Source organism: Lampetra fluviatilis, chromosome 49 (assembly GCF_964198595.1).
Source record: "Lampetra fluviatilis chromosome 49, kcLamFluv1.1, whole genome shotgun sequence".
NCBI lineage: Eukaryota > Metazoa > Chordata > Hyperoartia > Petromyzontiformes > Petromyzontidae > Lampetra > Lampetra fluviatilis.
The window spans coordinates 7,024,598-7,269,024 of record NC_136323.1 but is presented as its reverse complement, the minus strand read 5'-3'; the positions used below and the strand labels follow the sequence as shown (position 1 = coordinate 7,269,024).

The window sequence follows — 244,427 nt, the reverse complement described above, 5'->3', positions numbered from 1 at the left end:
TTGTTAAGATAATTAGTGGGCTTTTGCAGGACACAATTTCTAGAAGGAACAATAGTTAAATTATGTGACAGCTGCAATAGCGATGCTGACGACATGGATGGGTCATCATCCAGCAGTGGATGGAGAAATGGCTCGTGATGATGATTACAACTGGAAGTGGCAAATCTAAATAAATGCATTGAATGATGCTCATTTAGAAATAGCTATGCTGTACAAAAGCATCTAAAGATGGCGTACAGAGCAATTCACATAATTATACTGGTAGGAACCACCTGGTTCCACCAGCCCACAAGGGATTATTGTGTCCGTCCGTCGTGCATCCAAAAATGGGAGGAAGGGGGGAGGGTGGGGAGGGGAGGGGCTGGGTGGGGAGGGGAGGGGCTGGGTGGGGCTGGGTGGGGAGGGTGGAGAGGGGCTGGGTGGGGAGGGTGGGGAGGAACTGGGTGGGAAGGGTGGGGAGGGGCTGGGTGGGGAGGGTGGGGCTGGGTGGGGGGTGGGAGGGGTGGGGCTGGGTGGGGAGGAGCTGGTCAACGTTTAACCTACTCACGCCGGCTTGTGCCCGCCCTCACAGTCGGGCATATTTGCGGAATACACCACGCCGCCGTTGACCCTGGCCATTGACCGAGCAACCCAACGTGTTCCTAGCAGCTCCCTCCGCAGGAATGTGTTAAACGAAAAATAAAAGTGACACATCAATAAAAGTATGACGTCATGTGATCTTTGTGGCAATATGGCAATGCACGCAGCTCATTATCATTAAGACTTTCTTTACTTCATTGCTATACTTTATGTTCCTTTTCTTGGTTCTTTCGGTAAAGTCACGTCCGAAATCCTACGGCCTTTCACTGGAAAAACCACCTCTGCAGTACTAAACTCTACTGACCTGGTATCGACAATCAAGGGGATTGCCCTGTCCCCAGACGACCTGCTTGTCAGTTTTGATGTGGTTTCCTTGTTCACCAAGGTGCCTGTGCCTGACACCATCGCAATCATTGAAGACTTGGTTCATCAAGGACTAAATGCTGGGGTACCCCCCCTGGTGAGACACTGCTTAACCAATACATACTTCACCTGGAATGGAACCTTCTACAAGCAAATTGAGGGCACCCCAATGGGCTCCCCCCTATATCCGGTTGTAGCCAACATCTTCATGGAGAAATTTGAGACGGACGCCATCCAGACTGCCACTCTACGCCCGACCTTATGGAAGAGGTACGTAGACGACACTTTTGTCATCTGGCCACATGGCCGGCCTGCTCTAGACCAATTTCTCGACCACATCAATTCCATACACCCAGCCATCAGATTCACCATGGAAGTCGAAAATGATGGCAAGCTACCCTTTTTGGATGTCCTAATCAAAAGGAGACCTGATGGTTCAATGAGCCACTCTGTCTACAGGAAAGCCACCCACACGGATGCTTATCTAAAACCGGATTCCCACCACCATCCATCCCAGAAGAATTCCCTCATCAAGACTCTATATCATAGAGCCCAATGCATCTCCGACCATGAAAACATTTCCAGTGAACTCAAACACGTACGCCAAGCTCTTAAGGCTAATGGTTACTCCGACTACACAATCCGCAAAGCCATCACTCCAACCATCAAGAAAGATCCTGTTGAGGAGCCTTTCAAGACCATCACCTTACCCTACATTGCTGGGGTCACAAAAAAGATCTCCAAAATCCTGATTAAACACAACATCCAGGTCCGATTCAACACAGTACATAAAATCCGTGATCTGGTACCGTCTGTAAAAGATGTGATTCCAGACATACAGTACCCTGGCGTCTACAAACTAAGTTGCCTCTGTGGTAGCAGTTACATTGGGGAAACCAAACGACACGTCTCAGACCGCATTCGTGAACATAAAGCTGATCTAAAACACGGTAGGACAAACACCTCAGCCGTGGCAGACCACTGTTACAACTCAGTGGGCTCACATGACATTGACTTCTCCAAGACGGAGGTTCTCTGCAAGCCATCTGGCTATCATGAGATATTCGTTCATGAGGCGATCCACATACACAAACACAGAGACAATTTTAACCGAGAAGATGGATTCAGGCTTAGCAATCATTGGAAGGATGCAATAAACCATTTCGATACACATTAGGGTGAGTTGAATAATACATAGTGTTATATTAAAATGTATAAGTATAGGGTGGTTTACAGCAATACAGTATATAATTTAATGTTGGGTTTATCTATGGCAGTATATAGTACTGTATATGCTAAGAGAATAAAGTTTAGATGGAAGTATATTATATACTTCTTACGACGTAGAATTGTAATTTATTATTTGTTGTTAGAAACTCAGCTTATTGTAGAGTATAGTAAGTATCAGTTTATATTTTAGTTTTTTATGTAGTTTTTACTTTGGTTTTCTACGTGGTTGTTTGGTAAATGCAGCTACATATCATTAACATTCCTTCCCTTTATTAACGCTGTTCCTTGCGCCCCCCCGTGGTGCTGTTGATCCTGCATAATGCATGGGCATAATGGGACTTTGAAACTCCTCCGCCCACCTCCTACGCATTGCCCATTGGTATGCTAAATTCCTCTTCATATGCACATTCTTTTGTTAAGGCGCTCCTCCTCGCTACACCTATATAAGCTCCTAGCTTGATAATGTTCTCATTCTTCGCCTGAGGACGGCTGCTTGCGTTGTGGCCGAAACGTCGTGAGAATTGTTTTATTATGTTTTATTTTTATTATTTTATTACTTCCCTTCTACGTGACTTTACCGAAAGAACCAAGAAGATGAATCCCTGCAGTCACGAAAGCTTTAAATCGAAATTTATGTTCCTTGTTATGATTTTGTCATCTTGGTTACCCAGGTCACTCTTTCAAATGTGACTCCATCCTGGCCTCTTGAGTTCTCACCTGGTTAGCGACCGTCCATAAATGACGTCACGCACCTTGGGGGAGGTTAGGCATTTGTGACGATGTGTGACGAGGAGGGGGGGGGGTGAAAAATTTGACGTCACATCAAAATGCGCAACTTAAAATAAATTTAGAATTGTTATAACAACACTGATTTTATAATAACACTCCTACAACATCAGAGTGCAGCGCCACATTAAATACAATGACAATAGTTTAAAGCGATTTGAAGAAATGATGCTGCTAATCCTACATAATGCACGGGCATAATATGACTTTGAGACCCCCCCCCACCTACTACGCATTCCACAAGTAGTGACTAATCCCATATCTGCATTTTCCATAAATATGCTAAAGTCCTCTTGATATGCAAATGCCTTTGTCAAGGCGCCCTTCCCGCTCTAACCCAGCTTAAATATACGCTGCCAAGCTTGGTGGTGCTCATTCAGACGCTGTCTTTCCGACAGACCTGTTCTTCACCTGAGGACGGCTGCTTGCGTTGTGGCCGAAACTTCGTGAGAATTGTATTTTATTATGTTTATTTTTATTGTTTTATTATTTTCCTTCTACGTGACTTTACCGAATGAACCAAGAAGATTTGAAGCATGTTTTATTTTCAAAATGGAAATATGTTTTTGGGGGGCGGGGGGGGCAGAACTTTGTGACGTCATATTTGAGGGGGGTCTGACTTTTTGTGACGCCGTGTGACGAGGGGGGGGTCAAAAATCGTCAAAAATCGCGTGACGTCATTTGTACACAAAAAAAATAACTTGAAAAATGTAACGTGAGTTCAAATGCCAAATGGGGCCAATTCAACCCGTAATCCCTCTATGGACAATACAATGCATACTTCATTCTGAAAAATAAATAACGGTAGTCCTATGAAGACAATGGTGTATGTCATTGAAATATTGATTTCCACCATCATTGGTTCTGAACTGCCACCCAGCGTTTGTTTGGGAATATGCATGCGTTACTTTGTCAATGATAAAGCATATAGCCTATAACTATACAATACTTAGATTGCCTCTCGGCCTAGCCCAGTGGTATCATGTGACCTAAATGACAAATAGCTTTCAAGTTAACACGTGAAAGTTGTTGAGAATAGCCTGACCTTCATGCCTAAGTTATCTGCCAAAGCAGGCAATACCGGCTCAACAGGTATATTTGTGTTTGTCCTGATCGAGCACGTTTCCTTTTTATCACACACATCGGCCAAGTGTGTATTCATGACAGTAATGCCATGTGTCAGTTTTCTATACACGTTGGGAACTTTTACAGGAGATAATTTAGGAACTGTTTCGGTTATAGTAGTTTACTGAGTTCAGTTTTCAGCACGTGGAGAAAAACGTTGGACTCCATGGCAAACAAATACGCGATACAACCTCAACAGACATTGGATAGTAATACAGCAGGTCCGCGAAATCCTACGCCCTGGTTTAACAATTAACTACAGGAGCACGTTTTTTTAAATCTATATGGCTTGTTGTGGTTGCGAAACCCGAATAGTTCATGTTATACCTTAACCAATGTGTCGTGGTCCATGAGTCAGTTGTGGCTTAGCAGAACCCATGTAATGTATCTAATTAAAATACACTGGGACTTTAATAGCGATTGGCACATATCCATTATCTGAACATTCAAATACAAAAATAGCCTTGGGTGATGGTGCTCACCTCATGTGTAGTGTGGGTCCCTATAGGTACTTAGCATCATAATTATAATCTACAGCCCTTTGTCAATCCACTGCTGGATGAGAACTCCCCATGTTGTGTCACTCATGCTTCACCATGCTGGTCACCGTGGGCTTGTGCAGGGCCTGGGGTCTGATGTTGGTCTGAGCTGGGAGTCAAACTCAGACGATTGGAACTGCACTGCCACGAACAACACGTTCCCAATCGACCATTCAATGTGTATTCACTTTCCATTCCAATGTGTTATTTGAATAAAAGTTGTTGGGTGTTAGGATGATAAATGTTTACGTCCTTCCAAACGTATTCACTTACTCGTGTTACTTAAAATAATACATCTTTTACATTCCGTCAAATAAATGCATTTTGACTTCTATTCGGCATACGACTGGAAAAAATATTGTACAGTTGATTCATTACAAGACAAAAACAAGTATCTCTTGTGTAAGATAAGCAATTATATATTGGGGGACCTTTTGCCAGTATCAACACGGTGAAAAAAAGAAGAATAGGCATTATCCTTTCTGGAAATAAAACAGGTGTTAAGATGTTCAAACACCAAATACATTCCTTAAAATAGATATCTATTTGGTGTTTGAATATCTTAACACCTGTTTATTGCAAAAAATGGTAAGGCCTATTCTCATAAGCAATTATGATTCAGGGAATGTTAAATTACTCAACCCTTTTGAATACAAACAGGTTGTTTTATTCCCACAAGTTGATGGAGTGGGTGAGCAGTGGCTTCCAGGATAAGTTCTGAGCACAGCTAACATCAATGATAACTTAACTAGTCCAAAGTCCAGCTTCACCAATCTATACTGACCGGTGTGGTGAAGTATGGTCAAACAACTGCTCATTACATGAAGCAGTGGGGAGGCCTTCATGCCTTTATCTAACAGCAGATTGACGTAACTCTAGAAATTCTATTTTTGTTATGTCCTCTGTCTCTTAATGGAATAATTTCAGATCTGAAAATGTACGAGAAACCCCATCACAACAGAAAATGATTGCAGGCCAGACCAGCACACCTTATGTTTAACAACTCAATGACAACGCACTTGTCATGAACTTGAGGTTACACTAATGCGTATAACTGAACTGCTGTAAATGCAATGCACATCTTAGTGTGTTGTTGTAAAATATATTCCCGTACAGCCAGCATATGTGGCTAAACATGATAATGTTTGTATCTACAGAGCATCACGAGATATAAGGTTAACAACAGTGAGTCAAACAGAGAGCCAAATGAGTCAAAGAGCCAACGATAGCTACACGAGTGGGAAACACAGTCCAGCCCTGGACAACAACAGCCGCCATTCGCCAATAAGTGTCGGTGATGTGACCACACCACTTGTGCCAGGCTAGGTGCACTTTGAGGCCGTGTGAAGTGTCGAAGGCTCGCTGGCAGGGCACTGGACAGGTGCAAGTGCCATGGGTTGAGTAACCACAATGACTTGCGGATGCACCACCTGTGCATGCCTGAGATCAGAATCAGAATATTTTTACTGGAGGAATCCGACGAGCTGTAAAGCTCTTTTTCACAGATGTAAGTAGGGTGGGTCAAAACGTTACGATACAAAAATATGATAGGAGTGCAAAGTAAGGTGAACAAATCACTTAAAAGCATACAAATACAGCTGGACTATTTTTTTATATCTTACCCAGTAAAACCCACTAAGGTGTTCACTTCTTTTTCAGAAGCGACCTGGCCGCAAATGACCGGACGTGCAGGCTTACGTCTAACGGACAGCACACGTCAATATAATAGCATTAAACTCCACAGCCACGCAGAGTGGCTTGCTGTGCGCTGCTGCAGCAGCAGCAATAATAATAGCTGCTGCCGCTAAACGCGTGGATTTAATTCTCAAGGTTAGGCTGTTTCCATCAGCTCGCCGCGACACCGGCAGAAGAAGAAGCAACTTGGCTACGAACGGCCATACCGCCAATGTCCTTTGGACACGCCGGGGTTGGAGTGGCCAATGCCTGTTGTAAGTTGGGCACAGCGGTGCGGTTCTGGTGAGAGAGTGCCAAATCGTGTGAAACAATAAGAATAGGTTTTACCCTCTCTGGCAATAAAACAGGTGTTAAGATGATCAAACACCAAAGAGAAACCTTTTGCAAGGGATCATGTCTGCATTAACCACACGTAATTGTGTGGTGAACATGCAAACAAAACACGCATTTATAACAGTGTAACAATTTTTTATTTGTTTTTGTTCCTGGGTAGTAAGTGTTATTTCCTAATTGCTAATGCCTCAATAGTACAGAAAATGACTGTTATTCCCGAGAAACTTTGCTTTTGTGACCAGGACATTGATATTTTGAAATGTACCTATTTTCCAGAACATTCCAGATAGATTCAGTGCTGAGTAAACTTGGAGTAACTTCTGGAACAGTATAGAACTTTCCAGTAATATAAACAGTAGTATAAATACAGGGGCCTTAAGCCCACCAGTTCAGTTTAGTTCCAGCTGCTAAGTGGACACATATTTGAATTTTTATGAGATGACATCAAGAGGCTGCAAGCATCCGGCAGACGCATTTTGCTGTGTCTGCGACCAATTTATGAAGACGAGCGAAAAAGTACTCTGAGGAAGCATCTGCTAAGATGTGTGAGGCCGACAAGGCATATTTTAGCATGCCTGTCGGGGATCAAAACAAACCCTGGGCACCTCATTTCACCTGCGAGCAATGCAAAAAAAGTATTTAAGGTAAGATGGACAATTGTTGCTTGGAATTTTATGTTATAAAATTTGTTACAATTTTTAAACTGTAAAAGTTTTTTTTATTTAAAAATGTTTTACAATTTTCAATGTTATTGAAAAAATATATATCATATAGGAAAAATGTTGCGAGAATCTCTTACACATTAGTCAAGGGTGAAACAAATGTATTTTTGTAGGATGTTACAGAGGGGAAAAGAGAGCCATGAAGTTCAACTATCCCAAGAATTTGGCGGAAACCCACTGACCACTCAAGCAACTGCTACTTCTGCATGGCGAACCCTTCCAAATGTCGGACTGACAAGAATGCACCTGCTATCACGTATCCGGACCTTTGTTCATCCATCGCCCCGGTGCCACACTGCCATGAGCTCCCCATACCCACTTCTCCGGAGAGAGAACAGCCATCTTTAGAAGAGAGTAGCAAGTCAGAGAGCGAGGAAGACGTTGTAGATCCAGATGACAATTTCAGAGGTGGAGCTGAGGAGAGAAACTCATACTACCCCAACCAAAAATACCTCAACGACTTGATCAGAGATCTTGGTCTCACCAAGTCCAATGCCAAGCTTTTGACGTCTAGGCTCAAGCAGTGGAACTTGTTGGATGAAAGTGTGCCAAGTCGCAGATCATAGGAAGCGTCACCAACCTTTTTGCAGCTTCTTCACCCGTCAAGATGGGTTCTGCTTCTGCCACAATGTGACCAGTCTGTTCGATGCTATCGGAATCGCCTGTAACCAGAATGAGTGGCGTCTCTTCATTGACAGCTTATCCAGGAGCCTCAAAGCCGTGCTGCTCCATCATGGTAACAAGTACCCGTCTCTTCCCCTGGCTCACTCGGTGCACCTCAAAGAGGATTACAACAGCATCAAGACCTTGCTGGACGCCTTGAAGTATGATGAGTACGGCTGGGAGGTCATCGGAGACTTCAAAATGGTGGCATTCCTGATGGGTCTCCAAGGCGGTTTGACCAAGTTTCCTTGCTATCTTTGCCTTTGGGACAGTAGGGACACCAAGGCGCACTACCACAGGCGGGACTGGCAACAGCGGACCGAGTTCTCTGTGGGGAGGAACAACGTCAAGTGGGAGCCACTGGTGGACCCCCGGAAGGTGCTGATGCCACCACTGCACATCAAATTGGGCCTTATGGAACAATTTGTCAGAGCTGTAGATAAGGAGTCGGCAACCTTCAAGTACGTTAAAGACTTCTTCCCTAAGCTGTCTGAGGCAAATGTCAAAGCCGGTGTCTTTGTCAGACCACAGATAAAGAAAATTCTGGAGTGCAATGAATTCCCCAAGAAGCTCACTAGTAAGGCGAACGTGGCTTGGGACAGCTTTGTCGCAGTGGTTCGTGGCTTCCTGGGCAATCACAAGATCGAAAACTATGTGGAGCTGGTTGAGACTGGTGTAGAACTACAGCACAATGGGCTGTAGGATGTCCCTCAAAGTCAATATGCTTGATGCTCATCTTGACAAATTCAAGAACAGAAGCGTACTCGGAGAAGCAAGGCGAGCGCTTCCACCAGGATATCACGGACTTTGAACGCCGTTACCAAGGACAGTATAACGAGAACATGATGGGAGACTACATTTGGGGGCTGAATCGTAAAAGTGGTTTACAGTAGAATCGTAAATCTCGAAAAATTACTCACTTCTAAATATTTTGTAGTAATTTTTTTATTACTTCAGTAAAAATACATGTTCATTTTGATTCATATATTTTTTTCTGACTTTATATGAACGAAAAGACACAAATTCTCCCAAATTGAAAATAGGTAAATTCAAAATATCACTGTCCTGGTCACAAAATCAAAGTTTGTGGAGAATAATCGCCATTTTCTGTACGTTTGAGGCATAATCAATTAGAAATAACGCTTACTATCCAGGAACAAAAATTGTGTTATTTAATTGTAATTATATAAGGCATTGTTTATTTTACACTGATTGGCTTACACCAGAGACAGCCTTCTTTAGGGCCTTGTCTCACCAGTGTCAACCCAGAGAACGCCGAACGTCTGGTACAGCAGACCAAACAGTTTCAAAGACAATATTAATTATCAGAGCATGTTTTTCGATTTAAAGCTTTCGTGACTGCAGGGATTCATCTTCTTTGTTCTTTCGGTAAAGTCACGTAGAAGGGAAATAATAAAATAATAAAAATAAACCATAATAAAATAAAATTCTTATTTTTAGTATTTCCCTTCTACGTGACTTTACCGAAATAACCAAGAAGAGCATCTTCTTGGTTCTTTCGGTAAAGTCATGTAGAACGGAAATAATAAAATAATACAAATTAAACATAAAATAATTCTCACGTTTCGGCCACAACGCAAACAGCCGTCCTCAGGTAAAGAACAGGTCTGTCGGAAAGACAGCGTCTGAATGGGCACCACCAGGCTACGTGACTTTACCGAAACAACCAAGAAGATGAATCCCTCCAGTCACGAAAGCTTTAAATCGAAATTCAAGAAGAGCATGTTTTGCTTGCACGTTCACCATCATACAATTACGTGTGGTTAATGCAGACATGATTCCTCGCAGAGGGTTTCTATCCGGCGTTTTATTGCCACGAAGGGTAAAAAAAACCCTCTTATTTCTTTATACTTTGATACTGGCAATCACGAAATAAAGGTCCCATTAAGTTTCGAATCGCCTTTTCTTTGCCATGGCCCACCGTCGTTGAAGGGCATTGGTGGGAGGAGCGAGCGGTGTGGGCGGGGCCTGCAATGCACGGGGGGTGGAGCCAACTAGCCTTGCCCCTCCCCCTTTGCCTTGACACACGGTGACACCCACACACGCGTGTCCCGTGTGTCCCCTTCTGCCCAGCGGTAGTGTGGTGGTGGTTGTTGTTGGTAGTGGTGTTGTTGACGGTGCTGTCATGTCGTGTCCCGTCGCGAATCGGCGTTCACCAGCGCAGGCCAGCGAACTGCAATGCGAGCGTTGAAGAATAAAACAAACCACAACGAAGGGACCAGGCAAGCAAGCAAAGCTTCGTCTTCTTCTTCCCATCGTCATCATCAGTCACCATCCCTTCCTTCGTCTCGCCCTCTTGACGAACCGACGTGACGAGAAGATGCTGTCTCTTCTGAGAATTACAGTGGTAAGTCGTGGTGCACGCTTCGCCTTACGCCGTCGTTTCGTAACGATTCAAAGCGTGGCCCGGGCGTGGGGGATGCGTGCATTGGGCGGATGATGTTGTGTGCCCGGGCCAATTGTGGGTTTCAGAACTGTTGTCAATTCTCGTGGTCGCGAGGGTGGGGGAGGACATTACTGCCTGTCACTGTGATCACCGTTAGATTGTCTCACTGTACCACCCACCGTGCAACCCACTACCCCCAGCGCAATCAATGTTGCAAGACACTCAAACGGGGTGTACATCTTTCGCCTTTTGCATGCCCCGATAACAGCTGTGTTGTGTTTTTTTCTTCTTCCTCCCCCCTTTTGGTATTTCCTGCTCACAAAGTCCTCGCTGCCCTTGACACAATAATAAATTGTCGTCGTCATCGCTACCCCGTTTTGACAGCAACCCCAGTTAGCACCGTGCATTTTGATCTACGCGCATACATTTGCCTCGGGTGTCTCGCATGCACATTCTGCACTGGTGCAGCCCTGCCAGATTGGTATCCCCTTGCTGCTGCTGCAAATTCTGTTTCTGGAAGGACCCACTCACTATCACGCCCAAGCACGTCCTATCCTTGAGAAACGACCTTTACGTGGGGAAATAATGGAAGGATATGCATTTCATCTCCATACTACCCCCCCTCCCCATCTACAATACGGACATTGGTACAGTCCGCTGCAAAAGTCTTGAGGGCCATAGCAACAACGGCCTGCACCTGCGACCTTTTGGAATGTTTCATTTTACGTGGGGGTGGCGGGAAGGGAGGTTCTTGAGACATTCACAAGCCTCTTGGTTACACGATGCAAAACAACCATTGCGTCATCTTGTTTTCTCTCTTATGGGTTCGGCTCCAGTAGCAATTCGGCAAACTCTACGGTGTATATGTAGTAATAGGAATATTTTCAGCGGATATCAAAATGTGGTCCTCTTGAGCCATTGGCATTTTAGAAAAAATATGGCACAGAATTTCAAACTCGTCCTGTTGTTTATGGCTGTGTTAGATTTCTTAACAATGCACATAGCTCGTCTCCGGCTCAGATTTGTGTTACCTTTGGATATTTTTGTTGTTGCCAGGAAGATTTACCGCGAGTGTGTGGTTAATTATTATTCTTTTTATAAGCCACTGCATTATATACCGTGCAACGTAAATGTGATTCCTGGCCATGGCTAACATCACTGGCAAGTGATATTGGAGCCAGACCTGACCTTCCCCACTTCTGCCTGTTACCAACTATAGCTGACCAGCACGGCGAAGTATGATCGATGCGGCGTGGGGAAGCCTCCGTTCTGCAGCGGATCATGAATAATGATAATCTTGATTTCATGATGAGCCTTTTCATAATGAAATATCTCTAAACGCTGTACATTAGAAAAAAACACACTCCCAAGTTCTGTATAGGTAAAATCCAATCGAAATACAGTGAAAGCTGATAATCATAACTACACTCGCAATATAGCTAAAACGAAAAAAAACTCAAATAAAAGACAATAATCTAAATATACCCTTTATCCAGAAAAGCCTTTGTGTCACAGAACTTCTTTAGAATGGCACTGCATTAGAATGTTGGGCAAATTCTCGACAGCAGATACTGATACATGTAAAGTTTTTCCAAGGGTGGTTGAAATAGAAACCCTATTGATCTGGTGGCAACAAAACAAGCCATGTATTCAGTCCACGCGCCAGTAGTATTGAATGTCACCAAGGTACATTCATGCAACTCGGCTTCATTTTTAATGGGGGGACTATGCTCGCAGTCATGGATAATGGAGAAAAAGATACCTTCCTTAGCTAATCAGATAAATGTAATACATTTATTATGTAACAAACTCAATAGACAGCGAGAAAAGTACAGGAACACGTTGATAGTAAATTAATCTGTCTAAATATCGTAGTGTTTATATGTTCATATATTTGTTATACTGTGGTTACAAAATCTGGTTCATAGTTGTTTTATTGGAATGGAAACTCACTTTTATCACAGAGTGGAAACCAAAATTGGCAGTAACATTCCTGTTAGCTGTAAGTCAGCTACAAACCTCCTCAATGAGTGTCTCCAAATATGGTCGTTACTTTTACAATGTCAAAAACTCGCTCGTAAATAAACTTTGACCAGTTTCAGAAAAAAAAACAAAGTCAAATGCCAGGCCTCTATATATGTATGTAGTTTTCATTGTAACTGCCAGGTACAAACAGTGCCCAGAGTGACACAGCCCTCCCTCCATCTGTCTTATTTTGTCATTGTTTACAGGTTTCCTGACCTAACTCATGGTTATATTTAACTAGGAGGGAACACTTGATCGGGATGGGTGATTAGTTGTTACTGGACACCAAGAGCTGTCAGCCAACCAAATCTGCTCGCCAAAAAAAAATGGTAAAAATAGTTGCCCGTTCGCAAAGCCAACGTGTGGGATGTGTGTACCGCATACGCACAGTCATCTATCTCCACAGCTAAACTCTAGACCCCAAGCATCGTAACTTTTAGATTGTTGCAACAAAAATACTTTCACGTTTTTTGAGTTGTATCAAATAATTTCCCAGTGATATTTTTCAACAAACATCTCCTATGAAAAGATCCACCCACGATCGTAATACTAAATGCGCAAATGGCCCTGGGTAAATGGTATTTTATTGCGTAGATTTAATGTCAGAAATATAGTATAACTTCTAATTTTTGTAGTGATGTAGTGGCCAAAGATTGCAGATCCTATTTTCTGTGATGTCTGCTAATTTATTTTAAAACTTTATAGCAAACAAACATTTCAGATAATAGGAAGTTGTTCTGCAATATGGGATGGGAATTAACGTGGATAAATATGAAAAATATTAAGAATAGTGCACGGATAATAGGAGTATCTGCAGACCCTACAGCTCCCACAGATAAAGTTGCGGGTAATAGTTCTGCTGTTTTGTGGAAATGTATAAGATGTTGCTTGTAAGAAACGGTTGAATTTGTTTTCTTGTGCCACATGTCCCTCATGTCCCCACGTCATGTTTAATTATGATACGGTCCACAGTATATATATAGACACATATTAAAAGCTAAATATGTCTCCAAATACCCAGAAAAGTATCAGGAGCTGCTCATCTTGAACCGGCGTTGGAAATTCCACATTTAATTTGACAGGGACTAGCCTCGCTGAGAGAGTAACTGCTGTTGATTTCCCACATAGGGGTGCTCAAGATCGTACGAAATTTCCCCACCACTGAGAAATATTTACTAAGTCGTGTTTTTACGTATGTTGGACTTCTTTCGCACCGTACGTTGCCAACCGTGGAAATCGTAGATGTGGGGGAAGGACAACAAAGTAAACATAATTCTAAATAAATTAGTTTTCAATCTACCATCGTGTGAACTTGTGCGTCACAGAAAGACACCGCAGTGTAATTCAAACAAACAATCGACGACTTAATAAACAAGAGCTTGCTACCCTACCAACTGAGCAACTTCAGTCCTTGCAGTGTATACACACATCGAAATCGTCATCATGAGCCGTGGCCAATAACCATCATGAGATGAAACCACCTCTCAAAGCGGCCGCCACCTCCAGTAATTACACGATGCAATAAAATTCCGCTATGTGCTGGCATACCAGCTTTGATTTTTTCGTTCCATCTCATTGGTGGGTATCCTCTTCGATGCTTTCCATCCATTGGCTGCTATTCAAGTATTATTCTTGACCACCTGCCATCCCTTCTAGCAACGTGTCATGCCCACTTACTTTTCTTAAGAGTTTTAATGATGTTTTTAGCCTTCGTATGTTTTGAAATACACTTGCTCCTCTTTTTTTTCTTCTATCAGTGTAATTACAAAACTAAATATTTATTGAGTATTATAAATGGTAATGATGTATATAGAAAGGCTCGAAAAATGCTATTTGGTAAAGATAGTCTATTCTGAACTATAACTATAATATTATGAATTTGGACCTCCAAAAATTACAACTCCATAACATTTGGGGATGCAAAAAGTTTTGTTATAAACTGAGCTCGAGGAAAATATTCATCTGAATGTTTATAATTTTGCAGAATGCACTGGTTAATCATGTTTTGTAATCCAAACGCAAACAATTCACATTTAGGGCCTTACAGAATTTCAGTATTTATTTATTTTCGAATTAAGTTTGCATAAAACATTGCATTGTCAATAATTTAAACTATTCAGTACTTTCCAGTTGTTTGGGAAAACCAATAGAAAGCATGCGCAACCAACTCCAGTTTATTAATAGTTATATTTATAACTTGGTGAAATCACAACACCTTGCATTGCAGAGTATGTCTGAATTTGTAAATATATGGCTGGAATATTACAAAATATGCAAGCGGCTGTGTGTGAGTTCAAATGCCGGGTGGGGTAGGTACCTTACTCTTGGTTATTTCGGTAAAATCACGTAAAGTCAGCGGTTGTTTCTTGCTGTGGTTGTCCCACCTGATGACGGACGCTTGTGTTGCGCCCGAAACGTGATTAAATTTATTTTATTTTTCTACCTACGTGATTTTACCGAAAGAACCAAAGAGTATGGATCCCTGCAGTCACGAAAACTTCAAATCTAGATTGGCGTAGGTACCTGTTTGTGCGGATGAGTTGGGAAAGAGTGTCTTAGCTGGATTCCCCTTGAAGTGCAACTGTAACGAGAGATGATCGAGATCACATGATGCAGGTTCACTGTCCCTGTACACAGCTTATCTGTATACATTACAGTACGATTGATCAGACCAAATCTATCCGCGACAATTGATGCCTCGATTCTGTGGTGTAGGACACAGTGACTTGTATTCAGAACTCTCTTCAGCGATCAATGTGTCAGGGAACATCTCTGCAAAATGACAGCCATTCCAAAGGCACCCCAATGGCACTCCAGTAAGCCAGTCTTCTCTTCCACAGATAGTGCACCTTTTACCCTCTGCAAACATTGCCCATCACGTAACATTTTTTTCTTTTGTTTCAGAGCTGCAAAATGCCAACAAAATGTAACGCAATTTTTTGTTGACTGTATTGAGAACATCCACTTGCTGCAATTGATAAGCTTTGTTTAATCATGAGTGTTCAGAACCTGTATTGAAGACCTGCTTCTCATCCGTGTTGTATCATTGGGGATCCCCTGAGGCACATAGCAACCGCACTTGAATTGTACAGATATAAACCGTGAAAGTGTTTTTTTTAATTGTATTTGAAGTGTTGTTTTACTCACAAATGTATTCCTTTTGTGCTACCAGCATCATGTTATAAGATGGAAAAATCTATTCGGAAATCTTGCAGAGCAGTGCATCATCCAGTGTCGAAGAATGGCTGCACTTTCGTTTTATTACAGGGCTTCTCCAAAAATCATCCATCAAACGGCCTTTTTATACTTTACAAAGTAGGGTGCACACCTTTGAAAACACTCTGCTATGAGATTGTTTCATGGCAGTTTAACGGGTATACATTTTTTGTCAATAAAAAAAACTGGAATTTCGTCAAATGAATCAACACAGCCAAATAGAACACGACGGTTTGTTTGTTTGCAGTCATCGGTGACCAGGTGATGATCAGGGTGAGAAACCGGTTTTAAACGCAGTCTCACAGGTGCCAACTCAGTGTTCTGACCTCTGAGTCAACTTATAATATAAAATGTGTGTGTGTGTACTGCTGCATAGGTTTTTGTGATTGTGCTGTGTACCTGCCCAGTGTGTTTTCGGGTTTGACCACGTGCTGTTCGTCGTGATAGTGGACAATTAGGAACCAAATTTGCTGGGAGCTTCTTCCAAACACTGAATCGAAAGAGTCACCAGCACGAAACGTTGGACATCGTGCCGATCAAACAGGCAGCACGACTCGGAAGCGCGCGGGAGAGTTAAATGTGTGTGTTTAAAACTGTTTATGTAACCGTGCAGGCAAGGCCACTCAACGGGCTCAGGATCTATGGACAGCCGACTGTCGCGTGCCTTCCCAGCAGCAGTAGCAGCCACAGGGACCATGAAGCCCCAAGCCGTTGCTTTTCTGGTGGTCCCCTGCTGGGTAAGAAAATCACGCATTAGCCACCTGTGGGGGGGGGGGGGGGTGATAATTGTTGTGTTTATGTACGGCAGGCTGAGGAAGCCAATACTGAAAGACAGCCACAATTATCGTTGGGATTCTGCCGCGGTGTAACGGGCAGCACACTGGACTGGTAATCCAGAGGTCACCGTGTTGATTCTCCTATCGTGGCAGATGAAACAGTGGTCTAAGTTTTTAAAAACCCCATGCCTCTGTCCACCCAGCAGTATAAATAGGTACGAAACAATGGGTTGGCATTTTGATTTAAAGCTTTCGTGACTGCAGGGATTCATATTCTTGGTTCTTTCTGTAAAGTCACGTAGAAGGGAAATAATAAAATATTTTTTTATTTCCCTTCTACGTGACTTTACCTTCTACATGACTTTTACCAAAAGAACCAAGAATATAGTGGGTTGGCAGTTAGACTGCGGTGGGGTGAAGTGTGGGTACCTCTTACAAGATGTCTGACCAGTGTGGAAGAGTAGGCCAAATACCTCCTAGGCTCTTGTGTCAGCAGCGGCACGAGCAAGAACATTGCAGGGTTACACCTTTACCTTATACCACTTTTCTATTTTTTCCCAATTATATATTTGTATTGATTTATTTGGAGGAAATGGAATTTTCAGAGAAAACTCATACATTCAAGTGAAAAGTCTGAAACTCCACACAGATAGTCTGATATAAGCTACTTGCTCTGCTACCCTACCCTACAAGAGGGGGATACAGACTGGACTGTCAAGGACATGGCTCAGAGGGCAAGGGTAAGAGGCAATTGCTCCAACTCTGATAACTGCAGCTTAGTGCCTGTGAGTCCCACGAGAGAGAATATTTTTGGTGTTGGTAAACAGGTCATAATTCAGCTGGTTGCAAGACTCAACTCACAGCTGAAATGTCACAATTCTAAATCTTCTTTAGGGGCTGACTCAACTTGTCATCTCTCTGGGGGTGGGGTCCATAAATAAAAACCACCCTGTGAAAGGATAATAGTGGTTGTCTTTGCGATTGACTGGTCCTGACCATAGAATGTGGAACTTCAATCACTGTCTTAGAGATGCCAACAACGTATGAGCATCACTGAATTCTCAATTGTGCATTGGCACACTTTGAAATCTGTATATTGGTTATCCTAATATATAATTATTAATATATATAAAAAGCTAGAACCCCGATGTCACGCTAACTCCGTAACGCTACCATTAATAATAATCATGAGCGGAACATTATTTTCGATTGCATTTTTTCAGATTTACTGCAATACGTCCATCCTTGGATGGGCTATAGGCTAGTATATACACAATATTTGAGGTTTCTTATTGTCACGATTACACATTACCTGTCTATTAAAAGGATTTTGTGCTTGCACACTGTTTTAAAACGAACTGCGTGCCTGCTGTCCTCTGCCACCAGGGCCAGACCCAAGCCCAAGCCCCAGCACCTCCGCGGACGGTTCCTCTCTGCCTCGTCTGCCGGTGCCGCCTCTCAAGCAGACCCTGGAGCGCTACCTGCGTGTGCTGGAGCCGCTGGTGACGCCCGAGGAGCTGGAGTACACGCGGAAGTTGGTGGCCGATCTGGCGCGGCCCGGGGGCCTTGGGGAGGTGCTGCAGTCCCGCCTGGAACGCAAGGGTCGCAAGACCGAGAACTGGGTACGAGCGTTGCGCCCCTCGTCATAAATGTTGTACAGCCACAGCAAATTGTGCAGTTGTACGATTGCATCATGTTGTTTACCTGATAGCAGTAAAATAAATCCGAAAAAATGTGTCCCCCCAAATGTATCCCGATTCAGCTATCGCTGTCAGGTTGTGAGACGAACAATCTGTTTGGAGCTCTCTCAGAGCAGTGTGACCAACCTGTGTTAGAGGACAGTCTGCAGAAGCAGCTAGCACAGAGCTACTTTCTGAGATTCCTTCAAGTAACCTCTAGCTATGTACGGTGCGAAAGAAGTTCAACATACATACATATATGGTTAGCAAAATGAGGGATAGCACTTTCCAAAATACCCTCTAAAGTCCCTTTTAAGAGCTCCCTCTGGTGAGCACGCAATTGCAGGGATGTACCTTTACCTTTATAATGAGAAACAGATGCTACAGAACTTTTGTCGGATTGTGTTCTTGTCAATGTCCCAACGTCCATCTGTCCAAGCAGAACAGCCCCCAGCTGCCCCAGAAATCGAATTTTCTTCACGTGAAATCACTCTGTGTTGAGTTCACTAAACTTCAATGTCCTCAGACTTGTCTATGCTGTTATTGTTATGGGTAAACACCCCGGTGGCCAGGATGATATTTCTAAGCACAAATAGTGATGTTTATTTTCTTCTCCTGTGGCAAGAGATTGTTTATCATTTCATTTATGTTAAATACCTTCCAGTAAATCTTTCTGAAGTTGAATGTCAACCTCAAGAGGTCCTGAATTATAATCTTGCACACAGTTTATATGAGGAGTGAGTGTAACGATTCTACATATTTTTCGATTTAAAGCTTTCGTAACTGCAGGAATTCATATTCTTGGTTCTTTCGGTAAAATCACGAAAACTAGAAAAAACATATTGCTGTAGTTTTCACACCTGATGATGATTGCTTGTGTTGCAATCGAAACGTCGTGAGAATTTTTATTATGTTTTATTTGTATTATTTTATTATTTCCCTTCTACGTGACTTTACCGAAAGAACCAAGAATATGATTCTACATATGCTTTCACGTTTGGAGGTACCAGCAGTGTCAAGATCGGCTTCTCTGAAGGAGGTTCGTGAAGGACGTGATTAGGGAGTAGAGGTAGTAGCCCTCCAGAAACAATGTTGGCCAGAGGAGTGACGCTCACAACAACGAGCAGAGCACCGGGCGGTTAAAATACAGAAGGTTGGCACGGTGGGGAACACAGTTGGTGAATCGGCCAGTCTTCTCAGTCAGTCAACCCATGGCACCTGGGTCTGTTCCGTGACCTCCTACCAGCAGGCTTTCAACACTTCACGTGGCCTCAAAGTGCACGGAGCATGGCACAAGGGCCTTGGTGAGGTCACCGCTAAGTAGTGTTGAACGGCGGTTGTTGCTGCAAAGCTCTCCAATGCGTTTGTGGGTTCTACCGCATGTTGTTTGGCACGATGTTCGACAAATCACATATGAGGAAAACGTCAGACATAATGTAAGACATGATGCCGAACAACACGTGGCACAACCCTAAAACACTTTGGAGAGGGTGTAACAATGCGCCGATTTAAAAAAAATTTATATTGATTCTTAAGATCACGCTATATGTTGGTAATGGTTTCACATTACTATTGCAGCCACTAGTAGCACAACAATTCCCCACAATATAAAAAGAGAATTGACTGAATCACAACAATGAATCATATTCCAACAGATGGCTTCACGATAAACTTAGGAATTCACTTTTTTATCCATGGTAATGGAATCCATTGTAATGGACTCCATGGTAATGGAATTCAAGGAATTACACCATAGAACATGGAACCTGACAATCACAAAGTTTTAATATCGTTTTGGTTCATATGGATTATAAATGCTGTCACACACCAAGTTAATGTCGTACATAACAGCCCATTGCATTGCTGCATCTAATTTGCCTGCATTATTCTTTTAACTACATTGACAAGGAACTGCCTGTATGCAACACTGTACTAGATACTCGACTGAAATTAACATGGAGAGACAGAAAAAAATAACACGTAGCTTCAAGGACATAACGTGGGTTAATAACGTCATTGAAACTGGGATGACAGCGAATGGTCAATAATTTATGGAGTTGCAGGCAAGGTATGGAGCTCATCCGAGAGTACTGACCCGACTCGCGTGCTGGTGCTATGTGGATTATCGCACCGTGAGAGGTGGGGGCGGGGCATGGCGAGACCTTCATTGAGCAGTGGATTGACCATGGCCATATGCTGAGTGAACCATGCATGCGCCTGAAGTCACATCAAGACAAATAAAGAACCTGTATGGCCAAAGTCAAGTGAGAGTGTCTCCCTGCTCACAATTGGCTTGATTCAATCGTGGAAATTCCACATTCCCATGATGGGAGCCATACAGTAAATAGGATGATCACCCGTTGACTTCTCACAAAGTGGCACTCCTTTTAAAGGAAGAGTAGACGGAGTTTACGCTCACCGGAATTTGAACTGGAAACCTCTCGATTGCGGTTGGAGCGCTGTAACCGCAGTGCTCAAACTACAGTATACCATAAGTGGGGCATGCCACCGCATTATGATTGTTGCCAAAGCGACATTCAGAAACAGATTTAATTTTGTATTAAATCGCTTTACATTGTAATGCAATATGCACCATTATTAATGCGCGACAGCTAGACCATAGTTATAGCCAACTTAAATCCAACAAATCCTTTAATTTAAAAGCCACTTTTTGATTGATGTCCTGCAAATAACAGCTGAAACATATGCTTATCATAGCTTCTGGGTATTTCACAAAGCTGCTCATCATCATCAGCTATGGTCGATCTACTGCTTGATTAAAGGCCTTCCCAAGTTGCCGCCATCCCTCCAAAACCTGCGCTGTAGTAATCCAGCTAGCACCTGCACACATGCCGATTCCATCACTCCATCTCCTTGGTTATCATCCTCTTGCATGCGTTCCATTTCTTGGCTGCCACTCCGATATTATTATAATTGATCACCGGTCATCATTTCACCTAGCAACGTGATGGGTCCTAAGCCAAAGTTTTTTCTTAAGAGTTTTAATTATGTCACTAACCTGCATAGTTTCTCTAATCTATGTGTTCCTGTTTCCTTCTTGCAGTGTAATTGCAAGCAGGCATCTCTCGGCATGCTTCTTTGTGTACTTGTCAGTTTTTGTTTCCTTTTGTTATTGTTAATGGTCATGTCATAGTGAGTTTAGTAGTTCTTTTTGTTACACATTGATCTATAATTTGTCATTTTAAAGTTCAACTCCAAAGGCATGAATCCCAATATGCTGTTACATTCACTAACTGATATATTAATATGGCAAAGTATATGCCTTTTAATTATATTCATCTCACGAATATATACTTTGAACTTTGGATTAAAGTCAGATGCAAATACCACATTAGCATGGGAAGTACATCACACTGATACAACTGTGAAATGCCCACCCACAGCCATATACCCATTGACTATTGGAAACAAACCCGACCTGGTTCAACCTAATCACATTCCGTGAATCTCCCTGTCCATAACTCCCTACAACTGCAAGTGCAGGCAGCTAATAGCAAGGTGTCAAGTTCAGCAGGTCAGGCAACGACTGTGAGCTTTGCTCTCATGCCCATGGTTTACATTGGTTGTTTTCAAGCAGTGGAATTTGCTTCTGTTGCAACACACCCTGTTATTGCTCACACACTATTTTCATTGTCAAAGCCACCCCAATCCCCCATCCCGCCCCCCCACCGATCTCACCCATTGAAGCTGTAAGTAAACAACTTGAGCACTTCACCTCTGATTATTGGAACGCTGTCTGTGTTCCAGTGCATGATAATTATGTTCAGGCACGCACAGAATTCATAAACAACAACTGAAGTGCTGAGTAGGTTTGACCAGTGGTATGGAGCCCAGAGATGTAGCCTGTACCCTTGATCTACTTTTATGCAGCACGGATGTTTACGGAGCCTGATGCAAATAGCTGACAAGGACCTCACCCCAGATGAACTCAAGTTCGAATGGGCACCCTCACCATACTTCAACTGGGCCCCGGGAGCAGAGATTGTCGTATTTTGTTGTTGTTGCTGTTGCGATGTAGCCCCGGCCGCGTGTGAAGAAATTGTGCACGGAAGTATTTTTTTGTCGCTGCACGTTATAGAGTTTAAAAAGTGGGTTATATCATGATTGTTATGTATTTCAGAGCCAAACTTTGCCAGTTGATTTGCAGGATCTTTACAGAGGCGATGCTTGTCAAATGCATATTGGCATCTTTCAGTGGCTGCTATATTTTCAGATGCGGCAGGGTAGTACAGCATTGTTTGTGTTTCAGAGCAAGAAGCGCCTGGGTTTGATTCCTGACACGGTTGCCTTTCCGTGTGCAGTTTATACGTTCTCCCCCTGTTGTGCATGAGTGTCCTGCAGGTTCTTGGGTTTTCTCCCATACATAAAACAAAAAATAAAATATAACCAGCATTGGCAAAACCTTCCAATACTGAAAATATACCCGCGAATGAATTTTGGATTTTACGTAATAACATGGCCCCCTACTTAAATAGTTGAGCTTCAGTGAGGCTTTCCTGTGTAAACAAGTGTAAGAACAATAAAAACGTGTTGACATGAATAAGCAATGAAGTCAATGATTTTAAACTCCACTGCGGTGCTCTTTTTTTGAAAGCAGTCATTGTTCTCGTGCAAGATAGCCTATCGCTTAGGCAGTGGCTTGCTTCAACGTCAAAGCACGCTGATTGTGTGCTACTGATTGCCATCGTTGTGTTGCCAGTTGTGCCCAGGTTATGAGTGTTCATGGTTGTGTGTGTGCGTGCGCCTGTGCTGGTTGCTATTGCAGCTGTTGGACTGGTGGGTTAACACGGCGTATCTGGAGTGCCGCACGCCTCTCGCCGTTTACTCCAGCCCTGGGGTTGTCATGCCCCGGCAGAATTTCCGCGACACCCAAGGACAGCTCAAGTGAGTCCTCACTGATCATTTTGTATGGCCGATGTACGGTAACCATTGGAGATTCCGTTCCAATTTCTTCATTGGAAGTTGGTGAATTGCAGATACACCATCCTGAAAATTATATTTAGGGCATCTCGAGGTTCTATGGTCCATTGTTTGGTGTTGGTAGCTGCAGATACACACAGGAGAGTTTTTTTTTTTAAAGTTCCACTTGTACACAATCGCCTCATAAACATATTCCTTTGTTTGTGCAGATCCGGTTAAGCGGTGCCCATTGTTTAAGTGAAAGATGGAAGCCGGGCAGTATGGTGGTGGTGCGGTTGCTGAGCAGGTGTTTTTTGGGCACGTTGCTAGAAACCCTTCAAGCAACATAGGACACCAGTGACAAGCCGGTGGTGGAGCTGAAGGCAGGCAGGTGAAGGCATGGCCACATTAAGTTTATTGTGGGCCCTGAGTTGTTAACTTTTGAGGGTGCTTGGTTATTTCAGTTCTAGTTTTTTAAGTGATATACGAATCGTAATTTTTTATGTAATTAAAAATGAACAAAATTATTTATATTTTGGCACATAACTGATAAGTAACAAATAGCGACGCTATGGCTTAAATTACCAGGTGACCTATGGGATTTATCTTTGTGCAACAGTACTGTGATTCATCCATTAGAAAAGTCGAATGCCCCCACATTAAGCCGGCCCTGGCTGCAGGTCACTATTAGCAACAAATGCATTCATCAGTCGACTGCTGGATGAAGCCTTCCCCACATAATAAAACAGAAAAGGTCGAATTGGTGTACAATTTTGAAACCGACTAAACACATAAAGCCAATGTGTGAGCCTAATTGAGCATTATTACATAAATAATAATGTCCTGCCTCTTTGTGAACCTACTGCTGGATGAAGGTCTGGCTACCCCGTATCGATCATGGGAGTTGTTTGACCATACTTCTCCATGCTGGTCAGTGCGGGTTGGTGAAGGGGGCACCCAGGTCTGGTTTAGATATCATTCACCACTCATTTTGGCCATGGCTGAGAATTGAAATCAGGTCACCGGTTGCGCTATGAACCACTGCACCACCACTCCTCAATGAAATTGTATGCGGAGGAATACATTTAATTGGAAACATGGGCAGGAGGCATGTTTGCTTGAAGATGGGAAATGGAATCTAAATATACATTGCGATAACTGAGGTCCAATGGATAGGGTTCTTGGCTGCCAATGTAGGAGACCTCATTAACAGCACATGCCAGTGGGGAAATTTTACTCCATGTATATACTTAAATTTCAACAAATATTGCATAGCAATATAGATGGGGTTTTCTTTTAAATGAGTTAACAAAACCAGTATTGTTCTTAATTAGGTGCACGTTACAGCAGACGTATTATTGTGATCTTTTCAACAATGTGATTGTGTTACCACCATGGGCAGCCAACCTGATACCCGCTGCTGCGTGGTATCCATGAGATTAAAACAAAGACACAATGGCTCAGAAGAATCTTCACAGTTTGCCATGAAAATACAGGTACAATCCACTGCTGCATGAGGATCCCCCAACGTGTTGTGCAGGTTGTCATAGGGGGATACTTTACCACACGAATCAGTGCGGAATGGTGAAGTTTCAGTTTCATTTATTTGGTAAAGCCCTGTGAGCCATTCGGCTCTTGAATCGGGTGCAACCGCAACAAACAAAAAACTAAAACATGAACAAGAAATCATCTTAAAGTGACTATGCGCAAACAGAAAAATACAGGAAAAAACTGCAAAGTCTTCCAGAAAAAAAAGCACTGTACACCAACGCTGTGCACAAATCCCAGTGGGATGCAAGTCAAACAACAACAACAACAACCACAAGACAACTTAGATTAAAGCCATCATTCTAACTCCGTACTACAACAAACAAACATGGCCAAACCAAAAAAACTTTTCGAAATCACCAAAATAAAGCCATAAGCAATGTAACAGTGATCATAGGAACTGTGACCGAAATTTCACAATAAACGACATAAACCACCATAGCTGGCTGCATGAGTCATTCCACAACAGCAGGAGCATCAGTCGGAGTATCAACATTTTTAAATGCACCTTTAAAGATCAGCACACAAGCAGAGAGCATTGATGCAGGAACAAAGTAGAGTGCAACAATCGATTTTGCTGCACTCCTCTCTGCTGTTCACATTGTAATGATACTAATTTTTATCTATAAGGCGAAAAATTCATACAGGGATCTCAGTGCGCCATGTACAAAGTTAGGACATATATATACTACAAAGTCAAGAAGCCACTGGTCATCCATGGCAAGTGTAGGCCAGGTGAAACAGGTGAGTCTTTAGCCCTGCAAGAGCTGATAACACCATTTTTATGCGTGGTAGTTGCCCATCAAATCACTTAGCTTTCGAGATTGCATGAGATTGCATGCATTCTGGATGAGTTTGTCAAAGGGGACATGACCTGAAAGTCGCCAGTTGAATATAACTTTGCAAGCAGCAGGAAAACATCATCAACGCTCCAGTAAAAAACGTGTTAGAAGTAATTTACGATTCAACACTTGCTGCTGACGTTTGAAATGCTGATGTGTGATGATACTCGCAATATATACCGATTCATTTTCACTCCGAAACCTAAGCCCCATGTTGTCAGTTACAAGCAATCACAGGAATCTGTGTGCCCCTCAGGGTGCCATCACGTCGTGTCAAAACGCCTTCTCCGATTATCTTCATGGTGTCCACAATGTGCCGTTACCCCCGTGTTAAGATATACCATCACATGTTGCCCGTCATATAATAAGCGGTGATGAAATATAGAATGACAGGCGACATATTGCGAGTGAATATAATTGGAATATGTAAAAAGGTAAATATAGGTCAAAGGTGCAGCCCTGCAAAAGCTTCACTCATGCTACTGCTGGCAGAGGGGCCTCTGCTAGAGGGAGCTGTAGAGGGTTATTTGGCCTACTCTTCCACACTGGCCATTCATTTTGGAAGAGGTAGGAGTATCCACACTTCACCCGACCACAGGCCCACTTGCCGATCGTATCACTGTGGTGTACCTATTTTCACTGCTGGGCGGGCAGAGGTGGGAGGCGTGGACGATTTAATTGGCGACCTCTGATTTTCAAGTCCAGTGTGATGACCATTTATCGACAGCAGCATCACCATGATAATATTTAAACACAAATCATGACGATGGGTCACGAAACATTCACAGCATCAGACCATCGCAGTATTCACTTGAAGCGGCGACTCGTCCAGGACGTTCGTTGAGTTATTATTAATCTCATTAGAATTGGAAAATCCTAAATCGCCCTCTGTGTGACTACCATTATGTTGCCTGTAACATTTACAACAAACACGCTTTAACCAAACAGAGCCTTAGGTAGCCGTCAGGGCAACAGGAGATTGAAGGGGCACCCTTTAAATCGGTGACCTTCAGCGATTTGGTGGGAACTCCACATTTTTATTGCAGGAACAAATTAACATCACGAAAACCACTGCTATTGACCTCAGACAGATGGTGAGCTATCGTCCGTTGTCCAGATTTTGAACTTGCAACGTTCAGATTGTGAGTTGAGCAGTCGTGCCATGTGCTAATGATGATGATCATCAGCACTGCTAGATGAAGGCCTCCCCACATAATTGCCACTCATCATATTCTCGCGATGCCACAATCCATTCCACTCCTGCATACAAGCTAAACTCATCGCTCAATCTCCTCGGTGGTCATCTTGGGCAAGCTCCCTCATGCGACTGACATATCATCACCAATCTCCACTATTAGCCATCCACCCTTCAAGCAATGTCTCCTGCCCAATTAACTTATTTTGCATTTGTTCTGTTATCCACGTGTTCCAACCTCTTGTCAGCAGATATGACACCAGAGTAACAGCTAACATCTCGGTGAAAACCTAACACTGAAGTCTCTGTTTTCCATTGCAGGTTTGCAGCCAAGCTTATTTCTGGGGTACTGGACTTTAAGCATATGCTGGACACGTAAGTCACATCCTATTACAAATCTCAGAGAGAGAGAGAGGAACTTTCTGCTATGCAGAAGCGCCGTTTCCCCAAAATGTCACCTATTTTATATATTTCTTCCCTTTCAGGGCTCACGGTGTTATTGACAATTGTGTGACCTTGTGTTGGTAAATATTTGTGCCTGTGCACCACTGCAAACGCAGCACCAAAAAATAGATGTGTATTATGATTACCACTTGTTTGTGTGAAATGCATATTAAAGACCCGTTCTTGAGCTACAGTCTATGTAGTCTTCCGATTGCGGCCATGCAAAGCTGTTATTGTAGATTGCCGGATGCTCTTGTGGCTGGGTTCGGATTAATTGAGACATCGCTTCTTTGTCATCACCTTCGGAAATGAAATGGCCAAAACGTTATCCAGTATGATGTGGCTTTAGAGAGACGGCATTTGTCCTTTTGGTAATGGAATATGACAGCACGGTGCCACAAAGCTTGTACTTATTTATTAGCTTGCAGGACCTGTTCTGCAAGTGGTTGCTTTCTAAGTGTTACATTTCTATACAGTATATATCTAGCGTGCCCTTTATTTACCCATAAACGACATTGGCTGTGACAGTGTAAGGTGCAAGTGTGATGTGCAAGTCGTGGCACGATTTGCTTATTGTGTAGGTATTGTTTGTAAACAGCGTCAAGAAAACCAGTTTGACACAAGCTGTCAGGTGCATTACTCTGACAATACGAATGCACAGTATGTGGTGTTCATTTGTGTTTGCTCAATGTATACAGCTGGGATTTCATATTTCAAAGAGACTGATCCATGTACGTAAACAAAGATCCTTTTGATTTATATCCTGCCATATGCATTTAGTGTAATTATTTGTTTTAAGTTTAGTTTTTGTCTCTCTACTGTTCTTTTGATTAGCATTCCATGTATTTGCTGTGGTTTACAGTAGCTGTTATTTATAATTGCAAGCTATAACTATGAAATTATAATTGTTTTACTGTAACTGAAACTATTAAGCTTATCCTTATTTGACTCATGTCTCCGTTGAAAATGATATTTGAATACTTTGTTGGTTCTTATGTTATTTAGGTTTCTTTTGGTACAGCTAAAATGATTATAATATCATTGCACATTATTATAATGTTACATGAATTTGCATTGCGGTACATTCTTTGTATAATTTACAACAAATACTTCTGTGTTGGGCTCTCTGTATGAGTTTATTGACGAATGCGTTGACTTTATTGATATTGTATTGAGCTCTTGTCAGTTGAAGCCAATGCCCAGATACAATCCAGAGCGACCCCTGCTGACGTGGAGGGAGTATTTCAGCTGCTCAGCCCTGGCCATATATTTGAAACGAACGGGCATCTGCAAACATTTAATCATTTGCGTTATTTTCATTTGTACCCTTTATAACGAAAGATGTTCAAAATGTAATCAAGTTTTAGTGTAAGGTTATCTTACTCTCAGGGATGTTTTATTTTGCAAGCCAACCATATTAATCAAACAACAGAAAAAGGACAGGGTGTAGATCTACAAAACACATTTGGTCTTGATAGCTACCCTTTGGCTTCCATATCGGTATTAAATACTTCTAAGGCCAATGACAGGTTGGAAAGTAAGTGTTACAGAATCCTTGCAAATGCATGATTTTCCTTGTTCCATATTTGTTTTTGGGTAAGGCCACGGAGTGATTTTTCCGGCAATTTTTTTTTCATTAACCCTCCACTCCCCGACAAGATTGCCACGTTAGCAAACACATTGTTCACACGTGCCAGTGTATCGATGAAAGTCTCTGTCCAATGAAGTTGAAGACATTTGTCACGACCGAATTCAACGCCTACACATGATGTTTCGCTCAAACTGCTTTGAGCACCACGAGTTGGTTCACCCGGCAATAATTGAACGATTTTTATCCCCTTGTTTTTGTATACATTTCCCGCCCCCCCCCCACCCCCGACATCTGACGGCAGGAATAGTCTGCCGCACGGCTACTTCCACGGCAAGCCCCTGTGCATGAACCAGTACTACCAGATCTTCTCCTCGTGCCGTATCCCTGGCCCCCGGCGCGACACGATCGTCAACTACTCTCGGCAGAACAATCCGCCTACCCACATCACGGTCGCCCACAACTACACCGTAAGGAATGCCGCGCGACTCCGCGCCTATGCTCAGGCTCGACAGCTGCGTTGCACAATCGCTTCGGTCCCCTAGAACGCCTTTCGCCTGCGGTAACGTGGGGAGCGCTGTGGTGGCGAGATGTTAACTATCGCGCCAGGTATGCAGGAGGTCGTGAGTTCGATCCCGACCCTGACGCCTGTTGCGTATGTCGAGTTTGCATTGTCTCTCGCCCTGTGGTCGCGTGGATTTTTCTCCGCGTCCTCCAGTTTTTCCCTCTACATTTAGACTCAACACGCGTTAAGAGTATTTGGCTGCTAGAAATTTCCACATGATCAGCCGCTTCGTTGAGCTATCATTTGTGGCCAGGTCGCTTCTGAAAAAGAGCTATGTAGCTCAGTGGGCCTTACCTGGTAACATAAACAATAGTTAGATAGTTAATGTTTAATAATAATAAAAATCCTTGGTCACATCATGACCCTGTGGGATGCACGAAGCAAACAAATAGCTGCGTTGAGTTATCGGAACAGATTTGTTTGTTTTAGGACATTGAAATAATTGTGATTAAAAATAAATAAACGTCGTGGCTGTGGAGGCCTGAGAACTCTATAAATAATCAATTGTGATTATCTGCAGAAGTGTGAACACTACTTCAGGAATGACAGCACAATATAAACAAATCAAGTCGGACAGCTAAACCCACAGATACAAATTCACGTATCATCACTGCACTGCTTTTCTGGACATCTGTGAAACTACTGGACATGTGTTAGAGAGTGCTTGATAGATAGCTCATGAGATTTCTCCAGGATAAGTGAAGACTCTGACTCTGAAATGTTCTGATTCGTGTTGTATATATTCGGTCTTGGAAAATTAATTATAATAAAACTACACCTTCCTGATTAACATAATTACATAAATTAGCATAATTTCGGGAAATTACACATTGTTCTATTTTAATTAAATGTTTATTATTTTTATTAATTTTCCAAAACCGAATATATACAACATTCGTTCCTAATATCCACACATTTTCATAAGTGATATACGAATCTGAGCAAAGAATATTTGTTACGCACTCCTATTTGTGCCTTGTTTTGTGTTTGAGATAGACTTTTTATAATGTAACACAACCTACTCGACTTCCGTGCTTTGTTTTACAAATTTGATAATTCCAAGACATCAATTTTCGGCAACACCTCAGCCGACAAAGTGAGAAATGCACGTTAAATACATCACAGCAAAGTCGATTCTCAAGCATCCGGGGTAATGGGGAGGAAGGGGTGACCAGACAAAAAAAAACACCGGTGAAACAAAACGGACATAAAACTAAGCGAACAAGTACAGGTTTCCCTAGCTTCGTGCGCTAGTTGATGCATTGCAAAAAAGAGGGCGCACAAAGCGAAACAGCACGAGATCGCTGCCTGCTGAGTAGCGCATACACCACAAACAGTACACAATGTTGTCGTCCGACCGCATAGCGGCACGTAAGTGAATTTAAACGTATAAAAAAGCTAATTTTGGTTAGAAATCGGTGAGCCGCATATACGCTAAATCGCACAAAGCAAACCCGGATAAAGCTAGGGAAGCCTGTAACATGTATTCCTTCCCTGCGTGAAATGGCAGTAAAGATGGAGAATGTGTGCCTGCTCCGCTTTTATTGGGGTCCTTTTAAAATAACCACCTTGCTTAGCGACGCGTTTGTGATCGTGTGGGCACCGTCATTGACCCTCGCACATTGAAGGTTAGCCCATTACCCGGACAGTCTGCTCACGGATAGTCACGGCTTAACTCTACTCATCTTATATTCTTGGTTCTTTTGGTAAAGTCACGTAGAAGGGAAATAATAAAATAATATTAATATAAAAACAATAAAAAATTCTCACGACGTTTCAATTGCAACACAAGCAATCATCATCAAGTGTGAAATACACAGAGATAAATGTTTTTTTAATTGTTTTTATATTAATATTATTTTATTATTTCCCTTCTACGTGACTTTACCGAAAGAACCAATAATATGAATCCCTGCAGTCACGAAAGCTTTAAATCTAAATCTACTCATCTTATCCCAAAGTTTTTTTATTTTAAGATTCAAGACTGTTCAATAATTATCTTTTGTCCACGCTGTTTTTTTTCTTCTGTTGTTGTTGATGTCATAGTTCTTTAAGCTGGAGGTTTACCACCCGAACGGAGATATTCTCACAACTGGCGAGATCTACCAGCAGCTGGAGAAGATCTGGAACTCCTCCATCAAGACCACCAAGGAGCCGATTGGCATCTTGACAGCCGAACAACGGCACCGCTGGGGACTGGGCCTCAACATCTTGCTCAAGGGTGGGGAACCCACAGGCGGCAGCCTATAAGCACCCGTTTTGTGGAGAGTCGTCGGCGATCCAAGCCGGAGTCAGGCTGAACCCGACCTTAGCATTCTGAGATCCGAAGAAACTACATGAGCAGAAAATCACCCCTCCTTGCCATGGCGTATATGTCCATCCACATAAAATATAAACGTATTTTTTTTTACGAATCCCATGAGCCAAATCGACTGTCTTCTGGGACTGTGTTGTTTCAGTGTTGTTGATGGGATGTGTAAACATAAAAAAATTGCGCTTACATTTTTTTACATCGAGGGACAAATATAGGAAGAGAGGTGTATTGTCTTCTCATTTATCTTGTTACTTGTATTCTCCACAACGATGGCTCATTATTATTTTGGCATGTGAAGCGATCGCCCATGTTCCAGGAGAATTGGTCATGGGCATGTCCACTGTACAAGTAGAGGTGCAGCCCTGCAATTGCTTGTTCATGTCACTGCTGACAGAAGGGGCTTTGGAGAGCCTCCCTAGAGGGTAATTTGGTCTACTCCTCCGCGCTGTCCAGACATCTTGCAAGAGGTGGGAGCACCCACACTTTACCCCACCACCACATGGGACCTACACCGATCGACTATATCCGGTGTGTACCCATTTATGCTGCCGGGTAGACAAAGGTGGTTGTTTCTAATGCCGTACGGGGAAATAGGCATTTAACAGGTGACCAGTGTGCTAACCATTGTTCTACGGCAGTATACATCTCCTATCCGTGTGTCTGTGCAATACGTGAACGGCCGTGTAACAGCTGTGACGTTTTACCCACAGACAAGCTGAACAAGGAGTCCTCGCGGGTCATCCAGAAGGGCATCTTCGCCGTCTGCCTGGACGGGCCCATGCGGTGCGAGTCCAACGACTTGAGCATGAGCCAGATGGCCGCTCAGATCCTGCACGGCGGCGGCAGCAAGGCCAACACGGGCAACCGCTGGTTTGACAAGACACTGCAGGTGAGGCGAGGGGGCCAGGTGGCTTGAAGGTTGCCAGTTGACTGCCTTCGCAAAAACACAAATCCATCACCTTCACTTTGGTTAAAATAATAATCTCATCTTATGTAGATGTATATATCGCTTTATTAAGATTATGACAGTGGTTGATATAAAGATTGGGGGTTATTAAAAGTGTACATATCGTTGAAGTTAGGAGCACAGGTGGGAATGGTTGAGGAGGGGTTGGAGGTAGGCGTATTAGGGGTTTCCGTAGTGATAGGGGTTGAGGTAGTGATTGGGGTTGGGGTAGTGATTGGGGTTGGGGTAGTGATTGGGGCTGGGGTAGTGATAGGGTTTGGGGTAGTGATAGGAGTTGGGGTAGTGATTGGGGCTGGGGTAGTGATAGGAGTTGGGGTAGTGATAGGAGTTGGAGTAGGTGTTGGTATAGTGATTGGGGTAGTGATAGGGGTAGGGGCAGTGATAGGGGTTGGGGTAGTTATAGGGGTTGGGGTAGTGATAGTGGTAGAGGTTGTGATTGGGTTTGCTGTAGTGACAGGCGTAGGCCTGGTTGTAGCTGGGGGACAGGGGCAGGGAGTAGCAGCAGTAGGATGGGCTAGAGGACAAGAGATGGCGGGTTTTAATGGAGGATGATTGTTTTATGTTCAGTGGGAGTTTGTTCCAGTGAACTAACACTAATAATAGGCAGTGTTCCGGGCAATGGGACCCTCTTCATAGCACATAAATTACATGCTGGGAGCTTATTCAGCCGAGTGAGGGAGTTTTGTTACTCATGCTTGGGCACCACTGTCAATGCACCGTCAGCAAAATAATGTGTCGACCCCTTGATTGGAAACCTGGTGTTTGATTGTCATTGTTTAACGACGCACGACAGTTCATCATCGGCGAGGACGGCACGTGTGGCCTGGTGTACGAGAGAGCGCTCGCTGAAGGAGTGCCGATCATGCGGATAGCCGACCACGCGATGGCTTACTGGTAACAGTTCGGTCTTTAACACAACATCTGCAAGCACGGTGAACATTCCTTATCACAGCTGTCATCACTTCGATCGGTTTATATCCCTATAAGATCATCGTCGTCGTCATCATTATCAACGTCGTCGTTTTTTGCGCTTGTCATTAAGATTGAATATTTATCTGCATAGTCATCGCTGTAATCAACCCCTGTTATCAACATCATCATCTTTGTGCTAATCATTGAAATTGTATACTTATTGGCACTGCCATTGCAAAAATCACCACCTGTCATTGTCATTATCATCCTGGAAATTGAACACTTCACACTGGTGTCACGGCATGGGGGAGGCCTTCATCCTTCGGTAGGTTAACAAAAGGATGAAAATGGTAAAATAGCAAGTAAGCTTTTTTAAATATATATAACACCTTTTCATAAGAATTCGTGATACTAATCTAAATTTTCCTTTGGACTGCCAAAGTTACTGATACATATCAGATGACAGGTCCTGGCTTGAGCTTCATGGTGCACGTGTTTGACTTGTTTCTCGTTCCAGCAACAAGAAGGAGTTTATCAAGTGCATGTCTAAAGAGCATCTCCCCATACCCACCAAACTTTACTTCAACATCAACGAAGAGGTGAAGCGCATGATCGAGTCTGCCAAGTTCCACCATGACATGTGAGTGCACGGAGATATTCTTTCTGGCGTGTTATAAGTGCACCGGAGCTCACGGTAGAACACTACCCAACGTCACTGAAAATCTGCTTCTGATACCGAGGTCTTGAACTGTTACAGCCTCACGTCTGTATACACTACTATGAACTACACTATACACTACTACACACTACTATACACTGCACCACCATACACTACACTATACACTACTTGTCTGAAAAATCTGCCGCGTATATAAATGTCATTATATTGTATTATTTAAGGAGGGGTCGACCATACTTCACCACTCCGGCTTGCGTGGGTTTGGCGAAGGGAACGCCGAGTGCCTTGCCTGCCTGCTGTTGGGTTCCCCTGTCCCAGTATCGCTACTCGGGTCTACAAGGACATTAAAAGTCTCTTTAACTTGGGCAAGAAAGTGAATCTTTAAAGAGGTGGCTCATCCTAGGTTCTAAAAATAAGTACTTTAATGATAATTTTGTAGCGTTGTGCCTTGCTTTGGTTTTCATGACATTCGTTCGTTTAGGCATCACGATAAAACATTAATTTTTTTACAAAGAGTAAATTTCGATTTAAAGCTTTCGTGACTGCAGGGATACATATTCTTGGTTCTTTCGGTAAAGTCACGTAGAAGGGAAATAATAAAATAATGAAAATATAACAATAAAATTCTCACGACATTTTCTTGCTGTGGTTTTCACACCTGATGATGATTGCTTGTGTTGCAATCAAACGTCGTTATAATTTTATTGTTTTATTTTTATTATTTTATTATTTCGCTTCTACGTGACTTTACCAAAAGAACCAATAATAAAGAGTAAATTGTGAAACTACTTTGTATGTATTCACCATTGGGCTGTACAGCTCTCCGATGTGTTTGCGGGTTGTACCGTGTGTTGTTTGGCACGATGTCTGACGATTCGCATCACGTGCTGGGAGCTTCTTAAGGAACTGAAGAAGCCGAAGAAGCTCCGAGCACATGGAGTGAATCGTCAAACATCGTGGCAAACAAAACGTGGTGCATCCCGAGAATACATCGGAAAGTGAAATCTTTAGGCTTGCATGAGATGGTGACACAAAGTCTGAATCTCCAAGACTGCTGTCTAATTTTTTCGATCGCAGCCGTAGTTAATCATCTCACGACCTACAATTATGAAGTTAATTAATAAATTACTACGTTAAGTTTAAATGCTGTTGCTCGGCCTTTTAACCAGAAATGCAATAACTCCTCTCCCTTTCCTTTCCTTCACAGCCAAGTCGGAGACCTCGACATCCAGTGCTTTGTCTACACAAAGTTTGGCAACGCATTTCCCAAGTTCCACCGCCTCAGCCCTGATGGCTATATCCAGATGGCCCTACAGCTTGCTTACTTCAGGTGATGACCTCAAGAGAATACATGTGCGTAGATGCATATAGACTGGCACAAGCGCGGTGGTGACGTCACCGCCACTTAGTGGCTATTGGCGGCTGTTACGTGTGGTTAGTGCACTTTGCTATGAACCTGATGACCTCGGTTATATTTTCAGCGAACTAACACCGTAGAAGCGCGATATCTGAACCAGTGCTGGCTCTCCCCCTGGACGTCTCGGCCTCAAACAAATCCCCCACTTCATCCACAGGCTGCACAAGGAGCTGAGCGTGGCTACAGAGAGCGCCACCACGCGCATGTTCCACCTGGGGCGCACCGAAGAGATCCGCTGCACCTCCATGGAGTCGCTGCGCTTTGTGGAGACTTTCGATGACGCCAACGTGTCGGTACGGGCACCAGCTGCCAATCTGCCATTCAACAGTTGTCTCCGTCTAGCTCGCAACGACATGTAAATAAGCAGACGGTGTGGGGTCTTTCCATATCTGTCCTCTATGTAGAAATGTCAGTATTTTGTTTTCTTCTTCACAGCCCATCAGAGATACACGGCCTGCTGAGAGAGATTTATTTCTCAGCAGCGTCGGTTTAATACAAGCAAATTCTGTCCCTGATTCAACATTTAGTGTCTCATCAGCAGAGTCAGGCTTGCTGAACCCAATGCAAATATGGGTAGTATAGCCCACTTGCTATTTTGTTAGTTATATTCTCCAAAACCGATGCAAATTATTAATTTGTATTCTCTATCTAGTGTCATCCTTCTAACTCAGGGTCAATGTGTGATTATATACAGTAAAACCTTGGATTGCGAGCACAATTCGTTCCGGAAACGTGTTTGTAATCCAAAGCACTCGTATATCAGTTGTGATCACGTGACGCTTGGCAGACAAAGCGTATACACATACTACTCGTATTGCAAGACCTCGCTCGTTTATCAAATTAATATTTATTAAAACATTTTGCTCGTCTTGCAAAAAACTCGCAGACCAAGTTACTCGCAATCCAAGGTTTTATTGGTAGCTTCATTTATAAGGTGTCTTGCCTTAGTTTTTTTTTAAAACGCATGTTAATGCGATTGATCATAATTGTTGATATATATTGTTGTTACTCTTGTAAATACGAAGCGAACATTTTCCTTTTCTGAATAGAATGAAGAAAAGATGCAGACGATGAAAGTGGCTGTGGAGGCACACAAGGAGTACACGCAGTGGGTGAGTGCCATTAGGTGAGGGGTAACGGTGAAGCCCTTGCGATTCCTTTGCTCGCGCCACTTGGTGGAAGCGCCTCCACGAGAGGGAGCTTCATTTGTCACAGTTTCAATCTGACCAGACTTCATGGAAGAGGTGGAAGTTTCCCGCACGCTTCACCCTACCACATGCGACCTGCCGATTGACTTAACTGTGGCGGCACACACCCATTCATGCCGCTGGGTGGACAGAGGCGGCGGTGACGGCGGCGGCGATGATGAGTTAAGAAACCAGCTCCGTCATTTCAACTGCTGCTGCAGCCGCCGGCCAGGAGTACAAACCAGACCGGAGACTTGCGGGTTTCGCAAGTTCCCAGTGCGCTGACCGTTAACACCACGGCGGCATGAAGTGGCTACGGCTGTGGAAAATGTTTAAATAGATTGGGCTTGGCAGCGTTATAAACGGACTTTTTGATGAGCTATGAGTTTAAACTTGGCCACACTGCCACACACCAATGATTGTCACACTTGTGCACTTGCCACAGTTGTTTTTAGGCACTTTTGAATGCAAAGTATGGGCGTTAAACAAAGAATTGCATGACTAATTATGGTGTCATGTTTGGCAAGCATCCCCTTTCGAGAGGCCGAAATACCCTTTAGAGTGCTCCCCCTAGTGGAGGCCCTTCTATCAGCAGTGGTGTGATTAAACTAAAAACTATAAAAGAAAGTTATTTTTCCAGGTAAGGCCCACTGAGCTATATAACTATTTTTTCAGAAGCGACCTGGACACAAATGATAGCGCAACGAAGTGGCTTATTGCATGGAAATTTATAGCAGACAAATACTCTAAACGCATGTTTATCAATGGGGAGAGAAAAACCAGAGGACCCGGAGAAAAATCCCCGTGACTACGTGGAAAACATGCAAACTCCAAATATACAGGCATCAGGGTCGGAATCGAATCTACGACCTCCCTAGCAGAGCTGCACCTTTACCTTTTATGCTGCCGTTGTATCTAGGAACAACTCATCTTCAATGTGCCTGATCTCATCAGATCTTAGACTTTGGAAGGTGTGCAAGGTTGAGCCTGGATAGTGCTTGGGTGGGCAATTCCCTTGCATAAACAGGTGTTATAGGCGGCTGCTTCATTGTGGGCAGCAGAGGGAGTTCAGTAAAGTCTGTGGTTATACTGTACCACATCCCTCTCTATGAATATGCAGTGACGAGCGTGAAGTATGAGTAAATAACAGAGGTGGGACAAAGTCATTGTTATGCAAGTCCAAGTCGAGTCGCAAGTCATCAAATTCATGACTCGAGTCTGACTCGAGTCCAAGTCACATGACTCGAGTCCACACCTCTGGTAAATAATGGCCACATTCTGCACAGAATGGGAAGGCCCCTTATCCGGCAGTGGATTGACAAAGGGCCGTACATGTAAAAATGTAAATAATAAAATTAATGTGATATTAAAACGCAATAGACTACATATTTAAAAAAGTTAATTATGGAACGCACGTAAAAAAATTCTGTATAATATAAGACACAGATCTAGATTTGAAGTTTTCGTGACTGCAGGGATCCATACTCTTTGGTTCTTTCGGTAAAGTCACGTAGGTATAAAATAAAATAAATTAAATCACGACGTTTCGGGCGCAACACAAGCGTGGGACAACCACAGCAATAAACAATTGCTGTGGTTGTCCCACCTGATGCTGAAGCCGTTCATTCTACCTGATGCTGATGCTGAAGCATCAGGTAGAATGAGCGGCAAGGGGATTCCAGAAACGGGGTGATGTTGATATGTGGTTTTTACCTAACTAGGTATTTTTAAAGTAATTTTCAAACTTTGTTACATTTGACCGTGTTTGCCAGCACACATGGCTCACTTTGTTGAGTAACATCACGGGGTCTTCAGCTCACCTCTGTGAAGTTGAAGGCGCGTGCTATCCACACCACAGCAAGACTTCTGCAAACAAATTGCGCCATCGATGCGTGTCCATGTCACTGCGTTGGGTTTTGTGGTTTTCAGAGTGAGAAACGCAGGGATTTGTTTTGTTCTCTACCAGGCCGTCAATGGGCAGGCCATCGACAGGCACCTGCTTGGCCTGAAGTTGCAGGCGATTGAGGATCAGTACAACATCCCGGAGCTGTTTATGGACACATCCTATGCCATTGCCAGCCACCTCAAGCTATCCACCAGCCAGGCAAGCCACACATCACGATGCGTCAGTGTTCCTGACTTCATAAAAGTGTACGAGTTGCAATTGATTGAACGATGAAGGGTATTGTTTTTTTTACGAAGGTCATATGGAGGGGTCATGGATTTTGATGTGGGTATTGCACAAGCATCGTACAAAGCAAACAGGTTTTCAACTGGAACAAATTAACATGCATATTTAAACATCATAAGAGAAAACGGGTAAAAAATTATGAAAGAAAAGAGACCGGAGGCATTCATAAAAACCACAGGTTATGAACAGCGATTCTAAATACGCCTAAAAGTAAATTCGGAATACAATAAATAAATATATATTTTTAAATGTACAGTGGTACCTCGGTATACGTCGTTAATTCGTTCCAGAAGGTAGGACTTATACCGAAAATGACGTGTACCAAACGAATTTTTCCCCTAAGAAATGAAGGTAAAGGAAATAATTCGTTCCAGAGTATAATAAATTATATTTTATATGGCATATTATACATTAATGGGGTTGTATTAAATAATTTAGACACTACTTATTACTAAAATGCATACATAAATTAAAATAAATAGAAATAAAAATTAAATTTTACATCACTTTACCTTGCTGAAAGGAGTTTATAGCCTACGAGGATGTTGGTGAGGAAGGGGAGGAGTCGTGAGCGGGGTCTACGCGGGTACGCGGTGACTCATCCCGACCCATACAAGTTCTATCAAGCGCCTCGTATCCCAAGCAAGACGTCGTATCCCAAGACATGTTTTTCTCGTCAAAACACGACGTATACCAAATTCGACGTATTCCAAAGCGGTCGTATACCGAGGTATGACTGTACTGTGCTATGAATCCGGCGAACAGTTTAATTCCTGTCTATGGCGAACGTCAGTGATGAGTGATATCTGAACCTGTCCAAGCCACCCCCTCCCCCCCGCCAACTCTTCAACCCACATAGACCAATTTGGAGAAGTATGCTCAAACAACCTCGCGCTGTGTGCGCCGAGTTCTACATCCAGGGAGCTGATTGACAAAGGGCAGTCGAGTGGAGTAATTGTCACGCGGCACAACGTAACCTCCCGTTTCTTTACCCGCCCGTGCACCGTTTGCACCGTCGCCACCCGTTGGCTCGGCAGGTCCCTGGCAGCATGGACGCGGTGATGTGCTATGGTCCCGTGGTGCCCGACGGCTACGGCGTGTGCTACAACCCGCAAAACGACCGCCTCAACTTCTCCGTCACGGCGCTCAACAGCTGCTCGCAGACGCACGCCAACCTGATGGCCGCCGAGATCGAGAAGGCTCTCACGGACATGCACGAGCTGCTGAGCTCGCGCTCCGGGGACTCGCCCTGGGAGCAGGCCCAGTGGTGAAGGCACGCGGAGGGCACAGCGGGGCACAGCGGAGCACAGCGGGGCACGGCGGAGCAGCAGGCCTTCGAAAGTAAACTAACTAACTAAACTATTTTTTAGTTTAACACGTAGGCTTACTGGGTAAGGCCCACTGAGCTATATAGCTTTGTTCAGAAGGGGCCTGTGGCTACAGATAATAGCCAAACAAAGTGGGTTATCACGTGGAAATGTATAGCAGCCAAATACCCTTAACGCATGTTGATGCTAAACTGGGGAGGGAAAAACCAGAGGGCCCGGAGAAAAATCCACATGACCACGGGGAGAACATGTAAATTCCAAATATACAGGCGTCCAGGTTGGGATAAAACCCACAACCTCCTGTATACCAGGTGAGATAGTTAACATCTCGTCACTGTGACGCCCATAAACCAAAGGTAAAAATGGCACGCGAGGTGGCTGGGTGGCTCAGAGTGGCGACGTGTCAGCGCGCCTAACTGCTGCTGCTGGGAATCCAGTTTCCACTGTGGGTTTCACCCACGTGATTGAAACGAGTATCTCAAGTAGGGTTGCCACCTGTCCAATCTCAGGACGTAGCCGTCCTGGGAAATTTGTTAAGTGTCTCTGAGGCATTCAACTTTAAAAGTCTCGGTTTTGTCAATTGTGCGATAAAACACCACTCAAACAACGTATATATACGTGGTTATCCATGTATTCTGGTATCGTGAAATATTCTATTTTTCATGATATCGCCTGGTTTTAAATTTTGTGGCAAACCCTACTTGCAAACCAGGGCTCTCCAATTTTATATAATATCCGTACAATTGAGGCAATTGCATTTAAATCCGATCATGGCATTTGGCAATCCTCACTAATGTATTAAATTATAATATATTATTATTAGATATGTCTGAGCCTACCGGGTAGTTGGTTTTAAAATATCAATCGTAATTAATCTAAGGCAGGATGTCGATGCTTCTCAACCTGTGTGCCAACCTTTGTCCTTCAGTGTTATCTTCGCTGGGGAGCGGGAGTGTAGCGGTTAGCGCAATGCGCCACAGACCTGTGAAACCCGGATTCGATTCCTGCTCACGGCCAACACCAGTGACGTTTATTTGAATCGGTCCTGGGCCTCCCCTAGGTCGACTTAGCCTCAAATAATTACCTGGTGCGATGTGTAAACATCGCCACTGGGGAGACAAAAGCGGCCGGGCATGGTGCTGGCCACCCACCCCCTTGTGTGCTGTGCCGGCCCTCATAGGTGCTCGCTAACAGAACTTGCCCCGATAGTCTGTTAAGGCTACATGGGGGACCTTTGTCTGCGCTGAAACTGTGAGAGTAAAATTAATAAACATAAGGAATCGTTCCCCGAAGACATAGTGCTACAAAGTTTGGGCCTTGCTAAATTTTAAATTGGCAAACCAAACGCCCTGCGGATTGAGTTATAACTAAAAAAGTTTGGAAAACATGACACCCAAGTGCAGTGAATGGTTATGTTTTTATGAATTTAAATTGACAAATTGAGAGAAATGCAGGTGTTTTCAGGGGCCTTAATGTGACATTAAATGCAAATGAGGCTTAGTTTGGCTATAAGGTGGACATTTCAAACCATCTCACTGATCCCTCGCACGTAATATTCCCAATGATGACTGTGACGCATTCTTTGGGAATGAATGTCAGATTAGGCTCCTCTGTGTGCACTGCTGTTTAGTGATCCTTCAGAGCTGAATCGCATAGCACAAGATGTCCACATAGCAGATACTGTGGTATAGCTAGCACCATGAATGGAAATATGCTACCAACACCCAGGAGATGTCTAGTTTGACTTAAATATCATGTCACGCCAGACCAAGTGTAAGTGACTCCCTGCGCAGATGCTCGCTGGCATGGCAGAAGTCAGTGGTGGCACTAGGCATTAGCAAACCAAGCAAATGCTTATGAGCCCAAGTAGCTCAAGGGGCCCCAGGTTCTTGAACAGTATAGGGCTGCATCAATTATCAGCTCAAATTCAGATGCGAATTAACAAGCTATTTAACGTACAAAAAGCCAATTAATATTTCATCTTTATCTTGTCCAAATCTTATCACTGCATCTACATGTCTACATATGTCTTATCTCGCAACATATCCACGAACTCCCTCCCTGAAGCTCTTTCGTGGCGAGAAGATGTTAACCTTGGTATTTAGGTCCTCAACATGTTGCCATATGCAAGAGTAGGATTTATCAAGTATAAATATCTGTTCTGTCATCTCGCTGGGACATGACATGTTGAAACTGAGCCCCCCCTCCACGAAAATGTACTATTTAGGCCCCCCAATGGGCTAGCACCACCACCACTGGCATTAGTTGTCCATTGGCAGCACTGAGCGAATAGTTGGAAAGCTATTGAATTCCAACAAAGTGGTACTAATTTTATTGACCTTGTTAGAGATGATGGGTTGAGCCAAACACCCAACCTGGAATTTAACTCGACTACCTTCTGATTGTGAGTCAAGGGCTCTTACAGCAGTGCCACCATTATCGTGAAACAATCAATGTGCGCAAACATCCTGTCATCTCTTACTGTGGTCATTTTATTTTAACTCAGGAATGTTTTGTTGTTAAGTAGATGTTTATTTTAAATAGTTTTAATGCTGCATTAGTGTGTTCACTGCAAAAGTTCCGTTTTAACTTTTCACGTGGCATTTTGTTAAATGTGTATTTCATTAAATATTTGCTCAGTTTGCATCTACCATAATACCTTTATTTAACTTTAAAATGTGTTGTTTGTCGTTATGGAGTATTTAAAAGTTATGTTGTACCGCATATATAATGTATTTATGCAAATGCTTGTTTTTGCATTTCCTTCAATGTGTTGGGCATTTTAAAACTTGTAGTTGCACTGTTAGCACCAGACTTGTGTGTGTTTTGCTTCATCTATGACAGCCACTTATTAAGATATATTTTACGACTGCATAGGTTTTCGCGATTGTGCACTCCGATGTAGGTTCGGGTCGCACCGCATATTATTCAGGATGATGTCCGACGTTTCACGAGACGTGCTGAGGACCTTCAGCACATGGAGCAAAATGTCAGACATCATACCGAATAGAACGCAATACAAGCTGAAACACATCGGAGAATCGGACACATTTTACATTGCAATGTGGCATGTCTTTTGTGTGCAAGAAAGGAAACTGTTGTTTAACTTTCAACTAATCCAACAGGGTGCCAGTGTAATGTATGTAAAAGCTTCATTGTCATCACCATCATCTTAATCGCAAAGGTTTATATCCTCTGTTTGGCACGTTTCGCTTGAATGGCTTTGACGTGAATGTGAAGCAATCTGCACCAACAACCTCTGTAATACGTGAAGTGAAGTGTGAGTGATTTGTTCCAAATCTATCTGCTGCTCCTCCACCAGGTAGTTTATTTGCTCCCACGCAAAACCAGCAGCCTCCGTGTACTGTGTGCACCTCTGCATGCTTGTAGTTCTCAACTGCAGCCACATTTAACAAATGAAACGTCAACAACAAAGGGGGCATCAGCGCTCGTAACAACAGCTGGCATATTAGTCCATGAGCCCAGAGCAAATACATTACTCGTTGGTACCCACCGATTATGGGGTGGCTTTCGTGGTTCTAATTTCTTGGTGCGGCCAATAACAGCGAATTGTGATATCCATTTGAAATGAGTGGGTTGCCGGGTAGTTGGCTCGTATTATTCACGTGAATAAATTGGCACGGTAAAATTTTAGTTCCCTTTGTGGCGGTACCAATGTCAGCTCATGCCCATGGACTATATTTCAGAATTCAACTCTAGTGGTAGTGTGTGTGATTAGATTGTGTTCGTGGTAGGTGATATTGTTGAGAGATAAAAACATTTAGACAAGGTGGCACCTAAATGTTGACAATTTAGATTGTCTTGCTTTATGGCGGGAACTAAATATTATATTGGCAGTTGAGCACTTATGGATTATGTAAGGCCTTTTGATTAAAATGTAGAGTATTTTGATGAATGTTCACTTTACATTTAATATATTTAATATAATGCACATGGCCAGAGTGGCATAAATAAGACATTTCAGGGCTGCATCTCCATCTATATACTCACACATATTACATGGATAGTTGACATAGTTTCCATAGATCAGAGAAGTAATATGCAATGGATGTGTACAGGAGTGTGTTTTTGATATGTCGAAAGCCATTTGAGTTGGACAAAATTATTGAAGACATCTTAAGAACCCTATTTCATTTCTTGGTATGAAAAAAATATAGATGCTTAAATGAAATGAAAAGCTAAAGCATATAAATGTATTTTAAGAGTTAAGTATTACTATGTATGTGTTGCAAACGTAAACCAAATATGTCTAATATATTGTAACATGGCTGAATTATATGTGTACGTGTGTATTTATGGTGTTTGCACTGTTCATGACTGGAATTTAATCAATGCAGCAGAAATATAGAATGAGGAAAATGGCCCTGCAGTTTGATTTCAATATTAAATCATCATCCTGAAGCCCGGATGGCATTTCCTGGCAACGTAACAAGGCCTATTCTTTGTTACCCTTTTAAAATGTCCCATTACAAACCTATTATCATCAGTCACTATTGGCCACTGCGAATTACCATTTGCCGAGTGCCTCCTTAATTTAACATTGCCGCAAGTGAAGCTTTACTCTTGCCGAGCCATTTCAGAGCTCATTCTGTCAAGAGAAGTGACAGATTTAGTCTGACATGCCTCAGTGTGCACACGCGAGAAGCAAGGCTTCTCAAATTAATTGCCTAAAATTAAAATCATGCCAAAAATGATTTTGTTTGAAGACCGGACAATGTTTAAATTTAACGTTTGCGTGAACAGGTTGATAACTGTGATCCCAATGATTTAATGACGTTATGCTCTTACGGTGAAATAAATGTTTTAATGTGTTTCATCTACATTCTTCTGCAGCAAGATATTCTTTGGATCTTTTTACATTTGCAATGCTTGAATTTTCTTATATATATGCTGCAATGGGGTCCAAGTGACCGCTAGCAGTCACTGGAGGCCGCTGCATTGACCACAGTGTTCAGCAAAAAAACTGATTATTTAATTAATTTCAGATCCCCCAAATCGTGAAACGTCATCATATTTAGTAGGATATGGGGGGCGGGGCAATAACCATTACACCTCTGTACATCAACAATCCTCACCATCACCCCCATGCAGTATAGCCAAGCTCTAGCTGTGTAACAACAAAGCTAATGCAGCAATGGCATGAAAACAGGCATGTTTGCCAGTAGGGATGGGGGGCGCGATATTGCTATATGGTTTTTCCACAATTAAGTAATTTAATCTAAACTAGATTTTTTCATTCAGGTATATAGCTCTTTTTCATAAGTGACTTGGCCACAAGTGATAGCTCAGGGAAGTGGCATATCGTGTGGAAATTTACAGCAGCCAGATACTCTAAACGCACGTTTCTCAATGTGGAGGGGAAAACCAGGGGACACCGAAAAAACATTCATGTCACCACAGGGGTGAACACGCAAACTCCAAATATACAACAGGCGTCAAGGGTCGGGATCGAACTCATGACCTGCATACCAGGTGAGAAAGTTAATATCAAAATTGGACACGCAATGCGAGCACACGTGGCAAACTCTTTATCGGATGTCACGGGATCTTCAATGACGACCGTGAAAGCAGTTGGTTTGCATTTTATTAATTCAAGCGCAGTATTAACCAGGGAAACCACTGGGCTCAAACCAGGGAAACCACTGGGCTCAAACCGCGTACCTTTTTGTAACAAGCAATATATCCGCTATCGCTGGGCCATATAGCGATGGCTTTAATAATGAGTTGTAAAGTATTGTTGTCGTCCTGTTAATATATCATTGCCATTGAGGTCCCTAAAATATCGCATGTAAAACCATCGAGATTTGTAATGCCAAGGCTGGCATATCCGCTTCTATCTTGGGTTCCCAAGTAATGGAATGTAAATAGTCATTTAACAAGTGGAAAATCGTGCTCGAAGCATCTGTAATGCTTTAAGCACGATAAAGTAACGTGTTTACCCGCCCCCACTGGACATCTGTGAAAAATTTAACCCGTAAAAACAAAGTTTTTCACTAACAGGACCCTGCGGGGTGGGCTGGTAGGAACGAATAACCAAAGAATATAAACATAATGTATTATTACACTTGTTTAGCCAGGAAAGCCCCACTGATTCTAAAGGTTTTTGTAGGGTCCTGCCAAGTGTTTGCAGTAGGGGGCGATGTTGCTACACCGAATCGGACGATACGAAGGGAGAGTGTGAGGCCTAGGTCTAGGCTTTAGGCCTAGCTGTAGGCTTTAGGGCGCCGTGAGTTAATTTTTAATTTACCTGTTTTTATAATTCATGTAAAAACTTTAAATTTAAATGTCTCTATTTAAAAGCATCAGGGAATGTAACATTGATAAACATAACTCCCTTACACACACGCAGGGGAACGATACGAAGGGAGAGTTTGAGGCGTTGTTCGAGGCTTGAGGCCTAGCTGTAGGCTTTAGGCCGTCGAGAGTTATTTTTTTATTTAAATGTTTTTATTATTTATGTAAAAGCTTTAAATTTAAATGTTTATATTTAAAAGCATCAGGGAATGTAACATTGTTAAACATTAACTCCCTTGCACACACGCGGGGGTACGATACGAAGGGAGACTTTGAGGCCCAGTTCTAGGCTTTAGGCCTAGCTGTAGGCTTTAGGGTGCTGTGAGTTTTTTTTAATTTAATTTCAAAGTTTTAATGAAAATATATCTCAGGGAATTATCAGGGAATGTTACACGTGTTTAGCCAGGAGCCTCATTAATTTAAATGTTTTAATTAAAAGCTATCTGAGGGAATTATAAGGGAATGTTACACTTGTTTAGGCAGGAAAGCCTCATATAGTCTAAAGGTTTTTGTAGGGTCATGCCAAGTGTTTGCAGTAGGGGGCGATGTTGCTACACGGACGGACGGACGAAATAATCTATTGGTGGCTGGTCCACTTCGTTCCTACCAGTATAAATCCTTTATATGCGTGGCATCGGTTTTATTTTATTATTCATTTCTGTTTTTCTTGAGTAAGAGTTTCATTTTTATCACATTGGTATTTTAAATTAAATATGAAAAAAAAATTTCCTAAAAAGTGGAACATTTTGGAAAAAAATTTCACGAAAATAACTTGTCACGCACAACGAGTCTGTGTGCAAAATGTCAGCTCGATTGGATCACGGGAAGTGAGTTAAAAAACGACCGAAAGATTTGCACGGTCGTAAGCGCGCAAGCAAGCAAGCAAGTGAACTTAATATAAAGGATTTAAAAAGAGCTTTATAGCTCATCGGATTCCTCCAGTGATTGTCATTCTAATGCGCACAGCGGTCTGGCCACAGTGTTCACTGCATTCATGTTGAGGTCTCTGGAAGTGGTTGAACTCAAGGTTTGTTATTCTTGAGTTCGTCGGGAGAGTGAATTCCACGCGACAGGGCCTTCTGGAAAGCGCGGGTCGCCACGCGTCTCGAGGCGGGGTTCGTCTCACGACGACGACGATGACGAGGTTCCACCACGAGCAGCAGCAGCAGCAGTCGACCTAACGAGTTGTCGATCATTGGCGACATGCGCGTGAATAATACCCGACGAGTAGTCCTTGTTTGTCCTGAAGCTAGAAATGTAAACAAAAGGAGAATGGCTGCTTAGAATGAAGTGAACTCGTCTATGGCAGAAATTGCCATTTTCCTAATGGACCGCTGATAAAAATGTACTGGGTTATGCATCACTGTCAATATTTGAAAGCATCGACGGAAATAGAAGCACAACCAACTGCTTTACTGGCTGGTAAGATGACAGATTGAGGCTTCAGTGTTGCTCCCAGCACACATTGTGTGGTCTGCTATTGGTAAGTGCTTCAATTCTTAAATGCCATGTGGTGGCATTTGCAAGATAAAATGTAAAAATGACAGGACAAAATATCAACACTATACCGTTTCAACTCCACCATGGACTTTGAAGACCAGAGTCGATATCCAATACAATGAATTATAATTTACAGCCCGCTAATAATCCACTGCTGGAGGAAGTCCTCCCTACGCCATGTTCGGCATGGGGTAAGTTTGACCAGACTCGACCATGCTGATCAGTGTTGGTCGGTGAAGGCAGGGAGCATATACGTCAGAGCATAGAAGTACAGTACAACAATTTTGCTGCATTGCTGTGCGATGTGCATCGCAGGACTCAATATCAACTGGTTTAGTTCACCGTGGTCACAAATCCAAGCACGATCCACGCTCAGCCCTGCTTTGCTTTTGGGACCTGATGAAAATCGGGCACATTCCGGGTCTTTTAATAGTCGACGGCTCGATCATGTAAAGTGTTTGTATGGCATTAAAACGTCTCAAAACAATGAGCACATGTGAACGAAGTGTCGGCAAGTCAAACGGTAAGAGCGTCACACGGGAGTCTGAACAGTTGCATTCTTTCATTTTTTTATTTTAAAGGTATATTAAGTACTCTGAATAATACAAAACTGTTTGGATAAGAAACAGCATCAGGCTTTTTTATTTTATTTTTTCCGTGTGTGATATTGTGTCTAACAGCTGTGGGCTTCACAAAGACTGCTCCCTAGGGATGCAGAACTCACTGGGCACGCCCGTGCACTGTGACCCTTACGCTCTGCCATCTCAAAAGCGGAGAGCTTTTATTACTATCACTCCATATACGTTTGTAAAGTTGTATGTTGTATTATTTATTTAAATTGCAAATAGAAACGTTGACACCCACACACCCCCCCCAAACCCCACACCGCCCCCTTTTGCTCAATATGAAACCCCCAATAAAATCCACAAAGATGGATGCGAGAAACGAGGTTAACGTAAAATCAAATCTTGAATTTGTTAATTGTTTTCTTCCAAGTTGCCCACTCTGCCTGTTGCGGGTTATAGCACACTTTTTTTTATCGCATGCACCACATCACATGCATATATTTGTTGCAGAAAAGCACAGGGTTCAATGAGCGACGCAGCAGCAGCGTCGTCGATCTGGACCGGTAACGAGGAGCGAGGCTTGACGCTGGCCGCACGAATCGAATGAAGGCGCGCTTTGAAAATTAAACTTGACAGCACGCCCACACCCATCCGCACCCCCACCCTCCTCCCCAATGAGTTTGGTCGTCAGACCACCGTGCAACCTGCGTGTGAAACACTCATTTTGTTACAAACAAAAAAAACACCGACATCACGTTTGTAAACGCTGGGGTATTCTGTTTTTGAATGTACTGCGTGTACATTGTCATTTCTTGAAAAGCGAATATTTGTGTGCGTGCTGCCGTGCGGGAATTAACGCCGCCTCTGGCTGTTCAGTGATTGCTTCCAACGGTGATCTCTCAGAATGGGTCACATGACCAAGCTTGGCCGTTTTCTTGGTGGACATTTAAACCATAGTTGAGAAAAAATTTCTACATTTTTTTTTATATCAACACTGCAATTAATTTATTCAGAACTAATGTTGAATGAAAAACACCCTCGGCTAAACATCATCTCAACTTTACCACATTACCATCATCCAGTAATTTTTTTTACTGAGCCGAGCATATTGCTAAAACACTGAGAAATATTACAGTATTTTAAAGCTATATAATACTCTTTGCAATTTGCCTCAATTGCAAAAGAACATTATTGATTTGTTGATTAAAACTGAGTGTTTGCTTTGGGGAACTAATTAAGATCAATACAACACCATTACATTCTTTAAAACAATCGTCACTATTAAGTCATTCTGCTTTCCATAGCATACCACTTGTTATGACACTTTATACAGCGCTGATAAGTATCACAGTATTTGCAGGTTTACCAATACAGTGCTTTAACCTAAACAGACATTTTACTTGAAATTATCCTGTTTTTACACAGAGCCTTTCCCAATAATATACCGTGCCAAAAAGAAAATATTAAGTGACAGAAAAAAGCCCTGTATTATATAAAATAGGATCTGTGAGAAAAAATGTATAGAAAACAATATAAATCATCATCATCATCAGCAACCATGGACTACCTACTGCTGGATGAAGGCCTCCCTCCACACTATTTCCATCCGTCACAGTCCCATCTCACTCCTGCGCATCAACTGATCTCATGGATTCATCTCTGCGGTGGTCGTACTAGGGGGTACGTTCTATGCTTTGGTTGACAATCTGCGGCCAATTTCGTCCATTGGTCTTTTCAGCGATGTGTCCCACCGAAGCCCACTTTACCTCCTGTAACAGTCAACGTGATGCGATATCATGATGGGAATTGTTCGAATTTACAGAATGTAAATAAAAATCACGCAAGCTACGTACAATGCGAAAAAAATACAATCGGCATTCGAAAGAACATACTGGACATCGTATGTACTAATACATATTGATGGAATAAAATAAATGCAAAAAGAAAAACCCATATTGCAAGCTGTTGACAAACCTCACCTAAATTCAAAAGTAATTTCCCCCAATAAACATAGAAAACCATCTGCGCTTTACACGCATACCATGTTCAAGTCAAACAATTTGACCGGCAGCGCCCATTGGTGTGCTCGTTTAATCATCCACATTTAAAGTGTAGCTTTCCTGTCCTTTACACAATGTAAAACATTTATCAAATGTATTGCCCGTTGATAAATTATCCTGGCACTGGCAACTCGAGTTGGCAAAGGAAGGGTAAAAAAATTAAATATCCATTAAAAATGTAATAACGACGACAATCGCCATAACAAAATGAATCAATATGCTCAATATACACGATCCTAAATCCCAGAAAGCCCAGGCTTTCAACCATGTAGCAACGTGAGTTAGGTTTTGGCCAACATCGCAGGATTAGCGCTGCACAAGGTACAAACGTAAACATGCCCACGCAAAACGGTAAGGGCCAACCTCTGATCGTAGCGCGACTGACTCCCGCAAAAACCCGCGGGCGAAAACGCACACCCAATTTTTTGTTGTAAATCCAGCCGAGCGCCAGTAAAGTCGCCTTCTCCTCCACGCGTTACTTTTGCGAATACTGCAGTAACAAACGGGGGACGGGGAGGAAACCTGTTTAAAATCTGCGGAGCAGATTTTTTTTCCCGTTATAAAACAACCGTATATATATAAATCAATCGATTAAGAAATACAAATCCTGCGGGTACTCCGCAAAAGGCTGGGTGGCAACACCAATACATACGCACGCACACACCCACGCACGCACGCACACGTCTCAAAAGCATGCAAAACGGCGCGCAGTTGCATAGCCTTCGTCAAAGGCCACAAAGCGCCTTGGAGCATTTCTGCAGCATGCGTAGATTTAACGGAGGGGGTCTTGGCACCCACCACAAAACAAGCGGACTCGATCGGCAGAACAAGGCAGTCAGATTCTTGCAAAACAGCAATGCAAATAAAGCATGCTTGTCGACGATCGGAGAGGAGCGATGGCACGACTGAATTCGGAACGAGCTGAAAAACCCAAGGCATGACCAACGTTACCGTGAAAATCAAGCTCGAGATCTGGAGGAGGAAGTAGAAGATGAATAATAAAAAACAAAAAAGACTTTGCCGTCCTTCTCAAAGCCGCCATGCAACTGTTTCCACTAAAGTCGCTCTATTTTATTACTGTCGTGTGTCCCTACTGGTTGACGCTTCATTCGGTCGCTCCGGAGGGCTGCTGCGCGCGATTGCGCACGCACCCCCCCCCCTCCCCATTCCTCGCTAGCACCAGTCGTCTTCGTCCGTCTCGCTGAATGTGTTTCGTTTCCTCGCGGAACTGCCCAAAACCGCCCCGGCTCTCACGCGAAATCCGTCCCCGCCGCCCTCAGTCCCGTGCCGGCCGCCGGCCGCCCCGGCCCCGCTGTCTTCCACCGTCACCGCCACCGTCGTCGCCGCCGTCGCCGCCACCGCCACCGCCGCATCTCCTCCTCCTGCCCCGGCGCCAAAATGGTTCCCGTTGAGAACCCTGCGGCCTCCCGCCGCGCCAGGCCCGGCACGGCATGGCTGCTGCTGCTGCCCGCCCGCTGCCCCTCTGGACGGTGCCTTGGATGAGGCCGCGCCACCTCCGCCTCCCCCGCCCCTATCTCTGTCTCGATCTCGCTCCCTCCGTCCCACCCTCGTCTGCTCATCCACGCAGAGGTCCAGGTAAGGATCGGAGGCGTGGTGTTGCCACCTGCGGTGCTGCTGCTGCTGCCGCAGTTGCGGTTTACCTTCCAGCAGCCGCTCGGTCGCGCTGGCGTCATCGCCGCACGCCGTCTCGCCCACCGTCGCCGCCGCCGTCGCCCCCGTCGCCGCCCTTCTCAGACGGGGAGACACGTTCCCCGGCGCCTGTTCCCCGCCGCAGATCTCCCCGCGACCACGCTGGGAGGCATGCGGAGAGGACAGGGGCGAGTAGCCCTCGAGGACGAGCGAGGAGACGCGAGGCGTCGTCGTCGGCGGCGGCGTGCCAGACTTGGCCGCGCGACGGGCCGGGGAGTACATGACGTTGGGCCGCGGCGTCGCCGGGGTCTGCGGCAGCTGGCGGCGGCCCCTGCGGGGCGTCACGGAGCCTCCCGGCGACAGCAGGATGGGGCTGCCGCTCAGTGAGCGACTCGTCTGTGTGTGGGGGGGGGGGATGAGGGGGGGGCAACGGTGAGTCAGAATCGGATTTAGACTGGAGGAATCTGAAGAGCTGTGAAGAGATTTTTTTCCCACAGATGTCCAGTAGGGGCCCGTCAAAATAAAAATGTGGGGGCGCATGGAGCACTGGACACACGAGCAGAAATTCGCCGTGACACGGAGCTACTGTGCTCACTAAATCGTGCCGATCTGTAATATCTGCCCCTTCCAGTATTGTGAAATATTCACGTTCCCATGATACGGCCCGCTTTTCTTTTTGCACCTCGTGAGGCGGAGCATGCACGTGCACGCGTGCCGAGGAGCATAGTAGCGGCACAAAACCGCTTACCTGCCTGCCACGCTCTGGCGAGCGGTGGTCCGGACAGGTGGGAGGGATGCCAGGGCCCAGGGGCTGCTTGGAGGGGTCACAAGGGCCCGGCCGAGGTCTGGGCCTTGCCACTCGCTCCATGTCCATGTCCACCAGGGAGCCGGTGTGCTGCTCTTTGCCTCCTCCTCCTCCTCTCGTCGTCCGCTCTCGGTCACCCCCGACAACGAAGCCACTGCTCCCTACTGCTGAGAATCAGAACCACACAAGGTCCGTGTATGAGTCTTGCGTTTTTTGTTTGTTTGTGTTTCGTTACAAAGTTGGCGAGCACAAACGTGAATGCACGAAGCGACCAGCAACAAATGGTGCTGCGTGAGTTGCTGTACTACAAGCGTGAATGCGTTTCTTAAAAAGCTATGCGTGGTTGACAAAATAGACGATGGGAGGGAAATCCAACATGCGCAGTGTAAGAGAAGAAGCATAAAAAGAAGTGTGTGATGACCTGCAGTGTGGCGAGTGAGCGGGTGAGTGAGTTGGTGAGTAACTGAGCGACTGAGTGGGTGAGCGAGTGTGTTGTTGTGACCTGCAGTGTGGTGAGTGAGTAAGCGGGTGGTTGAGTGAGTGAGCTGGTGAGCAAGTGTGTTGTTGTGACCTGCAGTGTGGTGAGTGAGTGGGTGAGTGAGTAAGCGGGTGGTTGAGTGAGTGAGCTGGTGAGCAAGTGAGTTGTTGTGACCTGCGGTTGAACACCGTAGGGATGAGACAAAACGGCCGATCTGTTAGACTCGAGCACTTAACATGGGTGGAGGAATGACCGGGTGAAGTTTAGGGGAACAGTGACCAAGGCAGTAGCAGTAGCAGAGTGACAAGGTGGTTAACTTCGCACCCGACTCCCCGCTGTAGCGGTGTCGCACGCTGCGTCTCTGGGCCCTCGGGGCCCCGACCGGGCTGACCCTCTCCAGCGAGTAGTCATCCAGCTGCGGCCCAGGGGACTGCGCCTGCCCCAGCAGCGACACGGACCGCTTCATGGGACTCGTGTCTCTGATTGGCTAACGGGGACACAGAGAGGGGCCCACACGCGCATGTGCACGCACACGCACGCACGAGCCAACGCGACAAACGTGGGCGCGGCGAGCAGCACGGCCAACGACACAGAGGACAGAGGATGGGGAGGGGGGGGAGGAAATTGTTAAAACGATTGCTCCTCCCTGAAAATTGAACAAGCAAAGAAAATCATGCATATGCGTAGATACGGTTATGCTTTCTAGCGTGCGTTTGTCCTCGGAATGATTTATTTTGATGTTTTTAATGAATGCCGCAGAGCGTTGGGCTACTGCCTTGATTAATTTGGCCGGTTTCCAATGGAGTAAGTCCTCAATAGCAACACAACTTTACACCACAGACAAAAAATAATTCCTTTTATTAATCCAGGAAAGCCTCAGCGAGCCTTAAATCATCTTTCTCAGCCAGGTGACAGGAACCAGAATACCGTAGAACACCCATGCACAGATATATTCAAGAATCCACTTTCATGCTGGCATCTCCTGGATAACTCACAGCCCAAGCCTATATCACCTAGTATGCTTGGCAGTTTCCCATCCAAGTACTAAGGAGGCTCAACCCTGCATAGTTGTTTAATGAACTGACAAGATGTGGCACAATCGGTATCTACAGTTAATACGACTCATGTATACATCTCTGTGAAATGCTTAGAGAATATATCAAATGCGTTCCAAAGTAACGATTTTCCAAACCTGTGCAGGCAAATCCAGAGACCGCAGATGGGATGCATGCCATGCAGTGGTCACAGCACGTTCATGGTGAGTGAAATTAAGCGTGTAAATAATGTACAGGTGTGTATCGACCATCAGCTGTGTTCGTGTTGATGTTTCTGTGAAAATTGGGGCCCAGAACCGAAGTTCAATTAAAATGTAAAAAATAATGTTTTAACCATAATAAAACAAACAAACTCGTTCAAATTTGCAACATGGATGTTACTACGTGCCCAGAAGTCAAACCCAAGCCGTGTCAAATCTTCTAACGAAAAACGTGCAAAGATGTGGAATGCAACCTTTGCCCCCATCACTCACAGTTGCTTGGGCACAGCCAATTTAAACTTGCATTCGTAACGGATCAATAAACTGTGGTTTATGCCCCTACGAAGGGGGGATCCAAACGACCATCATCATTACCCATATTTAGCAAACGTTCGTCAATAAAAATGTGGTCTTAAAAAGAAAGAAAAAAAACTAAATATATAACAAGCAACGTTGTTGGAAATGGCCCTTATTCAGAGCAAATACACCTTCACACCATTTTTTTGCTATGAAGAAGGATCATGACCGATAATGCTGTCCATTCTATATTTTTCCTTTTAAGGCCAAGGTGTTATTGACGAATGCGTTGAGTTTTGTGTTAATTATGCCTGTGCACCACTGCCAATAGAGCAGCAGCATCACCAAATAATCCCACTGTAGATCAATCCACAATTAGCCTCTCATCACGTGTCTATAAATGATTCACCAAGATTATTTGTAATGGAATACTAGAATATGTAGAGGCTAACCAACCACGTGAGCGAGCAAGATTTAGGGATGGCTTCTCTACCGCCAACCACGTTCATACTATCATGCAAGTGCCGAAAGACATCGATGGATTTCAAACACCAATGTGGGTAGTTAAGTCTCTGTGCTCTATGAAAAGGCATACAATTCAAAACAACACGGAACAAATTTGGCATGACACCCCATTCGCGAGTACCGACACCCGTGGGCAAAATGAGGCGATTGGTCGAAGCAGGGAGGGGGAGGAAGGGCGACGCAGGATGGTATTGTGAAAAGTGTGACGGGCAAGACTTTCTGGCGCACCAGACGCAATGTAGGTGAACAGTGGGAAGGGTATGAAAAGCAGGCGTTACATACAGGGAGGCTGGGACGCAGAGGCTGAGAACGTCTCTTCTGCACACGACACAGCACCACGTGACGGACGGACGGGTGGGCGACGGCCAGAGATGGGTTACAAGCCGTGGACAGGAGACGACACACGTGACCAAAGACGACATTTCCAAGGAGCGGACAAGGGGAGGGACAATAGAGAGACAAAGGCAGGGATTGGGTCTCAGAGTCAGTGAGCAATTAAGGCCTGGTAGAGCACACTGCACAGCTGATGGGAGAGTTAGTCACCAATTAAATCGTTATTATAATCAAAGGTCAATAGGTTCATGTTTCCTTGATCAAATGAGCAGTGAGGTCAGGGCCACCCGGAGGTGGGAAAAAAAATTCTGCCATGGACCTCACACAAAGTTTTATTGTCGCTAATGCATAAGAGGGCTGGGCCCCACATTGAATCTTCCCTGGGCATCGACATCCAGGCCTCCAGGAACCCATGGGCAGCCCTGAGCAGAACTGACTTCAAGTGGTGGAAATTCCATGTTCTTGTGGCAATACCAGTAATATCAGAGGATGGCGACGTTTGACTCTCTGCAAGTGGTACTTATTTTTGTCATGAACTTTGGAGGAATTCTAGATCCCTGACTGGAGTATAAACATGCCATCTTCAACTGGTACACCTGTGGCATTGACCACAGCTGCTTTACAAGTATATTAGAACAGTCTTGCATTGTAGAGCAAAACAAATGTCTAGATATTTTGAATGTGCTGTTGGTCTGCTGCAATAAAACCTGATACGCAGGGTCAGGTTTTATTGTCTAGAGATATTGTAAAGAAAATACAACTACAGTAAGGTCTTAGAGTACGCGGGATCAGAGTACGCGGACCCGCTCACACGCAACTACTTTTGCTACTCTCACGGGGCGGGAAATGAGTAAAATTAGCCCCCACCATCACGTGAACGTGTACTTGCGGGCGTGTAAGAAATTAGTCCAAATAAATCTCTAGTGTTCTATCTGACCTGGATGCTCCCAATGATTAATTAGTCATTTACGGCACAGTACTGTACTTTGTTAAAGATTCATGTACATTTATATACATGATATATACTCACGCTAACATTTTATATCTACACTCGTATATAGGCAGATGCCAACTTACGCGAATTCGCGCTTACGTACGCGGGGTTACAAGGAACCTAAACCCCGGCCGCGTACTCTGAGACCTTCCTGTAATTCTAAGCCTCTACACATCTCCCGCGAATCTCAATACACTCATTACTGCCTGTGACGTCCTCCTCTGAAAGATAACGTTGAGAGAGAATGAGCCATCGTTTCACAGTATTCAATCGCGAGTTCGGGGAGGGAATTAAGGGGGTCATTAGAAATCAGTGGGGGAGCTAAAAATGAATCACCCTGTATTAAAATACAGATCTAGCGTCTCTTCTCAACAGGTGATTGAATAATATAAAGGTGATTGTTCCGTATCTCACAGAGGACCAGAGCAAAGATGTAACACGTGTATCGATATCGGTGGGAGCATATGCTGAGCATTAAAATGTTGATTTCTTCTTTTTTTTTGCCAAAAAATAAATAACACCTCGGGGAAGTAGTTTATTATTGAACTAAATGTTTTGGTACAAGTCTAAATTGAATAAGTGGGTTTCTTGCCAATGTTTTCAGGTGATAGCGGGTAAGTGCGTGTGTGTAAAAATACACACGTGTATAAAAATGTTCATTTATATGTAATTCCCTCGATTATTTTGGTGGTGCATCCGTCAATATTTGGCAGCAGTGGTATGTCAAGAAATTGCAGCCTTTAACGTTACCTCGATAAATGGATCACCCTCTATGTTTCTGGATGGATGTGTGGCTGGACCATATCCAATGTGCATGAGTAACAATCAAATGTATACCAATCACTGTCTATCACACGAGGACTAAACTTAAATCAGTTGCTACATGGGCATATATTCAGAAGTGATTTTATTGGATTTCAACAAGATACTTCGATGCGCATCCACTTTGTATATGTAAATCTACAAATGCCCCATCACTTACAAATGATGAATGTTTTTTTAATAGGAAATTATTATTTTGCATCATCCACTGGATGGCAAAAGAGGGCCTTGGAAGAGGAATTCAAGCTCCACCTCTTCTCTATTTCCCATTCTCTTCTTCTCCTCTCACCCCTCCATGCTTTCCTGTCCCTCCCCTGCCCTTTCTTGCCCCATGAGTACCCCTCTGTCGTTGTCACTCATTCCTCAACCCTTGCAGCACGCCCTCTGCCATCTAAATCATTCTATTTTGTCACCGTTTTAAATATTACTACGTTAAGTGCCTTGAGTGATGGCGTTCTACGAATATAAAATACGATTAAATTAATTGCCATCCCATGTTTTTTTTTATCCTCTTTGGCCTAAAGTTAGAAAATGAACGTGGTCCACCTTAACCTGCTCCTGTTTAAGGAGGGAAGCCCACACAGAGAACACCACAACTCCACTGTCATGCTGATACTCGTGTTTATATGTGCCCTCTGCTGTGATCGTTGATGTTGGTTCAATAAAATAATAATAAATGTATTAGTTGCTTCATGAGACGCTCGATATGGGATCAAATAGACCCCCAAGAGCCCCATGCTGTGTGACTGGGCTTAGGTCAGCCGCTACTCAGTCATCCAGCTGACTCCCCAAAAAGCCTCAGCAAATGCCCACGGTTATTTCAATCACATGCATCATTACGAGTCAGATTAACTGAAAATTTGACTGAAATAAAAGAGGAAAAAGGAACTAAACCTACATGAAGGGAGAGGTTGGGGGGGGGGGGATTACATATTAATTTATTACAAGTGGCCAGCCAGCTGTGATCTGAGCCCTTGTCAGAAGAGACAATCCAGCTTTTGATAAAGTCCACTCTATAGGCGTACAAGGCCCATGGTGCGATAGCAAGCGGTGTGTGTGTGGGGGGGGTTGTACCTGGATGTCAGGCGTGAGCTTGGGTAATGACGTTGTGCGCCCGTAACTCTCCAATGCCATCTGTGCCTCTGGGTCGTAATACCCAGGGTGCACCATGTCCCACATTTCCAACTGCTCCCGCATCACAAAAAATAATAGCAAAAACAAACTGTGATGGATTTGTTATTATTTGCGATGGATTTGTTGTGAACACTGCTCACATTTCGGGCAAATCACCCAATGATGCTGGATGTAATTACCAGCGAAACGTCGTACTCAAATTGTCAATGTTGTGGATTTACTCTCCAAAACTCCGGTGGGCTGAAGTAGTAATTAACTGGCGCGTTGTTTACGTGACAAACCTTACTATGTCGGGTGATTGAGGGTTATGACACATTTATACTTACGGGATCTAACCCTAAAACTTTTATTATTAATACATTTTACTTTCTATTCTAAAGGCTTGGTTTTTATTTATTTAACGCGCCATTGTGTACCTGTACAACCCGCTAGTCGACCTACACCCATTCTGACCTATCAATCTGGACAGCATGTGTGTTTTTGGTTAATGCGGGCAGCATCCATGTGGGAGCACAGAAAGTAAGGATTGTGAATGGATTTTTCTTTGCCTTCATCAATATAATCATGCAGCAGTAATAAATAATTCGCGACAATTGTTTGATGATATACACAATGACATTTATACCAGCATATATGCATTTGTAATGACCGTAATTCTAGACCACTCATCCGAAACAAACGTGCAGCCAAACAGACTACCAGGAGGTAGGCCGGGGCCTTCCTATTGGTGCAGAGAGGCCTTCATAGTGATTGGTTGGGAGGGATGGTTTGAAGTGATTGGAGGATAAGTTCAAACTAAAAAAGGCAGGAAGCGACGGTGGAGAAGCGTTGAGGGAGAAGGACGGTGATTGGCTGAAAGGAGGGTGGCGAGAGAAATTTCGAAAGAAGGGGCTTGAAAGGGATACGAGGGGTAGGCCTCGGAAAGGTAAGGTAAAAGGTAAAAACAACGAGCCTACCTTTACCCTACCTTTTATCTTACCACAATACAATCACTCTAACCTTGCCTTTTACCCTTTAGCAAGGTAAGGTAAAAGGTAAAAGGTCAAAAGCAACGAGCCTACCTTTACCCTACATTTTTCCCTTACCCCATACAAATTACCCGATTGCAGGGTAATTACTGGGGTACTACACATGAAAAAGGTGTATAACAGGTAAAGGCTAGGTAGAGCGCTTTATTCATATAGAATACTCTCGATGATTCCAATTTTAAATGGAGGCCACGGACTGCGCCACGGAGCTTTTAACGAGCGGTAAACAAGGTATTTACCGGGTAATTCTTCCGCGCTACCTTTACCCGACCCTTTACCCGACCCTTTACTTACCCCTTGGCATGTCGACACCTTTACCCTTTACCTTTACCCTTTTACCCGGTAAAAAGGGTAAATTACTCTCCCCGAAAAGGGATTTTCGGGGAGAGTAGGAACTTCAAGAGTGAAGCCAGAAGCGGGGCCCAGTGTTGGTGCTGTGTCAAATAAATAAAGGCTCCAAGTACATTGCGTGTCGGCGTCTTTACACATGCGCACCGGTAGAATTTTTACATCTCAGAATCACAAGCGATTGCAACGGATTGGGGAGATCCTTATCCAGCCGTGGATTGATCATGGCTGATGCTGATGATAAACACGCCATGCTACCTGCATGATTCCACGTAAACAACAAAAGATTGGCCACCTTTGCTCCTCGAATTAATAACACCCACGTGGATGGTTAAGCGAATAAAAAAATCATTACCGCGAATAAAATCTCGTTGCGCCACTGAAAATAATTTTTATCGAGTCAACGTTGTGTCAAATTGTCGACTGAACTGTGGGGCAGAGCCCTGCTGTGGACACGCCAGCCGGGAGGTTTTGTCTCGCTTGGCCATCGTCGTGGGCTGGGGGGCGAGAGCCAACATCAATGTTCATTATCTATGGCACCTTTTTGCCAGTATCAAAATTGGCGTTCTCTGTTCTAAGACCGGTGAGACAAGGCGAAACAAAAAGGCTGTCTCTCTGGTGTAGGTCCCATCAGTTTCAAAGACAATGCATTATTTTATCAGAGCATGTTTTTGTTTGCATGTTTTGTCACGCGTATTTGTGGGTTAATGCAGACTTGGTGCCTTGCAAAAGATATCTGTTTGGTGCATGGACATCTTAACACCGGTTTTATTGCCAGAAAGAGTCAAACGTATCGTTAATATATATTTCCAAGCCTGCTTATTCCGGGAAGACGTCACATTTATGCTGTTGGATCAATCAGTTTCAAGAAAATGCATATATTATCAGAGCATGTTTTTGTTTGCATGTTCACCATAAGTACGTGTGGTTAATGCAGACAGGATTCCTTGAATAAGGATTCTGTTTGGTGGTTTAACATCTTGACACAGCTGTTTTATTGCGAGAAAGGGTAAAAATCTATTGTTATATAGTTGTGTAATAAGAGGCTCACGTGGTGATCGGCTCTGCCGGTCCTGCTTTACAGCCAATGGGGGGAGAGCCTGGGAGCATGGCCCTGGCGTGATCGAGGGGTGCCAGCTAGGGTGATTGGTTATGCTGGTTTTGGCCTCAGCCAATGGGAAGACAAGTCAGGGGCGTGGTCCCGGGAGTTGATGGGGAATCTAGAAGATTCGGCGCAGGCTACCAAGGATTGGCTGGAGCGTACCACGTGACCCAGGCATTAAATAAGGGGAGAGATGAACGACACGTGGTCAGACGAACGAAGGAAGAGAGGGGCCACGCGCGAGCGGGGCTCAGAGTGCCACGTGGCCGTGCGTCCCTTGTGGTCTGTCTGCCTACTTCCCGTTGCCTGCCAGCAGCGGGGAGTACTTGTGAACTGGAATAAATAAAAGGACCGATTCCACAAGTCGTCTCCAAGAGTATTATTACAGTCGGATTTTCATCACGTTACACTACGTAAAACTTCTACAGTGCACGCAGACACACGGGCAACACCGAGCCTCTTAGCTGAATTGGCTGAACACAGCACTAACAATGCGTGCATTTTACATTCTTACAAACGTATCGTACTCCCGTTTCCCCCAATATATATAAGTGGTTTAAAAAAAAAATCAATACAGATCGACTTGTTCTTGTGAGTTAAAATTGGCAGTGATAAAGAAACTGTCCCTGTCAAGAACGAACAGCCCACATGGCAGCCGTCGTTTAGTTTTGACGCGTTGACAATCTGTGTGTGCGAGTGAGGGCACCTCGACTAGATCCCGTGGCCTTGCTACAAGGTGTTCCTGACAGTGATAAGACTCCAACTACTGGTCAGGTCCTGTCTCATATGCATACAAGGAGGTTGCCTCTGGTGTAGGCAAAATCCGTTTCAAGGACAACGCATATACTATCAAAGCATATTTGTAGGTGTATATTTGGGGTATGAACATCTTAACACCGCCTGTATTGTTGCCGAAAAGGCTGAAGCCTATTCGTTTTTCATCATCTGGATACTGGCAAAAAATGGTCCCACAGATATAAACTGACTTGAGCTTTCGCCTACTTCAGCAGTTTTTTCTTGCTGTAGTTGTCCCATCTGATGACGATTGCTTGTGTTGCGATCGAAACGTGATTTATTTCATTTTATTTCTACCTACGTGACTTTACAGAAAGAACCAAAGAGTATAGATATAAATCTATATTCCCTATGCTTCTTTGGTAAACCCTATGTTTAAAAACATATTCTATTGTGGCTTTAAATACATGGTTATGAATGGCTATGCATGTTTATGTAAATCCACTGCTGGATGAGAGCCTCACAATGCCATACTTCACCACGCCGGTCAGTTGGGGTTGGTGAAGGGGGTGAGACCCAGGACTGCTTCAGATATTACTCGTCGCTGATTGTTGGCCATGACCCGGAGTCAATATCGGCAAGGAGGGGTCGTAGCGCAGTGCGCGAAGCACTGCGCTACCAAGCAACCTCAATATGTGAGCACTGCAACCTTAATACCGTGATACAATTTGAAGATAAAGCTAAAAAATGTTTTCAGGCTGCCGTCTTCAATGATTTCAGGTTACCACAAGTTAAGCTAAGCCAATCAAAACTAAAAAAAAATATTTAAAAAAACTACAGAAAATTCTGATGATTGTAATAATGGTTAAAAAATAAATGCTCAAGTCAGTTTCCATGGCTGCCATTTGTCTTCACACAACAAAGCACAAAGCCTGCCTTCCTTTAACATGCAAATTATGAAGCTAATAAAAATGTGTTTACCGGCGCAAGCGCCAAGAGAACGTAACGGTGATAAATATTGTGCTTCCGTTCATTTGATCACGCACTGCCTTTATAAGCCCAAAGTGCCTTTTGGCAGCTGAGCGGAAATAATATATGAGAAATATAATTGCACATAAATCGCAGGAACTGCATGGGCAGTGCTGATAATGCATAAGCCCAGGTTGTCTGTCATCTTTGTGACCAAGGCTCGGCACGAGGGAGAATTAAACACCGCATATACGCAGAACGAACGCTCCGTGCCCTTCATCACAGCTGAATGAATGGAGATGTATTTTATTTGGTCTCGGTAGCTCGTACAAAGCCAGAGAGATCCTATGACTCACGTGCAGAGAGATTTTTCACAGTGAGTGCTTAATAAGAAAAGCACTGTCAAGAGTGACGTACATATATATGCACTACCCACTACAAGTGTTCTTTTGACTTGATGCGTAAAGTCAGGGCATGGCCATATAACACTGGGAAATACATCTAATAGTGGAATCTGAATAAAATGCAGGTCCTAGACTGTTAGCCATGTGTTAGTGGAACCAAGGGGCATAGTAACAATGCACAGGTTACATAATCGACATTTATTGTAAAGCTCTCGATACACGCATCGAATCGTTGCATTTGAGAATCTATAAATATGTAGTGACAGGGTGGCATCTGTTGACCAGGAGGGATAATTACGGGTATGGGTGCGTTATATAATAGCCAACCATAAGAGAGGCGCAACTGGTCAGGGGCGGGGATCAGTCGGGAAGCTCCGGAAACCTGCTCGATGGTTCTAGAAGGGGGCGTGGCCGGAGGCGGAGCTTGGCCACGCCGAGGAATATATAAGGGGGACGTAACCGGGGGTTTGGGGCTGTCGTGGGGGTCTGGGTCCTGGCTGCCATCACTGTCTTCGCCGTGATCCCTTCTTCCTCGTCCGCTGTACGGCTCCCATCGTCGTCGTCGCTGTATTAGTCAGCCAGCTATATAGTTAGATGCCGGCGATGGGGCTGTTTGAGTTGATCAGCTATGCGTAGCCCAGTATTTATATGTCTCTCAGTGATTGTGCCTGTAAAGCGTGAGGAATAAACAAGGAGCCCTCAACACGTCGTGTCTCGGAAGTCGCTCACTACACATAGACAGGGACTCCACTACTTACGGACGAGTTAGGTTCCGGAGGTCTATTCGTAAGTCGATTTTTCCACTTACAACTTTACTCCTGTCGATTCCAAACATGTACGGCATGTACCCTAAACACGGGGAATGGCTTTAAAAGTTGTATAATCTCCTGTAGATGCCACTGGTTCTTCATATTCTGCAGATGTAAATGCCACTGGTTCTTCATGTTCTGCAGATGTAGATGCCACTGGTTCCTCATGTTCTGCAGATGTAGATGCCACTGGTGCTTCATGTTCTATAGATGTAGATGCCACTGGTTCTTCATGTTCTGCAGATTGTAGATGCCACTGGTTTCCTCATGGGCCGACCATCACACTCACCTTTTTCCGTCGAGGAGCGTAAACCATCATCAAGCGAACTTCAGTCATGCTTGCAGCAGCGGCTCTCAGCTAGCCATCGAACAAAGATGGTCGTCGCCGCATCGCGCGACACTTTCAGATGCGTTTCTGGGGCCGTCTGGAATGCTCTTCCTTGTGATATTAGGTAGCCACTGGAGCTATGCACTTTTAAATCATCTAGATTGAAAACTAATTTCTTTAGAATTGCTTTTTGTGTTTAGTTTGTTGTCCTTTCCCCGCACCTCCGATTAACACGATTGGTTATGTACAGTGTGAAATAAATTCAACATACATACATACATCACGCGGACATTTATAGCACCCAAATACTCTAAGTGCATGTTTCCAAATGCGGAGAAAATAACCAGAGTACCCGGAGAAAAATCCACATGACCACTGGTAGAACATGCAAACTCCAAATATACAACAGGCGTCAGGGTTGGCATTGAACCCACAACTTCCTGTATACCAGGCAAGGGAGTTAACATCTCGCCACCACGCTTACCTGGGAGGGTGGCCGTGCGTCCGGCTGCTCGTCGGACCAGCCCCGCTCGCCAGCCCGACGCTGCCGCGTGCGCTGCACCATCTCCTGCGCCCGCTGAGTCACCCACGACGGAGACGCCCGTAGGTCCCCGCTGCCCAGATCGGCAAGAGCCCGGGTTGGGGGGGGGGTATAGCGGCAGGAGAGAGGCGCAGAGTTTCGAGATTCAGATTCAAGACTTTCACTAATAGAGGTTTTTTTTGGGTTAGATCGCGCCACCACCTGGCACAACCAATTAGTGAGGTTTGTCACGTAAACAAAACATGCCAATTAGTTACTAGTTCAGCACACCGGTGTGTTGGAGAGTAAACCCACAACAGTTACAATTAGAGGACGACGTTTGGCCAAACTCAAGACTTTCTACTTCCTCCCCTCTCTTCTGGCAATGACCGACGCGTGTCATGTTAAACGTGTCCACCCAGCGCTCGCTGAGCTGCGTTGGCTTCCGGTTTGAAAGTCCATAGCTCCAGTGGCTTCCTGATATCGCAAGGAGGAGCATTCCAGACGGCCACAGAAGAGCATCTGAAAGCGCGCGATGCGTTGGCCATCTTTGTTCGATGGCCGGCGAAAATCCGCTGCCGTGAGGATGACCGGAGTTAATTGAGCGCAAAGACGCATGGCGCATTATATCTCCTTCCCAAGTTAAGTCATTGTTCGAGCACAAATCATCAGACGAGTAGAAGACTGAATGCTTTTGAACCAAAGTCACTCACAGGGTGCCGGCTCATTTGCATGAGCCATGCAACAGTCTACTTTCTACATCCTAAATCGCCTTTGTCTCTTTATTTCCTATCTTCTCTGTGGCCGCCCGAGCTGCATGTGTCAGCGATTCCATGCATTACGCACAGCGAACCGAACGAGACAGCCCACTGTCCCGAGCAATGAATTACGAGCCGATCGTGGAATCATTCGTACGAATAATGAGAAGAACAAGTAAATGTTGCCAACAGTGTAGCAGAGACCGGAATAACACGGCGCTACATTCTCAGAATGTATGAGCATCAGCTGATGTTGCAAATGTGCTGAGAAAGCACTTGTGAGGATATGTTCCACCTGCTAACAGCAACAACAACAGTGCCGCACATGCACAACCAACGCAAGGGCGGTGCCACGCGCAAATTTCTCGGTCCTTGGTTCGTTGTTCTCAAACGTGCCTTATCGGTACTCGCTCGGATGGCAATTGCAGACACAGATTTTCGTGAGCAATTTTACGTCTCGATCAGAAATGCTGATGACATCAAGGTTTTTGTCACATAGTCTCACGTAGGAAATGTGTCATCAAGGAACGCTCCGACCGTGATTTTGGGAGAGAATATCGTTCTGAAAAAGATGGAGAAAGCAGCAACTAATGTTAGATTTGAAGCTTTCGTGACTGTAAGGATTCAAACTCTTAGGTTTTGTCGGTAAAGTCACGTCGGGGAAAATAAATAAATAATAATTTAAAAGAAAATCTATTAGTAATAAAATTCCTAACAGAAATAATAATAATATTAGTAGAAATTAATATTTATTTATTTATTTCCCCTTACGTGACTTTACCCAAAAAAACCTAAGAGTAGCAACTAATGTGACATGAAACAACGACGGAACGTGAATGTAATTAGAAAGCGTGTCTACATGAATCACAACGGCATACGCACGCAGATTTATTCCCATAGTGGATATCAGCAGCATTTGCCACCCAAAGTGGTACCTACACAACCCCCCTTTGGTCCCATGGGTTACCTCCAGCCAATCAAAACGACCGGCGCAATGCACTTGGGCAGCATGATGTGTGCAGGCCGGTGTGAGGTCTTTCGGGCCTCCGGCAGACATCCACAAATGGGGTCCCCCAGGCACCCCCTTGGATATGCCTTCATTGCTGCAATTAAAATAAAAACGTGCTGCTGCTTCTGCTGTTTCCGTGCCTATGCACCCATGGTTAAAAGGTTTTTAGTAAAATGCACGCTAAGTCTAAGCTTAAACGCGTGTTCCCACGATGTGTCTCCACGGGGTTTCAGAAACTACTTTAGACTTAAAACGTTCGTGACTGCAGGAATTCATATTCTTGATGAAGACCGCTTGTGTTGCGATCGAAACGTCGTAGGTTTTTTCTTTAATTTTTTTAATTTCTTATTTTTATTTTATTTTTATAATTTAATTGTTATTTTATTATTTTTTTTCTTTAAAACTTTTTTTATATTTTTTGGTTTTCTATTTACGTGACTTTACCGAAAGAACCAAAATATAGACAAACTACTTTCTTCAGCTGCGCGGCTCGGCAGTGTGGGAATTGTGTGCGTATACGCGCGGAGCGAGACTGCACGTGGCGACGTTTCCTCATCTCACTTCTTTGTCCCACCATGGGATGGCTGCGGGCTGATTTCATAGTGCACGCATGATTCAAAGTTGCATCGTTGCACGTATTTATTCATTGCCTGCAATGTATATGATATATATTTCCTCGCTTAAAGCGTTTTTTTTTGCTGAACGCGGCACTATTCAGGAATGCATCTACTGCGTTAAGCGGAATTACCGTACAGTGATACCCTGGTTTACTTAGGGGTGGGGGGACGGGATTCCTTCCTGAAAGGTGCGACAATGAATATCTAAACGACGTCAATCAAAGCGACTTACGGGGTGAGGTGGAGGCGAAGGTTGAGAGGCGACGGGTAACAGACGATGCCGTTGGCGACGTGAGTGTGGGTTGAGGCGACGCAAATCAGGAAGTGGTGTTAATGACGGGAGAGACGAAAATCAGGGTAATATCATCCATAATAAAGGTTTTTTGGGTTAGATTGCATAAATATCTAGCTGCCGCCTGATGATGCCGGTTGTAATTACTGGCGGAACGTCGCAGTCATATTGTAAATGTTGTGGATTTGCTCTCCAATACACGGGTGTGCTGTACTAGTAACAAATTGGCATGTTCTGTTTACGTGCCAAACCTTACTAATTGGCTGTGTTGGGTGGTGGCGGTTTAACGACACATTTATATTTACACGATCTAACCCAAAAAAAAACCTGTATTATGCATAAATCAGGGTATTACTGCATCTGTGGTTCGTTCTGAAGAGGTAACCGGCGACCTCTTGATTCCAAGCCACAGCGCTCTCACCGCCACGCTATCCACGTCACAGCGCTGCCTCACCAGCGATTGGGTTCGCCCAGGAGCGGCTGTCCGAGCTGCAGGTCCTCCGGCCGGCCGGGGGGCGGCATGTCCATGAGCTGTCCTCCCGGGCCGCCGGTTCCCATCGGGCCCCTTGGGTCGCCCCCCGCCCCCCAGGGACCTCCGGCACCACCGACGCTCCCAGCAGCCACCACAGCCACGACCGCCCCCACCGCTCCCACGGCACTCCCGGCACCGCCGGGCCCTCCCGGTCCTCCCAGCCTCTGGAAGAGCGTGCGGTTCTGTGGTGGGCGACCGCGGTGACGGTCAAAGAAAGTGAGCGTCATTTTGCTGCAGTTGTTCAAATGGGGCGGTGCTCATCCTATTGGGGTGTTTGTACAAGATGGCTATCGCACGGGGGGAGGTTACATCGATGAAGGCTGACCAGGGATCAATGGCGAGGTTTCTGTTGACCAATGATAATAATATTATCATCACTCATTAACCTATGGCATACACACCATTCGTATGATATGGTGGTTAAATGACATCATTATCATTTTCTGACAGCGCGTGCTTTATTAGCGTCACAGATTGCAAAGCTGCAAGTGATTCGAGCACCGCCGACGTCACCAATTCCCCGCCGACCACCTCCCGTCCAGTGGCACTATTACGTCGGGCGATCGAACCAACAATCGGTCGGGTAAAACTGATCGCTCAAAAAAGTTTCGAGATGCCGGCGCCGGCTGCGTCTCAGCCGCCATCGGCGCCCGGCAGCGCCAGTTCGCTCTCAGGGCGACGAGCGGACGTGCGAACCTGCTGCATGGCGGCGGCCTGCTGGAGCTGCATCTTCTTGTTCTTGTTGCTCTTGTAGTAGTTGTAGATCATCATGGCCGCGTACACCTTGCCCACCGTGAGGTCGACGGCTGGAGGTGCAAAGCAAATCGCCGTTCGCATCGAGAGACACTCTCCCCCCCCCCGCCCCGCCCCCGACCAGACGCTCTGCTCAGTACCACGTGCACGGTCACACGGCGTTGTTGGGACGTCCCTTGACCACATCTAAAACTGTTTTGGGATACCTTCGCCGTACCTAAACATGTTGTGGGTGTTTCTCAGCTGTTTTTGTTGTGTTGCGGCATGTTTCATTATAATAATGCAATTTATAACGCGTGCAAATTTGCGGACGCAACGGCCGCAACTCAGAGGCGCGGAGCCATAGCCGCATGTAAAAATGTTGAGGGTGTCTGGGTCAAACACAACACCTTATAGTGGCTCTGCCAGAACCCACACATGTAAATGTTATATATATATTTATACAAATATATATTTTGCGAGATAATCCAATGTATTTCTCAGCAGGCATTTTTCGTTATCATGTTATTGTCCTTCCCCCCGCACGTCCGATAAGCACAATTGGCTACGTACGGTGCGAAAGCAGTTCAACGTACATACACGTGCATACATCTCGACTTATCAGCAGGTTCAAGGTCAGAGTGTCTCCAAGATCGAACAAGCGCTGGCAAAATGCTCATTCCCATGATGAGTCCTCATCATGAGACGCTTGTTGTTTTGTTCATTGGAAGTGGTGTCAAAGTGTCTCCGTACATGAAATGAGCACGGCTGCCGCGATTTGTTCGGCACGATGTCTGACGTTTCGCACCACGTGCTGGGAGCTCCTAAAGCAGCTCTCAGCACGTGGAGCGGACCGTCGGACATCGCGCCGAACGATCGCACGGCACAACCCTAACACCACATCGGAGAATCGCACAGCACGACCGCGACAACCCCTCGCAGTTGCACAACCGTCTACACCAGGGGCTGGCAAACCTGCAGCTCCAGAGCCGCACGCGGATCTTTCAGGACCGCTTCGTTGACGTTGCTTATTAAGGACCCACCGTCTCGTATTCACCACAAAGTGCATTGTGGCTCCTGAAATATTGAGGATTCTTTTGATTGAATTCGTAAAGAAAATGGCTCTTCCTATCACTTTGGCTGCCGACCCCCTGGTCTATACGATTGCAATACTCTCACGTTCACGTGAATTCTCTCACGTTCACGCGTCTTCCCTCGAATCTTTAGTGAAAAGGAACGTCACCTCTGTGCGGTGGCACCAGGATGTCCAGCGTCTTCTGAGAGAGGGTTGGCCAGATTGCCATCATCTCCTTTCGCAGCTCGCTGTCGCACTCAAACTTGTCGGCCCCAGCTGCCAGAACAAACCGACAAGGCATTATTAGTTAACGGGCGCCATGGTGGAGAGATATTCACTACCTGGCGAGGTATACAGGAGGTTGTGGGTTCGATCCCGACCCTGATGCTGGTATATTTGGAGTGTGCGCGTTCTCCCCGTGGTCACGTGGATTTTTTCTCCGGGTCCTCCGGTTTTCCCCTTCCATATTTAGAAACGTGCATTTAGAGTATTTGGCTCCGATACATTTCCACATGATAAGCCACTTCGTTGACCTATCATTCGTGGCTGGGTTGCTTCTGAAAAAGAGCTATATAGCTCAGTGGACCTTACCTGGTTAAATTAAAAGTTTATAGTTTTAACGTCAACGTGCCTCTAAGGAGCCAATGACAGCAACGGGGAAGAGATAAAGATCCCCCAGTTAGCCCAATGGACTGAAGGGGGCAAGCCAAAGTCACGCTAGCGGAGGCCCCGGGACAGGTTTAGATGCCACGATGCAAACGCTTTGACTTGGCCACATTCTCAGCAGTGACAGCTTGACGATGGAAATTCTGGAAGGAGGGATGTTGCGAAGGAGGTCATGCTTGCAGGCAAAGTAAAATGCTGAATAAGAAAGCTCAAGATCAGAGAGGATGCCTTGCAATATAAATTATTGGCCCAAACCACTACCTATATTATTGTACTCTATAAGCCCATGAAGGAGATTATACAAATTTTATCTAGTATCATGAGAATGAAGTGATGTGATTGGAGTGCCAAAATTATTCTTGGAAACAGCGTTCCGGACTGTTCCGCCTTAAGTTAACCACTGAATAGAACCCATGCTGTCAAGTTCACAGGGCAGTATGCTAACCCACTGTGCCACGGCTCTAAACGTAGCAGCAAGCAGTAGCAGCAGTAGCATGAGCACTCAACTGGAGCTGTAATGAGCAACAGCCTTGAGGGCACGTGACATCAGTTCACGGTGAAAGAGAGAGAGGGAGAGAGCACTTGTGCCGAGATAAATGTGTGAGCACAGCCGGCTTAGCCACTCATGGGCTGGCAGTGCTCACCAGCGCAGATGAACGTTCAGTGGTGAGCAAAACTGCTCTGTCGAGGCTCTTGAAAAATCTCTAAACATCAACACTGTGGAGGGTGAAGTTATTTGCATCAGGGACGTGCGGTCAGGGGAGGCAGGGGAGGCAGAGCCTCATCTGTCATACTCCAATGAAAATGGCTGTTACGAAAAAAATAATCAAATCAAATCAATATTTTGATTTTTTCCACTGATCTGTGTTATAAATGTCATTTCTGTACGATTCCAATCATTTTTATAGCCAAAATCGCCAAATTTTCTGGTCTCCGCTGCAAATACAGGAAGAGACGAGAGGTGAGGCTGCGAAAAGCTCAGCCTCCCCTCTGATTGCGCAACCCCTCAGTAACTGGATGGAGCGCGGGCAATAAGCGCGTGCCTGTTACTATCTCAGTATGTCACCAATGTAATGTTTGTAGACCCCTTAATTTCATGCCCTCGCCTTCCATACTTCAGGTAACCTATTTCACGTATGTGTATAAAGATATTTAGGCTCGCTGGTCTCGTCATGAAACTGCAATGAAAAAGCACCAGGGGAGGCAGCTATCACATCTGCCTCACTGAGGGGGACGTGTCTAACACGCCCCCCTCAGTGAAGACACGCCCCCTCAGTGAGGCCACGCCCCCTCAGTGAGGACACGCCCCCTCAGTGAGAACACGCCCCCTCAGGGAGGACACGCCCCTCTCAGTGAGGACACGCCCCCTCAGTGAGGACACGCCCCCCTCAGTGTGTGAATCTGGCTCTGACACGAGCCAGTGCCTCCCCAGCCATTGACCTCACTGCACGTCACTGATTTGCATGCAGCTGTCATTGAAGGAAGCACACTGGCCATACTGCGTGTTTGGGAATTGTCTTTTTGAATAAATTAGCTTTTGGCTCACTCGACTTCAACACTGGCACCGGGCCTGTGCAGAGCACGGGTGATGTTTGTGTAATTTCGAGGCAAGGGTGTTGGTGGATCATGCAGAGATGCGGAAACTACGAAACCCTGGTGGGCTGCGAGGTGTCCAGAAGACGTCAGCACAACTGAGCCCATAATATGCACGCTGTTGAGTGGTTAGCCCATTGAATGTGTGGGGTTTCTCCGGGTTTCTCAGGTTTCATCCCACATACAAAGCAACGAACTGGTCAAACATCCCAACGCAGAGCCCTCCTGGAAAGGGTCTCAAGACTCACCGCTGCTTTCCCGAAGTAATACATAAATGACGTAATTCTTATGGGTCGTATGTATTTTGTACTTCTTTCGCAGCAGGATGCGTAAGGCGGGGGGGGGGGGGGTAAAGTGTGGGTACCGCCACCGCTTCCATGAAGTCTGGCCAGCATGAACGAGTTGGCCAAAACACCCTCTCTAGAACTCTTCCTCAAGTGGAGGCCCTTCTGCCAGCAGTGGCGTGAGCAGGTAATTGCAGGGCAGAACCCTTACCTTCATGATTATGGTTGGTCATCAATGACATGTGATCATTGCTAATGTGGACAGAATGTACAGGGTGATCTATTTACAGATATCCCCACTGATTTCCAATGACCTTCTTTCTTCCCAACAGGTGATTGAATTAATGTGAAAACGATGTGGCTCTATCACCTCATAGAAGAGGAAAATAAAATGTTCCATAATGTGTGAGATTGATAAAAAACATGTAAAGGCTTTGGAATAAACCGTTCCTCTCTCGAATTTTCCCTGTGCCATTAGTGGGGTATCTACAAGTAGATCATCCTTCACTCGTGATTATTATCATTGGCCACTGTCAATCCACTGCTGGATGAAGGCCTCCACAAGCCACCACCACCTCTCACGATCACCCTGTACTACATACAGGTGCCGATACCTTGGCATAATTTTCAGGAACAAAAAAAAGTAGATTCTCCACTCCCCTCGAAGTGATGAGGAATAAACAGAAACAAAACCACACTGAACCACAAACACTCCTGGTTCAGTTCGGGCCACTGCGGGCAAAGCAAATGTCAGTTTAACACGCTTTCGGGACTAATATTATCCATTATAAAGGTTTTTTTAGGGTCAGATCACGTAAATATATAAATCACAATGGATAACTGTGAGCAATAACAAGTATTGTGATATTTTGACCCAAAAACAGCAAAATATACAATACATAATGTACATGCATAATGTACATGCATGATTGACATGCATTATATATGTTGATTAAGTGTGAATAACCCAACCAATAAAATATATCCATTGTAATTTATATGACTACATTAACTACCCCCTGGCCTTCGCACCCGATTGGCTCACAGGTGATGACATCACATGTATCCCTCTATTTAAGACCAAAAGAGGAGGATTTTTCCACAAATCTGGCTGTCGCCTGATGAGGCTGGTTGTAATTACCGGCAAAATGTAGTATTAAAATTGTAAATGTTGTGCGTTTACTCTACAACACACCGGTGTGCTGAACTAGTAACGAATTGCTACGTTTTGTTTACGTGACAAACCTTCCTAATTGGCTGTTGGGTGGTTATCAGGGTTTAACGGCACATTTATATTTACGCGATCTAACCCAAAAAGAAAAAAACACTCTTTTGTGGAAAGCAAATGTTATCCGCCGTTTGGCCATCATGGCAGCAGCATGCTCAATGGCAACGCGCAGATGAGAGCCCCATGAAAATTTTGACGTCTGCAAAAGAGCTGACACAGGTGGCGATATTTACATGCTGAAGTGGAGAGCCCTTTTAGTCAAGCGTTTTGCGTTGATGCAGCCGTGGACCGAAATAGCCATTCCACGGTTTGATCTACGACGCCTCTAGGTACACAGGGGATCTGATTTGCACGAAAAAATATATAATAATATTGTGATGGCACACTGAATCAATTAGCGTTTTTTGGGCACCCGTTGTACTTGTTATTTTCCAGGCGCCCGCAGATCTAATCCATCAGAGATGTTGTCTGAGACGTGAAAACACATTGGTATTACATCACTAACCCAAGCGAGGGGGGTACGATTTATAGACTGAAGTTAAAAAAACTTGCACCCACCAGTCGTTATAGGACAAATATTAATTTGGGCCTTGTTTATTTCAATTGTAACATTTCCATGGGCACGGTGATATTACCAGAGTCAAGTGAAATGGTTTCACCGGTCGCGCGCGCGAGAGAGGAGTTCCGTGCTGCAGCTCATCGTCGTCAGCGATGCTGAGCCAACGCATTGATTACAACTCGTGAGAGTGGCGAGGGGCTTCGATGGGCAATGTGAAATAAATACACGTTGCTTTAAAATACCCTGCAAAAGGAGATTTGACTTCAAGTAATGAAATATGATTACGTTGCATTTTGCCAGTTTTGGTTGACAGATTGCCGACATGGTTGCATAGTCAAGAAACAAATTTGCCAAAATTCCAACTCAGGTCAATGGGTTCAAAGTGCGGTACGCAAACCACTGCACCGTCGCTCCACCGAAACAACTACGGTACGAATCTTTAACAGCGTAAGGGATGCCGAGAGGCAAACCCTATTCAGTAACATATAAATAAATGGATATGCACTCACCGGGTCTAATGGCTCGTGAATTTGAATCGCGGCGCTTGACTCTCATTGGCTAGGAGCTATCATGGGCGGAGCCAACGTAGGGGGCACAAATTTTAATTTGAAGGTGGAGAACGTTCAAATCATCGGATCAGTTGTCAGGGACAACCAAGTGGAAATTAGGGGAGTGTGGTTTAAGAGACCGTTAGGAGAAATTAAGAAGATTGGTGGAGAGTCATGGGAAGTTCCAGTAAGGATGGAGAAGAGAATAAAAAGAGGGATTGAATGGTATTTGGGGGGCCTGAAAGTTCGTATGTTGAACTTATTTCGCACCTTATGTAGCCAACCATGCTAATTGGAGGTTTAATTACCTGATGTGTGTAACACGCTGTGCGGAAGATGTAACGAAGACAACGTTCAAGACTCACCCGGGCTGGAACTCCTTTCCAATAGCACAATCACATTATGAAATCACAATTAAACATGAATATTTCAAGGGAACTTCAGATTTCGGCAAATACAAGCTACCTACCCTTGGCAATCTTGATGTCCAACGCTGTGCGAATGAGTGCCATGAGGGTGGTGGTGAAGTGAACTGTGTTGTCCTCAGCTATCGGCATGTCCATCCGCACGAGGCGCTGGCACAAGAAACACAACAAGAATCCGAGATAAATTATTAACAATAATGATCGAGAGAAAGAAAAAAATCAACCATATGTCTAATATATTTTTTCTCTCGAATATGTATTCCAGAATAATTATTATTATTTCAACCATGATTTACTTGATTTACTTTTCAAATAGAAGACTACAAGTCATATCAGAAATTGATTCCAAGGCCAGTACATTTTTCCCGCAGCGATGAAGTAAACGTATATTTTACGTATCGATGCCATATCTGCATTTCACACTCTGACCAAGCAAGACCCAGGCCACTTGTTGCGATGCGTCATTTGCAAAGACAAAGCTTCATGGGTTAAAAACGCGAAAAACTCCCCGCAAATTATTCAATAAGGTAACACATCGCGACTTCGGTCCCTGCTGCGGTACTTGATGCAGGACCCCTCCTAAAGATTGCGACTCAGTGAGGCTTTCCTGGGTAAGTAAAGGGCACGAAACTAACAAACAAATAAGTAGCAATCTGGGTCTGGGCCTCGCCGCCGGTCACTGAATGAACAGCACAGTGAGTGTGCGCGAGTGAGTCGACGGTACGGAATGCACCTTGTACGCGATGCGAACCGGGCACTTCTTTCCGAGGCCGAGCGGAGGGGACATGTGACGCAGGAGCTCATACATCTTGGTGTACGTGATGCGGCCTCTAAACACACACACACAACAAAGACAATAACCTTGACAGATTGTTGATGCAAGTGCTGTTAGCGAGCACCTATGAAGGCCGGGTGACGTCAAAAGCACCACGCCCGACCGCCTTTGTCTCCCTAGTGGCAATGTTTGCACACTGCACCAGATGCTCATTTGCGGCTGGGTCGACCTAGGGGAGGCCCAGGACCAGTTCAGATAATCGTCACTGGTGTTGGCCGTGAGCGGGAATCGAACTTGGGTCGCCGGGTTTGTAGTGCAGCGCGCTAACCCGCTACACCACCGCTCCCCACTACACACACACACAAAGCACCACGCTCAATGTACAGGAGGGAGCAGTGTGTGGGTACAGCAGCGTTACTGCTCTCCGATGCGTTCTCGGGTCATTACCGCGTGCCGTTCGGCACGATGTCCGACGTTTTGCTCCACGCGCCCGGGGAGAGCTTCTTTCGGGAATAGAATTCGGCACGACATTACAATGTCTGAAGACTATTACGAAGCATATGATCAAGTTAAAGGTGCAAGTGCCTTCATTCTAAAACGAAAATAGTAGACTCTCAATAATTATCCGCATATTTTTCCGATTTGTGCACCTGAGATTTTAACATAAATTAATAACTCATGGATTTTTTCTTAAGCCCAAATTAATAATATAAAAAACAATTATACATTGTTATTCTTGGAAATATCTATTGCAAGTCACGTGCTTAAATCAGACAAATATGTCCTCTGGTTAATCCGAAATTCACGTGATCGGCTCTACAGTACAGTTGCATATCTTTACAACAGTGGGTGGAGTTTTATTGATTTTCATAGGCGTGGTTCTACTATACACTTAGTTGTATTCTATTAACAAACTCAATTGCAACAACTTAAACATAATCTATACCTATATTAATGGTTATTGGCATAGAGATCCACAAAAAATTGTGATATATTTTTGGATTCATAATATAGGTTTTTGGGTCAGATCGCGTTATTTATAAATGTGTCGTAACCCTCCACCGCCCGATACAGCCAAACAGTAAAAAATGTGTCACGTTTTTCAAAGGACAAAATAATTCACTTCTTTAGCCCACCGGTGTGTTGAAGAGAGAATCAACAGCATGTTAAAATTTGAGTACGAAGTTTCGCTGATAATTACAATCAGCTTCATCGGGCAAGAATGATGAAGCTCTCCTGTTGCTTCCGGTCTTAAATAGAGCAGCATCAGGGAGACGTCATCATTTAATTCAATCTGGTGCAGTGATTCGAGGCAAAGAGGCGGATTGTATTGTAATTATATAGATTGGTAATCATTCAATTGTTATTCATTGGTATTTGTTTCCCTTATAAGGAATTGTAATTGTATTTGTTTGATAATACGCTTCCAGGCCGCACTAAGCCTGTAGCTGTCAGAGCGATTCAAGTTATTTCTGTTTCTCTCAATTTCAATGGATTCTCTAATTAGTCTTGGCCATTCGCAATTTTTTATTATCCGCGGATGTCCTCCATATCATTATCGCGGATAATCAAGAGTCTACTGTCATGAACCAATGCTCATCCCATTTTGTGATCCTGAGCCAATTGTGAAATTCTTCATTCCCATGATGAGGGCCAGTCTCTCCATAAGACAGTCAGTGTTTTGTATATTAAGAGGAGTGTCCGAGTCCAAGTGTTTCCACGCTCAAATGAGCATAACTCTGTAACTCTCCGATGTGTGTTTCGATTTGTGCTCTATGTTGTCCGGCATGATGTCCGTCGTTTTGCTTCATGTGCTGTTTTTTTTTAACGAACTGGATAATAATTGCTCAGCACACTGAGTGAAACGTCAGACATCACGCCGGACATCACGCCGGACATCACGTGGGACAACCCTAAAAGAGAGCTGTACAAGCAGCACAATCGCGAACATCCGACGCGGATATAGCGCCGCAGTTTCTTTTCACTCACGTTGCAGCCGGATCGTAATCCCCCCAAATTCGCACAAACTCGTCGAGGTGATGAGGCCCCAGGATGGACGAGTCCCGGGTCAGGTACTCGAAGTTGTCCATGATGACTGCCACGAAGAGGTTGAGCATCTATCCCGGCAGGAACAGCACAACGTGGTTTAGATACAAGAAGGGTGCATGTCCCTGCAATGGCTCACTCACATCACTGCTGGCGGCCACGGCTAGAGAGGCAGCTGTAGAGAGCCCCTTTATACTGGTAGAAACCTCCTGGTTACACCAGCCCACAGGGGATTATTTTGTCCGTCCCTCCGTCGTGCAGGGAGGGACTGGGTGGGGAGGGAGGGGCTGGGTGGGGAGGGGAGGGTGGGGAGGAGCTGGGTGGGGAGGGTGGGGCTGGGTGGGGAGGGGATGGTGGAGAGGGGCTGGGTGGGGAGGGTGGGGAGGGGCTGGGTGGGGAGGGTGGGGCTGGGTGGGGGGTGGGAGGGGTGGGGCTGGGTGGGGAGGGGCTGGTCACCCCGTGGTGCCCTTATAAAACTCAACGTTTAACCTACTCACGCCGGCTTGTGCCCGCCCTCACAGTTGGGCATATTTGCGGAATACACCACGCCGCCGTTGACCCTGGCCATTGACCGAGCAACCCAACGTTCCTACCAGCTCCCTCCGAAGGAATGTGTTAGAAGGTACCGTGCCTACTCTTTCACGCTCGTAAGAGGTGGAAGTAGCCACACTTTAGCACACCACACGTGGACCGGCCGCTCGACTGAATGTGCTGAACCCGTTCAAGCGTACGCTGCTGCTGGGTGGACGGAGGCACTGAGGGATTTAATAAACTTGCCCCATTGTGTCCACTGCCATGCCAGGAGATCGAATTGAATCGAATTCAACCATTGCACCACAGCAGCATCCCAACACAACAGCCTTGTGGAGCGTGAAAAAAATGTCGCTTTTAGAGCTGGCCTCGGTTAAGTTAAGTCAGCAAAACTATTGTCCGTTCAAGAACATAGTTTCACTATTTTAAGTGGCTTCTCGATTTGAATCGGGGATCTCAGTATTGTTGGCTCAAAGCCTGTGACACAGTCCATTATCTGAACCGGTCCTGGGCCTGCCCTAGGTTGACTCAGCATAAAATGAGTACCTGGTGCGGTGTGTAAACAACACCACTGGGGAGACAAAGGCAGCCGGGCGTGATACTGTGCCACCCACCCCCTCGTGTGCCCTGCTGGCCTTGAAAGCTGCTCGCTAACATCACTTGCCCCAACAGTCCGTAAAGGCTACACGGGGGATCTTTGTCTTTGGTTTTTGCGCGTGGACGTGCGTGCGTCGGGCACCAGGAACGAGCAGAGGAAGATGAACGAGACGAAGTAGAAGTAGGCGAAGTCACTGCCGCAAACGTTCTCGCCGTTAAGCGAGTGCTGCTCACACGGCTTCTTGCTCAGGCAGGAGAGCATGATTTCTTGCCACGCCTCCCCGGTGGCACTCCTACATGCCCGGCACCACCGTCGCATGTCATCACAATACCATGGACTCACAGTCGGAGATCATCGCAATACCACGGACTCACAGTCGGATATCATCGCAATACCATGGACTCACAGTCGGAGATGATCGCAATACCGCGGACTCACTGTCACATTTCATCGCAATACCCTGTTGCAGATCATCGCAATACCACGAACCCATCATCGCAAGGATTGAATATGCAAATACCATGATGCCAATATTATAGATTATCACATGACCATGAACTCACCATGAAAGATCATCGCAACACCATGAACACATTGTCAAAGGGACAGACACAATACCCTGGCCTCAATGTCATAAATGACCACAACACCATTCAACTCACGACTACAAATTATTTATGGGTTGCAGTGCAGCTGCATAGTTAAACGCCAATAAAAGCAGAATTCCGTTTGGTATCTCCATATAACATAAAAAAAAACTTTCAACCTATCAGGCTATCGGCCCACCAGACAAATATTATCAGGCAGCATTTGTTTCGTCCTTCCGAATCAAGCTCACTAAATAAATGATTTTGGATCAGCAGATGTTATAGGCTAGATTACTCCCATATATATGCATAATTTGACTCCATTCAACATAAAACACCGTCAAGCATAATGGCTGAAAGGTTACTGCAATACTACCAACTCAAGATGACAAATCCTCACAACACCGTGAGCCCATCATCTCAAGGACAGACACAATACCCTGACCTGTGACGCAGATGCCCCACAATACCATGACCATGACCTCAATGGCGGAGAAGTGGCTAAAATTCGTGGCACGCACTATCACAGATCACAACAATGCCCCCGAGACTCCACCCGTCACAGAGATTGACAGAAGACACTGACCTCATCTTCAAAAGTACAGATACAATCCCACAATTACTATAAGATCTTGACCCCACCATGGCAGGTCATCACTACCCTCCAAGCTGATCGTGGGCAGGCACAGATACGAGGATCTAAAGCCTGTTGTGACATATCATCGAAATGCAATGACCTAAATGTAAAAAACAAATCAGCACAATACCTGAACCCTACCGCCACAATAACAGACACAACCAAGTGACCACCGCCATCCCCCTCCCCACAGACACGGATCATTAGAACGTTCGGAAGTCACTGGAATCTTCACCGACCAGAATGGTGAAGTATGGTCGTACGAACCCCCATGACCGACGCGGCACGAGAAGGCCATCATCCAGCAGCGGATTGACACGGGTTTGTAAGTTATCATCGACAACAATGTGCACGTGTAACGCGGCAGCGATCAACGATGCTGGTCGTGACAAAAAGTAATATTTAAAAAAACTTCTTTAAAAACACGCTTTTATGAGATGTACCGTACTAGTAATGGAAGAACTCCACGACTCCAGGAAGTGGCCCCGAAGCTTGCCATAACGTAAGGGGCCGTGGACAATTACAGCCAACGTCAGTTTAACGTGGACAATTAGAGCCAAGCCGATACATAACATATAAAAAATAATGTTTAAAAATATGTTTTACATTTTTTTATGATAGAATATAGTATTGTCATCAGTATGACATAAGTATGGCAAGTTTGCAGTCGATACCGCATTGGGAAGTGGGTTAAAATTGAGTTACAAGATTTGAGCATACAACAACGACAACAACAGACAGAGTTAAATAAATGCGTGTAATAATAAAAGCATGTAATAATGAAAGTGTGTAACAATGAAAGCGCGTAACAATAAAAGTGCGTAATAATGAAAGCGTGTAACAATGAAAGTGTGTAACAATAAAAGTGCGTAATAATGAAAGTGTGTAACAATGAAAGCGTGTAACAATAAAAGTGCGTAATAATGAAAGCGTGTAACAATAAAAGTGCGTAATAATGAAAGCGTGTAACAATGAAAGCGTGTAACAATGAAAGCGTGTAACAATAAAAGTGCGTAATAATGAAAGCGTGTAACAATGAAAGTGTGTAACAATAAAAGTGCGTAATAATGAAAGCGTGTAACAATGAAAGCGTGTAACAATGAAAGTGTGTAACAATGAAAGTGTGTAACAATGAAAGCGTGTAACAATAAAAGTGCGTAATAATGAAAGTGTGTAACAATGAAAGCGTGTAACAATAAAAGTGCGTAATAATGAAAGTGTGTAACAATGAAAGCGTGTAACAATAAAAGTGCGTAATAATGAAAGTGTGTAACAATGAAAGCGTGTAACAATAAAAGTGCGTAATAATGAAAGTGTGTAACAATGAAAGCGTGTAACAATAAAAGTGCGTAATAATGAAAGCGTGTAACAATGAAAGTGTGTAACAATAAAAGTGCGTAATAATGAAAGTGTGTAACAATGAAAGTGTGTAACAATAAAAGTGCGTAATAATGAAAGCGTGTAACAATGAAAGCGTGTAACAATGAAAGTGCGTAACAATGAAAGTGTGTAACAATGGGCCACAGCATACCTGAATAGGAGCATCAACGCTTGAAAGAATGTCTGGAAGTTGTTGTGCTCGGTGATGCCCCCCTCGTCATCGAGTTTCACGTTGCCAAACACCTTCAGATGCGCACAGGTACACACACACACACAGAAGACAAAAGACAAAGATCCCCTGTATAGCTTCAACAGACTGTTGGGACAAGTGCTGTTAGTGATTAGCGAGCGCCTATGAAGGCCGGTGCAGCACACGAGGTGGTGCTGTGGTCAGCACCACGCCTGGCCACCTTTGTCCCCCCAATGTCGATATTTACACACCGCAACAGGTACTCATTTGAGGCCGAGTAGACCTAGGAAAGGCCCATGACCGGTTCAGATAATCGTCACCGGTGTTGACCACGAGGGGGGAAATCGAGCCCGGGTTGCCGGGTTCGTAGCGTATTGCGCTAACCACTACACTACCGCTCACCACACACACACACCGCCCCCCCCCCCCCCCATGGATTAGTGTTGCTACGGGAAGCAGCATCGTGTTTGACCTGCCAACACAGAGGATGTCACGAGCTTTGTGGGATGAAGGCACCGAGAGCTGCAGCACTAAGTGGCTCATAGTCTCCGATTATCCTCTCTTGCCGTGAGAATTAACGAGGCACCCCCCCCCCCCCAACTCACACCCCCCGCATAAATTACCGCGCTGATCCCCGGCCACGTACGGCAACTGAGCGCCTGTAATTAAATACAAAATACAAGATTCAACTCGGCACTGGTGACCGGGTGGCTCATGGGTCAGGGAGCCGAGCTGACACTGCTGACAACCTGAGTTGGAATCCGGGCAGTGGCGTGCGAATAAAAAAAAAATCTAACATCGTGTTCAATTCCATTCTGCAACTCAACTTGGCTGAATACCAGCTGCGAAAATGTTTTTTTTGTTTGACTGTCATGCAAAGGATATCGCTCTCGTATTCCGGGTGGGTTGGAGAAGTGATGTGCCAGCCCCTCCATTGTGTGGGAACCAGAGATGCACAGAAAAAACTCGAAGTCGACACATCAATGGGGCTCCGTGACATCCACTTCTGTGGGCCATTCTCGAGCACAAAGGCTTGCACTGCTCTGTGAGAGATGGCAATGGATCCTTCTTCTCAGGGCGTGATGCCAAGAGCACAATCGGGTTAACATTGTGGGAAATTGATTACCATGTACACGTATTCAAAACCATATTCAACTTGCTAAAACTTTCGTCATTATGTCGGCCGGCATTATTGACATATTGCTATATTGGCATATTGCTGTCCATCTTGTTATACATGTATATACATATATATACACTGCATCTGAGTGGGTTGTCAATTTAGGAATGAATTTGTTAATTAATTAATTTGTAAGTAGGTAGGGGGAGGGGTGAAGCGTGTAAGAGAGGGGGACAGGAGCGTACGTCGTGGGTAACGAAGGGGTCGTGGACGGGGAAGGTGGCAGAAGGTGAGGAGTCTGGGGGGTTGAGAGGGGCTCTGAGAGACAGAGCTAAACGAAGCCCTTCCTCTATTCTCCCGTCGTATGGGTTGCTTCAAAAAAGCAGACTTATTGTAGGAGAAGCAGAAAGTTGCCAAAGGTTTACACCAACGTTCTGCAGCAAATCCAGGGCCTCTGGGGTGAAGGTTTTGGATGGCCTGAGCTCAGGGCATGCGGAGAGAGTATCAGAGAAGGCCAAGCGTCGATCCCCACCACATTACCTGCATGCCCACGATGGCGTAGATGAAGAACAGCATCGCGATCAACAAGCAGACGTATGGCAGAGCCTGCAGCGACACGGACATGAGTGATCACATCACAGACGCTCTGAACAGGTTCTTCCTAGACACAGACACCCTGAACAGGTTCTTCCTAGACACAGACACCCTGAACAGGTTCTTCCTAGACAGACACCCTGAACACGTTCTTCCTAGGCAAGCTTTGCATGCATTTTTACCCTGGTTCTCATAACTTGCTATTGCAAATTAAATATTTGTTCTGTTTGAAAACCAGTCAGGTCTTTCCTTTAGACGTCCTCACTAATCACAAACGTGCACGAAAGTAGTTGTTCATACGAATAGTTTAGATGCGTAACAATGCATCGATTATACAATGAAATTGATTCCTATTCTAATAAAACACAAGTGTGAAGATATAATATGTACGATTCATATTTATATTACTCGTTTATCATTACCATCATGGTTGCTGTTCTCTTGAACTTCACTCATTGAATCCTTAACCCATATTGAGGCCTCGGCCTATCAGATTCTGACTGTGTCATCTCATCTACGCTGTCGTCAACCACCACCACTGCCGCACTGCAGGTCACCTCGCACTGCTCCACTCGCACTGCTCCACTCGCACTGCTCCACTCGCACTGCTCCACTCGCACTGCTCCACTCGCACTGCTCCACTCGCACTGCTCCACTCGCACTGCTCCACTCGCACTGCTCCACTCGCACTGCTCCACTCGCACTGCTCCACTCGCACTGCTCCACTCGCACTGCTCCACTCGCACTGCTCCACTCGCACTGCTCCACTCGCACTGCTCCACTCGCACTGCTCCACTCGCACTGCTCCACTCGCACTGCTCCACTCGCACTGCTCCACTCGCACTGCTCCACTCGCACTGCTCCACTCGCACTGCTCCACTCGCACTGCTCCACTCGCACTGCTCCACTCGCACTGCTCCACTCGCACTGCTCCACTCGCACTGCTCCACTCGCACTGCTCCACTCGCACTGCTCCACTCGCACTGCTCCACTCGCACTGCTCCACTTCGGAATTCCCTCTCCCATCGTCTCGCCTCCCCACACTCTTTAAACATTACCTCGTCTGTTGCAAACTTCAACGGTGCTGTTTGTTGCAGGTTGCTTGGTATCTCGGGCCTTTGGGTTTGTGCTTAGCAATGGTGATTAGAATAATGATAATAAAAAAAGTGTATATACTGTAAGTATCTGAGCTGTACCTTGAACGACTGCAGGAACGTCCAGAGGAGGATGCGGATGGTGTAGCCCTGGCGTAGGAGTTTTATCAAACGTGCCGCCCGGAAAAGCCTTAAGAAGCTTAGGTTGATGAAGTTTTTCTGTAAGGAGCAAGGAAAAGTGCCTGGAACATAAGAGACTTGCCAGCGGCGAAGGCCATGGCACAACGACGCACGCCATTCATGGAAATTCAAGGATGCTCTTTGGTTCTTTCGGTAAAGTCACGTGGGTATAAAATAAAATAAATCACGACGTTTCGATTGCAACACAAGCAATCATCATCAGGTGGGAAAACCACACGTGATGATGATTGCTTGTGTTGCAATCGAAACGTCGTGATTTATTTTATTTTCTACCCACGTGACTTCACCGAAAGAACCAAAGAGTATGGATTCCTGCAAGTCACGAAAGCTTAAAATCTAAATCCAAAGATCTCAATTTAAAAGCATACTTTTTTACGATGACTTTTCAACAAGAAAAGTTCAACAGTCTGATGTGAATCTCTCGTCCGCGCGACAATTTATGGCTCTCCGGCGTGCTCTCAAGGTTGCACCGCGCGTTGTTCGGCAGGATGTCCGGCGTTTCGTTGTGCGCTCCCACGCCGGGAGCTTTCGTCAGGAATTGAATTTATTAATTCAGGAAGTGAAATTCATTTTTCGATTTAAAGCTTTCGTGACTGCAGGGATTCATCTTCTTGGTTCTTTCGGTAAAGTCACGTAGAAGGGAAATAATAAAATAATAAAAATAAAATATAATAAAATAATTCTCAGCCGTCCTCAGGTGAAGAACAGGTCTGTCGGGAAGACACCTGCTACGTATTGTTCAGCGTCTTCCCGACAGACCTGTTCTTCACCAGAGGACGAAACGTCGTGAGAATTATTTTATTATGTTTCATTTTTATTATTTTATTATTTCCCTTCTACGTGACTTTACCGAAAGAACCAAGAAGAAGTGGAATTCAGTTACGGAAAGAAGCTCCCGTACACGTGGAGAGAAACGTTGGCCACACCATATCGAACGCTACACGATTACGAGCTGAAAACTAGACGTGGAGGGATTTAAACCGTACGTCACGTTTCTGATATTAAGGTGTTTGTATGATGACGATCGCTTGTGTTGTGCGTGGCAAGCAACCCAGTCACTGCCTTGCAGCATGAGAACTGCTCAAGGCTACTGTCCAACACTGACACTCGTCCGCTAAATGAATGCAACAATTATAATAATCAGCAATGCAGCGAAGTCACTGCAATTAACATCTTGTAATCTAGCATCTAGAAAGGCAGAAAAGGGTCTATGGACCGGTCAAGCGATTTAAAGACCGTCATGTAGGAATATGCTGTGCATTCACAATTAAAATTTTACATCAATGCCACTCTTCGACCAAATACCAAGCAGCATTGTTGCCACAAGTGCTTTTTGTCCCAATTGCTGTTTGATCTCTTGGCCCAGTATTCATAAACCGCTGCCACCACATCTCTCCACATTTCTCAGTGGATTTTTGTTTGTTTGTTTTAGCACTTGTCATGACACCTGCTAACGTATTGTTCAGCGTTGGAAATGTCACGTGTTCTGTATAATACACGATGTATGTGTGTTGATCTTATTTTCGCACTGTACGTAGCCATTCATGCTAATTCGAGGTGCGGGGGAAGGACAATAACATGATAACTGAACGTGCCTGCTGAGAAATACATTTGACTTTCTCGCAAAATTTAATTAAATGTCTATAGAATATTTACATATATGGGTTATGGCAGAACCCCTGTAAATTGTTTTAGATGCGGCTATGAGATATGCCGCAGCATAACATAAAAAATGGCTGAGAAACACCCACAACATTTTTAGATACGGCGAAGATACCCCACACAATTTTTAGATGTGGTTAAGGGACACCAAAAAAACGTGTGTGACCGTGCATATGGTATACATACACGGAGAGCTGTTCACAATTCAAGTCAAAGTACATCTCTACATATTTACAAAAATAACGATAAAAAAACTATATTTTTGTAACCGCAATCCAACCACCGCAGTCTGCGCCACAATGGAGGGGACACAAAAAGCCACGACGTACAGATGAGAAGAAAGTGTGGCGTAAATATGCATGTGCGTATGTAGACTTTATTTTGCACCGTGCGTAGTGAACCGTGCTAATCGAGACACGAACATGAACGTGTGTGGCACCGACTCAACGGGGCGGGGGGGTAGGGCGGGTGGGAAATAAAACCACAGCCACCGTGTGTGCAAAGCCATGCGACTCGCGTGCTCGCGTCTAAAAGGACCGTGCCGTGTGCATGCAAAACTAACCGGGCCGGGGCTCTTTATGGGAGATGGCGTGGCAATGGCATGGAAGATGGAGGAGAGGGAAGGCAGGGGGACAGGGCAGGACGTGGTCAGGATTGACGATGCGTCGGGTGGGTGTGTGGAGTGGTGGGGGGGCGGAAGGTGATGGAAACAAACGCACACACGCGCAGAGACGCACGCATGCACGTGCGCGCGCGCGCACACACACACATCAAGAGCACGCATCGAGTCAATCGGATGGTGCGTACGAACATCAAAATGAGTTGAAGTCAGCGATTAATAAAATTTGAAGGCAGGGTCGGGGGGGGGAAGAGTATGGTTGGGGGAAGAGCGAGCCGATCCTCCGCACGGTCACCGCTGTAGATGCTTTGTAGAGAATCGATCGTTCGATTCGCACCGCCACTCAGGCGGGAGAATTCGCAGAGCACTCCATCTGCGCTAAAAGTGGCTGTTTTGAGGCCCAATTGCAATGACAGGAATAGCCCATCGTGTGCCGAAATCAAACCCATTATTTCAAAAATGCAAGTCAAAAGATTCCCGGTTCATGAGAGCAATGGTGTGGCACTAATTTCTGTTCGTGGCCCAAAAGCAACGGTGGATGCTGTTTCCGCATTCCCATGGCAGTGGTCAGTTTGTATCCAGGACAATGATGGAAAAATGAATCGTGATAAAAACGTAAAAAATGTCTTCATGGGTCTCCATTATTAAAGACAAGTATAGAATGAATATCACCGTGATGACAGTTAAATGAAGCTCAATGATTTAAATATGAAGAGATGAGACATGTAAGCTGCAAAGGATGCCAAGGGTGGCATTGTGAATTTTAAAACAACAATTTAGCCAATGTGTTCAATTCTCTGGAAATTAATTTCCACCTTTCGAATAAAATAATGAAGCCATTTAATTTTTACCCCTAAACTTCTTTATATGCTAATTCAATGCAGGCTAACTCTAATCAAGTGTCCTTCTAATTGAGCAATATAACAATAAAATATTAATCGACATATTCTTTGGGTCATGTAGACAGAAAAAAATAAAAGTAAATAAAATAAAACTACGACATTTCGATCACAACACTCGCTTGTGTTTTGATCGAAATGTCACTGGTTGTGATGTTTCCTTCTTGTCACCTTCCAAGTTCCCTTTCTTTGTCACCTTCCGTGCTTCACCATGGTGCTCTCTGACCCCAGGGCACATATGCCCCGCCCACTGCATTCCGATGCCAGGACGCTTGTGCCACGCCCATTTTAAACCTTTAAAAACAGCTTGCCTTCAGTGGCCTTCAACCATTTTTCCTCCTGATGACGATCGCTTGTGTTGTGATCGAAACTTCATAGTTTTATTTTATTTACTTTTATTTTTCTATCTACGTGACTTTAACGAAAGAACCAAAGAATATGAATTTCTGTAGTCACGAAAGTTTTAAGTCAAAATTTAGTAATCGACAAACATAAATGTGTGATCGACTGATATTCGAATACGGACAAACTTACCCCAAGCTCCGTGACGAGAATGTCTGTGATGCTTCCCAGCACAGTAACGAAATCGAACACGTTCCAAGCATCCCGAAAATAGTTCTGTTGAGACAAACAAACACGAACTTACAAAAGTACTATTACAAAAAAGAAAATCAACATGTTCTGCTTATTGAAGCGACGAAAAAACACTTGGCGTTAAGGTCAAAGTGCCTCCCTGCTGAAATGTACAATTGCACAGCGCTGATCTCCATTGGCAGCTTGGGACCAGTGGTGGGTATTCCACATACCGATGGTGGGAAGCTGACTGTGCATGGCATGACGACTATTCAGGGCTTGAGTTCTCATGGAATATTTTCTATAGCCCCCCACCCCCACTAACCCCCAAAATGACTCAGAGCTGGACCACTCTGGCTGAAATTAAGCCCTGCTTATTAATGGACTCCCTGCAGCATTGGAGTGATAGGCTAAAGTTTCCCAGACACCACGATTTTGAGCTCACAACCTGTCAATTGTGAGCACAGCACTTTTAACCGATGATAACACGCCGCGCATAATCCATCATCCCTTTAGCACACCGTGTGGGGGAGCGTACCAGAATTCCAAACGCTACAATCTTCAGTTTGCACTCCAGAAAGAACAGCACGGTGAAGATGATGTTGAGGTTGCGCAGAATTTTCTCGTACTCAGGTGAAGCTTCGTGGTACTGCAAGAGGGAACAAAACGCTGCACATACAACTATACCATTGAGCACAATATATATTTTTGTTACAACTCAAAGAGAGCCCGATACAAAGCGCCGATCACAGAACGGAGGGAGGAGGGGACGCAATATCCGCGAACAGCAGCCCCCGAGTTCGGTACAACAGGGCTTAATGAAGTGGGGGAGAATTGGCCTCACTGCTCAACCCAGGTGGGGAACCACTAACGGGGACGTGAATGCTCATATATGGGGAGGAGAAAATGGTTAAGGGAGAAAGATAACTAACATATTGGGAGAAAGAGAGGGACAGGGGAAGAAGGGGAACCAAGGGGGGGGGGGAGCACAATTTTTCTTCTTGGTTCTTTCGGTAAAGTCACGTAGAAGGGAAATAATAAAATAATAAAAATGAAACATAATAAAATGCAATTTACATGACGTTTCGGCCACAACGCAAGCAGCCATCCTCAGGTGAAGAACAGGGCTATCGGAAAGACAGCGTCCGACAGCCTGCAATCACGAAAGCTTTCAATCAAAATTTGAGCACAATTTTCTTTTTAATATCACAATTACCGAGCACAGGTCCAAAGGCCCAAGACGCGCAGTGGGCAGAAGGCGTAATTCATTATATTTAAAACGTTTCTTGAATTTCTGACGGTTGTAAGAAAATGGTAGAGAAAAGAGAGACGATGAGAGAGATTTAAAAGTCGGGCAGTATGCGAGGGAAGAGCAGTGTTGTGACCTGCACTATGGGGGTTAAACACAGGACTGTATGGGTTGAGACGGAGCGGTCGGTCCGATCGTCTGAATTCTCAACATGGGATTGAGGAGTGAACGAGCAAAGTTCTTGCGAATGGTGACCACGATAGCAGCGAGAGAATGACAGGGAAAACCAAAATTCTGCAAACGCAAAGCTATGCGCAATGACAGCTTGTGGCGGAGGTGTGATGCAGGGAAGGTGGTTTAAGAGGGTATTCAGAATGCGACAGGAAGGATGTCACGAAATCGGTGGTTGCACTCTTTTTTTTGAGGAGCACTGGTCTGGAAATAGCCAGCATCAGTACATGATTTGATGTCACTGCAAATTAATTATCCATTTCGTTTCGTGAATGTGTCACCTAAAAACTGCAAAACCCATGATGAAATGTGTCACCCTCTCCACCAAAATAGAGCCACAATCTGCCACTTAAAAATACATGTTTTAAATATTTCAAGAAAACCCCACACTGAAACTTTTAATTGACTCAATGGCAAATCTGACACAAGCCCATAGGTCCCAAACACAGACTCTTCGGGGCCAGGCGCTAGGTGTCCTCGCTACAAACGATGATAAGTAATAATTTCACAAAAAGAGAGAATGACTCAGTGATGCGAGGAATCACACAGATAAGCGGGAAGGCAGCCAGGTGGAAAGGTGGCATCAACAATTGCCCAAGCTCTGCGGGTCCTCGATATATGGAGATGTTTTCAGCCAATTAATTTGTCCTTTGAAAACGTGACACATTTTTTACTGTTTGGCCGTGTCGGTTGGTGGAGGGTTACGACACATTTATAAATAACTCGATCTGACCCAAAAACCTATATTATGAACAATTAATAAGTGTTTACACGTGGGAGGAAGCCGCAGCAGCCTGGAGAACACGTACACATGTGAGGGGGGGCAACACTCTATCCCACACAGATGGAACGATAGAGGTCAGTCCACATGTTGCTGGTCTGCGTTCTCATGGCAAGCCAGGGTATGGTTCCTCCTAGAATGCCACAACGTTTAGGTGATCCACCAACCCTCGCAGCCTCTGCAGTGCTGGATTACAGGCGCATGCCACCAGTGCTTGGCTATGAGTGTGCGTGCATGTCAATTAACCCCAAAATCGCAACTGATTTCATGAATTGTCAAGATTCAAGGTTGCAATTCAATTCAAGGACAGATTCATTTTTGTCTAATTTTAACATCTCATTTGCATTGTATATAATTTTCTTTAGTCTAATACAATTTGTTCCGTCCATTAGCCTAAATGTAACAAGAGCATAACATTTGCATGTAATTTCCATAGATCATAAATAACCGAGCCTCGCACGCACATTTCTAATGCACGTTCTGCTAGCACAACAATAAACCAATTAAATAAGGCATCATTATATACATATCCACAGCTCCAATCTTCAGTTAGCGTTTCCGTGTGTTCACCGTCTCATATACCTCATTAACATTGGCAAATCCGAACATTGTATGGTCCTCACAATACTGCTGGTTTTCTATTGGCTATTTTTCATGCCAAGCCAGAACCAAAAACGGTGGCATGCTGGCCTCACGAGACATCTAAATCTGGTTCGGGGCCAAGCAATGCGTCCACTGAGTGTGGCATCAGTCAAGTTCGCAGGTGACACAGCATCGCCACCTCCATGCGACTCAACTCGTCAATGAGTGTGACATCAGTGGCACGGCTCGTGTCCTGCAATGGAAGAACAACCTGGGCACCTTCTGACCCGTGCCGTGCTCGTTTGGAAACAACTCCGGCGTGGCTCGGTTTGTACAGCAAGAAAATTGGCATTTAGTGCCACCACTACTGCAGCTACGGATCGCAGGCCCTCTCTAGAGTGGCTCCCAGCCTCCATGATGCAACCCACCCGGTCACCCCACCCAGACCCACTGCTGGCGCGAAGGGAACGGGCGGGAGGGTTGGGGGTTGGGGTCGTGATAGGGGTAGAGATACCTTCATCATGAGGACGATGGTGTTGAGCGCGATCATGGCCATGATGAAGTACTCGAATGGCGGGGACACCACGAACTTCCACATGCGGTACTGGAAGGTGTTCCTGTTCTGGGGCATGTAGCGCGTCAGGGGCTTGGCGCTCACCACAAAGTCGATGCATGCCCTCTGCGAGAATAGGACGCATGTGGGACAGGAGTGCGAAGGCATCGGTAAATGGGAGGAAAGTGAGAGCGGGGTTGGCGTTTCAACGCAATGCATTAGTGTGTTCAGAGATGACCCGCGGTGCCAGGGTTTGAGCAATGAGTCAGCACCACCAAGATCCCCGCGTTCAAATCTGGACAGCAATTGGGTGAATAAATAAATGTCAAGCTTTAAGTAGAGTCATATAGTGAGGGCAAAAAAAGATAAAGGTTCAGCCCTGCAATTGCATGCTCACCCCACTCGCTTGTGGCAGGGCCTCCACTCGAGGCATATCCACAGAGCTCTTCTCTTTTCTTGGTGAGTGTATAAGCACTCATTATTTGGCTGAGATACATTTCCACATGATAAGCCACTTCGTTGAGCTATCATTTGTGGCCAGGTCGCTTCTGAAAAATATAGGCTCAGTGGAGCCCTACAAGGTAAAATAGAAAATATATGTTTTTTATAGTTTAAAGTTGTACTTATAAATTGGCTGAAATTATCTCAGAATTAAAAACCATCGCAGGATCCTGAAAAAAGTCCCTGGGCTCATTGTGGCATTCGTGGATACATGTTTGGAGGGTATTTGGCTTACTCTCCCACGCTGGCCAGAAAACTTAGAAATAAGCACACACTTTACCCCACCACACCCTACCAACCTGCTGATCGACTAACTGTGGTGCACTCATTTATACTAAACTATAAAACGCTATTTGATTTTACCAGGTAAGGCCCGCTGAGCTATACAGCTCCTTTTCAGAAGTGACCTGGCCACAAATGACAGCTCAACGAAGGCGGCTTATCATCGTGTGGACATTAATATCAGCCAAATACTCCGAACCCGGAGAACAATCCACGTGATCTCGGGGAGAACATTCAAACTCCAAATATACAGCAGGGGTCAAGGTCGGGATCAGAGCCATGACCTGCATACTTGGTGAGGGAGATACCATCTCGCCCTATCCTGCTTGGTGTACAGGGATAGTGGAGAGAGGGGTGAATTGAAGAAACTACACCCAATGATTCAAGTGCCACGCCAGGAGATAGAATAGCAGTGGCGACCTCTGGATTGTAATTAACAGTGCATGCAGACCAGTCCACCGTGGCAACAGCTCCACCACGAACACCGGTGCACCACCAACCTCATTTTTCTCCAAGCTGTACTCGGACATGACCTTGTCTCCTTGCTCTTGGAAGGTGATGATAATCAAGGCCACGAAGATGTTCACGAAGAAAAATGGGAAAACGACAAAGTAGACCACGTAGAAAATAGACATCTCCATGCGATAGCCGGGGCTGGGGCCTTGCTCCTCATAGGTCGCCTCCACCGAGTGCCTGAGAACTCTGCACAGACAAATTAAAAACATATTATACAGTTACTACATTGTAGTCGGTGACGGTGCAGTCCTTCACGTCACTGCCAGGGCGAGGTTCTCCGTGCCAGAGGGAGCTCCGGAGAGCCCCCCCCCCCGTGCCCGCTGTGGGGTGTGCGTTTTAAAACGGGCACCCACTCTGGCCAGCCTTCACCAGTGGACACCGTGAAGAGGGTGAGAAGGGCCCACAGCACGTTGTCGTAGTGGAAAGGGAACTTCTTCCACTCGCGCCTCTCCGCCTTGACCGCGTTGTCCTTTCCATAGAGCAGGTAGTAGCCACTGGAGAGGAGTTAGAATAAACTTTAATTCTCGATTTTAAGCTTTCGTGACTGCAGGGATTCATCTTCTTGGTTCTTTCGGTAAAGTCACGTAGAAGGGAAGTAACATACTATTAACATTCCTTCCCTTTATTAATGCTACCCCTATCCCCTCCCTTTGATGCTGCTAATCCTGCATAATGCACGGGCATAATGACTTTGAAACCCCCCCGCCCACCTCCTACGCATTTCACAAGTAGTACTAATCACATACCTGCATTTCCCATAAATATGCTAAATTCCTCTTGATATGCAAATTCTTTTGTCAAGGTGCCCTTCCCCCCTTCCAACCCAGCTTAAATATATGCTCCAAGCGTGGTGGTGTTTCATTCAGACGCTGTCTTCCTGACAGACCTGGTCTTCACCTGAGGACGGCTGCTTGCGTTGTGGCCGAAATGTCGTGAGAATTATTTCATTATGTTTTATTTTTATTATTTTATTACTTCCCTTCTACGTGACTTTACCGAAAGAACCAAGAAGATGAAAATTTAATTCGTTCACGTTCAGAATTCCATCGTTATTCGCTAGGGATACACGCTCCGGAGATTCTCGTGAATAGTGAAACGTCGTGGATAATGATATTGGCCTATGGATATTGCACAGCACAACGTCTGCAGATGCTTCTAAAGCTTCAAGAAGTTAGCTCTCTCTCATCTCTTTATCTCTCATCACTGTATCTCATCACTTTCTCGCATCACACTCTCGCATTACATTCTCTCTCGTCCCTATATCTGTCATCACTTCATCTCATCAGTTTATTTCTCTCTCTCTCAATGCAGTCGCGTAGAGTTCCAGATGTGATTAGCGGATACCTAAAATCGCGAATAGCAAGTTCATGAATAACGAATGAATGCTGTATATAGGTTAACATCTAGTGTACATCTGATTGATTGTTTCTATGATGTCTTGACATAAGAAGATGGGTCAGGTGACACTGTTTTAATGACTTCCTGGATTATATTCAGACTTCCATAATCTCAAGCAGAAATCCACCCATACAGAGACCCACAGACTCGCATAGATAACCATAGACTCACACAGAGGCCCAATGAGAAATTGAAATCTGCTGGCAGTGGCATAAAGAGCAGACATGCAGTCATCATCATTAGTGCCTCTCTGCGTGGTGGTGGTAGTGTTGGTGGTGTCAATGCTAGATTGGCCTCTGTGGAGGAGGTTCGTGAAGGATGCTGCTGGGGAGTTGGAGACAATCGACCTCCAGCAACAACGGAGGGCAGAGAAGCGACGCTCTCAACAACGAGCGGAGCGCGGGGCGGCTAAAATGTAGCAAGTTGGCACAGTGGAGAGCACAGTTGGCGCATCTGCCAGCCATCTTAAGTCAGTCAATCCATGGCACCTGGGTCTATTCCATGACTTCCTGCCAGCGGGCCTCTGACAATTCACGTGGCCTCATCGTGCACCTAGCATGGCACAAGCGCCGTGGTGACGTCACTGCCACTTGCTTCACCTGCACTCCTTCTCCAGGGCCTTCGAGTTGTCGGTGCAGTAGAAGAACTTCCCCTTGAAGAGCTGCACGGCGATGACGGCGAAGATGAACATGAAGAGCATGTAGACGATGAGGATGTTGAGGACGTTCTTCAGGGAGTTCACCACGCAGTCGAACACGGCCTGCGCGGGGAGGAGAGAGCAGCAGCAGCAACAGGGCAGGAGGAGGGTGAAGGAAAGAGACGTGCTACTGCGTAGAATTTTTTCTTCGGTCGTTAATGCGACCGATATTATACATTCATAAGGTTTGTGGGTTAGATCGTGTAAGTATACATTTACTGTAACCCTCCATCCACCTGACACAGACTGTAAGGTTTGTCGCGTAAACAAAACGCGCCAATTAGTTACTACTTCAGCCCACCGGTGTGTTGCAGAATAAATCCACAACATTTACAACTTGAGTACACCGTTTTGCTGGTAATTACATCCAGCATCATCGGGCGATTTGCCAGAATAGTATCCATAATAGAGGTTTTTTTCGGTTAGATCGCGGGAATATAAATGTGTCGATAAACCCGCCAGCACCTGACACAGCCAATTAGTAAGGTTTGTCACATAAACACAATATGCTAATTCTTTACTACTTCAGCACACCGGTGTGTTGGAGAGTAAACCCACAAGATTTACAATTCGAGTACCGCGTTTCGCCAGTAATTGCAACAACCAGCATCATCAGGCGGCAGCCAGAGTTGTGGAGAAATCCTCCTGCTGTTTTGGTCTTAAATAGAGGGATTTATGTGATGTCGTTACTTGCGAGCCAATCAGGTGCCAGGAGGGGGGGGGGTTAATGTTTCTCATACAAATTATGCAAATTAAACACTTTCCTGGTTGAACTGGGCAGCTCTGCGACGCGTACCCCCCCCGTCCCCCAGCAGGATGTGCAGCGAAACGTCGAACACCGTACCGAACATCACGCGGTACCGACCTTACCACATCGGAGAGCCAGGTAAAGAGAGACGTATTACACGTATCTTATCTAAATTTACATAGTGCCTTATTCCAAGGCGTTTTACAGCAATTATACAATTGTACACGATCTGATAGTGGTTGAGAGTGAGTGGGGTTGTTATTCAGAGTGGTGGTGTAGTTATGGTGACATCAGACCAGGTGGGAGTGGTTAAGCAGGGGTTTGGGTAGTGATAGGGGTTGGAGTAGTGATAGGGGTTGGGGTTGTGATAGGGTTGGGGTAGTGATAGAGGTTGGGGTCGTGATAGGGGTAATAATAGGGATTTCCGTAGTAATATGGATTGTCGTTGTGATAGGGGTAGTGATCGGGGTAGGGGTAGTGATAGGTGTAGTGATAGGGGTAGTGATAGGGGTAAGGGTCGTGATAGGGGAAAGGGTATTGATAGGGGTAGGGGTAGTGATAGGGGTAGGGATAGTGATAGGGGTAGGGGTAGTGATAGGGGTAGTGATAGGTGTAGTGATAGGGGTAGTGATAGGGGTAAGGGTCGTGATAGGGGTAAGGGTATTGATAGGGGTAGGGGTAGTGATAGGGGTAGGGATAGTGATAGGGGTAGTGATAGGGGTAAGGGTATTGATAGGGGTAGGAGTAGTGATAGGGGTTGGGATATGCCTGGTTGTAGCTCAGGGGCAGGGAGTAGCAGTAGCAGGATGCGCTTAGGGGACGAGAGGTTTGGGGTTGTTGTAATGCAGGAACGGAAGCAGGTTAGTGAAGGTGATTGTTTGATGTGTTGCAGTGGGAGTTTGTTCCAGTGAAGGGGAACAAGAAGGGCAAATGAACAAAGCATTGACACGTGGCTATGTGATCCACACCACACACACACATATGAAAACTGCACACATAGATACCTCATATGGCTTCCATGTTGGGGGAACCACTGTTAGCGAGCACCTATTAAGGCTGACAGTGCGTATCCAGAGGTGGTCTGGTCAGCACCACACCTGGCCCCAGTGATGACGGTTACACACCAAGTACTCATTTAAGGGTGATTTTACCAATCGAAATTCTCTGGATTGATTCAAATATCGCTCGCCACCGATGTCTGCCGTGGCCAGGAATCAAACTCGGGTCACTGGGGTCTTTGCGCAGTGTGCTCACCACGATGTCACCGTTCCCAAGTAATGATCTAATTTCACTCGAAGGAACAAGGGATGTGGTATTGATGATGAGCAACACCAGGAGTCAGAAACCTGAATAACAAGAAGAGCCGTAGTTTTAGAATTGAGAGCTTCTCGTAGCTGGAGTATTGCAATCATATAGACCAGGGAGTCAGCAACCAAAATAACGAGAGCCATTTTTTCTACAAATTCGGTCAAAAAAAGATCCTCAATATTTCAAGAGCCCCAATGCATGTGAATAAGAGATGGTGGTCCTTAATAGATAACCTCACGGAGCAGTCCTTAAAGGGCCGCACGCGGCTCGGGAGCCGCAGGTTTTGCCGACCCCTGAGTTACGCTCATCGCATTGCAAGTGGTGCCACACGGCGGTCAAAGTACAGATACTCCTATACTTACGGAAGAGTGAGGTTCCAGAGGTCTCAGCACTTAGCACAGGATTTAATTCATCTCAGTGTTTACTTATCAATGCTCAAAGTTAGGACTATGTCAGAGCTGACTTTCACACGCTTTTTGTCATTCAGGACAGAGAGCATATGCATATTAATCTGCTTCTCTGATCTCATTTGCCTTGCCGTTCCACCACCCACTTGAGAAGCGACTTGGACCCATCGTGACAATCGCACAAGCGTTGTAGTGTATAGATACATTGTGAGTCTTTTTAAGAGGGGCGGTTAGAGTAGAGGGATTTCTCTACTTACAAACGAGTTAGGTTCCACAGGTCTGTTCATAAGTCGATGTGTTCGTAAATCCAACTTTTCTCCAAACGTGTTGTACGGCATGTACACTTAACACGGGGAATGTCTTTAAAAGTTGTATAATCTCCTGTCGGTGAAGATGCCAATGGTTCTTCATGTTCTGCAGTTGTAGATGCCGCCATCGCTACCTATTGCTCGGCAGTTGAACTTACGACTCTCGGTCCAAACAGGCAACTGGACATACGGACAGGTTGGTTCGTGTCTCTGAAAGTTTGTAAGTCGAATGTTCGCATGGAGAGGAGTCCCTGTATGGGCATTGCATCTGAAGATGCTTGAGTGGTGGAGAACAAATTCTAATGAGGATTCAGGTCATCCATGCTTGGCCATTTTATTTACAATTGCAGTTGATATATAATATCTTTTATATATTGGATACAGACAAATAACTGATTGAGATGCGATATTGGCACTAGAAATGTAATTCTAGATTTGAAGCTTTCGTGACTGCAAGGATTCATACTCTTAGGTTTTTTCGGTAAAGTCACGTAGGTAAAAAATTAAATTAATAAAAGTAAAATAAAACAAATTAAATGTATTACTACAGAAGGATACTGCATCTAAGCTGGTCCCAAAGAATGACCAATGTATAAGTAATAAAAAAAAGTTGTGAATAGTAGAAGGCATTGATGAGAAGGAAACTGCCACTATTTGGGCACACATGTAGGATGGACAACAACAGAAAAACGTAAAGTGTGTTGTTGTTCAGAAAAATGGAAGGAACCGGAAAGAGAGGAAGACCGAACAGAGAATGGCTTGATGATGACGACATAAGAGATCGGTGCCAGAAAGATGTGGCCACTACTTGAGCATATTGTCACAAGACAGAGGAAAGTGGAGATCAATTACGAAATGTGCAGTGGACACCTATTGGTGATCGGCCCATGTATTGTGAGGATGATGATTTTATATATAGATATCGCATCGAATAGGGCGAGTATAGCTAATCAACAATTACAGTACTGTAGAGATATACCTTAAATATTTCCGCAATTATGGAGGAAGAAAAAAAATCTGAATCTCTATATATCCTGGAGTAGTCCGATGAGCTATGAAGCTCTTTTCACAGACGTCCAGTAGGGGGCGGGTCAGAAATCAATGCATGAAAGACGACGGTGGTCATACCTTCAGCTTCGGGAGACGTTTGATGGTCTTCAGGGGCCTCAGCACACGCAAAACCCTGAGGGACTTGATCGTATTAAGGTCCTTGCCTCCCTTGTTGCTGGAGGTAGCGACGGACAAACGCACGCACGTGCACACACACACACACACACGTTGCCACAGGGAAGTGAGATAATGAGGAGCTGTATCACAGCCGAGAACAGTTGCACCACATGCACTTCAGGCAACTGTTCTTCTCGCCATCGCTCAAATTATTAATATTTGGATGGGGGGGGCGGAGGGCGGTGGGAGGGAGGGGGCGCGGAGGGCGGTAGGGGTTCCACGCCTCTGTCTGTCTTCTGCAGCCATCATGCTTTGACTCGCCCCAATCTGAAACCATAGGGAGCGTCCTTCCACTTTGGTTCGGAAATTCGGACTCACGCTCTGCGTGACAAGACCAAAACGGGGGGGGGGGGTGGGGGGAGGTGCTACAAAGCGGCACGTGAACAAGAACGTCCTCGGTGGTGCCTGTGGCGTCAGGTTCGGGCAAGTCAGAGGGGCGAAAGTTTCTGTTGCAAGTAGCTCTTTATTATTCCCTTCGTTATGGCTTTTCTCTCTCTCTCTGCATCCGGTGCCACATGCAAGGGAGCATATCTCTACGTGAGTAATGCACATTCTTTTTTTTTGGGTGCCTCCGGGCATGCTAGGAGTTCTGCCGTGCAGGGGTGGAGAGGTTTAGAGGTGAAGAGGAGGGGTGGTGCCGTGCGAGTGGCTCCGTGGACATTTACCCTGAGGGAGTCCTGTGTGGTGTTTTCGAGGTGAGTGAAAATCAAGGGGACGTTGGATTTGAAGCGGAAGAAAAAATAACACGAAGGCGTTAGGGGGAAAGCTAAAAAGAAAACAGAAAACACATCACATCTTTCACTCACACAAAACAAAGACAAAGACAAAGATTCGCCCGTATAGCCTTAACAGACTGTTGGGGCAAGTGCTATTAAGCGAGGACCTATGAAGGCCTGAACGATACACGAGGGGGTGGGTGGCTAGCACCATGCTCGACCTACTCGTCTCCCGAGTGCCAATACTTACACACCACACCAGGTACTCATTTGAGGCTGAGTCGACTTATGGGAGGCCCAGTACCGTTTCAGATAATCGTCACTGGTGTTGGCCGTGAGCGGGAATCGAATTCGGGTCTCCGGGTTCGTAGTACAGCACGCTAACCGCTACACCACCGCTCCCCACTCACTCACACGCACGGAGCACGCGGACGCTCATCTTCTCGACAGGCCCAGGACTGGACACCTGGGGCAGAATGCCACGTGGGGCCTCCATTATTCGTTGGTGTAAAACAAAAACAAATGGCCCATTTTTGGGCCCATCTTTGTGTTAGACCCAGAGTAAATTGCCCGTTCTGATCCCACCCTCCAAATTCTGGGCGCCACTGCTTCTCAATGTCAAAGGCACATTACCGAAAGACCCAAAGAGCACACATTAGTATGTTTATGCGTTACATAGGGACAAACACAAACTATCGTCCAAGTATTCGTTTTGCTCATATTTTCACCCCATTAAACACATTTATTTTGAGGTCATTATGCCTCAACGATGCCTTGCATCAGGGAGGGGTTGGGGGGTGGGGTCAGCCCCCCTTCTGAATTCTCACAGTCAAGTTATAAATGCTGGTCCAATAATAATCACCACCAGTGGCAGAAACTCTCCAAAGTTCACCATTTCGGTGAACACCAATAACCACATGCAATCATAATACAGCCATTTACTCATAAACACAGGAGGGTGGGAGCTAGAGCGGAACACACAGGACATACAAAAGCAGACAGCATAGCTTGTAATTCTGTTGGGCATTGAATATTTCTTTAAAGTTTGTTTAGCATTGACTGTGACATGTGTTCCCCGCTGAGTATTTTTGTATATCCCCCAACCTCACCCCACCCAACCTACCTGTAAACACGGTCACGTTACACGGTTGGCTAACACGGCAGGTGCACTCACAATACTCTCCAATAAACGTGGTGTTTTTTTATATTTGTTACACTACGGCAAAAAAAAAAACCCGCGTCTGTTGTGCAAGTGTGTCCGCAAACTACTCACGAGAAGACGTATGCCATCAGAGCACCACTGACAACAATGAAGTCCAAGATGTTCCACAGGTCACGGAAGTAGGCTCCGGGGTGGAAGACCAGGCCCAAGTCGATCATCTGCCAAGCACGGCGTTGCATACGAGATACTGTACCATATAAAATTGAAAAATTTGTATGTATTTATTTCATCTACCGCTCTAATAGTAATAATCATGAAGAATAATATGCAAAGAGAGGTGGGGAGTCTGGAACGGGCTGCCCAAACGTGTTTGTGGAACCTGATTCACTGGAAATTTTCCAGAAATTAATGTGTCGTAACCCTCCACCACCCGGCACAGCCAATTAGGAAGGGATTTGTCACTTAAACAAAACGCCAATTAGTTACTACTTCAGCCAACCGGTGTATTGGAGAGTAAATCCACAACATTTACAATTTGAGTAGTACGACGTTTCGCTGGTAATTACATCCAGCATCATCGGGCGATTTGTCTACGTGTTAAACATGTGTATTATTACACATTTGGCACAATCGGGGACGTTTACGGTACCGGGTAGGGCATACTGATAGATGTCTTAGCACAGCTGTCTCAAAGGGAAGATGATCCTGGGAAAAAAAACGGGACCGGTGGCAACCACGGTCTTGCCACTTTGGGGTGTTTGGCTTAATGAGTGCGGAAGGAAACGCGAGAAAGTCCACACGCATATCAGCAGTTGAAACTCAGTGCTGTCGTCTCGTATAAGTTAAGTAAACATGTAAATGCGGAACCCTGCAGGTGCTTGCCCATGCCACACTGCAGGCAGAAGAGTTTCCCGCTCGAGGGAGCTCTGGATATTTTGGCCTACTCTTCAACGCTGGCAAGACGCATTGGAAGTGATGCGAGCACCCGCACTTAAACCCCACCGCACGCGTCTTTACTAATCGGCCGTGGTGCATGCATTTATCATGCAGCGCGTACTGAGACAAAAGGGGATTTAAGAAACTTAACGATATAGGGCAGTGCCAAGAATTTGCACGAGCGTTTTCATGAGTTGCACCTGTTAACGTCTTCAAATGCACTACACTTATACCAATGCACTACGGAAATTTGCATGTTTTTTTCATTCATGTGCACTTCCACTTGCAAGCAAAAAATGAAGTCTGTTCTTGCCCACCCTTGCTGGAGCTCGCATGAGGTGTACGTGAAATTAAAAGTGGCGTATGATGATGAGGATTCATACTTTTATGAAGAGCTCAAAAGTGAACACTCCGGTGAAAACATAGTCAAAGTTTCTCAAGATCTGAAAGAGAGGCAAACAACACGAGGAGAGACACAGCAACGTTGAGTGCAACATCATATCTGCCCGAGTGAATCATTTATCAAACCGAGTAATACCCTCCTACTGAGATTCGCTATATGCATGCACTGCAATTTCTGACAATAAATAGAGCAGCAGTTATGATTTTATATTTGGTGGTTAATTTAAAAGTTTGCCATCAGCACTACAACACTTGGCATGCAATAACCTAATTTTTTTCGAATTACGATCCAGGAGGTTTTTGTGGGCGTACTTTCAAGAAACGTGCAACTCCACAAAAAGCAAAATAGCCATTGCTGCTGAAACACATCGGTGCACAAAAGCATCAAAGGCCGATTGACAAGTAATACAATTGATGTTATTCGCATGGAGAAATGGACTTTACAGGTCCGTTCACTACTTTAATGAAAACAGACCACCTGTTTGTTCACTGCACATTCAATTCACACGGTACAACATCGCATATTCGACTCGCTGGGAACATAGGTATAGGCGGATATGCGAAAAGGTCGGATATGTGAGCATATATAGATAATCCCAGTCGCAACGTGTAGGAAAAGGTCACCGAGCAAAAAACAAAAAGAGCAAACTGCTTTGAACGCGGGGCAACGTGTCGCTGTGCTTTAGACGTAAGCGAATTTGTGAACATCTGTCGAGAAAACGGCAGCTACAACCATGCACAGACAACGCTGTGCCCTGTGCGGGCGATGAGGCGATCACGGTGGATATGCGATGGTTGCACCGAATACAGGAATCAAAATGGACGTCCTCTCCGTTAATTTCGCTGTTCGTCACAATGGTCTTTCACAATTGGGGACAACCTGTTCCGCGGTCTTCCCTGCTAGGTGCAAAAGCACAACGGATGTCATCGAAGTGGCGGTCGAACGGCCCACAAAAGGCATCCCGGCTTGAAAACAACAGTTGAAAAGGTCCTTCTCAGGTGTGAAGCTTTCGTGACTGCAAGGATTCATATGCTTAGGTTTTTTCGGTAAAGTCACGTAGGTAAAACATCAAAATTAATAAAAATAATTTAGATATTTTACCTACGTGACTTTACCGAAAAAACCTAAGAATGAGTCCTTCTCAGGGCTAAAGTGAAGTGAATTGCCATACGAAAGACGAATAATCTTTCACAAGAGCTCAGAGTTGGTTATATTTTGTAAACACATGCCTATGCTGTGCGTCCCGGATAGCCCTACACAAGTTTGAAGCATTGTTAGCGGGGGGGGGGGGGGGGGGGGAATGGATTTTATGTAATTTTTTTAGGTTTTTTTTTGCTCTACCAAGTGAGAACTCAAGAGGCCAGGATAGAGTAGTCTCATTTGCAGGACTGACCTGGGTCACCAAAAGGACGAAAGCAAAAGTAAAATACAGCAATGAGGAAAAACAGAAATTAGCGCAAAGCTACTGCATCACACGAAAACATCGCACGAAACATAAATCAATGTTAAGTAACAAATGGCACTCCCATGGAGCTTTCATCTTTAAGAAGGACACACAGCTGAGGCAAATATCTATAAGATATAAGCTACTTGATTTTTGTTCTGGTTGCCATGTTTCTATAACGGCCGCTCCACCCCCCCCCCCCCCGCCGCTTTGTGGCTGAGATATTGCAACTTCTGACTCACTTGCTTCCTTGCATTGAGTAGTCGCGAGTCATGGATACACATCGAGGAACCAAGAGACGAAGCAACGTCCAGGACGAGCAACGGCTGGCTACGTACGTCGCGAAGCTAAAAGTTCAACGTACGTACGTACGTAGACATAACGCGACCTCCGGCCCCCACCTTGTTCCAGGGCGAGTCCGCCTCCACGGGGTCTTCAGCAGCGAGCGCGATGCTGCTCATGGCTATGACGAGCAGGATGCACATCTCGAAATAGCGGAGGGTGACGATGTAATGGCACAGCCTTCGGAGCCTGCAAAATAGCACAGATTTGTTAAAGCACGACGGTAGTAGCTCGATGTGTACGTAAGCGCGTTGGACTTCTTTTGCACCGTACATAGCTGCATGTGCTAATCGTAGGTGTACGGGGGGGGGGGGGTCAACAAACTATGGGTCTCTGTGTGAGTCTATGGGTCTCTGTGTGAGTCTATGGGTCTTTGTGTGAGTCTATGGGTCTCTGTGTAAGTTTATGGGTCTCTGTGTGAGTCTATGGGTCTCTGTGTGAGTGTATGGCTCTCTGTGTGAGTCTATGGCTCTCTGTGTGTGTCTATGGGTCTCTGTGTGAGTCTATGGGTTTATGTGTGAGTCTATGGCTCTGTGTGGTGAGCCTATGGCTCTCTGTGTGGTGAGCCTATGGGTCTCTGTGAGTCTATGGGTCTCTGTGTGAGTCTATGGGTCTCTGTGTGAGTCTATGGGTCTCTGTGTGAGTATATGGGTCTCTGTGTGAGTCTATGGGTCTCTGTGTGAGTCTATGGGTCTCTGTGTGAGTCTATGGGTCTCTGTGTGAGTCTATGGGTCTCTGTGTGAGTCTATGGGTCTCTGTGTGAGTATATGGGTCTCTGTGTGAGTCTATGGGTCTCTGTGTGAGTCTATGGGTCTCTGTGTGAGTCTATGGGTCGCTGTGTGAGTCTATGGGTCCCTGTAAGAGTATATGGGTCTCTGTGTGAGTCTATGGGTCTCTGTGTGAGTCTATGGGTCTCTGTGTGAGTCTATGGGTCTCTGTGTGAGTCTATGGGTCTCTGTGTGAGTCTATGGGTCTCTGTGTGTGTCTATGGGTCTCTGTGTCAGTCTATGGGTCTCTGTTTGAGTCGATGGGTCTCTGTGTGAGTCTATGGGTCTCTGTGTGAGTCTATGGGTTTCTGTGTGAGCCTATGGGTCTCTGTAAGAGTCTATGGGTCTTTGTGTGAGTCTATGGGTCTCTGTTTGAGTCGATGGGTCTCTGTGATGAGTCTATGGGTCTCTGTGTGAGTCTATGGGTCTCTGTGTGGTGAGCCTATGGGTCTCTGTACGAGTCTATGTATGTGTGCACGTTGAACTTCTTTCGCACCATACGTAGCCAACCGTGGGGGAAGGGATACAAAGATATATGAAGCAGACACGTTCCTGGAGCTTCGTGCATATATTTAAACTTCGTATATTTAATAACTTATAATATTAGCACTTTGGGGATGCGTTCTTAGCCTTCGTAACTTAAAACTTCGTACTGTAAGCACTTCATAACTTGCCAATCATGTTGTAAACAAAGACAATTTGTATTGAACATAGTATCAGATTTTATATTGTACGGTGTCAAATCAGCTTCAGTTTACAGCTCTAAGTCAGTGCTGTAAGTTCCAAGTTCCTATGGCAGGGGCGAGTCTCACCATAGAACAACCACTGTTGACTAGACATCCGTGAAAAGGAGCTGCACTCTTCCAGTGTAAATCAAACATCTGATTCTGACTTCCCCACAGAGTGTTACTCACTTTATCGACCCCCAAAGGGACGATGGGCCGAGTCAACCCCCCTCCCATACCCTTACAATTGTGAGCCGTTCGCTCTCCTGCTTAGCCACCCTGCGACAAAGTCGAGCTGCTGTGGGGCAGACAGCCACTGTGGAATTGTGGGAAACATTTCCAAGGCAACCGGTGGCGTTCCTTTGACTCGCAACATCGTGTTCAAACCAAAAACGGTTTCATTTGGGTTTAAAAGTTGAACGCACGAGATGGCCTTAATTGAATCATGAGGTCATGACACACCCCATTAAATAGTGTGTAAGAATGTATTGCTTCAGCTATCCGTTCATTAAACATCTATATCATATATAGATTCGCACTATGAAAGATTACACGCGTACCTTCAAAAACTACTAATATAAACGTCAAATTATCCATATTTTGGGCAAGTTACTGAACCCTGCACTCCTAAATACATTAAAGATCTTGAAATGCAGGACTTTCAAATGCACGTCAATTGGTGATATTATTTTCCCAGGAGAAACTTGCCGAGTCTCAACACTATTATAAAGGAGGGGTCCTACACATGGGTGTTTGGGTTTTTTGGCCCAAACCTCACAGCCGAAACCTACAGCACCTGGTATTGCAAAGGAAGTCTCCCACCCAAGAACTAACCAGGCTCAACCCCTGCTTAGTAAATCTATACAAGCAAAAGGTGGTCTGAACATTGTGCAAAAAGATACACACAATACGAATTGATATATTGCCTTACATCCTCTACTCTGATTGCCTATAATGAAAATGCCCCAGAATGCACCTGATCCCATCATATCCCAAGAGCTAAGCAGGATGTGGAGGCTGGATAGTGCTTAAGTGGTAGGCCACCGTGCAAGAAACGGCTTGTCACAAGGAACACGGGGACTACGTTGCGGACAGCGGAGGTCAGTGTGGCAAAAATCAATCGTTGTACTGTGCTTCTACGCTTCCACATCGATGATACCCCTCCACCACCACCCGCACACTGGTCAGCGTGGTGACACGTGGTCAAGTGGCTGCGGAGACGTTCACGCAGCGGCGGTTCAGAATCAGAATATTTACTTCGGACTGGAGCAGGAATCCGATGAGCTAGGAAGCTCTTTTTTTCACAGATGAGGAGAGGAACTGTACAGACGTGTGCCGTGGTAAAATATTGAAAGCCATATTCTTAGGTTTTTTCGGTAAAGTCACGTAGGTAAAACATCAAAATTAATTAAAATAAAATAAAATCAAAAATCACGACGTTTCGGAGGCAACACAAGTCTCCGTCATCAGGTGGGACCGTCACAGCCGAATTAGCTGCATCAAGTGAGGCATCAAGTGAGGCTCACTTGATGCAGCTAATTCGGCTGTGACGGTCCCACCTGATGACGGAGACTTGTGTTGCCTCCGAAACGTCGTGATTTTTGATTTTATTTTATTTTATTTTCATGAATTTTGATGTTTTACCTACGTGACTTTACCGAAAAAACCTAAGAATATGATTCCTTGCAGTCACGAAAGCTTCAAATCTAGTATTGAAAGCCACTTTTTTCAACGGTAGGTTTCCCTGGGGGGGGGGGGGGGAAACCGCTGCTGAGCTAAATTAATGTTCCTGTTTGGTTGCTGCTGCAGCCAAGCTGGCTACGATTGGAGTGCGAATGACGAGATGAGATTTGCAGGTTAAATAAATGCAAATCACCAGCAAACACACATTGCCACACACAGTATATATATAAATCTCCTGTCTATTTTAGAATGAAGCTCAGCTATTCGAAAACAACCCCATCAGCAGAATATCCAGATAAGAAAGCGGAATGAACATTTCCTGCCGCACCCAACGTCCACCATTCAATTATAGTTGAGGCTCTTAAAAGTAATTTGCTGCCCTCTGTCAATCCAGTGCTGTTTGAAAGCCGTACCCAATGCCACGTTGGTCATGGCGTTTGTTTGACCATACTTCACCATGCTGGTAAGTGTCACGTGTCACTTAGTGAAGGTGTGGAGAGGTAGGAGGGGAAGACTCAGGATCAATTCATGGCAATTGGACTCCCAGTCGCTGAGTTCTTAGTGCAAGGAGCTATAATGTTGACCTCAGGGAGGCCCAGAACTGATTAAGATAATCGCCACTGAAATTTACCGTGGCTGGGAATTGAACGCAGGGCATCGGGTTTTGTAAGGAAGTGTGCTAACCACTACGCAATTGCTTCCCACATGCAAGTGATCAGAATAAACATATACGCACACACGCGGTAACCTCTGAGTCGGAGTAAATTAGTCAGCTACCATGCCCTCCTATGACATCCCATGCAGGATAAAAAAAGCATGTGTATGTTAAAAACATTAATTCAATAGATCAATTTTAATATGACATTTTCTGGAGCTCTCCATCCACATAAATGCCAAAGCCACATAATGCCTCATGTGTAGAACATTCTTTTTTTCCACAGCCAATATTCACATTAACATTTAACATGAAACATCGGGGTCGCGCGAACGACTACTCACGACTCCACGTCCGCGCAATAAACGTGTCCAATGAGACTCTATTTTTCCAATCGTAAATGTTTTATACGTGCAGTATTTGAACCCCAGACTCTCGCGTAAACATTATATTACAATGTAAACAAAAACTTTGTTCTTTTTCACCAATGGGTTTGAAGGATGGTGGCAAGTGTTGTCTTGTTAAACTATGCCTTTCAAACTGAAAACTACTTACCTGCAGTACCTCTATTTAAATACACTATCGAAAAAATAATTTACACCCCTCTGTCAATCATCGTGTTTCTCAGTGTGGATTTGTGAACACACTTTGTAAACAGTACATAAAATAGTACGCGTTTTCAATGCGCTGTTCATATTGTAACAAGCGCTTATACCAATGTCACTCTACAGAGTAGTGGGTCGCCGCTCCTCTTATCCGTATTGATACGAGCGGTATGTGAGGACTATGGCTTAACCGTAAAAAAACTTATCTGCACAGAGGTAATAGGATTGTCATCGATTGATCCTGGCTGCAGACATTGGTAGGTCACAAATAATAATGAAGATAAGAGAGCAGTTTCACTGTATTATGCATACCGTTATGCCAAAGAAAGGACTTAAGTCGTGTAGGCAGTTTGAGCAGCTTTGGATAAGACTTATGATCCTGCCCATACCCGAGCATGGAGTAAATTCTCTTGTTCAGCTCTGCGCATTCGTCCTCGCCGCTGTGCTTGGACATAACACGACAACAGAACAATCCGCGCTAGGCGGGTCGCGGCGTTTATGTGCGCGGTGGGACGGAGTCGCCAAAAATAAATGATTTAATAACGATTTTGACTTCCGTTTATTCGGGACCCCGGGGTCCCGCCATGAGGTGCATTCGAACGCGGCCAGGTGATAAAGGCATTTTCAAAAGGGCCTGTACTTACGGATTAGTGGAGCTGAATATAAACATGGAGCTGTACGGCAGGATGGGCTTATGACGTTTGTCATCATCGTCATCATTATCTCCCTTCTCGTCTTTCTCCTCCTCGGCCACATCATCCGGCTTCTTCAGTTTGACCAGGGCGCCGATGTCTGATCGGAGGAGCGCACAAATGACACTCGTGAAATCCAACACCCTCCGAAGACAATGGGCAGGAAGGGTTAATACATTAAGAGGCAGCTGTCGTCCAGTGTGCATGAATAGACGAACACACTAGAGCGTATTTAACCCGCCTGACAAATGCATTTGTGTACAAAAGAGCTGGTTACATTTTTTTTAAAGATCAATATTGGTGGCGTGCACTATGCCGTGTAGAATTTCTGCGTGTTTGTTGGTAAACAACACCATCTGCGTTCTTGCGTTTAACAATTGCAGGTGACGGAACAGATATATACATGTAAATAAAAGATGCGAGAAAATACATTGTCCTAATTTAAAAATATGTACAATGAGCGTGATGCTGTTTTTATTTAAGTTTCCATTGGAAGTCGTACATTATTCTTGGAATGGTCATTACGGGAGTATATAAAGAAAATAATTATTTTTCAGACTAAGAGGAAAATTGAAACGATCAAAAGGCTTCACATCACACACATTACTCCATCCGCAATGCGGAATAGTTATGATTATTGCTCGCTACTCAATAACCCTCAGTCTTAATGTGCTTTACCCGATCTAACCCCATTGGCCTTTTCACACATCAACCGCACGCATTCACCACAGTAGAACATTGCTTTAGTGTGGCCACCAAGGGCCCAATTCTGTCGCAGAAGGCCTATCTTGAGATTTTTATCGTTGACGAAAAAAATCGAAAATTAACAGCACCCTTTTGCCAATCCACTGCCGGATGAAAGCCTCTCACCATGTCGTCTCAGTCACAGGGGTCATATTTGCCCATGCTTCACCATGCTGGTCTTGGTGAAGATGGGAGGGCGGGTGGGGGGAGGGGCATGACTTGGTTAAGATATCACTCTCCACTGATGTCAGCTTTGGCCGGCAATCAAAGTTGAGGTCGCCAGGTTCATGTTCATAGCACTGCTTTTTCCACACTTTTCTTTCTTTCTATAAACCATCATTCGCCATTAAAATGCATAGCAAGCGTCTGTCGATTTACACAATGGGCACGTTAGAGACCACAGTTATGTGTGAACGCTGCCATTCTTAAAAGGTCAAATGCGATCGGAACAATTTTGTCATCTTCACGTTCTTATTTGATTGCCCGTATTGTCTGCGTCGTTGCGGTTGCCACTGTGGGAATCGGCAGCGGAGTGGGCCGAGCAACTGCGCTCCGAACCCGGCGAGGCGGAGTCAAAACCAGCGTGGGGCTGAAGTCGGTGACAACTATCTCAACCGGTCCCTGGGCCTGCCTCTCCCTAGCTCGCCCCAGCCTCACGTGGGCACTCGGCGCGGCGGTGCAGCCACCAGCACTGGGGGCAGAAACCAAGGTGGCCAGGGGTTGGGGTGCTCGCCACACCACGGTCTTAATAAACAGGGAAGTCCAGAAAGGGGAGGGGTTGTGGAGTGGGGGGGCATTTGACATTTGCTCCGGGCCTCACGCAAAGAGTTTCCCACAACACGCCCCGTTTTATTGTTGTTAATGAAAAAGGCCTTCCCCCTCTCCCCCCATCCTCTTCCCCAACCTGCCTCCACCTGACATTCTGCAATGGCCTGTCGCCCGAGGCCTCCATGAATCTATAGATGGGCCCGCTTAATAAATAGGCTGGCTCGCTCACAGTACTTGTCCCAAAGGTGCATCTCGACTACAGCGGAGCTCTTTATCTTTGTTGCTGCTGCTGCTACTGCACCTGGCGCATGAGCAGACTCCCCGGAGGGCCCCGTAATCATGACAGGAATCCTCACGGATGGGTCCATCTTGTTGATCTTCTGATTGGGCAGCTTACTGCTGACGACCGTCTTGTCGGAGCTTTTCAGGTCTTCCATGTGGCCGGCTTTACTGCTTAGGAAAAAAACAAAAGCAGTGAAGAAATTAAAACGTACTGCTTAAGAGAAGGAAAACCGATAAAATAATTAAAACGTATAGACAGTCGTTTTGTTAAGAGAGAGAGAGAGGGATGTCATTCTAAAGATGTTATAGAAAGGCTAGAAAACCAACAATGTGTCACATATATAAACAAGTAATAATTATAATAATTTTGATTCATTTAGCATCTTAATATGAGGAACATATATTTAAGCTGTAAAGGAACAAATAGTTATACCAAGTAACATCATAGAAGTCGATGCTTATAATGATATAAAATACGAAAAGCTACATTTTTCATCTTGCCCTGCCTTCAACTTTAGGCTAACATTTGAACCGGTTGTTCATTGAACCTTGGAAAGTTTGTGTTGGGTAAACGTAAAGGGTGCTCCTTCCAAATATGACATACGGCTTGGAATAACTCACCTTTATCAGGTTATTTTTGTAAGCGCGCATTGCAAACCACGTTTACCAGCTACGAACACTCAACCAGCTGACTGCAAAGGTCAGAGCCATGGTGTTAAACTTCGTAAGAAAACACAGCATAAGATGCCCTTTCGGATTCACCTTTTTAAACAAATCTACGTCACCTGTGCCGTTGACCTTACACATCAGGCTTACTGTTCTCCCGGTGATAGTTTTTTTTCAGAACTGTGCAAAATAACAAACAAACAAAAAATCCCAGGGGAAGGAGGTCTCACGACAGGACAATCACCCACGAACATTCACATCGTTTGAACCCCAAGCCAAAGCGAAGTGCTATCTGATGAGATACCGGGGTGGTTGCATATTTTAGAAGGCTACAAATGGTTGTTTTGTGGGACAAAAGAAAAGCGAAAATATTGTTTTTTGCAAAACCTTCGCATCTGTTCAATTCGTCTCTTGGGCTCTGCCACACTGGGAAACGTGGTGGGGGGGGGGGGTATTTACATGTTGATTCATGCAGCCGCTAAATTACCGATTGTGATGATAATGCTGCAGCGAGAAACGTGTGAAATCATAACACTAATCATTCTCCAAATTACCATATGAAAATTGTAATATATGTTTAATCCGGCATGTAACAATTCAATGATTCTTACCCCCCCCCCTTCCCAACCCTCCACCTCCCCTCCCCCCCTTCAGTTTTGGTTGCTTCTCTAGTCTGTGCATTCGTTGCATAAATTGCAAACACGGTGGAACTCCTCCGCTCATCCCATTACGTGCGCCCTCTATTCGTGCACATGGCCTCCCATTGCCCACGCGTCAAATCTTCGCATTACCCGCACTTCTACACGGATAGGAGGAATAACCCGGAAGTCATTGAAAAAGTAGGCCTATTGTGAGGACTTATCCATGGTTGTTTTGTGCCCCCATTTAATTGCAGATGCTAGATGTTGCGCAATTTCATCGAATGTATCGTGAGTGTACAAGAATGAGCTTTATTGATCAATGGATTGCTGCGGAGTTACAGACCCAACGCTCGCGTACACAGCGAGGCTCGTCACCTATGGCAGTGGGGCTGAGAACGGGCCACGGGAAAACTTCGTTTTTATTTGTGTTGTGTAACCTCACCTGCGCTGACGGGCCTCCTTGGATGCGGGGTCGTCACGGCAACGACCTTTGCCCTCTTCCTGCTCGTCCGTCTCGTAGGTGGAGTGCGCGCGGTGGCGCTGCCTCCTGCCCCGAGCGAGGTCCTCGTCCTCCCCTTCCATCCCCTGCACGGCCAGGGCAGGTATCTTTGTGGAACACAAGGCAGTGTGAGCGACGGTGCAAAAAAGACAAAGATCCCCCTCCCTATAGCCTTAAGACTACTATTTAAACCATTTTTTTTTATCTTACCAGGTAAGGCCCACTGAGCTATATCACTCTTTTTTTATTTCTTTAGAACTTATTTTTGCATTTAGTTTGTTGTCCTTCCCCCCGCACCTCTAATTAGGACGGTTGGCTACGTACAGTGCGAAAGAAGTAAAAAAGACATAAATACAGTATTGATGTGACCACAAATGATAGCCCAACGAAGTGGCTTATCTTGGGGAAATGTATAGCAGCCACATACTCTAAAACGCATGTTGATTTTAAATGCGGAAGGAAAAAACCGGAGGACCCGGAGAAAAATGCACACAACCACGAGGAGAACGTGGAAACTCCAAATATACAGGTGTCAGGGTCGGAATTAAACCCACAACCTCCTGCATACCAAGTTGCAGCGGCAAAAGCTTTTGGGGCAAGTGCTTTTCGCGAGCACCTATGAAGGCCCACATGTCACACGAGGGGTTGGGTGGCCGGCACCACACCCGGCTGCCTTTGTCTCCCGAGCGGCGATGTTTATGCACCGCACCAGGTACTAATTTGAGGCTGAGTCAGTTCAAATATATGCCACTTATTGGTCATGCGTGGGACCTGAACTCAAGTCACCGGGTTCATAGCGTAGCGCACTAACCACTTTGGATAACCACACACACACACACACAGCGCCGACCACACTCGCCATAGCCCAGGACCAGATAGACCCAAAATGCACCCAATCGCATCGCAACTTGGAAGCTAAGTAGGGATTAGCCTGGATACATGCTGGGCGACCACAGTGCTGAACAGGTACAAAATGTGGCATGGATATGTGGCATGGCAGCGCAGGTCAGTGCAGCGGAGTCTATTGTTCTATTCTACTCTCGTGCTCCAAAATCTATGCTCTCCACCTTTACCGAATCACAGTGTCCAGCGCGAGCATGGTATACTCAAACAAACTGCCACAACCAACGTGGGTTGGGAAGGCCTTCATCCAGCAGTAAATGTTGCAAGTAATTTGTCGTGAATACACCGCAGAAAACACACACACACGCATATCTGCATTTATTTATAACACAAACGCTCTTTGATCATCTTGGGGTAACAACAACATTGCCACATTTGATGGAGGGGGGGGGGGAAAGGAAAAAGAGAAAAAAAATGTAAAAACTTTCAAACAAAAGTCGTCCAAACTCGTACCGGGCGCAGATCGTTTGGCCTCCGCGGTGCCCGCTGCTCGCGATCCTCCTCCAGCGCCTGCTCCTTGGGCTGCCTGCGCTGCTTGCCACCGCCACTATCGGCAGCCCCTCGATCGCCGAAGGCTGCGACGGCGACGGCCACGGCGCCGCCATCGACGCCTCGTCCGGCCTCGGGCAGGAAGGGAATCCCGGCGACGCCGGCGGCGCGGGCGACGTCGCTGACGCGGCGCCCGTCGCAGGGTGGGGGCGACACGGTGAGCGGCCGGTCAAGGTGGCTCTTCATGTCGGGGCGGATGTGCAGCGACGAGGCGAAGCGGCGGCGCTCCTCGGGGTCGAGCTCGCTGTACAGCGCCTCCGAGCTGGCGCGCAGGTTGATCCGCCGCAGCTCGTTGGTGCGCTGCTCCCACACGGAGCGAGGCTTGCCGCCCTTGCCTTGCGCGTCCTTGCATCTGGCGTGCGTGCGTGCGTGCGCGTTGCGAGAGCGCGTTGCGGACGACAAAGAACGTACGGCGGTTAGAGACGTCGCCCGAACTGCGAGGGAAAGATGCCGCCGCTGCTGGGAGGGATCATGGCCCCGATGGTCAAGAACACCGACGATGGAGGGGCGGCCATGGAATGGAACGTGTTTGGGAGTACGCCCACCAATGGAGACGGAGCGATGGAATCAGCTCGTGCGCAGGTGGATTATTGCATCGCAGGCACACGGGAAATGGTTGCTTGGGGAGGCCTTCATCCAGCAGTGGTTTGATCATGGCTGATGGTGATTAATGTTAACAAGTAAAATGATGTTGAATTGGGGATGTGTAAATAACTGGTGTTAAAGCCATTCGAAAGCGGGTGAAGCCCACTACGAGCGCATAAATAAAATGCATCCATACAACAGTGCACACAAATAAATAAAATTCTCGAACATAATAGAATCCGGTAATGACAAAACAAACTGTAAAAACTCCACCGATGTTTCTACTGTTAAGAAAAATAGCACGTGTGATTTAGCCGCGCGCACCGCAGAAGGTTGACTGGCTCGCTCACTTGCTTTGCGTGTCTTGAAGCGTGAAAATAATAATATACAACGTGGCAAATAAACACCGACTCCCAATTACGACGGGGCTACATCGGAGAGACATCATTGCACAAACGTCAGCCGATGAGGCAAGAGCAGAAGAAGTGCCAGAAAACAAATTAATGAGTATGTGCCCAAATGCACTGCAGAGATGGCGGGTGTTGTTGATTTAAAAATGGAAAAAAAATTCACGTTTAATTATTTAACATTTACCGAGCAGATTCGAGCAACATTAGTCGTGCGGACGTTCAACACGAGTTTTCGCCACATCAATAAAATGCGTAATGTACTGGAGCAGAATGGCAATGCTTCATTAGGCGCGCTACATTATTTCCCCATGATTAGCATCGTGAATGCATGTTTATCGCTACATTAATTTACACTATGCACATACATCCGATGTTATTACGGACCCCCTACTTCCAGTTGCCCATTCAATAAAGAGATCTATTTGATGGCCTAATAACACAAACTGGCTGCATGCTAAATGTTCATTGGAAAATGTAAAAGATTAGTTGCCAACATTATGCTCCATCTATCAGTGCTCAACAGCATAACTAATCACCTGCCCGTGGCAGCAGAATAGATTGGATGCATTTGTCCTCCAGGTGATTTAAGTTCGTTACGCAACACTGCGCTTCTACGTGTGAGACCCACAAATAGAAGCGTTGCGAGCGAATGCGTTGCGAGCGAATGCGTGGAGAAGAGTTCACGTTAAGATCGGCAACGGAAGCAGAGGACAAATATTGTCAGGCTTTTTGCCTTCAGTGCTATCGATGAATCTCAAACGCGTTTTTTTTCAATTCCACAATCGGCGTCATGTGATGAGACGGAGCGCCCTTCTTGGGACTCTCGCAAGACCAGTGCCTCGTCCTGTGTTAAAGCAAAGAGAGAGAAAAACGCAGAAGGAGATATCCAAACCAGGGCCACTGCGCTTTCCCAATTGTCCTACGAGACTGAAATGTCTGCCACATTACAGCCAAACTTAAAAGCTTAATTATCAGAGCTGGATTTCGTTTGAAAACTTTTTAAAAAATATATATATTTTTTACTTAATGCGATGTTTCTTTTGTGCAGTCATTGGTGGCTGGACTGACACAACTCCATCAACCAAGAACCCACTTTAATCCTTCGGTAGCGGCGACCCGGAATCGAACCCAGGCTCAGCACTCGGCTCGTGGGCAAACCAGCCACCTCCCCAAAGCTCAAACCCCTGAAAAGATTAACTAATCACACCCTGCACTGTCAATTGGACACAATACACCAGCTGCATTGGGCAAGTTCAATTTGAGAGAGACAAATGTTTGCAGATGGCATGTACTGAAGCCCCACGTCATGTTTTAAGAGGTTTGAATTAGCTACTGATTCGTGTGGAGACAAGTCATTGCGGTTTTCTTTTCGTCGTTACACGTATTTTGTCTTTCGTCTCATTCCACGTCATCTAAATATTAATATGCACCTAGGCCAGGTGAAAGACTACAACTCTATCACCCGTAACACGCAAAAAATCCCATCGGGTAATAAATGCCAGTGCAGGAAGGCGGTTCAGGAACTTAAAATGAACCCGGGAACGAACCTTGGCTTCATTCGCTAAGCGTCATTCCCCTACGGAGCAAGCAAGCAAAAAAAAACCTCCTCGAATCAGCATCTCGCTAGAAGTCGGCCGCCCCTGAAAACAAGAACCGACGGGAGCGCCGACGCGACCGACGCGAACTCACAGGGCATTTAAATTGAGGGTCGACGTCCTGGGCAGAGCGGAGAGGGGGGATTGATGACGTCGAGCCACGCGCGTCGAAACGTGCGTCAGCGCATGGGTGAGAGAAGAACACAACAAACACATCGACGTTAAAAGGTCGCCCCGGTCAAAAGGTCGTCGACGGCGGCCAATTCGACCGGGGGCCCACAGGCGACGTTTCTAACGTCGGGAGGAGAGGAGAGAAAAAAAAATCCCTAAACCCGTCGATTTTTTTTTCTCTTTTTTTTATCATTCTTTCCGAGCTGCACTGCCGCGCAACGAACGGTTCCTGTAAATCTGCAACCTGATTTGCATGGTCGCATTGTCTCTGGGGGAAATGCTACCGGGAAGCGGCGGCATCGTGCGCAGTATCAGGGGGTCGTCTGTTGGGGCCAACAGCGCGAACAATAATTGTGGGGTAATTGAATCAAGATGGGCGGGAGAAGAAAGAGTCGGCAACGATTTTAAAATGCTCGGGTCTTTTTGTGGAGACGCTAAGGTTTGCAAGCGATGTGTATCTACTTATTTGTAAACTGTTTGGTTAAAATGATAATTGTTTTTTTAGCCTTCTATCTGGCAACAAAACTGACACCTTTTTTACAAGGAGTCATGTTTGCATAGACCACAATACCTGCAGTCATAATGCAAACAAAAAACACAACTCTGATAATGTATGCACTGTCCTTGAAGTTGATTGGTCCACACCCGAGACAGCTTTCCTTAGAGCCTAGTCTCACATTGTGTTGGACCAGATGAGGTTCCAATGGTGTTTGGTTAAACTCATTGTGCCCTGCTGTGGAACGTCACGGGCGAGAAGGTGTATAAACAGACCTCCGTTGTTCTGTCTCCACTTAATGATACAATGTTTAAGATATTGGCCTACTGCCATTGCATTCAATATCATCCATCAAAATTTCTTTAACAAGCCAGACCCCGCTAATGAGGCCAAGAAGGTCGAAACCGGTCCAGAGTTTGCTTGCTTACACAAGTGCCGCTGCGGTAATATTGGTCTGGAAAGCCAATAGGTTGACGGACTAAACAGATATTGGACTTGTATGAAGAGACGCATACCAGAGGTATGTGTATTAGATGTCATTCAGGTCGTATGACTGATACCCCCAAAATTCAAAGAGGCACCATTATCGTGCTTTCGGTTGTTCTCCCTCTAACTCTGTGTGGTGAGGGACCTACGCTTCAATCGCTGTCGACCTTTGAAAGTGATCTCGCCGTGACAGGCTGCCATTCACAAACGTGGCCCACACGCGTTCAACAAAGGCAACATTTCACTGCTGGACTTTGACCCACTGCCCATACAGAGACGGCCAACGCTGTGTCCAACAAACACCCCCGTGGCACGCGATCTCGCCGGGTCTCAGAAACTACGCAAGGCTGAGTGAAATATCTGGTCTGCATGACCATTGAGATGAGCCAATTGGTCAAATATACAGGGTGCTTTAAAAAAATGTTAACACTTACGTGGACCTATCATTTTTAATGGAAAAAGTACACGGATGATACGCTGTAACATGATAACAAATCGAATGTTAATAGCTTCAAAAAGTCAAAGAGTCACCACTTATTCGCCATCATCGTCAACACATGCCTGGAATCTTCTCCAGAGACCAGAGGCACATTTCTCATGGTATTGTTGCAATTTCTCAGAAGTGTTAAACATTTTTTGAAGCACCCTGTATATTGCGCCGGTCGGACCTGTATATCGTTAGCGCTCGTGTCAACGTAAACAAAAAACTAAGTCCAAGTTTATGCCCCCTCTTGATTTGCTGCCTAGGAACAAATAAACCAAACGCACCCAATAGTGTCCCGTCTCGCAAGCTAAGCAGGGCCGGGTCTGGATAGAGCTTAGATGGACGACCGCATGTAACTGGTGTTATATTCTGTTAGGCTGCATCGTGGGTTGTGCATGAAAAAAATCCATTGTAATGCTCCCATCTCTATAATTCCACCCCTTCTCCAATCAGCACTGGCCAATACGGGTGAAGTATGGTGAAGTAACCCCCTTCTCACGGTGTGGAGAGGCCCTCATCAAGCAGTGGCTTGACGGGGGGCCGTTCACTTGGACATTCAGACAGTCAAGACATTGCGCATTTACATATTTTTGTAGAAAATCTGTACATATACGTTATCTGATGCAAAGACGTGAACTTGGCATCAGGTTTACAGGATTTGGCACCCATATGATTTGAGCTCCACATCACAGCTGCTTGTGTAAAATACCGCTGCCAGCAACGTTTCTTGCGCTGACACACACACACACCTGTAGATACGATCACGCAATAAATTGCAAGCACGGCAACGTTAAACACGGCATCCTTGAGCAACAATAATAACGTTAAAGCCACACGCTGTTATTATATTACACCAAGGCCACACGTACATCAAATCACATCTAACAGTTGAATGTGAAGTGGTTGGAACACAACTGGGATTTATTACAGACCGGGTTCTCAAAATGTTGTGAGTCAATGGTCTCACCCCGGTCACCAATGACTGCACATAAACAATGCAAATTTGGTTTTCGCTAAAGTTGGCCAAATTCCAGATATGAGAATTGAAATACATTCGTTCGATTGCCGTGCAAACGAAAATCGTTGCTTTTTTCCTCCTGATGACGATCGCTTGTGTTGTGATCGAAACGTTGTAATTGTTTTATTTTATTTACTTTTATTTTTTCTGTCTACATGACAAAGAATATGAAAACAATAGCAGCGTGGGTGAAAGCCCCTCCTCCCACTCCCCTGCCCCCCTCGCCCCGCCCCGCCTAATGTGTTGACATAACAAAGGCCTCCTTGAAGGCGTTTTGCGGAATAAGTTGAGTGAAATATCTCGGCCATTCGCACACACACGGAGTTGCGCCGCTCGCTGAGATATCCAGATGGATTTTTTCTGGGATTACGAGACCGGTAGAGAGAAAAAAAAAGACCAACACAAATATTTAGAGCATGGGACCTCCTTTGCCAGTAACCAAAATATGAGAATAGGTTTTCCCCTTTTTTCTGGCGACAAAACAGGTGTTAAGATGTTAAAACACCAAACTGAAACCTTTTAATCTGAAACGCCTTTTGGCGTCCTCTGGTCTAACACCGTTTTGAGTCTAGGCTCAAAATAATGCTGTCTCTGGTGTGGACCAATCAGTTTCAAAGACAATGCATATAGTATCAGAATACGTTTTTTGTTTGCATTTTGACCACAAGCATTGTGGTTAATGAAGACATGATTCCTTGTAAAAGGTTTCAGTTTGGTGTTTTAACATCTTAACACCTGTTTTGTTGCCAGAGAAAAGTGGAAAACATATTCTCATAAATATTTAGTGCAAAAAAATAGACACATTTTACGATACACTACAAATAGAGGAAACGGACATCTAGAGATTGAAAGGGCTATTTTCTTGGAGCAGAGTATACGGGGGTTGCATCGCACGTGCTCGAGAAGGACATCGAGACGGAGTTGTGACGTAAGTGTAGATGAAGACACCTCGTAGAGAGCCAATTCGTAGGCAGAAGATGAAAGGATTGCAGCCAGTTGCATAATAATATTCCTCAAGTGAAATGACCTCGTCATTCACATTGGTGTGCACTACAAACGCAGGAGAAATATCTCTCGAAATATTTAACGCAACTGACCACCAAGTCTGGGCTGCAGTGGGAGTCTCAAGCAATGTGCATTGCCACAGGACAGGAGTTTTATTCTGTAGGCCCAGCAGCAGCAGCGGAGTAAGTTCCTAGCAAGTAGGCCGATGTTCATCACATGCATAACCTGTGTATCCCTGTGTGTGTATAAACGCGCGCAAGTATTGTTAAGATCATGCACATGTGATGTTAAATTACCAGTCGAGTTTTGATTTAAAGCTTTCGTGACTGCAGGGATTAATATTCTTGGTTCTTTCGGTAAAATCACGTAGAAGGGAAATAATAAAATAATAAAACAATACAAAACATAAAACAAATAAAAAAATATTTTAATTATTTTCTTATTTCCCTTCTACGTGACTTTACCGAAAGAACCAAGAATACCAGTCGAGTGTATATATTTATTTATACAGTCCCATGATTTGTATGCATCCGTCCAATGTGGCGCATTTGGCAGAGAGATGGACCCCCAATGAGATCCTGAGCTGTGGGTCCACTCAATCTTAATCAGAATCTGTGTTTATCCTGGAGAATCCGATGAGCTATGAAGCTCTTTGTCACAGATGTCCAGTAGGAGCGGGTCAGAAAGTTACAACAACAAACGCTACAAACAATGATCGGAGCGCAAAGTTACGGGAAAGGAATGAAAATCACAAAAAAAAAAAATACGTGAAATAGATAAAGTATATAATTTCAAATTGCAAGGTACACCAATTCCCAAGTTGGTGCAAGGCAGAAGAACAACAGATAGAGCAGTCCCAGACCACACCAAGACCACACAAAGTCCCTCAATAAAATTGCACGTAAAATGTTTACTATCGTGACACTGGCAAGGATAAAAAGTTACAAATCACATTCCCAAAATGCAGCCGTATCCGGCACCAATCTTCTGCTTCAGCATGTTTTTTGTTTAAGGAAGATTTTTTTTACGACGTTAGGGGGGAGTGGGAAAATCAAGATTGTTCCAACAATCAACAATCAATCGTCGAGCAGTGATCATCGACACAGCGGTGGGACACTTACGCGCTGACGGAGAGGTTGGTTGCCGATATAGGGCTCACTTCAGCCACCTCGCGCGCCTTTTGTATCGCCAACTTCTGCGTCGCCGCTTCTTCCTCCTCCTCCTCATCCTGGCCGGACAGATGCGATCAAGTCACTCGTTAAAAATCGTCGAGGGCACTTGGCGCGACAAAATGAAGGTGTGCGAAGCAAGCCCGCGTCGTCCTTATAGTGAGTTCATTTCTATATTTGAAGTTTTCGTGACTGCAAGGATCCATACTCTTTGGTTCTTTCGGTAAAGTCACGTAGATGAAAAATATAAATAATAACAAAAATTAAATCACGACGTTTCGGAGGCAACACAAGCTTCCGTCATCAGTAATTTTGCTGTGGCTGTTCCACCTGATGACGGAAGCTTGTGTTGCCTCCAAAACGTCGTGATTTAATTTGTATTATTATTTATATCTTTCATCTACGTGACTTTACCGAAAGAACCAAAGAGTATGAATTCATTTTATAGAGCGTCATTCATGCAATTGTCATCCCACAACGCTGCAACATCAATTTGCCGGTCCCTTACACAGATGATACGAAAAACAAAACTCACACTTTGCAAATAAAAAAAATAAAAGACGAATACATCAATAACGAGAGAAACAAATGCACATAACAAGAAAATGATCATCACAGAGATGACCGTTAGTTCCATCCCTCCCAGCCAGCCAGCAAAACTTTCTATCTTATATAGAGGCCTGTCTCTCTCCACCTTTGTCTTACCCTATCTGTACTTTATATCTCAACTCATCTCGATTGCTCGCGTTGTCTCTTTCTATTTGTTTCTCCATTCATCTGTACCCTCGTCTACCCTCTCCCTCCCTCAATATTCTTCTCCCTCCAGTGGAACTCACCCACTTCCGTCTCCCCAACCTCTCGCCCTGCTTTTTCCGCTCTCTTACCTCTCGCTCTCTCTATTCCCACCTGTCCCTTTCCCAGCGCAATCTCTCTTAACCCCTCCCGAAACCTCCCCTCCCCGCTGCTTGTCGCCTCCCCCCGCTCTCCTCTTTCTGTTTTGCTCTGTCTCTCTTTCCTCTCCATTTGACAACCCTCTCACGCTGTGCCTGCCCCCTCTCTTCGGTGTCCCTCTCCTTTCTCCCTCCCTCCTCGATCTCCCTCCCACCCTCCTCGATCGCATTTGCGTGGGATACACGGCCAGGATAAATGGCGTAATGGAGAAGCACGGACTGGTCTCAACGCTGTGGAACGAGAGTGACATCGTCGTCGTGCCTACGGTCCGCGAACACGCACACGTACCCACCCGTGCGCTAGCCAGCCAGCCAGCCAGCAAAACTTTTCTTTCTAAAATATAGTATTGGAACAAATAGTTTAACGCCGCTCATACAGGGCTATAGCCAATTAAACGCATGGATAGATTATAAATACCGTACTTTGAAGTAAATGTATTTTATGAACCCGAATGATATATCTAAGCAAAATATTTTCACTGCAAGATGTCATTATGAAAATGAAGAAGGATCCCAAGAAGTGATGTCCTATGAGACATTACTGCTGTATACCGTACGTGGATGAGCAGTGGCACGTGGGCTACAGCACTGCGCTATAAATCTAACAACCTGAGTTCAATTCCCAGAAACATCGATCCCAGGATATTATCTCTCCCTTCATCAAGCTACACCGACCAGCACGGTGAAGTATTCTTAACGACTGACAACATCTTAACTACCTCGTTGGGTATGTAGGAGGTCGTGAGTTCGATTCTGACCCTAAAGGGTTGTATATTTGGAGTCTGCATGTTTTCCCAAATATCGTGTGGATTTTTCTCCGGGTCCTCCGGATTTTCCCTCTACATTTAGAAACACACGTTTAGAGTATTTGGCTGCGATAAATTCCCACGTGATAAGCCGCTTCGTTGAGATATCATTTGTGGCAAGGTGAGTTCTGAAAAAGAGCTATATAGCTCAGTGAGCCTTACCTGGTAAAGCAACAAAAAAGTGTTTATAGTTTTAGTGTATTTTAGTATTATGAATGTATTGCTTTATGAAAAAAAAATTATTGGGTGAATACATTTGAAATTAATATGTATGTACGAACTTCTTTTGCACCGTACGTAGCCACTTCCGATTAGTGTCATTGGCTATGTATGGTGCCAAAGAAGTTCAACATACATACATACAACCGTGCTAATCGGAGATGCGAGGGAAGGACAACAAACTAAACACAAAAAAGCAGTTCGAAAGAAATACGTTTTCAATCTACATTTAAAAGCGAATAGCTTCCTAATATCGATCAGAATGAAGAACATTCCAGACCGCGACAGAAGCGCATCTGAAACCACGCGATGCAAGTGGTTGCCTTTATTCAATGGTTAACCAAAAGCCGCTGTGAAAATATTATAAATAATTCGGGTTTGCTTGGCTTCGTGCCAATATCTAAAGCAGATATTTGGGTGCCGTCATGGATATATTTCGGTAGCCAATTCCCACCGTTCGACTCCCCTTCGCTTGTTCCAGGCCCTCTTGACATTACACTCCGTAGGATCGACGCCTCAATGTGAGCATTCACGTTCTTTCTGTTGTACGCCACCCACTTTGTCATCTCACCCTGCTGCGTCCGTCAGACTTCCATAACCGCGGAACCATCCACATTAATGTTACAGACTCGTGACTCATGACACCATCTTCTTGGTTCTTTCGGTAAAGTCACGTAGAAGGGAAGTAATAAAATAATAAAAATAAAATAATAAACTAATTCTCACGACGTTTCGGCTACAACGCAAGCAGCCGTCTTCAGGTGAAGAATGAGACACTGCCAAGCTTGGAGCTTATATATAGGCTGGGTTGGAGGTGGAAGAAGAGCGCCTTGACAAAAGAATGCGCATATCAATAGGAATTTAGCATATTCACGGAATATGCTAAATTCCTCTTGCATATGCTAAATTTCTCTTGATATGCAAATTGCGTTGTAGCCGAAACGTCGTGAGAATTATTTTATTATGTTTTATTTTTATTATTTTATTACTTCCCTTCTACGTGACTTTACCGAAAGAACCAAGAAGATGAATCCCTGCAGTCACGAAAGCTTTAAATCGAAATTCATGACACCATGGCTGGTGCTATTAGGATAATGAGATCCAGTACTTGCCGGTAGAGGCCTGGTGTGTCAATATAGCTGTTCGGTCTCAACGTCTTGCGACGTCTAATCCAGAAATGTTGAAGGCAACCAGTGGGTCCTCCTTCCCTCCTTGTGTATGTGTTGGTCAATTTCAGACACTCTCATTTCCATTCAAGTACTTAAAACATAACATTTGGCCAGGCAAGACGACTTTGCTGAAACGGGTCTGTAGACTTGGTGAGGCTTTCTTGGGTGAGCAAATTAATTATTTGCCAATATTATCAAGGGATGCTGCCGGTCGGCGAATTTGACTTGCAATTGAGAGATCGCCCCTGAAAGTGTGGAAACTGCCCTGTGGGTCTTAGAGAAGTGGGGCAGACTCGAGAACAGAACGTTTTGTTAAGGACTTTGAATGTAGCGGCCAGAAAAAAACATTGAGTACGTGGAAGAATCACGAACACCCCCCCCCACCCCTCCCATACACAACGGCTGAATTAATCAGGCCTAATCCCAGCACTGGAGCAATCTGAGCTCTAAGCTCAGAGACAAGGAAGGTTTAGACTGGCCTAAACATTAGACCGGTCTTAAATACCTGAGACCAGAAGGGCAATGACCTGGCCAATGCTCCCTCCCACCTTGCGCAAGGAGCATCCCCTTCCTCCCCCCGCCTGCTCTGATGAGTCTGATGTGCCTGATATGCCGTCGACGTGCCCGGCAATTGCGTCCAGAACGTCACGATGTTGCGATGTGTGACGTGCGGGGAGGATGTGGAATATGAAAAATATTGAAATATATTAAACTATTTTATTGCATCTGTCCACGCAGCAATGGGGTTCATGGGTGGAGTTTGGGGGAGCAGGGAATGGGGGGGGGGGCAACGAGCCCCTCCCCCAAACTGAACACCTTGATTCAGATATCTTCAGTAGTTTACAATTAAGATGAACAAAATATTAATCATCTGCACCCGCGATTCCTCATGTGAGGGACAAAGCGAACCCCTTGCTCCCCCCACCCCAAATATAGAAGTCAAACTCTGCCCATGGGTTCACCGTCGTCAATCCCCATCGACAGGCGATGTGCAGTGGGGTGACACGTGGATACTTCCACGTCTGGTGTGCGGCCAGTGTGGGTAAGGAGGCTACAGCACTCTCTAGAGGGGCTCTCTCATGAGCGGCTCCCTCTATTGGAATCCCATCTGCGGGTTGAATTCATGAAAGAAAGAAAAAAAAATTAACCCGTAAAAACAAAGTTTTTCACTATAAATCCTTTATATGCGTGGCGGCTAGAGTCTTCTCGTCCTCTGGCTTGAGATGGCTGCCACCTATGGGTCAGATGATTGTCTGGCAGCATTAAGCAATTGGTAATTAAATATTTAAAAAATGTTCCCTAAACAGTGTAAAATTTTGGAAAAAAATTTTCACGAAAATTCATTGTCACGCACAACGAGTCTGTGTGGAAAATGTCAGCTCGATTGGATCACGGGAAGTGGGTTAAAAAACGACCGAAAGATTTGCACGGTCGTAAGCAAGCAAGCAAGCATGCAAGCAAGCAAGCGAACTTAATATAAAGGATTTAAAAAGAGACCGGTGCATCAAGTATGTGTGTATGCTGAACTTCTGTTGCACCGTACATAGCCGACCGTGTAGTTATGCTTCCTCCTAATTGCTTTCCCCACCGAGATTGTCGCTGCACTCGTGACATGACATTTCAACCCCCGAATCTTCAGGGTGATGGATAAAAAGCATTGTGATAGGGCTTGGCAGTGGGCGCATGTTTAATAGTTTTGATGTTTCAACTGGCACTTGACTTTGGGCTTAGCGTGGAGCAGCACAATCCTTGAATCAATTAAATAGTCTTAGCTGGGATGCTCTGCAGAAATATATTTATGAAGATGTAATATAACATTTTTCAAGAAATCCTCCATCTATTAAATCAGACCGATGCTTAGAATATTTTAGGCTATAATAGTTTAAAAAAAAATATTTGTAGTGACTTTGCACGCCATTTTTTCTCACAGCATGTAGAACTTTTAAACCTTGAATTATTTTAATGCGAAAAATATATGTTCCTTTTCGAATTCGTATTGTAGTGCACCCACAATTAATTACATTCTGACACTTGCAGTGTGCAATTGTGGTGCAACTCCCGACCAATAACTCGAAAAACAATGTAACCAATCGTTTCATACGATTGACGCAACATTTTTAAATTAAACCACAATACCAATGTCACGATGGCCATAAATAATAAATCGACGCGTGCGTGGGGTTCTCTCAGTCACATATTCACTTTAAGATTTTTTGTTGTTCATGTTTTTGTTTTGTTGCGGTTGCAAGAGCCGAATGGCTCACAGGGCTACACCTAATAAATGAACTGAACCTCTCTCTCTCTCAATCTTCTTGAGTTGTCATACACTTTTAAACAGATGCCGGTAGACACGCACAGCGACACGGGGGGGGCCCTACAAACGGCACGTAAATATTTAACCACAGCCGCCGCGTCATCGTCAGCCACACGTGCTCACGTGCAGAGGACCTCGTTGTTAAACGAGCCGGTGAAACGCTTTCCGTCCCAGGGGGTGGGTGGGTGGGGGGTGTACACGCACCTTCGTGAGCTCCTGCGCGTTGGCCAAGTTGTCCACGGCGATGGCGAGGAACACGTTGAGCAGAGTGTCTGAGTTGGCGCGCTCGTTAAGGCTATACGGCCGGGTCATCACCTCCGCGTGCCCGCTGGCAAATCGACAAAAAACGTGTATTCTCACATCTAAACGGAGCCTTTGTGAGATGGGCGCTATCGATAGTTCCGAGGAATCTCGGCTGCGTTCTTCGGGTCATGCCTTGTGCTGTTCGACATGATGTCCAACGTTTTCGTCACCCACGTTCTGGAAGCTTCTTCAGTTGCGAAGAACCCGAAACACATCACAAACACGGAAACCGACTAAGAGGTTCCCGAGGAATGTCCCCTGTGCTGCCATCTCGAAGGCTGCTCAGGATTCACCTCTTACTCCCAATAATTTGAACTTCATGGTTCGGGTTCATGATTCCATTAAACAAATGAATCCTCTTTTATTATTGTTCTCCTGCCTCTTTGTATTAATTCTCATTTATTCTGCCCATTTTCTACAATGCCATTATCTCCACTTGCCTAATACAGCATCAACATCTCAAAATATTCGTGAGCAGAGTCGGGGCTCTATTGAGCTCGTCCGAGTGGAGGCCCTTCCACCACCAGTGGCCTGAGCACGAAGTTGCATGGCTGTCCAGTTTGTATCGCAGCTTCCCTGGGATCAACCGACAATAATCCGTTGCCTATGTTTCTCTTTTGCTTGTATCTTTGGTTTCATTGTATCGTGATTGGGTCCTTACTGGTGTGTACTTGTCTTTTTTTTTTATCTCTGATGCACAACGCTTAGAGATTTGAAAGCCGTTTTATACAACGGAATTGATTATTGTTGTTATTAAATTTGCAGCAATTTTATACAAACATTTTCACCGCGCATGGCTCGGCGCATGTGGAACGTGCGTAATAATAATACATTTCAATCAATTAGTTGATGCGCAGTTTGTTTATTTATTTATTTTACTCGGTGAGGCTCACTGAGCTATATAGCTCTTCTTTCAGAAGCGACCCCAATGAAGTGGCTTATCACGTGGCAATTTTAATAGCCAAATTCTCTAAACGCATTTTGATTCAAAATGTGGAGGGAAAAACCGGAGGAACAGGAGAAAAAATCCACACGACTACGGGGAGAGAGAGACACGCAAACTCCAAACATACAGTCGTCAGGGTGGGGATCAAACTCACAACCTCCTGCATACCAGGCGAGGTAGTTAACATCTCGCCATCACGGCACTCCCATACTGTCACGTGACATGCCTCATACTGTTAAGTGCGGGAATCACATGCTAGCATTGCTTTCGTAGACACAAGCAGGATTAACTCAGGAAGTGGCCAAGCATCCCCAGTAGGAAGTTGTCTTGAAACATTTAATTCGAGTTTCCTATGTTAACAATGCAAAGAAACAGCGCATTATAAATAAATTAGAACCAATTTATCCATGTCATCTTTCACAAAAGCAATGTTGTGAAGGTTTAAAGGGATGACTACACTTTCTATTCATGTTTCTTACATGAGTTGCTTGGAGCCATAATCCATTTTCCTACATTTTAGAGATTATTTCTTTATTTGCCTAGGAAACTAAACACTAGCAAACTCGTATTGAATTTTACACGTAGGCTTTCCAAACCAACATTATCCATAATAGAGGTTTTTGGGTTAGATCGCATAAATCTATTTGTCGTTAAACCCGCCGCCACCCAACACAGACAATAATTAAGTCCGAAACAGGAGGATTTCTCAACAGCTCTGGCTGTGGCCTGATGATGCTGGTTGTAATTACTAGCGAAACTTACTGCTCGAATTGTAAATGTTGTGCCTTTACTCTCCAACACATCGGTGTGGTGAACTGGTAACGAATTGGCACGTTTTGTATACGTGACAAACATTACTAATTGGCTGTGTCGGGTCGTGGCGGGTTTAACGACACATTTATATTCACGCGATCTTACCCAAACACCTGTATTGTGGATGGTATTGAATTGAGTGGTGATTGGACTTTGGCTAAGGATCAAAACTATGTTTTTATTTATACTGTCTGTGGAGCCAGCTCGGCCAGGATTGGGCAAAGTCTCGCCAACTACTTATCACCCAGGCAACTGGAGAGAGGCACAGACTAAGTGTTACCAACCTAACTATAACTCATTTAATAACAATGAAAAAGACAAATGATGTATACAATATATATATATATATTTTTTTATCTCATCAATGGTCCACAAAAATAATTCCTTTGCATAGGGGCCACCGGTTAAGAGCAATTAACTCGCCATAGGAAGGTGGTCGTGAGTTCAAATCCTGATAGTGCGACAACTTGGCCCCCATAAACCCCAAAAGGCGCGCACATTCAAAATGTGGACGTTTCAAGGAGAAACTGGCTCACCGCCATGGCAATGTGACACCGCTGGCTCTGTGGCTCAGTGGTGTCAAGAGATTAGCAGCACTGCGAGCTCATTTAGGCAGGGGAACACTACGTCTGAAAGGACTACCGAACTATAACCGTTACACACTGCTTACGTGTTCATCACCAGCCAGCGAATACTGTGCTTCCACGACCAACCTGTGCTGGGTCATTCTGAGAAAACCCCAGAAGGGCGTGTTTCTTGTCCTAACACACTCAGAGTTTAGTCCCTCTAATTCTGTCCCCTCCACCGTATCCTTCTCATTATTTTTGTTAGGTGTAATGTATGTTTGGATGAGATTTAGACTTTTAAAAACTAAAAATTAACACATTCCTGCGGAGGGAGCTGGTAGGAACGTTGGGTTGCTCGATCAATGGCCAGGATCAACGGCGGCGTGGTGTATTCCGCAAATATGGCCGACTGTAAGAGCGGGCACAAGCCGACGTGAGTAGGTTAAACGTTGAGTTTTATAAGGGCACCACGGGGTGACCAGCCCCTCCTCACCCAGCCCCACCCCTCCCACACCCCACCCAGCCCCAACCTCCCCACCCAGCCCCTCCCCACCCTCCCCTCCCCACTCTCCCCTCTCCACCCAGCCCCACCTCTCCCATTTTTGGATGCACGACGGACGGATGGACACAATAATCCCCTGTAGTCTGGTGGAACCAGGTGGTTCCTATCAGTATTAAATATTCTGCTATTCATTTTCAACTAAAATAAGGCCCCGGCCTTGACCGACACAAGAGACACCACTGACCACGCGACTCTCTCCGATGGCAGCCCAACGTGTCCCAATTAAAGGTCGTCAACGCAGCCAAGTTTGAGCCGTCGAGCCAGCTCCGTAGAGGTTACCAAGACAATCGGAGCTCACCTACCAGGCTGGCATACTCCCCAGCGGTGGTGAGAAAATGGCGTCTATCTCGTGCGCCAGTGCGAGGCTTGAACGCCACGTGCGCATCGCGCGTCATCGACCGGACGTGGCGTGCTCAATCCTAAATGCGTAGCTGGTGGGGGAACACACGGAGGTGGGTGGGGGGACCTCCTGAATGAATGATTGAATGTGCTCCCCTTGCTTTAAGACGGAAAAGCAGAGTTCGGATGAATTCTCTGCGAGAAAGGATACAGTTGCCGAATAGCGTGAGGACAATGAAGTAGATGCAGAAAATGGTTCCTCGATTGATGCCACCCTGAGATTTTATCGCATCGTACATGACGACATTCCAGTCCTCTCCAGTGAGAATCTAGGACAGGAGAAAATACAACAACGAGTAAAAAAAACATCGCTGAGATTGTATGGCTCATTGTCAATAAAACTCTTGGATCAATATCTCCCCCCATGCCATTTCGATCATTAGGGTCACTTGACTACACCATGTTGATCAACGCTGGTTGGTGAAGTTGGGAAAGGGGGCTAGGTTTGGGGAGGGTAGGGCCAGTCGAGATATGACTCACCACTGATATTCGTCATGGCCAGAAACGATACTCAGGTCACCAGGTTCACAGCACAATGGTTAACCACTGTCCCACTATCCAATAATAATTACAAGGAATGAATGTCAACTATGTCTGTCCAGGTCGTTGAACTGGAACATATATCTGAACCCTGGACACCACATATCCAGTATACAATTCACTACAGGCTGTGGCTACTAACCACATGCCAACTACTCCAATCAAACAGCGACGTTTCCATTGCATTGGGATGTTTGGTCAATCAGCATGTGGGAGGAAACCAGAGTACGGTAAGTCCTCGGCTTAACGCGTGTTCTCATGGCGTGGTTTCACTCGGCCCAACGCTGCAGAGGTTCTGAGATTCAGGGAGATTTGGGCAATTAACATGTGTCACAATTATCATGATCTGTCACCAACAATCTTGAAATTATTTTCATTGACATCATTAATATAATTTGTCCGACCCAGTGTAATCATCATCAGCATCATCATCATCAATAATTATTCCACACAGATGGCAATTAATATAGCACCTAATAGTCTGACTGTACCAGATATAGCAGGTTCATAAATAAATTTGATTTGAGACAACGGAGCCAAGTTCATCCCGCAGAAAATTCAGTTAATTAATTGATGATGATAAAATATTTTTTTTTTTTATAAAAAAAACTGTCTCTCACCTGGAAAACTGTCATAATAGCAGCTGGGAAGGTGTCGAAATTAGTCGGTGGAGTACATTCTTCAAAATTAAACCTAGCGACAGAGCAGCATTAATGAACGTTAGACTCGCTCAGTCGAAACGGGCATGTACGAGCTTCGCGAAGACATCTCTATTATATAAATACGTTTAAAATGTAATCAAAATATGAATCTGTTCAAAATATAATGGAGACCGTCAGGATGTTCACGGTAACGCCCAGAGCAAACCACCGCATCTAAGAGCATTTTAAACGTGTGTTGGGGTGACGATTATCACCATTGGTCGCCCTGAGCCTGCGGTGGAAACTCTACATTATCAAGGCAGGGTCCAGTCTCGCCATAGGAAAACGACTGCAGAATTCCCACGAAACGGAACATTTGTTTGACCACAGAGAGATGACGGGTCTAGTCGACTACCATCCTTGATTACAATTCACGACTTTGAACTCATTGTCCGCAATGCGATGTGCCCTGGTGAGATGTGCACTTAAAAAATGGAAACAAAATATATACGGGTAAGGGCATGCACTCCATCCAATGTTCCATGCAACCACATCCATAGGCAGCACAGATGCAGATAATAAAGCGTGGTTTCATTTTGCAAATGGTTTAAATCACGGCGGTTTCAGAAATGCCGTACCCGTGTGCCAAAGCATTTGCGAAAATATGTACATTTTCTTTTATATTCTTGGTTCTTTCGGTAAACTCACGTAGATAGAAAATAAAAAAATAATAAAATTAAATCAAATAAAAATTATTTTCTATTTATTCTTTTCATTTTTAAATTGTCTTTTTTTATACGTCCCTTTACTGAAAGAACCAAGAATATGAATTTCTGCAGTCGCGACAGTTTTAAGTCAAAATTTATATTTTCTTTGTTTCCAAAAAAAAAAAATATTCCGTTCTGGCCCACATGCACAACGAACGATACCGTCAAAGGGAATCGTGTGCGGCGATTGACAAGATGAGTAGACGTGGCCAATGTCAGAAATATTTGAGGAGGCCGATGCCTACGAGCATGGCACGTGGTTGACTGGGCGTGGCCATTGAAATGTGGGTGGGGCTGACTGCGGGAAGGTCGCCCTGGATTCCGATTTGAGCCTACGAAAAATATTTGGAAGCTTTAAACTATTTTAAAAAATTTAGCAGCCAAATACTCGGAACGCATGTTTCTAAATGTAGAGGTAAAAACCCACAGAACCAGGAGAAACATCTACGCGACCACGGGGAGACCACGCAAACTCCCTATCTACAGCAGGCGTCAGGATCGGGATGGAACCCACGACCTCCTGCTTACAAGGCAAGGGAGTTAACATCTCGCCACCGCGACTGCGATCGATTAGTGGCGGCGAGGCCAAGGCAAGGTGGACACCACTCACTGGCCGCCAAACAGTTGCATTCCCAGGAGGGCAAACACCACGATGAACAGGAAGAGCAGGAAGAGGAGCGAGATGATGGACTTCATGGAGTTTAGGAGCGACACCACCAGGTTCCGCAGAGATGCCCAGTACCTGGCAATTGCAGATAACGACAAGACAGCGACTCCCTCGACGTGAGACGTATTTACATGCATGCACGTATGTAGTGGTTAGCACGGTTTGATTCCTGGACACGGCTAACATCTGCGGCAGGTGAAATCTGAACCAGTTTTTCACGAACCCGCACTGGCCAGCATGGTGAAGTCTGGTCAAACAAATGCCCACAACTGATGTGGCATGGGAAGGACTTCATCCAGCAGTGGATCTACAAAGGAGTGCAGAAAGAGCTCTAGTCAGTGTTCTCTGCTATAGCTCTTGACTGGAGGCAACGTGTCTTCTCTGTGAGCAGATTCATTATGCTCGAGCGATTGACTGAAATGAAAAGTAAATGCTCTAAATAAATCCCTGGCAGCTCTGTGTTACAGGCAGTTGGGAATGTGTACGGCAGCATTGAGTGCCAAGCTGGCACTACTGAGATCCTGAGTTTGAATCCAGGTAGTTACCGGTGAATAAATTGGGTTCTCAAGTGGAATGAGTTGATGGTACTCGCCAATTCACTAATGGCTGGTACCATCAGTTTAACTTTTATCCTGCATTTAATTTTGCTAAATTCCAGCCATGAGAATTAAATATTCGGCTTGAATGTCGTGCGACGAGACGTTTATTTCATATGCAGAGGAGGTGGGTAAGTGCTGCCATCGACTGTGTAGACAAGAGGTCACTTTCAGGGATCTCAGAGGTATCTCTGTGATATCCACTTTCGTGGGCCCATTCTACGACACACAAAAATGTTGCACTGCTCTGCTGCTGTGAGAGATCCGAATGGATTATCCATCTCATGACATGACCCCGTTAGCACGTCGGAATAAAATAGTGAAATGACAAAAGCATTTAAACTCTCGGGTTTTTTTCGGTAAAGTCACGTAGGTAAAAATAAATAATACGTAATAAATAATAAAATAATAGAAATAAAATCATAAATCACGACGTTTCGGGCGCAACACAAGCGTCCATCATCAGGTGGGACAACCACAGCAAGAAACAAGTTGCTGAAGTGGGCAAAAGAGCTGCTGTAACAAGGGGCTATATAGGTGAGAGACGGGGGAGGAGCCAGGGAGGAGAGATAGAGGGGGGGGGGAAGTGGGCGGGGCTGGGAGTGGGAGGAGGAAGACACTGGAGATGCGGATATGAAGGGGGCATTTGGCTGAGTTTAGAGGGCTTTTGGCTGAGTTTAGGGGGGTGGGGGGTTTAAAGCATTTAAATCTAAAACTAAAAAGAGATCACTGCTCCAGTCCGCCGCCCATGGCTGACGGCCACTCACTTAGTGACTTTAAAAATCCTGAGCAGACGCAGCGCTCTCAGCACCCGAATACCGAACGATGTTCCTGGCTGAATCATGGCCCAGATGATCTCAAAGATGCTGCCAATAATGACCTGGAAAGAGAACGGTGCAGTCCTTTATTGATATCTAACATTATAGCACGCTACTTGTTTTATTATTATTAATAGGCATGTAACAATTAATCGGTAAAAAGTTGAATGTTATTCTTGAAATATCTGCATCAATCGGTCGGTCTAAGAACGAATTATTTCGCAATTCATCCTCATGTTTTGCCAATTATATTTGCGGTAACATTTTTGCTCATGCGAGCCAACATTTTTGCTCGAATCAAAATACGTGTTTTTTTTTATTTCTGGTTACAGAATGGAGTTCTGCTAATATATTATTTTATACATTATCCTCCACAGCAACGCATAATGAGATTGTATACAAAGTAGACCGATGGAGCGAATACAATTGAAATAGAAAAGGAGGCAGTATGAAGATGCGGTAAAAATGCCAAAAATATATTATTAATTGCTGGTTGAATTGCATCACCATCACGAACTGCGACAACTTATCAAATTGCTAGGGGGGAAGGGGGGCGAATCATTACATGCCCATGAATAAACAAACATTAACCGTATATATAAAATCAACGATTGATAAATAAAAAAGTCAAATTATTCACGTACGCCAAAGTCAAAGCAGTTGAAAGATGAGTGGAAGTAGCTGCGTGTGCCGAGTCCATACATCTTGAGAAGCATCTCGGACAGGAACAGACCCAGGAATACAAACTCTGCGTAGGCTGCAGACACAAGGGAAGGCGAAGATGATGGGACAATGGGGGCAGCACAAGAGAGACGGCTGTGGCACCGGGGCACAAATAGTTGACACAATTGGGTGGTACAGAAGGGGCTGGCGCAGCGGAGTAACTACACAGCACGCTGGCACGTACAACGTTTGGTTGCGGTGGCCAGGTGTCACAGGGGTGAGAACATTAAGCCGGCAAAGTTGAGATCCGGGGTTTTCATTCCAGGTAGCCCACCCGCGATAAAACTGTCTTTAATAATTGTACGCGCGCGCGCGTGTGTGTGTGTGTGTGTGTTGTGTGTCGGTGTTGCACAGATGGCACAGTTTGGGGGGGGGGGGGGGGAGCAACAGTTGGTGAATCTGTCACTCATCTCGGTCCATTTAACCTACACCCGCGCGCTTTTGTCCCAGTGACCTGCCGCTGCCACCACCGCCAGCCGTCGGCAATTCCGCGTCGGCCTCCAAATCGCACACACACACAGCGCTGCGGCGATAACACCACCGTCGTGCCGGATGAAGCTAGCGCGGGGCCTGTAGCGTGTGTTATCAAGGGGCCCTAAATAAATAAATAAACACATTCAAACACACACATTTTAACTTGCATAGCAAAGTAATTGTATTTTCTTTTTGTTTATTTTGGTAAAGTCACGTAGAGAAAAAAAATAGAATAACACGTGTCGATTGCAACACAAGCAATCGTCATCAGGTACGAATGAATGGTGTTGACTTATGTTAGCCGACTCTGTGTTGTATCGCATTATATTTCTAAGTTTACTAGGTTTGTTTTCTCATTCATTCGGACCTGACGATGATTGCTTGTGTTGCAATCGAAACGTCGTATTCTATTATGATTTAATTTATTTTCTTTCTACGTGACTTTACCGAAAGAACCAAAAAGTATATTCCTGCAGTCACGAAAGCTCCAAATCAAGTTTGTATTTTCTTATTTGCTATACGGGCAGATAATACGACAAATCACTAACTTTAAACACCCAGTCGTTCACAAAAGTTTAAGGCAGTATAGTACTATAGTAATAGAGCAAGTGCATAATCACTGAACCGGAATTGATAGCTTGAAAGCATTAGCGTGGGGCCCTTCAAAGTGCGGGACCCGTAGCATGTGTAAGCTACTTGTGCTCCGAGGATAATCCGTCACTGGGTGGCCGTTGTCTGAGTGCGGCAATGATTGCGCTACGCTGCGCTACGAACCCCGGCTATGACCCGAGTTCGATCCCCGCTCGCGGCCAACACCGGTGACCTTTATCTGAACCGGTCATGGGCCCCCCCTAGGTCGACTCGGCCTCAAATGAGTACCTGGTGCGGTGTGTAGTAAACATCGCCACTCGGGGAGTGTTGGCCACCCACCCCCTCGTTGTGCCGTGCCGGCCTTTGTAGGTGCTCGCTAACAACACTTGCCCCAACAGTCTTGTTAAGGCTATACGGGGGATTTTTGTATTGTGTGTGTATATGAGTGTCGGTGTTTGTGGGAGCACTGGCACGTGTGTGGTTCGGTCGGTATGCGTGTGCGCGTGTCTGTGTAGTTATGGTTCGGGGAGGGATATCGGGAGCAGTTAGCACGCCGCTCCACTCGCTAACAGCACTTGCCCCAACAGCCTGTGCAGTCTATACGGGGAGGGGGGGATCTTTGTCTGTTCATTTGTGTGTAGCGGCCGGGGTGGACTCACTGAGTAGGTCGGTGAGCAGCACGGGCTGGTCGTAGTGGACGATGGCGACGCACAGCGTGTTGAGGCCGACGAGGCACAGCACGGTCCAGTAGAAGGTGTGCGACTTGACCATGCGGCGGATGAAGAAGCGCATGCGCTTCTCCTTGCGCTGGAAGTATGACGACGTCTCCTGCTTGACGCTCACGATGCTCGCGCGAGCGAACGGCGAGCCTGCGGTGCGCACAGCGTGTCCCCGGCCAGAGAGCGATGTTGGCCGATGGCATTCGGTTGTCGTACCCACCACCACACCACCGCCCCCCAGCCACTCCTGCCCAACATCTAATTCTCCCCGAGTTACTTTGCGATTTGTATTGTGCGTCTCACTTGCTAAAAGGTGTTAGTTCTCGCATCCCCCCCCACTCCGTTCCTTCCTTCCCCTCTCCCCCATCATTCTCCCTGCTCCCTCTACCCCCTATCCGTTCTTAAGTTCTCCCTGCCTTGTGTTCCCCTCCACAATAAAAAGTACATTTTGCTCCCGCACGCGGTCCCTACCTAGGTGGGGGCAGCGAGCCCGATCTCCCCCCCCCCCCATATGCCCTCCTCTAAACCCAGGAGCACAGAGGTCAGAGTTCGGGACTTCTCTCCCTGAAGTTTCTGTGCCCCCTTCCCTGCGTCGCGGTTCGTGCTCTGTACCGGCCTATTGTTGAAATACAATTTAAAACAAATTGTTAGTTCTACCTTCTTCCAATGATCTAATGCGAAATTAGGACATGGTTTGCATCTATTGGCATCTATCGGAAGCAATAGAGGGCTCGAAGAAACCCACGATTCGACGCGCGTCTACATCGCGTGAACTAACGAGATGAAATGCGATCAATCACCGGTGTGTGCCTACTCGGTCACGTGAACGTCATCAAATGTGGAGGTGTTCGGTGTCTCCGCGCACAGTCGAGGCATGCGGTGGCGCTCATCTCCATTGGTGGCCGCAAGTCAGCGGTGGGAATTTCACGTTCCCGTGGCGGGAGAGCCAGACTCGCCGTACGATCGCCACCGCTAAATGATAACGAAGTCCGACCGGGTATTTAACCGATGTACTTCTGATTACGAGTCAGGCCCTCTTTCAACAGTGTCACGCAGACAATACATAGAAACATCTAATAACATGGACACAACTGGAGAAGCGGTGGTGCAGCGGTTATCGCACTGAGTCATGAACCCGATAACCTGAGTTTGATTCCTGGCCACGGCGAACATCAGTGGCGAGTGATATCCCTAACTGGTCTTGGGCCTCCCTTCATTGACCTGCACTTAATGGCTCAGAGAAGAAGAAGAAAATAATACCCATGACCGGGTTTTTATGCAGCAGTGCTTTGATGAAGGGCTGTTAATTGTGAGTGTTTTTGTTATTATGATGACTGACACAGTAACAATATCAAAACGAGACGCTCATGGTATTGCTCCTCTATACTGTGTCACTGCTGTGGGTTAATGTGGTAGCATTATGATCTTTGAACAACATTAACCTCTAGATCGCGTGAATATAAATTTGTCATTAAATCCGCCACCAGCTGACAGCCAATTAGTAATGTCACCTAAACAAAACGTAGCAATTCGTTACTAGTACAGCACACCGGTGTGTTGGAGAGTAAACCAACAACATTGACAATTCTCCAGATCCTGTACGTAAAAAAGTGTGTTGGGCTATGTATCTGCCTTGCTAAAAAAAAAAAAACTTAGTACTGTCACTATTAATAAGCCCTGCTCTACAACTCGTATATATATTAAAAGGTAAAGGTGCATCACTGCAAATATTTGCTCATGCCACTGCTGGCGAAAGGGCCTCCGCTCGAGGAAGTTCTAGACAGCCCCATTCGCGAGGCTGTTTTGGCCTACTCTTCCACGCTGTTCCAGACATCCTGGAAGTGGTGGTGGGAGTCCTCACACGTCACCTAGCTTCGGTGGTACCTATGTATACTGCCGGCGTGGACAGGAGTGGGGTGGTGGTACTTTGAGAAGCGTGGTCCGTTGTTTCAACTCTCACACTGGCAGATCAAACCGTATGGATTGCAAGTGCAGTGCTTACCACTACAGCATGGCATCTTCCGTATATTTCTGTATACGAAAGGTAAGTTAGCTCGAAAGCACTGTGGAAAGAGTGCCAGACTCAAAGTTGTAAGGTTACGAGATAACATTCCGGTCGGTAATTCGCTAAAATAACACTTCTGCGTTAAGGTCTACTTTGTAGTAAGTCAACAAATGATTGTCTGCTGCAGAGACTGACTCAGTCACGGCTGTCAACGGAGGTGAGCGCCATTCGATTCCTCTGAAGCTGTTAAGAATGTACCATTTAAAAAAGCAGTGCAGGAAACAGGGGCAAAGGCAAAGCACATCGAATGAATGTTGGAGATAACTTTTTGAGAACGTGGTGCTTTTTTCTCGCTCGCAGTTTTATATGAGACGGCTTTCCATTCGCAAGTAAGTAATGCTCCTGCGTAGGTTTCAAAGGTTGCACTGTTTATCTCTCCGATGGGGCTTTCGGGTTGCACCATGCGTTTGTCTGGGTACGATGTCCGACGTTTCGCCCCATGCACTTTGAGCTTCTTATTAACGGTATTATTATCATTATCATCATCATCACCCACTTCCTGAAGAAGCTCCCAGCACGTGGAGAGAAACGTTGGACATCACGAGAGATACCATCGCATCATCTCGATTGTTATCCACTTCACGAGGAAGCTCCCGGCAACCGAATGTCACCGTTCGCCGCTGGACCGTGAATTCACGATCCACGTCGCACTGAACATCGCGCGGCGCAAGCGGAAAAAAAACGCATCGGAGAGGATTGGGGGTTTAACGCGGCTGGATGTTTGGCTGCTCGATGGAGCAATGCGGCTTGTGAACCCACCCGAGGCTTTCCCTGTGGATGTGATGTCAGAAAACCTCTCATTGAGACCCTCTTCTGCTTGAATCAGATCGGTCCGACTCTTCTTGAGCGTCGCTCGTCGAAGCACTGTTACATTTAACCAACGATAATAATACAGGGTATAGTGCACTCATTTCACACTCTGTGTGTGTGTGTGTATTTATATAAGAAACAAAGAGCCCCCCCCCATGTCACCTTTTTTTCAGGTTGCCGGGGCAAGTGCTGTTAAGCGAGCACCTTTGAAGAAGGCCGGCACGGAGCATGGAGGGGGTGGTGTGGTCAGTACCGTGCCCTGCTGCCCGATGCCAATGCTGATGTTGACACACCGTACCAGGTACTCAATTAAGGCCGAGTTGACCTCGGGTAGGATATTCGGCACTGATGTTGGTGGCCGTGATCGGGAATGGAACTTGGGTCACTGGGTTTGTGGCGCAGTGTGCTAAACCACTGCTCTACAACTGCCCCCATTGTTATATTTAGTCACACAGACTAAACAAAATGAGAGAGATCCCTTGTGTCAGGATTACAGACCGTCGGAGCCAGTACTGTTAGCGAGCACCTTTACAAGCACAACAATTCTGATACATCCATTAAAAGCATGATACAATGCGGCTAATTACACCACAAATTTGGATATAGCACCGGTGAAGACATATATATGAGCTGCGGGGGAAGGACAACAAACTAAGCACAAAAAGCAGTTGTCAAGATAGGAGTTTTCAATCCATAGCACCAGTGGTTTCCTAATATCGGAAGAACATTCCAGACGGCCGCAGAAACGCATCTGAAAGCGCGCAATGCGGCGACCGCCTTTGTTCGATGGCGAGCCAAAAGCTGCCGCTGCGAAGATGCTCACAGAGAGTTCGCGTGATGATGGTCTATGCTCATTGACTACTGGAGAGGGGAGGGCGGGAGGTCGGGAGTGGCTTGCCTGAGGTTGTTTCCTCTCCTGTAATTCACAGCACACCGGTTTTTAAGCGCTGGTGTAAGTGACACACAGCGCCGAGACACACTTTAAAAGTGCGCTGCTGCGTGCTTTTAAAGTGCCGCAACTATTGATGAATGCACGCCCCATGTCATTTTTGGACCTCCTGTGCCATCCAGTTACGGAGTTGCATCGGCGTGGACAATACCACGCTGGAGTCCCACCTCTGCCTTTAGGCCGGGCCTCGATGTTTACACACTGCACCTGGTGCTCATTTTAGGCTGAGTAAACCTTAAGGGGGCGGAGGTGGGGGGGTCCAGGCCAGCTTCAGTTACATTGGGAGGAATTTAAACCCAGATCACCAGATTCGAGCGCACTGCAATTTGTTCCACTGTGTCACCACTGCCCCCCCCCCACCATCATAAGTTCACAAACATGCACGGCAAAATGATCCCGCATCCCATCCCAGCCTACAATGGTGCCTTTGTTTACGCGTTTTGCCAGCTGCATCTCAAGATGCCGGTGTCAAGTGGGGGCTCTCCCCCCACCCCACCCCCCCACCTCGACGACTCTGAGAACCGACAATCCTTGTTACCGTCGAAGGCAGACTTGTCCTCGGCGTTCCGGTCCTCTTCCGCCAACATTACCTCTTCTGGAGGCAGCAACAGACAGGCGAACGAAAACAAATTAACGAGAGATAGAAATAAGGAAAAATTTGCACGTAATGTGGCAATGTAATTATTCAACCGCGCTTTCTCTCTCTCTCTCTCAACATGTATGTTTTATTTCACCAGGTAAGTTCCCGCGAGAGCTCGACGGCTCTTTTTCGGAAGCGACCTGGCGATCACAAACGAAGAAGTGGCTTATCAGCACAAGGAATGGCGGAGCCAGGATTTTCAGGCAGGGGTGGCAACCCCTCCAGCAATGAGTTGTTAGTAAGTGAGGACTTGTCCCTTGCTTTTAATTCGACGCATGTGCAGCGATGGCGCAGCCATCGATCGAGGGTCGAATTCGAAATGCGTCGTGTGATCGGCATCGCGCTCGCTGAAGGTGTTTGCCTTCAGGGAAGTCGTGTGCTGTATACGCAACTGCGCACGATTCTGTGAGTCACTTATAACTGTTTTGCCGTTACTTTTTGACAATTATGGACTCAGACTATTGTCCTATCATCTCATAGAGTCCCTGGCACGTAATAATATGCCACACAGTGGATGTCGCAAAATGCTGATTTATTACTAATAAACGCCAATGATCCCATCGAAATTAGGGATTTCGATCGAATCATTGGGGGGGCACGTGCCACCCCACCCCACTCCCACCCCCCCCCACCCCACTGGCTCCGCCAGTGATCACAAGGAAATGCATAGCAGCCAAATACTCAAAACACATGTATCTGAAGGTGGAGGGAAAAACCGGAGGACCCGGAGAAAAATCCACGCGACTCAGTGGGCCCTACCTGGCAAAAAATAAAATTCGTTTCGTTTTTTGTTTAGTATTGACCTCAAACACATGATGGGACAGTATACGCCTGATAAGGATTTGACCTCGCGACTTTACGATTGCCAGTCTCGTGGGTTTGACCCGGTGCAGCACCGAGCTTAAAAAAACAAAACGTGAACACACATATACGCACACGCACGCACGAGCACACAATATATATGGGACAAAGTGGTAGGACCTTACTCCCCCCGGAGGCAACACGGAGTGTAAAAAAAAAAAACATAAACACATGGACAAGTAAATAATATAAATTTCGATTGCAAGCATGCCGCCGAGTGTAAACATTGACGAGGAAGAGAACGATAAGAACGACGAATGCAACGTCACAGCCCCCAGTAGCTTTCGTGAAAAAGCGATTACGGCAAAATGGATACGTTTCACGTCGAGGGACGATCGACGGGAGAAGGAATTAAACTGAGGCCGCTTAGAGGCGCCTCTTTTAAAGTGTGACCATTAGGAATTCAACAAAACGCGGCGGCACGCAAAACTGGCTTAATGGACGCGCCGCGGCACCGTCTCTCTTCCGCTTCCCACATTCGTCTCCTTCTTACCCGCAATTGGTAAATCCCGCGGATCCCACAGTGACGGCCAGAACGGGGAAAGCCAATTAATTCGGTCAGTGCCCACGTGTGCCCCCACGTGTGTCTATAAATAGCGTGTCACAGAATCATTCGCGTGTTTTACTTAACCGGACAAGCGTTGCACACGTACGGATTTACACAACAGCGCCTCTGCGTGAGTGCGTGCGTGCGTGCTTGTGTGCGTGCTTGTGTGTGCGCCAGTGCTGCGCTGGAAACCGAGATGCTGTGTAGGTATGTATTTGAACTTTTTTTCGCACCATACGTAGCCAACCGTGTTAATCGGAGGTGCAGGGGAAGGATAACAAACTCAACACAAAAACAATTCAAAATGAATATTTTTTCAATACATACATGATTTCAAAGTGCACAGCTCCAGGGGCTTCCTAATATCGGAAGAAAGAGCGTTCCAGACGGCCGCAAAAGCGCACCTGAAAGCGCGCGATGCGGTGACCGTCTCTGTTCGATGGTTAGCCAAAACCCGCTGCTGCTGCAAGGATGACCGGAGTTTGAGTGATGGGTTTATGCTCCTTTTAACGAAATCGACATGTGCCGTGGAGACCCAGCGACTATACAGCTCCACGTGGAGGTGTGCCAGGTTGTGGGATCGTGAACGTTTGGAGGCCGCGCGGATAGAGCCTTCGTCTGGCAAATTTTGTTCAGTGGTTAGTTTGTTGTCCTTCCTCCCGCACCTCCGATTAACGCGGTTGGCTACGTACGGTGCGAAAGAAGTTCAACATACACACACACATGAGTACATTTGGCATACGCGCGCCATTTTTGTCGCGCAAGGCCATCACGAAGGCGCTGCGTTTCACAGATGAGCATAGTCCGCAGCCGTTTCAGCGCAGGTGACGCCGTTGCTCTCCAGTGATTAAGTAATTTGCGGGTAATTTTCCTAATTTGTAAAACTTGGAGTGTGACACCAGCAGACATGGCCAACTCCACGTCTGGGGATCTTTCCCGTCCACTGTGAAATGGGCAGCGTTTACGTTTATGGTTCTTAAAAAAACTATAAACTATTTTTTTTATTTTACTAGGTAAGGCCCACTGAGCTATAAAATTATTTTAAAAAGCAACCTGGCCATAAATGATAGGTTAACTAAGTGGCTTATCACGTGAAATTTTACAAAAGCTAAATACTCTTACGCATTTTTATTCGAAATGTGGAGGGAAAAACCGGAGAACTCAGAGAAAAATCCACGAGACCACGAGGAGAACACGCAAACTCCAAATATTCGTACAGGCATCAGGATCGGGATCGAACCCACGACCTCCTGTATACCAGGCAAGGTAGTTAACATCTCGCCAAAGCGGCCGAATTGAGTGGGTGGGTTGACGCTGGCTGATGATGATGATGATGACAATGATCAGTGGGCGATTGTGAGAGCCTTTGCTGCACCAGCAACTGAAAATCAGCGCTTCGTTTCACGAAGAAAAAATAGGGGGGTGAAGAGGACAGGGCGGTTAATGCCACACAGGCATCACTTGGGACAGACAGGCAGACAATAAAGCTCAACAAGGGGGCCGAGCTGATGCATCACTTTATCTAACGTAGGCAGGCAGCAACGCGCTGTGATTGAGTGTGGCATGCCAATGTGCGGCCATTAAGCCGACCCTCCCGAGTCATAACATAGGAGGGTCTTCTCTCGGTCCGTCCAGCCACGTTGAGGGCTTTTTTGTTTCCAGCATACCGCGTTGCGTTGCGCGTCTTTTTGGTGCCGTGGCGGGCAGGGGGCGCGCCTGGCAGGAAAAGTCCCCCCCCCCCCCCAACTGCCCCGTCACCGGTCGCCCCCGACGAGTCGCCGTGAATGTAATCAGCTGACACCGGTGGTGGGTTTGTGTTACGACGGAGATGAAATTGCGCCAATTTCGTTGCGGTTTTGAATGCGTCGCCGCCGCCCCTGCTGACCTGCGGAGCGATGAGCTCGGTAGACAACAAAGATAGCTTTGTTGCGCATTTTAAAATAGCCACTTAAGAAGTGTTGGCAAAAAGCTGCTGGTAGCCGCTTTAGTATAAAAATAAAACATTGCAACAGAATCCCGCTCTGCTTTCGTTTTTAAACAAAGCAGATGTTGTGATTTATGATAAAAAAAATTAAGGGTTAGACTGATCACGTAACGATCTGACCGATTTTTTTTCGGTTTCGCAACCCTCCAGTCTCTGACGTAGCCAAACAAATAAAATGTTCGCGTGTGTAAGCATTTTACATGCAAATTTTTTTTTATCATAATCGCTTCGGCTCACGAAGAGCAATCCTGAACAACCAAACGTAGCCATTAGATAGCGACGTTTGGCTGAAAACTGTGTCCAACAACATGAGGTTAGAAACCAGGAAGGCAGAATGGACTTTGGCTATGTTGGGTGGTGGAGGGCTACACGGAAGAAATTAAAAATTGGCGACATCATTACATGGCCTAACCCAAAGATCAATTTTCAATCAAAGGAGCCAATGTAGTGCAGTTATCTCGATAATGGGCTCGTGATAATAAATGGCGTTTACTGCGTGTGATATTTTGTAATATATGATACGGCAGTAAAGGTGCATCCCTGCAAATACTTGTGCGCCCTGTTGGTGAAAGGGGCATCCACGAGAGGAAGCCTCTAGAGCAGGGGTCGGCAACCTACGGCTCCGGAGCCGCATGCGGCTCTTTACGGGCTGCTTCTTGATAATATGTACGTATGTACAGTATGTACTCAGATGCATTGCGGCTCTTGAAATACTGAATTTTGTACCGAATTGGAAAGAAATGGCTCTTCTTGTTATTTTGGTTGCCGACCCCTGCTCTAGAGGTAATTTGGTCTTCTCTTCAATGCTGGCCAGAGCTACGAAAACCCACACTTTGCCCCACCTGCTGATCAATTAACCGTGGTCGTAACCATTTATTTTGCTGGGTGGATAGTGGCGGTGGGGGAGGGGGGCGATTTAAGAAACTTGTGCCGTTATTTCAACTGATGCACCGGGAGATGAAACCTTCTACCTCTGGGATAAAAGTTCAGTGTGCTCACCATTACACCACAGCGGCATTTTTGTCAGGAGCGACCTGGCCACAAATGATAGCTCAACGAAGCGGCTTTCCACGTGGAAATTTATAGCAGATAAATAGTCTTCTTGGTTTTTTCGGTAAAGTCACGTAGAAGGGAAGTAATAAAATAATAAAAATAAAACATAATAAAATGAAACAATTCTCACGACGTTTCGGCCACAACGCAAGCAGCCGTCCTCAGGTGAAGAATGAGACACTTCAAGCTAGGAACTTACATATAAGCTGGGTTGGGGGTGGTAGAAGAGCGCCTTAACAAAAAGAATGTGCATATCAAGATGAGTTTAGCATATACATGGGAAATGCGCAGGGGGGGGGGGGGGCTTCAAAGTCATACCATGCCCACGCACTATGCAGGATCAAGAGCACCAAGGGGGGGTGCAGGGATTAGCATTAACAAAGGAAAGGAATGCCAATGATATGTAGCTGCAGTAACTAAACAACACCGTAGAAAACTAAGGTATAAACTACATACAAAGACTAAAATATAAACTGCATAGCACCATCAGTATACTTACTATACTCTACAATAAGCTGAGTTACTAACAGCAAGTAATACATTACAATACTACGTCGTAAAATTATATAATATGCTTCCATCTAAACTTTATTCTCTTACATCAACCGAGCATATACCGTACTATATACTGCCATAGATAAACCCAACATTAAATTATATACTGTATTGCAATAAACCACATTTCAACATAACACTATGTATTATTCTACCTACCCTAATGTGTATCAAAATGGTTTATTACGTCCTTCCAATGATTGCTAAGCCAGAATCCATCTTCTCGATTAAAATTGTCTCTGTGTTTGTGTATGTGGATCGCCTCATGAACGAATCTCTCATGATAGCCAGGTGGCTTGCAGAGAACCTCTGTCTTGGAGAAGTCAATGTCATGTGAGCCCACTGAGTTGTGACTACACAATCCGCAAAGCCATCTCTCCAACCATCAAGAAGGATCCTGTTGAGGAGCCTTTCAAGACCATCACCTTACCTTACATTGCTGGGGTCACAAAAAAGATCTCCAAAATCCTGATTAAACACAAGATCCAGGTCCGATTCAACACAGTACATAAAATCCGTGATCTGGTACAGTCTGTAAAAGATGTGGTTCCAGACATACAGCACCCTGGTGTCTACAAACTAAGTTGCCTCTGTGGTAGCAGTTACATTGGACAAACCAAACGACATGTCTCGGACCGCATCCGTGAACATAAAGCTGACCTGAAACACGGTAGGACAAACACCTCAGCCGTGGCAGATCACTGTTACAACTCAGTGGGCTCACATGACATTGACTTCTCCAAGACAGAGGTTCTCTGCAAGCCATCTGGCTATCATGAGAGATTCGTTCATGAGGCGATCCACATATACAAACACAGAGACAATTTTAATCGAGAAGATGGATTCTGGCTTAGCAATCATTGGAAGGACGTAATAAACCATTTTGATACACATTAGGGTAGGTAGAATAATACATAGTGTTATGTTGAAATGTGGTTTATTGCAATACAGTATATAATTTAATGTTGGGTTTATCTATGGCAGTATATAGTACGGTATATGCTCGGTTGATGTAAGAGAATAAAGTTTAGATGGAAGCATATTATATAACTTTTACGACGTAGTATTGTAATGTATTACTTGCTGTTAGTAACTCAGCTTATTGTAGAGTATAGTAAGTATACTGATGGTGCTATGCAGTTTATATTTTAGTCTTTGTATGTAGTTTATACCTTAGTTTTCTACGGTGTTGTTTAGTTACTGCAGCTACATATCATTGGCATTCCTTTCCTTTGTTAATGCTAATCCCTGCACCCCCCCTTGGTGCTCTTGATCCTGCATAGTGCGTGGGCATGGTATGACTTTGAAGCCCCCCCGCCCCCTGCGCATTTCCCATGTATATGCTAAACTCATCTTGATATGCACATTCTTTTTGTTAAGGCGCTCTTCTACCACCCCCAACCCAGCTTATATGTAAGTTCCTAGCTTGAAGTGTCTCATTCTTCACCTGAGGACGGCTGCTTGCGTTGTGGCCGAAACGTCGTGAGAATTGTTTCATTTTATTATGTTTTATTTTTATTATTTTATTACTTCCCTTCTACGTGACTTTACCGAAAAAACCAAGAAGATGAATCCCTGCAGTCACGAAAGCTTTAAATCGAAAGATAAATAGTCTCTACGCATGTTTCTAAATGTGGAGGGAAAAAAAGAGAACCCGGATAAAAATCCACACGGCCACAGGGAGAACATGCCAATTTTAAATATACAGGCATCAGGGTCAGGATCGAGCCCACGACCTCCTGGTCACAAATGATTGCGCGAAGAATACCCATCATATTACATTTGGTTCTGCAATTATAAATTTGGCTAAATTCCAGCGCTGAGAATGAACAATATTGGTTTGTCCGTCACGTGATGAATATTTCCCCCAGTGGCAGAACGGCTGCTATGGAAGTGCTGCCCCATATTGTGCACCCCAGAGGTCTCTTGGAGTGGTCACAGATGTGGCTCTGCGATATCCACTTCTGTGGGCCATTCTCAAATATAAAGGGTTGCACTGCCTTGTTAAATATTTAAATGTATGCTTTGTCTCAGGAGATCACGATCGAGACAAAGTTGGAGAAAAAGATGAAGACAAAATGTAATTCCTTGTTACTCATAGCAACGTACGACCCAACCTTTTTGAAAGGTGCAAGTGATCGCATTGCCAAGTAAAATAATATATGGTAATTACTTACTATATTCTGTAATGGGGCATAGAATAACATTTTAACTTAGCTTAATCACAGTGTCTAAGTGAAAGCATTTGAGTAAAGGTTTATGTTTTCAACAAGTGTTAACATTAGCATAAGCATTTGCACAAATGTTATCATTAGAGATTTTTTTTGCTGTTAACTAAATAAAAACAAGACTTCCCCACGTATTTATTCCGGTTTTAAAAATTAATATAACCCTTGGTAACTTAATCAGCATCATTAAAATTACGTTGAGGTGGCCGGGTGGGTCAAAGGTCACAGTCCAGAGCCAGCAACACTGAGAACCTGGGTTCGATCTGGGATTTAGCTGCCCATGGTGGTGAGGTGACGATCTCAATGCGGCCACTAATCTATGAAGAAAAAACCCTCCTTAATAAAAAAAAAAAGTTGCTGTAAATACATAATGAGGTTTTCTATTAATTTCGGCGATGACAGTTAAAACATTGGTTTGATAAGTTAAACTATACAACTATACAATGTTTTTATTTTACCAGGTAAGGCCCACTGAGCTATATAGCTCTTTTTCAGATGCGAGCCTGGCCACAAATGATAGCTCAACGAAATGGCTTATCACGTGCACATTTATAGCAGCCAAATACTCTAAACACACGTTTCTAAATTTGGAGGGGAAAAGCGGAGGACCCAGAGGAAAATCCACGCGACCACGGGGAGAACATGCAAACTCAAAAAATACAGGCGTCAGGGTTGGGATCAAACCCAGGACCACCTGTATACCAGGTGAGGTAGTTAACATTTCTCTACCGTGGCGCCTCGCAGTAGCCATGCAACAAACTCAATTCCATAGCATCGTGTTTGGAAAAATTGGTAAAGACCAAATAACTTCCTGAAGGGTTGAATAGGGCTTGTGTAGCACTTCTAGGATACGACGCCAATAGTGAGTCAGGAATATAATCGGTAAAAGACCACCAAAAATCGGTCACCACATGGTGTCTATTATTACATTCCACCAAATATGAGAGCACAGGGACTAAGAGTGATATCATCCTTTGGTTTATCGGTAAAATCGATTCTTATGCTCATGATACATACAGTAAATCGAATCATGCATGGCAAGAATCAACTATTTCAATCTGTAAAGCCTGCACATAATTCGTTATCATGTTCCCTGCTGCCACTCAAGGCTGCCACAATCACCACGACATTAAAAACAAGGTATGAAAAATCATGCATACGCATGGATGTTGTAATGCTCTTAAACATGGTTGGATGTATTTAATTAAGCAAGTTGTTCATCACAACACAATAAGCCGCTTCATATCGGCTCACATTTACCGACGTCACCGTTGACAGACGGAAAAGACTAAGCTAACGACTGAACACTTTCAACGCCAGTTGGAAAGTGATGAAAAAATATATTCCGTTATTGAATCAAACCGTGACCTATGATCACGATAATCTGTCAAACCGGCAGGGGAGAGAATTGTTAAACGTTTCACAAGACACTGCTGGGACAGAGATACCTCTGCCATCTTGCCGGACCATACCTGCTTTGCAGATCCACTCCATGTAGCCGTTGAGCTCCCGTTCTATCTGCTGTTGGCGCCGGAGCTTGAGAAAAGCCCTTCGATTCTCCACACGCTCTCGCTCCTTGGCAAACTCCCTGTGCCCCACCGCACAGCCCAAAGCGCCAATGACACACACGCGGACACACGTCATCACGAAAGGGCAGCACGTCGGTATCGCGGCCAGAGTTCGTGATGTTCGTATGTTGAACTTCTTTCGCACCATACGTAATCAACCGTGCTAATCGGAGGTGCAACTGCTGCTCGTGGATTTTTTGTTTGTACCACGCAATCCCACGCCCAGCATCGATTGCAATCTCGTACAATGTCCTCCCGACCTGCGGAATGTTTCAGTTTCAGTGTCATTTATTAGGTATAACCCTGTGAGCCATACGGCTCTTGACTCGGGTGCAACCGCAACAAAACAAAAACATGAGCAAGAAACATCTTAAAGTGACTACACGCAACAGGAAAATCCTGGAAAAAAACAGCAAAGTCTTCCAGGAAAAACACCGCGTTTCAACGCTGTGTGCAAAAATCCGAGTGGGATGCAAGTCAAACAATAACAACCATAAGACAATGTAGATTAAAGTTATCAGGCTAACTCTGTACTACAACAAACAAACATGGCTAAACCAAAACGTTTTCAAAATCACAAAAATAAAGCTATAAAAACAATGTAACAGTGATCATAGGAACTGTGATTCAAATTTAAGAATAAACGATAAGCATAACATGTACGACCAAACTTTGCAGCCATAGTTGGCTGCATGAGTCACTCCATAACAGCAGGAGTATCAGTAGCAGAATCAAAAAATGTTAATACACCTTAAAGATCAGCACACTATCATCAAAACTCAAGATCATACTTTGCAGCGGTCATCCGGAATGATACATTTGATTTCAGGCCACTGAATAGCAGTGCCAGCTAGGGGTGTACAACTCCTCTGGAACAGTTTGGAGTGAAGATCTCACAGGTAGTGATCCAAGTTGCAGTTTATTGGCGATAGAATTCCAGACCCTGGGGGCATCAATAGCAAAGGCCCTTCCTCCAGTATTTGTACGGCAATAGGGAATGTGAAGCGGTAAATGAGCGAAGACCTTAGGTCACATTTGTTCTTCGAAACAGTGAGGAGATCCAGCAGGTAGTCTGCTGATTTTTTTGTAAGTACATCGTGAATAAATAAGATCTGATGCACAAGCCGTCGATCATTAAGAGAAGTTAAGTTTGACCCAATGTAGAGATTGCAGTGGTGGGTCCTATATGGGCAAAACTATTTCACCTTTAGGGAGGCCCCAAGAAGCTCTCTCAGTGCAGACACAGCTTCAATATCCTTCCCACTAGGCGGTCTATAGCGATTATTTGGGAGAGTTATTCTGAGTTATTCTGAGAGCCAGACCTTCAAAGCAACATTTTTTTACAAGGAGTGAGCTGGTGAACATGCAGTAGTATTACGAATATAGATGGCAATTCCACCTCCTTTAGACCCTCGGTCAAGCTGAAAAAGGTTGTAGTTAATTGGTTCTTTACCCTTCTATATGGCAACAAAACTGACACCTTTTTACAAGGAGTCATGTTTGCATAGACCGCAATACCTGCAGTCATAATACAAACAAAAGAACATAACTCTGATAATGTGCACTGTCCTTAAAGTTGATTGATCCACACCCGAGACAGCTTTCCTTAGAGCCTAGTCTCATATGGGTTGGACCAGATGACGCCAAAAGGCGCACAACTCAAATACAATGCACCATCAGAGTATGAGAGCTCGGGGCAAGCATCTACACTATGGGAACCTCAAAAGGTGTCAGTTTTGTTGCCAGATAGAAGGGTAAAGAACCAATTATCATATTTTTACTGGCAAATGAGGTTCCCATAGTGTAGAAGGTTGTAGTTGTCAATCGTAATCTGCAAGTCATTGACGGCAGGAGTGAGAAATGTTTCTGTTAGGCAAAAAATGTCCGGGTCCAGATTTGCCACTTCTAGTTTTAGTTGACATAATTTAATCACAAGCCCTCTGATGTTGACATGTAGAACGCCAACACCTTTTCTGCCAGAAAAATCTACATAATTATACGAGTTCTTTACATTTGGGCCAGGATGAAGCTCAATACCTCCCAGAAATAAGAAAAGTCGAATTCATAGTTTGCACAGGTATTTTCTGTGAAAAGATGAAGAGCGGCGAACCTTGTACGCATAGCAGCAGCTCGCAGATGGCGATATTTTTAAGAGCAGAATGAGTTCTCCCCGTGGTCTCGTGGATTTTATTCTGCAGGTCCTCCGGTATTTACCTCCACATTGCGGTGAAGAATACTTGGCTTCTGTAAATTTTCACATGATAAGCCATTCGTTGACCCATCATTTGTGGCCATGTCGCTTCTAAAAAAGAGCTTAATAGCTCAGTGGGACTTAGCTGGTAAAATAAAAAAAAAGTTGTTTAGTTTAACGGTAATAGTTTAGGTCAGGATGTTTTCAGCCACTTAACGATCACTGTTTATGCACGTGAGTGGAAACCAGAACACCCAGCGAATAACTCCCCCACACAGATCGGGCGGGTGATATTAGTCCACATTTTGTTGCACCCCCTTCGCCTGGCTAGCCACTGTCCAGCACCTCGACTCCCACGGGAAGGGATTTTTGCAACATTTGTGACATCCACCGACCATTGCATCCACAGTGCTGGATTACAGGTCAAGTTGCATAGCCACCACCACCGTGATTATGGACTCAGTACTTAAGGTGCATGCCCAGGATAACATTTGCTTTATAAACATCAAGTCAGTTGCGTCAACTGGGTCGGTCATTTTTTTTCTTTTATAAACCACCGTCCACAGAGGAACAATTTATTATTCAGCATGCTCTCCGAGTCAAGTTCAATTTGACAAAGTAATAGCAACCCACCCCCCCCGCTCCCGCTGCCCCCCCTCCCCCCCGCAAAAACCACCACCACCCACAGGCACCTTTTTGTGATTTAATTTCCCGAGTGCTCTGTCATGTATTCGGAATACCTCCATAATGTGTAAGCTTTAGGCCCTTGAAACATGCAGATCAATTTTAGGATGAATGGCGTCTTAAGTGAAACGCATTTTTTTGCCTTTTCCCTGGGAATTAATTTGTTCATTAAATACGTTTGCTGTCCTTAACAGCGCTTTGGGGGGAAATGTGTGCAAATATAATTTTGAAAATGAAAAGCGCACTGCTGCCTGCAAGATATTTAAACAATATAACATGTTGTAAATTAAAATGTACCTTATACAAATTTACGTTGAGCGTTTACCATTATTAATACTATCATCATGATCCATATTTAGTAATTTTATTTACTGAAAGTAGAACCAGTTGAGCCTTCACGTGGCAATCACGAAGTGTGTCAGCACTTGCTGTGTGACTCGTTTCACGGTGACTTCTCAATGAGCGCAAAAGTGCTGGGCGTGTTATTAATTCGCTTCACGGCGTATTTATAAAATGGAAGGCAACACCGTTGTTCCGAAGCTCACGGCACATAAAATGCCGCGGTTTAATAACGTACAGTTCGCCACTCTTGTTTTTCCCCTCGGTACAATGAAAACGTGCGCACGGTTCGAAGATAAGCCGCTCACAAAAGCTGAACAACTGCAATCTACGAATACAAATCTGCCCGGGTGGCTCAATGATAGGGCAAGCGCCTCGCAGTGGGAAGTTTGAGAGTTAAAATCCCGTTTGTGGTGGAGGGGGGGGGGAGAAGGGGGTTGTTGACTCAACCCATCATTCCTCCGGGATCGTGTAAAATTAGTACCACTTTGCAGTTGTTCTTTGCAGAGATACCCACCACCCCCCACAGCCACAGGGATGTGGAATTTCAGTTGTCGGCTGAGGGCTGCAAACAGAAGATGAGCACCGCCTCGATGCTCACTTCAGAAGGAAAATCTCGTTGACTTTAAGTTGTTGTAATGTGCGAATTCGAGTTGGACTTTAACCGTGTCATCATCGTCTGCTTGGACATCACTGGATACAAACCGAGAAGCGCGTCAAGAGTGACGACAAAGGAACCGAGGCATCCTTTGTCCATTCCGCGGCATGCAGGTCAATCCAATATGGGGCCAATGAATAATTTGAAATCGCAGGGTCAGTACTTCACAAGGCAAGTCCACACCACCGCCGGTGTTGAAGTCCACAGATAACAATGGTCCCGCAAAAAAAGAAAACCACTTCTGTTACGGCATTACGTTACATCATATCGACCCCGCGTGCATAAGTGGTCATGAGTAAAATTATTAAGCACCTTGCACCACTTAGGATCACCCATCACTCAATGCATATGTGTGTGTGTGTGTTTGAGTGTGCGTGCGGGGAGCGGTAGTGTGAGCGGTTAGCACGCTGCGCTACAAACCCGGCGACCCGAGTTCGATCCCCGCTTACGGTCGACACCAGTGACGATTATCTCCCCTAGTTCGACTCAGCCTCAAATGAGTACCCAGTGCGGTGTGTAAACATCGCCACTGGGGAGACAAAGGCGTGGTGTTGGCCACCCACCCACTCATGCACCGTTCCGGCCTTCATAGGTGCTCGCTAACAGCACTTGCCCCAACAGTCTGTCAAGGCTATACGGGGGATCTTTGTCTTTTGTGCGTGTCTGTGTACTGCGTGATTGCGTGCGTGAAGACATGCACCTGCGTAGTCGTCATTTGCACCGCATTACGTACGCGAGTCCGTGTGTCTGCGTCTGTCACATCAATCGATGCGTCCTTTACGCACGTCTTATCGATCCACGATTTTATGAAGTCAATCGCACACATTCCACCTGCACAGCATGACATGAATCCCATTCGGTTTAACACGTAGGCTTTCGCGACCGATATTATCCATAAAAGAGGTTTCTGGGTTAGATCGCGTAAATATGTGGGTTTACTCTCCAACACACCGGTGTGCTGTACTAGTAACGAATTGGCACGTTCTGTTCACGTGACCAACCTTACTAATTGGCTGTGTCGGGTGGTGGCGGGTTTAACGACACATTCATATTTTGATTTAAAGCTTTCGTGACTGCAGGGATTCATATTCTTGGTTCTTTCGGTAAAGTCACGTAGAAGGGAAATAATAAAATAATAAAAATATGAAACAATAAAATTCTCACGACGTTTCGACTGCAATACAAGCAATCATCTTCAGGTGTGAAATCCACAGCAAGAAAAATTATATATTTTTTATTAGAGAATTTTATTGTTTAATATTTTTATTATTTTATTATTTCCCTTCTACGTGACTTTACCGAAAGAACCAAGAATATGACACATTCATATATTTCCACGATCTAACCCAAAAACATCTCTATTGTGGATGAATCCCATTGTAAAGATGCCTCCCCATGTCAAATGCTGTTCCGACACAGCACCTCATAAGCAGGCCTGCCAAGAGAGATTTGGGGCCTCAGGTCCATAATATGTTGGCTGGAACCCTCATCTCTTCCCATCCTCCATCGTCGCTCTCAAAGGAAGAAACCTTGCTTCGGCTAATATCGGCCATCATTGTCATCATCGTCGTCGTCATCATCATCATCATCAGCCATGATCAATCCACCGTTGACGGCCTCCCAAACCCATCACCATTCCCCATGAGCTCGCGCTACAATAATCCACCGACCGCCTGTTGCACGAGTTCTCCTGCTGTGTTTGTTTCACCTGATGACGGTTGCTTGTGTTGCGATCGAATCATCGTGATCTATTAATGTTCTACCTACGCGACTTTACCGAAAGAACCACATAGTATGGATTCCTGCAGTCACGAAAGCTTCAAATCGCGATTGAGCTGATGCTGTCACTGCAGTGCTTTGGCATACGTACGTACGCATGCATCAATCTGCACCGTCCATTCCTCCTATGCAGGACATGGCCGTTGCCTGCACACCATCGGAAGATTCCGCGCATGCTACCGTGCCCCGGAGTATAAACTAAAAACGGAACATTTTTATTTTATATTCTTTGGGTCTTTCGTTAAAGTAACATAGATAAGTTCATAGAAAATAACAAACAAACTACTTTTTTATTTTACGAGGTAAGGCCCACCGGACTATATAGCTCTTTTTTTCAGAGACAACCTGACCATAAATGATGCCTCAACGAAGTGGCTTATCCTTGTGTAAATTTACAGCGGCCAAATACGCACGTTTCTAAATGTGGAGGGAAAAACCGGAGGATCCGGAGAGAAATCCACGCCACCACCAAATGTCCAGCAGGCATCAGGGTCGGGATCGAACCCACGGCCTCCTGCATGCCAGCGAGGGAGATAACACCTCGCCACCGGTGGTGCCCCAGTGATTTGCTCGTAACTTGAAAGGTGAACCCGTGCTGACGGATGTGTGCTGCTCACCCGGATAGAACTCCCAGGACAAGGTTGAGCATGAAGAAAGAGCCGAGTATGATGAGCGGCACAAAGTAGAGCCAGTTCCACGTGCTGCCCAAGGCGTCGTTTGTCTGTGGGGACCACGGAGGGATCGGGGGGAGGGGTGTTAGGGGGGAGAGGGACCGGGAGAGAGAGCGGGGCCAGGAGAGGGGATACCGTTCGTTAAAATTCTTAGGTTTTTTCGGTAAAGTCACGTAGGTAATATGTTTTAATTAAAATTAATAAAAGTAAAATAAAAATAAAATAAAAATCACGACGTTTCGGAGGCAACACAAGCTTCCGTCTTCAGGTGGAACCGTCACAACACGACTGCTGCATCAAGTAAGAGAAATTCCAAGAAAACAGTCCTTGTATATATACTGGTTGAGGGTGGGAGGAGCCATTGTGAGGTTCGGTGCGGCTGAAGCACGTATTCGCTAACAGCACTCGTTCGTTAAGGTGGAGCTGCGATCTCGTGGGACTGGTCAGGCTTTAGCGTTGTGATTTCCAGATATATAATGAGCAATGACAAATATACGCAGAACCTTAATTCAGTGTCTCCGTGGATATACATTTTAAAAATATGTGTTTTAGTCAATCAGCCTATTGGCGGCTCCAGACCAATTTTTGTTGACACGGTATTTGTTTAAGTTAAGCAAACTCTGCAGCAGTTCAAGACTTTCTGGGTTCCACCAGCAGTCTGTTTTTTTTAAGCTGGTTTATCTAATGTTACTGGCAAGAGAACTCCTGCTCGGACTCCTGCTAGGACTACTGATGAAAGAGAGTCGGTCCCTGTAATTAGGCTTCTTCATCAAAAGGTCGCTGCGACTACGCACGCATAACAGTGCAATGCGAATGACGAAACTATGTTTTATGCACGCTTTGAAAAAGTCAATGAAAGTGTGGAAAAAGGTAACGTTGTCGTAAAAACTCACAAGTCAATGTTTACAATGTCGGAGTGACTAAAACCTATATATATCATATATTTCAGTATTTTTATTAGAAGAAATGACAGGGCATCAGCAGGAACAAAGACAAGGAATTGCATTTGTGGGGGCGTCCTAAACCGGGAGAGAAATAAAGCACTTTGTTAAAAAACACACACACAAAATGAACATGATCAAACGCGCACATTATTTACGTGTCATGTGATACGCGACATGCAACGAGAAGGCACTTCAATGTGGCAGTAAAGTACGGCTCCCACGACTCGCAAGTCAAATAATCCTCAACCTCTTTCATGCAAAAAAAGACGTGAGATGAAGATCCCCTCCCCCCACATACAGCCATAGAAGAGTGCTGTTAGCGAGTACGTTTTAATGCTCGTGGAGTGTCAACGATTCAGAGACGAAGTTTCTCGGAGGCACTTTCTTAAATAACAACTTTCACGCTCTCGTCCACACACTCTTCACAGTAGCTGAGCCTCGCCTGTACACAACACCAGCCGTCTAACACTGACGGCGCTGACCGAGATAGCCAACTACTCTCCTTCGTAGCGCAACGTCTAGCGGAGACGTTTAGCGACGACGGCGACGAGACGACAGCGGCGACGAGACGAGTCCACTCCCAGAACCGGCAGCCTTGAGCCCCCCGCTCTCGGCTCCTTTTATGCTCCCAGCGCAGCCTGGCTCCGCCCTGACCGCGCCTCCTTCTCGAACCTGCTAGCAGGTTCCAGGGGCCTCCAAACAGGGTCCTCCGTGACCCTTGCCCTAGTTCCTCCGCACTGCCAACACCACGTGATCACGCTGACTGGCGTGTGTACTGTCTGTCCACCACAGTTGCCGCCGCTGTCCACCAGCCGGCGCTATTACACTGCACTAGTATGCATAATCGAGGTTTTTAGTGTTAGATTGTGTAAATATATAAATGTGTCGTTTAAACCAATCACCACCAGACACAGCCAACTAGTAAGGTTTGTCACGTAAAGAGAACATGACAATTCCTCACTAGTACAGCACACCGGTGTGTTGGAGAGCCAAGCCACAACATTTACAATCTGAGTACGATGTTTCGCCAGTAATTACAACTAGCTTCATCAGGCAACAGCCAGATTTCTGGAGAAGTCCAACTGTTTCATTCCTTATGTAGAGGCGTAGATGTGGTGACCACGCTTCTGCGCTCTTGCGCCACGTGGGGGGGGGGGGGGGTTACTGAAGTAACGTACATTATGCGAGCACTTTTAACTTGTCCTTCCTGTCTATTGTGTGTATTAACATAGCCGTACCAACGGTAATCTCTATTGCAGTATGCTGCCCTTTGCAGGAATGCATTTAAATAACGTGTTATTTGATGATTCGCTTCCACGCAGCAGTAAGGCGGTTAGCTATCCGAACGGTTAAAGTTATTTTTATTTATTTAAATTTCGATAGATTCTCTAATTATTCTTGGCCAGTAGTAGCTAGTTTTGCACAAGTATGCGTGTTAAACTTATTCCGCACCGTACGTAGTCAGCCGTGCTAACCGCGGGTGCGGGCAGGTGGGACAACTAAACACACACACACACACAATGGAACATAAAGCAATTGTGTGGCCAGGACAATGCCCAACCTCCTTTGCCTTCCCAGTCGTGATGGTTGCAACACTGCTGGCTCAAGCTGGGAGAGAGTGCAAAAACGGTGCTGAGACCACTTTCCAAACTGATGTTATCCATCGTCGGGAGTCTTGCCGAGTTCCAAGCCCGGTGTGGATGAAACCACCGCACGAGTGGTACCCAGAAGCTGTCATGGGCCTGAAATGAGTAGCTGGGGCGAATGTGTGAACGCCTGCACTGGGCAGAAGAAGGCGGTCAGTTATGGCGGATGGCCAAAGTACCCCCGTGTCATGCTGCCGTTAAAAGGTGCTTGCTAGGACATCGCGTTTATGTTATTTTATTTCCGGTTCTGTTTGGTTACATCCCACCCCCCCACCACCTTCTTCCCCTCTGCCATAAATACCCCTTGCTCCCAATCGTTACCCCTCTACCGCTGTAGGGCATTGAGTCCTCCCCCAGACCCCCCCCCATCACCCCTTCCCCGATCGATCCCTAATTTAGAGGGTGCATCGCGCCGGGTTTCGTTCATATAATTTGCTGGTTCCCCCCCCACCCCCTTTTCGAAACATACTTTGTATTCTGGGTTCTTGAATTACTATAAAAAACACACATATAAAATATATTTTTGAAAAGTGCCTGTTAACAGCGCTTATTATAAACAACTGCCGCACAGATCGGCGGCACGATGCGGCATCCTAAAACAACACCCTTGGCCGACACAGCATTGGACTGACAGTGGGGCGCAAACAAAAATATTGAAAAATAAACAGCAGCGGTGCAAGCAGTCTACATGAGAGAATAGTTTTGTTTATAAGTCCATTCGCTGCACGAATGCATTACACACGCACACTGTTCAGCCTCTCTCCTCAACTGATTCCTGAACTCACTTCTCTGAGATGGAAACAGCGCAGGCACATTTTGAAACAGCATGGGGGCATGTGATCTGTTTGGTTTTGTGTGACACCTGCAATGCATTGATTTTCAATGAACAATTCTAGTTTCGTCTGCCATCTAAGATGCTCCTCTGTCAATAGTAGGGTTGTCACCTCCACGGTATATTCAATAAAAATTGACATATCGTGGGAAGAAGCAAGCGTCTTTCACAACACAGAGAGAGGAAAGAACTTGAGTGGTGTATCATTATTGTATAACTGAAAAAAAACAGGAGTTTTAACGTCCTGGGACGACTGTTAGAATTTGGCAGACAGCTACCTCAATAAGAGGGCGATCCCGTGAAGATCTGGATGTTTCAATCCTCCGCGGTACTCTCAAAGGACTGAATACGAAAAAGTGGAATTCCAGCGAGGAACCCAACACGGAGCGCTTGCACGGAAGTGTAATACAAGAAGCACAGATGAGGGAGGCTCCATCTGACAAATGACGAAAGCTGATGATGAATGGCTTTGGTTTGTGGCCAAGGGTTTTTTTCATTCAATTCGTTTGAACGGCAAGGATAGGAATTGGGAAATAGACACTGACCGGGAGTGGGTGGATGGGTGGGCGGAGCGGGGAATGGAATGGCAGTCAAGGTAACATCGGCTTCATATTCTTAGGTTTTTTCGGTAAAATCACGTAGGTAAAAAATTAAACCTCTCACTTGATACAGCTATCGTGCTGTGACGGTTCCACCTGAAGACGGAGGCTTGTGTTGCCTCCGAAACGTCGTGATTTTTATTAGATTTTTATTTTACCTTTATTAATTTATTTTTTTTACCTACGTGACTTTAACAAAAAAACCCCCAAGAATATGTAACATCGGCTCTCAAACATCGCCCAAAGCCCAAGCCCCCCGCGTTGAGCGCGGGTGGCAGCACCACAGCGGGTGGGGGCCTGCCATTCGTGCCACGACATTTTCAGCAACGCCCCAAACGGCGACCGCGTGGCTCCAAGCGCCGTGGCTTCAGGGCTGCAGGCATTGCCCCACCCCCACCCCACCCCGGCTTGTCGGTGCCCCGTCGCCCGCGTGTCACGATCAAACTAAACGGGAATGCGTTGTCACGTTCACGGCTCCCCGTGTGGCCGTCACACTCGGCACCTCCGATTAGCGCACGGTCGGCTACGTTTGCCCCAAAGCGAAGTGCAGCACACGCACGCAATGCACGTGGGCGGGCGGGCCCCTCCGTGCTACCACGCTGAGGATGCGCACCCGGCCCTGATGACAACGAGTTTGGCACGGACGGTTGGTGGCGCTCGGCAGAAGCTTACGGGTTGCGCCATGAAATGAAAGCTCAAACTGAGATCCTTGCAGAGCGACAAGAAGGATTCTGAAGTGATGGTCCACACCTGTCTGGGGTTTTTTCGGCCGACTTGTCAAATGAAGGAGTTTCAGGCTGCTTCTGCGATCCATCGTAATATCACAATCATAACAGTTTGAAAAAGTAACGTTCTTTCCTATTATCCATGACAATGGTGTAAGGGTGCTTTGACAACGTACCCTTGGATATATGTCAATAAAATATGAATACTAGGATGAATCTGCCACCACTGCCGGGAAATTCATTTTATCCATAAAGACCGTGGATGATGTGATTAATACGTCACTCCTGGGATGTCCACTTCCTAATGACCCATTCATTGATGAGCGTCCAAAATGGGAAGAATTTGCTGTCATTTGTGGGTCACTTCTCTTGTCCATGGACACATTTGAATAAAATTGCAGTGTTTGAATAAGCGTGGCTATCAAGACTAATCAAGGTGTAAATTTCATGGGTTTTCTGCAAATCAATTGATAAGATGAAGAGCAGTTATGTATGTATGCAGATTTGAAGCTTTCGTGACTGCAAGGATTCATATTCTTAGGTTTTTTAGGTAAAGTCACGTAGGTAAAAAAATTAAATTAATAAAAGTAAAATAAAAATAAAATAAATATTTTTATTTTACTTTTATTAATTTGAATTTTTTTACCTCCGTGACTTTACTGAAAATACCTAATAATATGTATGCAGAACTTCATTTGCACCGTTCGTCGCCATCCGTACTCATCAGGGATGTAGGGTGTGTCTTCCTCTAAATTACGGTGTGCGATGCTATACTCTCTAAAACGTGATTTCCAATGTTTTGACAACGGAAAGGCATGTTGGTCATTCTGAAAAATGAAAGATATGATATGAGGACACATCAGCAGATCATACCCTCTTCCACTTGATCAAACTGATAGGCTCTACACTGAAGAGTGGTCACCGCACAGACAAAGTTGACACATGTACTGTCTATAGTGTCCTATAATAAGGTAGCGTTAATTACATTGCCCGCTGGACTGTTTTCAGTCCATACGCCTAAATGTGTCGCTGTCAACACAGTCACGTACGTGATAATTGTCCCGAGTTGCCCGAGTGCATGTTTCTCAGCCTCCTGACGAATAGCCCCCCCCCCCCCTGCCACAGTTAAAATGCCTCGGAATATCTCGCGCACCGAATTTAACCACCTGCAGTGTTATCTCACGCAGCAGCTCCCATATGTTTGGCCTCGACCACGCACGTTCACAATGCTTCGAGTACATCTGAACTAACGGGCGCAATAGCCAGTGAGTGCTCTCCACCATCCTGTTCACTCAGAGCACTCTGCTTGGTGCATTAACGTGCGGTCAGGCGTCTTATATAACTGATGCATTTGTATGCGGAGGGTGCGATTATGAAGGTGCATTTTTCCTAAACACTGTTACCCTTTAATGGGATTTACATTTTGACAGCCAAGCTCTGGCAATTATCATTTTGCGCAAATGCCCCGTTTTAATTGCCACGTGATAAAATTATTTGACCATTACCCGTCACCACTGTGAAAATGAGGCTCCGTATTAATCAGTTTTAAATTGATAAATTTGCATTGCATCAATGAAGAACGTAGGCACGTGTCAGTCATAGCTATTATCGGCAGTTCATATCTTAAACTCGAGCCGCTGTAAAAAATAATTACACATACCATGTAAATCCGCAGCCCTTCAAATCGTTACACCACTACTGGCGAAAGGGCCTGAGTGAGACGGAGCTCTTATAGAGCTCCTCCAGAGAGTATATTGGCCTACTCTTCCATGCTGGCCCGGCATCTTGGAACAAGAGGGAATACCCACATCATTTCTCACCACAGGCGATCTACGCCGCGATCGACTAACCGTGGCGTACCCGTTCATGGTGAAGTAAGAGCTTTGCCCGTTGTTTCAACTGCAGCGCCAGGATTTCGAATCGGCGACATCTTGGGCGCATTCCGGTGCGCTGACCACGGCAGCATCCCCAATTGCGTAAGACTGCCACGCGATAATAATAATAATAGTTCAATTTGTAACGCGCGCAAATTTGCAGACGTAGTGGCCGCAACTCAGAGGCGTGGAGCCAAGCTCAGAGTCGCTCGAAAGCACGTGGTTGTAGAGGTGAGTTTTTAAGTTTCTCTTGAAGGAGGCGATTGAGGTGATGCTGCGAATGTGCAGAGGGATATCGTTCCAGACTGTTGGGGCTGCCACCGAGAAGCGGGGCATAGACATGACCATCCTAAGACACGGGAGTCTTGAACGTGGGTTCATTCACCACATGTGCTTGCTGAGAAAATGTTTTCACAGAAGTACTGCGATTCCTTGAGACCGCTTGAAGCAGTCAACGCATCCGGCGTTGTCGCACTGTGCCAAATGCCAGCTGCGTGCCGTTGTTCCGCGGTCAGATGCCTCGTGGCCATTATTTTACTCCGAACTGAAAGTCCTGGTATCCGGCCCCCAGGTTGAGCCTCCAAAAAAGATAAGTTCTTAATTAAAAATTGATTATCTGCCACTGCATTCCGGGTGGGCGTAAGGCGGCGTGGCGTATGTGTGGCTTCTCGCAAAGCCAGAAGAAATGAGCTCTTTCAGAATCTCCATCCCAGAGGGGAGCGCGAGAAAAAAATGTTGCACCCGCCCACCTTCGGCGAATAACATCGTGCAAGCACATTTTTTTTTGTTTCACTACACATCGGAGTTGCAGAGCCACGGGGCCAAATGCCCTAAATGCCAAGCAGCATCACGCAGCACCACCGAAGGTCTAATAGATCAGAGTTGGGGATGACTTTTGTAGTTATAATTCTACCCCGACAATGCACTTACCATTAAACAGGGCACGCTTCAAAGTTGTTGTTGTTTTTTAGCAACAGTCGGTACACTTCGTGACATCATACTGATCAGACAATGAGAATCGTTAGCTAAATTTAATGACGTCACCTCTTTAAACTGGCCTTTGACCCCTCATTCTAGCTGTTTACCCTGGTCCTGTTTATTATTTCCTGATTTCTATACATGACACATTGGGATCTATTGATAAAACGCGCCTTACAAATGTAAATTAGTAGTATTGTTATGCTCATCACAATATGTAACAAAAACACATCCGACAACAAAACAACACTTGACCCCAAAATGTGAAAGTTGTGGAGTGGTTTTTGGAGAGAAAATCTCCAATCATCCCGTAACAACATGTTCTCAGCGAAGTCAAGTGGTCTCACGTGCAGGGCGAAGAGTCAAATATGCAGTCCTTCACGATGACGCTCGACTACGTTACAGCAGAGAATGCTTTGTTTTTAATGAAAGGTTTTGTGAGCACATCGTCTGAAACTGATATGCAGGCCGCCCCTCCCCCCCTGACATAAATCCGCATGGCTTTTTTTTATTTGGAGGTATCTCAAAGAACAAGTGTTCGAGGAGAGAGCTACCCTGCGAAAAACCCTGAACAGGAGCAAGCCATGAGCGTTGTCAGTCAATTCGACGGTGATCGGAGTATTGGGATCCTTGGATGGCGTTCAACTTACAAATGTAAATTATTATGAATATATCTGTTGACTCACGTGATGGACACGCCTGTGTGTATGCTCCTTGCACTATCATCAATGCACCAAGTGATCACATCGAGCAAAACTGGCACTGAACCTTCTTGGGGGTGGGAGGGGGGGGGGAGAAAGAACACGTTTAAGTGCGCTCGAAGTAATGGTAAAGGTGTCAGAATGATAGCTGTTGTGCTTTAATATTTATAGAATTTGAAATGGTGGTAAATTGACCGAAGAACCCCCTTAATTCGTCAGAAATAAATAAATATAAACGTGTATTTTATCCAGATCCCATCAGCCACATGGCCTTCTGGTAGTGCATAATTTCAGCAGCGTTGGTTAAATACACATCAACGATGGACTGGTTTCAACATTCAGTCTATCATCAGACGTCAGACTTGCTTAAACCAATTCCAGATGTTTCAAAGCCAACACCCTCTCTGTTAGTGATGGGCCCAACAAGCGTAATCTGATCATTTGGCTGCTGGATTTAACAACACACGCACACACCTGTGTTTGCTCACAAGCAGCAAGGCACAATCGCCATTACGTCTTGTATGCATGTCATGTGATCACTCCATTGTACACACCGTACACTGCTGTCGTCACACATGCGATGCGGCGGTGACATGGGATGCATGCAATGCATGATGGGAGTCGTGTGCCTTCTTGCCGTTTGTGAGCGGCACACCTTTCCATGATGCCAAATAAATTTGCTTCCAGCCGACACGCATTCTCCTCTCGTGAGCATGGGCTTTCTCAGCGTTTGCAGAAAGTGGTTGGATTTGAAAAAAACGCGACTGCTACTCTCTGAAGCTGGATAAAATTTGAAATACGCATCCCGAACAACCAGACCCCTTAATTACCATAAGTCTCATAATACCCTAACATGCACACCTTTACCATTATATACACCTAGCGATTAAAGTGTAATTTGTTGTTGTTGTGGAAGATTACATGACTCTAATAGTAAAAATAGGGAATAATTACGTTAACAGAGTTCTAAGGCAGCGCTGGTTGTGACACATGAGGTGTGGTAACAATCGTTCTAAATTGAGTCTTTAGTTATATCTTTAGAAGGCGCTAAACAGTATTTTCTACCATAATTATTGCAATTAAATAGAAGCATGATAATCATAATTGTGTTCAGAGCAGTATCAAACAGAGCAATGTAATTATCCTTAAAGGAGAAGCTTGCTTATTCCTAATTCCATCGTTTAGTTATTTATTTGAAAAGTTAACAATCAAATTAAGTATGTCCTTTGCAAGCGTTAAAACATTGTTTTCCCTACATATTTTTAAGAACGTTAAGAACTGCTATTTCGCAAACTAATGTGAATGAAAACCCAACTTTAAAAGGGCCTTCATAGTACGCTAATTTTTAAGATGACAAATCAAAGTTTGAATTTCATCCAAACATCGTCTCTGACCAAAAAAATCACACTACACGCACGGAACTCATTACATCCCAGAAGCTAAGCAGCTACGAGCCTGGTAAGCACTTTGATTTGATATAACCGGTGGACGGATGTTGCCTAACAGGGACCTCGTCAGCAATTCTGTCCGTCCAGATGCCTGACCTTGACCTCGCAAGGCGCCAGTGGGTTCAGTTGAACCGCTTCCGGTGTGACCAGCAGGCAGTGTGTGCCCCTTCAGAACATCGATGGGGCGTACTTATCCGTGACAGCCCCACGATGTGAACGCGGGGAGCCAGGAGATCGTGGCGTGCAATGTGAAGTCCGTCAGAGGTGGCTGTGAAGTCCATCAGAGGTGGCGTGCCGGGCACACTGATTGTTGTTGCCCTGTTGCGTGGCTCTGTGGCTACCGTGGGCTGACGTCCACTCACAGACATATATAACATTGACGTACATATGTCGGGATTTAATTTGTTATTTGTCTCGTATGTCTGGTGCTCTTACTGTGTAAAAGTCAAAAGCATTCGAAAAAAAATAACTTTGATGGGTCACCACGAGGGCTGTGCAGGTGGTAAAGGCATGGGGCTAAGAGGTGGCCATGGCATGGCTAAGCTGACTGTCCAGCCCCTTCTATGCACGGTGAGTTTTTTTTCCCCGGGTTCTCCGGTTTTCTCTCTGACACGAAGCCAAAAGCTCATGCATGGCATTTGCGAAACATCCAATTGCAGGACATTTCTCACAAAGAGTCTTGAGACTCATTGGTGAGGCTTTCCTGGGTAAATAATAATAATTAGTATCATCATCATCATCTAAGTGGAAGCTTTTCTAAAAAGCACACCCATGTGCTTAATGATTGCTGGTAGCAGCAACTCATTGCTCCTGTATGTATGTTGAACTTCTTTCGCACCATACGTAGTCAACGTGCTAATCGGAGGTGCGGGGAAAGGTCACTAACTGCCATAAGAGTGTGCGGTGATGAAGATGCCTTGACAATTGCATGTTTACTGGCACATTCAAGTCAGTACTACTCAAATGACACATTTCTAGCCCCACTGGTATCAGGAAATCAGAACCCTCACATGGTCCAACCCAATTTGAATACAAAAAACCCACGATCTTTGTTCCATTGTGTGTCTGCGTGTGCATGTGAATATGAATGTGTGTATATGTATAATTGCAGCCATTGTTTACTCGTGACGAATAGACAATGGCCAATATATGACCTTGCCCTGGGCCTCCCCTCCATCGGCTCAGCCTTAAATGATATACCTGGTGCACCGTGTTGGCCTTCAAAGGTGCTTTCTAAAATCCCTTGCCCCAACAGTCTGCTAAGGCTATAGTGGGGGGGGGGGGTCTTTGTCTTTGTAATTGGATGTACTCACGTGGCGGAGTGCAAGACTGAGCGTGCAAACCTGGTGACCCGAGTTCGAATCCCGCTTCCTGATAACATCAGTGGCGTATATCTGATCCGGTCCTGGGCCTTCCCGAGTTCGACTCACACTCAAATGAGATGCCTCGTATTATGGGGGGAGAAAAACAAATATTCTCCACTGGGAAGGTGAAGGCGCCCGAGCGTGGCGTGGCGTTAGCCCCACCATCGCCACGTGCTCCGCGGCGCCCTTAATAAGTGCTCGCTAATGGCACATTCCCCAAAAAGCCCGTGTGACTGCAGGGGGATCTTTGCGTGTACTTAAACGAGGAGCCATATTTAGCATGGCTATACTTTCATGGTAAGTGCTGTTAGAAGGCACTTATTGCGGCCGTCGTGGTTCACAGAGTAGCAGTTAGGTCAGCACTGCCCATATGCCTGGTGTTGGCAAACTGGACAATGTACCTAAAATAATACGAATGCCAATGATTTCCCCACGAAAGCCTTATTGATTCTCAAAATTTGGCTGCATGTGGGTGAGATGCAGGAGTATCTGGAGAGACCCACGCATCGTTACAATGGATCGACTGGCCCCGTCATGAGAATGTAGAACGTCCTTCACTGACTCAGGGTCACCAATTAACCGGGATGAGCATCATTCCAATGTGTTGACATTCACGTGGCGAATAATCTTAGGTCACACCTAACAAAATAAACCAGACCAACCAAATCATGACATCCCATTGCCTTTTTTTTACATGAAGCACGTTCAAAGTAAATTAGTTATTTTTTACAATTTTGCGTAATAGTAAGTACACTTGACGAGCAATGCACAGGTCGCTAGTTCAATGTCCCACCATGGAAGTTGAAATTATGGGCAATTTTCATCCCTATGCCTCTGTTGACCCAGCGATATCAATGGCGACACCACAGTTAGTCAACCAGCAGGTGACGTGCGATGGGGCAGAGTGTAGTTACTTCCACCGCTTCCAAGACGTCTGGAAGAGTCGACCAAGGTACCTTGTGAGAGGTGCTGTCTAGAACCTCCTCTGGTGGAGGCCCTTCTGCAGCAGCGGGATGAACAAGCAATTGCAGACCTGCACCTTTTATTTCTAAGCAGTCATGAGCCTGCAGACATATATATACCTGAGGGCTTTTGCTATGCAATCCCACATCGGCCTCTCCAAGGCCATTATAATCAATGGCATTCAGATGACCTGGTCTGTGGTTGTGGCCCAAAGGACGTAAAAAAAAATCAGTGCGCATCATCCCAACCAACGAATGCATTTTTATTGCCGGGCACTGCAAGAATCCATTTCGGAATGAAGCAACTGCCGTCGTTAATGTCGTAATTACTGTCATTCAAAACCATTAGCACGGTGACGAGCAGACGCCATTTCCTATGCCGAATGCAGCATTTGAGCATTGCAACAAAATGTTTCGCAGAAGTGCCCGGCTTTGCACGGAACAAAATCATCAAAGATGAGATGTAATCGTAGATACCGAGGCATGCATTTTAACGCCTCCAATGCAATCGAGAGCGACGGCACAGTTTAACCGAGAAACCCGATATTGCTGCATTTGCAATCACCCCGAGGATAATTCAGTGGCGCCGTGAATGCAGACACAATGGGATTGCAGCCCTCCCCCCCCGCCGCACTTGAATAGCACTGATCAGTATTCAGCCCCAGTCCCTTGCGCTTATTTGCCCGAGGAGCGCGGTAAAGCGATAGTCATGGCAGGCGCGCGCCAGTCCATCCCATAGCACGCGCGTGTTTGCTCCCCCCCCCCCCTCGTGCCCCCCTGCACCCCCCTGTGCGTGTTTAGCACGCAGACCCCACCTCTCGCCCATGATGTGAAATTAATCAGGGAACTACCCCCCCTCCTCCCCGCCTTTCCTCCACCTCGTGGAAAGTCGCTGTGGGCAGGTGAGAAACTGTTAGCGAAGCCGTCGGCGCTAAAGAAAAAAAAGATGTTTGTTGAAAGCTGGCGCCGCGTTTGCATCCTGCACCCTGGGCTGCGAGATGGCAACGCATTCGCTGCGCTTCATCTCGATGGGTCAAAGCGGGGGGGGGGGGGGGGGCGGGCGGGAGAGCGGCTGGAGAGAGATGTGAGGGAGGCAGGAACGTTGCAATTGACTGAACTGCAGCTCTCAAAGAAACGAATTCACAACCGCATCCTCCTCATCTTCCGCCTCCCCATCGCCCTGCCGTCTGGCCGATTGAGGAGAAGATGATCGCTCAGACATCAATCACATTTCTCCCAACGCCCCCCGCCCCCCCTCGCCCCTGCAACGTGAACGCGTCTTTTCCTCTGCTCAAACCGGCGTCGGAACGGTGGCGCTCATTTCCGACGGGAACGTTCTCAAGCAGGCCGTGGCATTTCCATATTACTATGGCGGGATTAAGTATTTCCCACGTTGTATGTATGCATACCTTTTGTCGCACCGCACGAAGCGTACCGTGCTAATCGCAGATATGAGGTGAAGGACAACGAACCATACACCAAAAGCAGCTCAAAAGAAATTAATTTTGAATGTAGACTTCCTAGAAAAGCCATTTGATCATTCCTGTAGAGATGATGGGCTGGTTGTCCTCAACCGAGACTATTAACTCAGGGGGGTAAGGATTCCGCCCTTCTGAACTTTGTCTGGAAGGCATTCCATCAAGCGTGCTTTCATCATCGTCGTCGTCGTCACTGAACGTGTACATGGCGAGCAGTGAGTCCAGTTTTACCCCTTCAGTGGGCCCTGTCGTGCCAAACTCGGGTCTGCTGCTCGCAAAACTTTTGTCGCCCCTCCCCCCTCTTCCGTTTTGTGATCGCGTTGAGTTGTAGTAAAAACAATAATAATAATAAATACTATTGGTTCTTTCGGTAAAGGCACGTAGGTAAAGAAAATAATAGCGAAAGAACCAAGAGTATGGATCCTTGCAGTCACGAAAACTTCAAATCCAGAATAATAATAAAACTCATGCAAATGGTGCCTTCCCATGCAGTGCATCTTGGGGAGCCTTGCAGCAGGGGACCCCCCCAGGGGCAGCTGTCTCTGTGCGGCACAACGTGAACGCAGAACCGGCCTGCGTGCGGACGTAAGTCTGCCAGTCAGGAGGCGGTGATGCTGTGTGGCTTCCCAATTCAGTAATTTGCGAGTAATTGATCATATTTGGCCTATGATGCCTGCGCACGTGACCTGCCATTTTACGAAAAGCCCAACGGAGTCATTTATTATGACCGGGAATCAGACGTGTGTGTGTGTATGTGTTTAAGGTGGGGAGCGGTAGTGCGGAGGTTAGCGCGCTGCGCTATGAACCTGGAGACCCGAGTTCGATTCCCGCTCACGGCCAACACCAGCGACGATTATCTTAGGTCGACCCAGCCTCAAATGAGTACCTGGTGCAGTGTGTAAACATCGCCACTAGGGGGACAAAGGCGGCCTGGGCGTGGTGCGAACCACTCACTCCCTCGTGTGCCGTGTCGGCCTTCATAGGTGCTCGCTAACATTACTTGCAGCAAGTATTTTAAAGGCTATATGGATGATCTTTGTCTTTGCCTTTGCTATGGGTAAAACACCTGCAAGCATTAACCAGGGCGGCCGCCAGGCTCAGCCCTACCTCCGCTAAACCTTTGCGACGAGTGGCAAAGATGCGAGATGCGTCTCGGCTCCGTCACCGTTTCCTAGTGAGCGGCCAGCATCGCAATAAGACAAAGGACGATTCGAGACGCACGCAACACCCAAACGGAGAGCAGCAGCGGCAGTAAGTAGAAGAAACCCTCACGTTGTAGAGGATGTCGGTCCAGCCCTCCATGGTGATGCACTGGAAGACGGTGAGCACTGCGTACAGGATGTTGTCAAACTGAGTGATGCCGTAGTTTGGGCCTTCCCAGTGGCCCCGGCACACCGTGTCGTTGGGACACACGAAGCCTGAGGAATCGTTCAGACACGGCTTCTCATTCTTCGGGTCCGGTTCGTCTGTGAGGAAACACGGGGATAAGAAAAAAGTATCCGATTATCCACAACCCCCGATTATACACTGGTCAACACACTTTTTCTGGCAGAAGGTATTCCAACGGTTTTAAGGTAATTTTGGGGTGCTGATTCCAAATCTGGCATCAGTTTTTGTCCATCACATCAGGTTTTTGAGATATCAATATTGCATTTTCAATAAAAACTGAAGAAGAAAAATATGAAATAAATGTGGATATCTACATAAAATGATATTATAAACACACTATCCAAAAAATACAGCGCCATATTTTAACACTAAAGCAGTCACTGACTCGCAACAACTTGCAATCATAAGTGACAGAGTTAATTTCGGGTAAAATCAAAGAAAATGGGGTATGCCGATAGCATAAAAATGAGATGTGATAGAGCAAATCTGAGATCAGATTTGGAATCAGCACCCTCAAATTAGTCTAAAACAGCTGCAAAAGTCCAGGCCAGAATTTTTTTTTGTTGACCAGTGTTATCCGTAACTCCTATTACCCGCGAATCCACGGGGAAATAGATAGGGGAGTCCACAAATAAATCCTGTTGAATGTGGCCTTATGCGTCTCATTATCCATAATTATCCACAGTGTTCGCTCATACTTAGCGAAATAGCTTCCGAATTTCATGCGCCAATTATTTTCGCCGATGACAGGAATTGCATGGCAAATTAATCCCACTCTTCGCAGCCACTGCCCAGGTAGCCCAGCCCTTTGCCAATACTTTTAGTCAAGACTCTTAGGCAGCCTGAAACTGGCCTTGCCAGGCTGTGAGGAAGCTTCATTGGACATGGAGGATTTTGAATGTTTAAGCGGTGGTGCATAAGCAAGAGGGCTGCTTGAAGTTGCTGGCGTTTCACTCACTTGTCTTGGAATCAAAGCAGGTGTTGTGCAGCTTCCCCATGTAAAACTCCAGCCCGATAATGGCAAAGATGAGAATGGCGAAGAACAGCAGAAGACTGATCTGTAACAGCGGGATCATGGCCTTCATGATGGATTTTAACACAACCTGAAGACCTGAAACACACACAGACACAAGGGTGCACATCAAGTTTATTTTGTCTAACGAGGTGAGAACTCAAGTGAGGAGGATAAAGTCACGTAGGTAAAAATAAATAATAAAAATAATAGAAATAATAATAGAAATAAAATTATAAATCACGACGTTTCGGAGGCAACACAAGTCTCCGTCATCAGGTGGGACCGTCACAGCTAGATTTACTGTATCAAGATTCAAATCTGTATCAAGCTTTAAATCTAGAATGAGGAGCATAAGTCTAATTTGCAACGGCGGTCTGGGTGTTGAAGGGAAAGATTAGAACGTCGGGAAGTTTACTAATGAGAAGGAATCATTCAGTCCACATCGCTCATTAGGGCAGGAAGTCACAGAGAAGCTGGAAACTGGCGCTTACTACAATTGCACCCCAGTACGGGCTGGGGTGGTGAATACTCGCTAGAAGAAATCCTCATCGAGTCATTTGCGGAAGAACAAAAATAGACGTAGTCCGCGAATTTGTGCCATGATGGCAAAAGACCTCACCGAATCTTTAAATTTGCGTTACGTGTTCAATAGGGTATTTTTTTTCTTGTTAATCGCGGTCGCAGAGCGCAAGCACACATTTTCCCAAAATGCGACCTGGCCAGCGTCAATTAAAGGAAGAAAAAAAAGAAGCGCAAATTTTATTTTTTAAGCTGTAATGGATGAGAGTCACCACGCGTCATGAATTGATCAAGGTTAAAATAACTCGGGGAAAGCGGACAATGGGAGGATTGATCCAAAGGAAATGCCGACAGAGAAGTTGTTTGCGACCTGCGGTGTGGTGGTGGTTGAACACACCCCCGTACGGACAAATCCGTCGGTCTGTCGCCGTGAATTTTGTGGGTTTGGAAACCCTTACTTGGAATGCCCGAGACCAGCTTGAGAGGCCGGAGGACACGCACGGCCCTCAGCGTCCGCAGGTCGTAGTACATCCCCACCTTTGCCATGATCCTACAAAGCAGAGTGCGGACGGTTGGGGCGACACATTCAGGTTAATACCACGGTGGGACTTTTGCCTGGTAGGATGTTGATGGTTTAGTAAAATTTTTCTGTATGTTTTTTGAGTGATTTGTTTGAAACGTTCTTGTACTCTGCACTCCCGTTGTGTGTTTGCATTGTTTGGTGTTCTAACGTTTGTACCCGCCCCTACTGGACATTTGTGACAATGGGCTTTGTCACAAGGAAGAACTTAAGTGAGTGGGTATAAGGGACAGGGAGAAGGGGGGAGGGGGAGTGCACTTAACAAACTGTGAAATAAAAATAACTTGCACACGCCTAGTGAAATTATCAACCAGATAAAGTCCCGCAGAGCGGTAATTAACTCCTGTCCATCCCCGCCAAATGGTGATTGCTATTCATGACGTTTGATAACCCCGGGGAAGACTCACTGAGTTTCAAGACTTAAGCAAGGACGGTCTTATCACGTGTTCCCACTGAATTCGCTCATGAAAGCACTGATAAACGCCGTTTCTCACTAAACATAATTCGATGGATGTACGATGGGCTTCGGAGTCGATATTAATTGAAGAATCAATGCATTACGAATCGACCCGTGCTCGTAAAAGCCACCCATATATTTATCCTGTTAGTTTTTGATCCGCTTATGGATTAATGTATTTAAACGAAACTTGCTCCGTATGATACTGTTCTAACCCCTAGGTGACTCTGATGTGTTAAAAATATTTCGCAATATACAAGGTGCAGCCCTGAAGTTGATTGCTCATGTGACTGCTGGCAGAAGGGTTTCCACTTCAGAGAGCTTTAGATAGCCCCTCTAGAGGACATTTGGCCTACTCTTCCATCTTACACAATCGTCTTGATTGCCACAAATGAACCACATCTCGTCATCATGCGAACTCTGGTCATCCTCGCAGCGGCTTTTGGTAGGCCATCGAACAAAGACGGTCTCACTGCATCGCGCACTTTCATCTGAGCTTCTGCGGCCGTCTGGAACACTCTTCCTTGCGGTATTAGGAAGCCATTGGAGCTATGCTAAAAATCTACATTGAAAACGAATTTTCTTTAGAACTGCATTTTTGTGTTTAATGTTATGCTTTCCCCGCATCACAGATTATCACGGTTGGCTACGTACGGCGCTAAAGAAGGTCAACATACCTCGATACATCTTGAAAAAGATGGAAGTAGCCACATTTTACCCCACCACTCACGACGAACGGTGGTGTACACATTTATACGCCTGGGTGGACAGGAGATTGATCCAGCAACTTGTGGATTCCAAGTCCAGTGTGCTACCCACTATACCATGGTGACTTCCATAAATGAAATGTTCCTGTAACTAAATAATGACTCTCATGGAACGTTGTTGGCAATACACATAAACAAATATTCTTCCGACAGATCAACATGTATTGGCGTTCAGTTTTGTCAACTGCCTTAGGGAACGATTCAATCTCCGAAGTAACGCACGCGAAAAAAAAATCCCTGAAAATTGTAAATGTGGGAAGCGCTTTAACCGTGGCTGTTGCATCGAGACGTGAGCCCAGCAGCCTGAACTGACCCCCACTCAAGGCTAAAGTCATTGGCAAGTGTTATCTGCACCGGTAATGCCCCCCCCACCCCAGCCTCTCCACCACCACAACTTCGTGAAACCTGGCCTGACCTGCGTAGCGAAGCACGGTCAAACAAACCCCGTGGCCAAAATAGACGTGGGGAGGCACTGATTCAGCTTTGAATATCGAAAATTGCCTTAAATAATTTGTGTTGCAATTCACCGACTACGATGGGCGTATGCGAATTAACAATGCGATAACTTGAAACATTACACTGGTCAACAACAACAAATTCCTGGCCTGGACTTTTGCAGCTGTTTTAGACCAATTTCAGGGTGCTGATTCCAAATCTGATCTCAGATTTGCTCTATCACATCTAATTTTTATGCTATCGGCATACCCCATTTTCATTGATTTTACCAGAAATTAACTCTGTCACTTATGATTGCAAGTTGTTGCGAGTCAGTGACTGCTTTAGTGTTAAAATATGGTGCTGTATTTTTAGGATAGTGTGTTTATAATATCATTTTATGTAGATATCCACATTTATTTTATATTTTTCTTCTGCAGTTTTTATTGAAAATGCAATATTTGATATCTCAAAAACCTGATTTGACAGACAAAACCTGATGTCAGATTTGGAATCAGCACCCCAAAATTACCTTAAAACCGTTGGGATACCTTATGCCAGAAAAAGTGTGTTGACCAGTGTAATCGATGCAAGGGCAGATTTTACTCTCATTTAGATCGTGCACACATCCTAATGCGCCGATGCCACGAATGTAAATGTATCCACAGCTAGCGTCAGTAGCTCGCACATTTTCTTCTGCGGTGTCGTTAGCTCCATTCCCGCAGATTCAACATTGGCATGTTATTGGGGTACAATTTCCGTCGAGTGCAAAGTATAATCAATGCTCATGTCGCTTGGCTCTCCGCGTGCATCGTGAGCGTAACGATCCATTCCAGATCGACCAATGGGATGCATCGTCGCGCACCTCGCGTGCTCATACACAGAATCAACAAGGAGCCCGCATTGAGCACTCACGAACAATCAGGTGCGCTTCAACGCGGATTTGAAGTCACTCATTACGCGAGAGTCAAAAGCTGGCCGGGAGCCCACAGACAAATATCTGCATCACTTACCTAATCTGGGAGATGCAAATGTTTTTTTTTCTCCCCGACGATACTTCCAGTCTTAGGTTTTTTTTGGTAAAGTCACGTAGGAAAAATAATAATAATAATAAAATAAAATAATAATAAATGAAAATAACTCAATTAAATCACGACGTTTCGGAGGCAACACAAGTCTCCGTCTTCAGGTGGGACCGTCACAGCTAAATTTACTGTATCAGGTGAAGAGAAATCCAAATCTTGTCTCTTGGATTTCTCTTCACTTGATACAGTAAATTTATGATAATTGGTTTTTTTTCCCTTCTATCTGGCAACAAAACTGACACCTTTTTTTACGAGGAGTCATGTTTGCATAGACCACAATACCTGCAGTCATAATGCAAACAAAAAAACAGTAAATTTAGCTGTGACGGTCCCACCTGAAGACGGAGACTTGTGTTGCCTCCGAAACGTCGTGATTTAATTGAGTTATTTTCATTTATTATTATTATTTTTTACCTACGTGACTTTACCGAAAAAACCTAAGAGTATGAATCCTTGCAGTCACGAAAGCTTCAATTCTAGATACTTCCAGCGTCAACCGTTACAGGAAGAGAAAACCACCTGCGCATTTGCCCGCGTGCAAAACCTTCGCCAAACCCGCCCAGTGTGTCGTGTGGCACCTGCCCAGGCGCTTACGTCACTTCGATATTGGACGATTTTTGACCCCCCCCCCCCCCATCGTCACACGACGTTACAAAAAGTCAGACCCCCCCTGAAATATGACGTCACAAAGCTCTGCCCCCCCCCCCCCCAAAAAAAATAAAACATGCTTCAAATCGCTTTAAACTATTGTCATTGTAGTGCGTATTTAATGTGGCGCTGCACTCTGATGTTTTAGGAGAAAACATTTATTAAAAGTCTATTTAATTAAGTAGAACGTGTTGTCTATAATTATTTAAAGTTGCGCATTTTGATGTGACGTCATATTTCTCAACTCCGCCCCCCCTCGTCGCACATCGTCACAAATGTCTTACCCCCCCCCCCCCCCTAGGTGCGTGACGTCATTTATGGACGGCCCCTTACCTAGCCATCGCGTCAAGCAGACGAAGCGACGTGGGCAAAAATAGACGCGAAGGAGACGTCACAGTCCACCATGAAACAGCATCTCGCGCTCCAAAAAAGCCGACGTCTATTTTGAGCTCTTGGCTCATGATTTATTTATCTCGGCGGTCTCGCGGAAATATATCGTGATGGGGGTAATAGAATGAAAACGGGTGGAATATTTATTTATTTATTCTCCAATTCCATTACGGTGTTTAATCAAGTTCCAGAGCAGTTGTCACAACATCGTGGTGACGGGAACTTGACGGCTGTTCCCGCACGCCCGCCGGACATTTGTCGTGAATAAAATGAACGCATTCCTCGTGCACGTAAGGCATGAGGTTATTTGCACGCGTTTATTTAGACAGGCAGTCATCGACTTACGAACGCCCGACGAACGAACACCCGGCACTTACGAACCGGCTTCCATGAAAGATTTGATGTTGTTGTAGTTGTCGTTTAAACATTTGACTCAAAACGCGTACTCTCATTTGTACGTTAGAACCGCGGCACTATGTTTTGTTCGGCTGAGCGATCGTGAATGAATCAGCCTCGCGCGTGGAGTGAGTGTTTGTGTGTGTGTGCGGGCAAAGTGGTGGGGAGCGGTAGTGTAGTGGTTAGCGCTACGAACCTGGCAACCCGGGTTCGACTCCCGCTCACGCCCAACACCGGTGACGATTATCTGAACCGGTCCTGGGACTACCCTAGGTCAACTAAGCCTCAAATGAGTACCCGGTGTGATGTGTAAACATCGCCACTGGGGAGACAAAGGCGGCCGGGCGTGGTGTTGGCCACCCACCCCCTCAAGGTGCCGTGCCGGCCTTAATAGGTGCTACTCGGGTAATGGCGGGTGGTTGGGATTGGTGCGCATGTAAATGTCAAAGTAGATTATTGTGTTCAGACTTTACGAACGGGCCTCCGTGAACGAATTGTGTTCGTAAGTCGATAACTTCTCGTACCTGAGTTGTAAACAACCCCCCCCCACTTCCGTTCTTTCTAATACAGCGGGCCCCCCGCAACGCAATTGCAGGAATTCAATTACATTTATTGTTACGTGAAGCTGGGTGTGTGGCGGGGAGGGGGGGTGGTGGAGTAGTGGTGTGGAGGAGTAGCGGGTTCGCGCACCGTGTAGGTAAACTGTGGGGAAAAACTGCGTTCAGATCGCCAGCCGCACGGCTGAAATTGGCGGCGATAGAAACGTGTATAACCGGACCTAGAGCCACCCCTTTTACCAACCAGGGCTGACCAGCACGGGTGAAGTATGGTCAAAACAGCCCGCCATGACAGAAATGCATGGAGAGGGGCTTAGTCGAGCAAGCGGATTGACAAACCGCTGTAAATGAGCGAATTAGATCTGGTGATCGATTTGTAGGTACCCCACTAAACTAGAACATAACTTACAGAGTAAACAACTTTTGCTGCTTTTTGTGTTTAGTTTGTTGTCCCCCCCCCTCCCGTGCTTCTGTGGCCGTCTGGAACGTTCTTCCTTCTGGTATTAGGAAGCCACTGTAGCAATGCATTTTTGTTAATCTAGATTTTAAAAAATAATAATTTTTGTTAAGATCTGCTTTTTGTTTTTAGTTTGTGGTCCTTCCCGTCCGCACCTACGATTAGCACGGTTGGCTATGTACGGCGCGAAATAAGTTCAACATTCATGCATACATCCATTTGACTTCAACGCCTCTACATATCGCCCACCAATCTCAATACAACTATAAAATATATATGTATATGTTAACACTTTCCGCTGTGGAATGGAGCCATCGCTTTCACAATTTTCAATTAAACTACCTGTTGAGAAGAGGGTCATTAGACATCAGCGGGGTAGATATAAATGGACCGCCGTGTATAATTAAAGCTGGTAGCTGTTTAAATCAGCTTCATCGTAGGCCTGCAAGACGATGTCTGTTAGATTATTGTAATCAAAACCTTTTCAGCACTCCTCATATATTTATGCATTTGGTAAATTGCAACGTTTGCTTTCACCCCAGTAACCATCTGCGAGTCGATTAACGAATTACGAATTCACAGATGATAATTAATCATATTAATTTGCAACGCGCCGCCACTCGCTCTCGTAGAGTCCTCAAACACGAGGTGAACCGACACCACATCACGCTCCCCCAAGCTCTGCTATCCTCTATTTATATGAAGGTGTTACCGGACAATTAATAAGTGTTTGCATATGGGAGGAAATCGCAGCACTCAGAGAAAACCCTATCCCATGCAGATGAATAGAGATGAAGTCCACATTTGCTGTACCGCCTACTCTCATTAGTTTGTTGTCCTTCCACCAATCCGCACCTCCGATTAGCACCGTCGGCTACGTACGGTACGAAAGAGGTTCATCACACGTGCATACATATGTCAAGCGAGGGTATGGCAACATCGTCAAGGCCCACGGGGAGTTTCACAATATTTGGGTTATCCACCATCACAGTGCTGGATTATGAGTCATGTGCAAAGCGACCAATCGTAACAATGTTTTTATTTGTCTCAATGAGTAAGCACGAACACAATTCAATTCACCCGTCTTGACAGTGTGTGTTACACACACACGCAATTTTGAATTGTAATTGTTGTGGGTTTACTCTCCAGCACACCGGTGTGGTGCTGAACCACAGTCGTAACAAATTGGCATGTTTTGTTTACGTGACAAACCTTGACTTAAAGCTTTCGTGACTGCAGGAATTCATATTCTTTGGGTCTTTCGGTAAAGCCACGTAGATAAAAATAATAAAACAATAATAACAATATCACGACGTTTCGATCGCACCACAAGCAATCGTCATCAGGTGAAAAATATAGCGGGAGAGCTGCTGATCGAAACGTCGTGATATTGTTGTTATTATATATTTTTTTCTATCTAAGTTACTTTACTGTATGACACAAAGAAAGTGACAAACCTTACTAATTGGCTGGTTCGGGTGGTGGAGGGTTTAACGACGCATTTATATTTACGCGATCTTACCTAAAAAACCTCTATTATGGACATGCAATGTTGTTCGCTTGTGTGAGTTAACTAAACCAGTTGTGGTAGCAATGAACGAGAGAAGAACGCATGGAAAGAAAACCATTATCGAACGCTTCACAACACAATAAAAGACAAATGTGCCTTGTGAACACAAGTTAAATGGCACAAAATAACCTACATAATCAACGGTTATTCACAGTGGCACACCAAATTGTTACACAAAATTCCTCAGCACATGTGTGAATGTTTTTTTTTTCAAATAGGAAGTTCAATTTATTTTGCCCGAAAATCCCATTTATTTTGCCCGAAATTACTCTTTTTCCTTGTAAGTAGCTGCTGTCACATCCACAAAAAGGACTCTAACATCTGAAAAGGCCGACAAAAAGACACACATCCCAGGTATGGAGATATGTGCACTAAGGAGAAACAGAATTCAATTTGCCTATTTACCCACGTAATTGAAATATGGACAGGGTCAGTGATCACGTGGACCTGCAAGGGTAATTAACATCTACAGATGAGATGGGTCCCTCAGTTTCCTCAACTTGGACGGGAGGGTGGCGCAGCGTTAACACTCGTGCCCTCCAGCAAGAGGAACCTGGGTTCAGTTCCTGACTCGGGTGCCTCTGTGTGTGTGGAGTTTGTATGTTCTCTCCCTGCTCTGCAGGGGTTTGCTCCGATTTTCCTCCTATAGCAAAAAATAAAAACCCCAAAACAAAAAAACTGATATAGGCCAAACAATCAAATGCTGAAAATGTATCTTGAAACTACTCAATTGGGATGACACAGCAGATTATCGCCCCCCACCTCCTCCCCCCACGACTTCGCCTACCAAGTTTCTATTGTGGGTGAAGGAGGATCCTGCCAAGTTTCTATTGTGGGGGAAATCGTGAGACTCAATGAGGCTTTTCTGGGTAAACAACACAATAAAAACAAATAATACAGTAGTGGACTCAACTCTCAACTTATCCATGTGGGGGGGGGGCACGAACACAGATACTGTTTACTATTTTTAATATAACCTATACAGTGCAAACTTTATTGTTTATTTTTTTAAAGGAGGCAGTCAGTCATGGGCAATGAAGGAAAGGGAAAGCCTTGAACAGTGGCACTGAGTTGACAGCGCAGATGGGCTGGCGAGAGGTTTTACTGCCCACAGAGAGAATACTGACTTGGGGCTTTGACAGAACGTTCTTGGTTGATGTAGAACAGAGAGGAGAGTAGCGTGAAATGACGGGTGGAGAGGCAGGCAGAGGAGAGCCCATGGAAGATCTTGAAAATGCCGAGTGCGATTTTGAAATCGATTGGGAATTTGGACCGAGGGTGAGTGGATGGATTCATGTAGTGGTGGTGATGTCGGTATCATTTACATGTTCCAGTGATGAGGTCTCTGACAAGTGGCATTTTGGTTCATCTAACGTTCAGAGGTGAGGATTATTTGGAAAGAAAGAACCAAAGAATATGGCTATAGATCCTTGCAGTCACGAAAACTTCAAATCTAGAATGAATATAGGGAATTGAAGAGAGAGCTGAATTAGGCAACTCTAGAGGGGCTGTGAAGGCACGTTTGAGAACCTTCGCAATGGACAGGGTGACGAAGTGAAAGATATGGGAGACGTTGGGCAGATGGAGCTAATAGCTTCTGCAGAGTTCAAGATTTGCCCTGTTAAGCTTGTGATGGTTTTTTTTGTTGTGGTCTCAATGTGGCGAGTCTGTGGGAATAAACTCATTTTGTTCTACGATTTTATGAAACTGATTTTCTTTCGAAATGGATTTGCGATGACGTGGTAATCAGTGCACAATGTGTGACCTGACTTTGATTCCCGGTCATGGCTAACACGATTGGTGGGCGATTTTGGACCCAGTCCTGGACATTCCACCATCGCTAACTCAAGCTGACCAGCATGCTGCAGTAAGGCCAAACACTATGGCATGGGGGATGCCTTCATCTAGCAGCGGACTTTTACAATTGCTGTGAATATATTTTTCTGTTCTGCCTTAAAGACAATTGTAAAAAACATTACCCACTCACTACAAATAAGAACCGTCCAGTCAAGCCATCTTATATAATAGACTTCTTACAATATATAGGAAATTTATGCGATATATTAAAAATACTATTAAATTGCACGGTTGTTTAAAGTTTGATTATGTCCGATTACATGAACAACAATAACTGCCATTCGCCACTAAGTGGCAGTCACGTCACCACGGTGCTTGTGCCAGGCTAAGTGCACTTTCAGGCCACGTGAAATGTCACGGGACAGACCCAGGTGCCATGACTGACCGATGCAGCAGCTGTGCCACCTACTGTGCCACGTTGCTGTGTTTTTACATAAACACACACACACACACACGTTATATACAAAAAACTCAGCCATAGAAGATAACTCCTGGCATCCTCATGCCAGCGTAAAAGTGCTTCTCAAGTTTCCATTTCACGCCGCTGTTGACCCGAGCCAGACGCACGGCTCCCGACATGCTCCTGCCAAATGCTCGCACCACCACTTACCCGGCGTGCCACGTCCACAGCACATTGCCACGTGCGTGCCACGATGTCAACAAATTATAATCCACCACAGTCGGTTCGCGTCCTCGCGCACAGTGTGTCAATAGTGCAAAACGAATCAAGGCATAGTTCATACATTCCAAATATTGTTACGATTCACTGCATTCTGGATAGAGATATTGCCTTTATTTATGTCGCCGTTAAAGCAACGTTTAAAAAAAATCCGCATTGGTGTCCTATAAAAATATTGCAGGGAATTGCATGGGAGAGAAAATGGATCTGAACTACGAACTCTCCCATATTAAAAATGAGCAGCCCTCACACCCCCCCCCCCACGCTTTAAACGGGGTCAGGCTACGGGGTTAAGCCCTGCCCTCAACCACCGCACACTCACTGTCCGTGCTCCATTGTATTTTTTTTGTCATAAATAATTTGTATTTACATAGAGTACAAGGATTCTGCTTAGATACGTACGTGCGCTTGCAAATAACTGTCCTGCAGCAACGCATAATGAGGATTTACATTGAACAGAGGCCCATACTTTAACTCGGCTACTCATGCCCAATAACATCTGGTAACACAGCAGGAAGTGTGACACTCTGCTGGTGAAACCCAGAAGGTTGAAACCAGTACAGAGTTATTTGGTCGATCAAATATTGCTGAGCAATATTGGTCTGGGAAGCCAATAAGGATGATGGACAAAAAATAGTTAAATTCGATTTGTGGAGACACAAAATGCAGCCCTCGTAATAATCCACAGCAACGCGTAACGATGTTACGTATCGTTGCTTTTTGCGATGAACAGGGTACACTTGGCAATAGCATTTGGCAACACAGAGCCATTGAGCCTGGTGGACTCAAAAAATGTGCATTTCTACGTGCAGACACAGCATGGAGTTCTGCTCACATACCCTGCCACACTTGTCAGAAGCGTGAACCCTCATGGGTGGGACAGAAGGTCACCTGGACAGATTGGACCCTCATATGACCAGGCCTAATTGTGCCTAAGCCTCAACAATCACAAGGGCAGGGGTACCATCAGGTGGATTTTCATTTGCGCACCTCCACAGGCAAGGCTCGGCGATGCTGCGCAGATGGTGCTAATTAATCCGTTCTTAGTCCAAGTTACATTTATTGGCAACGGGCGCAGAATATTCAATGCACGTCTGAGCACTTATAGACGCAAGCATGCACGCACGCACATTAAGCACACGTGTCACATATGCACTCACGTGCAAAAACAAAGTACCGCGTGAAAATTAAAACTGCGGTGGTTTACGTAACATCGAAAGCCAAACATTGCCACCTATTTTTGCAACTTTGCACAGTTGATACTCGCAGAAAATACTAATTACTCAATTTCACAACCTGCCATTCCAGAGTTCCCTTTCTTCACCAGAGGCCCTCTCCCCCCCACCACCCACCACGATAACCTTTCGAAGTGAAACGCTCGAACCGTCTTCCTTTCTCCCCTTGAAAAAAACCCCTCAACCTTACCCTTCATGTCACAAAATGCCAGACGTGTTCACTCACGTCGAGCACAGAGAACTTTGATATTTAAAAATGTTTCTGACTTCTTCTGGATGGGGGGTGGTGAAACAATATATAGCATTTTGTTTTCATCCCCCCTCCCCACCCCCCGAATCCAGTAGTTTGTTATAATTTATATAGCGAGAGCGTCCGATTCTATAATCAATTCCTGGCACGCGGTCAACCATCCCACCATTTGCTTGGGAAAACAACAAAATAATGTAATAACTGCCACACGCGAAAGGCTTGGCATTTACACAGCCTTGGGTTATAAAGGAGGAGGAGGATGCGGTGGGGTGGGTGGGTGGGTGGGCGATACAAGAAGCGCGATCTAACTCTCGCTTAGAACACATCGCAGCAGAGTTGAAAATTGAAAATCGTGTCCGCAACGTTTGGCTCTCTCGCGCTTACACGAATTAAAAAAAAACGATGTAATCGCGCCGCCGGTGGTGACTTCCCGCTCGCAAATTCTCCTTTGGTCTGCGGAAAAACGCTTTTCCACAGTGCCATTAATTATTAAATGAATTTATGTCAGACACTTAGAAAGGGGAGAGAGAAAAAAAACACACACACACACAGTCACTGTGCCCTGCCTGACAGTACCCCGAGATTTTGTTTTTCCATCTTAGAAAAATATAACTGTAACGCATCGCTAAGTGACCAAAGAAGCCACCAACACGACACCGCCACCACGAAGAGGTTCATAAACACCCGTAATCGATTTGACCTTAAAGCCTACATAATCTGATGTCAGTTCTAACTCAATGAGCGCCCTGCATGGATGGGCTCCTCCGTAACGATCATAGGAGTCCGCCGGTTTCAGAGAAGCGCCGGGATTCATGCGGACGAACCCTCCGGCCGGTTTATCCACCGCATGAATGATTGGTTTGGTTTGCGTACCACCGCAGAACCACCTCTGTCTAATTCTAGATTTGAAGCTTTCGTGATTGCAAGGATTCATATTCTTAGGTTTTTTTCCGGTAAAGTCACGTAGGTAAAAAAATTAAAATTAATAAAAGTAAAATAAAATAAAAATCACGACGTTTCGGAGGCAATACAAGCTTCCGTCTTCAGGTGAAACCGTCACAGCACGATAGCTGTATCATTTGATACAGATGTCGTGCTGTGACAGAAGATTGTGTTGCCTCCGAAACGTCGTGATTTTTATTTTATTTTTATTTTACTTTCATTAATTTTAATTTTTTTACCTACGTGACTTTACCGAAAAAACCTAAGAATACACCTCTGTCTAGGCCGTCCCAGATTTAGAAAGCAATCGTGCGGGCTTTTGTCGAAAGGAGAACGTGGTCACAGTGGTCGGACTTTAATCTTCGAGGAAATAGAGTCGAGTGTCAAATTGTGCAGGAAATGCACACGGCCAGACATTTTGCGTAATTTCATTAACACATTACAAGGGAAGATCTTCATCTTCCAACAAGATAATAATGTCGCGTCGCATTTAGAGGCCTTTAAAATGTGTGTGTGTGTAGCGATAGCTTATCAAGACTCTGAAAAATATATATTCCTTGTCTGAACGGTTTTAATTATACGAGGACATAATAAATGAGGTGAGCCAACATTTCACAAGCCCTTTTGCTTTTCCCGTTCAGACATTTCAAGGAGTGCGGGGAAAAGGTGCAACGTGCTAACTCGGCGGGGATGTCATACGGGCGAGGCCTTTCGGTGGCCACGGTAATGATGCAGTTACGAACCAACTAACTCACTTGGCCAGCCTCTCTTCCCGTAGCATCCTCCCCTTTAACAACACAACCCCGTGAACCCCCACCCCCCCAGCCCCCCCGCGCCACGGGCAAATGCACCACAAATCCATAAAATGCTCGCACCACAACGACTGCACGTGAAAGAACATTGCAGTTTAAAAGGCTGTACGGACAGAGACGAGGAAGGATTACCAAGACGAGCCGAACACTCTCGATGCTTCTTCAATGCAGCGTTGATCTGCGCTTGTCCCTCGCCATATAACCATTCGCAACCCCCTCCCCTGATTGTGACAATTGGGCACCGCAATTTGATTTCAGAATCAATTGTTACTCGTCCCAATTTTCGCATGTCATTTGTAACGTTCGTATTTTTTGTCGTCGTCGTCGGTACGATTTTGCCCACTGCACACCACCCCCGCAGCGCTGCGTAATGGTCACCACCGTACGAGGGCTTGCAATCCACAGGTCGCCGGTTTGATTCACTGTCCCGGCGAGGCAGGAGAAACAGTGGGCAGGTTTCTTAAATCCCTCTGTCCACCCCAGCAGTGTAATTTGGCGTACGTTGCAGTGAGTCGATAGGCATGTCACGGTGGCGAGACGTTAACTACCTCGCCTGGTATACAGGAGGTCGTAGGTTCGATCCCTAACCCTAGGGTTTGCATTATCTCCCCGTGTTCGCGTGATTTTCTCTCGGGGTCCTTTGGTTTTCCCCTCTACATTTAGAAACACACCTTTAGAGCATTTGGCTGCTCTAAATGTCCACGTGATAAGCCACTTCGTTGAGCTATCGTGTGTGGCCAGGTCGTTTCTGAAATAGAGCTGTAAGTCGCGTGTGGTGGGGTAAAGTGTGGGCACTCCCACCTCTTCCTAGATATCAGGTCAGCGTTGAAGAGCCGACGATGTACCCTCGAGGGAGACAGCCTCTCTTGGAGGCCCAAACGCCGGCAGTGGCAAGACATTTTTTGGGGGGCTCCACCTTTTTCATTCACCACAAGCCGAAATGTAACATTAGCCTCTCGTGTGCGATTTATTTGCATGCATTGCAATGAATTCGATCCTTGCATTGATTTTAGTCTTTGAATCAATGCGTAGTGACGTGCCTCCTCATCTTCATTGGTGGCCCTGTGCCTGTTTAGGATATTCCCCATGGCTTGGGGTAGAGGCCACAATGAGCCGTTGTGGGTTTTCAACCTCACGCCGTGATTTAAAGGAATCATCTTGTATGCAAATTAATTACGCGTTGTTGTTGTTGTGAAGCTTTGAAGGTTGAAGCAAACACACGCAGAACTTGTTTATGTGCCCCAGCATGTAAATATAACATAATATAGGTTTTTGGGTCAGATCGTGTTATTTATAAATGTGTCGTAACCCTCCACTACCCGACACGGCCAAACAGTAACAAATGTGTCACGTTTTTCAAAGGACAAAATAATTCACTTCTTTAGCCCACCGGTGTGCTGTAGAGAGAATCAACAGCATTTTAAAATTTGAGTACGACGTTTCGCTGATAATTACAATCAGCTTCATCGGGCAAGAATGGTGAAGCTCTCCTGTTGCTTCCGGTCTTAAATAGAGCAGCATCAGGGTGACGTCATCATTTAATTCAATTCATATAAATAACGCGATCTGACCCAAAAACCGATATTATGAAAAATATTGGTCGCGAAAGCCTACGTGTTAAATATAACACGTTTTAGTCGACCAGCCCATTGGTTTTCCAGACCAACAACATCCAGAAGAATTTGTTTAATCAAGAAAACTCTGGACTAGTTTCAACATCTGAGTCTCATCAGCTGAGTCGCGGGCTTGTTAAGTAAATGCTGCTGGGTAATCAGATGTTATTGGCAAGAGCACTTGATCTAAAATGATGGGGCAATGTTCAACGCAAAATAAACATCGTATACAGAACTCAAATTACGTGTCAACTTCTTATACAAATTACAAAAAAGGTTTATTCTATGAGCCTATTTGTTCTCCAGATCAATATTATGCAACAGAAAAAACCACTGTACATTGAAGGAGAAGAAAAAAAAACCCCAGTCAGTTATTTATTCATTGCACAAACGTCGATCACGTGTGCCAATTTTTTACGGATTGACATTGCCCATGCTCCCTCCCCGGGAACTGCTTGGTTGGATGAAATTCGCCACCTCGTGAGACGCGGGGAATGATGAAGCCCTGGATGGGAAGGGACTAAGGTTGGGACCTATTTGGAGGTGGCAGTGGTGGGGGTGGGTGGGCGGGCGGGCGGGCGGGCGGGCGGGGGAGCGGGTTGCCATTTGAGAACCGAGAGTATGTCTGACAGAAGCTGATAAAATTTTCTTGCAATGTGCTGCTGCTGAACTGACCATTAGCACTCCAGGTGTATTGGTGGTGCGGTCCCATTGGAGGCCTGAAGCAGACATTCATTTTGGCATTCCCCGCCCCCTTTAAATTTGTAAACTCCTAGTCTCCTTCTTTCGTATGAGCTGATATAGATGCAGAGCAAAAGCTACAATTTCACATTCAGGTGGTCAAGCCAAACAACCGCATCAGGAGCAGCGAAGTGTATCGCTGTGATGTCTACTTCTGATTTGTGTGACGGTGGCAATGCGTCGGTATTACGTTGTGTGTAATTAATACGATGCAACTCTCGTTACTCCTACTGAGACGTCATTATTACATGTTATTCTTGTGTATGGCAATGTGTTCAGATGCAGTAAGATGAAATAACAGATCTGCAGACAAGATAGAGAAGAGCGAGATGAGTGAGCTGCTTTATGGTAATTGGATTTTATATTTATTAGGATCTGAATTCGAGCAGAAATTCGGTGCTTTCAATTTAATGTTCACGAATCTGAGTCCCCTTGAGCCTCTTGGAGCCCAAAGCTTAATTTGAAAATGCGAGATTTAAAAAAAGCATGCAAAGGTGCAGCACTGCAACTGTTTGCCCACACAACTGCTGGCAGATGGTCCTCCATTCGAGGCTACTCTAGAAAAGCCATCCATAGGATTATTTTGCTTACTCTTCCGTACAGGCCACACAATTTTATCAGAATATATATTAATAGTCGGGGAATCCGATGAGCTATAAAGCTATTTTTCACAGATGTCCAGTTGTTGAGGTACGTGGTTAGAACGTTAAAACAACAAAGCATACAAAAACACACATTTTACCAATCGTTTCAAATCTAGAACACATTTTACCCTGCCATACACACAACCTGTTGATTGACTACCTGAGGTCTACCCGTCCAGGCTGCTGAGTGGACAAAGGCAAAAGGAAATTTTAGAAACTTTCCCAATCGTTTCGAATGCCTCACCGGGAGATCGAATCGAACCAGCGACCTCTGCATTGCGAGGGCGGTGCGCTGCTGACCATTACACCACATCAGCAACCCCCACGAAACGAGGAACAAACTTAAAAAAACGCTTCAAGCATGAGCGTCTGAGATGTCCCTTCTTCCAGGAAATTTAGTAAAAAAATACAAAACCAGTCCATTAAATGGAAGGGACACATGGGGTTGGTTTACCCGCAACCCATATCGCTAAGCGTGGGTTTCTTTCGTTCTTTGCAGTCTTGTTGACATTTCTAGAACAAAGCCCGTTCGAATGTGGCCACTCCGAACTATGCTTCTTAAGTTGTACTACTTTGTATACGGATACAAATATTTATCCCCCTTATTTTGTGGCCCGAGAATTGATGTTGCAAATAGACCGTATTTTATAGGTCCCAATAAAATACACGAACACCACTGCGCACGTAAGACAATTGTATCGTAGGTAATGAAAAGCATAGCGCATGAAAGAATATATAGCGCATGAAAGAATATATATATGCAGTGCTGTGTATATAAAGTAAAGATTGAAAAGGCTACTTTCTTTTGAATTAATTTGTCAAAGGCCAGCTTCAGCAATAGCTCCACTTGACGGTGCCCATTAACGTGAGTTTGTATACGAGAAGCTGGGATGGAGTGGTGGCACAGTGGTTAGTACACTTCGCTATGAACCCAGCAATCTGATTTCGATATCTGAAACTACAAAAGCATGACGGGCAGGGCGTGTGGAGACCTTCATCCGGTAGTGGATCCACAAAGGGTTGTACGTTAATATTATTATTTCAAACCGATCCATTGTGATGTATATTACGGGTACATTTAAATCAAGTGGCTCAGCCGTTGTCGTTTAACCTCGGTATCATTATACCGCCATCAATAACCATTTGAACTGAAGAGAAAGAAATCGGCAGAATTTTGTCTCGCAAATTAAAATGCGACAATAATGACGTGGAATCAGACCGCCACGGTAATAGTGTTCTGCAGGAGACAGAGAATACTGCCGTGGACGAGAAGCAGGCGATGCTATTTTTAACCGGAAAACAGATTTCTGGTCGATCAATAAAAGCAAAGAAAGAAAGCCTAGCAGCGTGGGTCCCTTTGGCTTGGGTATCTGCAAATAATACCTCCACGTGATTTCATTTCATTCATTTCAAAGGCCTGCTTATTTATTTTCATTTCGACAGGTATGTGTACTCTGTATATTGTTTTTTTGCGTGCGACGTTATTTTTTTCATGAATTTGAAATTATATTAATCAATCCCTATCTTTTTGCGCCATTTTAGAAAATGTGTTCCGGGCACGTTTCTCTTTGTACGCATTTAATTGTTTCAGAAATGCAACGAAAAGTTAAAGGCACAGCCCTGCAATTCCTTGCGCATGCCACTGCTGGTGGAAGGGCCTCCACTATGGGGAGCTCAGCGGGGCCTCTCTAGAAGGTGGTTTGAGACTTGACATGCGGCTTCCACGCTGGCCAGATGTGTTGTAAGAGGTGTACATGCCCACACTTTACCCCTCCACATGCGAACTGTCGCTGAATGTAATGTGATTTTGAAAAAAATGTAACATTATATTTTAATAGCTTCTTCTTCATTCTCAATAGAAGAATGGCATTAACAACAAAAATGTTAATTATGGGTTTAAAAAAATACTATCTATAAGAGAGGTTTTTTTTGTTGGGTTAGATATATATATTTACGCGATTTAACAAAAAAAGAAATAAAACACCCTGTATTATGGATAATATTGGTCGCGAAAGCCTACGTGTAAAAACATATATCGAAAAACATGATGTAAAAAATTACAAGTCTGAAAGACACATTAAATTTGTAATCATCATCATCATAAGCCTTGGTCAGTTCACTGCTGGATGAAGGCCCTTCTCAAATCAACAACATCTCCCATGATACCCGCGATGTAGTAACATTTGTAAAATCTGTCTTGATTTAATGAATTAACTTCAATGGTAAAAAAGCAAAGTGGCCAATGCCAGTAGAACACTGACTCTTCATACTTCACGTGTGGCAAGAGTGCAATGGGTTTTGACATCGCTGGACCGTGATGGATTGGTAAGAGCATGGGCAGGCTTTCATTCAGCAGTCGATAATGGCCAAAAATATTGACGATATGTTAATATGCTTATCTTTTATATGTATCTCCAACGATCTTTGTAATTAATAATTAATAAATAGTATATATTAGTTTTTTTCTCGTCTCGTGTATATGTGAATAATGTTAATACATACATAAATACACTGACACACACACACATATATACAGATATAGAACCGTGTGTACATCTAATTACACCGGGGAATGGCAGTTCCATGTCCCATAACCGGCTCCAACTCACAGCACCATCAGTTCCCAAAATGCCGCAACGCCTTGCAACGCGAGGATGCGCCAATTAAAATTCCGCACCTGCACGGACATGTGGGGGGAGGGGGGAGGAGGAGGGAGGGAGGGAGGGCTTCGGTGCTTTTGTGCACGCGAGCGTGTGTCGGAGTGGAAAGAGCGGCGAGGATTGGGGAGACCGAGTGACTATCTCCATGGAAACAAGAGGAGAGGCAAAGAGATATGCGGTGCGGAGAGGAAGAGAGGGGGGGGGTGTACGGGGTAAGGGGAGGGTTTGTGGGTTGTGGGGTGGGGGCGGTAGCAGTGGGGGGAGGAGGAGGAGCGGATATGGGCTGGAAAAGGTCGATGTGCACGTGGGGCGAGGGGGCAATGCGATTCGAGGTTGGATGCCAGCAGCGGTAAAGCCACTGCTGTTCAGAAATTTGCCGTTGCTTCGATGTGTCCGGAGCGCTGATTGACGTGGGCAAGAGGCAGTCGCGATGATGGTGATAATGCTGGCCCTGAACATGCGCAAATATATCATAGCCGACGTTTCGGGCAACGGCCCTCCGTATCTCTGCTACGAAGGATCGGCCACTGCTTGGAACGCCGCGCGGACGCTATTTATATGTGTTCCATTTAGAGCAAGGTTGTCGAGGCGTGTTGAGTTTTCGCTTCTTGTGCACCATGCACCACTGACAAAGCAGTATTGTCACACAAAATGTTCAATTACGATCAAATGCTTGTAATTATTTAACCCCTGACCACCCGGCGATTTGATTAACTGTCACGGTCACGATTTTACCATTTTTTTTCATCTTTTGCGTCGTTTATATTTTTTCTCCCGTCTTTCTCCGGTGGTGGGGGGGGGGCCGGTTTTTTTGTCCACTCCCAAAATCATAAACGTAACGTCGGCACGTAATTTGCCCATGGTTTGCATGAAATTGTAAGCAAGCCAAAGTCTCACCCACGTGACTTCATGCGCGTTCCGTGAGTGAGTTAAAGCTCTTTCCCAATCAACGACTAGATGCATTGTTACAAACCCAATTATGATAAAATTATATTCCTAGTAATACAAAGGATTGGGGGCAAAAGGGCTTTGGAATAATATCGTAATACAGCATTGCTCCAATGCAATTATACTGCGAATTTAAAATGCCGTCTATACACACTAATCGTATTGTATGATATTGCATTTTTGTAAGAGGCATAATGAAAATTACTTTATTGATCAATTATATGCCTAGTGCGAGTCTGCGTATAATTTGTAAAGGCTGTCCTCATGTCTATTGACTGTTGCAGAATCCACAACAAATCGACTTTCCCTGCATCATTTCCGATTTATTTATTTATAAAAATGTTAAAAAAATTACGTTGAAGGTATTTATGCTAAATCAACAAACCAATGTTTTTTTTTTTTATAAAAATGCTCATACAGAACCTGTTGCTCTCATCACGGTCCTCAACGTGGAGTACTACAATTCTTGACACTTATTCCATAAGATTCTACATTCTATACGAGTCAAAGAATATTCTGGTGAAAGAATAACTTTCATCGGAGCGCACATTTAAAGGTTAGAGCAATTTGAAACGTTGCTACTCCCACCTCTTTGGTGTCACTATCTTTATTATTATTATTATTTATCTTCCAAACTTCTACCATCATTTAAATTCAACTCAGTGTTTCCGTGTTACAGGGAATAATTTTAAAACACTTTTTTAAAACACGCTTTTATGAAATGTACTAGTAATGGAAGAACTCCACGACTCCAGGAAGTGGCCCCGAAGCTTGCCATAACGTAAGGGACCGTGGCCAATTACAGCCAACGTCAGTTGACCGTGGACAATTAGACCCAAGCCGAAACGCAACATATGATAAATAATGTTTAAAAATATATATATTATATTTTGTATAAGGGAAAATAGTATTGTCATCAGTCTGACATAAGTATACCACGTTTGCAGTCGATACCACATTGGGAAGTGGGTTAAAATTGAGTTACAAGATTTGAGGATACAATGACAACAACAACATACAGAGTGAGTTAAATAAAAGAGTGCAATAAAAAATCGCGTGCAGCCAGCTTCCCAGCTTGTTTCAATGGCCCGCAGCCAATAACAATTATTATTATTGGTGAGTGTCGAGAGTAGCCCAGCCAGCAGCCAGCCAGGAAAGTCGAGGCATTGATTATTATTATTTTTGTTTTAATTACTCTTTGGTTCTTTCGGTAAAGGCATGTAGTTAGAAATTAATTAAAATAAAACAAATCACGACGTTTCGATTGCAACACAAGCAATCATTATCAGTTGGGAAAACCACAGCAATATATTTTTTTTACTGAAGTGGTAGAGAGAGCTGCCGTGGCAAGAGCAAAACAATTATTGCTGTGGTTTTCCCACCTGATGATGATTGCTTGTGTTGCAATCGAAACGTCGCGATTTGTTTTATTTTAATTTATTTCTAACTACGTGACTTTACCGAAAGAACCAAAGAGTATGGATTCCTGCAGTCACGAAAGCCTCAAATCAAGTTTGTTTACATTGTCGTACGATAGTACACATTTTATTCAACATGCACATGCGGTGGCATCAAAAGTCAAAATCCAAACTCGGTGAGTGATAGGTTTGGTTACACTGGGATGAGACAGAGGCATCTCTAATTGCTCATGTTGTCTCTTATTTCGATCACGGGTGGCTGTGGCCAGCAATGGTAAATATTCATATCTATGTATATATAAAAAGGACATTTGTGAATATGTGTGTTTGTTCGAAATGTTTAGCATACTTCCCGACATGCAACAAACTTGAAATTTGGCATGTGGGTAGCTTCCAGACTGTACACAATGCAAAAAGTATAAAAATAGACTTTTGTATTTTAGGGGGGGGGGGGGGCGCAATAATGGATATATTTTGCACGGCAAGTGAGCGGTGACGTCACATCTGTGATGTCACCCGCATGCGGCAGCGTCACGCAGTGTGCCTGCTGACGTCACGCATCCCCCCCTACCCTCCACGGAGGCCGTGTATTAATCCAAGACAAGAATCCAAGTCTCGGGCGAAGCCGGGTAGTAAAGCTCGTCTTTTACTAAAAGGCCCATTTCAATTGTGGCTATTAGCAGCAACAAAAATATGCGCATTTCCAACGGTGTATATATTGTTTCGGTTGACATTAAAGGGACTCCTTTGCTTACAAACTTTCAAAGATACGAACAGACCCGTCTGTATGTCCAGTTGCCTGTTTAGACCGAGAGTCGTAAGTTCAACCGCCGTGCAATAGATGGGGGTGGTGGCATCTACATCAACAAAGCATGAAGAACCAGTGGCATCTACATCTACAGGAGATTATACAACTTTTAAAGCCATTCTCCGTGTTTAGTGTAGATGCCGTACAACATGTTTGGAATCGATAGGAGTAAAGTTGGAATTACGAACAAATCGACTTACGAACAGACCTCTGGAACCTAACTCGTTTGTAAGTCGAGGAGTCCCCGTACTCTAACCACCCCTCTTTAAAAAACTCACGATGTATCTATACACTGCAACGATTGTGCGATTGTCACGATGGGTTCAAGTGGCTTCCCAAGTGGGTGGTGGAATGGCAAGGCGATTGAGATAAGAGACGCAGATTGATATGCATATGCTCTCTGTCCTGAATGACAAGAAGCGTATGAAAGTCAGCTCTGACAAAGTCCTCATTTTGCGCATTAATGAGTAAACACTGAGATGAATTTAAACCAGTGCTAAGTAACTGATGAAATTCTCAGACAAATTGCAAAAAAAAACTCCACTCAATTTAGACTGCAGTTGGGTAAGGGAATTAATTACACGTGTGCAATTATTACTGCCATAATGCAGCAAGGACATGTTTGGCATAAGGATAATTCATGACAGTCGTGAAACCAATAGCATAAACACATTTCCAATAACATTTTACAGTGGGGGCATTTTTTAATTCAACCAAGTGTCTGCGGAATAAGAAAGTAAAGCGTTTGGTTTAATTAACAATAACAACAACCAATTCATTCAGACGCTGTCTTCCCGACACACCTGTTCTTCACCTGAGGACGGCTGCTTGCGTTGTGGCCGAAACGTCGTGAGAATTATTTTATTATGTTTTATTTTTAAATCCTTTATATTAAGTTCACTTGCTTGTTAAATCCTTTATATTAAGTTCACTTGCTTGCTTGCTTACGACCATGCAAATCTTTCGGTCGTTTTTTAACCCACTTCCCGTGATCCAATCGAGCTGACATTTTGCACACAGACTCGTTGTGCGTGACAATGTATTTTCGTGAAATTTTTTTTCCAAAATTTTACACTTTTTAGGAAAAAATAAATTATATTTAATTACCAATTGCTTAATGGTGGCAGCCATTCATCTGACCCATAGGTGGCAGCCATCTCAAGCAAGAGGACGAGAGGACTCTAGCAGCCACGCATATAAAGGATTTATAGTGAAAAACTTTGTTTTTACGGGAATTTTTTGTATTATTTTATTATTTTCCTTCTACGTGACTTTACCGAAAGAACCAAGAAGATGAACAACAACCAAATTCAACCCGTGTCAGTCATGGGGGGTCACGAATGCACTCACTTCTAGCCAGCAGTAGAAAAAGTGGCACACAAGCCGAGGGTTGCCCCCCAAATTCTGGTTGGTGAGGTCAGCTCATCCAATCATCCCACTGGGGTCGACATTATGGCTGACCTTCGCCATAGCAATGTGAAATGTACGCCACTGACCCAGGGCTATAAATGGGTGATGGCCACCACCGCAATGCTCATTTGAGCAAATAATCACATTTACTTTGCGTGCACTAACCACAGGACCGCCATTCCACATAGTTTGATTTAATTGTGACAATGAACCACATCATAAAATAATGAATATTTCATATCTTTGCAATTATTTTATATAAAAAATACATTTATTTGACATTACATTATTTTTCACCATAAGACATTTTTTTTGCCAGGGCTGTGATTGTCACCAACATAAGTTATGACAAATTAGAGCCAACTTACTTTGTTCACTTGGGCTCTGCAATTAACCTGCTAAATTCCACCGGTGTTGCCTCAAGCCCTCAAGCATGCTTTGTTAGTGCTGAGAAGAGGACATCTCGTGCCCATGCTCAATTCAAAAGCTAAAAAATATATATGAATGTGCGGCCGTGAAATGTCCTGCTAAAGCCGCTGCCGGCGAAACGGGCCAACACGAAGCAACTCAAGGGAGAGCCTCTAGAGTATAATTCGGACTGCTCTTCCATGTTGGACAGATGTCTTTGAGGAAGAGGTCACAGCACCCAGCACACCTTTACCCGACCACGCGCAAACCCTGCTGATTGGCTAACCACAGTCCACCCAATCTGACACTTCTGTGTTGACAAGAGGCGGAGGACTTTAATGCAACAAAAAAAACTTGCACCGTCCTTTAACTACCGCGGCAGGAGATCGGATCGAGCTGGTGCCCCATGGATTGCAAGTCCAGTGTGCTCACCATTACACAGCAGTAGCGAGTAAATCGAAACGGAGGCAACTAAAAACAACTCAAGTTACCTAAATTTAAGCTGGCAAAAGGTGCGTTTTCTTACTGGCTAGTTGAATGGGAATGTCAACCTTTAACCCAGCACCACACCAGTAGAACAAATGCAATTTACTGGGAGAGCACATTACGCGTGCCTTGAACCCACTACCGCAAAATAAAAAGGATGTGCTCTCATTATACGGGTGAAATAAGTCAGGGTCAAAGGAGCAGCCCTTCACGGTCTTGCTCAAGCTGCTGCTGGAGGATGGGCTTCCACGAGGGGGAGGTATAGACGGCACTTCTAGGGGTATCTTGGCCTACTCTTCCACACTGGCGTCTCGGAAGAGGTGGGAGTACGCACACTCTTTATTATGACCAAACCGCATGAAACCTGTCGACTGGCAGTGATGTAACCCATTTGTGCTGCCAGATGGATGGATACCGGGGCATTTTAGAAGCTGGCAAATGAACGAGGTCTATATTTTACGTGATTAAGCCCACATGTGAAGGTTTTAACATGCTTGGTGAATGTTTTCTTCTCTATGAAGCAATGCATGTTTCATGGCCAGCTTTGGGTGCATTGCGATAAATGTGACATTACACTTAGATTAAACTTAGTGGGCAGTACCACTTGTAGACGTTTAAAATAACTATTTACGGTTACACTATGGGGTTTTCCCCCCCCAGCAAATCATATTTACATCCAGGTAGGAATCCATTGAGAGTACAAGTCTCTTTGTTAAGGGAGACCTGGATTACAAAAACATACAATAGTAGATAAGGCACGAGAAGAAGCAGCGCAATAATTGCAAATAACATTCAACAAAGATAAAATTAAAGGTGCAGCCCTGAAATGTATTTCAGCCCGAACTTGTCAGTAACATTGCTGGCAATAAAGCAGTCAAATAGCCGAAAGAATAAACAGATGTTGTGTGCCACAGAAACGAGGTTGCCGATTAATCTCAGGAATCTCGAGGCTGGATCATGTCAGATATTAACAGACGAGGAAGAAGGGAAAAGTGGTACTCATCTCAGACAAGCTGAAAAAGTCAAACGATATGGCTTCAGTGCATGTGAGAATACCACTAAATAAAACTGTACCCGATGTCTCTCTCTCTCAACCTGGTACATTTCCGGGCAGATAATTTCGATTGGTCTGGAGCAATAAAACAAAAAATTACTGCGATCACAATGCCACGTTCAGTATAATTCCTTGTTAGAACGTGCACATCAACCAGGTCTGAAATATCCACAACTGGCACACCACGTGACTTTACCGAAAGAACCAAGAAGATGGCACACCACATCTTGTTATGGCTGTGTCTCTTAGTCATTGGTTTACTTCAACCTCTCTGCCACCCAGCAACTCATCATCATCATCATCACCATCATCACCGCCTACGATCAATCCACTGCCGTCACCATCTCTCGCAATGCAATAATCCACTCAGCACCCCAAGCAAAAAAAAAATATGCCGACTGATTTGCTCGATCTCCTCGGTTGGCATCTGATGACATGCTTTTCATTCCATGGCAGCAATTTCATTGTGTTATTGTTGACCATTGGGAATCAACCCCACCCCCTCCCCTCCTAGCGACATGTCCTGGCCAATCCCACTTAGTTTTCTCAAGTCAAAATAGTGTCATTTACTCGGATGATTACAATCTGCCAGCGACCTGGAAAATGGGTCGTGAGAAATTAAGTACATCGAAGACAAAAAATAATAGAAATAAAATAATAATAAATGAAAATAAATCAATTAAATCACGACGTTTCAGAGGCAACACAAGTCTCCGTCTTCAGGTGGGACCGTCACAGCTAAATTTACTGTATCAAGTGAAGAGAAATCCAAGAGACAAGATCTTAAATACTGGTTAAGGGGAGGGGGGAGGGGGCTTATCTGAATGTGGTAGTCAGGGAATGGAACGGTGGGGGGGGGGGGGTAATTGCTTTATCTTCATTTATTATTATTTTATTTCTATTATTTTTTACCTACGTGACTTTACCGAAAAAACAAAGAGTATGCACCCTTGCAGTCACGAAAGCTTCAAATCTAGAATACATCGTAGACATCCGCATATTTCCTTGGTGACGCCTTGTCGGCAAGCACCAGTGCTCCCCTTTCAGCCAAAACAGTCCGAAGCACTTTTCCGCATAATTATTTACAGACGCCACATTCGTCCTGCCTTATTTTATCCCGATATATTTTTGTTTTCATAGGAGTTCAGGCCGATAGGCTACAACAATACAGGATTATTACGGATAGGAATATCGTTTACTCTCGTGGTAGTGCCTTATGTCAATAATTCCTGCTCCAAGCCAGCCGAGCAGCATTCCAGAAAATATCGAGCGAAAAATTAAGTCCTCGCTAGAACCTTTGCCTCCCGCGGAGGGGCCCTTTATTCTAAACAGTGTTGTGTATTATCCTGGAGTGAGCGGGCCCGACTATATATGACACGTGTGGTGGGTGGGTGGTTCATGGGGGGGGGGAGAGGAGTGGGGCAGTGCGCAGAGGTCGCAATCGGGTACCCGATACCCGTCCCCTACCTGATACCCGGCTACCCGTACCCGGCCGGGTACGGGTACCCGTTTGCGACCCTGGTGCGGCCGGGTACGGGTACGGGTAGACAGTGAGTCACTGGTGAGTAACCGTTTGTCACTCATTTCCCAACGTCTTGTCTCTTTACACAATTCAAGTTCCTAGAATCAACCCACCCGCGCCTGCAACATGGCTTCATCCCAGAGGTCGCAATCAGGTACCCGATACCCGTACCCTACCCGTACCCGGCCGGGTACGGGTACCCGTTTGCGACCCTGGTGCGGCCGGGTACGGGTGTACGGGTAAGGAATCAAAACCCGTTTGCGACCTCTGGCAGTGCGGCAAAGGGATGGTTAGCCGGGATGAACGATGCAGCGGTTCCCCAGAGACGCGCCGCCGTGTCGTGGATTGATGGCGATAATAATGGAGACGCACCTTATTGTAATAATAATAGACCTTCTCACAGCTCGGGATACTTCAATTATAGGTGTACACAGGCCGAGTTAATCATTCCCATATTGAACGGGCACGTGTGCGGCGAATGTTGAAAGGCCGTTTGCGCGCGTGCGCGCAAGAGAGTCGCTAACGAGATTGCGGGTTTCCGCGTCGCAAAAATTCAAGTCAAGCATCACGCTATAGTCTCTTGTCAGCAGATGTGCAAACATCTGCTTGCATGAGGCATCTCTCGGAGCAGGTGGGCTACTGTGGTGCCGTCAGGGTGGGAGGAATTGCACGGATGGTGGGTGTTGGCGTACGGTGGAAACGAGAGGTGTGGGACCAGTGGAAGTGGATCGAGGTGATGGGGACTGGCGATGACGATGGGCAATAGGTAAGGATTTTCTATTGTAAGGCACTCAAATGCTTCGGTGAACTCAAAGCATCTAACGTCGTAACGCATCTCAACCATTCCACGGCAGTTTAGCCAAGGGAACTCCCAGTGGCAGCTGTCCTTGTGCGGTGCATGGTATATGCTGCAGCACCAGCCTCCAAATGGTCACTAATCTGTCAGCAGGAGGCGATGTTGCTATGTGGATTCTCCCAATGAAGTTATTTGCGAGAAAAGAGCGAAATTTGCCAAGTTTGGAACCATAACGTCAACACATATTGTGTCATCTATAAAAAAAAAATAACAAAAATATGTAACATCCACCGAGTATCAGACAGTGGGTATTTGAGCATAATACACCCACAAAATTAGCCGGGATAACCGCCGGGCACAATCCACAAACTACTGTAACAAACGTTAACATACTGACGATCTGGCCGTGTGTCACAAACGGTGACCATGCGCCGGCATAACGGTGCCTATAACGGTTTAAATTCTGACACATAGGAACTCAAGGGGCTTTAGTAATGCCCCCTCCATAACACATCTCAGAATTATTTTGCTGGCAATGCCTCCTCGAAAGAAAAAAAATCTTACATTTTTTTTTGGCACCTGTCACAAAACCACCGCACGCACGCAGGGCACCTGCCAACTTGAAATTCACGAGCAAAGGTGACGGAAACAAAGAAAAAAACGACCGTGACAAGGATGTATAAAAGCCATCGGGGTCATCCCCTACGCTCCACAGGTCAAGACTTCGCCAGAGCTATCCTGGGCGAGCGCATTTCGCTCAGCAATCGTCTCAAAGACCTGTGCTGGTGGCAAACCCCTTGGCACGAAGCTCTCGTTGAAAGCCTTCAGTTATGACCCAGGTTGCTGTCAGCAGCACTTTGCCTCTGAATAGATCACTCTTAATGCACCCCCCCCCCCGCCAACCCCATTGGATCTCTGAAGTTGTGCACAATTGAGCCCGGTTCTATTCACAGCGATATGTTCGGGAGCTAAATGCCAATGTCGAGGTCTGCTTGACCACGACCAGAGTACTTCAGGAGAGAGGTCGCAAAGTTTTTCTCTTCTCACTTCATTGATGGAGTGCGGATTGCAGTGGTTTACGATATGGTCCAAAGATCGGGCTGCATGGCCAGTCGTACTGTGGCTAAGTCTTTCGTCGATGGGACGGCATCTTAAAGCAATGAGGTGTTTATCTGGACATCTGTGTGGTTCCATCCTGATCGCTAGCATTGCTCTGGGTCTGGGTGAGATTATAGGATTTTGACAGCGCGATCTCAGTAGGGGGGTCGAGACTTGGGACAATGGCGAGGAACGCTGTTGAGGTCTTGGTCGATGGGTAGCTTGTGGTTGGGCAAGTGGACGTGGAAAGTAATTTTTAGTTTGCATGTCTCTGCGGATGTTGAGTGGCAGAATGTTCGCCTGCAACAGACAGACGGTTGGGATTGGTGTTGGTTTCAGTGTTCCAATTATTATTGAACCTGGTGGTGCACTTGAAAAGTTATTAAAACATCGTGTCTATGTGAACATCATTCCTCAGACGTGGCACGTGTGCATACAAACAGACATCTTCTTATTCTGGTCCCTTGGCCTTTATGACAAGTTTGGGTTACGACCGTTTCCTTAACTGATATCTGCTGGCAGTGGTCGCTCTCCAATTATCTCTGTCTGTCGCTGCGTTTATGAATTGGAACAGCTTCTAAGCCCGTCGACCTTTTGATGTTTGATGTCCGGTCAGATCCTGGTCTTGCCTCTTCCCCAAGCACCTCTCACCAATGTTCCCTTCCATTACCATCTTTTGCAGTCGTTTGCCATTCATCTTGGTGTGTTCTGCCCAAGCCCACTTACGTTTCTTAAGTCAATGTGATGTCTTTACATTTGGTGTATCTTCTCTATTCCGTGTGTGCCTCTAATTGCATGTCAGTATCATTTTGCTTATTGGCACACTTTTCCTTCTATTCCATTTTCCTTATCGATGTCCATGGTTTTGCTCAGTATGCCAAAGTACATAATAAGCACCGATTAAAATGTCTTCTCTAACAGGTAAATGTTGACTTGATACATTTTCAAAAAGCATCCAACCTGCTGTCATCAGCCTCTTTAATTCCACGTTGTGTTTATCCCAGCCTGTCTACAATACCTTTAAAGTGTGTTCTACTTATATCTCTCAGAGAGACATGGACATATTTCTGCAATATGTACTTACAATTTTTTTAGCGAACTGGCATAACATGGCGAGTGATGTTACCTGTACTCATACATCTCAGACTGATGGTGCAAGTAAATATCGATAATCGGTATGTCGTTTTATACGGGAAATTTGGACTTAAGCCGTTGTTAAGGCTTTCCAAGTATGGTTGAAATCATTAATGCATTAGAGCTGTCTGTCCGTCCGTCTGTTGGCAACATGGGGCTCACAATAACCGCCGTGATTCAATGTGAGCACAACTTTAGAGTTGTGTTGCTGTTCGGGGACTTTGAAAACTGGCGTTGATATTCGTGGATTTTATGTTCACGCTGTTCTCCAGAAACGCATTTTCCCCGCAAACATGAAGGGGTTTGCCATGGTTTCATTTCTCACCCGAACATTTCTGCTCGGCCGGCTTAACGTAGGGATTGTCGGCATACGGCACTACCACTAGAGTCCAAGGTATGGACGTCCATGAGAATTCTATATTCCTACAATCCTATAATGGAAGAAATATGAGATGAATGAATGTAGCACGTCAAAATAATTCGCAGAAAAACATTCCAGACTGTCCCGGCTGAAATTCTGCACATTGTGTGTGGCGTGATAAACTCCCTCTGTTTAACCTGAACAGCATATCTCTGGCTCCTGAAAACACACTCGTCATGTATTTTGTATATATAATAAAAATTGCATTTAGAGTGTATTGAGGAGTGCAATAAAGCTGTGCTCCGTACGTGTGTGTCTCATCGCAGTCGGCACACAGCACGGGCTCCCAGTGGTGCCCAATGTATGCCGGATTTAACTCGGGGGTGGTCAGAGATTTAGCAGAAGACGGCATCGACTCGCTTAGAGCAGGTGCCAGACTAATGCCGCCTTGAAATTAAGCCTCCGCTAGCCTGCTTACGGCAATGAGACTCTTCTTAATGACAGATGTTGATGGGTTTTTTTCTGACAAGTCACCTTTGCCTCATATCAAGATATAAATTTGCACGTTGGTGCCATAAAATATGTTTAATATTGTACTATTAAAGAAATGTTGTACGATTAAAGGAATTATAGTATGGCCTAGACCTGCAGTCATTTGATAATTTTAACACTTTCCAACCAAGGTCGAATGTGTTAACGCTTAATCAGTATCCGCGTGTCTATATAATCTTATGTTGCCATTTAGGACTTGGCGTTTAGAAAACTGGCCAAACTGACCAAAGGATTGCTGTGTGCTCACCATTGCATCAAGACAGCCTGCACGCACATGTCAATGCCCCGTTGAAAATCAGCCCTAACATTGAGACTTTCCCGACTAAAAAGTTGGCATCATGTTAAAACGTAGCTTTTTGCAGCCAAAACTAAGATCCATGTTGGGTTTTTTGATTCACCAACGTAGTGAATTAATGCCACTATTGGCAGTTTTATTATCAGTTGGCATTGTTCTTATTAGTAGGACTAAGCATACTTCACTTAGTCATAACGTAAGAAATGCGAAGCCTGCGTAGGTCGCTTTGGGGGTCACGACACCTGGTACTGGGAAGCAATGCGACTCCCGCGACTAAAACTGGCCAAGATAGGAGGAAGACAATTTCCCCGGCGTGTTTACACGCCCGTGCCTTAAACACAACGCGCTGCCGGTGTGCATTACAGCAACAGAGCTGCGGTGACTCTCGGCCCTCCAGACTGCACGAGGCACAACGGAGAGAGCTGATCGATAGTGCTGGCTATGAGTCATGACAATGGGGTTTTAATAACTACTCCACAAAGGGAGACTGTTTGCACACACGGTGACCTTTTGACACGGCCGAATGCTAATGACAAAGATCCCCCCTCCCCCCTACACCCTGCATAGCATTAACAGACTTCTATGGCTGTTATCGAGCACCTATGAACGCCGGCACGGTACATGAGTGGCCAAAACCCCACGTCCGGCCACCTTTGTCTCCCCAGTGGCGATGTTTACACACCGCATTCATAACTACTACTGCACTAATTTGATGCTGAATCGACCTAGGGGAGGCCCAGGACCGGTTCAGAAAATCTTCACTGGTGTTGGTGGTTTACGTGGCCTGGAATAAAGCGATTCGTAGTACAGCTCGCTTACTGCTACACGAGACAATGCACACCTTGAACGAGTGTCGAGGACACAATCATCTGCAGTCGATTTTACCTTCCTATAGATATGGCTATCGTGGTGGTGCTGCAGTAAAGTGCTTAGCGAGCTGAGCTTCGAGCTGCTGAGTTTGATTCTCAGCCACGGTGAACAGCAATGGCATTAGGTTGGGCCCTTTCTCTTCACACTCGACATAAATCAACAACATCACTATTGTAACAAAAAATAGACATACTCTACGGAAAGTCCTCGAAATAGCGGGCTAATTCAGGGATGGGGTGGCCCGGTAAATCCGTGTTCTTAACGAAACCCCATTATTTCCACGAAGCGCCAGATTTAGCCCACTTATAACTTTGTGTACAGGATGCTGAGCGGTGGACCCTGGTCAGGGCAAAATTCAGATTTCCTTTGGAATACGGTGGCAGGCGGGCCCTTCCCATTGGCAACAGCTGTGGGCCAGGCAGGTTCACAGTGATTGGCCGAGTGGAGCAGCCAATCAAGATGACTGATTGGCAGCTGGAGGTACTCCCTGCATTTGCTGGGTCCTCCTTGTCACTTGAAATGTCATTCATATTGCTGTTTAGCTTCCAATGTAAAACAAAAGCTAAACAACAACATTCACCCGTGAAAATTACCAAAAATCACAAGAAGATTCGGAAATGCACAATAAAACCTGGACAGTGTGGAAGCACGACACGTATGAATTTGCTTTTCTTTGTGCGCTGTTTATATTTTTTAGATTAAAAAGTGGTGCCATGGAAGTGATGTGACTTGCTGTGATGTCACAATTTTGGATAAATCTGAAACGGAATCAATAGATATCGTTCATATAAAATATCGCATCTTGGCCTCATCTTTTCAGATTAATCCAGAAACTGGGAACACATGCCTAATCTCCACCAATGTAACCGGAACGATTCTTGGAGACAATTGCAAGCAGGACACAACTGTCAAATAAACATCTCCTCGGCAAAAACACAAAGCCAATGGCCACGATAGCCATTCAATTAGTGTAAACATTTAGCCAGCAATTGCCATTTATCCGGCAATTAAAAACATCCTGCAGTTGCACTTATTAACTAGTTACGTACAGAGCTGGCACAACACATTTACAGCTGTCTGCCCCGTGAAAATGGGAGAGGGGGTGGTTCCTCAAGAGACAGAGCTGATGGCAGCTTTGGGCCAATTATCCTTTGCTAGTACTGTACTGTTCGAGTATTATTTATTGCATACTGTATATATTGCACGGCGCAGCTCATGGTTTAAAATAATCTATGACAGGGCAAGGTCTTCTGCAACGCGGTGATGTGGGGGTGCAACACCATGAACCCTGTTATTTGTGCGATAATCTGCGAATTTACGCCACTTCCCCGTGGGAAAAAACAATGTGGCGGATAGTAGGAAATATAGGGCGGCGGATAACAGGAGTTTGTGTGGACCCTACAGCCCCCAAAGACTCATTGTAGGAATTAGCTCCTGTCGTGTTCGAGAGGTGGAGAACGTTTTTTTTCCTCTCGTCTTCACATCTAGCTCAGATTCAGATCCACAATTGGGCCTTCGCAAATGTCTTTTCTGCCGAACCGTTTGTGTGTATGTACGTAGGTGTGAGGAACGTGTTGTCGATTTGTTTTTTTTTTATTAACATGAAAAAAACGAACATTGGGCCGAATCGTTTAGGAATATTTCATCACAGGACAGGACGTAACTTAGTGTATCACGTCCATGTTTTTTGTGATTAAAGTGACGTCATCACGTGATGTAATTGTGACAATGCAATGCCACTTTTGTTAACATTAAAATGTAAAAATGTCTGCATTAAAATCGTTGTTTTATGGATGGTACTTCATTTAAAATAAATTATCAATAAAAAAATTATGTAAACAACTAAATTCAGTGCATATCCAATAACGGTTATTAAAATGTAATCCCTTCAAATCTAAAATCCCCAAATTAAAACTGAAAATCTGATGTCGAAAAATATGGGAACGGATTCTGAATATATATGTTTATATTGTGTTTTTTTTCTCATAAAAGTCATGAATTAACAATGGAAGCCTTGAAAATTCTCAAGACTCTTTTTAACAATTGAAATGTTTGGCTCTTGCCTCAATGAGCGTCTCGCACATTGGGAGGAAACCAGGGTACTCCAGATGAATGGAAAGGCACGCATTTATACGTGGAGAATATTCGTTACAAAACGCTGGTGCTTTTGTGAACATATCCGACGGATAAGGGTCTAGTTAGAAATATAACAGGGGTTCCAAAACACTTCGAGATCGTAATGCAGGTATCCCTCACTTTACGCGGTAGATGGATTCCGAAAGAATGGGCGCACAAAGTGAAAGGGCACAAGACGCACTGTACGCGCCGAGTAGCGCTTAAGTGCGTACACAGCGGTGTCACACATCCAGCCGCATACGAGCGAAATCAAACCGCATGTGATCGCGAATTTTGGGTAGAAATAGGTTCGCCGCATAGATTTGGCGAAATCGCACAAACCGAACCGGCGCAAAGCGAGGGAAACTGCTACATCAGTGGCAGGTGTATGTATGTACGTATCTTAGATAATATGCATGTCTATACATTTCATTGTGTCTATAGAGACACTGCTATTATAATGATTAGGAGGAATGTAACAAACCATCAATTAAAATGTATTCTTATGCTCATACATACACCCAACTGTGTGCAAAGAAAGGTGTAGGTGCAGCCCTGCAATTGCTTGCTCACAACACTGCTGGCAGAAAGGCCTCCAACTACAGGTGGCTTACGACAGCCCCGGCAGTCGACACTTGGCTTGCTCTGGCCAGGCGACTTGGAAGAGGTAGGGTTACCCACACTTTACCCCACCACACGTGACATGCCAATGGACTACCTGTGGTGAACCCATTTATACTGCTGGCTGGACAGAGGTGAGGGGGGGGATTGAAGAAACTTGCACCGTTGTTGCAACAACTGGGCAGGGAAATATTTCGAGGGGACTAACCATTACGCAATGGCAGCATCCCCATTGAATTGTGGTGACAACAGTTGCTATTCGGTTTATTATAGGCAGTTTGTGCTATGGAGAAACATTCAGGGAAGTGACGTAAATAAATTTTCGAGACATTGTTTGTCATTGGTCTCTTGGTCTCCTTTAATTACAGTGATGTTTAGAAAGTCTGCTGATGAGACCCAGATTGTCAAAACTGGTCTGGAGATGATTCTAGATTTGAAGTTTTCGTGACTGCAAGGATTCATAGTCACGTAGGTAAAAAAATTAAAATAAATTAACTCACGACGTTTAGGGAGCAACACAAGCCTCAGTCATCAGGTGTAACTGCTACAGCAATTTCACTGGAGCGGTTACACCTGATGACGGAGGCTTGTGTTGCTTCCGAAACGTCGTAAGTTAATTTATTAAAAATTTTTACCTACGTGACTTTACCGAAAAAAACAAAGAGTATGGTCTAGAGATGGTTTGTTTGAACAAATCTAGCCGGTCAATCTGCACCTCCGATGAGCACGGTTGGATACGTACCGTGTGAAAGAAGCTCAACCTACATTCGTACAGAGGAGCGGATAGAGAACGTTCTTTTTGTCACTTTTATGTGGATACACAAAACGGAAGTCGATTCATCATTTATTATTTACGTACTTTGTGTACGTTTCATTTAGGCTAATGGAGCGAACGAGACTGTACACGGGAACAAACAAAAGGAAGCGATGCAAATGAGACGGTAAATTGAAAAAAACGTGTCCAAATAAAAACAACCGATTCCAGAATCAACCGTCGGCCCCCACGAAAGGTGACAATTCGTCACATCGCAGGGGACGGTCATTCATGACACCGCAGCTGAATTTCAGAATCACACGGACTCCACGTTTGTCTCGTAATAATTCCGAATCAGAATACCATTATACTGGTAGGAACCTCCTGGTTACACCAGCCCACAGGGGATTATTGTGTCCATCTTACAGGGAGGGGTTGGGTGGGGAGGGGCTTGGTGGGGAGGGTGGGGAAGGGCTGGGTGGTGGAGGGTCGGGAGGTGTTGGGTGGGGAGGGTGGGGCTGGGTGGAGAGGGTGGGGAGGGGCTGGGTGGGGAGGGTGGGGAAGGGCTGGGTGGTGGAGGGTCGGGAGGTGCTGGGTGGGGAGGGTGGGGCTGGGTGGAGAGGGTGGGGAGGGGCTGGGTGGGGAGGGTGGGGCTGGGTGGGGAGGGGAGGGTGGGGAGGGGCTGGGTGGGGAGGGTGGGGAGGGGCTGGGTGGGGAGGATGGGGAGAAGCTGGGTGGGGAGTATGGGGCTGGGTGGGGGGTGGGAGGGGTGGGGCTGGGTGGGGAGGGGCTGGTCACCCCGTGGTGCCCTTATAAAACTAAACGTTTAACCTACTCACGCTGGCTTGTGCCCGCCCTCACAATCGGGCATATTTACGGAATACACCACGCCGCCGTTGACCCTGGCCATTGACCGAGCAACCCAACGTTCCTACCAGCTCCCTCCGCAGCAGGAATGTGTTACCGGACGAATGAGATGCGGGGGCTCTTTTTCACTCCAGGGCCACGTGTTTTTGTCCCCACAAACGTGGGTCGTTTTTTTTGCCCGAGCCACTCGCTCACAGAAGCTGCGATGGACACGGCACATCTGCTAAGCCGACCGTACAATGAATCACAACCAATTACTCGCCTTCATCCTGCCGTTCTTCACTGCGCACGTCACGCTGAGATTTAGCACACTTGTAATGCATCCACACCAATTAAACTGAAATACGTTACCGCGATGCTTTGTAAGCGTCCCTGTTCTCGGAGGTTGAGAATCACGCCGTTGTTATTTAATGCCACTTGTTTTGACAATAATTAATTACGCCTGGGGCTTAAATGTCAAACGTGCACCAATGGCATGTAAAAATAAATCTTGCAAAAAAATATCCAGCCTTTCAACAAATAATATGAACAAATAGAAGCGAATACTGGAATAATTAATGATCATATCTTAAACAACAACCCGATGAGCTATGAAGCTCTTTGTCATAGATGTCCATGACTTGATGAAGGCCTCAACACACCATGTCGCTTCTGTCGGTTGTTTGATCATACTTCACCAGGACTGGTCCAGATGTTACTCACTACTGATGTTAACGGTGGCTGGAACAGACCACAAACCAGCAGCTTCTGAACTAGCATTTGCCGTAAAGAATATAATAACCGTTGTTTACGGAGGAAAGCCACACCTAGTCTCACTATTTTTAAGCAGAGTCCTCTTTGGGAAGTTTGCTCAATGCAGTTAAGGGGCGTTTGGCATGTGGGAGGAAAACAGAAATACCTGGAGATAACTCATTACTATCAAGCGACCAACAATCTCATGGTGCATGTGTGTATATTTGTTGATCTTCTTTTGCAAACGTATGCAGCCAACCATACTAATCAGAGGTGCGGGGGAAGGACAACAAACTAAACACAAAAAGCAGTTCTAAATTAATGAGTTTTCAATCTAGATTTAAAAGTGGATTGCTGCAGTGGCTTCCAAAAACCAGAAGGAAGAACGTTCCAGACGGCCACAGGAGCGCATCTGAAAGCGATGCGGCGACCGTCTTTGTTCGATGGCGAGCCAATAGACGCTGTGAAGATGCCCGGAGTTTGCGTGATGGTGTATGCTCCTTGGCGAGGTCAGCAAGGTATTGTGGTTCATTTGTGGCAAGAACTCTGCGTGTAATGAGTGCAAGGAGGTGGGCAACGAGTGGAGCAAGTGGGAAAGTGTAAACCGTACTGGGTAGAAGCAAAATAAGAAAGCCACTTGATATGCCCGCCCACGCTGCGGTGCGTCACGACAACCCACGTACATCTCACGTGTGCACTCTTACCCGGTGACCACCACCACGAAGTCCATGATGTTCCAGCCGTTGTGGAGGTACGAGCCTTTGTGGAACACGAAGCCCAGAGCGATGATCTTAATGCCGGCTTCGAAGCAGAAGATGGCAATAAAGTATGGTTCCGTTTCGTCCTATGAAAAATGAAAAAAAAAGACAAACATTCCCAGCATAGCTTTAATAGACTGTTGGGGTAAGTGCTGTTAGCGAGCACCTATTAAGGCCAGCATGGCACACGAGGGGGGGGGGGTGGACAGCATAACTTAAGGTCGTCTTTGTTTCCCCAGTGGCGATGTTTACACATCACACCAGATACTTATTTGAGGCTGAGTCAACCTAGTGGAGGCCCAGGATCGGTTAAAAAAAACCCTCATTGGTGGTGGCCGTGAGCGGGAATCGAACCCGTGTTGCCAGGTTCGTAGCGCAGTGCGCCAACCACTACATTACCGCTCCCCATTCTCCGCGCACGCAAGCACACATACACACGTGTAGACATCCGTGTAGCTTGGGAAGGCTTGGTCGCTTAGAGGTCAGAGTGCTGAGTAGGCACCGCTGAGAAGCTGGATTCAAATCTAAACTCAAGCCACCCGTATTGAAACCGGATTCTCAAGTGTGGCGAGTAGATCGTCTCAGCACAGCCATCAGTAAACACACTAAACACCATGACATTAGGAGAAGAGGTTTTCCACTTTTGTCTGGCAACAAAACAGGTGTTAAGATGTTAAAACACCAAACTGAAACCTTTTACAAGGAATCATGTTTGCATTAACCATGAAAACTCGTGGTCAGAATGCAAACAAAAAACATAATCTGATAATATATGCATTGTCTTTGAAACTGATTGGTCCACACCAGACAGCTTTCTTTGGAACCAAGTCTCAAAAGGTGTTAGACCAGAGGACGCCAAAAGGCGTTCAGTTTGGTGTTTTAACATCTTAACATCTGTTTTGTTGCCAGAAAAAGGGGAAAACCTATTCTCATATTTTGGTCCTGGCAAAGGAGGTCCCATGATATACCATGACATTAGGTTTGTTTGTTTGGTTTATTTTTCAATTAGTTTGTCTGATTCCAGCTTTGAGAAAAAACAAACAAAAAATAGTTTGATTAACAAGCGGTTAACTTCCTTCAAAGGAAATGTAAATGGTGTGCCCCGAGTGTGGAGAGGAAGCCCATTGAGAACCAGGGTTTGAATCCGAATTTCATAAGCCTGTGGCTAAATCAGATTATCAAGTGCAGTGAAATGATGGTCTTAGCTCAGCCTCCAATGATTGCACAATTTTTTTCTTAACAATCTATCATATTAAATTTGGTTTTGCACTTGATTTAGCGAAATTTAAGCTCCGAGGAATACACACATTTGGTTTGAATGTCATAAGGCAAACATTCTAAATGATAGGGCTCTTTGGAAAATGCGTCCCATGCTGTGTAACTCTCTTCCACCAGACATTATCTGTGCGATTTCCAAATGGAGTCTTCGTGTCATGATGCCATGAGGACAATCACACAACTGGAATATATATGTATAAATATAACGTGCGAAAAATGTAAACAGGCGCTATACGCACAAACACACAAGTGGATACGCACGAACATGATCGACTGCACCACTCAACACACAAATGCATTAACACACATAAAGACAACACGAATATGTGTACCAAATCCATGAAAAGGCGGACATGCAAACATTCGGTCACACGTGAACGCACAAACACACCGTGGGCTTAATGACATGCCTCTTCGTTAATTAATATTTTCACTTTCACATCCTGTACTGGTTGTTTAATGGTTGCATTTGTTTCTGACATCACCGCAAGTCTGTTTCACAGCGCCCTGTCGGAACGCGTGGGTCGCCATAAATCATTCCCATTGTACCAAATAGCAATCTCCGTGCGGCGCATTGCACACTCATTTGCCCACGCTGCTTCGGCGCGGACGCAGAATAAAACGCGTTGCGTACAAATGCACAATCGGGAATTACATTTATAAACAAACAAACAAAACAATACGTGTGCAATGGACGCGATCTGTTGCCCATTCCGTTTCACCGGCAAGTCCTCGGACTGACGTTAATGATCCGTGGTGTGGTCAACGTGAGCAGGCATTACCAAGGCACTGCCACTCCCAGTTATCAGGGCCAGGTCTGCTGCAGGTGATTGTGTCTAGCCCATTGGGGGGGGGGGGGGGAAGCAGAGATCCCCTAGAACTCCCTCGTCGCTATAAATTATTGCACCCGCTGTTAATTAATAACAATAATTTAAATTTGTATGCCGCATTTCATCCACAGATCCCAATGTGCCCCGTGTGTGGAAAACAGGAAATAAATAGAGCTGGGGTAAATGGCCAGAACTCGGGGATGAATGACAATTTAAATCGGTGACTTCTCAAGACGTACTTAAATGTATCTAACGACTGTGATTGTCTTATTCGTATGATGTCGTATGAGCAATCACAACGCATGCCAAGGCACCGGCAAAAAATCTCGATCACCCGGGGATTGATTGGCAGGCCGCGTATGATCGGGATAAAGTGTGGAGCACCCCTGCATCTTCAAATAAATCTGGCCAGCCTGGAAGAGTAGGCCAAACGGCCTCTCTCGAGAGGGGTGCTCTAGAGCAGTGTCGTTAGCGAGCAATTGCAGGGGCTGCGCCTTGGCCGCCCCGTTCCAGCAGTGACCCCGTAACAGGACACCGTGAACAAGGCTTGTTGGTGACTTCAAAAAGCAACCAAATCAACAAGCGGCACGCAGGAATAAAAATAACATTAATGAGCGAACAGCACATCATTAAACCGTGTTTTTATTTTCTATTATAAAACAGTGCTAATGATGTATGTGCTAGATTTTTTGGTTTATTTACATGCATAGTTGTGCTCTTCACGTTTATCAATGCATTCCTTTAATGGGATATATATGATACGTTATATGATGAGTGTGTGTGTGATAGGACATGAATAGAACTTGCAGCAAAAATTCCAACAAAATAAATGTTCTTATTTTTTCCAATTCAGCACTGAAATACACGTCACAGACGACGTTTCGGGCAATGTTCCTTCTTCATAGCATATAAAGATATTATTAGACGTAATTTTTTATTTGTACACACATCGTGGTGATTGTGTAAGGATCCTGTGTGATAAAAGCAATACAATTCTCTTGTTTTCCTTATTCAGGTGAATTGGAACATGCAGAAAGTGGTTTCTGGAAAAGAAAGTGTTTACACAGCCCTTCCTGCAATGTCCGGCAACTAACAGGTTTTTATTTGATTTTACAAAACAGAGCTATACTGCTCTTTTTAAAAGAATCCTGGCCACAAATGATAACTCAACGAAATGAATTATCACATGGACATTTAGAGAAGCCAAATACTCTAAACGCGTGTTTTCTAAATGTGGAGTGAAAAACTGGAGGAACCGGAGAAAAATGTACGTGACCACGGAGAGAACATTCAAACTTCAAATAGACAGGCGTCAGGGTCGGGTTCGAACCTACGACCTCCTGGATACCAAGACGAGAGAGTTCAAATCTCACCACAGAGGAAACCTTGCCAACGTTCTTGGCCTGTGATCATCCTTGTATACGAGCTGCTTAGCTTATTGGGCCTTGCCAACTGAAATAAAGAGTCTTGAGTTCAAACAAAGACTTCTCCACTAGAAGCCCATCCAAATGTTGTAACATATTTCCACGAAAAGCAGACTTTTGAGCATCGAGCACTGTTGTATCAGGAAATACGTCCGCATCGCATTGAATCAATTTCACCCGCACATGCCCGTGTGGGGTGATTGTTAAACATCCGAGATGGGGTCTTTCCCTCCCCTCTCAAAGTGAAGCCACGAGCCAAAATATTGTCTCACAGATTATAGCCCGTGGGCTCAGACCAATAATGTTGCTGATGCCACCCGAGATGGCCTACACTCGAATTTGCCAACGTCTTGAAATGTCCAACTTTTTAATTAATAAATGTATTTGATCACGTTATTCACTTTTATTAGCCAGCCCATATATGCTTACACACAAACTGGAATCACGAAATGTTGGCCACCCCCTGGTGATACCCAATTCTGCTCTGGCTTGTGGAGTAAATGTGAGACTCTTAATATATAACTCTGCTATTCAGTTTCCTGACTATAACGAGGTTGTTAAAAGCATTGGTGTGTTTGTTACTTATCACGAGGAAGTTGATGGAAAGGCCAAGCCACAGAGAGAGATACAAAAGAATACTGACCAAAAAATAGCTGCGACAATTGTCATGCATACATCTATTTACATGTATACATTTACTGTGTATATAGCCTGCATGTATTTACTGTTTTATGCGGTATTTGTTTTCCCATTCTTACTCCATTTGTGCCATTTGTGCCACCAGACAGGTGTCCTTTTGGAATTTTTACGGAGCAATGCATCACCCCTTGTTCGAGAATGGCCTGTAGACGTTTCTATCACAGAACTACTTCTGAGAGCCTCCCTTGTGGCTTCTTATCCGCAGCGGGGAGCAGCAGCAGCAGTGTGCCACCGCGCTCTGCCGTAGAGATGTTCGTCGCATTGAAATCAAATCAAATGTTTTGAAATTCTCAGAGCTGTTTATCCAAATTTAGTGAAGGACACGTTTATAATGTTGCGGTTTTTTTGCGTGCAGTTGTCGGTGATTTGGTTATGAACTATAAACTCACGAAATGTGATAACTCAGTTTAATCATGGGTGGCTTCCTGGATTGGACCCAGGGTCTCAGTCGTGTCAGCTTAGTGCTCTGACCTCTGAGCCACGCGGTCACTTGGACAAAGCGTACAGTTAAAGTATCTCCACGCTAAAAGAGGAAGGAGATGGCATTTGATTCTGTGGGCAGCCATAAGCCAGAGGTGAAAATGTAGCATTCCCATTTTCTCCATAAGACAACTGTCGTTGACTTTGGACTTCTCACAAAGTGGAATGGAATTTTATTAACCACAGAGGGATGGGTAGGCCAAGTCAGCCCCAGACCAGGATCTGAACTCACAATCCCCCAACTGGTTACTCGAGCACTCTAAATCGCACGCCCGAGTTGGCTACAAATACATACGTATCAGGCCTATGCCAAACATAATGCTTGTATGAGAATTGTGAAGTTGCTAGTTTTTTGTGAGACCCCTGTGTTAACCATTTCAAGGATTTGCATTGCAAGCATTTCAAACTGCCTTGCATCACATTTCACCTCTTCCGCTCCGCTGCCCTGCAGAATTCCGGACAAGGGGACCTCATTGGCGAACTGTCCCTTGCATGGCACAAGGTGTGCACATCACTGGCCTGCAAATGGGTCCGGTCTGCCAGTAGGTGGCCACGTCTCGAGTTCCCACAGAGTAACGCGTTAGCATTTGGAGGCGACGGATCGAGCGCGTTGCTTTCGTGCACTTGGATACGTACCAGTTTTTTGGACATGGGTGTGCGGTCGTTGTTGGGAAGGTGCTGCTCCAGCGCCAGCACGATGCAGTTCGCCAGGATCGTGGCCAGAATCATGTACTCGAAAGGAGTGAGACAACAAGTCAAGGGAAGGGCAGCAACAGTGATGCTTAAAACGAAATCAAAGACACCAATGTACCACTAATACATCGACGATCACGTCAAGGAGCATAAACCGTCACGCGAACGCCGATCATCCCCGCAGTGGCAGCTTTTGGCTAACCATGGAACAAAGACGGTCATCCGCGTCGCGCGCTTTCAGACGCGCTTCTGCGGCCGTCTGGAACGCTCTTCCTTCCAATATTAGGAAGCCACTGGAGCTGTGCAATTTTCAATCTAGATTTTAAAAAGAAACGCATTTCTTTGAAACAGTATTTTTGTGTTGGCTGTGTACGGCGTGAAAGAAGTCCAACGCAGATACGCGCAACGATGAAAACGCTTCCCCTCGCTTCGCTCATGCGACTCGACTCGTCCATTGCAAGTGACCCAAGCGACACAGCTCGGCTTCTCGCAGTGGATATTAAGAGAAAAAAACTGGCTCACAGGACTGGCTTGCCACAGCCACGGCAAGGCTTTGGATGTGCCAGTGAAAATGAAGTACCGAACGCAACCCTGTATGTATGCATGTTGAACTTCTTTCGCACCGTACGTAGCCAACCGTGCTAATCCGGAGGCACGGGGGAGGTGGTGGGGGGGGGAGGACAACAAACCAAACACAAAAAAGCAGCCTATGCAAGCAAGGCACAGCACTTGTGCAGTCTTGCCAAGCTCGCAGGTGCAGTGGGACGAGCACGCTTAAGCCGGTTTAGGACAGACCCGATTTAATCTTTTGGAGCCTATTCGATCCAAGCGACTTATTGTCCCACTGAGCTGCACCTGTCCAGTTCATGTGCGGGTTCCGTGTGACGCTAATCAAAGGCTCTGGATGCAACTTGGCCCCTCTCCTCCCTCACTCCCCCAGTGCTCTTTAAACAATGAGTGGACAATGCTTGGAGGAGGGATGTGTGCTAAGGTGTCGTGTTTTGATTGCTTTGGGACGCGCATCCCTGCCACATAATTAAACATGCTGGAATACATCTGCCGGGCTGTAAAGGATGCTTCGTTTGATATCTTCCCATCCAGTTTTGTTTTGTTGGCACAACTCATTAGGCGAAATGTTGTTTACATCAGGATATGCAATAGTATCGCACAAATATGTGTCTATTGTTTGTTAAATATCGGATTAAACATTTCAACTAGGCTCGTTTCTTAGCTACAATTGTCACGCTCATTGGTTTTTTATTGTTCGTTTTTCTATTTTAATTTGCAGAGAGAAAAAAACTGACTCGACAGGGGATTTTCAGCAATGAAAAGGGTCCTCAACGCAAGGCGATGTAAGGAGATGTGTCAACGTATCACCCACCATAAATTATAAGCAAAATATATTAAATGTATGTGTATCGGTTTTAATAAAAACAATAAAACACATTACCTTTTTTATTATCCGAACAAGGCCAATAACATTCGGACATTATTATCTTCATACCGCTTTTTTTCTGGAGTAAAAATAGTGTTTTCATTTTGGCCTGAATATTAACACGAATGCAGTAACATTTTAGCGTACAAATGAACGTTTATTATGAACGTATTTATGTAAATATATTTATGTGGGCAATATCCTTTATTTAATCAGCTGAGAATCCCTTGATGAGTCATCTTTTTTTGAAGGAGAATATCCTTGAACTATAATGACTAATTAAATAGGGCAGTTATTTTTGGTGTGTAATTGATTTTGTAAGTCAGCTGCTGATCGTACTTAAAAATGCTGATTTTTTTTTTATTTGGATAACTCCCCTCTTGCGAGTGACGCGACAGCATCTTTAACATCCGTCTTAGTCTATCGCGCATGCCGTTCTCCTCCACTGCTGGATGGGGGCCTACCCTTTGTTGTGATGGTCATGGCGGTTGTCTCTGGCCATACTTCACCAAACTGGTCAATGCGGTTTTGGGACGGGGGTGGGGAGGGGGGCAGAACCAGTTCAGGTATCACTCATCACTCTTCACGACCATGGATAGGAACTGATGTTGACGGTTAATTCTAGATTTGAAGTTTTCGTGACTGCAAGGGTCCATACTCTTTGGTTCTTTCGGTAAAGTCACGTAGATGAATAATAAAAATAATACTAAAAAATATTAACATGAAAATAACTAAATTAAATCACGACGTTTCGGAGGCAACACAAGCTTCCGTCATCAGCTGGAACAGCCACAGCAAAATTACTACAGTAATTTTAAAGCATAGCATGCTAACCACTGCACCATTGCCCGCACCTCTACTGCTGTGCTGACCATCGACTGGACTATTTATATCCAGTAAAGTGTGTTGTGGTTGAGATGACAAACAGTAATAAAACATTTATTTTTGTTAAATACCCAGTAAACATAATTTCCTAGCGCAATGGAATTGTATTTACAGAGTCTACTGGCAATTGATTTGATACGGTTAGGGTTGTCAAAGCGCAGACGCTAATATTAAATCAGGTGTTAATTGTATAATTGCAGTATTTGTAACGAGCGGCACACATCGCCCGGCGTTGTAATTTAGTTATAGATATATAATTAGCATCTTCTGCACTGCTACACCAACGTCTGGTTCACAAGAACCAGCAGCATTAGCAACAACCGCAGCAGTAGCAGCTGGCCCGGTGCGCTGCATTCTATACAGAGCCTCTTTAAAGTATGCATAAATGATGTCTGAATCCAGGGGCTTTCGCTGGCGCATTGCTATGCCGGTCGCATCCATGCTCCAGTGCTTGTTTAATATTAAAAGCACAGATTTGAACCCGCCCTTTTCACCCTTACAATGTGACACGGTGCGGTCATGGTATCCCATACGTGTTGATATTATTCTGTAGACAAGCACTCGGACACAAGACAAAGATCCCCCCCCCCGTATAGCCTGTAACAGACTGTTGGTGCAAGTGCTGTTAGCGAGCACCTATGAAAGTCGGCACGGCACACGTGGAGGTTGGTGGCCAGCACCACGCCCGACCACCTTTGTCTCCCTAGTGGCAATGTTTTACGCATCGTAGCAGGTACTCATTTGATGCTGAGTCGACCTAGAGGAGGCCCAGGACCTGTTCAGATAATCGTCACTGGTGGTGTTGGCCGTGAGCTGGAATCGAACCCGGCTCTCCAGGTTCGTAGCGCAGCGTAGCGCTAACCACTACACTACCGCTCCCATGGTCACACACACACACTGGCACATACACGCGCGCGCTCGCATATAAATAGATGTTCTACTGATTCTACTGCCCTAGGTTTGGATATTTTAAAAATTCAGTCCAAAAAGGGAAAGTCAGCATACATTTTTTGGACTGCATTTTCTCATGAATAGAAATTAAGAATGGGTGAACAAATAGAGAATGGAAATTATTTTCGAACCGCCTCCAGTGTGTTTACATTGCACATCGCTCTCATAAAAAAAAGCAACTTGTTGGGTATTAAAATAAAACAATATATATATTTCAAACCTACATTTCCTGTTGGAATTACGTACGTGTTATTAATGCACACCATATCACATATGTAAAGAGAGAAGAGTGGTGTGGTTGGCCGGGGGGCAGGGTGGGGGGAGGCTGGGAGATGTTGAGGTTACTATGTATTGATCTGGACATTGCACGGGACACGCTGCGCATGCGTCCACATATGCAGCAGCCACCCTCGTATCAATTATCGCTTTGAGCCGAGTTTTTCCACCGAGCTACCCAGGGCATAGGCTGGCCCCTGGTGTTTATGTTACCATTTGCCGTCATCAACAATCCCATGTAATAGGTAGAAAGAAGATGCCCCCCCCCATTGGGCAAAAATATCAAGGTGTAATTTTCCTTCCAGTGATAAAGAAATGAATTTTTAGTTTTTTAGTCAACCTGTTATATTTCACAGCATACCGATGAATCTGCAAGACAATTTAAATACCATGCTTGATAGGGCTGGTGGAAAACGGCTTAATCCAGCAGTGGATTGATTGTAGATGATTATTAAACATCTGCGGATGTCCTCGTATTAAAGACAAGCAATTCATGTCAGAATGGGGACTCATAAAAGATGTAGTGACGGCTTGTCCAACACGAAGTGATCCATAATGCTATATGTTGTTGGAAACCTTCGTAATTAAAAAGAACATTCGGTGTGATTTAACTGCCTTGTTAAAAAAGTTGGTATCATGGTTATAAATATTACATGTGTACATCTGACATGCTATTTTGTCCATACATGTCCTATTTTAGGCAATGGGGATGTGTCTGAAATAAATGTGGCAATAAAAGCCATGAGTTACTGAAATAAAAGATCACGTATGAATGACTATAGATAAATAATGTGGCAGCGTTATATTCCAACACAAATTTAAGCTTGACTGGTTGGAAGAATAACATTGGGCAATGTATTTTTTGAAAACTTTTGCATTTGTTAAACTGATGATATTTCATTTATCCCCTTATGTTTCTACCCTGTTGCGTCAGTTATTTTGTGACAATAGCACAATAAGTAATTTACAAAACAATTCAGATTTTTTTTAAACTACAGTGTGCATGACATTATTTAAAAAGCAAACCTGGAATGAAGAGTAAAACATTTTTCTATAATAGAATCCAATTTCTCAAAAAATGTTTTTAAATATATTACCAGATAAGGCCCACTGAGCTAAATAGCTCCTTTTCAGAAGCGACCTGGCCACAAATGATAGCTCAACAAAGTGGCTGAGCATGCAGAAATGTATAGCAGCCAAATAGTCTAAGCACATGTTGATTCTAAAAGTAGAGGAAAAAACCAGAGGATCCGGTGAAAAATCCATGCCACCACGGGCAGAACATGCAAACTCCAAATATAAAAGTGCCCGTTTCGGGATCGAACCCACAACCCCCTGTATACCAGGCGAGGTAGTTAACATCTTGCCACAGTTTACAGGCCCGATCGCTCCTTGGCAGAAAGACTGCTCTTTTGTAATGGTACAGACATGTAACCTATGGCATGCTGTGTGATCTCAATTGCATGTGGCTCATCAGAGGTGGCAGTAAGGGAAGTTGAATCAGTGTGTCATATTACATGGGGAGTTCATAACTCTCATGTTCAGTGTGTTTACAAGGGGGTGGAAACATAGTCTTTAAACCTTCCCCTATTATTTATGTCCCACCTTCTCCCACCATAATCTATGAACGCAGGTCAGATATTTCACTTGTGGCAGAACTGAAGTGGTTCTAATTTCTTTATGTGACCAATAACAGTGAATGACGTGATAACCATTGGACATGAGTGGGGGTTATCAAATGACCTATCCTTATTGCCCATGTAAATGAATCGATTACGACGAAAGTTGCGTTGCATCACGTGGTAACAATGTCAGCCCACGGACTACCAACTGCCAAACCAGTTCAGCAGAATAACAAGGCAGGGCACCTTGTTCAATTGATCTGTGTCCCATATCCCCATAACATGAATCAGGCCCACTGACCTATATAGCTCTTTTTCAGAAGCCACCTGGCCACAAATGATAGCTCAACGAAATGGCTTATCACGTGGACACTGAGAGCAGTCAAACACTTTAAACGCGTGTTGATTCTAAATGTGGAGGGAAAGACCAGAGGAACGGGAGGAAAATGCACGCGACCGCGGGGAGAACACGCAAGCTCCAAATACGCAGGTAACAGGGGTCGGGGTCGAACCCACGGGCTCCTGCACACCAGGCGAGGTAGTTAACATCACGCCACCGCGGTGCCCTTCTGTACACTCTGCATCACCACTTACAAATAGACGCACGTGCATTGACCACCGGCGTTGTTCTGGCATTAATTAATCGCTGCTGTTCTCACATGCAACTGCCGGTGGGAACATCGCTGTGTCAAATGAACGTCGTGATGTTTAGGCGGCTGACATTACGACAGCTCTACACAATACCACGCAGGCGAACACCATACCCTATGCGCGCGCGTGTGTGTGTAGGGGGAGTGGTAGTGTGGCGCTTCGCGCACTGCACTACGGACCCGGCTCACCAGAGTTTAATTCCCGTTCACGGCCACCACCATTTATGATTATCTGAACCGGTCCTGGGCCTCCCCTAGGTCGACTCAGCCTCAAATGAATACCTAATGTGATGTGTAAACATCCCCACTAGGGAGACAAAGGCGGCCGGGCGTGGTGCTGATACACCTACCCCTTCCTATGCCGTGCCGGCCTTCATAGGTGCTCGCTAACAGCACTTGCCCCAAAAGTCTGTTCAAGCTGAGCGGGGGGAGAGCTTGGTCTGGTACAACGCATCACTGCTCTTTGGATTTGCGAAGCACGGGGGGGCTCCAAGTCGCTGTATGAACAACACTCGCTCTAGAAGTCGCGCTCGGTGTATCATTATTCCAGTAGCGTGCAGGGAGAGGATAGCGCGTCCGAAAAAAAGACGCGTCCGTTCCAACAATTTCATATCTGCGCTCTTCGTACTAACATCACGGCGTGTGCAATCGGCGCGCTTACAGTCTCCAATGCTTGTTGGGTGGGTGGGTCGGGGGGGGCTTCTGTGTGTATAAGTGTATGCATTAAGCATCTCCTCTCTCTCTCTTATCCATTACACTAACCCCCACGATCTACATACCTACACGCGCTCAAGCACCCCCCCACCCCACCCCGTCACACACACACAACGGTACAAGGCGTTCTTGCGCTTGACACCGGCGTTGACGTTTGGTGGAAACGAGGAGGCGATTTTTTTGCCCGCAAGCGGCGAAATATCGGTCCGGCCGGCGGGTAGCGCGAGAGAGAGCGAGAGGAGTCGGAATATAGAGTGGTCGTGGTGGTGGTGGCGGGAGGGGGGAAGGGGGGAGGAGGAAGGGGTGGATGGGTTCCAAAGAACGGCTATCGATCGATTCAACGGCGAGGCGAAGCACACAATGCAACACATTTATCGAAACGCAGAGTAACCCATGCACAGCCTCCACACAAAGCGCACGCGGGGAAGCTTCGGATGGCTACACAGGAGCAACAGCTACCGCTACCACAGCTGCTATCGGAGCTGCTGCTGCTGCGCTGTTGTCACTGACGCGTATTACTCCCACTATTATTATCATCATCATCATTAGCATCATCAAACAAACCTATGGTCGCCGCTGCTGTTGTTAATGTAACCGCTTGCGAGAGAGCAGCCACCTGTGTGTGTGCGCGCGCGAGAGTGCGCAGGAAACAAGCATCCGCGTCGCGTAGCGCCCGGAGAGCCACCACCACCACCGTTAGAACCACCGTAGAGCCACCACCACGGTTCCTGCAGCACACAACCACCCGACTCGCTAAACCGCGCGGCGCTCCAATAGCTCTCCTCTCTCACTCCATCAATACGCGGCCGCCCCAAAACGGCGCACACACGCACACGCACGCACGCACATGCGCGCACACACACACGCACACGTGCACACACACGCACACACACATGCACACGCACGCACACACACGCACGCACACATACGCGCGCGCACAACCCCCCCCCCCCGCCCCAAACAAGGATATGGCCACTCGATGATCCTCTTGGCGAACTTTCGGACGCCGTTGTCTTCGCCAAAGAGGAAGAGGGAGCGGTTCTGCGTGAAGCAGTTCTGCCGCACCGGGATGGGGTTGTACAGAGCCATCGTGCGCGCTCGCTGCGCCTTGGTCTGCTTGAAGACGCGCTGCTGCTGCTGCCCGCCTCCGCCCTGCGCGCTGCCGTGTCGGCTGGGGCCGCCGACGCGGCCGCCGATGTCTCCGAGGCCGTCGTCGTTGAAGCGAGCCATCCTGCGCGGTTCGCACGGAAGGCCCCGGGGTCAGGGTGGATTCGGAGGAAGGCCCCCGGGGTCGGGGTGGGTTCGGAGGAAGGTTTTCAGTTGCGCTCGGGGCACGCGCGCGCGCGCGCGCGAGCGAGCGGACGAGCGGACGAACCCGCCCGTGGTGGCTCCTCGTTCCACTGGAACTCTCCCTTCAAGGCATGAGATTAATCCCCTCGCTTCTGTCTTTCAGCAGTCCGCCAGTCGGTCCGTGCGCACCACCCAAAGCGCCCGCCCGCCCGACTTTCCCCCCCCCCCCCACCGAGTCTTGTGGGGCTCAGATGTTGCCGTGCTCGTTCGCTCGCCGTTCCCCGTTTGAACGCAGCGGGTGCGGTCAATGCAGCAGCATCAGCAGGCTCGGATAATAAATAAATAACTATGAATGGATGCTATGTGTGTCCGTATGTGTGCGTGTGTACACACACGCACGCGCGCCTCCTCCACTGTTACGCATGCACTGTGTGCGTACTCCCGTCTGACGGATTTAAATAAATAAAAACTACGACTGCGAACCAGCGCTCGCATGAACAATCGCCCTCGCTGTCGTCATCTGTGCTGCTTTATCATTCCGCCTATTTACTGTGGCGGCTGATAATGGTATGAAAAACAGAGGGTGTGTGGAGGGGGTGGGAGGGGATGGGAGGGGGGTTGGGTGGCGAATGGGAGGGGGGGAGAGAATTGTAATAAATAAAATAAATAAATAAAACTCGCTGAAAGAGTGCCCTCTCTGGCCACGTTTAACCATTCACGAGCGCACGCGATGCGAGAGAGTCTGGCAGGCAACCCGCGGAGCGCCTTGTGACATCACGCGGGAGAGGGTGGTGGTGGTGGTGGTGGTCGGGGGGGTGGGACAGTGGCGAGCGATTCGGTGGGAATGTTTGCGCGGGGCGCGTGCGTCGTGTAGGCGGGGCTCCTCGGCGTGCGGCCTTTTCCTCCACACGCAGCCACGAGGCCAACGATTCCCACCACCAACACCCCCCCCCCCCCCGTGTTGCCTGTAACAGCGAGTGCTGTTAGCGAGTAGCACCTGTGAAGGCCGGCTACGGCACACGAAGGGGGGGGGGGGGGTGGGTGGCCGGCGCCACGCCCGGCCGCCTTTGCATCCCTGGTGGCGATGGTTTACACACAGCACCAGGTCCTCATTTTGAGGCTGAGTCGACCTAGGGGAGGCCAAGGACCGGTTCAGATATTATGTCACTGGTTTTGGCCGTGAGCGGGAATCGAACTCGGGTCGCCAGGTTCGTAGTGATACCGCTACACTACCGTTCCCCACCCGCCAACACACACACATGATGCATACATGTGTGTGTGTGCATACATTTGTGTGTGTGTGCATACATGTGTTTGTGTGTGCATTCATGTGGGGATTTTTTGTCTGACGCATGAGCCATAATAAGTCTCCCTCGCACTCCTCCACTAAACGCCACCCACCCCACCCCACTTAGCCCATTTAGAATTGCCCTTCCGAATGATATTAAGCGATGGGCTAATTAATTAATGGCAGATTACGAGATAATTGTTCATAAATCAATGGGATTATTACGTAATTACGCAACCATATGTATATGTTGTGATTTGTTATTGACGACTGACGAGACGGATAGACGTATGTTGGCTCGCAGTTTATATATAAATTACATTTCAAAAAAATTACCTTACCGACGGATGGAACGTCTGCTCATTTTTGCAGATAATCAATTGATGCGCAGTGAATTCTAGAAATTCATCATCCACCCCGCTGCTGGCGAGAATGCTTAGCTCGGGCGGGAGAGCGAAACGGAGAAATGAACGAGGCGGCGACTGCCGTGCATGGTTGTGTAAGCGTCGACACACACACACATGGAAGACAAAGATCCACCGTATAGTCTTTAACAGACTGTTGGGGCAAGTGCTGTTAGCGAGCACCTATGAAGGCCGGAACGGCACACGAGGAGGTGGGTAGCCAACACCACGGCCGGCCGCCTTTGTCTTCTTAGTGGGGATGTTTACACATCGTACCAGGTACTCAAATGAGGCTGAGTTGACCTAGGGGAGCCCCCGGACCGGGTTAGATAATGGCCACTGATGTTGGCTGTGTGTGGGAATCGAACTCGGGTCGCCGGGTTCGTAGCGCTGTACGCTAACAGCTCCACTACCGCTTCCCAACACACAAAAATACACCGACACACATTGTGTACACACGTACTAACAAATGCGAGCGGACACTAACGCACTCAAAAACGCGTACAAACCATAACAAAGACAAAGATCCCCCGTATAGCCTTAACAGACTGTAGGGGCAAGTGCTGTTAGCGAGCACCTATAAAGGCCGGCACGCCACACGAGGGGGTTGGGTGGCCAGCACCACGCCCGGCCGCCTTTGTCTCCCCAGTGGCGACGTTACACATTGCACCGGGTACTCATTTTGCGACTGAGTCGACCTAGGGGAGGCCCAGGACCGGTTCAGATAATATAATCGTCACTGGTGTTTGCCGTGAGCAGGAATCGAACCCGGGTACCCAGGTTCGTAGCGCAGCGCGCTAACCGCTACACTACCGCTCCCCACAAACCATACCCCCCCCCCCCAAAAAAAAAAAACAAAGCCAAAGATCCCCCCTATATAACCATAACAGACTGTTGGAGCAAGTGTTTTTAACGGTGACAACCTATGGAGGTCTGCACAGCGCACGATGGGGGCGACGTAGCCGACACTACGCTCGACCGCCTTTGTCTCCCCAGCGCTGACGGCTTACACGCCGCGCTAGGTACCCATTGCAGGCTGAGTCATCCAGGCACGCGCACGCACACGTGACAAAATCAACGACGCCGAGGTTTTTGGGGGGTTGTGGTATTGGGGGGGGGGGGGGGCGGTGGAGGCGGATACAGAGGGAAGAGGGCGCACAGCTCTTGGATGAATACCAAACGAGGGGGGAGAGCGTGTGAGCAACGCTCTCTTCGCTCGCACGTTAGGGGGGGGGGGAGGCACACGGGATGCAAGCAAGCGATGAGCGAGCGTTGGCTGGGGCTCTACCGAGGTACGCGAATGCCCCTGGGGAACCCGAAGCGAACCAGCAAGAAGGGCTCTCTGAGGCTTCTGGGCTCGCATGCAACCTCAACAAAGCCCCCCCCCCCCCCCCACGTGTGCCGCTAAATGCGTAATTCGAGTATATTTAGTCTCGCTAGACAGCAGGCTGCGATATGTGATTTTTTTTGTTACAATTTCAATGTAGATCGGGTTTTTTTTACACCAGTGGCTTCTACGTTGCTCCGCAAGATAATGTGTGTAAACATTTGTTGTTTTACTGTTGATTAACATTTAAAATAAAAAGTGCAAACCGCAATACTGTCGTTGGATATTTCGAATAGGTCGGATTCATCCAATAGTGATTGAAGAATAGGTGATGAATACACCGTGTGCTAAGATCGTTCATAAGACATTAACGGATTGCCGAACATTATTCATCATGTTTTTAAAATGATAACAACAGAGACCGGAATTCACGATATGACTATCATTAATAATGTATTGACCGAGACAATGATTATTTAGATTATTGTGTAATAAAAACATGACTTAATTTCTTCCAAAATGCTTGTTTGTTTATATCTGTATATGATTCATGCCTATATATCGTGCACATTCAGAAACTCGTGACAGATACATTGCTGAAACATACATTCCTCGATTTTTCGATTCATGGAACAATGCCTGCCATATACAAAATATATACTGCATTTAAAGCATCTCATACTCATAGACAAACCTCACTGATGCAAATATTTACTATGTTTGAACCGAGCTAGAAAGCTGATGTTTTACACAAATGTAGTTTATGCTTAAAACTACATGAAGCCGAAAACTGAAATGTAGAATTTGGGACCCCAAAATTATGGTTCCGAGGTTGAATAAAATCTCAATAATTATTTATATTGGACGAATTCTACGAGTTCTAAAGCTATTTTTCATAGATTCCCAGTATATTGGTTTCATTCATAGGGCAGACTCATCCCAAATGTTTACATTACTGTAGGTCTCATGCTAAATCCGTAAAGATATATGATCATCGTTATCATCATCATCATCATTAGTGAATCAAGTGGTTTACGTACTGTGGAGTGTCACGGTCAATTCTTTAGAAAGCAGGGAGTGTTCACGACTTGTTGCTTGTATGTCAATATCGCTCGTAGTATGAGCTCCTTCAATGGTGCAATATAGAAGAAAAACTGCACGAACTCTCTTTCCTGAAGCCCTTTCATCCTGGCTGGCAGACCTCAACATTGGCATTTAGCTCGCTATCCAGAATAAATAGCATACCGCGAGTGGATTTTAATGTGTACAAAATCACTGCGTCTAATGTCGCTTTGACAATCGCAAAATGAATAATATAAACCTTGGCAGGTGAGTGCAAAAAATGTGCAACAAGCATTTAAAAGATGCAGGATATTCTACTTAGCAAACGGTAAATTTAGGTTGAAAATCAAGCGTGCTGGCAATGTGAACAGCCGTTTTCATTTACGGGGCTTACGAATCCACATTGAATTGCGAAGACACGGTTAATACCATTCTGCCTGCCCTATGCCGTATGGAGCTACTTTGCCTTCCAGCATCACAGACAGCCTCCCATAAAAAGCGGGCGTCTTCAGCACCACGGAGAGCTCCGCAGTGCTGTACCATAGGCAGACACTCATAACTAGATCAGTGGTTTCTTAACCTTAACTGCAGTCTTGCACCCCTTTGGTACTCAATCGTAGGTGGCCGTGCTTAATTTGTGATTCGATGATTTACCTTCTAAAAAAAACCTGGCCATGTATCGCACCCCTAGGAGGTGCGTGCACCCCAGGTGAAGAACCACTGCACTAGATGCAGCCTTTAGTAGACGATGTTATGATGCAATGATTCATTAATATCGATTCTTCAAGGTTCATCATACATCATGCCTCGAAGTTTGTGTTAAGAATCGATGGGGGTTTAATATATGCAATAATACACACATCTGCCAATGTAACAGTCGGGCGAGTTGAGCAACCAAATGTGAAATAACCACAACAAAACTAGAGAAACATTGAACTGATAAAAGTAAACAAAACAAAATAATGAGTGAAATCGCTGTCCCGAATTGCGATTCGCCGAGAGGAGAGGGACGCGGGAGGGGAGGTGGAGGTGGAGATGGGGGGTGACGACACGCCGATGCCCAACAGCAATCGCTACAATTCGGCGTCACGATTCAGTTCAGGAATCAATTATTGCACATTTTTTGGAATTACTCAGAATCTTGTACAGCTCTGATTAGGATCCACGAGTCTACATGTTACACTGCGATATAATTGCCATATAATTTGCCTGCATTGAAACATAACAGCTATCCTTACACTCCAAATTAGATGCGTGCATTGTGAGCCTTAATCATCAATGCTAATGGATTGATCAAGGTATTGTTATAGTCGTTTACAAACAGCCCTGTATTTGTTTAACACGTAGGCTTTCGCGACCAATATTATTCATTTTCAACGTTTTTTGGGTTTAGATCGCGTTATTTATAAATGTGTCGTAACCCTCCACCACCCGGCACGGCCAATCAGTAAAAAAGTGTCACGTTGACAAAAGACAAATAGTTCACTGCTTTAGCCTACCGGTGTGTTGAAGCGTGAAACTTCGTACTCAAATTGTAAATGTTATGGTTTCAAGCTTCAACACACCGGTGGGCTAAAGCAGTGAACTGTTTGTCTTTTGGCAGCGCTGTATTTGCTAAATCAGACTCAGTATTACATTGGCATATCATGTTAATTTCATTTTCCTCAACTCAAATCAAACAAGTGTTACGCTGCAGCTTAGATGCATGCATACATGCACGAATAGTGTATGCTGATTCTTCATTATTCATATTAATCGATGAGAATACGAATCGATTTCGAAATCAATGCATTGTCATAACCCCCCCAGGATTGGACAACTTGCTCACTACCCGAGGCAGCCTTCAGCACCACGGACAGCGCCCTTCTCTCCGCAGCCATCAACACAGCGAGCGGCTCGCACACAGAGCCGCGGGTGAGAGGACCATTGGCTCCACGCAGGACTCACGCGTTCGCTAGGCGGCGCGGCGCCCATACGGTTTTCGCGAAGCCGTACAATCGTTTTGGCCCGGGGTCAAACTGCGCGTAAATTGTTTACGGGTACGCTCGTGTGCACGTAATTACGCACACGCTGTCCCTGCCAGCAATGGGAGGCGCTATATATTAGAACAACAAAACCAGCGAGACGCGTACACGAGATGGGAAAATCATTAAGGGGGGGGGGGGGGCGGTTGATGCGTTTTGTTGGCAACTGTATGTGTCACGTACGTGTGTCGCCAAACATTTGGCCCGATGCGGTTGCGCGCACGCCTGTAATTCCTAGGCTTTGGAGTGGAACTCTCTCGTTCTTTGTGAAACTGCCATTTCCCGCTGGGCTGTAACGGGGCCAGGAGATGGCATCACACAAAAAGTGGGCGGTTTTCTCACCCATCCGTGCGGACCTTTAATGAATGGTGGATTTTTTTTTCTCTCACTTACATCGGTTCCCGTTCATGTGCAAGCCACTTTCTGAAAATAACTTTCAAATCAAAGGAGCATTGATATTCAGTTTTTTTTTCTTCTGGACAATAAATGCCCTTATTGTAATTGTCTTAGGACTGCAGTGATTTTTTTGCACTGAAGATTCAGACATTTGGAACAAAATTTATTTTACTTACCACACCCGGCCAGACACCAGTGGGTTTACACGTCCAGTTAAGAATATTTTTTTAGACATAATGGTATTAATATATGGGACCTATTCATCTATGAGTCATCCGATGAAGCTGAATTAGTTGTGCAGCTTTGTGAGCCTATATCTCAGTGCACTTGTCAGACATTTGTATATGAAGTATATACTATGTGAGTAGAGTACTGTATATTTAAATGTTTGACAGCTCTGATTGGGCTCCCACGAGTGGCGCGATTAAATCTGAATCCAGCGCAAATGATTTCTGATTATTTTTGTTCTGTTCACTAAGAAGCACATTTCTAGGCGTTATCGGTTGTGTCAGAATGCATTCTTCCACAATATTTTCAACTCGGGTGTGCACTTCATCGTGTTGTAAAAAATAACAAGAACTTCTTTCACAACCACGTGAACGTATGACACAGTTGTGTTCAATATTTATGTTCTTATTTTAACCCTTCCAGCTGACAGCAATGCAACCCCGCCGAATTACCCTGCGGGCTAATCCACAATCGCTTTCTGACTCTGGCGGGGTTGTAATGTTAATCCTATAATTCACCTGCAGCTTGACGGATAAGGCGTTGCTTTAAACGGCAAAAAAACCCCTATAAATAATTTACCTGCTCTACATTCTACTCACCATGAACACCCCCATCTCCCCAATTCCTCCCAGCTTCCAGAGTTCTACAAAAGGTTGTACTCACTCCCATGCCGCGCGCCGTGCTTGAGATCCACTGCCTTTGCTGCCGAGGGCTGCCCTGGCCGCTCCCTTCCTGCCCCGTGATCCTCTTGCCGTGCTCCGGGGAGAATCCTTCCCGCAGACGGAATCCATCGCCGCTTCGTCCACCCTCACGCTGTACACGGCGTGATAGTAGCTGAGCGCCTCCACGCAGCACGACGGCTCCTGCGAACTTGAATCTCCGACAGAAGATGAGCCGTCTCCTTCTAGCCCAGAGTGAGCATCCTCCTCCAACAGCTGCCTGGGAGCTCGCCCCTTGCCTGTTCCCACCAGCTCCTCCTCCTGCCGCAGACCCAACGGCTCCTTGGAGATATGCGACTTCTCCCTGATGTTGCCTTCGCCTGCCTCCACGTCCCTGGACCTCGGGCTCAGCTTGTGCCACACGGCGTGGCACAGCAGCCTCCAAACTGCAAGAGGGTGACGGTGGAGAGTGAGCGGGGACGGATGCACGTGGGGCTGGTCCCGCAATCCAGCCACGCTTAATCTGTCTTGCACCTCAATAGCACGCAAACCGCCACCGCCTAGTGTAGCTGCCATTCCTAATTCACTTTTCCCTTGACTGATTGCACCAGACCGTTCAATCCAGAAAATGAAAATGAAATTGCTTTTTCATTACTTGATGTCCTTCGAAAAAAATCGAAGACACGTGTTTGCATTCGCGTGCTTTATCCTTTTGTTGTTTCCCAGCACAAAGAGAATGCGCCAAAGAAAATTGAAATGTTTTTATTTTGACACATTAATTTGGGATGTGTCGATTGCTGAGTTAATTTTAAGCGTCGAGTAACCAAAACTAACCGATGAATTGGGTGAGTCATATTTTTTTGTATCGATTACTTACAATACAATAGATATTAAAGCAAACGTCTGTACGTGCTACATAACTAACAGCATCTCTTGAGATCGATGCCGTGCAGAGCAACTGGGAGGGTGAAATCAAAGTGCAAAGGTCAATCGCCAACACTGACAACACACTCACCTACACTGTCCATCATAAACACCCCTGCCCTCATCAGATGTAAGAAGATAGGCGGGATTAAGCCTGGTTCATACTTTCAAGTTTCAAGTTTCATTTATTAGGTATAGTCCTGTGAACCATGCGGCTCTTAAGTCGGGTGCAATGACAACAAGCAAAATTGTGAACGTAGAACATCTTAAAGCGATGACGCACAACAGAAACATCCTGGATAAAGCAGCAAATCTTCAAAAAAAACGCTGTGTGCAAAAATCCCAGTGTGATGCAAGTCAAACAATAACAACCATAATACAATATAGATTACCCATGTTTTCAAAATCACCAAAATAACGCTATGAAAAACAATGTAACAACAGTAATCATAGGAACACGTGTGCGTGTGTCTGCACAAGACCTGAGTGAACTTCATACTTGGATTGATGACCACCAGACTTGCCAGGTGTTGTAGGTGTAGAGCTGCGAGGTGGCCAGCAGATGACCGCATTGAAGCCAACACTCTTGAAAAGAGTTATACAAATATCTAAATGTAGGACCCGTGGCGTAGCTGCCGAATGTGCAGGAGATGCAACTACACCAGGGCCATGGGTCAGAGGGAGGCCGTGGTGCCGGCCTTTTGAAGAAGAGTCGGGGGGTGAGGGGAGGTGAAATTGGACAGGGGGCCACCACTTCACGTCTTGCACCAGGGCCGATGCCAGCGATGCTACGCCACTGTGGTGTAGGTCACCAACAGAAACACCGTCTTGAGACTCGCTGAGGCGATCCCCCGGTAAATAATTGGCTCCATTGGTATTACTCGCTATATATTGCGTCACGGTAGACTGCACGTAAATTAGCTGCTTGCGTTACGGGGTGGGGGGGGGGGGTCTAGCTGCAGTCGGCTTTGAGACTGTTTTTGTTTTCATTCTCAAAAGTCTAACATTTCTCACCTGTGGTGCACGTCAATAGAGAATGGCATGGAAGTGAGCGATCCAGCGGTGGTGGCAGGCAGATGCCCAGCCGGTTGTTTTATCGTCACGGTGTCTATGAAAAAAACGATGTCGCTATTTCTTTATGTTTACCAGGAAAGGCCCGCTCAGCTCCGTCGCCCTTTTTCAGAAGCGACCTGGCCACATATTATAGCTCAAGGAAGCAGCTTATCAGGTGAAAATGTGATGGCAGTCAAATAATCTAAACGCACGTTTCTAAATGCAGAGGGGAAAACCGGAGGACCCAGATATACAAATCCACGCGACCGCGCGGAAAGCGACACGCAAACTCTAAATATGCAACAGGCGTCAGGATCGGGATCGGGATCGAACCCACGGCATCCTGTTTACCAGGCAAGGGAGTCAACATGTAACCATCGCCGCACCCCCAATGTGTCGCTTGTGAAAGCCCATGTAATATTTGTGTCAAATGGGAAATGGAGGAATAAAAATGTCTAAATCAAGACGCAGTGGGCGCTGAAGACAATCTCGCGTCAAGGCCCATCAAGCGGGCTATGCATACGGGCTGCAGCGTGTGGCAAATAGACTAAAAACAGCATGCGGTTACTGCGCGGCTCTCCTCTCTGCTGGAGAGACACGGCAGATTTGTGTGCCGCATATTGAAAGACTATACCATTGGAAACAAAAAGCTGGAGGGTGCGTGTGTGTGGGAGTGGATGGGTGAAGAGTCAGTTACTATACAAATAACATGACATTCGTGCATAAGCATGGGTATTGACAAAAACACGTGAACTGAAAAGTGCGCCAAGAAGGCGAGGTGCATGGTTTCATATATATATGCGTATAATATATAATTAATATTTAATATATTAAATTATATGTAATAGATAATTACATAAGTGCGTCCTACATCCATTTCTAATTCATGTGCAGCGTTGTGGGACACAATTAGCATGAATGGCGCTCTATAAAATTAACTTATCATTGTTAGATTCGTATAATTGTTCCGCTCACGTGACATCGAGTGGCAGAACGTGAAGCACGCGCATTTGCAAAGCACGCGCTTTGAGAGTGTTTAGAAAGGTCCTGGGCAGGGCATGTCGCTAGGAGCGATGCTTCTGTAGCTGTCACTCTCTCAGGGATAGTGATTGAGTGGCAGCCAAGGAATGGGACGTGCCTGAAACGACATCCAGTGAAAAAGATGGAGTAGTGACATCGGTTCGTGCACAGATGCTCGGTGAATTATTATATCATTGGATTGTGAGAGATGGTGGTGACCGCCTGGATTGACAATGGCCGATGATGATGATGATTGTCGTTACAATTAATGATCCTCATTATCAGGGGAGATCATTAACATAAACATAATCATCCCTTTCATCTGTAGATCCTTCATCACAGCCTGATTTCAGCAATATCACTCAATTATATGTAATAATTAACTACGGTAAACGATGTTTGGAAAAATTGCTCAGGAAGAATTCCGTTATCATCAACATCTTCAATCATCATAATCGCCACCATCAACTCAATTTTCATCTCTACTATTGTCATATCCTCCTCCAAAATTTTTAAATAACAACGGCATGTTCACCCCAGCCAGGACCACTGAATAAGAATTCCTCCATCGGCAGTGGGCCGGGTGGTTTAGAGGTGGGGGCGCTGAGCTGACACGAGTGAGATTCGGCATTTGTATTCTGGCTGCCACCCACGATCAAAGCAAGTTCTTAAGCGTAGCGAGTTTATTGTCTCAGCATGACGATTAACGACTGCGCGAAAAAAAACTTAAATATTTTTTTTACAATACATTTGCCGAAATTACAGCCCGGAGAATCTTGGGTTGACTGTCATACGATAATTTCATAGATGAGCGCATGGGAAAGTGCAAATCCTACTTTGTGAAGGGTAATACGGCCACTTGACGGGTATATTCTGGGATAAGTCGTTTGGAAAATCTCTGACACATTGGGTGTAACGCTCTGCAAGATTTCAGAATGGATTTGTCATCTCATGCCATGATGCTGATGGCACAATTGCAATACACTTGAAAGGTGGGCTCCATAAATATGTAAATATTTGAGATGGATCAATAGCTCCATCATTATCATCACCACTCCCTTTTGAGCTGTGCAACAACGATCGTCATAAGCCCCATTCGAACATCAGCATGTAAGAAGACCGGCTCACGACAGTAAGACTTTCTCAGGAGGCATTCCTTTGCTGAGCAGTTTCGTCTTGAGAGAAAAATCGTGCTTCGTTAAAAAAACTTTAATCGGCCAGATCGCTCAGCAGTAGAGTGGCTTTCATTGGGAATCTCGAAAGTTCAAATACTGCTTGGAGGTTGACTCGGCCCATCAGCCCTCTGCTATCGATAAATTGTGTCCAGTATCGCTTCGTGGGGGAAGTCAAAAGTGGTTGTCCTACGAATCTGGAATGTCTACCGCTGTCTCAGTGAGGTTTACGGGAAATGAGCACTGCCTCAAATGCTCATTTGAGCAGGAAATCACTTTGACTTTAGTGTCATTTTTTCTCCCACGAAAATCCAACAAAGTGAGCATTGATTGTTGCGCTTGAATGACTGCCGAACATATTCTTTGGGATCCTCTGAGGTCAATGGCAGGGGACTTTCTGGCAGCTGCCAATATCTACGTCACAGTTACTGGGCAGTGCCATGGAAGCTCCTACAGAAAGTGCTTCCCATTGTAGCACGGTTGGCTACGAACGGTGCGAAAGACATTCAACACAGTACATACACTGCTCTTGGCATGCCACATGCTACCCACAGTGAGATATTTGCTCGCTGCCTAAACCTTTCCTTTCATCCTCAAGTCGATCTCATTCCCAACAGAGCTCTACGATCAGAGCCGCGTCCTTTGAAGTCAAATTAATCGGATTATTCCTGGGCTGATGAGCAAATGACAACGCGTTTAGCGCGCAACAGGTATGCAAGCAAGCTTTAGTGATCAGATCGGCTGTGCATAGGTGCCTCTGATAATGATGGCGATATAAACAATGTTTTGTTGTCATTATACAGGAACGTGAAGGGTGGCGATGGCTTGGGGAGACGTACATCCAGCAGTGGATAACAATGGCTGCTGATGATGGACAATGAATATGTTCAATGGTACAGACTCCAGTTACCTTCAATGTATGGCAGTAGTGCAAACCCATCAAGGACCATGGATGACAATAACAGCGAGTGGAACCTGAAATGATCCTGGCCCCGCTTCACCAAATCCGAAATGACCTACGTGGCGAAGTATGGTCAAATAAACACCTCCCCCCCCCCCCCACGACACGCGCGCAGGAGTGTTGAGACGCACATCTAGCAAAGGATTGACAAAGAGAGGGCTGTGCACGCTAACGAGCTAATTTGCCACTATTTTTGGGATGGGGGGCAGAGTTCCCGGCACGTGCGCTGTTAACCCAGGGGCCAGCGTTGAGTGGGCATCGCTCGAGCGTGAAGTCTGCATTGGGGAACGAATGAATCTATCCGCTCCGCGTGCACAAGAGAAGGCGACCTTAAATCGGCGTGGTTTCAATTATAAGAGTGGTTCTTAACCTCTGCTGCCACCTCAAATGGTTCTCAATTGTCTAAAAAGAAAGATGTATAATGTTAATAAATGCATGGGGTTTGATGAAACAAAGTTCCCGTGCTTAATTTGCGTTTCGTGGATTTATCTTAAAAAAAAAAAGATCTGGCCATGTCGCGCACCCCCAGAAAGGGCATCTCGCACGCCCCACGGGGTGCGTGCGCCCCAGGGTACGAACCACTGGGTTAGAACAACCCGCCCACGTACTCGCTGTATTTACTCGTGGAAATGTTACCCTTGGGGAGGGGGGGGGGTGCAAAAAACATCCTCACCTTTCCCTACCACTTCCACTGTGACTATTAATAGCACGAACAAAAAAACCCGAATGCATTGTTCACCATTGCAGATAACGCATTCCCACGTGGTGCATAGATAAATATTTGACACGCATATATTTGAAAGCCCCCACTGCTGGATGAATGTCTCCTAACGCCTTTTTAAACCACTTGCACGTTGCTATTCTTAACGATTCGTGGAGTACAGGTGGTTCCCTCGCTTTACGCGGTCGTAGTAGCAGTAGCAGTAGATGATGCGTTTCTCAAACAAAAGGGCACGCATTTTTATCAATCCACTGCTGGATGAATGTCCCCCAACGCCTTTTTAAACCACTTTCACGTTGCTATTCTTAACGATTCGTTGATTAGAGGTGTTTCCCTCACTTTACGCGGTAGCAGCAGTAGTAGATGATGCGTTTCTCAAACAAAAGGGCACGCATTTCTATCAATCCACTGCTGGATGAATGTCTCCCAACGCCTTTTTAAACCACTTGCACGTTGCTATTCTTAACAATTCGTGGAGTACAAGTGTTTCACCCGCTTTACGCGGTCGTAGTAGTAGTAGTAGATGATGCGTTTCTCAAACAAAAGGGCACGCGCAACGCGACACACCGCACGAGGAGACAGCTGCCTGCCGACTCGCGTCTTGCAGTCCACGGCAACACGGAGCGCGCCCCCTACAGCGTCAAATGCCGCGTACTGCCGAGTGAAATTGAAACCGCACGATACAGTGAATTTTGGGTTTAAATGGGCGAACTGCGTAACACGCGACATCGCACAAATCTAACGCGCACGCAGCGAGGGAAAGCTGTAATGTGTATTTGTAAACAATTGTAAATAATGCATTCTTGTAACATGTTTAGTTTTACATACAACTAAGAATATGTTGGTACTGGCAAAGGAGGTCCCATGATGTAGCTGCTCATACCCGAAGCTCTCATTACTCTGGTAGTGCGTTGTCTTTGAACTGTGCGCCTTTTGGGGTCATCTGGTCGAATACCATATGAGACTAGGCTCTAAAGAAAGCTGTCTCTGGTGTGGACCAATCAGTTTCAAAGACAATGCATAAATTATCAGAGTATTGTTTTTTGTTTGCATTTGACTGCAAGTATTGTGGTTAATGTAAGCATGATTCCTTGCAAAAGGTGTCAGTTTTGTTGCCAGAAAAAAGGGGAAAACCCCTATTAGTATGTTTAGTTTTTTTTTAATATCATACCCCACCACAATAGTCAGTGCCGGTTGGTGGAGCATGCTCAGGACCGGCTCACATACAACTCGCCACTGATGTGCGCCGTGAACCAGTGGCGTATTGACTACATTATCAGCTCCAGGGGGTGCGGTAATCGGTCACGTGGGGCTCCAATGTTTAGTTTGTCTCGCACGGTCGCACCTTGGCTATCTGTATAACGCGGCTACTCTAGACCTAATCACATCGTCGTTACGCTCACGGTCTCGAACGTTTAACGCTGTAGGGGCGCGCTCCGTGGTTGCACCTCTTTGCAACATAACGTCACTGCTCTCGTTAAATTAAACTGAAACGTGGAACGTAAATGGAAAATTATATCCCCCCCCCAAAAAAAAAATGTTCACCGCGTTTTAAATAAGTTGTAGTTATTTTACACCGTTGGTGCAAACATATCTTATGGCGGTTGTCAAGGGGGGCACCAGCTCGTAGCTTTGACCACCAAGGGGGGCCCAAGGCACCCCCTGCCTGCCCCCCCCCCCCCCACGCTACTGCCGTGTACTGAAGTCGCCGGGTTCAACAAACGCAACGTCCAAACCACTGCGCCAGCACTCGCCACCCGATGTGGACCCGTCGTGCAGTCCCCGTTCAAACTGTCGCTCGGCTCACGTCCGCTCTTTATTATCACGTCCAGAGCACAGAGACGCAGGAGGGGGGGGGGCTTTATAAGGATACTCATACTAAGCGCGACGCTCTCTCAAAAAGGAAATAATTATTGGTAGGCGATCCTGCGGTACGTACACGCCGGTTATCGATTCGCGATTGTCCACGTTCCTTCCAGCATTTAATTCCGTCGCCTTTTTTTGTTTATTTTCACGATCCATTTTGCCCAGCAAACCTAATTTTGTCACCGAGGATATGTGGTTTTTTTGATGATCAATCTCGTTATCTGTGTCTGTACGTGTCTGCATATACGACGTGGGGACAGCGGTGTAGCATTGCTGCTCTGCGACGAACCCGGCGACCCGAGTTCGATTCCCGCTCGTGAGCGTTTAACAGTGGTGCAAATTTTAACCGGTCCTGGGCCTCCCCTAGGTCGCCTCAGCCTTAAATGTGTACCTGGTGCGGTGCGTAAGCGGCAGCACTGGGGAGACAAAGGCAGCCGGCAGTGAAATATTGGCCGCTCACACTCTCGTGTGCCGTGGCGGCCTTCATAGGTGCTCGCTAACAGCACTTGCCCCTGCAGTCTGTTACAGACTATACGGTGGATCTTTGTCCTTACATGATATATGCCGTTCGACACTTGTTTGCTTTTCACAGAAAATTCCGCGTTTGACGCGCTATTGAAACCACTGTCAAAAAAGTGTTTTTGGAATTCATATCGCACCATTACCACTAACCACAGTGTGTGTATATATACATACAGTATACACATATACTCGCACTACCATTTTTGTTACCTTGCTTCGCATCCCGAACGCCGTTGCAACGACTGACGGCTCGCACGCACGCAATTGAATTAACGCGTCGTACACAATTCGCATCGTCTGGAGCACACTCGCGATTGTCCTCCTCCTGCATCCACGCGCAATCCAACAGGTCGCGGTCCAGTCCCGATGCGTTGCGTGTCTCGCCGCGTCATTCCTGTGCTGTAAGCTGCTGTCCTTAAGAGCCCGCAGCATGCCATGACAACACCCTCCCTCCTTCACCTACCGTACACCAGTGCACACTTCCTCTCCTCCCACGGCGAGGTTCCAGGTGCGGCTCGATGATCAGGAACGGCCATAGATGATGGGTGCAGCCTGGAGCCACCGGAGGACAGTTGAGCCGTGGAATAATTCACGCACCCCCCCCCCCCCCTACTACTCACTCCTCCTCCTCCTCCTCTACCTCCTCTCTCCTCCTCCTCTGATGGCCCTCACAGGACACGCACGCACCTCTTTCGCCCTCACTATGCCAATGAAGGTCGCGCGCGTAACGCAACTATAGCCGCCGCGTCTTACGCACACCCCGACTCCTGCTGTTGCTGCGACCAGATGTCATCTGCGTTGCAGCAGCGGTGGCAGCAGCTGTAGCAGCTGTAGCAGTAGCGTCGAGTGAATATTTTTGTGCAGGCTACCGCGTTCTCCAGCGAGCACCCTCGCGGTTTGCCATGCGTCGTAACGCCGGTGATGAAATATGGGGACACAAATTCCCTCTTTCGGCGCTCGCTGAATGCATTAAAGGTCGACTGCCACTGCTCTCTCTCTCTCGTCTCTCGCTCTCGCTTGCTCTATCTTTCGCTCTCGGGCAGGCGGACGGACGGAGAGACAACACCAGGGCAACAACAAACAAAAAAGACTCGCTCGCCCGTCTCGAGGCAGGCTCGGGGCGCCCCGTCTCCGGTCGCGACGTGAGAAGAACGCTAAAAGATTTCGCAATTTTAATCCGCTCGTCGCAATTGCGCACCCGTGGTGACAATCGCGGGCTTTGGCACCCTCGGGGGGGGGGGGTGGTGTCTCGGGGAGGGGGTATGAAGGGTGGGCGAGATTGCTGGGTGGGTGGTGGTGGTGATCAAGGTGGGGGGCATTGCGGTGGGGGTTTTTTTGTGTGTGTGTGTGGAGAGGGCGGGTTGGGGTGCGGGCAGAACGTATTGGACGTCATCACGCGGTCACATTGAGAGATGAATTAGGGACACTTTTATTTTTTTTTTGGGGGGGGGGGGGGGGAGGTATTATTGGTTTTACAAGTTGCCAACTTTCTCAAGTTTGTAAAAAAATTCAAACCGTGCAGGGAAATCACTCATTTCAACAGGCGGATAATTGTCCGACAGTTTGAAACCCTTTTATAGCTCGTCAGCCAGGGAAAGTCATCATGATAAATGTGCGTTTCAACCCTATTGCTCACCTATTCCGCCTAGCCTTGCAGAACTGTCCGATAGGAAAAGTATAATTGGCGTACATTACAATACATTACCGTATACCAGAGGTGTGGACTCGAGTCATGTGACTTGGACTCGAGTCAGACTCGAGTCATGAATTTGATGACTTGCGACTCGACTTGGACTTGCATAACAATGACTTTGTCCCACCTATGAGATGTGGACTCGAGTCATGTGACTTGGACTCGAGTCAGACTCGAGTCATGAATTTGATGACTTGCGACTCGACTTGGACTTGCATAACAATGACTTTGTCCCACCTCTGAGATGTAGACTCGAGTCATGTGACTTGGACTCGAGTCAGACTCGAGTCATGAATTTGATGACTTGCGACTCGACTTGGACTTGCATAACAATGACTTTGTCCCACCTCTGAGATGTGGACTCGAGTCATGTGACTTGGACTCGAGTCAGACTCGAGTCATGAATTTGATGACTTGCGACTCGACTTGGACTTGCATAACAATGACTTTGTCCCACCTCTGAGATGTGGACTCGAGTCATGTGACTTGGACTCGAGTCAGACTCGAGTCATGAATTTGATGACTTGCGACTCGACTTGGACTTGCATAACAATGACTTTGTCCCACCTATGAGATGTGGACTCGAGTCATGTGACTTGGACTCGAGTCAGACTCGAGTCATGAATTTGATGACTTGCGACTCGACTTGGACTTGCATAACAATGACTTTGTCCCACCTCTGAGATGTAGACTCGAGTCATGTGACTTGGACTCGAGTCAGACTCGAGTCATGAATTTGATGACTTGCGACTCGACTTGGACTTGCATAACAATGACTTTGTCCCACCTCTGAGATGTGGACTCGAGTCATGTGACTTGGACTCGAGTCAGACTCGAGTCATGAATTTGATGACTTGCGACTCGACTTGGACTTGCATAACAATGACTTTGTCCCACCTCTGAGATGTGGACTCGAGTCATGTGACTTGGACTCGAGTCAGACTCGAGTCATGCATTTGATGACTTGCGACTCGACTTGGACTTGCATAACAATGACTTTGTCCCACCTCTGAGATGTGGACTCGAGTCATGTGACTTGGACTCGAGTCAGACTCGAGTCATGAATTTGATGACTTGCGACTCGACTTGGACTTGCATAACAATGACTTTGTCCCACCTCTGAGATGTGGACTCGAGTCATGTGACTTGGACTCGAGTCAGACTCGAGTCATGAATTTGATGACTTGCGACTCGACTTGGACTTGCATAACAATGACTTTGTCCCACCTCTGAGATGTGGACTCGAGTCATGTGACTTGGACTCGAGTCAGACTCGAGTCATGAATTTGATGACTTGCGACTCGACTTGGACTTGCATAACAATGACTTTGTCCCACCTCTGAGATGTGGACTCGAGTCATGTGACTTGGACTCGAGTCAGACTCGAGTCATGAATTTGATGACTTGCGACTCGACTTGGACTTGCATAACAATGACTTTGTCCCACCTCTGAGATGTGGACTCGAGTCATGTGACTTGGACTCGAGTCAGACTCGAGTCATGAATTTGATGACTTGCGACTCGACTTGGACTTGCATAACAATGACTTTGTCCCACCTCTGCCGTATACTGTCGCGTGTACGACGAGACAGATTGTAATGTATAATTGCCAAATGCTTAGCATTGTAAAATTAAATTTAGTTAATTTGCACAGCCTGCACATTTTCCCTCACGTGAGATTTACCAATTCTGTTGCAGAGGAGTGGTGGCGCAGTGATTAGCGCACTGTGCTATGAATCCAACTCCTTGAAATCGATTTCCAGCCACGGCCCTACCATCGGTGGTGATATTGGAAATGGCCCAGCTCGGAACTCGCCCCCCCCCCCCCACTACATTATCACCAACCTATACTGGCAAGAGTGGTGAAGTATGGTCAAACAACCCCCATGATCGATAGGAAGAGAAAAGTCCTTCACCCGGCAGTGAATTGACAAATGTGGGTAAATTTGTTATTTTATTCAAATACAGTTGAACTTAAATTTCGATTTAAAGCTTTCGTGACTGCAGGGATTCATATTCTTGGTTTTCGGTAAA

General features: G+C 45.5%; 3 protein-coding genes across 9 annotated transcripts; 1 reads left to right on the top strand and 2 right to left on the bottom strand.

Annotated features, from left to right (window-relative positions):
• The first annotated feature begins 10,106 nt into the window (after positions 1 to 10,106).
• LOC144948502 (carnitine O-acetyltransferase-like) lies at positions 10,107 to 45,054 on the top strand. The gene is made up of 15 exons (XM_078878028.1): positions 10,107 to 10,403; positions 16,297 to 16,420; positions 17,846 to 18,081; positions 22,925 to 23,043; positions 26,965 to 27,018; positions 28,980 to 29,145; positions 31,287 to 31,461; positions 32,265 to 32,443; positions 33,315 to 33,415; positions 33,951 to 34,073; positions 35,320 to 35,442; positions 35,687 to 35,822; positions 36,579 to 36,641; positions 38,683 to 38,820; positions 39,945 to 45,054. The coding sequence occupies exons 1-15, from the start codon at positions 10,377 to 10,379 to the stop codon at positions 40,176 to 40,178; spliced, it is 1,998 nt and encodes a 665-aa protein (XP_078734154.1). The 5' UTR covers positions 10,107 to 10,376; the 3' UTR covers positions 40,179 to 45,054.
• Positions 45,055 to 48,630: 3,576 nt separating this feature from the next.
• On the bottom strand, positions 48,631 to 217,362 carry LOC144948501 (voltage-dependent P/Q-type calcium channel subunit alpha-1A-like). Of its 7 annotated transcripts, none has more exons than XM_078878020.1 (47): positions 217,194 to 217,362; positions 211,793 to 211,932; positions 174,523 to 174,614; positions 173,489 to 173,641; positions 172,414 to 172,607; positions 157,537 to 157,640; positions 151,173 to 151,288; positions 142,371 to 142,427; positions 137,949 to 138,158; positions 136,146 to 136,258; positions 135,451 to 135,563; positions 134,031 to 134,162; positions 132,633 to 132,705; positions 131,624 to 131,741; positions 128,088 to 128,155; positions 122,378 to 122,484; positions 117,691 to 117,717; positions 114,911 to 115,358; positions 113,498 to 113,661; positions 111,768 to 111,916; positions 109,907 to 110,054; positions 104,887 to 105,016; positions 103,022 to 103,081; positions 101,814 to 101,920; positions 99,726 to 99,822; positions 95,729 to 95,889; positions 94,085 to 94,225; positions 93,716 to 93,917; positions 92,394 to 92,558; positions 89,575 to 89,685; positions 88,998 to 89,081; positions 85,185 to 85,301; positions 83,935 to 84,000; positions 82,236 to 82,327; positions 79,622 to 79,772; positions 78,295 to 78,422; positions 76,264 to 76,360; positions 75,575 to 75,680; positions 70,396 to 70,503; positions 69,117 to 69,226; positions 68,343 to 68,602; positions 65,177 to 65,306; positions 58,910 to 59,020; positions 55,969 to 56,004; positions 53,934 to 54,096; positions 53,075 to 53,295; positions 48,631 to 52,722 (listed from the first exon to the last, which is right to left on the bottom strand). In XM_078878020.1, exons 1-47 carry the CDS (start codon positions 217,284 to 217,286, stop codon positions 51,850 to 51,852), a joined length of 6,846 nt encoding a protein of 2,281 aa, XP_078734146.1. In that variant the 5' UTR covers positions 217,287 to 217,362; the 3' UTR covers positions 48,631 to 51,849. The 7 variants fall into 7 exon arrangements, with proteins under 7 accessions (XP_078734146.1, XP_078734147.1, XP_078734148.1 ...); XM_078878023.1 differs by having other exon boundaries at positions 52,612 to 52,722; positions 53,079 to 53,295; XM_078878021.1 differs by lacking the exon at positions 55,969 to 56,004.
• Positions 217,363 to 224,368: 7,006 nt separating this feature from the next.
• On the bottom strand, positions 224,369 to 225,578 carry LOC144948361 (voltage-dependent N-type calcium channel subunit alpha-1B-like). Its single transcript, XM_078877788.1, has 2 exons — positions 224,760 to 225,578; positions 224,369 to 224,399 (listed from the first exon to the last, which is right to left on the bottom strand). The coding sequence occupies exons 1-2, from the start codon at positions 225,011 to 225,013 to the stop codon at positions 224,369 to 224,371; spliced, it is 285 nt and encodes a 94-aa protein (XP_078733914.1). The 5' UTR covers positions 225,014 to 225,578.
• Between the last annotated feature and the right edge of the window lie 18,849 nt (positions 225,579 to 244,427).

Excerpts from the sequence above, each read along its gene's own strand:
- LOC144948502 (XM_078878028.1), top strand. The coding sequence starts at position 10,377 with ATGCTGTCTCTTCTGAGAATTACAGTG. Across the intron at positions 27,019-28,979 it reads TTTAAGCATATGCTGGACAC|GAATAGTCTGCCGCACGGCT; the intron begins GTAAGTCACATC and ends ATCTGACGGCAG. Across the intron at positions 35,823-36,578 it reads TCGATGACGCCAACGTGTCG|AATGAAGAAAAGATGCAGAC; the intron begins GTACGGGCACCA and ends TTTTCTGAATAG.
- LOC144948501 (XM_078878020.1), bottom strand. The coding sequence starts at position 217,286 with ATGATTCTGGCCACGATCCTGGCGAACTGCATCGTGCTGGCGCTGGAG. Across the intron at positions 131,742-132,632 it reads CTATTATGACAGTTTTCCAG|ATTCTCACTGGAGAGGACTG; the intron begins GTGAGAGACAGT and ends CTCCTGTCCTAG. Across the intron at positions 78,423-79,621 it reads TCTTCCTCTGCTCGTTCCTG|ATGCTCAACCTCTTCGTGGC; the intron begins GTGCCCGACGCA and ends CTGCCGGGATAG.
- LOC144948361 (XM_078877788.1), bottom strand. The coding sequence starts at position 225,013 with ATGGCTCGCTTCAACGACGACGGCCTCGGAGACATCGGCGGCCGCGTC. Across the intron at positions 224,400-224,759 it reads TTCGCCAAGAGGATCATCGA|GTGGCTGCTCTCTCGCAAGC; the intron begins GTGGCCATATCC and ends GCACACACACAG.